The sequence below is a fragment of the Rhinatrema bivittatum genome, chromosome 3, assembly GCF_901001135.1.
Source record: "Rhinatrema bivittatum chromosome 3, aRhiBiv1.1, whole genome shotgun sequence".
Classification (NCBI taxonomy): domain Eukaryota; kingdom Metazoa; phylum Chordata; class Amphibia; order Gymnophiona; family Rhinatrematidae; genus Rhinatrema; species Rhinatrema bivittatum.
The window spans coordinates 271,644,227-271,918,361 of NC_042617.1; the positions used below are offsets into that span (position 1 = coordinate 271,644,227).

The 274,135-nt window shown below is 44.4% G+C and overlaps 1 protein-coding gene across 2 annotated transcripts; it reads right to left on the reverse strand.

Annotated features, from left to right (window-relative positions):
* Positions 1-32,173: 32,173 nt before the first annotated feature.
* ADCY6 (adenylate cyclase 6) lies at positions 32,174-183,622 on the reverse strand. Of its 2 annotated transcripts, none has more exons than XM_029594627.1 (23): positions 183,510-183,622; positions 175,329-175,502; positions 173,788-174,661; positions 124,208-124,357; positions 123,929-124,050; positions 122,889-123,000; positions 122,301-122,428; positions 121,510-121,668; positions 121,138-121,279; positions 120,874-121,002; positions 85,202-85,227; positions 73,697-73,844; positions 56,775-56,872; positions 56,364-56,451; positions 55,505-55,621; positions 54,220-54,378; positions 53,888-54,063; positions 53,231-53,266; positions 52,985-53,114; positions 39,901-40,164; positions 39,198-39,402; positions 38,588-38,712; positions 32,174-37,508 (listed from the first exon to the last, which is right to left on the reverse strand). In XM_029594627.1, exons 3-23 carry the CDS (start codon positions 174,658-174,660, stop codon positions 37,380-37,382), a joined length of 3,516 nt encoding a protein of 1,171 aa, XP_029450487.1. In that variant the 5' UTR covers position 174,661; positions 175,329-175,502; positions 183,510-183,622; the 3' UTR covers positions 32,174-37,379. The 2 variants fall into 2 exon arrangements, with proteins under 2 accessions (XP_029450487.1, XP_029450486.1); XM_029594626.1 differs by lacking the exon at positions 183,510-183,622 and adding an exon at positions 177,888-178,122.
* Between the last annotated feature and the right edge of the window lie 90,513 nt (positions 183,623-274,135).

The window sequence follows — 274,135 nt, forward strand, 5'->3', positions numbered from 1 at the left end:
TTTGCAGATGATACAAAATTGTTTAGAGTAGTTAAATCACAAGCAGATTGTGATGAATTGCAGGAAGAACTTCTGAGACTGGAAAATAAAATGGAAAATGTCATAATGCCTCTGTATCGTTCCATGGTGAGACCGCACCTTGAATACTGAATACAATTCTGGTTGCCGCATCTCAAAAAAAAAGATATAGTTGCAATTGAAAAGGTACAGAGAAGGGTGACCAAAAATGATGAAGGGAATGAAACAGCTTCCCTATGAGGAATGACTAAAGAGGTTAGGACTTTTCAGCTTGGTGAAGAAATGGCTGAGGGGGGATATGATAGAGGTGTTTAAAATCATGAGAGGTCTAGAACGGATTAAAGTGAATCAGTTATTTACTCTTTCGGATAATAGAAAGACTAGGGGGGCACTCTATGAAGTTAGCATGTGGCAAATTCAGAACTAATCAGAGAAAGTTCTTTTTCACTCAACGCACAATTAAACGCTGGAATTTGTTGCCAGAGGATGTGGTTAGTGCGGTTAGTGTAGCTGTGTTTAAAAAAGGATTGGATAAGTTCTTGGAGGAGAAGTCCATTACCTGCTATTAATTAAGTTAACTTAGAAAATAGCCACTGCTATTACTAGCAACAGTAGCATGGAATAGACTTGGGTTTTGGGTACTTGCCAGGTTCTTATGACCTGGATTGGCCACTGTTGGAAACAGGATGCTGGGCTTGATGTACCCTTGGTCTGACCCAGTATGGCATGTTATGTTCTTATTTGTGTAATCGCGGTCTGTAGGATATAAGATACGCCATGCATCCAACAAGTCCAGTTCTTTACAGACAAGGGAGAACCCCCATGCGGTTGAAATTTTTTCCAAGGACCCAGAGTGAGATCTGTGTCCATGGACTGAATCATATACCATATTTAAATCACCTCCAAAGACCAAGGGTCCTATATTGAGATCTTCCAAAATCTGCATAAGAGATTGAAGAAACCCATGATCATACATGTTTGAAGCATAGTCATTACATAATGTGATAGGCTTACCCATTAGCGAACTCTTAAGAATTATTTATTTATTTATTTAAAGAATTTTTATATACCGGGGCACGTAGCAAAACATCACCTCGGTTCACAGTGTAACATAACATAGCAAATAGCTTTACAATGAATATAAATAACGGTTCACAATATAAAATGATATAGTAGCAGGCTTTACAAAAGATTATTATTTGCTTGTAAACTATATACAAGAGGCTGAAAATTAACTATATACAAGGGAGGATGCAGTCAAGATTGACTGATAACATGCAATTAACTATATACATGCAATTAACTATATACAAGGGAGGATGCAGTCAAGATTGACTGATAACATGGGCAACAGTAAGGTTTGGGGAGGAGGGGGGAGGCGGAGAGGTAGGGTGAGCTGAAGGGAATATGGAATTATTAAGAAGTACCTCCCTCTGTCTTTGATTGTCTCCGTATACAGGTAAGGTAACTATTTATTTACTGGTTTACTGGAGCTAGAAGTGTCCCAAAAAGCATTCCCCACCCACCCACCATATGTGAAGTTTACTATGCTTGACATCATTTAGATGAATCATAGCTATGTTGACAGAGTGGTTTTTTATTTATTTAAAAATTTTTCTATACCTCATATACAAGCAAAATGCAGATTAAGCAGTTTACAATTTAAAGTATGTACATAATAGGTAAATAGAACTAAAAAACAAAGCATACATTAAAAACATAATAAAATAAGGTACAAACAAACTTAAAAGGGTAAAAGGGAAGAGGAGGCCGGAAAGTATATCTTTTCTCGGGAATAGTGTAAGAAGTTTTTGACTCTTGATTGGGGATCCTAAACCACAGGCATTCCACAATGTAATTCCCAGCCTTACTCACAACCAGACTGCCATCATGAAACTGTATAAAGAAGCCTCCATAACACTGAGAAAAGGGCACTTACCCAACTTAGGGTGACCTTTGATTCATATTTCGAAATTTCCCTCCCCAGACCATAGAAACACTGCCCATCTTCAGGAAACCATTGGGTAGATTTTAAAAATGCTGAGCACGTAAAAAACAGGAGTTAGGCGTATGGCCTGGCCTTGCACACGCCATGCGCATTTTCAAAGGGGCCCAGCCACACGTGTAACCCCTGTTACACGCAGAAGTGCTGGGCCTAAGGAAAGGGGCGGTCCAAGGGGCGGGACTGGAGGCGACCTGTACAGTGGCCATTTGCTGCTGTGCTGGGGAAGTGCGCGCCGGCCAACTGAGCACTAAGCAACAAAACAAAATAAAAAAGGTATGAGGGTTTAGGGGGTGGAGAGGAGAGTGGAATAGGGAAGGAGTACTTAAGGCTACTTAAGGCACCATCTTCTAAATCAGAGACTCGTTGCTCCATATCTGTTAAACATCAGGCTGTCAAATCCAGTGCTACCTAGAGAGCATCGAGCTTTGTGAAAATTTCATCAGATTTCCCATTGAGCTTTACATGGATCGCTTTTTCTACTGCACCAGTAACTGCGGTGTTACGATCCTGCCCGCGGACCCCATCCTGTGGACAGGCCCTCACCTCTCTTTCCATGTAGCCGGCGTGCTGCAGGCCTGTTCACGGCCCGGACCGCCGCCGTGCTTCCTTCCACCTTCGCGGCCTGCTCCTGCTTGCCTTCTGTGCAGCTGGAGCTGCGCTGCTGACTTCTCCTTCGGGGGAATCCCCTCGCGGAGATTTCTCCCTCTGCCATGGCCCGAAATCGGCCGCTGGACTCCTTCAGCGGCAAGGAGCCGCCGCCGCCGACTCCTCTTCAGCAGGGAAGTCCCTGCCGGGATTCCCTTCTCTTCCGCGGCCCGAGTGCTGCCACCAGAGTCCTTCTTCGCGGCAGGGAGCCACCACCTCCGTCTCCTCTTCGGGGCCGGACCCTGCCCCAGCACAGCTCCTCTTCAGCGGCAGGAGCCGCCTCCAGCCTGATTCTTCCTTCACCATGCAGCAGGATGCCGCTGCAGGCCTTGGTTCCACCCACCTACCTTCAGGGCTCCCTCTAAGGGCTGGCTGCATGTCTTTCTTCCATTTTTAAAGGGCCAGAGACAGGAAGCACTCCTGTGCCCTCCCAAATGACGTCTTCAGGGCTCTTCCTGGTCCTGCCCTATATAAAGGCTCTGCTTCAGTTCCTCAGAGCCTTCAGATGGAGTTACAACTGCTCCATAATCCATCCTTGGAGTTACACCCTCCATTGAGCTTCTCCTTCGTCCATGGAGTTCCACCGCTTCAATCGTGGTCCATCTTGCTGCTCCTGAGTGGAAGACTTCATGTTCCATGTCTTCTTGTTCCTGACATCGCCGTCCGCTCCAGGTTTCCTTCCTCGTCGGATCGTCCTCTGGTATGTTCCAGCCCTTGGCTTCCCTTCCGTAAGCCTCGGTGTTCCTCATCCGAACCTAGATATCTCAGACGTTCCTGACGCCCAGATGTCCTCTGGTTTAGCTATCCAGATGTCCAAGTGTCCAGATGCCTTTCGTCCTGATGTCTTCTCTACAACCTTCTGATCTCTACTCATCCAGTAGTCCACTCTTCCTGTGTCCATCGTCCCAGATGTCCAGAGACCCTGATGTCCAGTTGTCTTCTCATTCTGAGATCCAGATGTCCAGGTGACCTGCTCTTGAAGCTTCCCCTCTTGCATATCTTCTTCATATCTCTCCTCTCGTTCCTGAGGTATCTGCCAGCAGCCTTGCCGTCTCCTGGACTTCTCCTCCAGTCGCCCTTCACAGAAGCATCCGGCGACCCCAGTGTCAGTCTTCAGGTGACTGGAATCATCTCCGGTTGGACTTCTCTCAAGTGCTGCCCGGCCCCTCTTCTCCGTCCTGTGCACATCCCACTCTCCGCGTGGTCCACGACCAGCCTTCCAGGTTGTGTAGGGCACCCAGCGGGACAGGGTGGTCCATGACCAGTCCACGCTGGGCTGTGTAGGGCGCTTGAGGGACAGCACTCTTTCATGTCCAAGTCTTCAAGAGTATCCCCTTTCCCAAGTCTTGAAGAGTATTGTCTCGTCTAGTCCAGGAGTCCTCTTCTCTTCCAAGTACCAGGAGTCCTCGATCCCCTATGTACGCTGACTCTTTTGATCTCTCGGGTCCGAAATCTCTTACTCCAGTACCTTGCCTCATTATTTCCAGCCCTCTGCCTCAGTCTGTCCTCACTCATGTGCTACTAAGGACTAGAAAGCAGTATTCTGATTTTTTATGGATTCCATTGTTTCATTAATTTTGTCCCCAAATAAATAGTAATCTACACATGGGGTAACTGCTTGTTTTCATGGATGTCTTTTGTCAGCCCAGAAGTACGTTGTCCTGCTAGACATCTCGCACTATACCAGAAGTTGCTACTCAAGCTAAGTTTCAAATGAATCATAAATTTAGCGAGTTAAGTGTTTTGTGCAGTCTTCCATTTCTGACGTGGTTTCATTGAATTGTTTTAGTTCTTGTTTTGGTAGGTTATGTGAAAATTTTTAGTTTTTGTAACTGAGGCGCCTCTATGAGGGTGACTGTAATGCAGAGGTCACAATGGACTCAGCCAGCACCATTACATTAATTGCCGCGTGTTACGAACGCGCCGGGAGAGCCCTGGGAAGGGCGTAGAGGCGCGACCGCTTGCTCCTGGGAGAGTGTGAGTCCTTGGGCCCCGAGGTGGCTCAGGGAGGAGCCCCAAGACACACCCCGAGGGGAGGTGAGCAAGTACAAGCATGGGCGGAGCAAGAACACAGGACAAAATTAATGAAACAATGGAATCCATAAAAAATCAGAATACTGCTTTCTAGTCCTTAATAGCATCCCATATGGACACATCGTCTCAAAGAAAATACGTCAAAATACATACCGGAAACTGTACTATTATTACTGTTACTACAGACAACATCCAACAGTACTATAGCAACTTCATCAGCAACCACCCCAATTCAAAGAAAAGAGCTTGTGTGAGACAACAGCAAAGACAAACACTGCAGCCTTACCAAAGGCTGACTTCAGTTTTTTTGGTTTTTCTTTTGTTTTTTTACATAGAAACATAGAAATGATGGCAGAAAAGGACCAAATGGTCCATCTAGTCTGCCCAGCAAGTTTAAGCTAGCAACTGCCACTGTGTGCAAGTTACTACCATATTTCTCTTTAGACCACTAACTGTCGCTCTGTGCAGTTATCCCCAAACCATAAAAATTTCAGCTAGTAACTTTACTGGGTGATGAACTTTCTTAAAAATTTAGTTTTGCTTGATGTACTTTGCTTATGGACTTGGCCATAGAAGCACTCCTGTGCTTTTTCCCTTATGTCTATCAGTGTCACAGACCATAGAAGTCAGGGCCTCTGTTGTTGTCTGAATCCAATTCCTTTTTTCCCCCCCTGCTGTCTAAGTAGAGAGCATCTGTTAAGGGTAGTAACTGCTCCACCAGCAAGTTATCCTCCTGCACACTTTTCTCATTTTTGTTCTCCAGCCTTTAGAGATCCACAGTATTTATCTCATGTTCCTTTGACTGTTTTCTTCTTCACCATGTCCTCCAAAAAGGCATTCCAGACATCCACAACCCTTTCTGTGAAGAAATATTTCCTGAAGTTGGTTCTAAGTCGTCCCCCCTGGAGTTTCATTTCGGGACCCCTAGTTCTATTGTTTTCTTTCCCATGGAAATGGTTTGAGGTTTGTGCATCATTAAAACCTTTCAGGTATCTGAAAGTCTATATCATATCTCCCCTGCAACTCGTCTCTTCCAGAGTATACATATTCAGATCCTCTCATAGGTCTTCCATTACAGACCCCACACCATTTTTGATCGCCCTTCTCTAGACCGCCTCCATTCTGTTTATCCTTCTTGAGATACAGACTTCAGATCCGACACAGTACTCCAGGTGAGGCCTCACCAAAGACCTATACAAGAGCATTATCACCTTTTTTCGAATTTAAAGTTTATTACTTTTTTTGCAACATAACAAACAGGATACCAACAAGCCAGCCGGGATATTTCCCGTGAACATCATTGTACAATGCAAAGCATAAGTATCCCAAGCTTAACCCCTTTGTCTATTAATCTCTATTCCCCCTTCCACGCCCACTAGCATATAATGACAATAAAGGACTAACAAGATTGGGTCATTAGATCGTAAACAAGCAACAAGTATGCATAGGAGATATTTCTTTTCTGTTCCAGTAGATTATCTTCAATCTGTATCCATTAAACGTTCTTACGTGTAAGTTATTTCCATCTCGTATATGGGGACCAAGTTCAATTAAATTTTGGCACATACTTATGTTGGGTAGCAGAGATCCTATATAAGACATATACCTGCTCAACTCTACCTTGGGCAAATGAAAGAGATGGAACCTGCGGTGTTTTCCATTTAAGAGCAATATCACGTTTAGCCAACACATATAGCTCTCACCAATAGTTGTTCATGTTTCCCTATTTGAGCAATAGGGATGTGTAGTAGAGCATTTTCGGGGTTCATGATTAGTTTATTTTGAAACATCTGCTCAATCTAATTCTGAACCTCCCTCCAATATGCCTTTATATATGGGCAATCCCAAAGATGGATGTACGAGCCTAAACAATTACAATCTTTCCAACATGTTCTGTTGTAATTAATGTTAATTTTATTTAGACATTCTGGTGTTAAATACCATCTATATAGTACTTTATAGCTATTTTCTAGCAATTGAGCTGAGATTAACTCCTTAGAAATGTTAGCAAATATGCTCAGCTATTGACTTGTGGTATATTCTTTCCATAGGTCCTGTTCCCAGTTCTTGATAAAAGTTGGCTTGGTCAGTGGATCCTTATTCAAGAAGGTATAAATCTTAGAAATAATTCCCCTAAGAATGCTAGCATGACTACAAAGAGATTCAATTACCCTCCCCAGGATGCCTCCAGTGCCGGTCCCCAGAGACTCCTCAAGCCCAGTGAGTGCTTTATCGATCCCTATCGGGGAATTGGGTACAGCAGCAGGAACCACCGCGGGGAGTGGGAGAGAAAATGCAGGCCTGGAGGAGACAGGAGGAGGGATGGCAGGGCTGCAGGCGGCAAGCTTGAATTTGGACTCTGCTTCCACAATGAATGCCTTTAATGGTGAAGATTTTAGTTGTTCCGGCATGATTTTGGGGATATTTACTTTGGCAAAGAAAGAATCTTCCTCTTTTTTCCCCCCTGTTCTGTCCTCTGTATATGAATTATCATAAAAAGTCTGAAGCACATCACAGATCTCTGCCCCACGGACTACTCATTTCTCCTGTGAAGTCCTTAATTTTTCTATATACGTTTTGTTCTGGTGTAATCTTACCAAATTGGCCAAAAGCTTTCCAGATTTATTTCCTTATTTAAAGTAGATATGCTCTTTGAATTGTAACTTTTCAGGGGTTTTTGGTGTAAGATTGTAAAGAGCTCAAGACTGCATGATATTTAGCTGAGTTAGTGTTACGTCCGTTGGTCTTCGACAGCTTCGCCCCGCTTGTTGCACCCCTATCTCGGCTCCTCCTGCTTACCTGGGCAAGATGGCTAACGCAGTGTCGTCAAGCCGACTTCTCTGGCGTCCCCGGAACGGCTATGGTGCAGCCGTATGCCAATGCCATTGCTCCTCCCAGGTACCTGCTAGGGTGTGCACAACCCACATCTCAGTACACCCAGTGGCGCGAACCTCGAGGGCGTTCCCTCATCTGATATCACGCCAATCCGGATACATCTACTTCTCAAGATTGCTAGCTCATTGAGTTGGCAAAGGCTCGAATAGACTTGAACTGTTCCTGTCTGCGCTACTCTGCCGCTTCCCTGCTGCCTGCAGGAAGCTCTCCTTCTGCCCTTCGGGGTTAAAACATAAGAACATAAGAAAATGCCATACTGGGTCAGACCAAGGGTCCATCAAGCCCAGCATCATGTTTCCAACAGTGGCCAATCTAGGCCATAAGAACCTGGTAAGTACCCAAAAACTAAGTCTATTCCATGTTACCATTGATAATGGCAGTGGCTATTCTCTAAGTGAACGTAATAGCAGGTAATGGACTTCTCCTCCAAAAACTTATCCAATCCTTTTTTAAACACAGCTATACTAACTGCACTAACCACATCCTCTGGCAACAAATTCCAGAGTTTAATTGTGCGTTGAGTAAAAAAGAACTTTCTCCGATTAGTTTTAATGTGCCCCTTGCTAACTTCATGGAGTGCCCCCTAGTCTTTCTACTATCCGAAAGAGTAAATAACCGATTCACATCTACCCGTTCTAGACCTCTCATGATTTTAAACACCTCTATCATATCCCCCCTCAGCCGTCTCTTCTCCAAGCTGAAAGGTCCTAACCTCTTTAGTCTTTCCTCATAGGGGAGCTGTTCCATTCCCCTTATCATTTTGGTAGCCCTTCTCTGTACCATCTCATTCGCAATTATATCCTTTTTGAGATGTGGCGACCAGAATTGTACACAGTGTTCAAGGTGCAGTCTCACCATGGAGCAATACAGAAGCATTATGACATTTTCCGTTTTATTCACCATTCCCTTTCTAATAATTCCCAACAGTCTGTTTGCTATTTTGACTGCCGCAGCACACTGAACCAACGATTTTAATATGTTATCCACTGACGCCTAGATCTCTTTCTTGGGTTGTAGCACCTAATATGGAACCCAACATTGTGTAATTTTAGCATGGGTTATTTTTCCCTATATGCATCACCTTGCACTTATCCACATTAAATTTCATCTGCCATTTAGATGCCCAATTTTCCAGTCTCACAAGTTCTTCCTGCAATTTATCACAATCTGCTTGTGATTTAACTACTCTGAACAATTTTGTGTCATCTGCAAATTTGATTATCTCACTCGTCGTATTTCTTTCCAGATCATTTATAAATATATTGAAAAGTAAGGGTCCCAATACAGATCCCTGAGGCACTCTACTGTCCACTCCCTTCCACTGAGAAAATTGTCCATTTAATCCTACTCTCTGTTTCCTGTCTTTTAGCCAGTTTGCAATCCACGAAAGAACATCGCCACCTATCCCATGACTTTTTACTTTTCCTAGAAGCCTCTCATGAGGAACTTTGTCAAACGCCTTCTGAAAATCCAAGTATACTACATCTACCGGTTCACCTTTATCCACATGTTTATTAACTCCTTCAAAAACGTGAAGCAGATTTGTGAGGCAAGACATGCCTTGGGTAAAGCCACGCTGACTTTGTTCCATTAAACCATGTCTTTCTATATGTTCTGTGATTTTGATGTTTAGAACACTTTCCACTATTTTTCCTGGCACAGAAGTCAGGCTAACCGGTCTGTAGTTTCCCGGATCGCCCCTGGAGCCCTTTTTAAATATTGGGGTTACATTTGCTATCCTCCAGTCTTCAGGTACAATAGATGATTTTAATGATAGGTTACACATTTTTACTAATAGGTCTGAAATTTCATTTTTTTCCTTCAGAACTCTGGGGTGTATACCATCCAGTCCAGGAGATTTACTACTCTTCAGTTTGTCAATCAGGCCTACCACATCTTCTAGGTTCACCGTGATTTGATTCAGTCCATCTGAATCATTACCCATGAAAACCTTCTCCATTACGGGTACCTCCCCAACATCCTCTTCAGTAAACACCGAAGCAAAGAAATCATTTAAATCTTTCTGCGATGGCCTTATCTTCTCTAAGTGTCCCTTTAACCTCTCGATCATCTAATGGTCCAACTGACTCCCTCACAGGCTTTCTGCGTCAGATATATTTTAAAAAGTTTTTACTGTGAGGTTTTGCCTCTACAGCCAACTTTTCAAATTCTCTCTTAGCCTGTCTTATTAATGTCTTACATTTAACTTGCCAATGTTTATGCTTTATCCTATTTTCTTCTGTTGGATCCTTCTTCCAGTTTTTGAATGAAGATCTTTTGGCTAAAATAGCTTCTTACACCTCCCCTTTTAACCATGCTGGTAATCGTTTTGCCTTCTTTCCACCTTTCTTAATGTGTGGAATACATCTGGACTGTGCTTCTAGAATGGTATTTTTTAACAATGACCACGCCTCTTGGACATTTTTTTACTTTTGTAGCTGCTCCTTTCAGTTTTTTTTCTAACAATTTTTCTCATTTTATCAAAGTTTCCCTTTTGAAAGTTTAACACAAGAGCCTTGGATTTGCACACTGTTCCTCTTCCAGTCATTAAATCAAATTTGATCATATTATGATCACTATTGCCAAGCGGTCCCACCACCATTACCTCTCTCACCAAGTCCTGTGCTCCACTGAGAATTAGATCTAAAATTGCTCCCTCTCTCTTTAGCTTTATGGAGCAATTGGTTCAGGAACCATCATTTATTCCATCCAGGAACGTTATCTCTCTAGCATGTCCCGATGATACATTTACCCAGTCAATATTGGGGTAATTGAAGTCTCCCATTATTACTGCACTACCAATTTGGTTAGCTTCCCTAATTTCTCTTAGCATTTCACTGTCCGTCTCACCATCTTGACCAGGTGGACGGTAGTATACCCCTATCACTATAGTCTTCCCCGACACACAAGGGATTTCTACCCATAAAGATTCAATTTTGTATTTAGTCTCATGCAGGTTGTTTATCCTGTTGGACTCTATGCCATCCCGGACATAAAGCGCCACACCTCCTCCCGGGTGCTCCTCTCTGTAATTGCGATATAATTTGTACCCCGGTATAGCACTGTCCCATTGGTTATCCTCTTTCCACCATGTCTCTGAGATGCCAATTAAGTCTGTCATCATTCACTGCTATACATTCTAATTCTCCCATCTTACTTCTTAGACTTCTGGCATTAGCATACAAACATTTCAAAGTTTGTTTTTTGTTTGTATTTTCATTCTGCTTTTTAATTGATAGGGATAAGTTAGAATTTTTTAGCTCAGGTGAGTTTTTAGTTACAGGCACTTGGACTATTTTTCTAATTATTGGAACCTCACTGTCGGGATGCCCTAATTCTAATGCATCCTTTGAAGATACCTCTCTCCGAACTATGCACTGCTGAGCAACTGTCGGCTTTCCCCTTTGTTCTAGTTTAAAAGCTGCTCTATCTCCTTTTTAAAGGTTAGCGCCAGCAGTCTGGTTCCACCCTGGTTAAGGGGGAGCCCATCCCTTTGGAAGAGACTCCCCCAAAAGGTTCCCCAGTTCCTAACAAAACTGAATCCCTCTTCCTTGCACCATCGTCTCATCCACGCATTGAGACTCCGGAGCTCTGCCTGCCTCTGGTGACCTGCGCGTGGAACAGGGAGCATTTCAGAGAATGCTACCCTGGAGGTTCTGGATTTAAGCTTTCTACCTAAGAGCCTAAATTTGGCTTCCAGAACCTCTCTCCCACATTTTCCTATGTCGTTGGTGCCCACATGTACCACGACAGCCTGCTCCTCCCCAGCACTGTCTAAAATCCTATCTAGGTGACGCATGAGGTCCGCCACCTTCGCACCAGGTAGGCATGTTACCAGGCGATCCTCACACCCACCAACCACCCAGCCATCTACATTCCTAATAATCGAATCACCAACTTTGACAGCCGACCTAACCCTTCCCTCCTGGGCAGTAGGCCTTGGGGAAGATATCCTCAGTGCGAAAGGACAATGCATCACCTGGAGAGCAGGTCCTTCCTACAGGATCCTTTCCTGCTGCACCGGGTTGGTGCTCTCCCATCATGAGACCTTCTTCCTCCAAGGCAGCACCAGGGCTGCCATTCTGAAGTTGGGACTTGACTACTATGTCCCTGAAGGTCTCATCTATATACCTCTCTGTTTGCCTCAGCTCCTCCAGGTCTGCCACTCTAGCCTCCAGAGATCGGACTCGTTCTCTGAGAGCCAGGAGCTCTTTGCTTTGCATGCACATGTACAACTTCTCACTGGTGGGTAAAAAATCATACATGTGACACTCTATGCAAAAGACTGGGAAGCCTCCCTCTTGCTGCTGGACTGCTGCCTTCATCTCAATTTTGATCAGTTCCTAGTTAAGTTTAGGTTGCTATGGGAGTAGGAATGTGTCTAACGTCCTTTAAATGTATTAGTGAATTCACTATGTGTCTGGTAGTGGCCTACTGGGGTCTGATCGAATTCTCAAAGTTTTTGTTGATGGTTTTTTTTTTTTGTGAAAGTGGCACCTGCCTATAAATTAAGGGATGAGCTAGGGGTGGGTGGGCGGGTTGGGAAATCCAAACAGTCTAACTTCGATTAGTCAGCCAGAGTGACTCACTGCTCTCTTGATTAACAAATGTTGGTCCCTATTCAAACCCAATCACAGTACCTCAACACCTTGCCAAGGTGAGTAACTGAGCTGAGCTATTCAACTTTTTTACTTAGGTATACACTGCTCCTAGCTTATTTCTAGCTTCTGGCTACTTTTTGGGTTTGTTTTTTTTTGTGGGGGTTTTTTTTCCAATACAAAACACTCAGTTTGTATTAAATACAAACACTCAGTTCTTTAAAAGTCTGCAGAACGCTCAGTTCTGCAGACTTTTAAAAATAAACACACTACCTACTGCTTACTAGCTACCTTGACTATTTAAAAATACAGTCTAACTTGTTTATTTACTGCCTTTCTGACTATTAAAAGCACAAACACACTAAATAATATTCCCAAATAGTTAACTTTGCCCCAATACTTTTAAAAAAGACAATGTCCCAAGCAAAATCTTACTGATTCCTTTCAGCCACCAGCAAGGTGATCCTCTCCTCTCAGTGTTCCCACTGGAATGTGGGAACACTGAGAGGGTACCTGCTCCTCGGGGGCCCTCTGTTCTACTTTCAGGTGCCATTCAGGAACAGGTACTTGCTCCTTGAGGGCCTGCTCTCCCTACCTCAGTGCCTGTACCTACGACAACTATCTGGTGGAATCGCATCCAAAACAGCTAACACCGAGTGAGTACTCTAATATCTCATCTGTCTCATCCACAGTAACTCCTTGCTGCGGAACCTCCTGACGTCACCTAGGAGAGAAGGGCTCCCTCTGTCGAGGTCCCTGACACTACATCTCCCACTGCCACCTGATGGTCATCTTCAAGCTGTATAATAAAAGAGTTCAATTCCAGTGTTTTGTGTAGAGAGTCTAGCCCAGTGCTGTGGCTCCTTATGGGGCTCCTCCCCATGGGCGTGGTCATTTCCACAGCACCCAAGGATCCACTAAAACACACGTAATAACAACAGATAGTAGTTGTAGGGGAGAGTATCATGTTCCACTTGGCAAGGTTCAACTCGGTATCTAATTTGAGAATCTCTGCCTGTAAGAGCTTATTTCTGCTTCTCAGGTAGGAGATGATTCCCCCCCGCATTACGACCTTCCCAGTTTCCCAAAATAGCCTCGGATTATTTTAATGCTGCCCATTGAATTCTTGAAATTGATTCCATTTATCTTGTATGTATTCTTGGAATTTATCATCATCCTTTAAGTAGGTAGGAAATTTCCACCAAGAATGTGATGGTATTTTAACATCCAGATTGAGATCAGTCCATATGAGGGCATGATCAGAAACACCCACCGGCCCCATGTCAGCTGAGTTAATTAAATGGAAAATGGAATCGGAACCAAGAATATAATCAATCGTTGATAAGATGCCATGAGCTTTGGAAACATGGGTGTAGTCACGTTCATCGCTGTATAGAACTCTCCAAAGATCCAGGAGGTGTAAATCATGACAAATTAGACTTATACCTGTTCTCTGGGGTTGCTGCAGTGATTTCATAGGCAGGGCAGAGCGATCCAGCACGGAGTTATGTACACTGTTAAAATCTCCTGCTAAAAAAAAAAACCAGCCTTTCCCACGAGTTAACATCAGATTAGTTATGTTATTAAAAAAAAACCTGGGTTTGGAGTGTTAGGTCCATAAATATTTCCTATAGTGACATCTTTACCATTTAATTTTCCGATGATGATGATATATCTGCCTTTTGGGTCTTTAAGTTCAAAAGTCAATTGAAAGGAAACACTTATGTATAAGCATTGCTACCCCAGCCTTCTTGCCCACCGTGTTATGAAACCCTGCCCGTGGGTCCCCCCGCGAGCAGGCACTCACCCGTCTACTGCTTCTTCACCCGACGCGGCATGGACACAGACGTCGGGCCTGCCTATGTGGCTGGAAGCCGCAGATTTGATCTCCCTTGTGGCCTGGAGGCCGCCCTTCGAGGCTCCTCTTCACCGCAGCCATCGTCCATCGCGGCCGGAATCCACCACCATCATCATAGTCTTCCCCCGGGGCTGCAGGCCACATCCCCGGGCTCGATTGGTGGCTGGAGCCGCCCCGGGGCCTCCTGCAGCGGCTGGAGCCGCTGCCGTCATCGGGCCTGCTCCTCAGGCCCAGCCCTGCGTCTCTGCGCACAGACGTCAGTGCAGGCCGCTGTCCGCGGTCCTGCACAGCTCTTCCTGTTCTTCCTAGGCGCGCGGCCATGCCTCTCATCTGTATTTAAAGGGCCAGGCATAGGAAGTGTGCTGGCCCCACCTAGGGAGTGGACTTCCTCCTCCAGCCCTATAAAGGGCTGCTCTGTCTCTTCAGTCTTCGCCTTGCATCGGAGTTACTTCACTCTGGAGGCTCCTGCCTGCCAGAGCTCCATCAGGTTTTCTTCATGGAGCTCCTCTTCGTTTCGTCATGTCAAGTTATGTCTTCATGCTATGTCTTCGTGCCTGAGGTCCTCGTCCAGATGTCCTGGTGTTCTTCTCCTGGTGTTTTGCCTCCTGGTGTCTTGCCCTCTTTGGTGTTCATGTCTGCGCTCCTAAGCCTTCTGGTACCTGTCAGGCCGTCTTTCCCGAGCGTGGAGTAGCCTACAGGTGGACTGGTGTCCTGAGCTCCTGACCAGTCTTGTCCTGCCAGCCGTGTTGGTGCTTCGGATGACATCAGCTCCGTCGTCGGAGTCCCACCTAGACTGGATCCTTCCCTGCGCTTGTCCCGCTCCCAGCATGGTCCGTGACCAGTCTCTTCGGGCTGTGTAGGGCGCGCAGTGGGACAGGGTGGTCCGTGACTCAGTCCCACGGGTGGACTGAGTAGGGCACCCTGAGAGACAGTGCCAGTGTCCTCCTACCTTGCGTCTTGTCTTGTTTGGATTTCAAGTTCCTAGTCATGTTTGTGATGCTGTCGCATCAACCCAAGTCTTCGTCTGTGATGCCGTCGCATCAATCCTAAGTCTGCCATGTCTTCGTGTCAAGGTCCGTCTGCCCTCAACCTTAGGCCAGGCCTGCTGCTCCATGCCGATCCAAGCAGCAGGTCCGAAAGGGCTCGGAATGGTCGGAGGACCATTCACATTCCAACATCATCCTGTTGTTGGCCTTGGGAGCCTGCAGGCCTAGCAGAGGGTCAGACAGTCTACCATAGCGGAACACGCAGTCAACCCTCGGTTCGGTCCTGGATCTGTCTGGGGTCGGCCCGAGGCCCAAGGGCACACTAAAACCTCCCCGTTCTCGACACACCGCAGGTGAAAAGAAATTAGCCTCCACCCAATCTTTCTTGCGTTTGTTACTCTCGTCCACAGTAAGGTGTATTTCCTGCAGACATACTATATGCACTTTTGATCTTTTCATTTTATGGGACTACCTAGCTTGTTGACATTTAAACTGGCCAGTCTCATGTTACTTTAAGTAATACCTATAATTTTACTTTCCCGCTCAAAGGTTACCATGAATTTTGAACTGCGGGCTTCCCAGCCTAAACCCACAGTCGAGCTCCATTGTTTCCGACCCAAAACCCCGTGCAATGCACAGTTGGCAATTCTTAGAGAGATTTCTGCATTATTGGCACTTTTTACACTCCCGAAAGCCTAGAACAGTAGACAAAAATGAGAGAGAAATTTTCCATTTCCTTTACCCTCCCTCCCCACCCCAAAAACCATATCATCATCCTATCTCCGTATCCCGCTCTCCATCCTCAGCAACATTTACCAGCTATTATATTCTGACACATCCCGGAAGTATCACAATTTTACTAAATGCTTAATCTGAAAACACATCCTGTATTGAGGGCAAATAGTCCTAAAGTCTGGAGCTTGAAGTTTTCTGGAGGTAAAAGAATGGAAGACTTGTTGATAGTTAAGTTTGACACGTAACTTAAAGGACCATGAGAGGACACCCAAGAGCAGGAGGCCAACCAAAACCATAAATAGGGTGTATTGATTCTTCAATCTCCACCCCGACACTGTGGCTGAGGCCATTGCTGACACCATGTTTCAGAATTAGAGAGCAGCATCATCAGCCCCCTTTTCTAATCAGAAATGGATGTATGAAGTCTGAATACCAACTATGGTAGAAAGGAACACAAACTCAGTCTCCGTCTATGGTTTGAAACAGCCCTGGCCACTCCTGCGACTGCATTAGGTGGTTGTGAATAAGAGCGCTATACTGTGAGATGAAACAGTCCCACCGATGGAATGAATATTTATTGTGGCCATGCCACTGCATAGTGGCCTGCACCAAAACATGTGCTCCTTTAAACAAGATTATTGGAGAACCATCTTAGAAAATGGCTCAGTTTGGCCTTCGCTCATGGTGTTCCACGCAGCAAGGTCCAGAAGTAGGAGTTTTGCCACTCTAAACAGTTAACAGATAAGCTGTCCGCAATTACCAACAATGGTACATAGAAAATATGAGTTCAGTCATTTTTCAGCCCTGCGACAAATAGTTTCACAGGTTCAACTTCAGACAAAAGATGTTCCTTCTCCTCATGCCTTATTTTCAAAGTGGCTGGGTAAGCAAGTTGAAAATGGATATTTTTTTGGTACAGTTCAGTTCAGTGCAGGCTGAACAACTTAGGTTTCTGAACCAACTGCGCTGAGAAATCCTGATATATGCGTATTTCTGCATTTTGATAGAGAAGTTTCTGCTTTCCTTTGTAAAGTTGTATGATTTTCTGTTTGTGCACCCAGTTCATAATTTTTGCGATGATTAATTGTGGTCTGTGGTCCCAGTCTGTTTTCCTTCTGAGTCGGTGTGCCCGTTCAATGTGAAATGACCCTGTCATCAGGTCCTGCAGCTCAAGGGCTTCCAGAAGCCATTTTCCAAAAAGGCCTCCAGGTTTTTTTCTCCTGCGGTTTCTGGGAAACCCGCAAGCCGAATGTTGTTACAAAGAGCCCTATTTTCCAAGTCATCAATTTTATCTGTTTGTGTGCTGGTAAGTTTTTCGAGTTTTTATTTTTTTTAAGGAGAACCACATTATCATCTTCTAATGTAGAAACGCGACTTTCCACGTGGTCTAAGTGTGGTTTGAGCTCTGTTAGTGCATCTGTAACTTCTTTAAATTGTGAGGCCAATTCATTAAACCGATTGTCCAATGCTAAGACGACCTCATTAGTAACACTTACGGTCAGTTCTTCATGTGAGTTGGTTGCTAAGTCCTGGGCCGGCGAGGCAGGCAGTCCTGGGGGATCCGCCATTTTGGCTCCTGCCAGGGCCGGTGCAAGGGTATTAGGCACTCTAGGCAAACCTTCCAGTCTGGCGCCCCCTCCCCATTCACAAATTATGCATAACATATTTTACATGAAAAATGACATTCTGAGGTAAAATTAATATACAAGTTATTGTGATAATGTCATGCACTGTTGTGATGCCAACAAGAAAACTTTGCATTTTGGAATTCATATGGCATCATACCTATTGTGATATATTTCAGCATGGTCCTCCGTATCAACACAGTACTATTTGCCAACACTCAAAGAATAACAACCTCACCTATGAAAAAGAATACCACAAATATTACACCAGAATCTAAAATATCAATACATCTCCTATCAGGAAAACAGAACAGGCCAATCTACTACAGATCCCTACACAGAAACCACATGCTAAAAGAATGCTTCATCTCAGTCTTTGTATGCAGAACACAAACCCTCACCAAATACAGAATAAAGCCACAAAGTATAAATAGAAATGTGCAGACAAAAATTGAACTGTAAAACGCATCATGCCAGACTCTATACAGTGTAACAATGGAAAAACAAAAATGTCACCATTCCTCGTGAAACAAATCAATAAAATCAAGATATAAATCATTAATCATAATTATAAAATCATACAAATAAAATAATTTCAAAACAGCTGATGAATAGCATATCCAATAATTAAAGACTCATGCAAATTTTGAAAGCTTTACCAAACACCAATAAAATATTTCAAACAGCAGACACATCACATACTACCCAATAATTAAAATGGTAGTCAATCAAGAAAAATTAACTTTCGGGATATTTCTAAGTCAGTTTAATGGCTCCTTTCAGACAATTTTAGGTTTATTCTGAGATCAGGTGTGAAGCTCGTCTTGCTATAACTGGAAGCCTGAAATTGAGTTTAAATTGCGTTTAATGGGCACTAATGACATTCAGAGTCTCATCTGGGATGCGAGGACCCTAGCAGCCATCCAAATTGTCCTTCTACCCTGTTACACTTGCTACCTGTCGCAGCTGCTGATAGGTTGGAGAAACCACATGAAAATGACTTACCTCCAAGCTTTCCTAGGGGGCCCTAAAACCAGCATGTAAGATGGTAGTGAACTCCCCTGATATGAAGCCAGTAAAACCCCTAAAGTTGTTACAGTAAGCATGCCGTGGAACTCCTTTTGGAAAGAACAAGTTAAAAACCTGAGCATCCCAAAGTCATGCTGACGTTTTAGAGCCGAGTGTTAAGTGCTAATGCTTTGCTGGCAAATCAGTCTATTACCTTGGGCCAGATTTCTGACAGCTTCTTCTGGGGGAAGAGGGTAGTAAAGACAGACTGGACCTTCTAACCCAACAGGGATTCCACTTCATAAGCTCTTCTTTTAAGGGGGGGGGGGGGGACACATTTATATAAGAAAAAAAAAAGACAGTTTGCCGGCTTTTTCTGCCTCAATGGCTTAGAACAATCTATCAGAACACAAAAATGGCAAAATGGAGCTGAGGCGGGAAATCTCAAACAGAGAAAGACAGAGGCATTTTTTTTTTTTTTTTTTTTACAAATGTTCAGATTTTATTGATATTTAAATATATTAAATATTTCAATGAAATACATGGTGATTTTGTCTTTTTTTTAGTGGTTATATTACAAAAAAAGTTCAGATTTATATAAAGATTTTTTGCAAAACCAGACAACAGCAAAGAAGAAATTTTCACCCTGTTGGGGCTGACAAGAAAATGAGATCAGAAAGTTCTGAGAAAACACAAAAATCAAACCCAGAAATAATACTTTTTTTTCCCTCTTTTTGTTTTGTTAAATAAGGACTGTGCAAGAGCAAGGGGGTGTTCATAAAATACAGATGAGTAACAAGAGCTCGAGCTCCAAGCAGCCCAAGCCATGAAGCTCACATTAAAGAGTCCTCGTGTGGATTTTTTTTTTTTTTTTAATAGTTTATTTTGATCCAGGGTACAAAACACTTGAATGTTGGAAAAAGTTGGAGAACAGCCACCATGTCAGATGGGTAACTATAGTGAAACATGCAAAACATGCACAGCTGCCACAGAGCTCCTCCCCAGGGGAACATGACTTGTGTGAGGCCTGCAAAGGGGGGGGGGGGGGGGGGGAGGGAGAGAGCGGGTGTCTTGTTTTTCCACGCCCCCCCCCCCCAACCTCCTATGGTTCGAGCCATGCAGGGCATTTGCTCTGTTCTCAGCGTGAGGCAACTTCTGCCTCGTTCAGTGAAGGCCTAATATAGGCTCAGAATAAGTGGAAGTGCTCTCCCCACCTCCATGCACTCTCTCTTGGAAAAAAAATAACCGTCTCAGAGCACATTCCTCTCAGCCAGTGAAATAAGTCCCATCACACTCGCTGTCCCTCCCCCACACCTGGCTAATGTAAATTATGGGTGACCATTCTTCTTCGATACTTTCTGGGAACCACTTCTAAAAGGCCACTGTGTTCAAGGAGGAGCACTAATCATTGGTCAGCGCAATTGATAAGACAAATAGCATAAACACTGAAGTATGCTTTCCCCTTCACACTGAAAAGTTATGGCACTTAGAGCATCACCTATGTCCTTTGAGGTAATATAAAGCAATAAAGGGAGTAGCTTAGTAGTATCTTCAAAGGACAAGAAAGGGAGAAGTGCCTTTATTGATAAAAGTGAAATTGATTACTTATAATAAGTGTTCAGAGATGACAGCAGTGCAACAAGCCCCCCCCTCCCCCCCCACACACATATGGGCCTATGTGATTCCATCTTGTGCCAGCAGAGAGAACATTTCCAAAGCTTACTAGGCAGGCAGGCATGCATGCTACTTTCCTGTACACTGCTAAACCCACAGCCAATTCAAGTTTAATCGGTTAGCAAAGCTTAGAAAGAAAGAGAAACTCCCCCAAGGAGAGACAGGTAAGTTGTGCAGCCTGTAGTGCTACGGTCATCAGAGAACACTTAATACAGGTAAGCAAATACACTTTCTCTGACAAGAAGGTGCAACAGAGCCACACACATGGAAATCCCTAGACAAATGTAATCATGAAATAAAAAGTGAAAGTTGCCAACAGGCAGACATAGCAACAGTTTTCTGGAAAGAACTTCCAAGTTTGCCTTTTCCTTGCTATACAAGGAACACTAAGCCAGAAATAATCCAAAACCATCAACATAGGCCCTATAGGGAAAGGCGTTGGACTCTTCTCCAGAAACAGGCCTTGAAGAACAAAGTCCAAATACAGAGTCTCAATGGAAGCTGTATCAAAACAGTAATGGCTGATGAATGTGTCACGTGAATGCCACATCTCAGCCTTGCAGATCTCTTCTAAGGATGCAGACCATAGATTGGCAATTAACACTGTCATGGGGCTTGGCATGGTTTTCTAAGTTCATGCCTGCCAGGACGCAAGACATGCAACATACTTCCCAATCACAGAAAGAAGTCTTTATCACTGCAAGTCCTAGATTGGCAGGAATCAAAATGTAACAAATTATAATAGAATAAAGGAAGCCATACTTTCTAGATGTGTGGGTATATATAATCAGAATTATTCTAGTTAAGAAAATGTGATATGTATTTTGCTGTCAATCTTCAATTCATTTCTGGTCTGCTTAGCACACAGAGCTGTCAATCTTCATCCCTTTTGTTGTTCAACCTCAAACAATTTTCAGTATCGAAGCAAATAAGTACAAGATCCCAACACTACCCCTTCACTACTCTATAAACAAAAAGCTTGATGGCCTTTCTAAGGTAGACTTTAGTTTCCTGCAGATAGGTGGCAGTTCTCTTGCAAACCAACGAATGAAGAAGCGTAGCCTCCCTTACGTGTGCATGAAGCTGAAAGAAGATGGTTAGAAGGCCAAATGACGAAGGTGAAAGTTCAACACCAGCTTAGGCTGGACACTGGGATGCTCGTGAAGAACCCCCCTTGCTTTCATGGAACAGTGTGAGGTGAATAGCTCACTAAAGCCTGGAGCTCTGTAGACTGAACAGATCACCAGCAAAAAAAAAAAAAAAAAAGAAACTTTCTAGGTCAGGACTTAAGAGTCTATAGGCTCAAGAAGGGATTTTACCAGATAAATATTATATTCAAATCCCATGACACTGGAAAGGCTTCATTTGAAGCAAGCTTTGCATAAACCTGACAACTAAAGGCTGAACAGAAATCATGTTCCCTCATACACAGCAGTATAAGCACCACTTTGACAAAACCTGGAAGCATCTATTGGCTACATGCCCAATGTATGCAACATGGCATTATGTCTGAAATGCTAAACACCTGCAACATTTTCTTGTCTCTCTCTGCTCAAAATGTCTTTAGAGTCAAGACTGGGCTAGGGCTTGTAGGGGACTGCACATCCTTTAAGGTCAGGCAGAGGTACCACTTAAGAGCTTGGCCTATGGCCCTTAGGAAACCGAAGCAGTTCAGCCTTGAACTGGGAGGCCAGAAGGCTGGGTGGGGAAGAATCCAGGAACAGTCACTTTTGAAGTAGAGGTAATCTTAACCAAATCCAAACGCTCAGGGCTGTGTTGGATAAAGGGCATCATGCACCAGAACTTCTGCTCTAAGCCAAGTCTCTCAAGCCAGAGGAGGATGAGGAGAGATGTTTGTCCTGACTCCTGAGCCTAAGCTTGGCGTTAAATTGTCTGAGGACTGTGTTCATGAGAGGCAGCTTAGCAGTTAGAACAATTTAACCTGGGAAGCTAGAGATCAAATCCTATTTCTTCCACTGGAGCTTCTTGTGACCCTGGGCCAGGAACTTTGCCCTCCATGGCCCCGGGTAGCAAATTAGATTTATAAGCCTTCCCTGGGGCAGGGACATACCTATTATACTTCAACTGTAACTGGGAAAGATAAATAATTAAACCCAAAATCCAAATCCCGGAAGCTTGGCCATCAGCACAATCTTAGTTGGCTCCCTGGACCTTTTCCTTTGGCTTTGAGCTGCACTTACTCGTACCAGACAGCTAGGCATGAAACCTCTGTTGATGGGCCCAAACTGATCTCTGCAACTCCTTGGTACAGAAATTGCACATAGATGTTGCTACATGCCCCTGCAGTTGTAGCATTCTGCATAATCTGTGAGGGAGAAAGTCAATCAGATAGCTCTTAAAGCCACTGCCCTTCTTCTCAGACACCATGAGGAAAATCAGTGATGTGAAGTTAAAAGAAGAAATCTTCACACCAAGGAGAGGGAAATAAAAAAAAAAAAATCCCTTTCCTACCCGACTACTGACACCAAGTATGCATTTGCAGGGAAGAATCACTAATGTTTCAGTGGCAGCACTGAAAGAAAAATAAAAATCCTAACCCGGCTGTTACTGGGGAGCAGGAGAGCTAAACCAAAAAAATAGCATTCAGTTCAGAAAGAAAGCTTGAGGCAAGCAAGAAAGCATGTTGTGATTGTTCTTTGTCTGATTATGAATATATTCTTTATGCGAGATGCCCTCAGGTTATCCTACAATTCCTGACTCGTGGTCAGGGCACGGCATTCGTCAAGGTTTCTTCAACGTCATCTAAATCTGCCACAATGGAACCAGTCCCTCTTCAGTAGTCTCTGACAAAATAGGCCAAAGCCTGCCTTAATCACATTCTGTCACCTCCAAGAGAGACTTGGGGAACTATTACACTGGAGAAAAAAAGAGAAGCTAAGGTTAGAAGGCAGTGACTAAAATTCTCTCTCTGTTCCTTGCTCTGGAGGGAGCTGCAGTCTGAGGCCTCTATTTATTTATTTATTTATTTGATGTTTTTTATATACCGATAATCGTTTGCACATCATATCGGTGAAATAAGCAAAGGATAGTTGCGCTGATGTCTGGGCTAAATGAATTGGAATGGGGGATATAATATAACATATCCCCATATATTTGCAAGAATTTTACTGCTGTCAACACTACCACCATCTCAACCCTCCACATGCCCAGGCTAACCAGCTTAGAAAAGCCCTGGGGATCAAATCTATATCTGCAGAAACGTGAACAGTAGACTTTGAAGCAAAAGAAACGTTGGTAAAAGTAGGAGTAAGCCGGAGAAGAATCCAAATGGAAAGAAGAAAACTAAGAAAATGGGGAAGATGATGCAGCAGAGAAAAAAACATGGAAAAGAACAATAGAGTATTAATATCTTTAAAAAAATATATATTTTGGGGTACACAAGCTTTTGAAACCACACGGGTCCCTTCCTCAGATGTCTGTTTTCTCCAAGACCAACACAGGAATTAGAACTGCACTAATAGAACTTTAGGCAAGAAATTATTTGCATCTGAATCAGGACACAGGCATACAAAGGAAAGAAAACACAAGCCTCAACAGCTATTACAAGCTCAAGAAAGGAAGTTTATTCCCAAAATGAGGCCAGACAGAGAGAAAATGAAAAGTCGGCAGGGTTCACAAGAAATTAGAGAACAAGTCCTAAACTAATGCTGAGCATCCAAGCAAGACGTGTAGCTGCTATGGGGCCCAGTTCTCGCACACTAAAAGCAAGAAAGGCCTTTTGCCAAGAGGAACTAAATTGCTGCCTTGAGTGTGGTTCATTTTTGTAGCCAGGAGTAATAAGTGCACATATGGCCTGTGCAGAGAGAAGTCACCATAAGAGCAAATGTAGGCAAGTCATCCAGTAGGTCCTCAAACTAGGACATTCTTACTTGCCCGGTCTCCTGAGGCCCAGCGCAACCAGTGACGGCCTGGAAATGATCCTGAAGCAATCACAGCTCAGTAGAACACAGTTGCCATCTCACTGTGCAAGACCTCAGGTGTACGGGAGTGGCATGACATGTGGTCAACCCCACCCCTCTCCGAGAAGATGGCATTAAAAGAGAAGCCAATTCTGAGTGAGATTTGGAAAGCAGTCAGAAAGTGGCATGCGGAGAAATAGGAATGACGAGCGCCCACAGCAACTCATTCCAAACAAAATCCTGAACCTGAATCCAAGAGGAAAAAGCCGGAGAATCCCCTCGTGAAACTTGTTGGAAGTATTATGCTTTGGATGCTTCCCCAGTACCTAGAGCTCAGCACTACTTGCTGGTTTAAAAATTCATCTCAGCTCTGCACCTTTTGAGGAGGGGGGGGGGGGTTTTCCCCGTACCTGACAGCGATACACAATTTCCTACGGTTTATAGATTAATCCCAGTGTTATATTTTAGGAAAACTTCCTGTACCTGAAGAGTGATGCATATCTAAACTGTGGTTTAAGAGGACTTCCCGTTAATACTATGAGATATATATATATATATACACACACATTTATATTTACCAGCGGCGGATTCACGATGTCGGACCGGCCCGGGTATTTGCCGCCCAGGCCGGCCCAGGACACATCACGTGGTCTGCCAAGCGCGGCTCTGTCCACGTGACTGGAGCGATCGGCCCACTGGGGAATGCCTGATCCCCCGATAGGCCAATCCGCCCCTGATATTTACATACATACACACACTGCATTTTTGCTTTCCCCAGTGACCCTTTCTGAAAGAAAACTTACAACAAAAAACTATAATCAGAGAAAGACGTTACACCTCTCTTGCTGGGGCAAATAATTCAGCACAAAGATCCTCTTTCACTGCACGTTCAGGGTAAACTGACTTGCCGCTGAGATTTACAGTAGAAAAGCATACGTGCAAGGGTCAGCCAGAGAAATTGATGAAGGACCATGTACAGGGGAGGGTAACACCACCTCCCAAAGTCACTGTTCCTTCCCAAGCAGAAATATTTTGTCTCCTGCAAGATGGAAGCGGCAGTTTGGCTCTACTTGATGAAACTATTCTGCATTTCTATGTTCCTCACAGTTGCCTAGGTGAAAGCAGGTGTTCTCTGGAGACAGCAATAGACAGATTCTTTGAGAGCTTTCTGGAAAAGCCTAAAGGCATTTTGTTGCCTATGAGTAGCAATTTTCCACACGGCTGTGGCCCCACAGTTCCCCTCTGTTCTATACAATAAGTTTGGGGGGAGAAATACTTTCAAGGGGAAGGAGGGAGGGATTGTGTGACTGATAAACAGCTGTCTTCAGAGAACAAGTGTTACAGGTAAGCAAACATTGCTTTCTCTGAAGATAAGCAGGTCACCAAGTCACACACATTGAACTCCCTAGTTAAGAGTTGTCGTCAACAAAAGGAAACAGAACAAGAACTGCCAACGGATGGGAAATACGGTTTAGAAAAATCCTCTTTTTACGCAGGGAGGAAGACTGCTTTCTGTATAATTCTAAGTTGTGTCTTATTGTGGATTGATAACAGCTTAAAGATAGGAAATAGAGTGGGCATAAATGATCATTTTTTTCCCCAATGAAGATAGGTAACTAGTGGAGTATACTGTTTAACATACTAATTACCTGAAAACAGTGCCGGATTTAGGAACAAGCTAACTAAGCTACAGGTCATAAGAGGCCTCGAAATACAAAAAAAAAAAATTACATTTCAAGTTCAAACTTTTTGTTTTGTAATGCTATGGAGTATCAAATTTGACAGTTTAGGGCCTCAGCATGTCAATCGGGCCCTGTTGGCAAAACACAAGCAGACCGTAAGGAACTGCAGGAGGGCCTTGTGAGACTGAGGAACTGGGCATCGAAATGGCAGATGAAATTTAATGCAGACAAACACAAAAGTGATGCACATTGAGATAAATAATCTTAACTATATGTACATAATGCTGGGATCCATTTTAGGAGTTGCACTCGGGAAAAGGAAATCCTCATTGCAATCCTCAGCTCAGGGTGCAGCACTAGTCAAAAAAAGCAAATGAAATGTTAGGAATTATTCAGAAAGGGAATAGAGACTAAAACAGAATGTCATAATGCCGCTATAGAGATCTATAGTGCATCAACACCTTGATTATGTTCAATTCTGCTTGCCTCATCTAAAAAAAAATAATTATATATATAGCAGAAGCAGAAAAGGTACAGAGGAGGGCAACAAAAATGATAAAGGTGATTAAATGGCTGCCTTTTGAAGACAGAGTATACATAGTAATTTAGTAACCCCATAAATGACAGCAGACAAAGAACCAAGTAGTCCATCCAGTCTGCTCAGCAATATGATAAGGGCAGCGAACATAAGAAATTGCCATGCTGGGTCAAACCAAGGGTTCATCAAGCACAGCATCCTGTTTCCAGCAGAGGTCAAACCAGGCCACAAGAACCTGGCAATTATCCAAACACTAAGAAGATCCCATGCTACTGATGCAATTAATAGCAGTGGCTATTCCCTAAGTAAACTTGATTAATAGCAGTTAATGGACTTCTCCTCCAAGAACTTATCCAAACCTTTTTTGAACCCAGCTACACTAACCACATCCTCTGGCAACAAATTCCAGAGCTTAATTATGCGTTGAGTGTAAAAGAATTTTCTCCGATTAGTCTTAAATGTGCTACTTGCTAACTTCATGGAATGCCCCCTAGTCCTTCTATTATCCAAAAGTGTAAATAACCGATTTACATCTACTTGTTCAAGACCTCTCATGATCTTAAAGACCTCTATCACATCCCCCCTCAGCCGTCTCTTCTCCAAGCTGAACAGCCCTAACCTCTTCAGCCTTTCCTCATAGGGGAGCTGTTCCATTCCCTTTATCATTTTGGTTGCCCTTCTCTGCTTTGTGCAGGTTATCCCCATGCAGAAATGTTACACAAAATTACTTTAGGTTACCCAGTTTCTTCATTTCCATCTCCTAGCCATTAGAGATCCTCTGTACTTATCCAATGCCCTTTTGAATTCTGGGCTCATCATCTTGGAAGATTATGACAGAGAGGATAAGGTACAGTTTTATAAACTCATGAATGGTGTGGAACAAGTTAATGAAGAATGATTATTTAACCTTTCAAATAGTGCTAATTAAGTTGTGGAAATTGTTGCCAGAGGATGTGTCAAGAGTTAACATATAGCCAAGTTTATTTATTTATTTATTTAAATATTTATTTAAAAAAAGGTGTGGACAAGTAGCCATTATTAGCCAGGTAAGCTTGAGGATCGCTATCTCTTACTTCTGGGAGCAAGAGACAGGGAAGGCATCTCCCAAAGTACTTTCAAGTGATCCAGCTTGGCCACTGTTGGGGGTCAATGGATCATTGGTCTAACCTAGCATGGCACCTATGTTGTTATAAAAACAGGCTCTGCCCTTCAAAGGGGCCATGGAGAAATGGTACAAACCTACTTATCCTGCTGTGAGGATATGTCCATAAAAAAACAGGATCTGATAATGTGAATTAAACTCCATGCTGCATACTTGCAAAGTTCTTTGGTGGAGGTAAACTATAGACAGGTGACTGATATCACCATGGACCTAACATTTTTATTTATTAAAAATAATTTATAAACCAGCTACCCAACCAGTACAGGCCACCCAAAGCAGTGACAATAAGAATAAACTAGAATGCTACAAATAAAACAAAATACCAATGCCTTAACTCTGGGGCCGATGCAATAAAATTTGAGGAAAGCGGGTGCTGACTTTTCAGCGCCCGCTTTCTTAGCGCATGCACGGTGCCCGCAAGGTTGGCGCCATTCAATAAACAAATTAGGGGGTCGGTTACTGGCGGTCTGGTTACTGGTTATGAACACAGAGGCCGATAAACTCAGCCTCGGTTTTCATAACTGCAGTCAGCTGGTTATGAAAAGCGACGCCGAGCATATCGGAGTCGGTCTTCAAAGCGGCAGAGTTTTTTTTTTTCTTTTCAACTTAAAAAAAAAAGTACAGAAAAGCAGTTTTTTCTGCTTTTCTGTACTTTTTTTCAGTGCGCTCAGCCTGAAGCAGGCGTTAATGTCTGAGTCGCACATTTATTTTTTTTGCATTTGGAGTGAATGAGTATTAGCCTCATTCACATGCATTTGCATGTGATGAGCGCTAACTCATTCACTCCGCGTCAGATGCGCGTTAAATAGGCGCTAATCCCCCTATTGCATTAAGGGGTAGATTGGCGCCTATTTAACCCACGGGTTAAACAGTGCACTCGGCTGAGCCCACTGTATTGCATCAGCCCCTCTATAAGCCAACAGCACCTCAATCCCCACTAAACCTTATCCAGCAATACCTCAGCATCTACTCATATCTCTTTATGGGAACAGCCATGGTTTTTAACTGCTCCTAAAAGGAAATAATTAGTTTCCAATCTAATGTGGTTGGGTAAACTATTTCTATTGTGCCTTTTTGCTATTTCCTTAGATGTAATATCGAACATGCTGTCTCTACGTGGACAGTACCAGCAGACTCTTGCCCCCAAACAAAAGGGACTCACTATCCCGCCACAGCATACCCTTCCAAAGTCGGACCTACCTGTGTAGAACAGAAGGAAATGTAGTCTGCTATTTAATTTGAAACAATGCACTTTGTTGCCACACTCTCAGGCTTAGTAAGGTCAAGAGAGAGAAAAAGGTGAGTGGAATTTCTGAGAGCTGTAGTTTGCTCCAGGTAGAAGATATCATCTCTCTTGCAGTACATGGAATGAAGAGTCTTTCCATCTTTATGGAGATGTGGCCTAGGGAAAACTGTTGGAAGGGCAACTGATTGATTAAAGGGGAAATCTGACAATACCTTAGGCAAGGCCTTGAGATGTGTGCAGAGTACTACCCTATTATAATGAAACTGGGTAGAATGTGAATACGTTTTTAGGTCTTGGAGCTCACTGGCTCCCCAGGCTGAAGTGACTGCCAACAAAAATGCAACCATCTTGATCAGACACTTGATCTCACAAAGAGTCTAGAACAGGAGTAGGCAACTCTGGTCATAGAGTACCATAAACAGGTCTGCTTTTCACAGTATCCATAATGAATATGTATGAGGTATATTTGCAAGCACTGCCTCCATGGTATACAAATATATCTCATGTATGTTCATTGTGGATGCCCTGAAAACCAGACCGGTTTGTGGTACTCACGACTGAAGTGGTCTACCCCCTGATCTAGACTCTCAAAAGGCACTTCCGTCAACTGGATAAGAACCACACTGATTCCTATTACACTGTGGGATGTTTAAGCAAGCCCCAATGAACCTGCCAACTAGAGGCTGTCGAGAAATAGGATTTCCTTTTATATGATGGCGACGAGCAGCAACTGCACTTAGGTGATTCCCAACCAGAGTTGTTTAGGTCAGATTTTGAAAGACATAGCAAAATATTCAAGCAGATTTTGTGTGGAAGAAAAGAAGGGATGCTGGGCTTTGCCCTCACACCAGATGGCAAACCTCCTCTATTTAAAACTATCAGATCTCCTGGTGGATTCCCTTCTAGAAAACAGAAGGATTTCAGACATCTTTTTGGAAAAACCAAGAAATGACACTGCCTTAACATCCAGGCTGAAGGCTGGGGTGCAACAATATTCCCCAATTCTGTGTGATCAAAGTTGGCGCAATTCCAACTGATTGGCCCTTTAAGGGGCAAATCCTGAAGGAGTGGAAATTACATGTCTTGGCCCTAAGTTGTGAAGCCCGTGCAGGTGAGCTCCGTAAGTCCACACTGGAAGTATCTTAGTCAGGCCTGCATTTGTCAATAGACACACTAGGCCTGTGCCTAGGGTGGCAAAAAATCAGGGCGCAGCAGGCTAGTTGAAGATTTGCTACCTTCCAGCTATACTAAATCTCAATCAGCAGAGAATAGCCTTCTGCTTCCTGCTCCAACCCTTCCCCTCCCGGTCAACATACAGGGAACAGAATGGGAGGGGGTGAGCTTTCAGCAGACAGAGCAAAGGGGGGGGGGGGGGGGTAAAGAGGACCTGAGGAGGGTTCTTTGTGGTGTGAGGAGAGAAATAAGGACATGAGAGGGGATCGGCTAGGTGACATGTTTGTGTGTGTGAGAGAGACAGAGAAGGGATTGGTGCCAGGTGTGTGTATGCCAGATTGTGTGGGAGGTTAGAGAGGGAATACAATGGGGAGCAGGGACTGAAGCTCAATAGGGCACCTGCCTCTTCTCCCATCTTCACCAATGCAATTCAGATCCTCTCTCCCCTGACATTGGATTCTTTTCCCCAGATCCTGGTACCCAACCCCAAATTCAAGCTGAAGCCAACATCTCATTTGCAATATATAGGGAGTCTGTAAAACAGAGCCATGGCTCATCTTCACTAGCAGAGACCAGTGGGAAGACTCATTTAGAGCTGGGAGACAACCACTTGGTTCATATTGAGTCTTATAGCTTCTCCAGTTCATGTAACTCCCATAGCACATCTCCATATAAAGACAAGCATAATGGGTCCCTAAAATTATAAAATAGGTAGTGTCCTATTGTAGATTAGAAAATGGTTGAAGAATAGAACACAATCCCAGTGGGACTTGCACCTTATTTTGTACATCTGGGAAGAGAGGGCAGACAGATACTATCAACTCTTTAGGTGCATCCAGGTAGTTGAGAAAACCAAGAAGTGGTGCCCTGGGCTCATTCTCAATCTACACAGAGTCATTCCTAGGACAAAATCAGGGAAAGAAGAGTCTTCGTGTTGAGAACTGTTTAGCCTGTGCCACAGAGAGTTCTGATAGGAAGTCAAGTTAAAGGAGTTCTGTCTGAAGGGGGAGATACTCAACAGGCATCCAGGGCCCCAGGACTCCTCAGACTCAGAAAACACTAGCTAAAAGGATGTCTAGAAATGTATAAACTCAAAAGACTTCTATGGCCTAAAACTTGGCTCTTTGGGCACGGAGACTGACTGATGTTGAGCAGCTGGAGAGGCTTCCTACTCTGAATCTGTTCAACTATTGACTCAGCTCAGACCATGCCTAGGCAGGTTCAGTTGCTGAACCTGTGTCAGCAGCAATATGCTTGGCTTTGAGAGGATGACCACTTGATAAACCAAGAGGCGTCAAGGTGCTCAATGACAGGACCTCAACACTTGGCATGTCATGCAAACACATCAGTAATTCTCCTATCCAATTCTACCTGAGAGTCCAAAAGCATCAGATTTGCCTCATAAAGGAGCACTCGCCTGTGGTCAGTGTTAAAGGACTGGACCTGGGTCTGAGAGAGAAACTCATCTCTAGGTGCAGCTACTTTGAATAGTGCAGTACTTCTTGCAGCTTTGTTCTCAGAACTATGCATTGAAGAGAGATGTTGATGCCTCAGAACCTCCACTCAATGACAACTTTATCCAGTTCAATGCTCAAGCACCAACATTCCTGGCCACCAGTGCAGCTTCACTGTCCTCACATCTAGCCTCTTACATCAACTTTGATAAACTATTCACCATAAGGAAGGCAAAAAGTCTGACCTCCTCTGGATGGCACCCCATGCAGAATCCACAGCCCAAACTTCATCCTGATCAGTGTTGGATATCTTCTATTTGCACGTGAGACAATTTTTAAAGCCTATGGTCTTCTCATACATGGTGAGGAAAATTGAAAGGCAAAAATCAAATGAAAACATTTTTTCCTCCTCATAAAGATGAGTCAAAAAGATGCTAGCATGGTCATGTTGAAGAAAAAAAACAAAACCATGTGCAGGTTCAGTGAATAAACAAAGAAAAAAATTAAACAAAAAATTCTATAAGAAAAGAATCAGGTTAAAGGAGACAATATCTTCTGCGTACCTGTCAAGAGGTAAACAAAATCCCAGAAGTAGTCAAGGCCCATTCAGTAAAAGCACAAATCTTCCTCATGGGCAGAATTAGGTCCGTGAGCCCTGAAGAAATCTGCAGAGCGGCAACATGCTCGTCTATACACATCTTTACCATACATTATAGAGTGGATGTTAGACGAGCATGTTGCCGCTTTGCAGATTTCTTCAGGGCTCACGGCCCCTAATTCTGCCCAAGAGGAAGATTTGTGCTCTTACTGAATGGGCCTTTATTACTTCTGGAACATGTTTACCTCTTGACAAGTACACAGAAGATATTGTCTCCTTTAACCTGATAATTTTCTCTCTTATTTCTGCTACACCAGTCCAGAACTTCTGGGATTTATCCCCATTTCCAACTCATGGAGGCAGAGGTTTGCTTTTATTTTTTTTTTTTTTTAATATGACATCACCTCTACTATTTATTCTATGAACAGAACCTGAAAAGTCAGTATTCTTCTGCCAAAGTTAATAAAAGCCTTTCGTGCAGTCTATTTAAAAACTAATAAATGTGATAATTTTAATAGATTAAGAAGAAGCCCTCTCTTGAATTCCTCTTTTTTTTTTTTTTATTATTATTTTTTTTTTATTCAGATGGGTTTCTGGACTGGTGTAGCAGAAACAAAGGAAAGAAAATTATCAGGTAAGTGTTTTTTATTTCCTTGACTTTCTGCTACACCAGTCCAGAACAACTGGGATGTACCAAAGCCCAACTATCCTGGGTGGGAGGTTGACAGACCTGCCTTAAGGCATTTGCTCCATAGTCCACATGTTTCTCTGATGGATACATTCAACTTTATAGTATTTAATGAACATGCATAATGAAGATCAAGAACCTGTTGAATTTTCTGCAGCACTCAATTCCACCCATGAGGTCAGTTGTGCTCTTATGGAGCACGACCGAATCCACTTTCTTTTCAAGATTATATCTGAAACAGTCTCTTTAAAGCATCTTGCAATTGTCACCTTAGATGCTGTTTCTCCTTTGTGTTCACACCCAACAACTCGATTCATTTGTCTGTACTTTGAAAGGTTATTTGTAACCTCCAAGTATTAGAATTAGCTGAACTTCTAAGAATATTAATATTAATGATTATCACTCTCCTTTGACTTAAAACTCTTTTGAAAATGCCAGCAAGACAATGGAATTTTGAAAACAGTCTTAGATGAAAATATAGGTTTTAGATAAAAGAGCCCGAAGGAAAGAAATACCAAAAGCTCAGCTTCTGAAATTCTACAGGCCACAGAAGAAAGAATCCATCCAGTCTCGGCAAACAAAAATTGATCTGAGGGGGAGCCATGGGGCCATAACAGCATGGAACTATTGTGGATGGGAAGTGAAAGGCCTTCGGGCCTTTTCCAGAAAGCTCTGTAAGAATCTGTCTGGTACTGGTACATGGTAACATGATCCATGTGTGTGACTCTGAACTACTTTTCTTCAGAGAAAGGATATTTTGTAATTATCACCAACCCAAGTAACACCTACTGCGAGAGGCAGACCATCCTGACCGTCCACTTGAATAGTGCAATTTCATTCCCAGCCAAGTGACGAGGAATCAAACAGATTCCTTCTCACGTAAAACTTCTCTTTCGTGAGTTACAGCTTATTAAAACACAACGGATGTCCCAGTTTAGAATCCAAACAAGGAGAAAGGAAATTATATCTGCATAATTTGGTTACACACAGACACTCCCCCATCACTGGACGGCTCAGAAGGTAAGAACAGTCTGCTAAAGCACACACTGGTACCTACTCCAACCTTGCTCCCCCCTTGTGCAGTCCAGCTTGATTAAGGAGGGAGTTGTGTCCTTTCCTGCATATAAATCAAGCTTCATTATTTAATGTTGGAGAAAAATGTTCCCAGTCACAATTTTACATCAGCTGCCCAGATTTGGAAACAAAAATGTGGATTCCTCTCTGTTCTCGCGATGTACCATCTGAGCACTGTGGTCTTTCCTAGCCCTCCCCCCAACACACCACCTGGAGCATGAACCTCACCCAGTGACTGCACCGGTTGCACAGCTAGCGGCATGGATATAATGCTAGGAACACCAACCCCGAAACACGCACCCTGCGCCGAGATACCCATTGCCACTTTACTCTGGCTGGGAACACGGAGGGAACTGGCGGGAGATTTTAGTGCTGTTGCCATCTTAAGAGTACCCGGTGAAGTGGTGACACCTGAGCATGCATCTTTTCAGAATGCAACCCACACATGTGTGGCCACCACCTGCACCGAAAGGAGCTGCACCTTTGACTTGCCTGGTGATGCACTGTAAAAAGGAGGTAAGAAAATACAGATTAATGCCTGCGTTCTCGCACTGGAACGCTATTTTGCGGGAAGATTTAAGGAAGCAGGAGCATGCAGCTTATTCTATGGTTGTCACTGTGAAGTGTCACAGTACCAAAATGCACAGGCCACACACACACACACACACACTCTCTCATATGACAAACCAATCAATCAAAGTGATTACAGGCATCTTCTCTTTCATTACTAAAAACCAAATAACAGTAATTAAATATCTACACAGCCCTTGGGCTCATCATTTACCATAAGCCAGTCCAACCCACTGCCCTCAAAAGTAAGGAAAGCCCGACTAGAAACGAGTCACAAACCTGGCAAACAGACTGAACCAGTGCAATATACTGACAATGGCTCCAAATACACATCAAATTACAAAGTTTACATTTACAAAATAGACTCTCCTGTTTAAACTTTGGAATTCTTTCCTTTTAGAAAGGTACTGGGTTGAATTAAAAATCACAACAAATTCCTGTCTCACCCTTCCCTTTTTCTCCTGGAAACAATATTTCTTTTTCATTCCCTACTTCTTCCCAGGAATGCAGTTTCTCTCCCAGCTTCTCCAGACAACTATTTGAAGCCCTGTACTGGGCCTTACACACTTGGCCCCTCCCCCGCCCCGACTGCTGATGTAGAAATAGGGGCTTGGTACATTTGCTTCCCAAATCCATGCGAGAGTAAAACCTGTACAATCTGTGTTGGGTCACAGATGTTTGTGTACAGTAGACAAAACTGGAATTTCTGACTCAGAATAAGAAACACTGGTTCAGGGCACCCTGGAGAATTGCAGCTACTCTCCACAGGTCGGTAGCCTAAACCGAAGAACAGCTGTGGGACAGGGCGATGTGCAAGGGACACCAAAACGAGGAAAGGAAGCCGAGACACGGAACCTCCCTCAGTCACAGCACACAAACACACATTGCACCAACTGTACATATTACATTACTCTGCTGGGAATAGCAACCCTGGAACATGCATGGCACACTGCAAAGCATCATCTTATACGCACGGACCTTCAAAGACTGTCTTGGAAGATGAAAATGGGAGGCGGGAACCACAAAAGCCCTTAAGTATTATATATATATATTCATTCATTTCCAGATCAAAGCTCACAAACACTGCACTGAACAGTCAAGCAGTGGCTTTCTAAGTGGTCACACACCTTGCTCCTCAGCTACACCGAGTCTTACCCAAGCCAGAATTCACTCCCACTCACGTGACCAGCACTTACTGCCCGTTTGGAGCAGTGTGTAGCCATCATAGGAAAAACAAATGAGAGCCGCCACTTCATAAGAAAACATTAGCAAAGTTTGCAAAACTCAGCTCAGTTCTGTGCAGCTTTCTGTACTTATCTTGAGAGTCACACTACCAGTTTCGGCAACGAAGAAGCCTGAATGTGCCACAAGAAAACGTCACAGCAAAAATCTGAGAAAAAACGGCAAGTGACAGAAAGACAATGCAAATGTGCAGCGAGCTGGCGGCCAAGCACAGCAGGCAGCCTCAAATACTAAACATTTTTTTGTTTATTTTAATTTTTGTTTTCTGTTTTTTTGTTGTTTTTTTTTTACTTTTTTGTAACACATTTTTTTGTCTTTGGCACCACAAATGGAATTGCACACCTTTTGATAATTGTATATTTCTTCAATTCTCTGGAGGCTGTTGATGATATTTTTACAGTAAAACAGAACTCCAGAAATCCCCCTTAGCACTGTTACAATATTAAGAGCATGAAGAGGTAAAGGCAAATGCTCCCCCTAACTCTGCAATGGCATTCCAACATCAAGGGAACACCCCCCCCCCCCCCCTCGCCGAACTCTCACCCTCTGTGCTGCGGAAAGCTCAGACTACAACCTCAGTCCAAAAAAAAAAAAACCCAAAACAATCTGCCTCCAAAAAGTTGGTTTTAAACACAGTGACCTCCAACCTGGATGCAATTTTGGCAAATAAAACACAGGATGAGTTTCACAATGAAAGCAAACAGGCATTGTGAAGTTGGCATAGTACAGGATTTCCAGGAGCTGGTAAATAAAAATACCCCAACACACCACTGGAATTTTAAGTACCAGAGAAGCCCAAACCTTCCCCGTTCATCAAAACAGAACTATCTGGCTCCAGTAGCACAGGACCAAAGGACTCTGCTGGCCAAGGCGAAGCGGTATGAGGGATGGGTAATCTTTAGCTTCCGGGTGGGGCTTTGTCCAAATCCGTACCGTTTTCCATGCAATGGCTCATGTGAAAATATGCACCCCCCCACCTGCTCTAAAAAAAAAGTCTCTGCATTCAACTCTGCGGTGCGAAAGGAGGGTTTCTCAAAGATGCTCATTTCATCCACGTCCCCAGACCACTACAGAAATCTCTTCAAAAAAAAAAAAAAAAAAAAAAAGTCCCCTCCCATTCCCACTGCAGAAAAAGGCAGGGAAGGCACAGGGAAGCGAGAAGGATCCAATGCAAGAAGCGAGGGTGGAGCGGAGGTGGGCGATGCGCAGTGGTGAGAAGCGGTACTCCCCCATCAGTCCCACAGCACTGTTCTGAATCACAGGCGATGCTGCCGAGGAGCAGAGGGGGCAAGGGGAGGCAGAAGGAAAAAAAAAAATGGCTGCGGATAAAAGATACTGCAGAGAGAGCTCCTGAAGAGAAAAAAGTCGGGTCTGGTTCCAGAGCCAGGACTCGCTCATTTTCCTACAGTGCAATACAGGATTCATGGCAATCTCCAATCCAGTACATTGCCACCAGAAGCCACTTTCCTACTGCTTGTTCTTTGGTCAACTCTTACGAAGGATTTTCCTTTATTTTTTTTGTTTACTTTAACACCGAAATAATAATTAGAAAAAAAAACAAAACTGAAAAGAACTCTTCCGTAATAAATAACTGCCGAGTACCATCTGGGAGGGTCTCTGGGAAACCTTCTTGTAAGCAAGTGCTCCTTCTCCTATCTGTGCAGTCCTCAGGAAGAGCGTGCGGTCTGAACACGTGACGCCAAGTCACTAAACGACAGTCTGCTGGAAAAAGGCAAACACCAGAGGTGGCGGTGAAAAGCAAATGCCAAAATGTTGACAAGATGTGTGCGTGGGATCTCTTGCTCTCTCAGCCAGCCTCCGCTGGTCCCACTCACTCTCTCTCTCTCACCAAGCTGTGTAGATGTCGGGGACACCAGTCACTCGGTCAACTCCTTGAAAGGTCAGGTCCTCCAATAGGGGTTCCTTCGCCCCCTCGAGGCTGAAGCTTCTGCTAACTGCTCATTGGTCCATCGTTCAGGAAGTACGTGGTCATTTCCCCTTTCCCTTTCACCTTGACCATCCCTCTGCACTCCAGCTTGTAACCTTTGGCTGCCAACACCTGGTACAGGTCTGTAGTTACCTAAAAATAAAACAAATATTAAAAAAAAAAAAAAAAGCGCCCAGAAAGCTTGAGGTTTTTCCTGTACAGTTTGATCAGTTTCTTCTCTCTTCTTAAACCCTCATCCCTCCTGTGAAGTGGCACATCTGCTCTAACCTACAACCTCTGTTCTATGCCTGCCATATGGAATTTACTACATTTATTATTTTATTTATTTATTTAGCATTTTTCTATACCGACCTTCATGGTTAGATACCATATCAGATCGGTTTACATCGAAACAGGGAAACTAACAGAAAACAACTATTTTTTTTAAATATAAACAGAAGAATCAAAGTTACATTCAACAGGGATAGTGAACTTGGAAGCATGCCCTAGAACGGGAGATGAACTCAAGACGTGGCTCTTTCACCAAGCCTTTTCTGATACACCAGACAATCACTAGTTGCCCTGTACTCTTACCCGGACTTTGGCTATTAGCTTCACGAAAAATGGACTCGGGCACTTCCAGGTTAAAGCACCTTTAAGCTTTTAACCAGCATTCACTATTGTATCACTTTATAATTATTACAGCCTTTACCTTCTTTCCAGCTTTTGTTTTAAGCTTCCAAGTTCTCTATTCCTTGTTGATTGTAACTTTGACTTATTCTTATCTTTTGTTATGTATAGTTTACCTAAATTGTTACTTCAGTTATACCCTTGTTAAATGTAAACCGATCCGATATGGTTATTTACTATGAAGGTCGGTATAAAAAACTTAAATAAAATAAATAAATAAATGGCTGTGTCACAGACCCACTATACTTAGCGAGAAGTCTTTCTAAACAACTGGGAGTTTCCCATGGCTTCCCTTTACTCCTCCCTATACGTACCTCTCTAATGCACTTCCATTTTCCCAGTGGCTGTTTGGTTTCTACTAGCAGAGAGCTCAGCAACCTAAACCAAGCATCCAGGGTCCAAATCAACCAATTAATTCTCTGAGGTATTCAACTACTGAGGTGTACAGAAAAAAAAAAAAAAAAAGCCACACCCCATTTATCCCAAATGCATAGTGAGGAGACCTCTGCCCCCCCCCCCCCCCACTGTGATAAGGCTGTTACCTGTATGCGGTCAGAGACCCCTGTACTGTCCATGCGACTGGCCACATTCACAGTGTTACCCCAAATATCGTACTGGGGTTTTCGTGCACCAATGACCCCTGCAACTACAGGGCCAATGTTCAGTCCTAGGGAAAATAAAAATCACAATGCAACACCATAACCTGTATTTCTCTTGTGCTGCTCATGCTCTGCAGGGCCTTACTGCTTAAACCTCAGCAGTTAAACCTTCCAGTGCTGCTCTTCGGACAGGGCCCAAATGTCACTCTACAGAGCAGCACTTGGCACTCTGTAGACACAGAGCATAAGAGTATTGTATCAGCACCCCAGGCCCCCTGCATCCACATCTCTTCAAGGCCCATGACTTACGAGCACTCCCAGGCACCTCACTCCACTCCCGGAATTTCCAATATTCCCAAATTCCACCTCAAGCTTCCCAGCACTCCCTGCACCACCCACCCCAAACCTAGGACTCTCAGCACCTCCATCACCCACTCCCCTAAATCCAAGAACCCTTGTCACAAAACTCCATAGTCCGAGCACCTCCACCTCAAAGTCAGAGTTCCCAGCACATCCGGCACCTCTACCCCAATCCCCAGAATGGAATTCTTACCAATTTTCATCTGAAAATTGTTGAAGGAATGCTCATTAATGTACTTCATCTGTTCCATGAGCCTCATGGCATAGTCGGCCAGCGCAGTGATGTGGGACTTGCCCTCCTTGTCGTACGTGGTGTCATTCAGGCCAGATGCTGCCATGTAAGTGCTCCCAATGGTTTTGATTTTCTCCAGCTGCCTGTACTTCTCCTCACTGATAATCTGCAGGGGGAGACAGGGTGGGAGGGGCAATTACAGGCCTTCGCTTTGGAAAGTGATCCAACAGGGAGCCGACCTCAGAAGGCAAAAAGAGGAGGAGGCGGCGGCCCACCCTTAATGTGGGGTCTGAAATATTAATCTCAAGAGCCATAGCTTGAGCAGCATGGCATCCAACCCCCAGACCTACAGGCCAACCACTGGCTTTACTATCACTACAGCTGTGATGTCACAGTTACACAGGACCATCAACCAGTGAAGGGCTTGGAGTGGGGGTGGGGAAGAAAACAAAACCATTTTCCGGGACCTGACAAATATCCCCCCGCTATCAATGATTTGAAATTGGTCCGAGAGGATGAATCGGAGGGTGTAAGGCACGGTAGTGAACAGTGCACCCTACCCTACCCGCCGAATGCCCCCTCTCTTAGCCAATGAGAATTTGCCCCCCCCAGGACAAGAGATGAGGGACTGTGCTGCAAGCACTTGAGAAGGCTTTAAACTCACCTCATCAAAGTCAGCGATGATCTCATTGAGCAGCCGCAGGCACTCCACCCCCTCGTTGTTGGCCTCTAGCTCCACATAGAACTCCGAGAAGTTACTAATGGAGGCGAACATGACAGCCACACATTCGCAAGACTGGTAATAGAGTTCATCATTGCGCCGTTCCCGTGCCAGAAAGTGAGCTGCCACATCCTTGGGGAGGATATTATGCAGGAGCCGTCGATTATAAGCCTGAAGTTCCTCCATGTCCTCTTTCTCTCCAGTAGCCTGAAGACAAAATTAAAAAAAAAAAGTTAGAAGCTGGTGGCCTTTCCACATCATCAGGATGCTTTTTTTTTTTTTTTACTATCAAACTGTCTTTCTACTAATCCTTTCAACTAAAGTTGTCACCTCATAGAGGTCAACATGGACAGCCTGATCCAGTCTTGTTTTTGCCTCATTTCATGCATGGGAGATTATAGTTCTGATGTTCAGGACTACAATTCTATGTGTGCACTGAAGCAAAAGTTGATCTGGATCAGGCTCTCTCTCCAGATTGACCTGCATGAGGTGGCAAGCTTGCCTATGACAGACAGGACCAGCAGCCAAAAGGAAGTAGTTTTACATCACTTCCTATTTCTAGGGCTCCTCCCCTTGCATCCTGCAGTCTTTCCAGTTTGCAACACTTCTCCAGCAATTCCAAGATTAGAAACCTAAATTTTTTTCCCCAGAATTCCATTGCTGAAAACACTATCAGCATCCAAACAGTCATAACCAACAGAACTTACTGCAGCAGCATCGCATAGGACGGGGAAAACAAAGCAGAGAGAGCCGATCTCTCAAAAGATTTATCTGCGGATGCCTAATTGTTCACCTATAAAACTTTATGTGCTTTACAGATTTCCTCTACAGAGGCAAATGCCTTCTCTCCGTAAAAAGTAGGCACCATTCTGATGGTGTGTGCTCCGAGGAAACTCAGAGGAGTCCTACGTGCTCTCTTGAACTCCATCCAGAGTTGGACATGGTAGAAGTTGGTAATGCCTTCTTACGAGCCTCAAAACACTACAGTTGCTACAATTTTCTAAAAATCACTCTACATAAAACTTCAGAGTCTTGCAGGTCGTAAAAAAAAAAAAAAAAAAAAAAAAAGACAAAAAGGTAATCTTGCTTCTTCAGAATTCAAGTTTGGTACAATGTAGGCAAAACAGTCTTTTGATTAATGTGAAAGACAGAATTATCCTTAGAAACCAGATTTGGAATGGTTCCCAAAACAACCACATCTGGGGAAAAAAAAATCCTGCAAAAAAAAAAAAAAAATAATAATAACTGAGTCACTGAAAATAAGATATTCAGTTTGCTCGTATTTTTTGCTGAGTGAACTACAACCAAAAATGCTATCTTGATGGTCAGAAAACAAACAGTGGATCAAATGGTGGCTTCAAAAAAAACATCTGATGTCTCCCCCTTTGATAAAACATTGGAATAAGCAGCTTCATAAGATCACACTGATCAAAGAGCTGACATGTTAAAAAAAAAATGTCTCCAATGAAAAGATATGGGGCAAGAACTGGACACACTTTAGACTGCACTATACTTGATGGGCTGTACTCCTGACAAGATGTTGGTTAGCTGGCAATGGGAGTGCGCAGTTATGACACTTGCCATAATGAAATCTGTATGTGCAATGCTGCCTGTTTTGTGTAACTACTAAAAGATATAATAATTTCCATTACCTTCCTCAAAATGCTTCTAGGGAACATGAAGAGAGAGAACAACCTGTTCATTTGGACATTTCTGAAATTTTGGAACTTTCTAATGAGATGGAAATAGTACAGAGAAGATCTGCTTTAGTCACATTTGCATTTATTTCGGAACACAAGAATATTCTGAAAATGTTTCTCCATAATAGGCAAATGCTTTTTTTTTTTTTACGGTCAAAAGGTCTGGGTTTACCCAGATCAAGCGAAAAAACTTTCTTGAGTTGAGAACCGAAGTATTGAAAATTGGAGTGAAATTTGTTTTATGCTATCCATGCAAATGTGCTAATCATTATAATAATGCTAACTATTCCTTCTTTGAAATAGATCAGTTAAGAGCCTTTTTGGAAGCTCATACCTGGGAAAGCACACAAGTGAATCCGTTAAATGAGTAGGTTATGTCTAATACCTGGCGACCTGAACTAAGTTTAATATGTATATTGCTTTCAATTTAGTGCTTCTATTTTCTTGTCCTCCCACAATTTCTTTTATTTAAGTACAAAGAGTGAAATGTAACTTTAATTTTTCTATAAGTTTATTACTAATTTTGAATTGTACTGTATTTCCATAGCAGGATTTATGCTTGTTATATTGTTAAAACCTTGAAAAAAAAAAAAAAAAAAAAAAAGAGAATTAAAAAAAAAAAAGAGAATATTTGACACAACATTAAGCCTCCAAAAAGGTAATGGCTTTCTTATCTTAGGCTGTTGGAAGTTCTGCGGTCTTAAAAAAGTTCCAGCCGTGTAAGGGAAGGACGAGTGGGCTTCCATTGTGTGTCATGATTAATCCCTTGGCTATTGAATATAGCGGTCATGTGCACCCTTCAGGTGCGCTCTTACCAGGGGTGGAAAACCTCCGGTAGCCTTGTGGCCCAGCTGACTAAACTTTAAATCCTGGTGCCTGCTGGCAGTTGCTCAGCTTATGTCCTGGTGAACAGTCAGCCGCCCCCAGGCCATGCGGAGAGCTGGAGGAGCAGCTGGGGCTGGGGGAGCATCAGGTTAGGTGGAAAGGAAAGCAGGGGTCTGAAGGAGGAAAAGATGTGAGGAAAACAAAATGAAGGGAAAAAGCTATGGGGAGGGTCAGGAAAAAGAAGTATTTAATGGAAGGCGGGCAGAGTATCTTAAAAAAAAAAAAAAAGGAAAGACAGAAGCAATACAGGCAAAAGTAAAAACAAAAGCTAATTATAACATCTGAGCCAGTAAGGAGCTATTAGGGTCACCTCTGCTCATTTGCTCTTATCTTTGCTAGAACCCATGCCAGCATCACTCAGAGGACAAATATACAGCCTGTTAGTGATTCATTTTAGTGGTCCTGCAATATGAATCACTGACAGGCTAAGTAGGCTTATGTCCACCTCAGCACCTTATATATCGCCTGTATTGTTCCAGAATTGGGTGCCTCCCTTCTTGTTCAGAGAACAGTCACAACATTGTTCAATCTGATTCATACACGCCTGTTCCAAATCAGACTGCAAAATGCTGCCAGACCTTCAGAAACAGCTCTCATTTCTAAGGCATTCAGGTGCCTTTCCAGATACCTTTTCTAATTCTGCTATATCATGTGCAGGATTTCTCCTGTGAGGACCATCTCCCTTAAGGAGACCAAGTCCTGCATCCATAAGAATCTGAACACGATGGGATATAGTCAAACTACTCCCTTTGTATGCAGTCATTCTAAACCACCACCATGCCCACTGACACTGCAAGTCTTATCTGGGCATAAGCCAACTGCGTGTTAGCCAACATCAGAGGATTCTCCAGAACTGGCTCTCTACTAACAAGCAGTCCAAGCCATTGCCCAGAGCGTGGCAGTTTTTGGGGGGGGCAGAACCAGAGGCTTCTGTGCCTGAGCACACGGAGCTCTGCCTAATGGCTCTTTTTGGCCAGTGCCAAGAATCTCGCTGCTTTCTGCTTCAACCTCTCCCCAATCAGGCGTGGAACAGGAGGGGGGGGGGGGTGGGGAGAGGCTAGGAGACAGAGCAGAACAAAGCAAAACAAAGAGCCACCACTCTGCTCCCTGCAGGAGGACTGTGAGAGACTGGAAAACTGGACAACTAAATGGCTGACGAAATTGAAAGTGGACAAGTGCAAATGGATGCCCATGGGGTTATTTTTCCCCTAACTCTGGAGGGAAAATGCTGGGTTCCGCATTGCTAGTAACCACCCAGGAAAAGGATCCTGGAGTCTTCCACGGTTCGTTGAAATCCTCAGCTCAATGTGCAGCAGTGGCCAAAGAAGGAAACAGAATGCCAGGAATTATTCAGAAAGGAACGAACAATGAGGAGGAGGAGGAGAGCATAAAAATGCCTCCATACAGATGTACGGTGCGACTGCACCTTGAGTACTGGGTGCGTGCTCTGCTCGCTCCATCTCAAAAAAAAAAAAAAGATATAGCAGAATTAGGAAAGGTATTGGGAAAGGCAACAAACATGGTAACAGGAGTGGAATGGTCCCCTTATGAAGAGAGGCTAAGCAGGTTAGGGCTCTTCAGCCTGGAGGCCATATGATAGAGGCTTATAAAATCATGAGTGGGGTGGAACAGGTAAATAGAGAACAGTTATTTACCCATTCAAATAATGCTAGAACTAGGGACTAACCGGCAGCAGATTTAAAACAAACTGGGAAGTACTTTTTCACTCTAGGCACAGTCATGCTGTGGAATTCATTGGCAGAGGATGTGGGAAAAGCATTTAGCATAGCTAGATTTTAAAAGGGTTTGGACAGGCTCCTAGAGGAAAAAGGCCATAAACAGCTATTAACCAGATGACTCCAGGGAACTCTCCACTTAACCCTGGGAGTAAGCAACAAGAAATCAGTTCTACTTTTTGAGATTGTTGGCCATTGTGGAACACAGGATTCTGGGCTTGATGGACCTTGGGTCTGAACCAGCATGGCACTTTTGTTCTAAAAAGGAGGGGAAAAGTAAACCTGGAGTTCAGTTTTTTTTTTTTTTTGTCTACATATTTCTATTATAAATTTGTGATCACTCATTCTGTATTTGGTAAGGGATTTTTAGAACACCTTTTCAAATAATGCTTATGTTTTTATAATTCAGATATTTTAAGTCCCTTTCCCAAAGAGCTTACAATCTATTTGGTTACCCAAAACAATGGGAAATAAAGTCACTTGGGCAAGGTCAGAAGAAGTGTCAGTGGTATTTGAATCCTGGTTCTCAGCCCACTGTTCCAGTGGAATATTTGCACTGCTGCCTTGTCATAGATAGGGGCGCTGCTGTTTGAGTTCTGAGAGTTAGTGCTGCTTAGCTATGACATGCAGGGCTGGTTTTTCCATTATATCAATCCTGAAAACATAACTGGACATATGAGTATACTTTGCCTTTGAACCATGCATACTTTAAAGTTAGTTTTTAGAATGAAATACTAAGCGAAATCAGGGAAGCTAACCAATTTGGCAGTGCAGTAATATTGGGAGATTTCAATTACCCCAATATTGCCTGGGCAATTGTAACATCAGGACATGCTAGAAACAAAGTTCCTGGGGAGGAAGCGACATTACCCGATGCAGTAGGACGCTTGACTCTGCTTCTCTCCCTGGACTCCCAGCCAACAGCGATATAATTGCTCCGAGACCCCGTTTTTGAACAGTATCAGCACGCAGAACAATTGTGGAATGACAAGCAAGAAGAAATCAGTGGATTTAAAGATCTTTTCTTACGAAGCAGGTGGCTCTAGGTTTGCAGCCTTAGGTAAAGCACCCGACTTAGGAGACCACAAAATGGCCGACGCCTCGAGCACGGGTGCTGAGCGTAGTGACTTTGCTATGCAGGATAGTGAACTGACAAAAGAGGCCTTTCGACACTGGTTTCATGAAATTCAAGGGAATATTAAAGCCCTGAAAGCAGATGTTCATGGAGCTCTTAATGACCGATTTCGGTCGCAGAACTGATGAATTAGAAACTGGAATGATCAGGGCACTGAACTCTCCTCACTTCGTATGGAAATATCTAACCTCCGACACGCGAATTCGGAGATGGCCTTGAAATTAGAAGACCTAGGGAATCGGTCACAAAGATCTAACATACGCAAGGTGCCAGAAATGGAGGATTTCAAGGACGCAGGCTTGGTTGTCTGGAAAATCTGCCGTGCCATTCTCAATACTAGAGGGACTGACGCACTACGCGATGTGGACATAATTCTGGATAGGGCACATCGATCTTTAAGCAGGCCATCGAAGCATGTTCCACGCGATATCATTGCCTGTGTCCATACTTTTAGCTTGAAAAACCAAATTATGCAACAGGCACGATTCATGGGTAATATCTCTTGAGAGGGCCATGATATTGCTTTATTTAGTGATCTATCACCTATCACCCTCAAAAAACGCAGAGATCTGCGTGCTGTGACAACATTCCTTCGACGTGAAAATGTGAGGTACCGCTGGCTCTTCCCAAGTGGCTTATCTTTTACCATCAGTGGGGTCACCTCGCGGATTACCTCAGAGGCAGATGCTGTTCCGATATTTGCGCCTCTGGGCTTTACGGTAGCAGCGCAGGCTGAGGGACCCCGATCTAAGGTGCCTGGTGGAAATCCAAAAAGACAGAGGGTCGGGAAAAATGGATCCAGACTCCAGCGGCGTTCTCAAGAGTCCAGTCAGGATGGAGCGCCGGCACCATGAAGACCGGATCTGATTTCGACAGGATTGTTTGCTGCACAGGTTTTAATTATTGATAGCTGATAAGCGGACGGGCCAGTACATTTTATTTTATGTTCTAATAATGTGCCAGAATTGAGACCCTACTTCGGACAGCCTATTTCCCTATTTGTTTTATTTCTGGGAGACTGCTAAGCTAACAGTACCAATTGCCAGTTGTTTTTATTTTATTAATAAAAATGCTGCTTGGGATCATACATGCTCTCTTTTTGGCGTATTCAGATGGAGCTTGGTGGACAGATTATTTCTTGCCTAGTTGTTATTTTTTCAGTCCTCACCGATTTAGATTTTGTTTATGGATTTCAGCGACTTCTATGTTACTGTTGTTTCTATGTTCTTTTTTTGGGGTCCGTATTTGGGTAATGTATCATCTGCTTATTGTTGTTTGGCTAGGAGTGGGAGAGGGAGACGTGCTTCCTCTACTATACGTCACCTAAGAGTGGCGTTTGTATTTCAAAGGGGGGGGGGGGTAGGGGAGTGGGGAATTCCAGGAACTCACAACAGAGCCCAGCCTTTCAACATTATTCGGCTATGTATCTGTGTCTGCCGTGGTCATTCTGGTGGGCCACATTTCATATAAGGGATTTTCTAATTTTTGAATATGGCTGATATTAAATTTGTCTCCTTAAATGTTAAGGATTCGAATACCCCATACAAGAGATCGGTGATGTTTAAGGATCTCATTCATATGCAGGCCTCTATTGTCTTTGTCCAAGAGACCTATTTGCGCAGGCGAGATGAACGATTATTGAGGTCCCAACGATATGATCCTATAATTTTGGCTGCCAATACACCACAGCATAAATATTATGGGGTGGGGATTTTTATTTCCAAAGATCTACGGATCCACGTCCTTTCCATATTTCGAGATGAACTTGGTCATTTTTTGATCGTTCATGTGCGCCTGCATGGGTAACTCTTGATTTTGATAAATGTTTACTGCCCAACTGGCCTTCAAGGAGAGATCTTAAATGATATAGATAAAATTTTGCTTGCCTCTGATAGTGGGCAGATTATCCTTGGGGGAGACTTCCTTTGGTAGACTGCTCTAAAGGTAAGGGACATTATTCATTGCTGGCTCGGCAGGCTTTACACCAATTTATGGCTAGGTGAAGTTTAATTGATGTTTGGTGGAAAAAGCATATAGCAGATCGAGATTATACCTTTTACTCCGCACCTCACAGACACCTACACTAGAATTGATCTTTTTCTTATTGACCGATCTCTCTTCCTGGAAACTACCTCCTTGAGATTGGAAATATCTCCTGGTCGGACCATGCTCCCATTTGGTGGCCCATGAGATCGGTTAAAATTACTGGTGGGCGGAGGTTCTGGAGGCTAAATGATACCCTAATTAAGGACGTTACTATAATGGGAAGTATACAGGACTCCATTACAGAATATTTACAACTCAACGACTCCTCAGATATGAACCCAGTGGTTGTCTGGGATTGTCTTAATGCAATCTTGAGGGGGAAATTTATTTCAACTGCCACTCATCAGAAAAAGCTAAAGTTGCAATTGTGAAATGAGCTGGACTCCCATTTAGCCTATCTAGAACGGGAACACAAACGGAATCCCTCCTCCCAATTATTATGCCAGCTTAAAGAGACCCGCTATATGATACAATCCTTGGAACTGGAAAATTTAGCTTCCCAATTAGATATTGCTAAACAAACTTATTACGAATTTGGTAATAAAGTGAGCAAGTTGCTGGCCCATGCCTTGAAGACAAATTCTCCAATCTCAAATTGTGCAGATTCAAGATACTACTGGTCACCTATTACAGGAGGAAGAGCTTATTCGAGATCGCTTTATTCAATTTTATGCTGATTTATATTCTAAAGATGGTTCTATTGCGGATCAGGACATTGATCGTTACCTTGATACTGTGCATCTTCCCCAGCTTGATCATAATGTAGCGATGTGTTTGGGGGATCCTATCAGCTCTGCTGAAGTTCTTGAGGCTATTACTGAATTAAAGCCTGGAAAAGCATCTGGTTTAGCTGGGTTTACCCCTCTTTTTTTAATAAAAAGTTTAAAGATCTATTGGTAACCCCGTTGACCGCACTTTTTAATCACCTCAGAAATGCGGGTCAACTGCTTCCTTTCTCTAAAAGTGGGAATCACTATCATTCCTAAGCCGGGGAAAGATGCTTCTTTATGTGGTTCATATAGGCCAATTTCTCTCATTAATGTGGACCTTAAATTGTTGGCCAGAGTCCTGGTGAAACATTTAAATTTATTTATTCATTTACTTATTCACGCCGACTAGGACGAACGACAGGAGACAATGTTAGGAAACTTATTAGTCTAATTCATATCACTAAGAGGATGAAACGCCTGTCTGTTCTGTTTGGAGTGGACACTGAAAAAGCGTTTGATCGCATGCAGTAGCCATTCCTTTTTAAAGTAATGTCTAAAATGGGTATAGATAACCGTTTTCTCAACTGGGTACAAGCTTTGTATGCAGACCCATTAGCCTGTATAAAATAAATGGTGGCTACTCCCCAGATTCTTTGGTACAAAGGGGCATGCGACAAGGCTGCCCCTTGTCCCCACTTTTATTTGCGATCTCGGTGGAACCCTTAGCAGAACAGATTTGACAGAACAGGGCAATACGTGGATTCCACGTTGGTGGAGTGCAGCATAAAATCTCGCTATATGCTGATGATGTACTATTTATGCTCACCAAACCTGAGCTTTCTCTCAAGGCGGTGATTGATAACATTGCGGCCTATGGATCAGTATCGGGTTTTAAAATTAATATTGAAAAATCGGAATTATTACTGATTTTTCTCCCAGGTGATCTTCAGCACAGACTTAAAGGCTTATTTCCATTTCATTGGGCTAAAAAGGAGGTTAAGTATTTGGGAATAATGATTAGTGCAGAGTACGGTGATTTATTTCACTTGAATTACCCTTCTCTTATCAGAAAATTGGAAGAAGATCTTGCTAAATGGGAGCGTCTCACCATTTCATGGCTGGGACGAATTGCGGCTATCAAAATGTCTCTGTTGCCAAAAATTGGGTATCTTTTTCAATCTTTGCTCTGTCAAGTTCCTTTACATTTTCTTAAAGTATTGCAGCGTAAAGTGTTTTCCTTTATATGGAAGCGGCGGCTGCTACGCATAGCTAGATCTATTTTGTATCAAGCTAAGCTTAATGGTGGCCTAGGGGTACCACATTTTCTTAACTATTATGTGGCTGCACAACTGAAGGCAGTGGTTGACTTTCATGACAAATTTAAGAATAAGCAATGGGTGTCTATTGAAGAGGGAATGGTAGATGATAAGAACTTGTATGAGAGATTCTGGGATACTGATAAATCTACTAATTGGATTGCAGTGATATCTCCCTGTACAGCGTGCACTTTAATCACTGTGATGGAAATGGAAAGCGAGGGTGCTTGGGAAACGACCTTTTCTACCGCTATTAGGCGCTGGGGGGGGTTTCCCTGCTGGGGGGGGGGGGGCAAAATATTTGTAGAATGGGCGAAAAGAGTGTTAACTACTTTGGGCCAGGTTTGGAATGGGCATGTTATGTTCTCCTTTGCGGAGCTTCAATAAGCCTACTCCTTGACCACAAAAGATTACTTCCCTTACCTTCAACTTCACCATTTTTTGTCTAATGGTAAGGTAAAGGCTGATCTTGATAAAGGGAAATCCTTGTTTGAGGGGTTTTGTGACTCCGCCCATATGGTTAAAAAGGTTGTCTCTAAACTGTATACTATTCTAGCGGAGGATAGAGACCCGGAGACTAAGTTTATGAAAGCCTGGGAAAATGATCTATTTTTGCAGTTCACCCCTGCAGAGTGGGATACTTGTTTTCATGCTATAGGCCGTAGTTCTATTTCAGCCCTGGTAGAGGAACACAATTACAAGGTACTATTTCGGTGGTATTTCACACCTGTAAAGTTGCATAAAATGTTCCCTAACGTTAGTGATTTCTGTTGGCGTAACTGTGGTCTGAGGGGGGATTATATGCATATGTGGTGGTCCTGCCCTGTACTTCACCCATTATGGCGTACGGTTGAAGACTGGCTCCGACTTGTATTAGATACGACCATTACTTTGACGCCCAAATCTGCGCTTCTAACCTTTCCTGTGGCTGAGATCTCCAGCACCCAGAATTTATTTTTGAAAGCTGCATTGCAAGCTGTTAGGGTAACTATTGCACAGGAATGGAGATCTGCTGCGCCTCCCTCCTTTGACAGCGTCCTAAGGCGCCTTCACCGGATATACTATATGGAAAGACTGACTGCTGTTAAAAAGGACACCCTGGGCCGCTTTGAAGATACTTGGCGTAATTATTGGCATTGGCACACCCTGCATAACTCTGAATCTTCATAGGAATTACGGACTGCCTATGGTTGGCGTTAATGACTGTTTCTATATTTCAAGCTGGACTCTAAATTTTTCAATTATGGTTGATAAAGCTGGATTCCTGTGAATTCCCTGCGGGGTTGGGGGGGTGGGAAGGGGGGGCTAGGGTGGGGTGCAGGAGAAACCACAAACTCTTCTTTTTCATGTGGTTTTGTGTTAACATGGGCTCTATAACCTATATTCATGGTCTACTAGCCATTACTACCTCATTTACCATGTTGTATATTATGTTACTTGTGCAATACATGAATAAAAGCTGTTACTATAAAAAAAAAGAAACAAAGTTCCTGGATGTAATAAATGGCTGCTTCATGGAGCAATTGGATCAGGAACCCACAAGAGAGGGAGCTATTTTAGATTTAATTCTTAGTGGAACGCAGGATTTGGTGAGAGAGGTAACAGTGGTGGGGCCACTTGGCAACAGTGATCATAACATGATCAAATTTAAACTAATAACAGGAAGGGGGACAATAAGTAAATCTGCAGCTCTAACACTAAATTTTAAAAAGGGAAACTTTGATAAAATGAGGAAAATAGAAAAAATCTGAAAGGTGCAGCTGCAAAGGTTAAAAGTATTCAACAGGCATGGACATTGTTTAAAAATACAATCCTAGAGGCGCAGTCCAGATGTATTCCACGCATTAAGAAAGGTGGAAGGAAGGCAAAATGATTACCAGCAGTGGGAGCACAGAGGAGAGGATCACCTTGCTGGTGGCTGAAAGGAATCAGTAAGTTTTTGCTTGGGAAATTTTCTTTTTTAAAAGTATTGGGGCAAAGTTAACTATTTGGGAATATTATTTAGTGTGTTTGTGCTTTTAATAGTCAGTAAGGCAGCAAATAAACAGAAGTTAGACTGTTTGTATTTCTATACTGGTAGGCTGAGGTCACTGCAGGAGTAAATATACAAATGTCGTCAGTTTGTTCAGTCTCCATCTGCTGGTAGAGATGCATAACCCACTGGTTCTGGATTCATCTGTCTGGACGCTAGGAAATTTGCAATATCAGTTTCAGTCTCCTGTAATAATCTTTGCTGATCTTCTCTCTCAGTAATTTGTGCTGGATTGTTGCACCTTCCTCTACTCCTAGATATTTACACACACCTTCTTACTAAAGTTATTTTATGTTACAGACTTCAATCAAAGAGATGTAAGCTGTTTTACTGACTTTTCCTTCAAGGAAAAGGTTACCTAAGCACATTTGTCCATGCCAAATGTCATCTGAGCAGCTCTTCGCTACACAGAGTTGTTCTGCTACATGAAGATCACAGGCACTGTAGAGCTTTGTCTTCCACAAAGAGTGGAATGATGTGTTGATCATTAGCATTTCTAGGATTGAGGTTAAATCCATAGCCCAAGGAATTAATAAGTGTACTCTGTGGATTCAGTAGCAGACAAAATACGAGCGGAGAAGCTATCTTTCTCCTTTTCTTCTGTCCTTTAATCCTTGTTGGTATGACTCTTTCAGTAATGATTTTCACTATACCATACTGTATCTGATTTATTCTTGTGATAGCAATAGATGGTCCCTTTATGCAGTTTATGGCCCTGTTAATCTTATATTTATCATGCTTTTTTACTCTGGGTGTCAGGTTTAACCAAGGTAGCCTCTCTCTCTCTCTCATGGACCCCAGGACACCTATCCATCTCCATATAGGCCAGGAACTTAATCACCAGTTCCTCCATCTTCCGGTCTCTCTCTTGCCTGGCTTGTCCTACATTACCCTGTGTCGTACCACTATCGTTCACTGGTATGTCAGAGATAATGAGCTTTCTACAGAACACAGTAACTTTCCTCAGATACGCAATGGAAGAGATTACAACGTGCAAGAAGAAAAAAAAAAAAAAGCGCATGACAAGGGGACCTGCTTCCTCTCAAAAGCTCATTACCTCGGAATAATTCTTGCACTGCACCGATAAAAGCATTCACAGCCCACATATAATCTAACATTTTTACGCAGCTCTTCTTTTAAAAGGATCCCACTGAACAGAGAGGGGGGGGGGGGAGCAAAAAAAAAAAAGTGAGAAGCTGGAAGGCGGGGAGGGCAGGAGACAGGGAGCTTCATAAAGGAGGGAAAGGTGCTGGCAATGTACGGGGATGGGGGGGGGGGGGGCCGGATTCCAGGAAACGAGAGAACAGTTCACCGACAGAGGCAAGTTACCCCCTCCCCAAGACTGTGTCAGCCCCGTCCTGCTACCTCCAGTCTCCAGCCTTGCGGTCCGACAGGAAGAGACACGTCACTGGCTCTACCAGTCAGGGCGTGGTCGGCGAGTAAGTCTGGGTGCGCTCGCTTACACACCTGCAGCTTCCACAGAAAGTCCAGCCGTGCTGTGGACTCCACCTGCTGAGCGTGAAGGTACAGCGCAAGCACGAAAACCATTAAGATCACGGGCGTCATGTACTTCAGAGCGACCTTCCCGTCTGCCAGGCTGGGGAGAGAAGGCAAGCTTTAGTGCCAGTGTATCTCTGGAAAACAGGAGCCCCCCCTGCCCCCTCCCTCCCTAAGAACAGAGCCAGGCACCCCCGAAAAGGATCAGCTTCCTACCATTCCTCACGGCTCTCAGTCTGGTTCAACGACGACCTGCAAAGAGGAAAAAAACCTGCATCAGATTACATGGAGAAACCTTCCCGTGCCTCGGGACGCACACTGCGCTCGTGCCATCGCCACACTGCTTGCGACAGGTGGCAAGTTAGAAAGGAATATTAAAAAAAAAAAAAGAAAGAAGACGCAGGGAAACAGGAAAAGAAAAGAAAGAGAAAAGGTATAGAAGAGAAGATACGTTTACTCTACTTTTTTTTTTTTCTTCTTTGGCCTGGCAGCTTCCTCCTACTCTTTAGGGCTTCCTGCTCAATCCAAACCAGCCTCTGCTGGGCTACGGCATCCTGACCTTTCATTTGCAATTAACTGGGTTTTTACCGCTGTTTTTATATCCTCGCCCAACCCAGCTCAACCATCACCTTAACAGCCCTTGGCTCCCTCCGGAGTCTGGCTAATGTGGATCCTAAATTTGGCCACTAGGTGTCATTGTGGTGCAACAGCCAAGTCTCCCTCCCCCACCAGGCACTGAGCGCTCCCTCCAAAGCTTCCCTAGCAGAAGCTCTGCCTGGGAATCAAATCTGTCCTGCACATGACAGCACGCGGCCCCTGCCACCAAGCCAGCCCACCCCCTCTGCTCTACTGCACATGCACTTGTTAACTCACAGGGCGTTGGCAGTGACCAGCAGGTCGTAGTTGTCAAAGAGAACAACCTCAGGCCCCTCCACGATAATGATGTACAGGACCTCAATAGAAAGCATGAGGAGCAGCTTTCCAATGCTGCTGATCTGCAGGAAGACGGAGCAGGCGAGGAGACTCAGCAGGATACTGTAGTTAAAGTACTGCGAAGGAAAGGGGGAGGAGAGTCCATGAGGGAGGAACTGCCCACACCTGCAGGATCCTACTCCCCTGCCGTCTCTCTCTCCTGCGCTTTGCTCCCCTTTCGTTCGGACAGAATGCACATTGTGACCCTCGCGCACAGATGCTGCGCCTCATACCTCAGGGAAGTTGCATGGTGGCTTGCTCTCGTCACAGGGGGCCACGTCCATGTCTAGAGAGTAGTTGAGGTTCTTGATGTCACACACCACCACATCCCCTCGGCTGATATTCAGATTCCAGGCTGCACAGTCCTGCAGTGCTACATGGTTACAAGCAAACTACCGGGGGGGGGGGGGGGTAGGAAAGAGGAAAAGAAACAAAAAACCAGTGTCACCAAGGAGTATGACACTCCTGAGAGGAGCAGCAGCAGGTTGGGTAACACCAGCACACACAAGAGAACTAGGCGGGGCAGCAAACCAACGACACCCACCAAAGGAGAGGATAGGGCAGGGTACAGATTACACTTAGGAGAAAGCAGGGTGGAGAGGCACAAGCAGAGACACAGAGGGGCCGATGCAATAAATATGTGCAGAAAGCGGGCGCTGAACAGTCAAGAGCCCGCTTTCTTAACAGGCGCCATGCAATATTTAAATTAGGAGGTCGCGTTAGTAAGGAAGAGCTAGGGTTGCTTGCGCACACCCCTAGCGCCTCCTTGCCAACGAGAACCTGATTGGTGTCGGCGGTCTGCCGGTTAGGAAAACCGATGCCGAGTTTATCGGCATCGGTTTTCCTAAACACCGCACAGCCAGGGGAGGGTTTTCAGGAAATGGTCGCTTGTCAGTTGAGCGGCCGTTTCCTGCACCCGACTGCCGGTGGTTTTTTTTTTTTTTTTTTTTTTAAACTTTATTTAATTTTGTTTTTCCTCCTACTTAATATCTGCTTTCCTGTACTGGTTTTACGAGCACTCAGCTATTAATGCCTGCTCTGGGCAGGCATTAATAGCTGAGTCCTGGACGCACATTTTTCTTTTTGCATCGGGAGTGAATGCCTAATAGCCTCATTCACGTGCATTTGCATGTGATGAGTGCTATTAGATTCGCTCCGCGTTGGACGCGCATTGTAGAGGCGCTAATCCCCTTATTGAGCGCACTGTATTGCATCGGCCCCAGAGAGACAGAATTGGATAGAGCACCATAGAATTCCTGATCATTAATTTGAATCCTCAGGCCTCTTTTTCCTTGCTAATGTGAAGAAATCAAGAAATACAAACCAATTTATAGTTCCACTTGCTCAATATTAAAACAGTCGCTTATTACTAAATATACAGTTTTTGACTGGAGCTTAGCACTTCTGGGTAGTGATAAATTTTATCTTACAACCTGGTCTCAGCTTCTGACTAAAAGCATCTCCCAGAGCCGAGCGCGGAAAACTGCGGCACCTCTCTAGGGCAGAGTTTATTCATACCATGTTGACGAAAGCAGATATAAAGACCAGAAGAATGGTGAAGATGCCCATGAGGGTGCTGTTTGTCCTGGACTGAACGATCTTGCGGGATACTCTCTGCAGAGCCAAAGGGAAAAGCTGGAAGGGAAAAAGAGAGACAAGAGAGGATTGGATGGGGCTCAACCCCAGTACTGGAATATTTACCTGCAAACTCTCAAAACTGCCTCTCTAGCCCTCAAACCTTCAACTACCAAATATCTAAAAACTGAAACAGACATACAGCAGCACCTTATTTATTTAAAAGCTTTTTTATACAGTCATTCATAGTTACATGACAACGGTGTACAATATGTTTATATCTGTAGGATATTCATATACTCAAATATACAATAAAATTAAATAACCTTAAAACAATCTAAAAATACAAATCGCATAATATAAAACTTAAATCTTATTAAAATAATTCTAAGAGTTGGCAGCAAAACATTTGCTGAAACATCTAAAAATACAATCACATTAAAAAAAACTTAAATCCTATTAATTATTACTCTATGGGTTGGCTGCAAAAGCTCGCTGGAAGAGCCAAGTCTTCAGTCCCTTTTTAAAATTCCTTTATATACAGGAGCAGGCAGCAGTGTTGGGGGGGGGGGGGGGGAGGGAGCAAACACGCATTCACTTTTACACAGGAGCAGAGAGAAGAGAGAGAGAGAGCTTCATCTTTATAGAGGAGCAGACAACAGCATTAAGTAGGAGAGAGTGTGGAAAAATTCCTCACCTTTATACACATGCAGGCAGCAGTGTCGGAGGGGGGGGGGGGGGGGGAAGACAGAGAGAGAGAGCACACACACCTTTATACAGGCGCAGACAGCAATGTACTCACCTTTATACAGGAGTAAACAGCACACACAAACAGAATGTTGGCCAGAATGATGAAGATGCTGCTGTAAACTCCAAGCATCAGGGCAGAGCTGTGGGAAGAGACCCATAGTCAGGAAGAATCCGCGTCCAGTTCTTACAGGTCTACACTTTGCACCCCATGTGCAGCTATACCAACAGTACACATGCAACTAACCAATGCATGCACACACACACACACACACACTTCACTCTTCTCCTTCCCCAGTACAAAGCTTAGAAAGTTGAAATACACATCAGCCTCTGAAGTTTCTCTGCAAGAATAGAGCCAGCAACAAACTGCTGTGCTTCCACCCTAAAAGGCTCTTGAGGGGGTGAAGAGGCATGGGTGGGGGGTGTGTGTGTGTGTGTGTGATAGATCAGAGGTCATACTCACTGTGGGAATATCACAATCTGGATGAAACAAATGAAGCAGAAAACCAGTAAAGTACAGGCCACGTAACCCCCAAAACGGTCATCTATCTTCTTGGAATACTGTGAGCAAAAGGAGGACGCCGATTAGAGAAGCAAAGGAACGCAGCAGCTTGATTATAAAGACAAAAAAGAGACATACCAAGTCTAGGACAGAGGGGGGGACAGGACAAACTGATTTTAAGAGAAGGGTAGAGGGAGAAAAAGAAAGACACATACACTGTTTATAGGAAATGGAATTAAGACAGAACAAGAGACATCAATTACAGAAGACAGATACAAAAAAAAAAATGGTGGGGGGGGGGGGGAGGGGCGCATGGATAAGGAGACATCACTTATAAAATAGATGTTATTTCAATCCTAACCACTTCTCTACAATAAATACACTTCTCCTAGACTCATTTGTCACGTATGTTTGTCTTGACTAGATTATAAGCTCCATGGAGCAGGGACCGTCTCTTCTGTGTATCTATTCAGCACTGCCTATGTCCAGCAGCGCTTTAGAAATGATACATAGTTGCAGTAGTATTACAGGGATTCCCTGAAATTTGAAGGAGCCGCAGTGTTCTAATGGCTTTATTAGTGCTAGGAAGAGTCCTATCATCCAATTGCCTTTCTGTTAACTCCTACCAGTCCAGACTGATGGGACTTAACCTCACCCTATGAAGTACTGCTTAATCCATTCTCACAAAAGGTGCCAACTCCTGATGCCCATTAAGTCCCCCTGTGATGTTTTGGGAAGGCACAGACAGATCCTCACGTAAGCTGCTTTACAGATTTTCTCTACAGAGGCGCATGCCTTCCCTGCACCAGAAGCAGGCACTGCTCCGAGGAAGCCTGGGCGTCCTGTGTGTTCTCGTGTATGCCTCACCAAGGCAACTCCCTCCTCCATCCAGCGCTGGATGTGGTAGAAGCACCAAACAGTTCGATGAGCGTTGCCTGGCTTTCCTGAAATGAATAAAGGAAGCTATCTGGTTCTTTCTATAAGAAGAGTTCAGGCACTGTGTGTGAACCAGGACGTTTGTCGATATCATATCAATGGGACAGAAATCTAGAGCTTCTTAACAATGCAATGGTTTTACAAGATAATTTTATTGATGTTACTAATTTTTTCATTTTGATATGTTTTATACATTGATTGTTTTTATTGAGTATTTGCATTTTAAGTATTTTCAATCTTATACCTATATGTTCGAATATTGAAATTGTGTATGTTTTTATTGTTACCTGCCTAGAATCGTGGATAGGCAAATTATAAATATTTTAAAATAGAACATTAGACCTTTTTTTTTTTAAGGCTTAAAGATTGCAATCTTGCTTTGAGCACAATGAAGGCAGAACAAACTCTTGGTTCATACGGAAAGCAGAATTAACATTAGGAGCAAAACTCTGAACACCTTTCAACACAACCTCATCTGGGAAAAACAGAACCACAGCGGACAAGACTTTCAATTTGCTCACCTTCCTTGCCAAGTATACTGCATGCAAAAATGGTAGGTACTTCAATGGTCAAATAAGGAGAAGCTGGGTTTAATAGTTCAGATAGCAACACCACAAGAACATTCAGCTAAACATTCAAACTTCAAGGTGATGGCAGCCTTTATTATTCATGATTTACAGACAGATAAAAAAAAAAAGCCAGAGATAGTCTGTATCACAGAAATGTGGTTAACAGAGAATGAAGGGTCCATTCCATCTCAATTACTCCCTTAGGATTAGGGTATCTTGATGATGTCAGATAAAGACTCAAATGGTCCATCCAATCTGCCCAGCAAGTTGTTCAGGGTTGTGCAGGATATGTCCATGCAGAAATGTTACACCTGAAGTCACCTCAGGTAACCCAGTTACTTCATTTCCATCTTCTAGCCCAGTGGTTATCAACCTTTATTCTATCAGGATACACCTGAGAGATGATGCTCACATGCGTGACACGTTGAACACATGACCATCATGGGACTAAATATAAGCATATGCTCTGCATCCACAGGAGTCCCCTGCTTCCTAATAATGGATGCAGAGCAGAACTAAGGCATTTCCCTGTACAACTCACCATACAAAAAAGATATTCCGATTCTGTTGTCATCTTAATAACAGCACTACAATTGGCCACACCAATATTAATTAAATGTAATACATTTTGTAGGACCAATACGCAAAGAGTCTGTATGTCAATCAGACCCACCATGGAATGGTCACATTACTTTATTTTATATTTAAACTATTTTTAGAATTTTTTGTATATTATGTCTTAAAATGTTCCATACTGCCACAGGAGACTCAGTGCAAAACAGACTAATAAGCCATTTTGGTCAAATAATCCAGACGTCAAAACAACCCTAATAAAACATCCATTCAAAAGAACACAGTCACAGTACTTAACTCAAGGTAAGAAGACGACGCGATCGCGTTTTGAACCAATGGTTCTGCTTCAGGGGAAACACCAAATGTACGTCTTCTTCAAAGAAATCATCACATCTTGCAGAAACAATCTTCTCTTAGTGGCATAGACAGTGGCTGTGGCTGCTTAAGTCCTTCCTCAGTAGTCTGCTTTCAGACCTGCAAACTTAGAAAACATGGCGAACTAAAAGGGCTTTTATACCTCCTCCGGATGTGACATCAAGCTGACCGTCCAATTAGTTCGTCTCACCTCCCAACTCTTAGTAAGTTTTCAATCAGGTAGTCTAGAGTCTTATGCATGTGATGAGTTCTCAATAAGGTCATCTATGCACCCAGTGGATAATATGAGAGAAAGAGACCTACTAACACTTGTAGTCTTCAACCAGGTCCGTATAGAGGGCCCATTAGGTAGTCTCATCTCCCAGCTCTTAGTAAGTCTTCAATCAGGTAGTCTAAAGTCCTATGCATATGGTAAGTGCTCAATCAGATTGTCTGAATGCCCATAAGATGATATATAGAAAGAGAACCTTCTAACACTTATAGTCTTCAACCAGGTCCATATTGAGGGCTTCTGATAGTAAATAGAAATTCAAAGAAAATAAACAGAAAACAAAATGAACTCTATTGTGAAAATAGTCCAAAAAACAAAAATCAAATGAAAAGAAAATCTCATGAAAAAATTAAACTAAAGGTTATCTGAATAACTGAAGAACAAAAATATTTTGAAACACACATCAAAAAAATCAATCCATCTCAATTTGCAAACCAAAAATGAAAAATCAAATGAGTGTGTACCAATTGATTTTCTCATTGAGACCTTGAAGACAAACTGACTGCAATGTGAAAATCCAATAATGTTCTCGCTGATTCAAGCGTGTTTGAATGTCTCCAGCCTGTGTCCCTTGATGTAACTGTTCTATAACTAACCATCTTAAATCTGTGAAGGTATGTTGTGCTGCCAAACAATGTTGGACAAGGGGTGCTGTTAATCTTGCAGTTTTTATACAGCTCCGGTGTTCAATAAGTCTGGTGCGAATCTTCCTTTTAGTGCACCCCACGTATACCAAATCACAAGGGCACTGTATAATATACACAACACATTCAGAATCACATGTCGTGGATGACGTCAAATTTATTATGATATCCTGCGTAGGGGATTTCCACTGATGACCTGTTATGGCCTGTGTGCACATATCACACCTGCCGCAACCTTGATGGCCCCCCCGCCCCTCCTTTGAGACTGGGAGCTGTAGAGTCAAAACGCAGATTTAACTACCAAATCTCTAATGTTTTGAGCACGCGAACAAGCAAATCTTGGTGCATTTGCAAAAACTTGATGGAGAGCTAATATGTGCCAATGAGATTTGATAATTTGTACAACTTCATTACTATGTGCAGAAAATTTCATGACATGTCAAATTCTGACAAAACGGTTTCTGCTTGTACTGAATAGATCTCTACTGGCAAACAGAGCACACTTAAAAGCTTTGTTGATCACTGATTTATGATATCCTTTTTGAGAAGATCTATATTTTAAATCAAGTGCCTGTAAGTGGCATTCTTCAACACTAGAACAAATCCTGCGTAATCATAGAAATTGTGACACTGGAAGACCATCTTTCAATTTTCTAGGATGGTAGCTAGAGTAACGGAGAAAATGATTCCTATCCGTCTCTTTTCTATAAAGGGTAGTGGCAATCCTGCGACCTGTACGTACCAAACAAATGTCCAAAAAGGCAATGGAAAATTGATATTGGGCTGTGAACTGTAAATTGGAGTTCTGAGTATTGAGACATTGTAAAAAATCCTTTAGTTCTTCTTCTGAAGCAGTCCAAATACACAGAACATCATCAATATATCGTTTCCACAAAACAATGTGGCTGAACCACTGCGATGAATAAATACAGTTTCTCAAATTGAGCCACATAGATACTGGCAATATCAGGAGCAACAGTGGCCCCCCATTGCAACACACTGTGTCTGGAGGAAGAACTTGTCATCAAATTTAAAGAAATTTTTAAAGAGCACCAATCTCAAAAGCTGTAAAAGAAAATTGGTGGGCACTCTATGGGGACGGGGACGAGAGTGGAAAATCTCTCTCAAAAGCTCAAAAGCCTCCTCTTGAGGAATATTCGTATTTAATGAAGAGATGTCCAACGTCACAAGCCAGCAATCTTCAGGTAAATCCGGTAAGTCTTGTAAAAGACGTAACACATGAGAAGTGTCCTGGAGGAATGAAGGAGCCTCATTAACATAGGGTTTGAGAAAGAAGTCTAAAAAAAAAAATCTGACAGTGGTTCTAAAACAGAACCTCGCCCAGCCACAATAGGGCGTCCTGGAGGGGAGGATAAGTCCTTATGTATCTTGGGTAGCGTGTATAGCACAGGATGTATCGGATGGATTCTCTTCAAAGCCTGCGTTTCTCGTGAGGTGAGAAACCCTTTTGAGGAACCTTCCATAACTATATCTTGAATGATATCAACCAGTTCCTCAGTTGGATCAATGGACAACTTGCGATAGTATTTAGGGTCCTCCAATTGTCTATATATCTCTGTCACATAATCCGTGGTGTTCTGTATGACAATCACTCCACCTTTATCCGCAGGTTTGACCACCACCTCTCGATTTTCACTCAATGTTTTAAAGCTTGATACTGGCTATAAGTCCATTCTGGGGAGAAGTGCTTTCTATCTTCCAAATCAGAACGTTCAAGGGCCAAGATGTCTTTTAAAACCAACTGCATAAAAGTGGCTATAGTAGGATCAACAGGTCCAGGTGGAATCCAAGTAGACCTAGGGGTAATTATAGATCCTTCCAAAGAATGGGAATCTGCAAAAAAACAGCCACAGTTGAAGACGTCTAAAGAAGCGATACAACTCTATCCTTGTTTGAAAAGGATTATATTTACTAAAGGGCACAAACGATAACCCTTTGTCTAATGCTATGTATATATCTTGTAATAGACTAAATTTAGATAAATTAATTACAGATATAGAATCCCCAAATCGATCCTTGTGAGACGGGTTCAATATAGTTGTTGGTTTCGTTGTTGCGATCTCGTGAGCGGTCCTGCCCACTCCGTTGGTCGCGAGCGCATCCATCCTCTGTATGGCCGAGAGCAATATGATTCTTGAGCCTGGCCTAAAAAAGGCTGTGTTTGTTTAGTTTTCTCCTCATCACTGCCACTACTGGAGTCAGAGGACTCTTGAAAGATGACCTGAGTTCGCTTAGTGGATTCTGTTTTATTTTTCCAAAAATACACATTATCGATCTTATAATCGTTCTCATCTCTGTGGAACTTCTGTATTTTAAACTGTTTAAGTTGAGTTTTGAATTGTGCAATCGTTTGAATTGTGCAATCAGCAGAACCAGGGGTCACGATTTGAAGCTCCAGGGAGGAAGATTCAGAACCAATGTCAGGAAGTATTTCTTCACGGAGAGGGTGGTGGATGCCTGGATGCCCTTCCGGAGGAAGTGGTGAAGACCAGAACTGTGAAGGACTTCAAAGGGGCGTGGGATAAACACTGTGGATCCATAAAGTCAAGAGGCCGCCAATGAAGAGTGGGTGACTCGCCAGAATGATGGCTACTGCCTGGACACAATACCCTTATTCAATAAACATACACATGGTTACTGTGACTCCAACATCACTCTAAGCTTCAACAGCAAGAGGAAATGTGGAAAAAAGGATTTGCACTCACAAAGCCGGGAGTAGCTGGCTTGTTACGGCGGTTACTACCCCAAACCAAATGTGCCTGATACTTCACTTTCGATGCACATCCAGCATAGCTCTCTGCTCCAACGGCAGGGGAGAAGAAAAACTGATACTTCACGCATACCCAGCATAGCTTCGCTTCAACGGCAGGGGAGAAGAAAAAAGGATTCACACTCACAAAGCGGGGAGTAGCTGGCTTGTTATGGCGGTTACTACCCCAAACCAAATGTGCCTGATACTTCACTTTAGATGCATATCCAGCATAGCTCTCTGCAGGGGAGAAGAAAAACAACCAATAAGGGCTGTATAACATAGTCTGGGTTAAAACAAATAAGCATGGGTGTAGCTTGCTTATTGCGGCGGTTACTACCCCTACTACCCCCTAACTAATCAAGCTAGATATTTCACTTGGATGCAGCTCCATCACTGCTCTCTACATTAATGGTGGGGGAGGAAGGGAAATAGAACCAAGAGCTAAAAGAAACAGATAAGTATGAGAGAAAAAATGTGTGAAGCTTGCTGGGCAGACTGGATGGGCCATTTGGTCTTCTTCTGCCGTCATTTCTATGTTTCTATGTTTGTTCTAGTTGTTTCTGTGAGGCTTGCATCACCTCCAGACTATTGGTCAATTGCACCTGTGCTCGCATGTCTTCTATGTCCTTAGTGCTCTCCTTTATTGAGATGGATGTACGCTCCACTATTAGCAACATTAGATCTAGTGAGCATTTATTACGAATGGATACCCACCTCGACACAAACTCTGGGTCCTCCTGAAAAGCCAGAGGCCCTTATTGCATACGAAGGCCCCGGGGAATCATTTGTTGCTTAATGTATTCCACCATGGTAGCCTGATGCAATTCAGCTCTAACCAGCTTCTTAGATAATACGGTCAAATCTGCCCAAGTATTTGAGGTCTCATTGATCTCACCCGAATCAAAGAGGGATGTTTGTTTTACTACCGCTGCCACTTGTTCATCAGAACAACTGAGAACGTTTTTCCATTCACTCCGTATAGTCGCCATGAGGGCAATTGGTGTGGCCAATTGTATTGATATAAAGAGTTACCAGCAAACCATTTTTGATATTTTGTACTTGTACTTAAGGTTTCTGAATTACACTGTGTGTTTCGGCCAATTTGTTGTGATCTTAATAGCAGCATCACAAACACCCTCCTTGTAAAATAATACAAACAAACCCCACTCTGTACATGTCTATCAAACCTGCCATACCTCAGCAGCACTAACTCCAAGAAAGGAAACAGCAATAGCCCTACCCATGAAAAGACAGCAGTTCTCCACCAGTGCGATATAATATTGAGAAAATACAACAAATAAGGCTGATACAAACCTCTAGTAAAGTACCTCATCTCACTCACATACACAGAGACGGACCTGCCTTCACCAAATATAGAATAAAAGACCACAAATTACAAATGTGGAAACAAAACCTGAACTGGAAACCCCAAGACCACCTTCTGCATGCAGTGCAAAACTGGAGACTAGAAACAGAAATATATTTCCTCCTACACTAAGCAAAGCTCAAAGAGAGAAGACATGCATATTCTCAAACTGACATAGTATGGCCCCATCACCCCTCACTTCTCCCAACTACTCAATCATTCATTCACATGCTCATATCCCTGTCCAACAATTCCAACACCCCCACCCCTGCATCCTTTTCCCTGTGCTCTCTCTCACCCCTGCTCAACTCTTTCTGTCCTTTTCTCCCCCTTCCCTACCCAGAATACCTCTGACCACCTCTTTCCTACCCTTCCTGTTCAGCATCCCCCACTCCCTTCTTCCCCAACCCAGCAGCCCCACACCTCCATCTCTCTCTCCGTTTCCATTTCTCTTCCCTACCCAGCAACCCCAACCTCTTTCTCCCACCCTTTCCTATTCAGCAGACTCTTGAACTCCTATCTTCCCCCTCCTTCTGGCTCCCAGCCAGCAGAAAAGACTTCAGTCCAATCCAGAGTCTCCCTCCCTCTTTATAAGCAGCAGATGAGGGCAAGAAGCATTGAGGAGAGGAAGACGAGGAGGCAGCAGCAGATCTACAGAGCTCGCACATTTCCCCCTTATGCTCCTGCTTTCACATCCAGGCCCCATGGGGTGAAGAGAGCATCAGCTGCCTCACTGCCAGGCCAGGCAGAGGAAGATAAAGTTTGTGTCCTACCAGGCCCATAAGAATAGGAATTGGTGACATTGCACTCTGATCTGAGTGAAGGAGGAAAGAGCAACCTCCCACTGGCCAGGAAGAGAAGGAAGCAAGAGCAGCTTCCTGTCATAAACAATACAAGAGAAGTCAGTCAATTCTTGTCCAGATTGATGAGGAAAGATCAGTCCTCTGCTGGCTCTGCGACAGACTAGTGTACCCCGACACACCTGTTGAGAACCACTGCTCTAGCCCCTAGGGATCTTGTGTGTGTATATCCCATGCTCTTTTGGATTCCATTACCATGCTTGTCCTCAGCACCTCTTCCAGGCAGGCAATTCCATGCACACACCGCCCTTTCTGGGAAGAAAGATTTCCTGATGTTGGTCCTGAGTCTCCCCGCCTTGGGGTTTCATATCAGGACCCCCTAGTTTTAGAGTCTTCTTTCCATCGGAAAAGGTTTGATTCATGTGCATCATCAATTTCAGGTATCATATCTCCCCTGTCTCGCCTGTCTTTCAGGGGACATATTTAGATCCTCCATTCTCACCTCCTAAGTCTTTCACAGTGCAGACCCCACACCATTTTGATTGTCTCTCTCTGGACGGACCATTTCCATTCCCTCTCTATCCTTTTTGAGATGCAGCCTCCAAAACTGAACATAGAGTAAGGTCTCACGAACAGTCTTTATAAGGGCATCACCACCTCCTTTTTCCTCCTGGTTATGCCTCTTTATGCAGCCCAGAAACTCTCTGGCCTCAGTCGCCATCTTGCCACATTGCTTTGCTACCTTCAGATCACCAGACACTATCACCCCAAGGTCTCTCTGCACATCAGTCTTCTACCACACCCCTCCATGTATAGCTCTTTTGGATTACTGTACTCTAAAAATGCGAGAGACTCTGCACTCCTTCGCATTTAATCCCAGCTGCCAAACCTGCAACCACTCCTCATTCTCTCTACTCCTTCAGGGGTGTCCAACTCTGTTGCAGATCTTAATGTCATCCACAAAAAGACAAACTTTACCTCCTAACTCCCCTGCAATATCACTCATAAAGAAACAGAGCAGAACCAGTCCTTGAGGCACTCCACTTGTCACTTTTCTGTCCTCAGAGTGAGCTCCATTTACCACCACTCACTGTCACCTGTCAGTCAACCAATTTGAAATCCATTCCATCACCTTGAGATCCGCTCGCAGCCTTCTCATTTATTCATGAGCCTGCTTCATCTCTCAATGGCATTTGACAAAGTTAATTATTAGCACTTACTGGAATGTCTTACAGAATTGTGTATGGAGGGATCTTTTTTACAATTTATGTATTTATTTATTTATTTATTTAAATAAATATAGCCTGCCTATCTACAATACTAGGCAGGTTACAATAAAACATGTTATTTTATTGTCCTTAAAAATTATAATACAATAAAAATTAAAAAAAACCAAAATAAAAAATACCAAACAATACTCAGAATATTTATATAAAGTAAGGCCTCTGATTTTGATGATTGGTCCTTGCTATTGAAATACGGCAAACTTTCAAAGTCCTGTAGGTTCTGAGCTCTTACAATTGCTTCTAAAAATATTTTGTCTTCTTTCCTGAAGGATGTGAAAATGGACTCTCTGTGGACTAAAAAAAAATGCACCTTTCCTACTTTGCATTTCATGGGAACACATCTTGTGCTCCTCTTTTCTTCTCCCAAACTCCTCTCTGAAAAGCTTCAAATGCTGGTAAGATAAAGGAGACCTACAATCAGCTCAGGCTAGAATCATGCGTGTTCTGGAAGGGCACAGGAACCTTGCCCGTGAATCTCATTTGAGCAGTCAGCTCTCTTCCCTGCTGCAGGCCCACCATTGCCTTGTTTGGTTACCTCTGGTCCTAATCAAAAACAGAAAGATTTCCCCGATACAATGCAATGCCTGAGCCAGAAAGTAATCTGGGCAGACTACATAGGCTCTAAGGTTCGTATCTGCTGTCCTATATTGTGTTTCTCTGTATGGAGGAAAGGCAGGTAATGCAAGTGCCAGTCTCCTCCGTTTCAGCCACAGGCAAAAGGCAAAGGAGATGGATATCTACCCTGGAGTCCTAAGGTTAATAGGCCAAAAAGAACCGTACAAAAAAGTTCCAACATAAATGGGTTGAACCCTATTTTTCGAATAGATTACAGAGGGTCAAGATTAATGTCCATTCATCTGAACCCTGGCTGCTGACTTTAGGGGCATCCCTCAGGGCTCTCCTTTATTCCCCAGGCTCCTATTCTCTCACACACAGACACACATTCAGGTTCCCATTCTTATATACACACAGATGCACACTCAGACTCCCATTCTTACCCACATACACACACTCCCAGGCTCCCATTCTCACAGGGCCTTTTCTTTAGGCACAGCCAAACCCCTACTTCCGCCGCTGTGGGGATCAAATCCTATGATGGCATTGCAACTCTGGCCCTCTTCTTCGCTGTCACGGGGATGGAATCCTGCAATGGCCTTGCTTCTGAGGCCCTCTTCACCGCCACAGGGATGGGATCCTGTGACAGCATTACTCCAACAGGCCTCTTCTGGTGTCAGACAGCCCTGGTTGAGTGGGCCACTAGCTTTAACTCTCATCCAGAAAGACTAAGGCGGACTCTGCTTAACCGGTTTGCCTGATGTTTTCCATCCAGGGCTACACACAGGAAAGATAGACCAAACAAATACAAAAAAAATGTAATACCTTGATGGTACTCACCGATAGGCTAAGTGGACCTCTGACCACCTTAGCACTATGTTCATCTCTCCTGTATTATTCTGCATCTAGAATGCCTTGGGCCTCCCTACTTATTCTTATAATCACATCAGACAGGTCCATTTTTATATACTTGTCCCAAAGTGGATTGTGAGAGTCAAATTAGATGGTCAAGTAATAAACCTCAAACATAAGCGGAGTCACCGAGTTGCTAGCATAAATTTTATTCAAAATGAATTGCTTTTAAGATACCAGCCCCTTTCACATACTACTAGCAAAATCTAAGTTAAGTGTTCTCTGTGAAACTGCAGCCTGCTAGGACCTTCTGGATCTATTGTGAGCTTGACAGCAGGAGAAAACAAGACTTGAAAACACCCCTGTTAACGGGGAACCACCCAGCTTCACCCAAACAGTCCTCTCTGGGATAGGGGGTCACACTGCTATAGTCCATCCCCCTGAGATTGGTGAGTGAACAGGCTAATACAAATACTTGAAAACTGACAAACCAAGATTCATCTTTACTTTCTCCCTATATAACAGTAGATAAGTTCCCTTCTTATGACCTCTTGGTACTCCTGGCCCACGTAAGGCAACCTGAAAGCAGGCGAAAGTGGTAAGGTTCCCGGAGCAGAAAATCAGGATGCTGCGAGAGTCCCATTTAAATAGCTGCCCACAGAAAGGGAAAATCCAGTCAGATCTGTGTTAGGAATACTCTGCAATGGAAGAGAATGTCAGAGAGGCTCACTGGTGGACAAAGAGGACACCAGCATGGGCATCCTTGTTTTTATCCTGCTGTGACCATAAGCCAGGGTTCTTCAAAGTACTGTCCGGGGGCAGCTTCCATGGACTCCAAGGGCAGCCACTGATTGGTCCACTGAGACTGGGGGGGGGGGGGGGAAGAATACACCCTGCACATGCTCCATCCATGACTGCAAGCCTTTTCCCCCACCCTGCACAGCTGGAGAGGAGCAGGAGAAGGCGGGGACACTGCGATAGCTACAGGAGCTCTGCCCTGCAATTAGCTCCAGTGGAGAAGGAGAGGCGGTCTGTGGCAATAAAGAGCAAAGACTGAGCCCTGCGGCACACAGAGCCAGAGGAGCAGGAACAGCCAGGTTCCAATGGCCATGGAAACTCAAAGGCCCCCCCCCCCCCCTCTTTCCAATGCCATAGGAAACAACAGCACAGCAGTGGGGGGAGGAGGTCAGCCCCATTGTAGCCAGAAGCAGGAAGAGCACCGCAGAAGTGAGGAGTGGAGGCACAGAGCTGCAGTCTGTAACTGAAGAAGGGGCAGGAACTAAGGTGGGAGATGGAGGGGTAATGGAACAGATAAAGCACAGCAGCATCAGCAGCAGAAGCTACACACACTCATACATAAGCACCAACACTGACTGAAGAGTAGTAGGGAGGGACAGCGGATATGGAGATGGCTAGTGGGAGGTTGTGAGTGAGACCCTTCCCTAGGTCACTTGTGACATTGGAAAGAGGCCCCCCCCCCCCCCCCCCCCCCCCCATCCCAGCTCTGCTCCAGCCCCTCTGGATTCAAAGTGGCCCCCATTTAAACAATAGTGAAGATCACTGCCATAAGCAAATAAGATAGGTCAAGCCAGTCAACAAGGGGTGCAAACAAGACTCACAGGTTAAATAACTCCTCTTACTGGACTGAGATCCTGCCTTACCACCAAACAACTAAGATGGCCAGGGTGAAGGTGCACACACACACTCTCACACTTTCTCTCACTCCCCTGCAATAAGAGTCATCTGGAAACTCAGTATAATAATAGTCCAAAATCGGACTTCCTACTTATCCAGAATGGCTGCAGATGCAACCTGTGCACAAAAGAGGTTCCTCCTAGGAAGGCACTGAATGCACTTAGTGATTAACTGGACCCAGAGGACACCGCTGTCAGCTCTACAGTCAGGAAGTATGACTCCCAGAAAGCAAGATGCCAGGCAAGAATTCTCAGAGAGAGAAAAAGGTTCAGGGGAGGGGAAAAAAAAATACATTTTTAGACAAAGCTTTTCTCCTTTCTAAAATATTTTCCAAAACAGAAGAGAAAAAAAACCCATTTAGAATAGTAGAACAATGTTCTAGAAAACTAAACTATTTAGGACAGGCCCAGTAATCCTGCAGCACGAAGAGCTTGCATGCATGTGGCCAACATGAGCGGGAACTTATCTGTGGCCTCCCAGTTGAGCCACCAGCAATGGCTCCTGGATGCGCTTCCACTAAAGGCTCCGCTGGCCGGGAACGACGGAACCCGATGCCACCTCAACAAAGCCTGGAAGGAAAGAGGTCTGCAATATTTGACCTTGTTCTCTTTTGCAGAACAAGAAGCTGCAGCACATCGCCACCTGCTGGAGACCAAGGGGGACAACTCCAGATCGCATGATCCTGCTACTAGAAACCTCATGAGATGCAAGATCTTATTGGCCTCCGAGGGTTCCCGGCTGGCGGAGATAATGCTACAGAACCTGTGCTTTGTTGCTCTGTGTCGAAGAGCTCCTCTGTAAGATCCTCGAGAACAATTAAATCTGATCGCGAAGCCAAATCTTAAGAGAGCGTGAACACTGGTAGTGCTATGGAACAAACTGCTTCACCCTGGCTCTCTCTCTTGCCTTTTTATTGTCAGTCCACATTTTCAGAATATTCTTCAAAGCAGCACTAAAGAGGTGCCTGCCTTCCAAAGGTAAGCTCAAACAAGCACAATTTTAAAACAGTGAGCTTGCAGTCCCCTGCTTCAGACAAAATCCAGGTCTCACAGCCACGCCAGTAGCCATAATCTGATTTGCCATGACGATATGATTCGTACTCTGGTATCCTCCTTCCACCAGGTATCTGAGATGCCTATTAGGTCTAATACTAGCTGAAACCCACCAAAATTCCCCGGAGGTTTCTATTCACTATCCTCCTCCTCAGTCCAACTGCAGCCCTTCCCCTTCCCTTCTTCCCAGCTTGACCCTTGCATACTGTAAAACCCCTCCCCAACTAGGACCCCCCAGACTCTCTTCACCCTTCCAGCCCCCAGCACACACTGGCCCCCAACTCCAGCATTCCCCCTCCCCTGCTCAGCACAGCCCCAGCACACTCCTGGATCTTCCCCCCTCCCAACCCGACCCCAGCTCACTCCTTACCCCCCCACCCCCTTCCTACTACCCAAAAACAACACACACCAAAACACAACAAAAAAACCCTGAAAACTCAAGGAAACAAAATGCCCCCCCTTCCAGCAATCACTTAAGCCAAGGTACCTCCATTCTCCAGGCCTCCCCCTCCAACCCAGCCCTTACCCCACTGCAATTGTGTAAGTCAACCTGAGAGCCGATGCCGTTATGCTGGACGGCAGAATCTGCCATGCAACATGACGCCGGCCTTGGGTTGACTGATGGCCATCTTGCAAAGCAGCATAAGCGATGCAGGGTGGCTCCTGCCCCCTCGGGAACCCTGCAGAACTGTATCAAAGTAAGGGCTGGGGTGCTGGGAGTTGGCCGGAGAGAAGGGGTTCCAGGTGACCTTGGCTAAAGCAGGTTTGGTGGGCAAGGGAGGGACCAGAAATCAAATCCAGAGTTTTGGGATTTTAATTTTTATAATTTCATGGTTAGGGGCTAATGAGCGCATGTGCACCCCACCAGCCCCTGGCAACAGAGACACACTGAGGCCAAGCATATTTTTTTTTTATATATAGAATTTAGTGCTACATACTGCAACTATGTACCTAGGCCTGCCTAAATATACATTAAATGCTCTTCAAGTCAGCCAGAATTCAGCGGCCAGAATTTTGTCAGGGAAATCAAACTTTGACCATATTTCTCCAGTCTACTGTCCTTACAATGGCTCCCAACTGAGCAAAGAAGTCAATGTAAAGTTTTCACGGTGATCCATAAAGCCATGAGTGGCGATGCTCCAGCTAGTACAGTAATGCACAGCTTAAGATCTATCAACCCCCCCCCCCCCCCCCCCAAGAGCTCTTAAGATCGGCAGGATAATGCTTCTTTTGGGTAATTAAACTGGCTGACTGCAGAGAAAAAAAAAATCTTTTCGGCGAGGGGGCTGACATGGTGCAAACATTTGCCAGCATTAATATGAAGAGAGACCGATGTTAAGGCCGACAGGAAAAGTTCAACAGCACACCTATTTCAGGAGGCATTTAACTTGCAGCTTTATTCCATGTGTAGGCAATGTATGTAGGAGAGCTGTTATTTTGTTTTACGTTAGTTGTTCTATGTTCTCTTTATTATTGCTAATTTTACGACTGTTTAGGGACACTGTTGGAATGTAAGCCGCCTTGACCTTTGGATAAGGCATATAAATATTTGAAAGAAATAAATAAAAATGCTCCAATCTTATTTTTTTTTTAAACTTCTGGCACTCGCAGACAGACATTTAAAGAGTAATTTTTTGGTTTTCATTTTATTCACAATCTGCTTATTAACAGGCGATACATGTAATTTGAAAATCTTCATATTGGTTGGCTCTTTGTTTAATTCCACCTGGGCTACTTTAGCCTTTACCACAACCTCTCAATTGGGATAGTCTAACTTCCCGGTTATGCCAGTATCCTTTGAAGATCTCTCCCTCTGAACCATGTGCAACTGTCTGCTTTCCCTCCCTGATGTAAAGGTTATTACCAGCAGCTGGTCCCACCCTGGTTAAGATGGAGCCCATCCTCTCTGAATAGGCTCCCCCAACCCTTCCTGCACCATCACCTCATCCATGCGTTGAGCCTCTGGAGTTCAGCCTCTCTCTGGGGGTCCTGCGCTTGGAACAGGGAGCATTTCTGAGAATGCAAACCTTGAGGTTCTGGATTTCAGTTTCCTACCTAAAACCCTAAATTTGACTTCCAGAACCTGCCCCTGCCCCTTCCATTGTCACCGATACTTACACGTACCGCGACAGCTAGCTCCTCCCCTGTGTGCACTAAAAGCCTATCTAGGTGGCATATGAGGACTGCGACCTTCACACGCAGGCAGGCAAGTTATCAAGCAATCCTCGTGCCCATCAGTCACTCAGCTATCCACATGTTTAAGGATCAAATCACCAACCACCACGGGCATCCTAGCCCTTCCTTCCTGGGCACATGCCCCTAGAAACACATCCTCGGTGTGAGAGGATACTGCATCACCTGAAGGGCAGGTCCTAGCCAGCGAATCACCAGGGTGATGCTCTCCCCTTCCAGATGATCTTGGTCCTCCAAAGCAGCACAGGAGCTACCAGACTGGAGATGGGGCATGACCGCAAAACAGGCATTTATTTATATTTATGTATAGGGGCATTTAGATGAATGGGGAGGAAGGAGGGGGGCCTTCAACAGGCCCTTTCAACCAGTGGCCCTGGGAGCATGACCAGGCACTGTGGCCTGTGATGCTCCCAGGGAAGTTAGCCACTGCTTTTAAAAGATGTAGCTAACTTTACAGCTCACAAAGGCTTACCATGAGATGTGATACTCGTCGTCATGCCAATGAGCAGCTTCGCATGGGACGCAACTCATTAACATGGCTGCACTGGGCATGATTTAAGGACCAGCAAATGAATCATGGAAGTTTGTGATAATTACAGATTCTGCGCTATTTGCATCTACTTTGCGTTAACGCCATTTATCACGTGCAAACACATTACTGCACCTTAACAGGCAGGCCCCTTAAACAGAAAGAAACAGCAAAAGCTTAAAATTTGGAAGCCAAATATTTCCAAACACTAATTTTTGAAGGTTTCTACTTGTTTTAGGGAACTGAAGCCCTTTGCTGCCAAGAGCACTCTGAGCTGGATTACAACAAAAGGCTGCGAGGTGAGAGAGACTGAGGAGGGAAGGAGCCAGAAGAGCCGGACGGACAAAGGCCCAGAGGGGCTGACCGAAAGTGACGCAGAGAAAATTTGTAAGGCACAGCGGCCACCATCCTCACCTTCTTCTCTAAATCTGGCGTCTGAAAGGTGAGCAAGAACTTTTTCACATGGTCCTTCCGAAGCTGATCAATGCTTCTGGCATCTATTGCTCTTCCCAGAAATTCATCTACTTCATCCTCAGGATTCAGAGCTTCCTGGGCATTCCGGCTGCCATCGAGGAGAGTCAAGGGGAGAGAAGAGGAAAGGATGAAAAAAAGAAATAGGCATATGAGAGAGAGAGAACTCGGATATTCCCAGCCATTCAGCAACGTTCCTGCTTACTCAAAGTAATGCTCCACCAGTATAGCAACAGAAAACAGGAGAGCAGATGAGTGATGTAAGGACTCAGTCTGCCCAATCTCCTGGTGCAATGCAGTAAAAACCTCAGTTGATCTCAGACTTTCACTTATTCAGAAGTGGGGAGATAGTCTGAGCTCATCCTAGACTTTCTTGAATTCTGCTACTGTTTGTCTCTCTAGCACCTCCCCTGGAGGCCCTCCCGTGCACCCACCTCTCTTTCTGTGAAGAAAGTTTCTGATATCACTTGAGTCTAACCCCTGTGGAACTTCATCCTATGACCTCTTAGTTCCTTTTCACTGATACGAGGTTTGCTTCTTGTGCATTAATGTATTCCTTAGAGATATTTGAATGCCTTTGTCTTTATCCTATCACCCCCCCCCCCTCCTCTAAGATATACATATTCAGGTCCTCAAGTCTCATCTCATAGAGCTTTCTGCGCAGAGCCTGTGCCATTCGGTTAATGCTTCTCTGGCCCGCCTCAGCTATGCCGGTATCATATCAGAGGTGCAGCCTCCAGAACCGGACACAATACTCCACAGTGTAGGTCTCACCAGTGACCTGTACTTTTTCCCTACAGGATATTCCTCACCACACACACACATACCCTGGCATTTCACTGACCACTGCCTTGTTGTGCAGTTTTACTATGGTGAGATCATCAGATATCAGGGAAAAAAGGGCAGCTGCACTGCGGCCCCCCCCAGGGAAGGAGGCCCCGTTGAGAGAGTCAGCTCACATACTGGCAGGAGCGAGAGAAGCAGGTAGAAGAGCAACTTGATCAGGTTCTCTCCCTCACCACTTCCCTTCTTGTTTCCATCAGTTGGCCCAGAGGAAGGCCCTACTGAGTTTTTGCTGCCTCGCCTCGCGCAGTCGATTGGTTCATTCTGATCAGAATTCTGATCAGAATGAACCAATCAGCCGAGGAAGGCGGGCGACGTAGGCTGCTGCTCAGCTCAACTTGAATATAAAAGGAGGTGGAAAGTATTTACCAAGAGAGGTGAAATCAGGGGAGAGAAGGGTGAGAGCATTTTGGAGGGAAGAGAAGTGAAAGCATTGGATGGGTGGGAGTCTGGGGTGAGCCCAGCGTGGGCAGGGTTCCCCTGCAAGAGAGAATGGGTCAGGGTTGGGAGGAAGAGATGAAAGCAGTGGGTGGGAGGGGGGAAGAGAGATGAAAACACAGATAAGGGGCACAGAATTGAGAGCCTCCAAGTGCAAGGGAGAGGGGTGTGTGTGTGTTAGGGGTCCCAAAATGACAACTTGCACTGGGACCCATATGATCGTTGCTCCACCATCAGATATGATCACCCAGTTTTACACAACAATACCTCACCCCTTATTTTGAGTATCTTCCTTGATTTTCGCATCCCACAATGCACAATTCTGCACCTTTTTTTTCCTCAGTCCGACAGCCTTCCTGTACCTTGCTCAAACAGTAAGAACAAACTTTGACAAGGCTTAGTCCCATTTCCAAATGGAGAGTATAGGAGGAGGCATCGACATAGCCCTGTCCACATGTCCCTAGCAGTGCCATATATTCTAGGTCTGTGGACCCAGGCTTGGTGCTCTCCACTCAGAGGACACATGATGCTTAGCCTCTAACCCACTGTCGAGAAATACGGTCAGCACAAGCCACCAACAAATTCAGTTTATTTGCCTTCTGCTGTAAGATATAGAGGTTAGAAAGCAGAGCTTATCTGAGGAAGCGCTTGGGAAATTCAATGTGAAAGCACAGCAGAGAGCCCAGCCTAGCAGGTAGATATGAACGCAAAGCTCAGCTGGATCCATCGCACTGCCTCTGGTTACAGCACTGGATTTTCCCAGGATCCCCCTGGTTACCCTCCTTCCACTGTACGTGCTTCTCAGCCTACTTAGGCTTATAATCCAATAAATAAAATTAGTGCACAACTCCGATCACCAAGCCCTTCCTATACACCTCCAGAGAAAAATCTTTATACAGGATCCAGAAAAGGCCCCTCTCCTCCCCCGAATCACAAAAACTTCCCTCCCTCCCCCACCCCATTCCCACTGGCAAGGACAACCAAGCATCTCGCATATGCCTCTTTCAAATGTAACTTACAATGTATCACAATCCACTTAAGGCAAAATAAATCTATCTACTCACCTTTCTGGCCAGAAAACAGGAAGGAAAACATGACTGCTTACCTGTAATAAGTGTTCTGTAATGTCAACAATGCAATGAGCAGAAAAAGTGGGTCACATGAATGCATCTCATAGTAACACAGAGGGTTGTTCCAAAACTTTCTTAGAAAAATTTTCAGGCATCCTAATAGGATCTTTGTCTAGCCATTCGGAGGACTGCAGGACTGCCACTAAACCCAGAAAAGCTGAAAGACCGAGTATCAGCGGTTCTCCCAAATTTCTCCACAAAAAAGTTGTACTACCACGGGTGCATGCAATCTAGAGGAAAAATATAAACTTGGGGATCCAGATCATTTGAAGAAAAAAAAAACCCAAGACATTTCACATTAACATCTTGGAGAGGAGGTCAGTTCTGAACCCTCTGAAGGCATTCAGAAATCAGGTGGCCAACAAAATTGGTACACTGTAGAGAGCCACCCGGACAATTATATTCTACCTGAACAAGTATAGAGGAATGGGATTTCACTTCCTGTGTCAGGATCCAGTGGACTTACTTTATGAGTAATTGCTGAATTCATACAGCCTTGCATTTTCAACATGTTCTGGGCTAGATGTCTGCCAACTCTGAAACATTTCCCCTGCTACAGCTACAATGTCTTGGGCTCTGTTGTTAAGAAGACAGACCATGGCCCGAGTGGTGTCTAGCAGAATCACTGTAAACTCCAATTGAGGTGCTGAGGTCACATAAGACTTGAGGAAGTTTATGACAAACCCTTGAGACTGCAATATCTGGATGATGGGCTGCAGAGATTAATTCGTCCCTGCCAGAGACAGGCTAGGATCAGCCAATTATCAACATAGGAAATGCATGTTCTCATAGGTGCAGCAGATACACTGGCACAAGAGCCGGACGTTTGGTGAAAACCTCTAGAGTGACTGCTAGGCCAAAAGCAAGAAAATACTTTAAACACTATGTTTCTACCACATCGCTGAGATAATTCCTACGATTTGGAAGCCTATGCTCACCACTGGGAGCCATCCTTGCGGTTCAGAGGAGAAAGCCAATCTCTGATTTAGAGGAAAAATAGTGCCTAGAAAAATCTTGAATGTTTTTTCTTTTTTTTTTTTTTTAAAAGAATGTTAGAGTCCCTTAGGCTTAGGATAGGTCAGAGTCCCTCAGTTTTTTCTGCAATTCTTGGTTTCTCAAGGAATAAACAGAGTAAAAATTTGTACTTCATTCCAGATGGTGTTCAAGTAGTTAAACATGCAGATCTAATCAGTGAAGTAGAAAGAGAGCATAGTGTTCTGAAAATGTTTCCAACAAGGTCCAGAGTCTCAAGCCCATGGCCCGGTGGAACAGATGCATGTACGTCAGGGCAAGACACCGACAGGGTCCTGAACCAGGGCCAGCCTGGGAGGCAGGACAGGAGCCCCAACCACTAGAACAGCTTGCAACACAGCGAGAGCTGCAGATGAAGGGAGAGCAACTGTTTCACAGCCCTTGTGACCACACCCTCAGATTACTGGGGTTTAAAAAAAACATAGGCTACAGGGAGTTGTCCCCGGCAACCAGAAGGCTACACAGCCCATTTGCTATTTTGAACCTCCTGCATGCCATGCCCTCACTGAGGAGCTCCTCTGCTTCCAGGCTTCTTGAAATCATTTCTGTTCCAAGTTTCTACTTGCTCCAGCCTCTTAGGACCTGCCTACTACAGGCTCCTGCTCCAGGCCTTTCCTACCAGTGGGCTGTAAGTTTCTGCTATCTGCTTCACGTTATCATCTACCTGCCTTAACTGCAGTCATATTCTATGCTACTGATAGAAACAGGGTTGGGAGGTACAGTATTATAACAAATCCCCCTTCACACCCTCAAGTGCAGAGGCAAGGGGCCAAAACAAGAAGGGTTAAGAATAGAAGCCCAACCTAGTGATACTACAGGCCATGGAGTAGTTGGCTTAGTACTAGCAGGCTATAATTCCCTAGAAACCAACCTGATTGGTTTTCTAAGGTTGGTTTCTATCAAGTAGGTCCACAGGTACCTGGTGGGCTAAATGCTCGGGTAATAGACTCATTGGTTTTGGCAGCTGGATTATTGCAAAGCTTGGTGGTAAGGCATGGCTGAAAGGTAGATTAATATGGCATCTGGTATGCTTATCTACCCAGGATGGTAAAGAAATGTTTGGGTAACCTGCAGGAAGTTTGTGGCTACAACCCAAAACCAAAAGTGATAACTACAATGGGATTCCATGGCGACACTGGAGTAATCTTCACGATGCAACAGTTACAACTCTAAAGTGAAATAATATGAATGAAACAGGCTTCAAAGAAAATATCTGGAGATAGAGAAATACCTATAGTACCTCACTCTAATCTGCTTTGATGTACACTTTGAAGTGCTGAAAAGCGGAATACCAAAATCTAAATAAATAAATAAAATAAAATCTGGGTTGCCTCCACAGAGTACAACAGTGCTATGGCTGCATCAGGCTTCAAGTGAGACTAAGGTGACCTGTATAGAGAACACAATGAGCATGGAGAGGTTAGATATTTTTGGACAACAGCTTCAACTAAATTTTGGTGATTGTGGGGATTATTACAAAGAAACAAGATAGCAGAAAAAAAATGTAGCCCCCATCTGCCCATCCATCCAATTATTTTAGCATTATAATTCTTATCACATCCTTAGAGATCCCCTGTAATTATCCCATGCTTTCTTGAATTCGGATACTGTTTTTGTCTCCACCACATCCAATGGGAGGCTGTTCCACACATCCACCATCCCTTCTGTAAAGAAATATTTCCTAAGATAACTCCTGAGTTTTCCCCCTTTCAACCTCATCTTATGACTCCTTGTTCTAGAGCCTCCTTTCCAATGAAAAAGGCTCATCTCGGGTGCATGGAAACCTTTGAGATATTTTAATGTCTCTATCCTATCTCCCCTGTCTCACCTTTCCTCTAGAGAGGTATCTTTAAAGGATACTAATGATGCATTAGAATTAGGGCATCCCGACAGTGAGGTTCCAATAATTAGAAAAATAGTCCAAGTGCCTGTAACTAAAAACTCACCTGAGCTAAAAATTTCTAACTTATCCCTATCAATTAAAAAGCAGAATGAAAATACAAACAAAAAACAAACTTTGAAATGTTTGTATGCTAATGCCAGAAGTCTAAGAAGTAAGATGGGAGAATTAGAATGTATAGCAGTGAATGATGACAGACTTAATTGGCATCTCAGAGACATGGTGTAAGGAGGATAACCAATAGGACAGTGCTATACCGGGGTACAAATTATATTGCAATGACAGAAAGGAGCACTCGGGAGGAGGTGTGGCGCTTTATGTCCGGGATGGCATAGAGTCCAACAGGATAAACATCCTGCATGAGGCTAAATACAAAATTGAATCTTTATGGGTAGAAATCCCTTGTGTGTCAGGGAAGACTACAGTGATAGGAGTATACTACCGTCCACCTGGTCAAGATGGTGAGACGGACAGTGAAATGTTAAGAGAAATTAGGGAAGCTAACCAAATTGGTAGTGCAGTAATAATGGGAGACTTCAATTACCCCAATATAGACTGGGTAAATGTATCATCGGGTCATGCTAGAGAGATAACGTTCCTGGATGGAATAAATGATAGCTTTATGGAGCAATTGGTTCAGGAACAGACGAGAGAGGGAGCAATTTTAGATCTAATTCTCAGTGGAGCACAGGACTTGGTGGGAGAGGTAACAGTGGTGGGGCCGCTTGGAAATAGTGATCATAATATGATCAAATTTGATTTAATGACTGGAAGAGGAACAGTGTGCAAATCCAAGGCTCTCGTGCTAAACTTTCAAAAGGGAAACTTTGATAAAATGAGAAAAATTGTTAGAAAAAAAACTGAAAGGAGCAGCTACAAAAGTAAAAAATGTCCAAGAGGCGTGGACATTGTTAAAAAATACCATTCTAGAAGCACAGTCCAGATGTATTCCACACATTAAGAAAAGTGGAAAGAAGGCAAAACGATTACCAGCATGGTTAAAAGGAGAGGTGAAAGAAGCTATTTTAGCCAAAAGATCTTCATTCAAAAATTGGAAAAAGGATCCAACAGAAGAAAATAGGATAAAGCATAAACGTTGGCAAGTTAAATGTAAGACATTGATAAGACAGGCTAAGAGAGAATTTGAAAAGAAGTTGGCTGTAGAGGCAAACTCTCACAGTAAAAACTTTTTAAAATATATCTGAAGCAGAAAGCCTGTGTGGGAGTCAGTTGGACCGTTAGATAATCGAGGGGTTAAAGGGACACTTAGAGAAGATAAGGCCATCGCGGAAAGATTAAATGATTTCTTTGCTTTGGTGTTTACTGAAGAGGATGTTGGGGAGGTACCCGTAATGGAGAAGGTTTTCATGGGTAATGATTCAGATGGACTGAATCAAATCACGGTGAACCTAGAAGATGTGGTAGGCCTGATTGACAAACTGAAGAGTAGTAAATCACCTGGACCGGATGGTATACACCCCAGAGTTCTGAAGGAACTAAAAAATGAAATTTCAGACCTATTAGTAAAAATTTGTAACTTATCATTAAAATCATCCATTGTACCTGAAGACTGGAGGATAGCAAATGTAACCCCAATATTTAAAAAGGGCTCCAGGGGTGATCCGGGAAACTACAGACCGGTTAGCCTGACTTCAGTGCCAGGAAAAATATTGGAAAGTGTTCTAAACATCAAAATCACAGAACATATAGAAAGACATGGTTTAATGGAACAAAGTCAGCATGGCTTTACCCAGGGCAAGTCTTGCCTCACAAATCTGCTTCAATTTTTTGAAGGAGTTAATAAACATGTGGATAAAGGTGAACCAGTAGATATAGTATACTTGGATTTTCAGAAGGCGTTTGACAAAGTTCCTCATGAGAGGATTCTAGGAAAAGTAAAAATTCATGGGATAGGAGGCGATGTCCTTTCGTGGACTGCAAACTGGCTAAAAGACAGGAAACAGAGAGTAGGATTAAATGGACAATTTTCTCAGTGGAAGGGAGTGGACAGTGGAGTGCCTCAGGGATCTGTACTGGGACCCTTACTTTTCAATATATTTATAAATGATCTGGAAAGAAATACGACGAGTGAGATAATCAAATTTGTAAATGACACAAAATTGTTCAGAGTAGTTAAATCACAAGCAGATTGTGATAAATTGCAGGAAGACCTTGTGAGACTGGAAAATTGGGCATCCAAATGGCAGATGAAATTTAATGTGGATAAGTGCAAGGTGATGCATATAGGGAAAAATAACCCATGCTATAATTACACAATGTTGGGTTCCATATTAGGTGCTACAACCCAAGAAAGAGATCTAGGTGTCATAGTGGATAACACATTGAAATCGTCGGTTCAGTGTGCTGCGGCAGTCAAAAAAGCAAACAGAATGTTGGGAATTATTAGAAAGGGAATGGTGAATAAAACTGAAAATGTCATAATGCCTCTGTATCGCTCCATGGTGAAACCGCACCTTGAATACTGTGTACAATTCTGGTCGCCGCATCTCAAAAAAGATATAATTGCGATGGAGAAGGTACAGAAAAGGGCTACCAAAATAAGGGGAATGGAACAACTCCCCTTTGAAGAAAGACTAAAGAGGTTAGGCCTTTTCAGCTTGGAGAAGAGACGACTGAGAGGGGGGATATGATAGAGATGTTTAAAATCATGAGAGGTCTAGAACGGGTAGATGTGAATCGGTTATTTACTCTTTCGGATAGTAGAAAGACTAGGGGGCACTCCATGAAGTTAGCATGGGGCACATTTAAAACTAATCGGAGAAAGTTCTTTTTTACTCAACGCACAATTAAACTCTGGAATTTGTTGCCAGAGGATGTGGTTAGTGCAGTTAGTATAGCTGTGTTTAAAAAAGGATTGGATAAGTTCTTTGAGGAGGAGAAGTCCATTACTTGCTATTAAGTTCACTTAGAGAATAGCCACTGCCATTAGCAATGGTAACATGGAATAGACTTAGTTTTTGGGTACTTGCCAGGTTCTTATGGCCTGGATTGGCCACTGTTGGAAACAGGATGCTGGGCTTGATGGACCCTTGGTCTGACCCAGTATGGCATTTTCTTATGTATACATGTTTAGATCTTGAAGTCTATCCCCATATGCTTTAGAACGAAGATCAGTGACCATTTTAATAGCCACTCTCTGGACTGACCATCCTGTTTATATCCTTTTGAAGGTGCGGTCTCCAGAATTGTCCACAGTATTCCAAGTGAGGTCACACTGGGACCTATACAGGAGCAATATCACCTCCTTTTTCTGCTAACCATTCCTCTCCCTATGCAGCCAAGCATCTTTCTGGCTTTTACCATTGTTTATCCACCTGTTTGGCCACCTCAAGATCATCGGATACAATTACCCTCAGATCTCACTCTTCTTTTGTACTTAGAATATTCACCTCCAATACTGTAGTTTTCCCTAGTTTTTTTTTGCATCCTAAACACATTACTCTGCATTCTTTAGCACTAAATCTTCACTGCCAGACCACAGACCATTCCTCGAGCTTTGCTAGATCCCTCCTCATGTTTTCCACACCTTCCTGGCTGTTCACCTTGTTACAAATTTTGGTATCACCAGCAAATTGACAAACCTTTCCTGACAATCCTTTTGTTATATTGCTCACAAAAATGTTGAAAAAAACTGATCCAAGGACTAATTCCTGGGGCACACCACTAGTAACACCCCTGTTCTCAGAAAAGACTCCATTTACTACTACCAGTTTACCACTACAAAACTGGGTAATAAGAACTGGAAGGCAACCTGGGTGTTGGATTTAGTAGCAGTCTTGTAAGAATCACAGAAGATGGCAAGGCCGGAAATGGCCCATCAGCATAGGTGGTGAAGGACAGTACTTTTAACAGATTTTAGGTATATTTGGGACAGATGTAGTGAGAGGAAGGGTGGAAGGTAGAGTGGGTTTGGGATGAGGGGTGTGCAGGCAGAAGCTGATGTGCTGGAAGTGGGAATTTATATGTTGACCTACTCAAAGTGAAAGCATCCCACCTAGGCAGACTGGATGAGCCATCTTGGCCTTTATCTGCCAACATTTACTGTTACTATGCTGAGGTCATCCAGTGGCTTCACTCCGGACCTCATCCCCTAACCCTGTAAGTATCTGGAGGCCAGGAATCTGACATCTTATTATATTTTAACAAAATTTTGTTAACTGACTTTACAAAATAGCTCAAAACGATGCACTTAAAAACAAATATAAATGATAAAACCTAACAAGTGAAAAAAACCCAAAACATACTAAACAAACATCAACACAACCAAGTTCATAACTGCACAGAAATCGAAAACATAGATCTCACATACGTAACAGGCTTTCTAGATCTTTTGAAAGCAAATTTGATTACCACACTGTAGTGAGGTAGCTGGATCTCATCATACCTAGCAGCTCTCTGGACACAGTTCTTGTTCACCTTCTTGTTAACAGAAGCGAGAAGTATTGGTGGGCCCACATTTTTTTGGGGGGGGCTGATCATTGAAAGAAAAGGAGTTGGTGGTAGTGCTAGCTACCCTAAGTGCATCCAGGTTCTTCAGAGAGGCATAGTAGAAGGGAACTGGACACTTCTGAAACTTTCAAAATCAAAATGTGTGAGCCTTCATTATGCTTTGCACAAAATTGGGCAAAGAAATTTCTCGAAAGCCAGAGGAAACATTTCCTGCCAGTTGCATTGAGAGGAAAGGATCGTCTTGCTGGTGGTTGAAAGGAATCAGTAAGTTTTGCTTGGGAATTTATTTCTTTTAAAGTATTGGGGAGAAGTAAACTCTGTAATTTCCTTTTCTCGTTTAATTTTGGAAATGCAAGTATTTTTAAATGAATACTTGTTAACTAATGTAAAACCGAGGTGATATGTTCTCATGAAACATCGGTATATAAATATTAATAAATAGAAATAAACTATTAGGGTATAGCATTTAGTGTGTTTGTGCTTTTAATAGTCATTAACAGGCTGATACAGTAAAGTTCGCGGGAGCGCACACAGGCCAGTGTCCTGTGTGCACGATACAGTAAAACGAAATATTTAAATTAGGGCCCGCGGTAAAAAGAGGCGCTAGGGACACTAGCACATCCCTAGCGCCTCTTTTTTGGACAGGAGTGGCGGCTGTCAGCGGGTTTGACAGCCGACGCTCAATTTTGCCGGCGTCTGTTCTCGAGCCCGCTGACAGCCACGGGTTCGGAAACCGGACGCCGGCAAAATAGAGCATCCGGTTTTTCTTTAACTTTTGGGACCTCCGACTTAATATCGCCATGATATTAAGTCGGAGGGTTCACAGAAAAGCAGTTTTTACTGCTTTTCTGTGCACTTCCCCGGTGCCGGCATCCTAGGATGCTACTGCAAAAAAGGGAAGATGCTACAGTGAAAGACCTGCTGCAAAGTGTGAGGAGGAAGCTTTTAAATATCACCACCCCCCCCCCCCCGGCAAGAAATGGCTGCAGTCCAGCGAGCTTCCTTTTCCAACGAAGAAAGGTCCAACGGCATGCAAGAAGTTACCATGCTTGCCTGCAAAGCTTCAAAAGAAAGCAGTGGAACGATCCTCCATGACAGCCGAAGGAAATCATCTGACCCACGCGTGTGGCTCTATTGCATCCAACGGTTATCAGAGAAAAGCATTTCCCTTGTTGTTTCATGACAGAATTTCTCCATGGGATACTGCTGATGTTTTAAAACACCGCGAATGTATTAATTAAATGACAGCATTATCAAACCCAACGGATCAACGATGGCCCCTCTATATCTACAGGAATAGTTAATTCTAAAATTGCAGAAAAGACACATTAAAAATAAAAACTTTAAATTCATTTATCTATGCCAAAATAAATACAAAACACCCCTTATGAGTACAGTGTGGAAGCAGGCATGTGCGGGACTGGAACTTTTGAGCCACGCTGGAGTCTTCTATTTTTACCTCCATTCTGAGATTTCTCCTATACGAGCAGGTTGGACATAACAGTGTCCACCTCACACCCAGGTCATCCAGCCCCCCCCCCCCCCCCCCCCCGCAAGGACAACCTTGCTTCAGAAAGCAGAATTACTAATTGAACAACCGGGAGAGCTTACATAGCATTCAAACCATGCACTTACCTGTCCTTGCTTGAATCATCAATTCCCTAAAAAAAAAAAAAAAAAGAAACTTAACATCGGACTGTAACAAGTGTCACTATCTTCTACCCTTCCCTCAACCTGCCTCTGCTCTCCTCCGTCTGCAAGGTTCTCTCCCATCCTGGCAGCGAGCAGTTAATGGCCGCGCGCACCCTTTGAAGGGGATTGGGAGAGGAGCGCTGGGACTCTGGGCATGAAAAGGCCTGGGCCCTGAAAGCTCCCGTGCAGAAGGCTCTTCCTGCTTAGCAAGACAGCTAATCAGCTCTCGGAGGAGTCCCATCTGTTTCAGGTTTTAATTAAGGGCCTCAGCACGAGATGATTGAGAGTCTCGGCGGGTGCACAGGAGAGCTCACGCATGGATTCCCTCCTGAAACCCGCCGAGGAAAGGTTGTGGGAAGAAGCATTTTATTAAAAGGGGAGGAAGGGCAGGCAGATGAATGTCAAAGGGAACTTTGAAACCTTACAAAAGGGACATTATTTTTTTTTTTATTTATTTTTAAATAAAACAAAGCAACACTCTGAAGCATGTAATTCTTTTTTTTTTTTTTTTTTTAAATGTGTGTTATTTAATGCTTATATTTATATAAAAATGTGCAGATTTGTGAAAAAAGGAATTATTTTTTTTTTAAACAAAATCCCACTAGGTATAAACCTCTGGAGCAGGAGAGTTATGTCCTGTCTCTTCCTGAAAGAAAGTGGACAATAGCAGGTTTTGCATCATAATAAGGCTTCGCGCATCCCATTCAGAGCAACGTTTAGTCTTGAATTAACTGTGTTGCAGCATTTGTTCATCTGTCATCTACTATAAAATTATGCGGTGACACAGCCCTTTCAGTTTGCACCGAAGGTGCTGAGAAAACTGCAGTTGTTGCCAAAAAATGTGCACCATTCCCAGAAGCAAACATTCCCTCTAATTTTTTTCAGGGTGTGGAAGGTGCCCGCTATTGCTGGCCACATAATTTTTGCAAGGGGTGGGGGGAGGATGGAAGGGAACCCTCCTCGTCCCCTCGGTCTGCAGTGAGCACATTGATAGAAGCACCAATGGAGTAGGCCCAATTACTCTGCAAGGTAAGGAAACTGAAGAGAAAACAAAGTGGATCACCCAAGAAAGTATTCTAACTTAAAAAAGGAGTGCTAACATAGTTCAAATCACAATTGTCTTGTCTGGTATGGTGATAAGCTGCCTTACAAATCTTGATTCAGGATGCCTCTAGTCCATTTTTAGAAATCCTTACCTAAAAGCAATCTTTGCAAAATCTTGTAAACTCTTATTCTATGTTCTAGAAAAGTGTACTGCACAACTCCGTATGGGAATCATGGTGGGGTGGTGACTGAGAATCCCATCGGGCTATGCAGGAACAATGAAGAATTTTCACCTTGGATACAGTGCACCCGGAGACTGAATGAGGCAGTATGCCTTGAAATCATCCCACTTTTGTACGGTATCCACACAGAAGGGAACTCTTTTGCCACACTCTGAATACTTATTTCCTGATATGCACATGCAACATGGATATTACATCTGTCCTCAATTACCTGGGATTTGTCATGTGCTCTGTGGGGGTTTTCCAGTTTGATTGGTCCCTGGAAAAATCATGTGTCCACTGTATCCAATGAACTCTATGGCTCCATGCATCAAAGCATTTCATCCATAGACTGATCTATTTAATGTCTTCCTGTGATTGGTCCTTGGAAAAATCATGTGTCCACTGTATCCAATGAACGCTATGGCTCCATGCATCAAAGCATTTCATCCATAGTCTGATCTATTTAAATGTCTTCCTGTGGAATACTTGCCAGCTTCAGAATAGCATAGAAGATGGGTACACTAGGCTCGGTTGCACAGCCCTAGAATTAGGCTCCCCCAAGGCAGACATCAGTAGTGTGCCAAAACCCAGCTGTGTCAGATCATATGACAGGATCTACTCAAACAAGCAGTGACATTTCTCTTGATTTTAAACAGCAGAGAGACTTCCCCCACGAGTGTTCTTGGATTCTGCAACAAGTATTCCCAGCATTATTATTTCCTTTGTAAGAAATTTCTAGTGCCACTCTGAAGATTAAAAAGCATTACTAAAGGAAAGTTTGTGTGCTGGGAATTTTGTGTAACATACTCTTCTAGAATATATGATAAAAGTTCAGAAGATTTTTAAAAAAGACTTTCGGGGTAATTTTCAAAGGAAAATGTAAATGTAACATGATTGTAGCAATTTTCGAAAGCCTGTTCAGATGCAAATCATTTCAAAAAATTAACTCATTTATTTATTTTTAAAGAGGAACCATGATTATAACACAGCACAACACTTTAGGACAAATGTGATTTGAGCTTTAGAGGAGCACTCCTTTTAAGTTAGAATACTTTCACGGACACATTAATGCCAGGGAACCTATGATAATTTCTAATTCCTTTCTGTATATTAAAAAAAAAGCCCAAAACAAAAGCATGCACACCAGACTGCTACAGATTCCCACACAGGAGCTACATGCTAGCTGTAGAATCCTTCAGCTCTGTCACACACCCCATTATCAGACTTTCATGAAATACAGAAGAGACCTCAACATTAGAAACAGAAATGTGCAGACAAAAACTGAAATGGAACAGAGAGAACAAGTGAGAATAGCAAAACCTTGTTAAATAGTTTTTGAAACAATTTGCATCCAAACTCACAATCGTCTTTAAACTGAGATTATTATTTTTTCTACCTTTCTCTTCTCATCATATTGTTTTCTGTTTCTTCTCTGCTTTCACCTTGTCAGTCTTTTCCAGATTCTTCTTGCTGATCTCCTTTTCTCCTATTCCTCCTTTCTCCATCTTTCCCTCCCCTCAAATTCCCTCTGACTAATCCTGTCCCTTCTTGACATATCTTTCCCTGCTCATCACCATCTTACATATTTATTTCTAAATACTTCTGTTTTAATTCCTCTCTTTCCCTTCTCATCTCTCAACCTCTTCGCTCACCCTCCCAGCCTTTTATCTTCCCTGTCTATAACCTCATCCTACCTACATTACTATCCCAGTGTCCTTACATCTTTCCTGCCAGAACCCTCTCCCCCTCCCTCCATTTATTAGTACTATTCTTCCCCCTCCCCCCTCTCAGCACCCCATACCCTGTCCATCCTCCCAGCACCCCTATTTCTTCCTTCTACTGGTGACCTCCTTCCCCTACTTCTTCTCTCCCATTAGCATTCCCTCTTCCTAGTGATCTGATCTCTCCATTCACTTCTTCCCTCCACCAAAACTACAATTCTGCTTCCCAGTGTGCCATCTCTCCACTTTACTCCTCTCTCACCACCCAAAGGTCCACCTTCCCCCCAACCCGTTTCACGTCTAACAATGAAATGTAATCACCCAGCTCACCTATTCTTAAAGTAGCCTGGGTCAGAGGAAGCCTCTCACCCTTCCACTTTCTCTCTCTCTCACATTCCCTCTCCAGCCTCACCCGCCTCCTCCTCTTCTCTCAAGCGCTCCTATGGTTCAGACCGCATCCACTCTGGGGCCAAGTACTGTAGAAGTGGCAACCTCTGTTAAGCCCAATTCTTCTCCTGATCCCCTAAAATGTGATCCTTCAGCCAACTTCCCCCACTTCCAGAAGTAAAAAAAAAAAATTAATTAAAATTCCTGTCCTGAAGCAATAGGTGGACTGCATCCCACCAGCCAAGAGATCGAAATGAAGCATGCCAGTACTTCTGCCAGTTATGTCAATGATTAGCTTTAACACTCGTAGGCCGACCTGCGGTGCTAATCCCATGAGGGTGGGCGGCTTCCTCCTAAAACTGGCAACGCAAGTTGGTCCACAAGTTTTAATTCTGCTCACAGTGACAAGCTGGCAGACATGCTGGTGCGAGTCACTTCATTATTTTGGCTGGTGGGATTGGGGGACGGGGGACACCTGCCTGCCGCTTCAAGCCAGTTTAATTCCGGGGCAGTGCAAAGGATCGTGCCCGGGAGTGGCAGGAGACGTGGTATGGAGGTTGGGGGGGAAAGGGGGTAAGGGGAGAGCATTCAGCTAGTGTTCCTACTGTAGCACATCAGGAGGTTTACTGAGTCACTGCCGCTCCGAGGTGTGCACAAGGAGTCAGGGGCTGTGCGCGGCAAGGGTGCAAGCTCTGTGCAGCTGTGCCCGCGTGCATCTTAAAAGGAAATACTGGCCAAACAGTCATGGCAAATGGCTGGTGACTGTGCCCAAACATCTTATTATTGTTCCCTTGTAGGGCCAAGAAGGACTTCAGAAATCAGTTTCCACTGTTCACTGGCTTCATCTGCAAATACGCCATTTTTCTCTGGGAAGCAACTGGTAGACAGCATCATTCCTAGCTTCACAAACTCTTGATAGCAGACAGCATGGTGTCCTGTTCACTCTGGGGGCATTCTTCTAAAAACTACTCTGCTGCTTGCACGTTTTCCATTGAAACTGACCAAGCATTTTGATTGCTGGTGGTAACAAAATGTTATTTATGTCTCCTTCTGCCGGTATGACTGGCAGCATCAGATCTGTATTTACTGCATGGTTTCTAGGGAAAGGTTCGTCCTTCATCACGTGCAGTCCTTTGACTGCTAAATCCCTGCAAGTTATGTCTGTCTGGAAGGATAAAGTATTCATGCTGCAGCTCTTTCCGCAGTGATTGGTAGACGGTCTAGGGATGTGTATAACAAAAAACAAACTGATTTCGTTATACAAAACCCCCAAAAAAAGTTTGTTCAGATTCATTTTCTGCAAACTGTGCGCACTATTTGCCAAAAATGAATCTGAATGAAAAAAAAAAAAAAGCAAAAATTAAAAACACATGAAAGCATTAAAAAAAACCCAAAACAAATGAATTTTTCGGCCCTGCACATCCCTAGTAGACACCTAAAATATCTCCCTAAAGTTCTATTAGCCAAATTTGCTCATTTCAGGTTTTCAGAAGACCAGGGATGTCTGCTCAGTTCCAAAAATAGCAACATCATTTGCATCCATCCTGTCCCTCTAGCTCTCAGTTCCAACCAAAACCGGAGTCAGAGCTCTCCGGCTGACTGTCCTGACTATTCAGACCCATGGGTCTGAATAATACATTTGCAAAACAGACTAAAAACATCACTTACTAAAGGGGAGGGCCATGAAAGAGTTCATTAGAGAAGGGGAGAGCAAGACAAGGCTGGCTTTAGCATTGGTGGTGCCCTTTTGCAAGAACCAACAGCGTAACAGCGCCCTCTGTGGCCACCCATGCCCCTGCACTGGTTGCAGACCCTTATATGCTGGTCCTGGTGAAGGAATTCCCTCCTCACACACACTATGTCAAAAAGTTCATAGACAGAGGAAAAGGCGGCATTTACTATCCACAGAGAGCAGAAACAAGTGCAAAAAAAACCCACACCACACGTGAGAATGCATGTGCAGGCGGCAAAGCACAGAAATACCCAGCATGGCAGGAAGTAGATTCCCAGAACTAATAATTTGCAGTTACGAAGCTGCAGACTCAATTTTTTCCTCATTCCAGCTCCAAATAAACCCTTATCTTCAGGAAACAAATTCTCGCTTAAAAAGAGAGACAACAACTGCAAAATTAATTCTCAATGCAGCAAAACTAGGTCAGCTCTGAAGCCCCATTCAGAGGACAGTGACTTGGGCCCCGAGCACGTGAGCAGGGCAGGCAAGCCAACTCTCATGAATTTACCGTCAGACATGCCATTTCTAATTTAGTCTGCCTCATGACCATCATGAACAGAGTTCAGAATCTCAGGATTCATGACCTGCTGGTGAGATAAGTGGGGAAGGCGTAGTAAGTGACAGTGTGGCGGGTTCTTCGGGGGGGGGGGGGGGGGGGGGGGGGGGGGAGAACAGGGGCGTGGGGTGACTGCTGAAGCTGGCGGTACACCAGAAACTTTGCTGCTGCCAGGTGCCCTAGAACACAGTCCACCCTCCTACATTACATCTTGGGAGAACTACTTTCTTTGATGCAAAAAGCCTATCAATTTTATACTCACAGCAATTCAATCCTTAGAGGGAAAATTAGCTAAATGCATCCCTTAAAATAATCACCTAATCTACTAACAGCAGTTACGATAAAATATGTGAATGAAAACATTTTCTGCAAGAATATTCAAACCCGTTTTCTGCATGCAAATGAAGTTAATAAAGAGCAAACTTCTGTTTAAAATAGAAATGAGGAAGAGAAGACCAGCATGCCGTACAAACCAGTGATAAGTACCATCATTTTCACAAAAAGAATTCAAGTTACAGAAGAACTGGACCTTTAAAATACAGACAAACCCTCACCAAACACAAAATAGAAATGTGCCAACAATATGACTGTACTGGAAATCAGAAGCTCAACTGCATAAATTTGTTCTATTTCCCAAACATCTATAAAATATGATGAATAGAACATTAATAATTGAAAAAGTTCTAATACTTTCCCCCCCCCCCCCCCAAAAAAAACAACAAAAGGTTTCAAAACAATAGAAACATCAAATTACACCCAATAATTAAAACTAATAAGGATTTTAAAAAGTCTCCTGCTCGCCACACCTAGGACCTTTTGATTTCCACTCACCCTGAGATTATTATAGATTGGGAGAAGTAGATTTCTCTTATTCACTCACAAATATGAACACAATCATTCTTTCACATACTCCCTTCTCTCATATACCGTACATGCCAATGCTCTCACACACACACTGGCTCTCTCTCCCATATGTGTGCCTCTGAGAGCCTGTGTGTGACACACCAGGCCCTAGAATACTAATACACCACCTATTGGAAAAATACAAGAAACCGCACTGCTACAAATTCCTACAGAGAAACTATACACTAGTCAAAATACTGCACTTCTATCACATATGCGCATCACAGACCCTTACTTAATACAGAATAAGGGTCTACAAAATTAGAAACAGAAACATACAGTCAAAAATGAAATGGAAAGCCAGACTCTGAACTCTGGAATACTGAAGAAAAAGCTTAAAGAAATGCACATTCCCAAAGATAGCATATTCCAGTTGCTGAAGTCAAAATAATTTGTTTTTTACCTTTGTTGTCTGATCTTATTTTTCTAATCGGTTGGTCCTAGTCTTTTTCCCCCCTTGTCAGACTTTTTCTTATTCCTTTTTCAGGGTCTCTTATTCTCTTTCTTCTCTCTCCTCCTGTCTTCTTTCCTTCCTCCATTCACACACAAGGCTCTCTCTCACACAGGATTCCACTCTTGCATGATCTCCCACATTCACATAGGCTCCCACTCACATGCAAGCTCCCATTTCGAAACACACATGCAAGCTCTCATTCTTACATGCTTTCATTCACACCCAGGCTCCTACTCCCACAAGCTGTCACACTCACATGCTGTCATACACAGACTCCCATTCCCTCTCACATTCAGGCTCTCACTCTTACATGCTGTCTCTCACAGACACATAGGCTCTCACATGCAAGCTCCAACTTCCATACATATGTACACACACACAGGCTTTCATTCTCCCATGCAGGCTCCCATCCCCCCTCCCCCACAGACACACACACACTCTCTCTCACACAGCTTCATATTCCCAAACACTCTAGCTCTCACATGCAGGCTCCCAATCCCATACATATGTACACACACACACAGGCTTTCATTCTCACATGCAGGCTCCCACTCCCATACACCCACACACAGGCTCTCACTCCCACACCTACTTACAGACTCTTACAACCACATGCTCTCTCTTGCACACACTTAGGCAGGCTCCCATTCACATACACACATCACTAGGCAGGCTCCATCCACACACAAACACACACACACACAGAGGTAGGTTACCATACACACTACACACACCCAGGCAGGTCACGATTCTCTCTCTCATACACACACACACACACACACCCCCAGGCAGCTGACAATTCTCTCTCACACACACACAGGCAGCTGACAATTCTCTCACACACACACAGGCAGCTGACAATTCTCTCTCTCTCTCTCACACACACACACACACACACACATGATGCATGAGATCAGCACAAGCATATTGGCTGCATGTGGTTTGAAGGCTGGCACACTTAGAGAAGCAGGAGAATGGGCTTCTTCCTCTTCTCGGCCGATGATGACCTCCCAGACCTCTTCTCTCTTTGGTCACTGGTAGAATGGAGTCTGCCGGTGGCCTCCCGGACCTGTTCTCTTCTGCTGGTGGGATGGGATCCACTGGCAGCCTTGTGGGCCTCTTCCTCTTCTCTATCACTGCTCTCCTAGATGTGCACGCAGTTGGTGGTGCACAGCACACCCTATTTTAAAGTTGGTGGTGCCTGTCCACTGCTGTGCACTATGGACGCTACACCCATGGTGGTGGTGGGGGGGGGGGGCAGTTAACCCAGTTTTTTCTTCTTGCTCCTTTGGGTTTCCAGCTTAGTTCGAATCAGGTCTAGGATCTGGCACTATAAGCCTTCATATACAGCTACTTGGGTATCTCCCTGTCCACCGATCCTATTTTACATTATCTCCCAACTTAATTAGTCCAGATGTTGCAGCAATGGTCCTCGGCCAGGGGCCATACATCGCGGCTCCTTCTGGAACCCAGCAATAATGGGCCCTTAATCTTGCAACTAGATACTGCCACTGCATGGTGTCTATGATTTTCCTCCCCAATCCCCTAGGCAAGACTTCTCAAACGTTTATCCAAAATGACCCTATTTTAACACTTGAAATTTCACATGACCCCTAAATAATGATCAAAACAAATTAGCAGATGGGAAGTCCCCCCACTTGCTCCAATCTCACACTCCCTGTACTCAACTGATCCTCTCTCTTAATTTCCACTTTTTCTGGGTAATCCTCTCTCTCAAACTTCGCCAGTTCCCTCAACCTACACCTCCTCCAGAGGATCCCCTCTTAACCTGCTCCCCTCCAGCTAATCTATAACCCCAGCTCCTCACACCTCCTCTAGCCCTTTTTGCATCTCCAGCTGATCCCCTTCTCCCCATCTTATAACCCCCAACTGATCTGTTTATCATCCCCTACCTCTCACCTCTCCCCTAATCCCCATCCCTTCTCTCACCTTCTAGCCTCCCCTCCAATACTTCTCTTAGATCCACAGTCATTCCCATTCTCTCGTCCTCCACAGCCAATCTTCTCCTATCTTCTACAGCCTTTCCAGCTAACCCCCCCCCCCCTTCTAAAACATCCTGCCAGTTGATCCCTTCCTTCAAACAGCCTCCTAGCTAGGATCTGTGGCAACATTTTCATTTAGGACTCTGGCAAATGGTCAGAAAAGAGCAGGCTAATGCCAGGGACAACATTTTTTCTCTTGGGCAGGTTCAGTGGAAGTTCACTGGCCCATGCACTCGTCTTTCACCTCCTTCATGGCTGATCTCAAAGCCAGACTATGAGCTGCAAGTGGTAGCGGCATTAGAAATGAAAATCAGCATGGGACCTGTGAGCCAGTCCCTGAAGTGGCTACAATCCTTCCTCATAGTCAGCTTTCTACTACCATAAAAACTCATACATGTCTGGAGCCACTGCTGGGCCTGCAAGTAAGTGCTGGCTCACAGGCCCCATCTGACTTCTACTACTACTAACACTACTGCATGAAGAGCAGTGCTGTTTGAGTCACTTGTGACTCCATTTGTGGGTCACCACCCACAGTTTCAGGAGCCCTGCCCTAGCGGCTGTGATCTTTGTATACTACTGATACTGTAGAGTGCATTTTATTTCTTTTGGATGACAGACACTATACAATGTGCTTTTTGAATCACCTCAGGTAACACATATTAGCTCTCCACACCAGTCTGGACATGAGAGAATGTATCTCTGCAGGATGAGATCAATGCTAGAAATTTAAGGTACTGGAGGTGATGTCATTAGTACCACCTGCCCAGCCTCATGCTCTGCTTCTCCTCCTTCCAAGAGCTTCTATAGCTTTAAAACCAAAGTGAGTATTAGCAAAAGATAGTATACAAAACAGCACTTTCCACCCCAACTGGAAACATTAAATTAAAAAAAAAATGATCAAAATAAATGTCCTTTGAGCAGAAACATCCAGGCTGGTGTGAAGAATTAAAAGGAGGAATAAAACTCGGGTAAGCCAAAATTTCCATTCTATTTTGTCCTCCCCACAAGGAAAATAGCAAAGCTGTACCTCATTAGGAGGAACCAGCATGGTTTTTGAATGACTCTTCTCAAAGACGTTATCAGCCAACAGAACTTGGCAATTATGAAGGATTTTGTAAAAGTATGGTGTAAACAGCAGGAAGCATCTGTCTTCCCTGAAAATGCCACCGCCACAGCCCATGAAGTGAGCACCCTGTTGAATCTGAGAGCTCTTCAGAATTGGCTTATACGCTTAAGAACATAAGAACCATCATACTGGGTCAGACCAAGGATCCATCAAGCCCATATCCCGTTGTAACGATTGTGAGCCCTTGTGCGGTGGCAAGGTTGATGCAGCCTAGTAGGTGTACCTACTAGGACTCTGCCAACAGCTGGCGAACACACCCTGGTCTGGGACAATCTGGAGCTTCATAGAGACCAGCCCCGTTCCTCACAGGTTGAGCCCTTGGGTTTCAGGGGCTGGAAGGACTTAGGTGGGTCCCAAGGGTGATCCAAGAGAGAGAGTCCAGAGATAGGCCACGAGTTAGGGTAGGCAGCGTGAAGACAGGTTTCGAGGCAAGGTCAGGTCCAGGCGGCAAACAAGGGAGTAGTCAAAGTCCATAGCTGAAGTCTAAACCAGGTGAGCTGTCAGAATGGTATGGAGCAAGGATGAGCTGAGGCAGGGCTGGAGGTGGCAAGGCAAGCCTGGAAGACTGGACAGGGCAAGGCCTTATACAAACACTGCACTAAGCCAGGAGACCCATTGCTGAGGCACAGTAGGGAGCATGGCTGAGGTGATGTCATCAGAGAGCGTCTGAGCCACAGTTCCCACAAGGGAACTGATATGTGTGAGTGCAACATGTACAGGATGATGGAAGCATCTTTGTCACATTGGTGGCCCGGTGATTGCAGCCTGTTTTGGGACAGTCCCGTGACCAGCCAAACGTTACGTTATCCCCCCTTCTAATCCTCCCTCCCTAGGCAGTCTTCAGTTTCTGGGGAGAACGCTGATGGAATGCTTTCACCATCTGAGAAGCTGGGAAGTTAGACACAGGGTCCAGAGAAAGTTCCAAGGTTTTGGAGGAATGTGAAAGGAATCAGCCCATTGGTCCTTGTTTTGCTGGAATGGATCCTTTAGAAAGGGAAAAGCATGGCTCGTGGATCCCTGAGTCATCATGTTGAGCAAGGACAGCCCCTACCTCAATTGCAGTAGCTTCTACCTCCACAATGCAGGGCTTCAAGAAGTCAGGTGGTTGCCAGAGCTGTGAGGTGACTGCATCCTAGGCTGTAGTTTCTTGTATATGTCAGTAAGAGTCGTGTACTGGAGTGGCAGGCCAGAAAAGAAGGTCTGAGTCACCATAGGATCCGAGCAGGAAAGTGCTCTTAGCATGAGAGACCCCCAATGGGTAATTTGCAATGTAGGCCAGTCAATAGAAGGTTGGTGGAGTGTGAGTCAAAGTAACCCAAGAATGACCAGGTTTACCACCTTGGGAAGTACATAAAACTTGATGCTTTCCTGATGCAAACCGAATCTGCATGATGAGTAAGGTTGCCATAGTCAAGGAGCCAGGCAGAGGCTTGCCATAGACTGAAGAAATGGTGCAGGCTTTGGACAAGCTGGTGGTGGGCCTTCTGTTACCTGCAGGAGAGCTCCCGATGGCGCTGGCGTCCCTCCCCGACGTTGGCTTCCGACCCGGCATGGCACCGTGCGAATCAGGGCTTGACCACGCCCCCTTTTGACGTCAGCTGCCGGCGGAAGTTCTGCTCAACACGGGAAGGCTTGCCCTATTTAAAGGGAAGTTCTGGTTTGGTGGGAGGAATCATACAAATTAGTATGAGGGGTGAGTTGGGGGAGGGGAGGGGAAGTGCGTGGGGTCAGTTCTCTGACAGCGGGGTTTGGGTTTCAGCTCTCATGTGGTTTGTTCATGCTTTCATTCAAGGACTTGCCAATGGTTCCTGGGTCTGGAGGCTCCGGCTGGGAGGGCCTTCAGGCTATCTTATTTTTGTCATGCTCTGTCAATTCTCGGTGTGGTCCCCAGGGATTACCTAAACTATGTCTAAGCAAATCTTAAAGTTCATTATCTTGGAATGTATGTGGTATTCATTCTCCAATTAAGAGAACAAAAATTCTGTCTGTATTGAGGAAGAAAGCAACGGATGTGGCATTCTTACAGGAGACGCATCTTAATGACGTAGAACACCAAAAACTGCACCAACAATGGGTGGGGGCGGTGCATTTTGCTACTGCAACAACCCGGTCAGCGGGAGTGGCTATTTAATTCATAAAAATGTCTCCCTTATTGTTCATCAAGAGCTGAAAGACCCACAGGGGAGATATCTGATCTTAGTTGCTGAACTGGATCAAAAACTTCTTATATTATGTAATATTTATGCCCCCAATAATCCTCCCATGGATTTCTTCCAAGGGCTTTTTCGTTATTGTTACAATATGTGGACCAAGATCTTATTTTCGGAGGCGATTTTAACTTGATTCGGGACCCTCTCCTAGACAGGGTTAGTGCACACCCAAGCGCTCTGAAGCCAAGTAAGGGTCTTCAGTTCTTAGAAACGTCCCTACATTTGCTGGACCCTTGGCGTCTCCTGCATCCTATGGATAAAACATTTACACATATGTCCAGAGCCCATCCGTCGCAGTCTTGCATTGATTATTTCTTTATTAGTTCCCGACTATTTACAAACGTGGTGCAGGCGAATATTGAAGAGACTGTTATATCCGACCACGCACCAATCTGGTTGGAGATAACTGGATCTTCCGCTGTCCCCGAGTGCCGTTGGTGGCGCTATCCCTACTACTTGGCGAAGGATCGTTCTTTTCAAGACTATCTATGATCTAAATGGGATGAATATCTTCAGTTTAACGGTGACCACCAGTCGGACCCGATTCTGTTTTGGTATACTGCAAAGGCGGTGTTGAGGGGGTCGTGATTGCCTTTATGGCTCGCCGAAAGAAACTTATGGATAAAAGACTATTATGCTTAAATGGTCAACTTCGGCGAGCCAGACAGGCATTGCAGCAATCTCCCACTGCTACCCATAGGACAAATTACTTTGCAATCCAAGCTGAACTTAATACATTGATACATCAGAGGGCCAAAAAAGGTCTAGCATATTATCAGTTTCATTTGTTCCAATACAGAAACAAATCGGGGAGAATGATGGCTAATCTTGTTAAATCTCACCGAGCATCCCAGCATGTCCCGGCGCTCTATTCTCCCAATGGAGATATAGTACGAGATGCTCCCTCAATATTACGCATATTCCAAGATTTCTATTCCTCCCTATACTCGGAAGAACCTACTAACTCCACGACTCACGAGCAGTTTTGCGACAGAGTGTCTACTCCCCGAATTACGGGGGAGCAACAAATTTGGTTAAATAGTCCTATTTCTGAAGACAAAGTACGATTGGTCATCAAAACTGCAAAAAAATACAAAGCTCCACAACCGAATTTTATAAGAGTATGCTGGACTCTCTGGTTGGCCCTCTTACTAATATCTTTAATGCGCTAATAACACAAGGCTCTTATCCCCCCCATGTGAACAAAGTTCATGTCACTTTACTTCCTAAACTGGGGAAGGACCCCCTCAAACCTGAATCATACCGCCCAATTTCTTTATTAAATGTGGACCAAACTTTTTGGCAAAAATTATGGCAGACCGGTTGGCCACCATACTTCCAGGTTTGCTAGGCTCTGGGCAGGTGGGGTTTGTTCGACAAAGATATGCCTTAACTAACATTCATAATAATTGCTTTACCATGGGCCCTTGGCTACCATAGTGACCAATAATTCACAATCTGAACCCTTTCTCATATCTCGTCGTACGAGACAGGGTTGTACCCTGTCCCCGTTATTATTTGTATTGCAACTCGAGCCATTGTTGTTAGCGATTCAATCTGCACGAACCATTAAGGGGGTAAGATTTTAGACTGAGACCTTCAAATATGCAGCATTTGCTGACAACATTTTGGTTTTTCTGACACAACCTTCCCGCCCTGTTATCCCTTTTTCAAGACTTTAGTTCTTTCTCCGGTTCAAGCTTAATCATGGGAAGTCAGAAGCCTTACCATTCCCTCCTTCCCTCAAGGATAGTTGGGGGTCTCCATTTCAGATATCGTGGGCCCCCTCCCAAATTTGATATCTGGATATTTTTATTCCAGCTCAATTGCACCTCTTGTATAAAAGTAATGTACTTCCCGTCTTGAGGAAAACAAGGGAGCGACTGAAGGCTTGGCGCTCTCTGCCCCTCTCCCTTTTGGGTCGGCTTAACCTATTCAAGATGATTATCTTGCCTAAATGGCTATTCTTATTTCAAAATTTACCATTAATTCTAAAAGCTTCTGATATGCGGCAGTTGGAGCACGCCTTACAAGGCTTTTTGTGGCAGGGAAGGTGGGCGTGTATACCCCTTCGGTGCTTACAAGCTCAGTGGGGTCATGGTGGACTGAGTGTGCCTAATTTATGAATTTACAACTTAGCAGGTAATCTTAGAATTATACGGGATTGGCTCTTGAGGGAATCCAATCACGTTGATATATCAGCGGAAAAAACTGTGGTAGATCCTGTTGATTTATGTTATGTACTACAGGCGGAGACTGGTAAGTTTTCTTATCCTCCGCTTGTGGCGGCCCTTTTTACCCCCTTACGTGTAACGTGGCGGCGGACCACAAAATTACTGCATCTTCCTCGTGTGTGTGCCTACTTTTTGCCCCTCAGGGGAAATCCAGATTTTACCCCCGGCAGCTAGCTTTCAAGCCTGGATAACTCGAGGCATTACATATTTGGGCCATATTTTGGACGGGGAGGGCCAGTTATTACCTTTTGCGACGTTAAAGCAGCAATATGGATTGCCCTCGACGCAGGCATTTTCCTATTTGCAAATACAACTTTATATTCATTCTCTTTCCCCAGTCAGTAAAGTGTCATGTCACTTTGACCCTTTGGAAGCTTTTTTTGCATTATCTGCACAAAAATCCCCTTCCTTAGCCCAGTATTATAAAAAACTGTTGGGGAAGCCACCTGATGACATTGCCACGGTTTTAGAAACTCGTTGGCATAGGGAGGGAGGGACTGAGGTCATGACGACTATTCTACGTAGTTGCTTCCGTCATTTATCTAATATCTCCTCCAACTCTTACTATAGGGAAATGCAGTTTAAGTTTCTCTGGAAGGCCTACATTCCACCTACTAGAGTGGTATACTACAAACTTGTCACAACGGGGATTTGTGGGAAGTGTCGTGTAACCGAGGGCAACCTGCTTCACATGTTTTGGGGGTGTCCAATAGTGCGGAAGTTTTGGGTACGAGTGGTTCACTTTCTTTCAGGCCTCTTGAATGTTGTTATTCCTTGCTCCCTAAGTGTGATATTGTTTGGACAAATCTCTGTTGACCTCATTCGGGGACAAGGGCCACGATTATTGCTGAGGAAAGGCTTTGCAGTGGGGAAAAAAACTATTCTTTTTCATTGGAGAATGTCAGATTCCCCTTCCTATTGGCATTGGAGGAATTATTTTCATCAACTGATGATGATGGACAAACAGTGGGCAGCTACATCTTTTCAACGTGAACATAGTTTTCTACGCATTTGGGACTCATATATTCAATCCCTGCCTCACAGAACTCGCAGCCACATTTTGAATGCATGAGGCATATGGACTTCCTGTGGGACATGCACCGCATGGGGTTGTTTGGACTATTGGCGAAGCCCGGAGAGCTGGCTCAGGGGTGGGGGGAGGGGAGCGGAGCGGATATTTGGGGTACATGGGGGAAGACTCCGATAGCCTATTGTTTTAGTGCCTGTTGGCTTACCTCTTTCTGTAATCCTTCCCCCAATGTACTACCAGTTGATAATAGTAATGTATTGTTTAAACTCAATAAAAACAGTTTTGAATTAAAGGGAAGTTCTTCACTTCTGCGCTGCTTCGGCCACGAGTAGTGTTCAGGGATTCTGCTTGGTGCCTCCTGTTGCTTGCTGCCTGCCTTGACCCGGACTGTCTTGGACTTCCCTGCCTGCCGCCTGCCTCTGGATTATCGTTTTGGTTCCTGTTGCTTGCTGCCTGCCTTGACCCGGACTGCCTTTGGACTTCCCTGCCTGCCGCCTGCCTCTGGATTGTCGTTTTGGTTCCTGTTGCTTGCTGCCTGCCTTGACCTGGACTGCCTTTTGACCTTCCTGCCTGCCGCCTGCCTCTGGATTATCGTTTTGGTTCCTGTTGCTTGCTGCCTGCCTTGACCCGGACTGCTTTGGACTTCCCTGCCTGCCGCCTGCCTCTGGATTATCATTTTGGTTCCTGTTGCTTGCTGCCTGCCTTGACCCGGACTGCCTTTGGACTTCCCTGCCTGCCGCCTGCCTCTGGATTGTCGTTTTGGTTCCTGTTGCTTGCTGCCTGCCTTGACCCGGACTGCCTTTTGACCTTCCTGTCTGCCGCCTGTCTCTGGATTATCGTTTGGGTTCCTGTTGTGGACTGCCTGCCTGGATCTGGACTGCCTTTGGACCTCATTGTCTGCCACCTGTTCCAGGAGTATCATCTTGGTTTCGCTACTACCATTCGTTTGAACACGGTTCCTCGACCATTCCAGCATTCCAGAGTCTCTACGAGATAAGGTAAGTGGTCTTCTGTCTTGGTTCCAACTACTAAGCCGTAACAGTTGGCCGAAGCCATGGAACCAGTAGATTTGACCGCGCTTCAGGCCATTCCAGGTTTGACCTCCCGGCTACAGCAACACCAAGGTGTTCTCGACCAAGTAACTGGAGTACTAGACCGATTAGTCGCTCGTATGGATGCACTTGCTCAAGCACCTGCAGCTCCATTTGCGGCCATCACAGCTTCACCTACCCCTATACGTCTACCTCCTCCTCCACGATTTAAACGGAACTTCCTTGCATTGTCGAGGCTTTATTAATCGATGTCAAATGCATTTTTCACTTCAGTCATCCTTATTCCCATCAGATAAGACTAAAGTTACCTTTATTTTGTCACTTTTGGAGGGTCCAGCCCTGGCCTGGGCGCACCTTTATGGGAGAGAGATGACCCCATTCTCAACAATCTGGATCGATTTCTGAAGGAGTTTCGTCTCATCTTTGATGAACCAGGATGATCTACTTCAGCAGCCAATGATTTATTAGAAATCAAACAAGGGTCTCGGTCAGTAGGCGAATACGCCATTCAATTTCGAACCTTGGCAGCTGAACTTGCTTGGGGAGAGGATAGTCTCACCGCCATATTTCGGCAAGGACTGTCAGAAAACATAAAAGATGAATTGGCTGGCCAAGATCCCCCAGAGTCTTTGAGGAACTTATCCGTTTAGCCATTTGGTTGGATTTATGCTTTCAAGAAAGAGCACGGGAACAAACCACCGCTCGAAGGACATTTCGTCTGGCCCCTACCTTTCAACAACCTTTTGTTGCTCCGAGACCGACTGAAGCACTCCCTAATGCCGAGGAACCCATGCAGATTGACAGATTTCGACTATCTCCTAAGGAACATCAACGGCGAAGACTGAGAAATCTCTGTATGTATTGTGCGGGAGCAGGACATTTTGTTAACAAATGTCCCAACAAGTCGGGAAACTCTCAGACCTAGGTCGGGTAGGAGAGGCCTCCCTGGGTCCCACCATTCCCTCTCCTCAACTACTGATTCCTGTTACCATTACCATAAAGGAAGAGCCTATTCAACTTCAGGCCTTTATAGACTCAGGGGTGGCCGGCAACTTCATAGAAGAGAATTTGGTAAAAATTCATCATATTCCTATGGAACCGTTACCCACTCCTCTTTCGGTTACCTCTGTATATGGGCAGCCCCTGGGAATTCGAATCTCCCATATTACCAAACCCATTATTATGAATTCAGGAGTTCTACATTAAGAGAGTATTCAACTTTATGTACTTCCTTCCTCGGTCAACCAAGTAATTTTGGGTCTACCTTGGCTAAGTATACACCAACCCCGAGTGGACTGGGCCTCTCTACAATTAATTAGTTGGAGCCCATTCTGTTTTCAAAACTGCTTAAAACAAATTCAGAATTGCTGAATTCACTATATGAAGATTTCTTCAGGCATTCCCGCCCCTTATGAAGATTTCACGGATGTCTTTAGTCAACAAGCGGAATCTTTACCACCTCATCGAGATTACAATTGTGCAACTGACATTCTTCCAGGAAAAATCCCTCCGAGAGGCAGGATTTATACCCTATCAAATTTATACCCAAATTTATTTATTTATACCCAAATCGGCAGCTTTGATGCAGTATATCCAGGAGAATTTAGCACGAGGATTCATTAAACCATCCACCTCACCAGCCGGAGCTGGATTTTTTTTTGTTAAAAAGAAAGATGGGTCATTAAGACCATGTATTGATTATCGGGGGTTAAACATCACCACAAAGAAGTACAGGTATCCTATTCCCCTCATTTCAGAATTATTTGATCGGATTAAAGGAGCCCAAGTTTTTACTCAGTTGGATTTAAGAGGGGCCTACAACTTGATTCGCATTCGAGAAGGGGATGAATGGAAGATGGCTTTTAATACCCACGATGGACATTACGAATACAGGGTAATGCCGTTTGGACTTTGTAATGCTCCTGCTGTATTTCAAGCTATGATCAATGATATATTTCGTGATATTCTTTACTCTCACGTCATTGTCTATCTGGATGATATATTAATTTTTTCCAATAATATTGAACAGCATCAGGAGCATGTGCGACAGGTTCGTCGTCTCAGAGAACATAAACTTTATGCTAACTTAGAGAAATGTGTGTTTCATAAGAACCAGTTACCATTCCTGGGTTTTACAGTATGCAAGGGTCAAGCTGGGAAGAAGGGAAGGGGAAGGGCTGCAATTGGAGCGAGGAGGAGGATAGTGAATAGAAACCTCCGGGGTTCAAAGCAAGCAAGAGCGAGCCACGAAGGAACAATAAGAAGTGATCTGCAAGATTATTGCCAAGCATTTCCAAGGTCTGGAAGCGCAGAGCTCACATTCACCTCTATGAAAGAACCATAGCATAGTTCTAAATGGTTTTAACCCAGGAGGAATTTCACCATCCTTAAGAGAGTCAGGATCGGCACCATCATCCATGCCATCCGGATCTCTATCAGGAAGTCCTGCTACCACTCTAGGAGTACTCTAGCGCTTAACAGAAGGTCCAAGCAAGGTTCCTACCTGCACCTGAAGAAAGACTGCAACCACTGGAAAAATTCTACCCATGATAAATTAGAAGTATCCAAACCAGGAGGCACCCAAGGCATACTCACTGAGCTACCACCCCCTGCTGAGAACCAGTTAAGGGAGGTCCAAATTCAGGCACCCCCCTAAGTCTTTATCCAGACCTACATCCGGCTGGGAAGAACCAGATTTAATGAAATCAGAGGAAGAAAACTCTCCCTGAGCCTCCAAACAGCACTGGCACAAGTTAGCAGGTACTCCAGGCTGAGATGCACTAATACAACAGGCAGTGCAAAGAGAAAAGGTGCTTAGGCTTCTTAGGTATAGGTGCCATTATGGCAGACAGTGCGTTGAGCAGCATCTGGAAGTGCCAACTTAGGCACTCAAAAATGAGGCGCCCAACACTTAGGTACCTACGTGTGGGTCACCTAACTAGGCGACCAGGGCTTAGTCGTCCCAAAGATTAAGCGTCCTAAAAAACCTAAGCGCACAGTGCAACTTGTGCACACAGGCAAGCGTGCGGCCACGACGGTGCTGCATAACTTTTCATGCACAGACTATAAGGCCCAACAGTGTGTTCAAAAACTGGGTGCACAAACTGGACGCACAGCTAGATGCACACGCTGAACCAACAATCCTGTAGAGGGCAGTCTGGGAAAGCGCCTACCATGCAGGGCCCAGTGAAAAAGTCTTGAAGCAGGGCTTATCCTAAGGAGGCTGCTCAACCAGCCAGGCTGCCCATGTCCCTCGATCGTCCCACTCCGTGGGAGAACGTCGGAATGGCATGGCCGAGCATGGAGACCAGGAGAAGGAAGAAGCCATAGGCAACAAGCGCCTCCTAAGTCTCTGTATATTACTTTTTTTTTTTTTTAAACTTACCAGAGCTCAGCCTTACCTGGCTGAGTACGGAGACTGTCTCCAGCTGCAAAGGGAGAGGGCATGTGCCGTCACCACAGTGCTCGGCTTCCTGCACCTGCTGCCGTTCAGCTGCTTAAGCAGCTAGGTCCTCGCTGGCTGAAAACCAGCTACCGGACCAAGGCACTCGTCTGAGGGACCGCAGAAGTCATCTCAGGAATTCTCAACTGGGGGGGGAGCCATCTGGCATCACCGCAAGAGAACAGGGCAAATTTATTTCCTTAATTCTTTCTCAAAATGAATCAACTGCCAGTATGGAAGATGCACGTCCGCCATCTGCAGGAGACTGAGAATACTGGCAGGCTGATGTCACTGCAGGAGTATGTATATACAATGTCGTCAGTTTGCTCCGTCTCCATCTGCTGGTAGAGGTGCATAACCCATTTGTTCTGGATTCATCTGACCGGATGCTAAGAAAAACTGTCTTATATCCCCCTCTAACTGGTGAAGCTAATCTCAAAAGCTAACTTCACTGCTGTCGAGTAAGCTGAAAAGATGAAAGTACAAGGTAGCCTTTCTGGTATTTAAAATGACCAGCCCAGAGAATCCACCATGGCTCAATTCAATGCTCAATGAGCACAGTCCTTCCAGATCTCCAAGATCTTTGCAGCAAGGCTTCTTAGAGGTTCCTTCGTTGTGTAGCCCGCATCGGTGGAGAACTGGGAACGTTCTCTTTTCTGTTGCCGCTCCTGAATTGTGGAGCACTTTGCCAACTGATCTGTGGTTAATTTGTGTAAAATAATTAAAAAAAAAACAAAAACAAAAAAAAAAAAACCAGCTGAAAACTTTTATTTTATTTTAGTTGGCTTTCCCTGACAGTAGCTGTGCCATTTGAAATTCTGACGACACGTAGTCTCTGACTTTTGAGCTTGTTGAAATCCTTGGCCCTTTCTGAAAGCTGCTGTGCTAATTTGAAATGATGGAGACACGCACCCTTTGATGCTTGAGTTTTGATGCCTTGTTCAGTTTGTCTGTTTATTTCATGAATGCTATATATTGTAGGGTGACAAATATTTTAAATAAATAAAAAAATATAAAAACAAAATTACAAGTTGCCACAGATGTCCAGTCATAATAAATTTGGCTCTTTAAGGCCAGATCCATCAATGGAGTCCTTAATTCCCGCTCTTCCTTCCACTAAGATAATTATAATAGCAAAGCCCTATAATGAAAGCCCACAGCTCTTTGCTTTCTTTCCATGGCAACCACATCATGCAGTGAATCACTTTGGGAATAACCACCTTTATCAGGAAGGTTTCTGCATACTATAAATCAAATTCTGGATTGTGCTGTAGATGAGAAGACTCTGCCCTCCTTGACTGCTCCCAAAACAGGCTAGATTAGCTTTACTTTCTCCCCATCCTCATAAAAAAAGTTCAGGACTGCAGCCATGCATTTTGTCAGGACTCCAATATCTGACTTGAAGAGCCCAAAGGCCACCCTGATGACAATTGTTTTTAGACCGACAAGGAGGACTTCTCATCCGATTTGCACAGAATGGACTCGCCCGGGTTCCAGAACTAGCCAATGGGCCACAAAGCTCAGGAACAAGTCCAGTGCTCTCTTCTTGCCAAGCTTGGAAGTGACCAACCCAATGCTCTCTTCTTGCCCGAGGACAGCACGGAATGCCCCAGGTCCTCAGCTACGGTAAGCTGAACTACAGAATCAGGGTGGCACATGACAGGAGGAGGACTGACAGGTTCCTCACGCGAGCCTTATTCAGCCAGCTCACCACCAGCCAACATGGCAAAATAGGAATATTGCTGCGACCGTGGTGAGAGGCAGACCCTGCAACAACTTTCGATTTAGCCATTGCTTGAGGACAGCATTTGACCAGTGCAGTATCTTGAGACAGACATAGATTTACACATAGGTCTGTATCTAGGGTGGCAAAATTTGAAGGGGGGGGGCCACATTTACTACCTCCCCTACTGCCAACACACAATCTTGCTTCAGACCTTTGAAGGCACCCCCAACCCTCAAGCCTCAGCTCCAGTGGTGATCTTTATAGGTCAGGAGAGGGGGCACTAAGCTTACAGGTATCATTCATGCAAGGCCTGTGAGCACAGGCTTTAGTTCTCCTGCTGAGTTAAGAGGATCACCACCGGAGCCGAGGTTCGCGGGCTGGGGGACGCACAGCAGCTCGAACATTTGCCGGGGTGGGATGGGGGCAGCGTGCCACAACACTGAATCAGTTCCTAGGGGCGGCAGAAGACAAAATTAGTCCCCGCTTGCAGAGGTCAACTAATGAGTACCAAAATGTGCTCACCAGTGGAAAGAAATATGACCGATGGATGGATACAAGATGGCACATTCCACCAGGACATTCAAGGCACACTTTTCTAGAGGAGGCTGGACTTCCCAAATGAGGCACAACTGAAGGAGTTAAGACAGGTGAGGTATGACCAGCATCGCCCTCACATGGACGATAGAAAAGTCCAGCTTTTGCAGTCCGCAACTTAATCTCCACTTAGCTCCCCTGACAGAAGGCATGGGGATAACCTGCATGGAGTAGCAGTTACTCCACTTAACAGAATAAAAATAAATTTTAAAAATAAATAAAGCTTGCTGGGCAGACTGGATGGGCCATTTTCTGTCGTCATTTACTAGGTTATGTAATGTAACGTCAGCTACTGGACCACTGAAAGACTTGCAAAGTACCTTTTTATTTTTAGAGTAGGGGTGCCAGGTGAGGGCCACTAGGCTGGCAGTAGAGGAGGGTTCATCTAACCAGACTCCTCTGCCACAGAGGATAATGAGGAAAAAACAACTCAGCCAGAGGCTCTCTTTTGCTCTGTTTGAATGCATACCGTTTTGGCGGGGAGCCAGGTACAGGAGACAAGTTCTCCTCTCTTTTCCATTCTTCCCCACAAAACACACACCAATTCAACTACAAATAAATTAAACAGCTGCAACTATAATCAGGTAATCTTGGTCAACAGTGGAAGGTATGAAATAACATATTCCTGCAAAAAAACAACAAACAACCCCACTTACTGCTGTATTAAGGACACAGTCAGAGAAGATGGGCCAAAAAAAACTGATTGTCAGCTTTACTGTCAAACAACCAACAACGGCTGAAAACTGCCTGAACAGTGAAGTGCTATCACTTGGCACTGTGAAAATTTTCTAAGTAACTTATGTGCTTAGAACTCAAACGCTTGTTATAACATTGTGCAGGGCTTGCACATAGAATATGCATGAAATCAGGTTATATGCAAAAAAAAAAAACAGGCGGTCGGGAAAGAGGGGAGGGGGGAGATTGAAACTAGGATTTACGTGCCTACATTTGATTTTAGAAAGTATAGGACATCCTTGGACTTAAATCACAACAATTTTAATATGATCATTATATTGACAATTGATAATATTTTTTATTTTTAGATTTTTTTATACCGGTGTTCCTGTATGAAATACAGATCACATCGGTTTACATTGAAACAGAACATAAATTTTTGCCTAGAGGTAAGTATTCATGTGGTGGACTATGAGTACAACGCATACTACTGTGTTCAACATTTTTATTTTATGTATGTTGGTGTGCTGAAAAAAGTTGTTAAAGAGTTAAAAAAAAAAAATTCACAACAACTGGCTCCTGAAAACTGCATCTTAAGCTACTTTTCCCATAGGAAACTGATGTTATACATGGGGATTGGTTCTAGCACCAAGGCCAAGTACCTGATTTTCACCAAATAATCCTGAATTTAATATAGTATAATACTAAAATGTAGAGACATTCTAAAGTATTAGAATATAAATGTGATGCTGGATCATAAGCAAGGTCCATCGAGCCCAGCATCCTGTCTACGACAGTGGCCAGTCCAGGCCACAAGTGCCTGGCAGATCCCGTAAAGTAGATCTATATCCTGTTACTCACTCCCAGAGAAAACAATAGCTTTCTTTAGTCTACCTGGCTTATAATGTTATGGACGTTTCCTCTAGGAACTTGCCAAACCTCTTTTAAACCCGGCTCTGCTAGTTGCCTTGACCACATCCTCTGGCAAGAGATTCCACGGTCCTTTTACAAAGAAGATGGCATACAGGTGGCTGAACAAGTGGGTCATTACATGTGTAATGCTTGCTCCATGTGTGCACAAGCACATACTAATAGTAATTTACCCCTTGAGAAACTGAAAAGATATATCCCCTTGTACAGGTCCTTGATGAGGCCTCACCTGGAATACTGTGCTCAGTTCTGGAGGGACAGAGACAGGATGGAGGCGGTCCAGAGAAGGGTGACCAAAAAGGTGGAGGGTCTTCATCAAATGACTTATGAGGAGAGATTGAAGAATCTAAATATGTACACCCTGGAGGAAAGGAGGAGCAGGGGTGATATGATTTAAACTTTCAGATACTTGAATGGTTTTAATGATCCAAAGACAACGACAAACCATTTCAGTTGCAAAAAATTCAGCAGAACCAGGGGTCACGATTTAAAACTCCAGGGAGGAAGACTCAGAACCAATGTCAGGAAGTATTTCTTCACGGAGAGGGTGGTGGATGCCTGGAATGCCCTTCCGGAGGAAGTGGTGAAGACCAAAACTGTGAAGGATTTCAAAGGGGCGTGGGATAAACACTGTGGATCCATAAAGTCTAGAGGATGTGAATGAAGAGAAGAGACAAGGGGGTGGCTTGCTTGCGGGAATGACAGCTACTACCTGGAGATTAATATCTTTATTCAATAAACATACACCCAGTTAATGCAACTCCAACGTTGCTCTATGCTTCAACGGCAAGAGGAAATGTGGAAAAAAGGATTTGCATCCTCAAAAAAGCAGGGGAGTAGCTTACTTGTTACGGCAGTTACTACCCCAAACCAAATAAGCCTGATACTTCACTTTCAATGGATATCCAGCATAGCTCTCTGCTTCAACGGCAGGAAGAATGAAGAAAAGACAATTTATATTCAGACAACAACCAACAAGGAATGAAATACATAGTCTGGGTAAACAAATAAGCATGGGTGTAGCTTGCTTATTACGGCGGTTACTACCCCGAATCAACTAAGCCTGATACTTCACTTGGAATACATATCCAGCGCAGTTCACTGCTTCAACGGCAGGGGGGAATGAAGTAAAGAGGATTTATATTCAGACAACCAACAAGGACTGAGTTGCACAGGCAGGGTAAACAAGCGTGGGAGTAGCTTGCTTATTATGGTGGTTACTACCCCAAACCAATTAGCTAGATACTTCACTTAGATGCAGCTCCAGCACTGCTCTCTACATCAATGGCGGGGGTGGAAGGGAATTGGAACCAAAAAGTTACCAATAAGGGCCCTGACTTCAGCAGTCAGAGTAACAGATAATTATGAAAACAATTAGGTCTGAAAGCTTGCTGGGCAGACTGGATGGGCCGTTTGGTCTTCTTCTGCCGTTACTTCTATGTTTCTATGTAAGTCCAAGTACGTTTTGTACTGATCAAAAATGTTGGCATCATCACTAGTGGATGAGTCCCATAGGGCTTCTCTTCTTGTGACTTTTACCTTCTACAAAGATCGAGACTCAGTCTTGCATCTCTATTTCTAAAAGGCCCAGGATCTATTTATAGGTCATAAACTATGGATATTTCCAGACATGCGCAAGCCTACACAGGATCAACAGAAAAACATTTCTTGCTATGCACCCTGAGGCTTTAGCAGACAGTGTGACTTTCCTTCTTCCTCTTCTGTGTAAATATTTGCTGATAATTTCAAAATATTAAGAACATTTTTTGAACCTTGGCAATTGCATCATTTCTTAGATTCTGAAAAATCCATGTTGGTTAGCAGTAGTTCTCAATTTGGGAGGAGAGTTAATATGGCCTATTGAATAAGCCCTCAGTTAATGTAAACCATGATAAAAGTCCTTTATGTATAGATTTTATATTTATTTTCCTGCCTTTTTTTGTGTGTCGGCCCTATATTTCATTAATTACCCTTTTTCTTGGATTTTGTGTGTAGTGATTAGTTGTATTTTCTTTTTTTATAATTTTATTTCAGTTTTTTTTTTTAAGTTAACACAATACTCTTAACTCTGAAATCTGAGAATAGACTGGAATAAATTTTAGGAAAAAAAAAAAAATCAAGAAGGAAATAAACATAGCCCTGTTCTTTAAAGGTAAATTGGGGGGAGAAGTGTGTTAGAGCAATAATACAATACAAAAGAGAAAAAGAAATACATGAGACATGCATCCTAATACAAACTTTAAACCTTGCTGGAATTGATGGCATGGTTTCGAGAGTCCAAAAAATCTCTCAATTGTGAAGGTTCAAAATAGACATATCCAGCATCTTTAAATTTTAATATTCCCTTGCAAGGATACCGAATCAAAAGTGGAGTGCCTAGGGAAATAACATCCTATTTCAGTGAAAGGAATTTACGGTCGATTTTGAGTTGTCTTGGTAAGATCTGGATAAATCCAGATGTTCTGGCCTTTAACCAGAGAAGGCGATTGCGCAAGAAAAGACCGTATCACGATCTTGGGGAAAAACAAGAGGCGAAAAGCATACATCTGTTGGCCACTTCCACTGAAGATTGTTCAAGAAAATCAGTCAAATTCATGTCCGTATCAACAGGGGGAGTCACTCCAGAAGCCTCTTCTCTAGCTGAAGGTAACATATAAACTTTGGCCGTAGGTGGAATGGCCTCTCATGGAATCTTTAGTATCTCAAGCCTATATTCTTTAAAAAGAGATTGGCTGGGGAAATGTAGCTCAGACATGGAAAATTTAAAACCCGAATATTTAAATATCTAAATGAACTTTCTAAAGTTTCCAATTTCTTATCTTGAATAATATTTCTTTGCACCAGGGATGCTTGAACATCATGCAAACCAGTAATTCGTTTTTCAAATTCTTCTATTTTCCCTTTATCTAATATTGCTTGCTTCTCAGAAACTTGGATCCTTTTCTGAATATTTGTGGTAATGGTGGCTAAGGAGGCAATAGATAAGAGTGTCCCAAACCGTATCCAATGTAATATTTAAGAGACTTCTGCAAAACGCCATTAACATATTTCCAAAACTCACCGCCACCTGCCACTTCCAGAACACTGGGCACAGCCTTGTCTTCCCCCTGTACAAGGGGTGGACACAAGAGGGAGAGAAACACCATTATCGCCACTTGTAAAAGGTGGATTGATAATCTTCTGGCAGAAGAGTTTCTACCATTCTTCCTATCCCCACTCCCAAGGCCTCAGAAGGAGAAGGCACTCCAGCTGCTACCGACCATCTGTCCACAACAAGGGAGAAGCTAAATTGGTAGAGCCTCTCCAACTGCGATGTTCAAATTCGGCAGGGAAGGCGACCGAAGAGCTCCAGGACTGACCATGATATCCAGGTCCAGCAGCTACAGCCTGGCTATCCACACACTGCATGCTACCCATTAAGTACCCTACTCTAGGGCTCGTTCTGTAGCTGGGAAGGAGAGGCATGCGTGACTATGCATGCTCTCAGAAAGGGGCTTCTACATGTTTAAGAGCCACTGCTGGTGTCTTATTGCTGTGATATGCTGAAAACAGAGCTCAGGTGCTGGCCTGGATCTGATCATCAGGCAGCAGTGACTATTCCGTGGCACACCTGATCAGGTCTGAAGGCACACTGGTTGGGGGATCTAGAGTAGGTAGCCAGTCAGTCTCTAGTTGAGGCAGGACTGTGCTCAAGTTCAATTTGAACTTCTTTTCTTGACGATTGTGTTGAGATCTCCAAGGTCCCAGATGGGGCAGAGATTCTGCCTAAGGTTGCTAAAAAGGAGAAAGAACACTCCAAAACCTAACAGTTCAAAAAGAGGGCAAAGAGCTGGTTTTATCAGTGCTCTGTAAGATGTATCGTATAAATAGTGCTTCCAGCACAAGATATGAGCTAGAGCTGAGCCATGCTGGGTTAAGAGTAGAGTTTTAAGTGAAGAGTAGAGAGAGGATTCCTTACCAAGGTGTAGTGTTAAAATGAACAAGCAAGATGTCAGCTGCCAGATTCACAGTGGCTCAATTCTAGTAACAGTCCCCAGTCATAGATAGTTGGGGGATCTCCATTACTTGACATTGCTCAGATTGAAAAACTGACATTCATTCAAGAGGGTGCTTACGGTGCATGACGATATCTGTGGAAAATTCTGGTATTGTTATTGTTCTCTATAAGATAATAAAAGTAAGGAACTATTGCTTCGTGAGGTTGATGCCTGACTTTTTTTTTTTTTTTATTATTATTATAACCTGTACCATACTTTTTCATCTGCCCTAGTATCTTCCTTTAATCAATGTGACATTTGGTATTGGATTTTATTTTATTTTTCTTCTCGTAGGGACTGGAAAATAATTGTGCATTTTTTCTTCTTATACTGATGGCTTGTCCTGTTAAAGCATTAAAAAAAAAAAAAAGCGAACAAGTGAGTTTGTTAGTGAGAGAGTATAACTGCAGTGTGTGAGAGAGAGAGAGAAGTCGGTAAAGAGAACTGGCAGCCCTTCCAAAAGGATTCACACCTTGAGAGGAGTAGGAGTGAAAATGGGGAGAAGCCCAGAGGAAGGGATACGAAGACACTACCCCAAAGAGCCTGGGGGTAAAAGTTGAGACCATGGAAGAGCATCCAAGGAGAAATCTGGTTTGGGGTAATTGAATGTAAATGACTATGTTCCTGACTGTTTTTTTTCTTCAAAAGTTGTTTTGCTGGACTTTATCCTGAGAATTTGATTTTTTGTGCTTGACCCTGGACATTAATTTGGATTCTCCAATAAACCTATTTTTGTTTTGGAACTAAAACAGAGGTGTGGACCCTTTCTGTGTTATAAGTCTCCCCTTGAGGCTCCCAGAAAATTGTCTGGTCCCCATTTGTGAACTATGTGTGTTTGGAACTATTCCAGGGCTGCAGAGGTGTTGCTCACCTCCTCTGTAGTTACTATAGGTGACCTGTGGGAGAACCAGGTTACATTTGGAATGAGAAAATATCTGGAATAAAACTATGTTCCTTTGAATATGTAGAATTGGTTCTACCGCATTTGCTTCAATGAGGGCCAGTGGCTTTGATGAAGGATTTGAATTTGTTCAGCTGGCATTCAATGATTTTTGGGTGATTTGTTTAGAGGATAGTTCTTGAAATTCAAATGATGTCCCTGTTGTATGATCTTTAACATTCAACAGGTCTGTGATGATTAAGGACCACAAGGGGCAGAATTTCTGAAGCTTTCCCCATCACTGAAAGGATGTTAAAATCTAACTGATTTACTCGCATGATACTGTAGTCAAAAAGATAAAAAAGTGTTAGATTTTTGCTGAGATTGCTGGAGAGACTTAGGCTCAGTCCTCTCTACAAAACATAGCCTAGTTTATTACTGCTGCTGTTATTGCTTTTGTGGCCTTGTTCTTTGAAAGGAAAGCAAGTTGCTTACCTGTTGTAGGGATAAGCCTGTCACCTTAAAAGTAGTGTGCACCTGAACCAAAGTCTGAAGGCCTAAGCAACACAAGATGGAGGTCCACCCACATGATGGGCCCTGCAGTTTTAATACCTGTGAGAACTACACAGAGGAGAAGCTGCTGCTGCTATTGTACATATTTTGCATCAATATTCACCTTCCACTTTTGCTGGTATGGCCAGACACAAACTTGCTGAGCAGTGGCCTTGACTAATTTTGTATCTATTTATAGAGCTTGGTATTGCTCTCCAAATGTCTTCTGACTCATGCCAGCATCTTCATGAGAATATGCATAAACATACTAGTTAAGATGAAGCCATATCGGAAGCCCACCAAGGTTCTCCATAGAGAGCAGGATGATTAGCCATGACACAAGGGCAATATCATATGACTCGGCTGAATGAACCCCTCTCTCAGGGATCAGTAAACTATCGAGCATGCATGACTCATCAGCCTTTTGAAGAGCTTAAGGTTTAGAAAGGCACTTGCCTCTCCAGGGAGGCAGGAGAAGCATGGTTAGTTCATCCTGTCTATGGAGAACCCTGTTTACAGGTAAGCAAACATGCTATCTCCCATTAACAGCAGGGCTGAATTAGCCATAACACATGGGAAGTCCCAAGCTGAGGGTTGCACCAGTAACACCCCTAGACAATATTTATTCTGTCACCTCCTCCCCCTAATAAGGTCAGACAACAGGAAGCGGAATATCTAAGGCACAGCCAGCAGGGTTTCCTGTAGTGGCTCAGGGGTAGATTCTATAGCAAAAATTAGAAAATTCTGAAGTACAGTGACAAACGTTTCCATCTTTTATATTCTGTTCTAAAATTATTTTCCAACCACTAAACAATTTTTCAGTAGCTGAAAGTAAAAACATACAATTCCTTCCATACATTGCTTTAAACAGTCTTTCATCTTCCATATTATCCCTTTTAATGTCCTATTCTACTATCCCTTCTGTCCCGCCATCATACTTGTGGAGAGAGGGGCAAAAGGGATAGCAGAATAGGAAGTTAAAAGGACTAAAATGCAAGATGAAAGAATATGATGCAAGAAATGAACTATGTATTGTAAGTTTTGTACTTTCAGCTACTGAAAAAATAAAATAGATACATACATATAGATATATATCTCTCTATAGCTCTCCCCAGCTGTTTGCGCACAGGATTGTTCTCAGAGGATTGCTGACTTTTGTCATCAAAATCTCAAGTGTGTGTGTGTGGGGGGGGGGGGGGGCTAAAGACTTGAAAGTTTTTTTCTTTTTTTTAAACTTTTAAATAAGTACAGAAAGGCAGGCGTTAATAGCTGAGCGATAAATGTGCATCTAAGATGCACATTTATTTTTTGCATTTGGAATGAATGAGTAATGGAGAAATTACTTACCTGATAATTTCGTTTTCCTTAGTATAGACAGATGGACTCAGGACCAATGGGTATTGTGCTCTCCTGACAGCAGATGGGAGACGGAATCAGATTTCAAAGCTGACGTCAGCCTACATATTAGGGATGTGAATCGTTTATCTGACGATTGAAAATATCGTCTGATATTTTCAATCTCTTCAGATATCGGGGAGTCCCCGATAGCGATAGGAAACCCCATGATTAATTTCGTGGTGTTCTCTTATCATTTTAGGGGGGGAGAGTGGGGAAAAAAGGGCACTCAAAAATAACCCCCAAACACACCCCAACCCTTTAAATGTTAATTATTTCAAATCCTCCACCCTCCCACCCCCCCCCAAACTTTTTTAAAGTACCTGGTGGTCTAGCGGGGGTCCCGGGAGTGATCTCCCGCTCTCGGCCGTCGGCTGCCACTAATCAAAATGATGCCAATGGCCCTTAGCCCCTGTCACATGGTAAGGGCAATCGGTGCCATTGGCCAGCCCCTGTCACATGCTAGGAGCACTGAAAATGGCGCGGGCCATCCGGTGCTCCTACCATGTGACAGGGGCCAGCCAATGGCACGGATACCCCTGTCACATGGTAAGGGCAAAGGGCCATCGGCGCCATTTAGTTTACTGGCAGCCAACAGCCCGAGAGCGGGAGATCGCTCCTGGGACCCCCGCTGGACCACCAGGTACTTAAAAATGTTTGGGGGGGGGGTCAGGAGGGTGGGGGATTCGAAATAATTAAATTTAAAGGGTTGGGGTAGGTTTTTTTTTTTTCCTGCACGAGACAGCCGATTAAAACCGGTAAGAACAGCAGGAACGAAGATTCCCAAGGTTTTTAGCCGAACTCGATACCGGAAACGAATCTGGAACCAATTCACATCCTTACTACATATACCCGTGCAGAATGCTTAGCTCTTCAGTATTTCTCCGTCTCCCATAGCAGATGCGGACACTATCCAAAAGAGAATAGTATAACATTTACAAGAAAGGAGGAGGAAAATTTACCTTTAAGAAGAGAGCCCTGCTTCTCCTGCGGTGAAACCTAACAGTCCCCCCGTCCCCCCCCAGTCGAGACTTTCCTGAGGTCGATTCAATATCCCTCAGAGGTGAGCCTTAGTCCGCCGGCCGATCCCCGGCATGGACGTAGCCCCCCAGGGTGGCTGAACTATGGGAGACGGAGAAATACTGGAGAGCTAAGCATGCTGCATGGGTATATGTAGGCTGACGTCAGCTTTGAAATCTGACTCCGTCTCCCATCTGCTATCAGGAGAGCACAATACCCATTGGTCCTGAGTCCATCTGGCTACACGCTAGGAAATAGCCTCATTCACATGCATTTGCATGTCACGAGTGCTAACTCATTCACTCCGTGTCGAATGTGCGTTAAATAGGCGCTAATCCCCCTATTGCATTAGGGGGTGGATTAGCGCCTGTTTAACCTGCGTCTGACAACGGGTTAAGCAGTGCGCTCGGCTGAGCCCACTGTATTGCATCGGCCCCCAGGGAAGCCAGGATTCAAATCCCACTTCTCTCAGTGGTGCTTGTCACCTTTAGCAAATCTCTTAATTCCTCATTGCCTCAGGTACAAATTAGATTGTAAACCTTCTGAGGCTGGGAACTACCTATTGCACCCGGATTATAAACTGCCTCGAGTATGGACTTGGAAGGGCAAGTAGTTAAATCTAAAATCCAAACATGAAGAAAATAAAAGGGAACCACCCACAAAAGTTTGGTCAGGACCTTTTTTAAATTTCTTGCCACTTGTTAATCACACCACACCGAAGACTCAAGGTGTACAAATACAAATAGCATTCACAATAATAAAACAAATCATACTCTTTGCACAGAGTGAAGAAGTGGTTAGAGTAACCCTGTTCCAGGATCTGGGGAGAAGGCAGAGGAAGGAAAAAGGAGAACCCAGGATCTGGGGGGCAAGAATCTGAGGTTAAGAACAGAGGATTTGAACTGCGTTTGGGAGGGGGGGAGGTGTCTACCATGCTTCTCTCCTGCTTCCCCTTGTATAACCTCTCTAAACTCCCACCCAACCCAATTCTCTCTCTTACCCACACACATACCCCGCAGCCGATCTGCTCTCATCTCCCAGCCTCTCTCCTTACTCGCCAATCAGCCCCCTCCTAACCTTTCCAAAAGGTTCCTGTATTGCTCATCGCCCCTCCCCATCCTGTTCCCTGCACACTGCCTGGCAGAGGAGAAACCGGAGAGGGCTATTCCTTGTTGACTGAGATCCAGCACAGCTGGAAAGCAGCTTCCTTCAGCCGGCCTGCTAACCCCAGATTTTTTGCTGCCCTTGGCACAGGCCTAACATGCCCAATGACAAATCCAGGCCTGATATTGGGTCTAAGGTATCCAAGGAAGAGGAGGAGTGAAATAGTTCTTAAAGTCAAGCCGCGTCTTCCTTTCAGAGCGATGATGGCTCCTGCTTGGAATCCCAGTAGAAGAATTCATCACATTTTGACATGAGAACTGGCACAGTTTGCTTAGTAGACCTGGAATCGGTATAACTAAATTTAATTTATTGATCGGCATCTATATCCTTCTCAATGGCTCCGACAAAGATGCAGGGGCTTTTGCTTGTTCATGGCAGCAGTGACTCCGCGCAGAAGAATGATGGCATCACTCCCGGTTCCATCTGCACAGATCTTCTGGCTCCAGGTGGTCTTCTGCTTGGGACCAGAGTTTCTTCTTTTTATACCAGAGGATTATGGAGAACTGAGGAATTTTTTTCAGTTATATAGCACCTGGAGTTTACGGCCTTTAGAGATATCCGAGTGCAAGTGACGGGCTGTAGCATGAACTACCACAGAAAAGTAAGCAGTCTCTTATACTAATCATAAAAGACCAAAACACAATAAGACCTTTGTGAAATTAGTGTCCATGTAAAATTATTCCATTTTTTGGGTCTCTTATGCTACAAATTGTAAAAGACCAAAAAAAAACAACAACAGCAGACACATCGTTCATGACAGTCCGACAAGGTCATTTTGTAGGCACAGTGAGGGCATCTTTAGAAACGTTGTGAAAAGTTGTGAGGCTAAATCAAACTCAGTTTTGATGAGAAAAAAAAAGTTTGGTTATGAGAAGGCTTGCAACTAAACGAAATAAAAAACACAATACCCTTACTAGAAAAACCATGGGCAACCTGAAAAGAGAAAGAACATCCTTTCTTATTGGGGGGGGGGGGGGGGAACCGAGGAAACGTGCGAGGTGGCAGCTGTGTGGGAACCCTCCACACATGCTCAGAAAGTGCTTCTTGGTCTTTATGCTCTCCATCTCAGCACCGTCGAATGGCATCAATCACTTCTGTAGCTGATTTATAGGGAGGTGCATAGAAAAAAAATTTTTTTTTCTTTTTTGGGAATATACCCAGGTAAGATTTTGTTTAATATTTCCTTTGCAGAAATAAAAACAAAAAAATGGAAGAAAAAATAAAAATAAAGTAAGGCCTCCCCAGGCCATAGACCAGGCCTCCAATGTCTTTTCTCTTTTTAAGAAGTAGGTGCATCATTTATTTGAAGAAGAGAAAATGACTGCCTGGTCTAGGCCTCCGCAGTGGGCTGGCCTCACATTTTTTCTTCCTCCTCACCCACCCCCCCAAAAAAAAAAAAGTAAGACCAATAAAATCTCGTTTTTTTTGTTCCATTTTGAAAATGACATGAAACAAAATAGGAAGTGATGAGATTTCCTATTTTGTTTCCAACCAATTGTCCTGCTTGCCCACAGTGAAACTGGGCTCTACCCTCACAAGAAAAAAAAAATACAACCCGAGAACATCATAATACCACTGCATCAATCTATAGTGTGACTGCATCTTGAGTATTATATGCAATTCTGGTGGCTCCATCTTAAGGAAAAAAAACAACAACTTAGCAGAACTAGAAAAGTTGCAGAGAAGGGCAACAAAAGTGATAAAGGGGATGGAATGGTCTCCTTATGAAGGAGCGAGCAGATTAGGATTCTTCAGTTTAGAGAAAAGATGAGGGAGGGGATATGAGTGTGGCGGAACAGGTAAATAGGAAATGGTTATTTACCCTTTCAAACAGTACTAAGACTAAGGGGGCACCCACAAAATTAAAATGTAGCAGATTAAAAACATAATAGGCAAAAGTATTTTTTCACTTAATACACAATCCAGCTGTGGAATTTGATGCCAGAGGGCATGGTCAAGGCTTTAAAAGGGGTTTGGACAAGTTCCTGGAGGAAAAGTCCATGCACTTTGGTTTAATTATTTAATATACTGCTTTTCAGTACAATAATCAAAGCGATTTATATTCAGCACACCTAATACAATATTCTATAAAATAATCACATAAAATAAGCCATTAGCAGTTAGCTAGGATTTGGAAAAGCCATCACTGATCCCTGGGAGCGGATCTACTCTTTTGGGGATTTCTTGGGTACCTTGTGACTGACTGGCCACTGCATATGCTGGTCTCAATGCACCCTTCATCCCACTCAATAGGACATCTCATATGTTCTTATGATAGGTCCATTAACAACTATTATCCAGGTATGCTTTTACTGCCAGGAGATAGGAGTGAACAGGGAAGCACTTTCTCCATTAGAATATGTTGGTCACTATTACAGACAGAATGCTTGGTTCAGGGGCCCACTGGTGTGAAACCATTATGGCATTTATCTTCTCCTGCCCCATTGGGCGCGCCCCCCCCCCCTCTATCTTCTGCTGAGGGGAAAGACTACCTAAGCCTCTAGGAACTGCCAAGGACACTCACCATCTGCCTGAAGGCCTTGGAATCCTTGGTGCGCGAGAAGGAACGTTCTGGCACCCAGCGCGGCATCAGGCCTTCATTGGAATTGGCACGAGCTCGCTGCAACCTGGCGATCATCGCCTTCTCCTCTTTCTGGAATGAGAAGCAGACATTACATGCCATGTTTGAGGGCAGGCACAGCCAGCAACATGAGATCCAGGTTTAAGGGATGGAGTCCATGTTCCTCACACCCCATGGAAAAAAAAACAAAAAAAAAACCCAACTTACTCGCTTCTGGGTACAGCCCACAATCAAGAAAGTTTCAATGTTGTTCTCCTTGAGATAGGCATTTCTATCCCCACCATGGCCCGGCTCCACCTCATAATCGCCATTCAGGTACTGCAGGGTGGCCCTGGTAATATGTATTCTCCTGACAAGGATACATCACAATACAGTAAATATCAGCTGATAAGGACCAACTGGCTCACCCAATAAGATATCCTATACCCAAGATACACACAAACAATGTGCATGCAGCCTCAATATCCTACTCATCCTGTCTCCAACATGCACATAAACACCACACATGCAACTTACAGCACACAATACTCAACTCCTCCTGTCTCCAGTGACCCAGAAAGAGAGCTCATGCTCACTCACCCAGCTTTGCCTCCGGCCTCCATGTGATTAGCCAGGGTAACATCATTGGACCAGACATCAAACTGCCACTTGCGCAGCCCGAGGACACCGCAGTGCACACGCCCACTGTGGATTCCCACTCGCATGTTCACGTTAACCCCAGTCACTTCTCGCACAAGACTGTACAGGGGGAGGGGGGGGGGGGGCACACACAATAAAAGTCTGTGACATCTCCGGAATCTTTTGTGGTAAAAAACTTCAGCTCTGGACAAAAAAAAAAAAGCAGCCCCTTCATCTGGAGCAGATGCTGCACCTGCAGCTCACAAACCCTGCATGGCTCTTTGGGATACTCAGTGAGGATCCTCCATACTACAAAACAGTGAGAACAAAACAAAGCTATGCTAATGTTCATAATTTAACAACATAAAATAACCATCTAGCTTTAAGACTGCTCTCCTGTGTAATGATTTGGTAACATTTCTGCAGAAAGACACCAGAACCAGAGCAGGTGTCCCAGTTTGCCATTATTAATAAGTGTCTGTACATCAGAGAGAAAACAGGCCAGGCAGCACCTTACAGAACATTCTAGTACAGATTGAAATATGTAGTTAAATGGGCACAGAGCCAAGAAAAAAGGGCCAGATTCAAAGGGTTAGGATGGCTAAAAGGTACAGCACAGTGTTAGGATGCACAGAATCCAGAACAATTAGAGGATGGGTAGAATCTGGGGTGGGCAGAGTACAACAGAGGTCAGTCTATTCTCAGCAAACCCCCCCCCCAAAAAAAGCCCAAACATGTTTGCTCCTACTTACGAAATGGCTTCAATCATGTCTACACCCATCTCCACACAGCAGTGGGCGTGGTCTGCTCGTGCCTCTGGCAGTCCTGACACACAGTAGTAACAATCCCCTAGGATTTTGATTCGTAAACAGTGATTTTCCTAGAAACTCAGAAGAAAGAAGTTAAAAGGGATGACAAAATCCTCCACAAAATGCTTTCAGTTTCCTACACAAGCCATATAGCTACATCAGGGGACATCTCAGAGACAATACCAGCTCAGCCTAAGTCTTGGTGGCTCACTCACTCACTCTGCATGTTGAATCCTTTGTATGCTGTCTCTGAATCTAGCCCTCGGGAGCCATTCAGCCAAACGGATTTTCTGAATATCCACAACGAATATGCATGAAATGTATTTGCACGCACTGCCTCCACGATAAAATTCTCTCTCGTGTTACTGCCTGTGGAGCCACCACGACTAGGCCGAGAACCACTGTGATATGTACGCTTGCACACACACACACACACAATATCCATGGCCTCCAGGCCCTCCTCAAATTGTCCATCCATGTGTTTCCTGTACTTGGTTCACTTATTTCTTACATGCACTAAAGGGCACTTACAGCTGCCAGCTTGTCAAAGCGTGCAAAGAGCTCATTGAGCGTCATGACTAGTTCTTGTGCTGTGCACTGGGATGCCAGGCTGGTGAAGCCTTCAATGTCTGCAAACAGGATGCTGTTGGAAGAAGAAGAGAACAGTCACCCAGCTGTCGGGGGGAGGCGCTTGCAGGCTTTCAGACCAAGTGGGACACTCAACCAAGAAACAAATCAAGAGCAAAACAGCAGAGCAAGAGAGAAGTGCGTGAAGGACGGCAAGCCTCCAACATCTCATGCCCAAGCAGCTGTGAGGGACATCAGGTCTGAATTTCAATTTAATTGTTTGGTGAGGTTGGGGGCAATTACTGCTCTCTGAGGAAATCGGAAACAGAGGACCATGTTTGGGAGCCAGCAGCCTCCACTTCACTATTCTGCACTGCAAGCCTGTGGGCCTGGCACACTAACATTAGCTTTTCATTTTCAAGCAGGATCCTTAAATCTTCCTGCTTTTGGTCATGGTTCCGACATAAATGCATCCCCAATGTGGCCGGATTGACAGCCATTAGTCCCCGCCGCTCCCGTACTGTACGGGTTTTCAGTCTGAGCCAAAAAGGCCCCCGAGATCGTCCCCAGCTCGTAGCTCAGACTCTGCACTTGGGCCTTAGCCAACAAGAGGCTGAGCAGGGACATCAACACTACACTCACTCAGAAAATATTCCGGTCAGCATTCACCTGCGCCGCCACAGAAAGAATTCCTCCTCTGCTGCCCGGCACAAATTGCAGAAGGCTCCGGTCAATTATTTACTCTGGTCCCTCATGGCCCCCCCACCCTGCACTCGCGTGCAACCTGTCACCTCACTACTACTACTGCTCCCTCCCCACCACCATCACACACACACACAACACAGTCTGTCCTTCTCACCACTCCCCTTCTCCACATACTCCCAACATCACTCCCCCCCCCTCACTCCACACACACACACACAAACCCTTACTTTCTCATCACTCCCCCCCCCCCCCCCCCCCCATCCCAGCACACAAACTGCCTTCTCATCCCTCTTCAGCACCTGACGTTGTCGTGTTTCTGAATGTAGATTTTATGGAACATCATGTCCTCCTTCTTTGTGTTGATATCTTCCTTCATCTCCATGGCAACATGCCGGGGCAACACAGACAGCAAGAGACGCTCCTACAGGCCACAAGCAAAGATGTTACACACAGGCCTTAGAAAAAAAAACCAAAACAGGAAGAAGAGAAAGAGTGGGGAGGGGGGGGGGGGTGTTAATTTAAAGGGCTTCAACTGCGATTCCTTCTCCCCTACTCGGCCTCCCCTTATGTCGCCATACCTGCTGCTGGTTCTCCCTCTGGAGGTGCAGGCGTGCCTGAATATAGCCCCGCGTCTCCTGGAAGGCCTGGCGCTGGGACACCTCTGCTGGATAGTGCGTGCAGATCCCAATGATATTGGTGCAGAGGAACAGCAGCACGTTTGCACTGAGCTGTGGCAGGAGAAAAGGCAGCGCTCAGTTCTAATAGCCCTACCTAGAGAAAAACTCTTCCCCCCTCGTCACACCATTGCCCCACCTCCTGACAAACCTTCCTCCTCCTCTCCGTCCACCCCCCCCCCCCCATCTAGTCCCCCAGCACAGCACTTTTCCCCCTGTCCTAGCCCTTCACCTTAGGCCCCTAAAATGTCAATTGCATCCCCCACCCCCACCACATCTCCAGCCGCTTAACACACAGCACCTTTCCCTCGATCCCGGAGACGGCATCTTACACCCCCCCCCCCCCCCTAACACAGCACATCCACGACGTGACAGAAGATCAGGAAGTGATTAAACGTTTTAGGTTTTACTCAGTGCTCCCCCTATCCAGTGTGGTGAGGTTGGTTAACCACAGCAGCCTGCGTCCTGGAGCACTGCCAAAACTGTGCTAACAGCTACAGGCATCGGACGAGTAAGGCACCCGATGCACTGAGGAGCGTGGGGGCTTAAATTCTTCCACAAGAGGAATGTGTGAATTTCTGGTACTCAGATACTGACTCCCGCTATACCAGTCCAGAGACCCCCTTCCCCAACACACACACACACACACATACAGCTCTATCAGTGCCTCTCATTCCTAACCTACAGTTTCCTATACCAATTCTGGGATGCCACACACAGCTACGCCAAGGCACCACTTTTCTCTTGAAGCGGGGTTGGATTTTGTTTTTTTGGTTGGTGGGGGTGCATTCTCCCATCCCAAGCAACTCTATCGAGAGTTCATCCCAGCAGGAGCTGCCTCTGGGGTGCAGGCTGCATAAGCATCTAGCCTCCGAATACAGTGCCACTCTCAAGGTTGGAGCTTTTACCAAAAAAAAAAAAAAAAAAATTTTCATTTCATTTTGCTTTCTCCAGAGGGTGGAACATGACTGAGCCATGTCTTCTCCTGCCCATCTTTACAGGGACGCCACCTGGTGCTGGGTGGCTGGGTGTAGAAGAAAGGACGATACGCGTGCCTCACGAGACCAACACCCTCGGGGGGGGGGGGGGGGCACTTCAGTATTGGCCAGGATCCGAGCAGCACCAGCTTCCTCCGGTTGTCGGAGACTTCAGCCCCACCACCCATTACATTAGAAGAAATGAAGTGGTGACTACATCTTACGTAGCTCTTTGCTTTCAGGATGTGGTTTCTACAGGTGCAGGTCTTCAAACAAAGGGATTCTGTGTAAACCCCTCAATTCCATGATGCACCAGGTTATAACAACAAGCTGGAGAAGTGAATGCTTCTAGTGCAAACACAGAGAAAACGAGCTTCCTAATCTTGTGTTTCATACTCTGGTTCCTACCTGCTCCCATCGATTCACCGACGACTCTGCTCTCCCGCCACAACTAAAAATCAGGAACCCTCTTGCTGGCACCTCAGAAAGACTATCGAAATTCAGCTAAAGTCACCCAGCGAGCACGCCTGACGCATGTGCATGGAAGGACAGACACCGGCGATTTGGCACTTTGCACTGCTGAAGCGCACCTGAAAAGATTCCCTGACCACAGTGTGGCCAGAAACCAGACCCTGTGGGTTTAAAGCATGTACCGCCTCCGAGGACCCCCCCCCGTGCAATAGCAGCTGGCAAAAGGGAAGATCACCACCGCCAGCCTCAAAACTACCTCTCCTGACGGCCTGTGCTTTTATCTCCAGCCAATACCTAAAACGTGACAGGCAGCTTGGAACAGGGAGTTGGTTTCAGCCTCCTTGAGAAAAGAGGGCAGATGAAGAGGGAGGGGGAAGAAGGGGAGGGGGGGGGAGTGAATAGTGAGCATTCAAAATGAAAACAGGAATTTGTACAAATGAATGATAAATTTATTACCAAAAAAAAAAAAAAAGACACCACAACAGTTAAGCATAGGTTTGCCAAAAATAACTCAATCACAGCCAGCCTTTCATACCCATCAAACAAATCTTTTATTTTATAACAGCACAAAAAAAATCTGCCAGGTCTCATCCTCCTAGATACATACACAGATTCAGAAACAAAAAAGTTAAGAGGCACATTCACAGCTGAAATAAAACACTTAAGATATGTTGGTTTCTGATGCTACACAAACATACTGAAGAAATACCAAGCTCTACATGGATAGGATTTCGAGCCATTTATCTTAACTGTGCAAAACTTGTACAACTTTTGCCAATAACATTTAAACTTGGAAAACAAAGAGGCACAGACACATCCACAAAACACTGGAACTCCCAATGTACTTCCATAACCTTCAGAAATCAAGAAACTCCACTGGCATCACTATCCGTATATGTGTTGAGGTTAGAGAGAGAGAGAGAGAAAAAGAGAGAGAGAGAGAGAAGCAAAAAGAATTTCAAAGTGGCAAAAGAGCAATAGAGAATTCCCAGATTATGGTGATGTTCAGTATTATGTTTGGCCTGCTCACAGGGTATGACATTTTGCAGCTACAGCTACTCTTGCTCCAGAGATTATATGGAGCTTTTCCTGCTCATTCTTTTGTGGCAAGTCTTGGACTTTCTCCGTCAGCTTTGGGAAGGTGCATCTCTTCCATCTTTGTACTGTGCACACTACAGGAGGAAGCGTCTCGCTATTTATTTGTCCAGTGTTGCACTGCATACAGAGTCTGGCTTCTTGGGGTTTTGCCAGCTCTTTCTAGGTATGGTCTGTGGTGACTTATTCTGCGTGTGTTCTACATATGCGACTGAAATGAAGTATTTGTTTGCCTGTAGTTTCCATGTAGGGATCTACAGCAATGCAGCTAGTTTCCTTTTCCCCCCCCAACAGGAGCCTTACTGATGTTCTAGAGCCCGATATATTTGCAGTGCTGTCATTTCATGGGTGGGGATGTTGCCGTTTGAGTCCTGGGATTTAGCGTTGCTATGGTGCTTGAACCATTCTCTCCCCCAGGTTGAAAGTCATTTTGCACCCACAGCCAAGACCTCAGAAAAAGAAAGAGCTACCATCTGCCTTTAAATGCTTCACTTGACCCTGAAAAATAGCTAAATACATATGTGTGTTTGCAAAGTGGGGGGGCGGGGGAGGAAGGCACGAGGCTAAAGGACGAAGAACAGCCAGACAAACCTTGAATATTCTCTTTAATCAGTCAAACAATGAAAATCCAGACCCGTCAGAGTGCTGGAATGCTAAGAGTCAACAAATGTGACACCCCCTCCCCCCCCCAAGCTGAAACTACCTTGGCAGGTATGCAAGAAAAGAAACTGGCTGGCATTTAAGCACCAGCTTCTGGGGCCAAGTGATCGGCAAGCAAGAGTCCAACTGGCCAGAAGTAAACATGTATCCTCTACCTACACACTAGTAACAAGCACACACTGAGGCTCAAAGACAATCTGCAGCACTACAGCACCTGCACACACGCTCCGGTGCTGGTGTTCTGCTTTCTCAATTACACCTGTTAAAATTTAATTGATAATTAACTATTGACGGCCTCCTATATTCTCTGATGGCCCACTTTGTTCCAGCTCTATGCCCATGGGGCAACTACCAGAGCAAGTGAGCGAGCATTTCGTTTCAGACATCTTCCAAGCCCAGCCTCCATTTCAACATGCTTATCTTCACTCTGCACCAAGCAGACAATGTCAAAACAGTGTCAGCATGCGTGAGGAGTTACAAGAGGGCTTTATCTGAATAGCAGAAAGCAGACAGCACCTTTAGGGTAAGTCTTGCGGTGCCCCAATACAAAAAAAAAGATTGGAAGACTGCAAAGTATGTTTTCCCCAGGACCACAAGTCCACATTACTTAGGTGTGGACAGCTACAAGAGGGTCACAAACACATACGTACATACAAGTGGAGTTACACCCAGTCTGCATCCCACACACAAGCAGTTACAACAAATGCTCCACACGACTATCTCGCTCAATCAGCATCATGTAACGCACGCTTCATAGCCACCTCTGAGCTGTGCACCTTCCCTCCGCCTTTCCCACAATAAGCCTGCAGAACAAAGACCCAGAGAGCCTCAAAGGGGGATTGATGCATTTTGTCTCTAGCCTCCCTTTAACCTCAGCAGACGGGAGGCTGTGATCACTCAGGATTAAATATTTAGAATTATGTAAACACAGCAGGGGAATGGAAAGTTAAACAAACGAAAAATTAGATATTTATATTGCCTGGAAAACTTAACTCAACTTCCTGACATGATCGGGTCACGGACTCCGTGCTCTTGCCTGTCCTTCTCAGTTGGCTCCTAAACTGAGACGTGGGTTTCACTTGGGCTCACTACACGAAGCACAAGCAAAAAGGAGAAACCCCCCCCCCCCCACTCCCACACACATATACACCCCTCTCAAGGTGCACATGGAGCAGTGACAGTTCCGCAGCATAACAGAAGAGTGAAACAACTAGAATAAAGTGGAGTTTTTTTTCCCAGTTAAAATGGAAAACCTTCTGTTTACATTATGTACAACCCCACAGGAAGGCCTCTCACCCTTCTTAGGCTCCTGGTCACCACCACGCTCACTGACACACCTCTTCACAATGCCCGGCATCTCAGCAACTGGGCTGGAAGCACTTGGTTACTCAAGTCACTCATCTGCGTCTTGCACAGAGAAGCAATGCTGAGAGAAGCACGGGAGGGGGGGGTGGGGAGATTAATGCTGACGATATCTAGATTGAAGACTCAAAATGCAGAGGGTGCAATGGGTTGGTCAGTATGTCCTTCAGGCCATGTGAGGGGGGGGGAACCATATTACCATCTTCCCTTCAGTCTTCCTGTCACTCCGAATGTGTGGGCAGGCGTGAACCCCTTCGCCAAGCTCCAGAATGACGCTCCAAAAGAAGCAGGAGAAACCACCGCCAATCTACAGCCTCCAAGATGGTGTTCAAAGAAATGCAGCTGGAGTCCGGAAGGCTTCCGTCCAGACTCCGTCCTCCGTTGTTCAGGGCATCTACCTTCCACCCCCCCCCCCTCCCCGCAGAGCAGCGCACAGAGATCACTGGCACTGGGGTGAACTTGGGAAGTGGGCCAATCTGCTCCTTTCCCCAGGCTGCTGACATTCACTCCATCTCGCGACACCTTTCATACGAAGCCACACATGCAGGCGGCCGTGCAGCCTGCTGCCAACTGTCATTAGGGAAGAGAAAAATAATTAATTCCACCATTCCCCTCTGGGACAAGAGCTCTGAGACATGGTATCCTCAGAGGCATCTCACCGTGGCATTGGGAAAGCAAAGCAAGAGCTGCAAGCACCGTGGTGTTCAAAATCACAGCTAGAATTTCGTTTTCTTTCCATGAGCATTACGCAGTTCTAGAAGCCGTTCTGGTCCTGCAGAAAAACTGGATTCTCAGCATACGGTGAAACCCTTACACACAGTAGATGACAGCAGGAAAAAGGACCATCTAGCCCACTCATTCCACTCCGTGCTAAGGATATATCTCAGCAGCAGGCGTTTGACCAACTGTAGGGTATTATGGCTTATCCAAGTTAGTTTTAATTTGCTTCCTCATTGGTTCTAACATCCTGGGCAGATAACCATACAAGATCTCATATTTATTTCATATTTATATGCTGCCTTTCGTGACTGGTCAGACAACTCCAAGCAGATTACATTCGGGTACTGTAGGTTTAACTTCCCTGTGCCCAGAGGGCTCACAATCTAAGTCTGTAACTGAGGCAATGGCGGCTGAAGTGACTAGCTCAAGGTCCTAAGGAGTGTCAGTGGGATTATCTAACCACTAGGCCACTCTTCCGCTCCTTCGTCTCTGTGCCTGTGCTGTCCTTAGCAGCTCAGCTCCTCCTCTCTAATTTGCTTTGCAAATTTCTGTACTTTATGCAGTGCACAAGTGAATTTATGATTTGTGGAGTTAGCTGGTGAAATCTGTCAGTCATTAAGTAGCATATAAGGCTCAATGCCTTCTTCACTGAGGCCTAATCAGCTGTAAAATTAAGCCATCCTGATGTTCCATGGGAATTTCTTCTCTGGTTAAAAAAAAAAAAAAAAAAAGTCCCTCATCTCACACCAGCTACTCAACATTCTCTGCAAGTTAGAATTCATAACATTTAAAAACATTTAAAAACAGATGTTATTGTATAGTAAGGACAAATTAGGAGGTGGTGCAAGTCAAACCATGGCCTACCCTGGTATTTAGCATGACCATCCTCCCCTTCTTTAGAAACCAAGCAAACGGGCGGCCTTCTCCCAGAACTCAGCCTCCGTCTCTAAACAGATTTTAAGCCATATAAAATTACCCAGGCACCTCTTTTGCATTTTAATCCAACACCCGGTCCACCACCGCGCCCCCCCCCCCCCCCCCCCCAAAAAAAAACAAACAAACTGGACACCAACCTTAATAAGCACCAGTCTCCTAAGGCCCTGTGCACTTGCTGGACAATAGCGAGCTTCCACCAATCCTCTTGGTTTCTGGGGAGTTGTAGCCTGCTAGTACCAGAATAGCTACCCCAAGAGCTGCTATATCACTAGGCCACACTTCCTTTTCTCCACCCCTTGTTTTGTTTTTATCCCTCTCTTTACCACCTTGGCTCCAGAAGAAGTGAAGGGAGAATTATTTACGTTACTGAAACATCTTAAGCTCCTGTCACTGTCATAGAAAATAACAGCAGATAAGGACCATTAGGCCCATCTAAATCTGCCCATTTTCAATACTGGTGCAACACCACAGATACAAGCTGGCTTTCTCCAACCCACAACTTCTTCACAACTAGGAATTCTGTGTTTCTTATACTTTTTTTTTTTATGTTACTGTTTGTCTCCGTCTCTATCACTAGGAGTCCATTCCATGCATCCACCACTCTTTCAGTAAAGAAATATTTTTCTGATATTGCATCCAAGGCTACCCCTTAGAGCCTCATAACCATGACCTCTTGTTCTTTCTTCTGAAAAAAAAGGTCTATTTATTTTGCCTGTTTATACTTTTGGAGTCATTTGAATATTTTATCATACTTACTCTCTCTCTCCTTTCCTCCAGGATCTATATATGTTTAAACTCTTAAATCTCATTTCATATGTTTTTGGTACAGACCCTGCACCATTCTAGTAGCCTCTTTTTGAACCACCACCAGCCTCTCTATACCATTTTGGAGATACAACCTCCATTTATCAGACACAATGGGGACAATTTTCAAAATGATTTTACCAAAAGTACCCAGATCATCAATGAACACTCAATTTTTCAAAGAGAAACTCCACTTGAAGAGCCACAGGCCTGCAAGCAACACGTAGGTTTTATAGATTGCCTCCAATATTCTAGGTGAGGTCTCACCAACAACCTTTCCAAAGGCATTATCATTTCCTTATGACTTTATCATCTTGGATCTATGTCAAAAAAGCAAACAATGTTGGGAATTATTAGAAAAGGAATGATGAATAAAACGGAAAATGTCATAATGCCTCTGTATCGCTCCATGGTGAGACCGCACCTTGAATACTGTGTACAATTCTGGTCGCCGCATCTCAAAAAAGATATAATTGCGATGGAGAAGGTACAGAGAAGGGCTACCAAAATGATAAGGGGAATGGAACAACTCCCCTATGAGGAAAGACTAAAGAGGTTAGGACTTTTCAGCTTGGAGAAGAGACGACTGAGGGGGGATATGATAGAGGTGTTTAAAATCATGAGAGGTCTAGAATGGGTAGATGTGAATCGGTTATTTACTCTTTCGGATAGTAGAAGGACTAGGGGACACTCCATGAAGTTAGCATGGGGCACATTTAAAACTAATCGGAGAAAGTTCTTTTTTACTCAACGCACAATTAAACTCTGGAATTTGTTGCCAGAGAATGTGGTTCGTGCAGTTAGTATAGCTGTGTTTAAAAAGGGATTGGATAAGTTCTTGGAGGAGAAGTCCATTACCTGCTATTAAGTTCACTTAGAGAATAGCCACTGCCATTAGCAATGGTTACATGGAATAGACTTAGTTTTTGGGTACTTGCCAGGTTCTTATGGCCTGGATTGGCCACTGTTGGAAACAGGATGCTGGGCTTGATGGACCCTTGGTCTGACCCAGTATGGCATTTTCTTATGTAATACTATCCAAAGATACTGCACATGAGCTTTCTAGAGCCCCCAGGAACCTTCTTCAGATGTTTCAGGAGAACTGGCTACAACTAGCACTTTGGTCATAAGTATCTAAGAATTGAGCTAACCACATTTCTGCATGCTTGGGACAGAGAGTGTGCAGTGATAAGAAGTGGTTAATAGGTAGAAGAAATGAAGGGGGAGGGGGTTGCATGTTTGTTCAGTCATATGAAAACATCTGATGGCCAAAGAGGGAAGATCAGAAGCCAATTGGCTAACAGCGGCAACATAGCTGCATCAGGCTTCTAAGAAAGCTGGGGTTAACCTGTATAGAACAGCCATAGTTATAACTAACATCAACAAGCATGGGGTGGCTGGATGTTTTGGACAACAATCTCACGGGTTTTGGTGGCTGTATGGATTACCACCCAAAAAAAAAGAGATCTGTATCTAAATCTATCTTACTGGTACGACATGAGAGGAGGCCTAGGTATTGGATTAAGTATAGGTAAGAACCAAAGGAAGACCAGTCTTGTAATAGCATACCAGCAGAGGTGATGGAGGCCAAGAACAAAACAGAAGTTAAATATGCTTGGGACAGATATAAAGGGCGGTGGTGGCTTGTGTTTAAAAAAAAAATGGGAATTTATATGCACATCTATCCAAAGGGTAGAGAACCAAAGGAAGAATTTCAACCGATTAGACTGGATGGGCCAATTGATTATCATCTGTTGTCATTCATTCATTATGATAAAAGACCACAAAGCAGCAGACCAAGTCTTGGAAGGGCATGGCTTGGGTTACCATACAAACTCCTCACCTGAAGCAGTTCCATTGGTTTCCAGTTGCAAGTCAGTCTGTGTTTAAGATCCTTTGTCTGGAATTCAAGGCGATTTATGATTTGGCATTGACCTTAAGAAATGTCTATCCCATATCATCACATCCCGTGTAGCACCTAACAGGATGATGTGTAATTGGTTGCATCATCCTTAACAAGGAGCTCATATTGGAGCATTTTCATGCTGTGTACTTCTCCTTTGGAAACTGCCATTAATCAGAGAATCTCTTCTCTTTCATAAAAGATTGAAGGCTCATCTTTTCCACCAAGCATATGGTCCTGAGATATACACAAAGAGTCATCTTCAGAAGATGAGCTTATTTGGTGAAAACTGGTATAGCCTGGTCATTCTAGTACCGAAAGCAGATTGCTCATCTCACTGTTCTACGTGGTCCTCTTTGTAGCACTGGGACTCTCTTTTGGGAATAGGGTGGAGTTTTGAGCTTGGAGGGTGTTTCGTATTCTTGCCTGAATTGGGAGTGTTCCTGCTCTGGTAAAAAAAAAACCAAACAAAAAAACCAGGGAGTTTTAACTGTTAATGTTATTTGTCACCTAAAACTCCTTTTACCCTGAGAACTTTTAAAAAGTTGGATGGCAGGAGACAGCCTAACAGTACAGCAGTCTACAGCACAAGTAGCTGGAGTCTGGATTAATCCCCGAACCAGAACCAACTGCTGACATCTGGTGGAAAGAGGAAGTAGTAAGACGACTGGTGTTGTAGCAGTTTGAGAATAGTTTCAGTTGGGATTATACAGCTCTGTGCCGATAGCAACAGGTTGCTCAAGACCCTCATATCTAAGATACAGCATTTTACACTGTAGACAAACTGATATAAATGTAGCAGATGAATTTTTATATTTTATCTTTCCCCTTTTTATTGGACTGCGGGGGGAGGGGGGTATTAAAAAGGATTTACAGTGAACAAAAAACATTAAACTGGTTTATTAGCACTGTTTGTGGTTGATTAGTGACCCAGGTAAGCAAGTTGCTATAGATCTCAGTATTTTTAGTAAACGGTCTGGATACTTGCCCAGAGGCAAGCAAAACTCCAGTTGGCAGGTGGGAGGTTATCAGGAAAGAGGCATGTGTGCAGGGCAGGTGAGGCCTGTACAATGCTCACTAAGACCCTCAAGGAGCCCAGGGTTTAACCCCTGGTTCGAGGCAGGGATGGCGCAAAGGCATTATAACACCTGCTTACTAGAAGTACTGGTTTTATTTGATACCATGGGAGTTACACAATTGATTTCTTCCATATGGGATTTCTAATTAACTATATTGTTCTGTTTTACTGTATTATGTTGAAAGAAAGAAAAAAAATCAATCATGACCTAACATCACCATTGGTCACAGGGTAGCTGGGCAAGAACAGGCAGGCTACAGATCTCAAGAAGCCAGCCAGGCCATCGACTGCAGGTTGGTGATGTCTGTACTGCCCAACAAGGCCATGGGCCAACAGCTTCACTAGGTTTGATAGCCTTTGCCCTTACTATGTCACAGGGGCTATCGGCGCCATTTTGAATACCGGCAGCCGACGGCCCGAGTGCAGGAGATGGCTCCAGGACCCCCGCTGGACCACCAGGGACTTTTGGCAAGTCTTGGAGGGGGACAGGAGGGTGGGGGTTTACCATACGTTTCGTGACCCCCCCACGAATACAACGAATATGGCATATACGTTGCGGATTGCCAATACGTTGCAAACGAATGCACACCCCTAGTGGAAACTGCCGTAATGAACCGTGTAATACAAAAGAGCTCAATACAAACTTGCTTAAAAAGAATTTTGGGAAGCTGCCCTACACCACTATTAACCTCTTCTCTGCTTATAAATACTTTGGTAAAACAGATTGGTTTCAGCTAAAAATGAAACACACTCGAGGAGGAAGTAACGTTATGGGAGTAAATGGCCACTTGAAGGCTGAGCTCTCCATCCCGATCAGCTTAATCCCTGCATTATCCTAGTAAACGGACCACTTACTACTCCAGAACTGGGCGATTTAACTTCAGTTAGTCCTGCGATGGCTTTGCGCAAAAAAATAACCCAACCCAACATGATTGATTTGAAGCACTTCTGATTTGAATCTGGAGGCGCAAAGAAACTGGCAAGCCAAATGAGTGAGAGGGAAGGAGAAAACGGTGATGAGGAGGCAGGCCGCAATGACGACGCAGTTCCTGTGGCAACACCGGAGAATCAGGTAGCTGATCTGCTTTCTCTGGCAGATTTCCAAAACTGGTTTAAGGAACTCGGAGATGATGTGAACGCTTTGAAAAAAGAAACTTGCTCAATAGTGGCTGACCTACAGAGGGAATGTGAAGAGCTGGGAGATTGGGTAAATGCCACTGATACCCGATTAGATGAGCAGAAGGCTGTATGGGAGACCACCCAGCAAGAGATGAAACAGTTGAAGGAAGATAATCTCCTGTTTTTAAGGACTGGCTCGAAGATCTGGAAAATAAGCCTCGCAGGGGGAACTTAAGTTTTCGAGGGATACCAGAGGAAGCAGATCACTTGGACTGTGCACAAGTGGTAACCATCATTTGTACAACGCTATTGGGTAACGAAGCAGAAGGAAAACTGATTAAAACTGAAGTGGACAGAGCTCACAGAGCCCTAGCGAAACCTAGAGGCAATGTGCCCAGAGATAAAATGGTTTGCTTTCACGAGTTTTCTATGAAGGAGAAAATTATGAGTATCACAAGGAAATCTATAGGCTTTCAATGGAAAGATCACAAAGTGGAAATTTTTCAAGATTTGTCACCGCTGAGTATTAGGAAAAGGTAGTCTTTCAGAGAGGCACTTCTAGTGCTCCGGAAAAAAAAAAATCTATGCTACAAGTTGTTGTTTCCCTTTGGCCTCCCATTTACCATCCAGGGGGTAACCTCAAGTAAAAAACGACAGAGGAGACCAAAAAGATCTTATAGGCAACAGACCTGTTGCACAAAAATGGTCAACACAGCAGGTACCTCCTCTCCTCTATTATATAGAGGGACCAGCTCTGGACGGCAGCGAGTGCAATATGGAGGGAAGAGGCTGTGGAGGCCTTCCAGAAGATCTTCACCTGCACGAGCAGAGGCCACTTGAAAGGCACCTTCGAGGAAGAGGATAGTGACTGCTTGAAAGTGATGAGACACTTTTGTGGTTTTCTATTGATGGTTAGATTGTGCACTGGCTAAGGTTATTTCCTGGAGGTTGTTCTTTACCTAGCAGTGGAGTGTCATCTCGATTCAGGGAGGGTCATTTCTATCAGGTGTTTTTTTTGGTTTTTTTTTTTTTATATGGAGGTGTGGTAGAGTGGGATCTATTCAACGGCCATGAAATCAGGTGCCACCATTCCTCAGGACATTAGTTGGAGAGGTTCAGGCGGGGGGGGGGGGGGGGGGGGGGGGGGGGGGGAGTAGTAGGGAAAATAGCTGGGTGGGTAATTTTGCTGCCTATATTAGACGGGTGGGTAAGTAAGCTGGGAGACATTTGGCAAATGGCTGACAGTGGGGAACTGCAATATGGGTTGTTTTGCAGGGAGAGGGGGGTGGATCTTCCAAGATGTTCTGCTTGGCCAGGGGATTTAGAGGATTACCAACTGTTTTGTTTGATAGGTGAATTGATTTTATCCTGGAATGTAAAGGGCTTCAATACTGGAGCTAAATGGAAACTGTTAAAAGACACAATTTGTATGAAAGTAGATATACTGCTATGCCAGGAAACTCACTTAAAGAAAAAAAATATGAGAGGCTGATGATCTCACATGTCCCTCAATACTTTTCAGCGGCAGCCCCTGCTAATAAACACAGTGGAGTGGGAATTTTTTTTTCTCTAAAAATGTGGTAGTGGATGTTTTATCAACCAGAGATTTAGAATGCAGAATGATGTATTTACGTTAGTGAATCTTTACTGTCCCAATACCGGGTAAGGAGATTTTTTTTGGAGACTATCACAAATCCTTCAACTGTGGGCTGAGGGAAATGTCATTATTGGGGGAGACTAAATCACTAGATATCCGTATTTGGATATCAGTGGTGGTCATGTTGGTGTCTCTAAATTTAATAGATCTAAGCTGAAAACATTTATAGCAGACTGGGGATTGACAGATATAGAGAGGCTGATGCACACTACCGCACGCAATTATACTTTTTTCTCCAAAACTCATCAGATATACACTAGAATAGATTATTTCTTGATTGATAAAAATTTGGTAAATAAGGTTGGAGAAGCGGGAATAGCACCAACAATGTGGTCTGATCATCCCCCCATATGGATGTCACTGAAGGGGATATGGGAGTCAGCGGGAAAGAAATTTTGGAGATTAAACAAGAGTATTTTAGAGGACTCTGAGTTCTGTGATCACCTGTGCTTGGAGATTCAGGATTACCTGAACGACAATGACACCGGGGAAGTAGCTCCAGGGATAGTGTGGCATTATCTGAAAGCCGTAGTTCGGGGAGGAGGGAAGTTAATTTCCAGGGCGTCATGTCTGAGAAACGACAAGGACAGGAGGAGACGAAGTTCAGCAAAAAATTGGTAGATTGGAAATAACACACAAAAGGTTGGTCATTCAGCAGACAGGTTCGGAACTTGGAAGCGTTGACGTTAGAATTAAGGAATTTAGATATGGGTGAGATCATTTTCCAATTGCATAAGTTAAAACAGGGGTACTTCGGGGGGTGATAACAAAGCAAGTAGGGTTTTGGCAAGGAAATTTAAAATGAGACTCAGACACTGAAAATTAAAGACAAATGAGGAAGGATGATTTTTGACTCAGAAGACATAGCAACACGTTTTGTGCAAGTTTATCAAGATTTGTACTCTATTCAAAAATAACATTTAACCAGAATGCATAGCAGAGTTTCTGGAGGGTATAGAACTTCCAAGAGTATATGAAGCTCAGCAAGACCACCTAAATAAAGAGATCTCAGTATTTGAGGTAGAACAGGTGATCAGGGAATTGAAGCTAGGCAAGTCACCAGGACTGGATGGTTTTTCAGCAGGTTTCTATACAAAGATGAGCTCTGTTGTTGCTTTCAATGCTCTGCTTACAGATGGTAATATAGCCGATGACGCTAATAGAGCAGGAATTATGATACTGGCAAAGCCAGGAATGGATGCCACACTTTGCAGCTCCTATAGACTTATTTCACTTATAAATCTAGATCTCTAAATTCTGGCCAAACTTCTAGCTAAGCGATTGGTAGGGATTGCACCTTCCTTAATTCATCTGGACCAAACGAGGTTCATTTTGGGGAGGCTAGATTCCGACAACATACGCAGGGAGATCAATATAACGTGGTGGGCTAAACACAACAGCATCCCAATGGCTTTATTAACTGTCGACGCTGAAAAAGCGCTAGACGTGGTCCATTGGGATTATTTATTTGCCATCTTTGATAAAGTAGGCTTGTGAGGGAGCTTCTCTAGCTGGATTGAGACTCTATTCCAATCCCAGCATGCGCATTAAAAGTACATGGGGGATTTTCCAAGAGAGAGGGGCACGAGGCAGGGATGTCCATTATCCCCCTTATTGTTCGCACTTTATTTGGAACCATTAGCAGCTAGTACTCGCAGGAAAAGCAAAGTCCAGGGAATGCAGGTGGGTGATCAGGATTACAAGATGTCTATGTTTGCGGATGATGATATACTCTTCACAGCTGTAAATCCGGGGGACCTGTTACCCCCTTTCAATGAAGGAATTAGTAAGGTTTAGTGGCGTCTCCGGTTATAAAATCCATACAGAAAAATCTGAATTGCTGAATGTTTCTCTCACAAATGAGCAAATGGAAATCATTAAGCAGAAATTTCCTTTTAAAGATAGCAAAGTCCAAAGTGAAATACTTAGGGGTAAAAATAGGCCCCTTACTGGAGGGGTTGTTTGACTTGAGTTATACCTCTTTGTGGCAAAAAATATTGTACCCAGCCATGACAGATCTTCCCTGACCCATGGGTCAGGGAAGATCTGTCATGGCTGGGTACAATAGTCGCTATAACAATGAATATTCTGCCTCGGCTTAGCTATCTCTTTCAAACTCTCCCCGTGTTCATTTCAGAATCGTGTTTTACACATCAGCAGCGCAAATTATTTCGGTTCACTTGGAAAAAGACCACCAAGAATAAGCAGCAAAATGATATCCCTGCCTAAAAATAGGGGAGGCCTGGCAGATCCTTATTTACAGTTGTACCATGCTGTAGCTCAAATAAAAATTATTTTAGAGTGGCATGGGGCGTAGGGGATAAAAGATGTATAGTGCTGGAACAATCTTTGCTACATGATATATCCCCCAGATGTTTTCATCTGGCTTCCAGGAAAGGCGCGGATGCTGCCTGCTGTGGTATCCCTGATCATATAAAAACACTAAAAATATGGGATCTGTGGAAGGTACATTTAGTGGGGGGGGGGGTGTTATTTTCATAGAACTTTATATTTTAATAAACAATTTCCACCAGGATGGATGGATGACACCTCAAAGAACTGGAAAAAGAAAGGCTGTCACCGGTTAGAACACGTATGGGATGGCAAGCAGGTGCTCGATTGCCTCGATGATAAAAGCAAAAAAAGTTTGGTCTTTCACAGGCTGAGCACTAAATTTCCGTCTCCAACTGCATCATTTTATACAGCAAAGGGTAGTTCTGGAAATGTTGAAGAGGGGGGAAATCCTGGTTTGAAGGATTTTGCGATAAGGCAAGATGGGTGACCAGAGGAATTTCCAGAATGTTTGGTTTACTTGAACGGGGAGATCCTAAATGCCCACAGGATCTGACTGTGTCTCTGGGGGAAGGGACTTGGGAGCTCTGTTTTCTACACACCAACAAGCAGCTCTATTTCAGCTTCTGTTGTGGGAAAACAGCTACGAGATACGTTTTTGCTAGCAATCCGACGCCTGCTGGGCTGCACTCTTCCTACCCTGCTCTGAATAATAAGTGCGGAGAGAGCGTGGGCTGGTGGGAAGTTTCTTCCATATGGAGTGGGAATGCCCTAAAATTGTTCTTCCATGGGGTGAAGTTATAGGGTTGGTTTTTCAGATTACGGGACAAAGAATACCTAGGGATCCGTGGATGATAGGGTTTCATACATTTCTCCTCATCAAGTGGCTTTGGTGACTAGAGGAGAAATAGTATATTTCTGGGAGGCAGACGGCAAGGAATTATTTGAAGACTTGATAAAGTGCATTATACGAGTAAGCTTACGGCTATCAAGCGGAAACAAAACTGCCCAGTGTGAGAGGATATGGCCGCAGTATGTACACTGGAAATCTGATGATGGGGGGGGGGGGGGGCGCAACATAAAACAGGTGGTACCAGGGGAGAGGAGTTGAAGAATTATTGAAATGTTTATGCATTAGATTGGCTGGTAAAGCTGTATCATTCTTCATTCACATGTTTACTTACACATTCGATAGTGTTGTGTATTCCTCAAAAATTGTCAATTACAAAAAAAAAAAAAAAATTTCGCTCTGTAGCAACCACTGTGCAGAACTAGTTCCAATTCAAAATCTTCCTGACGGTTCCAGTGCTCACCCGAGAGATTTGAAAATCCATCCAAGCATGAGGTACACCCCCCACATAAAAAAAAAAAAAAAAAAAAGTAGTTGTCTTCTGCCGTAGTTCAGTTGCTCCCAAATCCTTATCCATTATCTACTGATGATCACCAACATCAACCTGATGCTTTCCTACTCCAGCCCCATGGTTTGTGGGTGACAATACGTAGATGAGAACCAGCTTGGCACCCCCAATGGAACCCAACACAGCAACTCAAATATGGTTTTCTATAGCCCAGCTCAGATTCTCCCTCCCCCAAACAAGCTGCATGACAGGAATTCACCAGTTCCACTAACTACAAACAGTGCTTATAAATGTGCTTATAAATCTCTCAGCATGGAAGAATCAGTTAAAAAAAAAAAAAAAAAAATATATATATATATATATATATATATATATATATATATATATATTCCTGTGTGAAAACTTTCACCAGATTGTGCAAACTTTCCTTCCCAGAAACTGAAGTCCCCAATCTTGCACAGAGAAGGGACTTGGAGATTTACGAAGTGCCAGAGAGGAAAATGTGACTCACTAACAAAAATAAAAATGGTATTTAGAACTACATCACAATATGTAAAATTAAAAATGCCCAATCCTTCAGGGGATGCTTGAAGAAAAGAAAAAAAAAAAAAAAAAAGTCCACAGCATTCCATGCGCGGCTTGCTGAAAGCCTGTAGCAACCTCAGCTCTGAGAGGGCGCTCTGAGCCCTGCACTCCAGGCATGAGACAGACAAGCAGGCATGTAACAAGACACACACACACAGGACAAGCTAAAATGTACTATTCAGTTTTTGAACCCCCTAGCAGCCTGCATCAGAACCTTGGCACAGGGAGTCACGCCATAGGGGCAGCAGCATCTCCAGCCTTTCAAAGCTGGCAGTGGTGCTATAATGGGGGAAAAACTCCACAGTGTCTCTCAAAGTGGCTACTGACAAAACAAAAACGGCTCCAGCAGAAATGAGACCTCTCCTAATCCAGAGCCCCGCCGTCTGACACTCTTATGTGGGCAGGAGAGCTTGACTTCATAAATTTGGAAAAAGTACGACAAGAGACCAAAACAAAACAAAAAAAAAAAAAACCAAAAGGAAAAATATTTTATATGAAAAGGGCCCAACCCAATATGAATAAAAGAACAACCCATTCAGTTATTGAAGCGCCAGTATCTATTGTCCTCCCCTCCACATGTGGACAGTGGAAAGAGACGGAGTGCTGCAGGACCTCCACCTCCCTCCCCAGGGAAGGAAGGGGGTGCTGCAGGCCTCAAACGCACACCCAGTGACAAAGGAGAACGAGTCTCACAGAGACACAAAGGCAAGAGGCCCTCTATGGTGGATGAAGAGAACCCGCTTCAAATAAATAAATAAATAAATAAATAAATAAATAAATAAATAGACAGCTGACTCCAGATCTTCTCTGAAGGCGGCCAGGTTGTTGGCAGTCTGTCAAAATACAGGAAGTGAGAGTAGAGTAAAAGTGGGAGAGACTTTAAGGAAAGAAGGGAGGGAGAGGGAAGAGAGACACTTCTATATCCCTCACAGACCGAAAACCTCACTTCCTTCACGAAACTTCATCTTGCTAAGACAAGAATGAGATCCAGAGGAAGAGCGGATCAAAAAGAGCACCGACGAGGAGTGAGAAATAGCAAGAACTGCCCATTAAATTCTATATTTAGGAGTTTCTCCCACTTTGAAAATGAATGCCTGCAAGAAAAAAAAAGGGACAGATCCCAACAGCAATTTGAGGTCAAGCCTGTACTGCTCCTCCCTCAGTTTGTACGTGTGCGTATATGTATTTGTGTGTGTAGGGATTTCCTTTCCCTAGCCAGACACTCAAGACTTCTTTGCATGGGACTGAAATGACAATTCTGCTAGCGGGTGCCACATCATCTAGCTAGAAAAGTTTAGGTTAGCCACCTAGCAGCAAGATGCGCAGCTACGTTTGTACCCTATGAATCTTTTAGCGAATTCTCAAAAAAAGAGAAGCTACCTGGGTACTTTTGAAAACGTGCAGGGGTTGGTTTTTTTTGACGTGCATAGCCTTGCACTTGCTGTAGCTGCGGATGAACCGTGCACCGGAAAGCGTGTGTGTGTGTGTGCGCATTCTCCCCCCATCCCTACCAAATTTCCAAACGCCCATATATTTTTTTTCCAGCAGCAGTAACATTTTCAAAAACAGACAAATCCTAAATGCATGGGCAGGTGGCTAGATAGTTTTCAGAGCAGCCTTCCACATGAGTCGTTGGCAAGACTGTCACACCAACAACTGAACCCAACCCTTAACAGCTGCATGCAGAATCACCACAAACACCGGAGCAAGCATTAGATCAAGGGCTCTACCGACTCACCATGGACTCTCCCCATCAAAAAACGGACACACACACACACACACACACACACACAGAGAGAGGGGCGTCGAACTAAACAGAGTTCAGTGCCACTTTCTTAGCCCTGATGTAGGAGGAGGTCTAACGTCCTTCACCCATATTAGACTCATATCCTTTGCAAGCATTAGAGCTGAAGAAAAGGCTTTCCCAAATCTGTACTGGCAAACCCACATCCTATTGCATTTTCATGACATTCAAAATAAATATGCAGAAGACAAAATCTACATAGATTGGAAATCCAGTATATGCTAATTTATCTCACGCATATTCATTGTGGATAAACTGAACATCTTAACTGGCTGTGGTGTCCGTCCGTCCCCCAGACAGACTTGGGAAGTCCTGGCCTAAACTCCATCAGATCCTACAACCTCCCAGGGACTTTTCCCCCCCAAATCCCTGCCCTGAAAGAGGAATTAATAAATTATGGGGGGGAGTGATTAACTCTATTATAACCTTTACAAGGATCACTATGTAGCTAACCTGGGCCAAGAGGAAGTAATAGTCAAATGCTCACAGAAATTAGAGAAAGAGACAAAAAGATTTGGCAACAGTGATAATGGGGAATTTCAGTTATCACGTAAACATGGTGCAGGAAAGAATATCTGTTCTCTCCTACCCAGTATCCTTGGGATACTGGGTAGGAGAGAACAGCGCTGGATTTTTACCTTGGACACAGTTTCACCCAATGGCCTAAACAAGGAAATAGAATGGTACTTATTTTATTAATATGCTATTATTCTACATGTGTGGTACTGTGTTCCTATCACTTTCAGCATCTCGCGAGAGAGACTCTCTCTTTCGCGCCTTTTTGCCCTTTAAATGGCTGTCACTGATACAGGGCGTTGCGCTCCTGATGTCAACCATAAAGGTATGAACTTTCTATTTTATATTTCTTTATCTGCAGCCTTAATTGTTCCATTCTTGATGTATGTTATTTTATTGTAGATTATAAATTTGCTGTGGTCCCTCCTGATGCAGCTTACCCGAAACACGGACCGTGTCGGGGGACTTTAAAATTTCCGTTTGTTTACTTGGAATGGAGTTGCCTCACTTAACTGAACTTTGAATGCCTGAAGATATAATAAAAGTATATTTGAAATTTCGATGGAACTGTATATTCTTTCCTGCACCATGTTTACGTGAGTACTTGCTTATGTGCAAGGTTTGCTTCGGTTGATTTTTGGGAATTTCAGTTATCCCAATATTGATTGGTTCAAAGTCTCCTTTAGACGTACTAGAGAGGTTAAGTTTTTAGATGCCACAAATAACTGCTTCATGGAGCAGCTAGTCCTACAACTGCAGAGAGGTGCAAGAGTTTACTCTGGTGGGGCTGCTGAGCAATAGCAATCGTAAGGTTAAATCATGTTTACCTGATCATTTTCTTTCCTTGAGTCCTGCAAGACCAGTTATGTAGGGGAATTTCCCTCCCTTCACACTGAGAGAGGATCTCTCTTATGACCTTCACTCTGGGCTTATTGGTCCTGGTCCAATCCCAGTAGCCTACTGCCAAAGCTTTGTGACCACAAGAAACCCCCCTCATGCCTGATTTAAGGTTTCTATCGCGAGAGCTAAAGACTGCTCTGAGTTAGACAAGAAGTGAGGCCAGGGAGACAGAAGAGATATGGAGAGGTAGAGAAGTAAAGTGTTGCCAAGCTAGCCTGTTTGATATCCCTAGACTTCTTGCTTCTCCGTGTCCTTTCTCTTCCTGGGTGGGATCCGGACTCGTCTTGCAGGACTCAAGGAAAGAAAGTTATCGGGTAGGCATGATTTAACCTTCCTTATCTTCCTGCTAGACCAGTCATTATGCATGGGATTTACAAAAGCTTCCCCTTACCGGGGCAGGAAAAAAGAGACAAGGCTGTCTTCAATACTCCCGCTCCAAAGGATGAATCCACCTTGGCCTGCACATCCAACCTACCCTTGCTGAGCAAATCGCAACCAGAAACATAGTCTGTGGGGAGAGGACTCTAACAGAGCCCTGACTCGGGGGTTTGAAGGGTGGCTTCACTAAGGCCCTAAAGCCTGAACTGAGATCCCATTGAGGGATTACCAGCCTAAAAAGTGGAGATATCCGCTTCACACCCTTCAAAAACCATATAACATCCAAGTGTACTGCTACCTAGGCACCCTTAACTCAGCCCCTTATAGGACGCAATTGCCGTTACCCCTCTCTTTAGGGAATTAAAGGAGAGGCCCTTGGCTAGACCCAACTGAAGGAAGTTTAAAATATGAGATATGCCCGTCTTCTAAGGTGAGATTTCCTGCTTACTGAAAAATTCCTCAAACTGCCAGACCCTGACGTATGCCAATGTTGATAGCTTATAAGTTTTTAACATAGTAGAGATTATAGCCAAGTGGCCCCTCTTATTCATGCGCACCCTCTCAAAAGGCCAAGCCATTAGAATCGGTCCATGCCGGCAGAGGCCCCTTTTCATATGAAAGTGGAGCACAACTTCCCTCTGCAGCCTCACTAGATCCCCATTACCAGGGCTTTCTTGGCCAGTTTGGGGCCCACTAGAATTACCAAGGATTCACAAGCCTCTATTCTTTTTATTGTCCTTCCCACCAGAGGCCATGACAGGAATACAAACAGAGGGCCGACTTGCAGCCAAGGGCAGAGGAGCGTATCTTTGCCTCTAAAGCTCAGCTGTGCAACTGAATATGCCAACTCGGCATTCCGCCATGTTGCCATTAGCTATGCTTCCAGACGTTGCCAGCGGTTCACTATGATCTGAAGGCTTCTGAATTCAGTTCTTACTCTCCTGGATCCAGGCCGTTCTTGCTGAGGAAAATTGACCTAACAGTTGTCCTCCTCTGCTATATGCACTGCCAAAAGAAAGAAGAGATTGTCTTCTGTCCAATCACACAGCTAGGTTGCCTCCTGCACTGGAGAGCAGCTGCAGGTTCCCTCTGGTTTATTTATGTCACTGATGTGGGGTTGTCTGACATTACCCCGACTGCTCTTCCCTGCAGCAATGAAATAAACTGGACAGCTAACCCAAGAGCTCTTCTCTAGGCTGTTCATTGTCCACTAGCCTTACTTCTCTGACCATTGTCCTTGGAGCAGCTGACCTTGGCAATGGGTCCCCCCCAACCTTCCAGACTACCATCCATAGTGTACATGATCCACGCAGGGGGCTCCAGCACCACCCCTTTCAACAGGGCAGATGGCTGTAGCCACCAGTCCAAGCTTCCTCTTAATATCTGGGGGTACCTGTAGCCAGGACATGTAGCCCTGAGAGGAAGGAGACCAGAGTGATGATAGGGACTGTTGCAAGGGTCTCATATGGGCTCTGGCCCATGGGACCAGCTACAGCGCTGTCATCATATGGTCAGTCACCTGGAGATAAGATTCCAGGCGCTGGGCAAGTTCTGCCTTTGAAAGGCTTGCACACCTTGTATTAGGCTTGGACACTCTTTCAGGGAACAACCGGACTCTCTCTCCCCCCCATAATTGAACTCCCAGCAATTTTAAGGTCTGGCTTGGCTCCAGATTGGCTCCAGATTGCTCTTTGCAAAGTTTATTACCCATCCTAGCCGTTTTAAAAGCTGGCCCACTTCTTCAGAGCATCTGATGGCGTTATTTTGACGTTTCCGAATGACAGTATATAAAACTCGTCAAATAAATAAGTAAATAAATCTGCTGCTGTCCTGCACCACCTTGGCCCTTAGGAGCCAATCCTTTAAATAGGGGTGTACCTCACTTTAAGAACATAAGAAAATGCCATACTGGGTCAGACCAAGGGTCCATCAAGCCCAGCATCCTGTTTCCAACAGTGGCCAATCCAGGCCACAAGAACCTGCAAGTACCCAAAAACTAAGTCTATTCCATGTAACCATTGCTAATGGCAGTGGCTATTCTCTAAGTGAACTTAATAGCAGGTAATGGACTTCTCCTCCAAGAACTTATCCAATCCTTTTTTAAACACCGCTATACTAACTGCACTAACCACATCCTCTGGCAACAAATTCCAGAGTTTAATTGTGCGTTGAGTAAAAAAGAACTTTCTCCGATTAGTTTTAAATGTGCCCCATGCTAACTTCATGGAGTGCCCCCTAGTATTTCTACTATCCGAAAGAGTAAATAACCGATTCACATCTACCCGTTCTAGACCTCTCATGATCTTAAAGACCTCTATCATATCCCCCCTCAGTCGTCTCTTCTCCAAGCTGAAAAGTCCTAACCTCTTTAAGTCTTTCCTCATAGGGGAGCTGTTCCATTCCCCTTATCATTTTGGTAGCCCTTTTCTTTTTTTTTTTTTTTTGTAATGTAATGTTTATTGACAACCATTAACTAACATTCACACCAGTAGATAAGTATACATGTACAATATGCATATGTAACCGCGTACCTTCTCCATTGCAATTATATCTTTGAGATGCGGCGACCAGAATTGTACACAGTATTCAAGGTGCGGTCTCACCATGGAGCGATACAGAGGCATTATGACATTTTCCGTTTTATTATCCATTCCCTTTCTAATAAATCCCAACATTCTGTTTGCTTTGACTGCCACAGCACACTGAACCGACTATTTCAATGTGTTATCCACTATGACGCCTAGATCTCTTTCTTGGGTTGTAGCACCTAATATGGAACCCAACATTGTGTAATTATAGCATGGGTTATTTTTCCCTATTCGCATCAACTTGCACTTATCCACATTAAATTTCATCTGCCATTTGGATGCCCAATTTTCCAGTCTCACAAGGTCTTCCTACAATTTATCACAATCTGCTTGTGATTTAACTACTCTGAACAATTTTGATCATCTGCAAATTTGATTATCTCACTCGTATTTCTTTCCAGATCATTTATAAATATATTGAAAAGTAAGGGTCCCAATACAGATCCCTGAGGCACTCCACTGTCCACTCTCTTCCACTGAGAAAATTGTCCATTTAATCCTACTCTACTTCCTGTCTTTTAGCCAGTTTGCAATCCATGAATGGACATCGCCACCTATCCCATTACTTTTTACTTTTCCTAGAATCCTCTCATGCAGAACTTTGTCAAATGCCTTCTGAAAATCCAAGTATACTATATCTACCAGTTCACCTTTATCCACATGTTTATTAAGTCCTTCAAAAAACTGAAGCAGATTTGTGAGGCAAGACTTGCCCTGGGTAAAGCCATGCTGACTTTGTTCCATTAAACCATGTCTTTCTATATGTTCTGTGATTTTGATGTTTAGAACACTTTCCACTATTTTTCCTGGCACTGAAGTCAGGCTAACCGGTCTGTAGTTTCCCGGATCGCCCCTGGAGCCCTTTTTAAATATTGGGGGTTACATTTGCTATCCTCCAGTCTTCAGGTACAATGGATGATTTTAATGATAAGTTACAAATTTTTACTAATAGGACTGAAATTTCATTTTTTAGTTCCTTCAGAACTCTGGGGTGTATACCATCCGGTCCAGGTGATTTACTACTCTTCAGTTTGTCAATCAGGCCTACCACATCTTCTAGGTTCACCGTGATTTGATTCAGTCCATCTGAATCATTACCCATGAAAACCTTCTCCATTACGGGTACCTCCCCACATCCTCTTCAGTAAACACCGAAGCAAAGAAATCATTTAATCTTTCCGCGATGGCCTTATCTTTTCTAAGTGCCCCTTTAACCCCTTGATCATCTAACAGTCCAACTGACTCCCTCACAGGCTTTCTGCTTCGGATATATTTTAAAAAGTTTTTACTGTGAGTTTTTGCCTCTACAGCCAACTTCTTTTCAAATTCTCTCTTAGCCTGTCTTATCAATGTCTTACATTTAACTTGCCAATGTTTATGTTTTATCCTATTTTCTTCTATTGGATCCTTCTTCCAATTTTTGAATGAAGATCTTTTGGCTAAAATAGCTTCTTTCACCTCCCCTTTTAACCATGCCGGTAATCGTTTTGCCTTCTTTCTACCTTTCTTAATGTGTGGAAATCATCTGGACTGTGCTTCTAGAATGTTAAAAAAAAACCAAAAAAAAAAAAAAACCAATGACCACACCTCTTGGACATTTTTTTTTTACTTTTGTAGCTGCTCCTTTCAGTTTTTTTCTAACAATTTTTTCTCATTTTATCAAAGTTTCCCTTTTGAAAGTTTAGCACGAGAGCCTTGGATTTGCACAGTTCCTCTTCCAGTCATTAAATCAAATTTGATCATATTATGATCACTATTGCCAAGCGGCCCCACCACCATTACCTCTCTCACCAAGTCCTGTGCTCCACTGAGAATTAGATCTAAAATTGCTCCCTCTCTCATCGGTTCCTGAACCAATTGCTCCATAAAGCTATCATTTATTCCATCCAGGAACGTTATCTCTCTAGCGTGACCCGATGATACATTTACCCAGTCTATATTGGGGTAATTGAACTCTCCCATTATTACTGCACTACCAATTTGGTTAGCTTCCCTAATTTCTCTTAGCATTTCACTGTCCGTCTCACCATCTTGACCAGGTGGATGGTAGTATACCCCTATCACTGTAGTCTTCCCCGACACACAAGGGATTTCTACCCATAAAGATTCAATTTTGTATTTAGTCTCATGCAGGATGTTTATCCTATTGGACTCTATGCCATCCCGGACATAAAGCGCCACATCTCCTCCCAAGTGCTCCTCTCTGTCATTGCGATATAATTTGTACCCCGGTATAGCACTGTCCCATTGGTTGTCCTCTTTCCACCATGTCTCATTTGTGAAGGGCTAAGACCAATGCCACCATGCCCTTGGTAAAGGTCCTGGGTGCAGGCACTAGGCCAAAAGGCAGCAAACTTGTACTGAAAATGCTGTCCTAAAGACACAAAAACTTAGGAAACTTTGATGGGTAATCCAGGCAGGGATGTGAAAATAGGCTTCCGCCAGACCCAGGGAGATCACGTACTACCCTTGCCTTACTGATCTTAGCATCTGCCTTCGGAAGTGGGGCACATGTAAATACCTGCTGACCTCCTTGAGGGCCAGACGTAGATGGGGAGATCCGTCCTTTTTCACGGTGTGTATAGGGAGATGGGTTTGGGGATTGGTTGGGGTTCGTGGGTTTCTCCTATGGGGAAACTGGCCCAATGAACTGAAGGAGCTGCAATTTATGCTATGTTCCCTTTGTGGCTTCCTTTTTTTGAGCGGTGATGCACAGGGGCTACTCCAAACTCAATTTGGCACCCACTTTACTAGCTCAGGGGCACAGCCCTACAAGAGAAGGTCTAGTACCCACTGGTCCGACGTAGTGCGGGTGCACTCTGCATAGTTGCACTATCAGGGGGCCCTGCTGTGTATCATTGATGGGTGCACCCTGTGTCTACAGCGACTTTGCCCTTAGTCTTCTTGGTACCTCAAAAAGAGGGTGCCTTGGACTTCCTGGTTTGCTGCAGTATAAAGCTACTCACTCAAAAATCTACAAAAGTCTCTGCATTACTGGTGCCTGAGCCCTTGCAAACCTGCTCTGGGCTTAGGCTCTGGCACCCTCCGGGGACCGGAATTACCCAGGTCCTTAATAAGCTTCTCCAGCTCCTCACTTAACAAGAAACCTCCTTCAAAAGGGAACTTTGCTACCCAGGCTTTGGACGCTGCATCCACTGCCCAACTTTGGAGCCATAATAGTCTTCTTGCTGTCGAGCGAAAGGCCAATGAGTGTGACGCCATCCTTATTACGTGATAAAGGGTGTCTACCAAATACACCATCCGCTGACTCAATTCTTGCTCTCTCCTCTGGTGCCAGGAGCTGCCTAATGCAGCGAACCACTGCCCAGGCAACATATCCTCTGCAAGGCCAAGGCATTGTGAAGAAAGCCTGCTTAAGAACTGCTTCAGTTTTTCGATCCCGAGTATCCTTCAGGGAAGGCTTGCGGTTGACAGCTGAAAGAGAGACAACAACCTTGGAGACAGATCTTACTCCTAAGCCTTCCCTCCCTTTAAACCCCCTTGGGGTGCTTCCCATTCTGTTAGTACCACTGCTTTCAGCACACGGTGCATGGGGGAAGGATTTTGATGGCTTGTGGATTCCTTGCAATATGGGAAACCCTTGGGGATCCTAAATGTTAAGGGCAGACATTACATTCGTAAGAAGGAACACAAGTTACTCTTTGTGAAATAGGCGTTTCACTATTGACTCCTGCTCCCCAGAGCATTCTCCTTCCCGCAGGAGGATCAGAGAGCCTAGGATGATCTGAATCCAGATCTGGTCTAATATCCTCTCTAAAGCCCCGAGTTAGCATGTGGGCGGAGGAGCCAAAATTCCTTGCTGCTGGCCTGGTGCACTCCAGCGAAGGGCTCCTCTCTCCTCTGAGATGACAAGAGGGTCCTGGCTTCTGCCAGGCTGACAAAGCCTAAAAAGATAAGGCGCACAAACTCTGGAGAAGAACGTCAATGGCCCCTGCCATTGGGCCCTCCTAGGGAGGCCGGATTTCCACATTCTCGCTATGGCTCCCCTTCGTGTTTCCCCTCTGAGGGAGCCTCGGAGTGTGGAGCCCCTGGCAAAAGGCCTCATAGGGTGCAAAGGCCCTCTGGTTCTGACATAGCACCCTCCCTACCCTGCCACATGGTGGAGAAGGCTTCCTGTCGGCTCCTGCTCCCTCTGATTGGGGGCAGGGGGACAGAGGTGCCTCCCGTCGGTGGTCTACCTTCTGGTCACAAGGAGCCTACCATGGTTGGCACTTTCTGGTGCTGCAGACCTCATGGCTTTGGTTTTCTCATCATAGCCCTTCAATTCTGTGTTTGCTCTTTATCTATTCTAATTATTATTTTTTTTTTTTTTTTTTTTTTTTTTTACACAGGGAAAAGGTGCCAAAAAGAAAGCAAAACAGCATACTCAGCGCTCTGCTACTGCCTTTTAGCCCCTCCTTAATCTGTTACCCAGTTTTTACTTTTAAAAGCTGCTGCTGCTAAGCATCACAGAAGCCCAGGCCTTCTTGCAACCAACTTATCCAAGCCATGATCTGCCCCCACATCCTCACCGCAAGCATTGCTGGTAAGCTGTGGCTGACTTGCAGTGCTCACCTGGCACTTCTCTCGCCGTACCCCCCTCCCCTCCCCCACCAGGCCTAAGGAACAGCTGTACTGGAGTATTCATCCCTTCACATGGCCTGTGAAGTTGGCAGCAGAGGATGCCTCTGTTTTGTTGTTTCCAAACTTGACTCAAGCCCTTCACCTCAAGTAGAGAGGCAGCATCAGAGAGAGAGAGACCAACAGCCCTAACATCCCCCTGGGCTGGAGCAGAGGGAACCTTCCGATCGGGATACTCTGACCATTAAGAGAAAGGTGAGAGGAGCCAAGGGAGCTCACCTGGACAACTCTCTCCCTAAATAAATAAATATATATTCTCCCATAGCTTGGATCTAGGGTTTAAATCAAACTGATAGGTGGGTACCTAAAATGGTATATCCATTAGCAAACCCTAAAATAGGGTAACATACCCCCCTAATGTTTTAAATGATTTGAAAGATGTTTAATATTGCCAGCTTTATTATACAATGGAAAAGAATATCAAAACAATCCAACAGATAAAACTGCCATAATAACACACACACATACTTATATCACCGCCCCTAGTCAGTCAATCCTCATTCACACCACTTCTAAACTCTTTAGTGTTATGCATTTATAAAATGTATAAATATCTACATAAAACAGGCAAAATATATACAGAGTGCTTGTAATGAAACAATAAAACACTTCTACGAGAGCAGGACTTCAAGAAAGATACTTTGTGCATTTCAAATGAGTCACATGGGTGACACCTTCATTAAAAAGGGGATACAGTTAAAACAGTCCACAAGAAAAGATACTTTGTAGTTTGTTTCACAGGAATGTTGTCCCATTGAAGTTTCTGTATCCTATGCAGCCTGTTATACTTCTGCTATTATCCTGTATTCTCTGTCCATACAGAAGCCTCTTTCACTGTACAGGCTTTTTCAGGGGAAAATATGGTTCATAACTATTCTTATGTTGATACCATGGCCTGTATTTAAGGAAGAAATATTGATCTCTTATTGTTGATTCTACTTTGTAGGTCGATTTTCCAATTCAGTGTCTCAAGACTTCAACTGTTAATTAACAGCTTGCTAAATGCAGCATAAGCACCTGTGAATTTCCAATGTCTTCTTAGCCTATTGGAAGGCTTTTCCTGTCTCTTTGCTGGAACTGTATCTGGAGCAGTAATTGATGCCTCCGTGCAATACAGACACATTGTTATTGTCATATCTTTCTATATATTTTTTTTTAATCCCAGGAGCAGACCACTAGCAGGGGAGGCAGCCCAGGAGTCAGACCAGCAAGAAACACTGGAAGCTTAACCTTGTCTATTCATCATGACTGCAGGAGACAGACTGGACAAGGACCACAGACCCAGGCTAAGGTTATAAAAGGAGGGGTCCCCTCTGTTTCCATCAGCTGCAAGGGGAGGGCAATTCCCCTCATAAGGGCTGGTCTAGCAGGAAGATAAGGAATGCAATCAAATTGGACAATCACTGGAGGGAGAACATTAAAACTACAGATATAGTATCCCTTTACAAAAAAGAGTTCTATCTTAGAATGAGGAAGTTAGAAAAAACAACAATTGAAAGGAGTAGCTGTAAAGGTTAAAAGTTTGCACGAGGCATGGACATTGTTTAGTAATATTTTCTTGGAAGCTCAGATAAAGTGTATTCCATGCATTTAAAGGTCAATGGAAAATCAAATGACTGCCAGTTTGGCAGGTATGGTAAGGTGAAAGCCAGTTGAAGCAAAAGAAAGAATGGCATCTTTCCAAAAATGGAAAGCAGATGCAAATGAAGAAAACAGTTAAGAACGAAAGCACGGGCAAATTTGATGTAAAACAGTAGTTAGGCTAAAAGAATGTGGGAAGAATCTTGCAGTAGGCAAAAACTAATTTAAAAAAAAAAAAAAAAAGTGTTTCCAGGTACATTTGAAGCAAAAAGCTTGCAAGGAAGTTAGGTGGGCTGCTAGATGACCATGGAGTAAGAGAGTTGTTCAGGGAAGACAAGGAAATTGCACATGGAACAAAAAGTCGTCGTCTTTCTTTACTGAGGAGAATGTTGGAAACACCTGAGTCTGAGTAATTAAAGCAAATCTCTGACAATGAAGATACAGATCAAAGTGACAAACTAAAGAGAAATAAATCACCAGGACTAGATGGTTTCTGCAGTAAAGTCCTAAAAGAAAGCAAATAGGTTACTATTAACAGGTTTGTAATTTCATATCACAGTATTTGGAGACTGGAACATGGCCAATGTAAAGCCGATTTTTAAAAAAGGGCTACAGAGATGATCTAGGAAATGATAGGCTGATGAGCTTGATATACAAAATGCCGAGCAAAATGGTAGATGCTATTCTTTAAAAAGGAAGAAGGCATCCATCAAGCCTAACATGATTTAAATGGAACAGGCAGTTGCCCTGCACCAGCGGTTCCCAACTGGTGTGTTGCCAAGCACCGGCAGGTGTGTCACACACTTCCTGGTCTCCCGCTGCTCTTCACTCCCTCTCCTCACCCCAGCAAGATTCACACAATTCTTCAAAATAAAAACAAAACACACTACTGCCGTTCCTGCCCGTGCTTTTGGCACATTCAAGCCCAGAGTAGAACGGCAGCAGTGTTTGTGGAAGCCAGCAACATGGCCTTTTCTTCTTCTTCTGCCCCTGTGGCCCAGAAGAGTAAGTGATGTTTACTGAGCATGCGGGAAGAAGAAAGGCCATGCCGCCATCGCCATTTAGCCTCTGACCGGATGCTGCACACGATGCTTGAAAGCCTGGCCATCTGCTCCAAAAGCGGGCAGCAGCCACCCTAGCGATAAAAAGCTGCTTAGCATGGATGATGTTTCAGGAAGGAGCAATGGAGGTTAAGACTGGGGGAGGACATGCAGACTCCTCTGCAAGGCTGGGCAATGTCCTCCCCTAGCCTTTAAGCTTGCAAGTTCTACAAAAACTGTACAGACGTCCCCAGGTTTTAACACTCTCTTTTCAGGCAGACTGCTCTAAACAGTTCTTATTCACAGTTTGGATTGTGACAAAGTTGTTTGCATGAAACCGAAAGATGGAGAAGAGGAAACCAGCAAGCGGTTACAAGAATGAATGAATGATGGATGCGATGTGTGTGAGCAGAAAATGTCGCACACAGGGAACTCGAGGATACCCTCCGAACTCATGGATATTTTCCCACAGAAGCAATGGAAGAGAAGCCAAAAAAAAAAAAACCCCCCAACATTTCTCCACTTACAAAGCAAAAAGTACAAATGAGCAAAGTTAAGAAATTTGGGCCAAAGCCTCTTTGTGGGAGAGAGGATCCTGGGGGCTTCCTTTCCCATGACAGTGCTGGACGAAGTCTATGCTTGCAAGAGATTACTCCGATGCTCGCTGGGAGCTCACGTCCAATAGTCCCAGCTAGAAACCCAAAATCTATCCACAGTGTTTGATTTTGCATGTGAGGATGTTTCAAAGCATTCTGTGTGTTTTAGAAACACTCATTTTAAGAGAAAATATTTATTTTTGTGATTGCGAATGACTAGTTGTTAATCACCTCCCTGGCCAATCTCTCTCTCACACAAGTCACCTCCCTGACTAGTCTCTTTCTCTTACTTCCTTGTGCTATAGCTGCCATGTGTGCTGGGGTGAGAGCCAGAGCCAGATGACAAGAGAGCCAGAGAGAGAGACTAGTCATGGGCCCTAAGGAAGAGGACCGTGAGGACAGAGCTTCAGCAGCCACTGCTGCTTCTGGTATGTGCTATTGGCCTGCAAGGGAAAGGAGTAGGAGAGTTACTGGAGAGGGTAAGTAAAGGTGGCATTTTAAGTTTCTCTCTCTTGATTTGACTGTCATTTTAATTATTAGGTATTATGTGATGTGTCTGCTGTTTGAAATATTTTATTGATGGTTGGAGAATTTATTAATTCTGTAGGTTTTTAATGATTGGATGTTCTATTTATCAGTTGTTTCAAAACATTTATTATATATTCTAGTTTTAGAATTATTTTATATTACTTGAGAAATGTATAAATAGAAACATGGAGTGAAAAACTGAACTGGAAACAGCAAGAAGCCAGACTGAGTGTATGTAGTGCAACAATGGAAAAACAAAAATATTAACTTGGTCACTTTATTCTGTATTTGGTGAGGGTCTGAGTTCTGCGTGTGTGACCCAGGTAAGGGTATTCTGGAAGCTTGTAGTTTCTTGGTAGGGGATCTATAGCAGCTTGGCTTGTTCTGTTTTCCTAATAGGAGGTGTATTGGTGTTTAGGGCCTGCTTAAATATTTGTAGTGTTGTGTTTTCATAGATAGGGTTGTTACCATTCCAGTTTTGTCTCCATATTTGTAATTTGCAGTCTCTCCGTAGTTGGTGAAGGTCGATTCTGTGTGTGTGACCGAGGTGAGGTATTTTAGTAGGCATTTGTATCAATATTATTTGTTGTGTTTTCGCAATAGGACATGCATTGGTGGTAAATTACGGTTTTTTCATAAGGAGGGCTATTGTGCCTGGTAGGAGAGAGTGTTTATGTTGCTGTTACTGAGATGTCACCAGAAATATCTTTTGTATGGTAAATTGAACAGGGAATGTCCTAGTTCTGTTCTGTACTCATTGTTGGGGGATCAGGGCGGTTCCTGTAGATACAGAGTATATGTTTACATTTAGCCCCATGATGATGTGTTCAGTGTGTCACGCATGTGAGAACCATCTGACAGGTATGTCCAGACAGAAAAAAAGGTTGAGAACCACTGTCTTACACTATTATCACCCAGCTCACGTTTATGTACAGATTTACACCTTCAAAAAAAAAAAACAAACTAAAGATTTATATTTGGATTTTCAGACGACATGATAAAAATTCACCCATGAGACACAAAGGAAATTAAAGAGTTATGGGATTGGAGGTAGTGTCCTATTGTGGATTAGTAACTGGTTAAAAAAAGATAGGGAATAAGCCCATTTTTCCAAATAAAGAAGGGAAAAAAAAAAAAAAACACGACATTAATGGAGTACCACAGGGATCGATACAGGAATCTGTGCTCTTTAACATTCATAAGTGATCTGGAAAAGGGAACTGGTGAGGTAATCAGATTTGCAGATAACACAAGAAACTACAGAGGGACCTTGTAAGACTGGGAGACTGGTCGCCTGAATGGCATAAGAACAAGCCATACTGGGTCAGTCCAAGGGTCCATCAAGCCCAGCATCCTGTTTCCAACAGTGGCCAATTCAGGCCACAAGAACCTGGCAAGTACCCAAAAACTAAGTCTATTCCATGTTACCATTGCTAAAGGCAGTGGCTATTCTCTAAAAAAGGATTGGATAAGTTCTTGGAGGAGAAGTCCATTACCTGGTATTAAGTTCACTTAAACACAGCTATACTAACTGCACTAACCACATCCTCTGGCAACAAATTCCAGAGCTTTATTGTGTGCCGAGTAAAAAATAACTTTCTCCGATTAGTTTTAAATGTGCCACATGCTAACTTCATGGAGTGCCCCCCTAGTCTTTCTACTATCCGAAAGAGTAAATAACCGATTCACATCTACCCGTTCTAGACCTCTCATGATTTTAAACACCTTTATCATATTCCCCCCCTCAGTCGTCTCTTCTCCAAGCTGAAAAGTCCTAACCTCTTTAGTCTTTCCTCATAGGGGAGCTGTTCCATTCCCCTTATCATTTTGGTATGCGGCGACCAGAATTGTACACAGTATTCAAGGTGCGATCTCACCATGGAGCTATACAGAGGCATTATGACATTTTCCGTTTTATTCACCATTCCCTTTCTAATAATTCCCAACATTCTGTTTGCTTTTTTGACTGCCGCAGCACACAGAACTGACGATTTCAATGTGTTATCCACTATGACACCTAGATCTCTTTCTTGGGTTGTAGCACCTAATATGGAACCCAACATTGTGTAATTATAGCATGGGTTATTTTTCCCTATATGCATCACCTTGCACTTATCCACATTAAATTTCATCTGCCATTTGGATGTCCAATTTTCCAGTCTCACAAGGTCTTCCTGCAATTTATCACAATCTGCTTGTGATTTAACTACTCTGAACAATTGTGTGTCATCTGCAAATTTGATTCTCTCACTCGTCTTATTTCTTTCCAGATCATTTATAAATATATTGAAAAGTAAGGGTCCCAATACAGATCTCTGAGGCACTCCACTGTCCACTCTCTTCCACTGAGAAAATTGTCCATTTAATCCTACTCTACTTCCTGTCTTTTAGCCAGTTTGCAATCCTCGAAAGGACATCGCCACCTATCCCATGACTTTTTACTTTTCCTAGAAGCCTCTCATGAGGAACTTTGTCAAACACCTTCTGAAAATCCAAGTACACTATATCTACCGGTTCACCTTTATCCACATGTTTATTAACTCCTTCAAAAAAGTGAAGCAGATTTGTGAGGCAAGACTTGCCCTGGGTAAAGCCATGCTGACTTTGTTCCATTAAACCATATCTTTCTCTATGTTCTGTGATTTTGATGTTTAGAACACTTTCCACTATTTTTCCTGGCACTGAAGTCAGGCTAACCAGTCTGTAGTTTCCCAGATCGCCCCTGGAGCCCTTTTTAAATATTGGGGTTACATTTGCTATCCCTCCAGTCTTCAGGTAAAATGGATGATTTTAATGATAGGTTACAAATTTTTACTAATAGGTCTGAAATTTCATTTTTTAGTTCCTTCAGAACTCTGAGGTGTATACCATCCAGTCCAGGTGATTTACTACTCTTCAGTTTGTCAATCAGGCCTACCACATCTTCTAGGTTCACCGTGATTTGATTCAGTCCATCTGAATCATTACCCATGAAAACCTTCTCCATTACGGGAACCTCCCCAACATCCTCTTCAGTAAACACCGAAGCAAAGAAATCATTTAATCTTTCCGCGATGGCCTTATCTTCTCTAAGTGCCCCTTTAACCCCTCAACCATCTAACAGTCCAAGTGACTTCCTCACAGGCTCCTTTCAGTTTTTTTCTAACTATTTTTCTCATTTTATCAAAGTTTCCCTTTTGAAAGTTTAGCACGAGAGCCTTGGATTTGCACACTGTTCCTCTTCCAGTCATTAAATCAAATTTGATCATATTATGATCACTATTGCCAAGCGGCCGCACCACCATTACCTCTCTCACCAAGTCCTGTGCTCCACTGAGAATTAGATCTAAAATTGCTCCCTCTCTCATCTGTTCCTGAACCAATTGCTCCATAAAGCTAACATTTATTCCATCCAGGAACGTTATCTCTCTAGGGTGTCCCGATGATACATTTACCCAGTCAACATTGGGGTAATTGAAGTCTCCCATTATTACTGCACTACCAATTTGGTTAGCTTCCCTAATTTCTCTTAGCATGTCACTGTCTGTCTCACCATCTTGGCCAGGTGGATGGTAGTATACCCCTATCACTATAGTCTTCCCTGACACACAAGAGATTTCTACCCATAAAGATTCAATTTTGTATTTAGTCTCATGCAGGATGTTTATCCTGTTGGACTCTATGCCATCCCGGACATAAAGCGCCACACCTCCTCCCGAGTGCTCCTCTCTGTCATTGCGATATAATTTGTACCCCGGTATAGCACTGTCCCATTGGTTATCCTCTTTCCACCATGTCTCTGAGATGCCAATTAAGTCTATGTCATCATTTACTGCTATACATTCTAATTCTCTCATCTTACTTCTTAGACTTCTGGCATTAGCATACAAACATTTCAAAGTTTGTTTTTTGTTTGTATTTTCATTCTGCTTTTTAATTGATAGGGATAAGTTAGAACTTTTTTAGCTCAGGTGAGTTTTTAGTTACAGGCACTTGGACTACTTTTCTTATTATTGGAACCTCACTGTCGGGATGCCCTAATTCTAATGCATCATTAGTATCCTTTAAAGATACCTCTCTCCGAACCATGCGCTGCTGAGCGACCATCGGCTTTCCCCTTTGTTCTAGTTTAAAAGCTGCTCTATCTCCTTTTTAAAGGTTAGCGCCAGCAGTCTGGTTCCACCCTGGTTAAGGTGGAGCCCATCCCTTCGGAAGAGACTCCCCCCTTCCCCAAAAGGTTCCCCAGTTCCTAACAAAACCGAATCCCTCTTCCTTGCACCATCGTCTCATCCACGCATTGAGACTCCGGAGCTCTGCCTGCCTCTGGTGACCTGCGCGTGGAACAGGGAGCATTTCAGAGAATGCAACCCTGGAGGTTCTGGATTTAATCTTTCTACCTAAGAGCCTAAATTTGGCTTCCAGAACCTCCCTCCCACATTTTCGTAAGTCATTGGTGCCCACATGTACCATGACAGCCGGCTCCTCCCCAGCACTGTCTAAAATCCTATCTAGGTGACGCGTAAGGTCCGCCACCTTCGCACCAGGTAGGCATGTTACCAGGCGATCCTCACACCCACCAGTCACCCAGCTATCTATATTCCTAATAATCGAATCACCAACTATGACGGCCGACCTAACCCTTCCCTCCTGGGCAGTAGGCCTTGGGGAGATATCCTCAGTGCAAAAGGACAATGCATCACCTGGAGAGCAGGTCCTTGCTACAGGATCCTTTCCTGCTACACCTGGTTGGTGTTCTCCCATCATGAGACCTTCTTCCTCCAAGGCAGCACCAGGGCTGCCAGTCTGAAGTTGGGACTTGACTACTATGTCCCTGAAGGTCTCATCTATATACCTCTCTGTCTGCCTCAGCTCCTCCAGGTCTGCCACTCTAGCCTCCAGAGATCGGACTTGTTCTCTGAGATGGAAACGTGCAAAGTGATGCACATAGGGAAAAATAATCCCCACTACAGCTATACAATGCAGGGTTCCATATTAGAAGTCACCACCTAGGGAAAAAGGACCTTGAAGTCCTTGTGAACAATACATTGAAATCCTCAGCTCAGTGTGCAACAGCAGTCAAAAGAGCTAACAATGTTAGGAATGATCCAAAAAGGAATGGGGAGTAAAACAGATCATCATATTGCTTTGGTGTCAATCCAAGGGATGACCGCATCTTGAGTACTTGTCAACTCATCTTTAAAGGGGGGGGGGGGGGGGGGGAAGACACATAGCAGAAACAGGACAGGTACAGAAAAAGGCAACAAAAGTGATAAAGGTGACAAGAGTTCCCCTATGAAGAAGAGCTACATAGGTTAGGCTTCTTCAACTTGGAAAAGAGATGGCCAACAGAAGATATAATGAGATTATAAAAGCATGAGTGGGGCAAATAGGGTAAATAACTGTCCTTTCTAACCTTTCAAAATACTAAAACGAGGGGATCCCCCCATAAATCACTCACCATCAGATTTAATACAAATCGTAGAAAGAACTTTTTCCACCTTGCGCACTATTGAGCCTTGGAATCTGTTGCCAGATGTGGTCAAGGCAAGTAGCGTAGCAGGGTCTGGACAGCTCCTGAAGGAGAAAGTCCATGAAACATTAAGCCAGTTAGACTAGGGACAGTTACTGATATCCCTAGGAGGGAGTGAGTAACAAGAAGTAGATCTACTTTTTAGGATCTGCCAGGGACTTGTGGCCCAGGCTGGCCAGCAGAGACCGGATGCTGGGCTTAATGACCCTTGCTTTGAACCAGCTCGGCTTTCCTTCTGTTCTAACATGTAAGCACCGTGATGCTGAACCCGCAGCAAGCAGACGCAAAGTGGTACTCATCAGCTCTGGCTAGGTTTTGGGTTTTTTTGGTCACTTGATCTCAACAAGACCCCCACACCCATAACACCAGAAGTCAGTGGGAAAAACCCAAAGATTAATAAAAGGTCCAGGTGAGAGCAGATCTGAGAAGGTAGAACACAGAATCCAAATAGCTCCTCTGTAAAAATGTAACCTATTATGATGTTACTATATATTTTTCAGAGTAGGGCTCAGTTACTCTGATAAATGTTTAGAATGTCATGTCAGGAGACAGTTTGTCCAGCTTTATATGTACTAGATTATAAAATTCTTGGGACCAAGTGCCTACTAATACAGAAAAGGTTGTGGTTATTAGGCCACCCGTCACGGTAGACTATTTGATAATGGGCTGCTTAGCTTGCTGTGCTGGCCTATCAAAAGGTTATAAACAATTCACACAGATTGCCTTATTAGTAGCCCATTTGGGCATTTTGAAATATTGGATAGAAGAACCACCTCCTCCGATTCATTTATGGTTCGTTTAAATGTTGGATTGGAAATGTGCGATACAATTAGATGCCAAGCTGAAGAAAAATCCTCATTAAAAAAAAAAAAAAATTTCCCAAAGTGTTTGGGAATTTTTTTTCTAAATACACCATTACAGTATAACTAGTCAGGGGCATGATGGCTTACATCTATATGTACCAGGTGGATGCGGTGTGAATGGTTGTCTTTGTCTGTGCTAGCAATTGTTAACCAATCATTGAGATGTACATCATTTTTTATTTTATTTTTATTGAATGTTTGTTTTTGATATCTTGATTTAAAAAAAAAAAAAAATGAATCCAAAATAGGCAGGCCAGACTTCAAAAGTTTCGTCACCCAGGAGCAAGAGTCATGTTTTACAAAAAGGAATACAATGGACAAGGGAGAGCACCAAAATAAACCAGCCCTTGCTTTAAGGAACGCCAGGAATCGAAGGCCCTTGAGAAGACCATGAAACAGGCTGAAAAGGCATAGCTATAAAAGCCAGGAGATGGAGCCTGCCAACTCTTCCTCGTACTTGTGAATCAGCCAGGAGCCTGCAGCAGAACGCAGGGAGGACCACTTTACTACCAATGAAAACGTGCATCACTGTCATTTAATCAGCCTGAAAGAACGAGAGACAACACCGGGTTACAAAATGGACAAGACTGGAGGAGGATCCGTTACTATGGATGCATCATCACATCCCCAAGCAACTGCATAAGCTCATGCCCATTTTTCAAATGAGGAGCTGCTTAGAAATTTTAGACTTCCCACCCGACTGGCTCCACATTCGTGCAGCTAAAAGGCTCCCATATGTCCAATCGCAGATATGGACAGGTTTTTTTGGGTTTTTTTTTATTTCTACCATTCTGAATGACTAAATCACTGACTCACAGCTCCACCTCTAGCAGAACAGTCATTCACAGCCAGGCACACGTCTACTCCACAACTTGAATAGCTTTATGCGACAGAATCCATAAAATGTCAAAAGATGCCCAATGACAGTCTGTGGCCACTTTCCATCTAGGCCCCTCCAAGAGAAATTACTGTCTTTCAGAAACAATCCTTCTGTAACTCAGATGCTAATTTCAGAAACAGGCAACAGGCGTTACTATGAAATATTTCCAGGTTGTCACCCACCAGTGAGTCAACAGGTCACAGTCAACTCGTGACACCACTCAGCATGTGGTGCATCAGCCCAAACCCCGTGAGACCGTAAAAGAGCACCAGGAGTTCACAAAATAAAATAAAGGGGGGAGCATGCGGAAGCAACCCACACCTGAACCATATGAGTCTCAAATCAAAGCTCAGATACTCTCCATCACTCACAAACCACAAAATCTGAAGTTTAATAGCAGCAAATTATACAGAGATATTAGACTTGCTATTTTTAAACAAATGTTTATATATATTTTCTCATAAAGTCTGTACATTCTTTCAGTGAGTGGTTTTAGCCATTCAAGCTCCTTCTATCCTTCAGCCACAACCAGTAAACAGCTCAGGGGGATACACTAGTGCTACTTTGGGCCAGATACAACCTCCACAGGCACAAAAATGGAGTCACAGTTCCTATGAAACCAGATCTTGTGATCCATGACCCCTGACCCTCCCCTGCTTGGTTCAGCAGCTCTTGAAAGACCCTTTTTCCTCCCCAATGTTGCTGCCAGCTCTTCCATGGGAAAGATTTCTAATGAAAACACTCATTGACCTGATTTATAGGAGGTGAAAATGCGCGTGGAGCTTTCAACGGAGGAGGGGTGTGGAGCTAGGAGGGGAGAAAAAAAAAGGCAAACTTCTGCCTGTATTGTATTCCTACAAACCATCTTCCTAGATCCTTCGGGAAAGAAGCCACTGGCTACCTAGAGCTATACAGACTTAGGATTAAGCAACCACCTGGCAATGGATGCAGAAGAGGGAGCAGCTCACAGATGCCCAGCTGTCTGAGCAAGAAACTTCAAAGGACTTCAAAAGGGCGTGGGATAAAAACTGTAGATCCATAAAGTCTAGAGGACGTGAATGAAGAGTGGGTGGCTCGCGGGAATGACAGCTACTGCCTGGAGATAATACCCTTATTCAATAAACATACACACGGTTAATGCGACTCCAACATTGCTCTAAGCTTCAACGGCAATAGGAAATGTGGAAAAAAGCATTTCCATTCACAAAAAAGCAGGGAGTAGCTTGCTTGTTATGGCGGTTACTACACCAAACCAAATAAGCCTGATACTTCACTTTCAATGCATATCCAGCATACCTCTCTGCTTCAATGGCAGGGGGAATGAAGAAAAGTGGATCTATATACAGACAACAACCAACAAGGACTGAATTACATAGTCTGGGTAAGCGGATAGGCATGGGTGTAGCTTGCTTATTGCGGCGGTTACTACCCCTGACTAATTAAGCTAGATATTCACTTAGATTCAGTTCCAACACTGCTCTCTGCGTTAATGGTGGGGGGTGGAAGGGAAATAGAACCAAAAGGTTACCAAGAGCCAAGACTAACAGAAGTATGAGAAAAAAAAAAAGTGCAAAGCTTGCTGGGCAGACTGGATGGGCTGTTTGGTCTTCTTCTGCCATCATTTCTATGTTAAACACAAAAATATGGGAAGGAGGTCCAATATTGCTCAAAAGAGAGAGAGAGAGCGCCCCACTCTACAGTAGCATCTCTCAGGCTCATGCAACCAGCAACCTCACTGAAAGCTTTCAGAATTAAAGAGCATAAAAAGAAAAATGTGAAATTCTTTTAACCATTTTCAGTTCTGAGCAAAACTGAGATAGTTCCCACAAACTGCAGGACAAAAGCACTGAATCTGGGAGACTCCAGTCAAACTCTAGAGAGCAAGGCAGGGTCACTTAGTCCATGCAGTGAGAGCCTCGCAGCTGTACTCCATACAGATTCAGCTGGCAACAGCTGGCTCAGCTCTACTGTAAAATCACTATATTAAAGCATAACACAGCTGAAGTGATACAGGAAGCCTCCATTACAGGAAAGCAAAATCAGAAGTGCCTCAAAGAAGTAAAAAGGTATGCACACCCTATTTTACCATTTTTCAAGCATTGCTAGACATACGCAGCACATACATATTTAAAGAGAGACAATCCTTTCTCCATGGAGTTTACAATCTAGTCAAGACAAACATACATGACAAACAAAAAGTCTGTGGGAAGCGTATTTATTGTAGTGAAGCGATTAGTATTTAAACGCAACTTCAAAAAAATAAATAAGGGGGGGGGGGGGGGAGGGGGTTTAAAATGAACTTTAATATGGCCAGAGGGAGCACGACACTAAAATCAGGAAGTCTATTTCAGCCAAAAAGAGCAGCAACGTGAAAGTACAGAGCTGAGAGCTGGCGGCGAAGAGCACAGACAAGTGCTGCCTGCAAGGGACCAGGTAGACAGGCAAGAGAAGGAAGGTAATGAGGAGCTGCAGAGCACATGCATTTGTAGGCAAGAGAAGCTCGAGCTGTGTGTGGAAGCAGATGGGGAGCCAGTGTAGTGACTAGCAGTTTACTCCATTCTCCAACCTAGAGGAAAGAGTTATCTGCCTTCCCGAAGCCAGGCCATGAATGCCAAAAAAATAAAACCCCAGACTGGATTTCCCCAAAGCCGGAGGGGGAGGAGAAGAGAAGAAGAACTTAGACAGAGTTTCATTTAATGACTTAAAATTCCACCATCTTTAACCCAAATGGTCAATGCACAGTGGATTACAAATACAACTGTAAATTTACAGATATAATGCAATACTATTGTACACAGTCTAAACTGGTAGATAAAAGCCAATACAAATCTCACACACAATAAACAAAAGCCACAAAAAAAAAAAAAAAACAACAAAAAAAACACACAAACACCCCACACATTTTATACAATGCTGCCGAAGTAGAAAAGGGGCAACTCTAAGCAGATCCTAAAATAGCATCCGTAAGTCCTCCCCTTCCACCCACCAAGTAACAAGATCAAAATCTGAAAGAAACTGGCTAAAAGGAAACATGTGAACTTCAGATAATCAACTGGGCATTTAACCATTTCTTTGAGTCTCGACGAAAAAGGCTATTTTCATCCAGGTCTTACAAAAAAAAAAAAACCAAACCCAAAAAGCATGATCCAGGACACAGAGGCCACCCCAGAAATAGCTCTTGACCTTGTTCTAGTTAATTTTAGAATTTTAACCAAGAATAAATCAATCATCGCTCTTGACTGATTTCAGATTTCTGGTTGGCTAGTATCAAGTCACCTTATCTGCAAGATATCTGGGAGCCCAGCTCTGGTTGGCTCTAAAATAGAAAATGAGTATGTTAAAATTTGACCTGTAGCTAGATCAGCAACCAGTCCAGTGCAATTAATTAATGGATTACCCCTATCCTATCGCTTGCATCCCTTGATAATCCTTACAGCTGCATTTTGAACAATCTTGAGTCTAGAGATGGTTTTTAAGGGCAATCCAATATTAACTGAATTGCACTAATTGAGATGCATTAAAACTACAGCTTGCATCACTGTCTTTAAAGTCTGTTGATTGAAGATATAGATGCAGTTGTTTGACGAGTACTATTTTAGAAAAGCACTGTTAGATACAAATACTACTTGCTTTTCCATTTTCAAAAGCAAAATCCACTATCACACCATGAAGGACATCAGCAAAATGAAGGGTGAAGTAGATTTTAGGCATTGGAGAGCCTAGTCTGGCTCTCCTGATAAGTCCGCTTAGCTAGAGCAGTAAGGTATTTCTGCTCTTCGTGCCCAGGGCTTCCATTAAATATGGGCTCAGTTTTAATCTTTTTGCCCCCATCCAATCCATTACAACGAACAGGCATCGCTTAAACACTGTCCATGTATTTTTCTCCCAAGGATCATCCAAGGACAAAAAGATCTGGATGTTGCTGGCAGAAATAAATGATTTCAAGCCCCCAAAGGTCGAAGGTATATATATCGAACGATATGGGACATAAAGGGAGAGCCTTGTGGAACTCAATTACAGAGGCCATGGTTTAGATGAGGAAGAATGTATAAGCACACTCTGGTGTCTCAGACAGAAACAGAAGATCAGTAGGCAACTATAGCCAATCCCTAGGCTAACTGGCCTACGGAGTACCACCAAATAATCAACTGCAACTGTGAGATCAGGAAACACCCTCCTCCTCCCCCCCCCCAAATCAACAGCCAAGCAGTCAGGAGCATTTCTGTACTGAATCTGGTAAGGAACCCAGATTGGAAAGAATCTGAACGGTTAACCACCTTCAAAAAAGGTTAAGCTGAGACACAACTATAGCCAAGAGAGGCAGATTGGAGATCAGGCAGTAATCATTGCATTTTGTGACATCCAAAAAAAAAAAATAAAAAAATTTATATATATATATAATTTTTTTTTATTTTTTTTTTAAATATAGAACATAATTAGCCATGCCCAGTCAGACCAAAAGGTCCATCGAGCCCAGCATCTGGTCTCCAACAGTGGCCAACCTGGGTCGCAAGTAAATAGCAAATCCTTAAGCGTAGATCCTTGTTGCTCACTCTCAGGGTTAAGTGTTGGCTTTCCTAGGTTTTACCTAGCTAATAATTGTTAATGACTTTTCCTCCAGAAACTTGTTCAAATCCCTTTTAAACCCAGCTATGTTAGATGCCTTGACCACATCCTTCAGCAACAGATTCTATAAGCTCAATGGTGCACAGAGTGAAAAAGATACTGCTGTTAATTGCATGAGTGTCCCCTAGTCTTAGTACTCTAAAGTGGGTAATTAATTATTCCCTAGTTACCGGTTCTACCCCACAAATGATTTTATAAACTATTCTCTCTCCTCAGTCTCCTCTTCTCCAAGCTAAAAGAGCCTTAATCTGTTTAGCCTCGTTTCATGCCGTTCCATCCCCTTTATTATTGCTCTTCAGTATTTTTCTAGTTCTGCCATATCTTTATAGAAATGAGACGACCAGAATGCACACAATACTCAAGGTGCAGTTGCCATATGATAGTGGTCTGGAAAGGGCAGCAATGATTGAGATGATCAAAGCTGTAGAAGCTACAGAATTATGCAAAGTTGTTAAGACATGAGTGGCTTGTGAAGAACTGCTGAAAGACGTTAGCAGATGAAATTTAATGTGGAGAAGTGCAAAGAGATTCAAACGGGAAAAATAATCCTGAATATAGGCATACGATGGTGGGTTCCATATGGGTCACCACCCAGGAAAGAGATCTTCGAGTCCTTGTGGACAATACCTTTGCTCAGTGTGCGGCAGCAGTCAAAAAAAGCAAAAAACCGTGTTAGGAATGATCTGGAAAGGAACAAAGAATCAAAAAATGGAAGTGTATGAATATGTTAAACAGCAGAGACCACAGAACAGATCCCTGAAGAACTCCACTAATGATCTTTCTCCCTTCGTTTCTTAACCAGTTACCGGTTCACAATGGGACACCGACTCCTATCCCACGACTTCCTAATTTCCTGGCAACAGCTAATGTTAAATAGGCTGTATAGAGATTTTGCCAAAGGAGTTGACGACCATCAAAACAAGTCATCTTAAGACTGGATCAGGAACCTCCTTAGAAACCAAGCAGACGAGGTTATAACAAGCAGGCACCCTTCCCCAAATCTTTCTCAGTCTCAACCATATCAGACTGGATAAGAGCCAGTCTCTCCTAAGCTTCAGATACCTCATCCAATAAAGTGGGAACTGGCTATCCACTGGCCAAAACAAGTATCTTTGGTCACTGAATTAAGACTATACAAGAATCAATTCTTGGACCATTTCTACTTTAAAAAGGTTTGCCATTAAATGCCAACTGAATATTAGAAATTGTTTTACAAAAGTATTCAGCCAATTGGTCAGGATCTGGGGTGAGCCAATGAAGAAACCCCCCTACGCAGCTCATTTACAATGTGAAATAGTTCCTTAGATGAATTTTTAGCCTCCACAGTGAAGTGTTTCTTTGCCTTTTTAGGATATTCTTTTGAAATTTAAAATGCCTAGTCCAGCGAATTGCTTTCCTTTATACCCTACTTCAACCTCTTTTCAACTTCCTGATAGAGTGAGAGAATAAACAAAAACAAAAAAAAAAAAGCCCTCATTTTTATTCCACAATTGCTTATCCTTCAAATGGTGCAAAGTGGAGAATTCCCCAGAATCTCACTCCAGCAACTAACCAAGGAAAGATCGGCAGACACTCCTGATAAATTATACTATTTTGCCATAAAAGCACAGGTAAATTGAACAAAGTCGGCCTTACCCTTTGATCTCCCAAACTGAGGGGGAAATCTAGCCATGGCCTTAAGAGACACTCAGGATGTCGCGAGTCGAGACAAAATGAACTGGGAAATAATTCAGAAAAGGTTTCTCAACAACCACCAGAGGCTACCAGGCCCCTTTCCCCCTTCCTGCCACAGATATAAAAGATTCCCCCCCCCCCCCCCTCCCCCACAACGGACAAATTAACACATTTGTGCAGTGTACTTTAAGGGGCTCCTAGCTTGGATTTTGGACATCATGGAGTGATTGTATGCAGTACAGAAGCGGGGGCCCATGGCGAAAAATGCTATAGGAGAGTCCACATAAATGCATAGCAAAGCCACTGTGACATTTATGACCAGAACTTCCAAGGAGAGCAGAACACTGGTATTTACAGGGACATTTGTGCACTCCCAAACTGGAAGTGAAGACCAACATCATACAACAAGAAATGGGGGGGGGGGGGAAGAAAAAAAAAAGTTATCCACCGCACATGGCTGTGGGGACATGCACACCGCTCTGGAGCATTCTGGGAAGCAACTCGAGAAAAGCCAACAACCATAGAGCACCAGCACCAATACTTCAAAAGCTATATAAATTCTAGGGAGGTACCCAACACAAGCAATCGTGCCGTGTTTGGGGAGCGGGAAAGCATTTGAGGGATCAACTCTTCACCTGAAAGAAGACACAGAACAGGATGCATTTCAGACAGGATGGGGACCACATCATCTGTCTCTCTGTACCTATAGAAGTTCATTCACTAGAGACCATTACCTAATTAATATGGCACTACGCAAGTGGTGGCAGAAATCAGTATTGCTGCTAGCTTGTTTCGTGACACTCAGCCCCCCCCCCCCCCCACTATGAAGACCTTCCAATCCCAATGCTGTGGAGCAGGGGGGGTCCCCAAACTCACTCTCTCGAGAGACCCAGATCAGTCGGGTTTCCAGGACTGTCACAAAGAATAGGCACGCGATCTGCATGCTCTGCCTCCGATGTACGCAAATGCATCTCATGCATATTCACTGTGGATATCTTGAAAACCTGACTGGCGAGATGTGCGCTGAGGACTCCCAAATTATACTCCTTAAAACAGACTGCACGCACCTGCCTGGTTCCCACCACCCTCCGGGGATCGAGGGCCATCCCGAGAGGGCCCTTGGACCTCTCTCAGCCCAGCTCCAGCAGCAGCAGCAGTTCTGGCTATTTTTAGTCTCTTCTTCACTAAATTGCTCAGTCAGTTTCAGAGAAACAAAAAAAAAACTTCATTCCAGGCCCAAGGCATGTTTGGCAGAGTTTCCTTCAGTTGCAAAAAAGGACAGCCTGATCCCAGCAACCCAGAAGCCGGCGGTGAGGGGCAGATCATCCAGCTGTCAGCGCCCCTAAAATACTGGAGCAACAGCCCTCAAGAGACATCCAAGCAACCTCACAACCTGCTAACACCAAGCAGTTAAACCCCAGCAGGCAGGGAGCACTATTAATACTGGATTTGTTCAGTAGAGGGGGGTATGGCCTAGCATGCTCCTCCTCTTCCTTTGGCCTTCCAGATCAGTTACAATTAGCCTCTCTTGGACTAGAGCACCACCCACCGCAACTACTCCAGGGGTGGGAGGAGGAGACGCTCCCTGTTCTTATAAGTCCCCTCCTAGCGATCTCAGCGACCAGCTTTAGCCCAAGACCCCACACATGCCTCTGGAAAGTGGCAGACATGGGCCTCCAGATCTGACTTCTAGGCATCGCCACTGAACGGTGGCTGAAATTCTGTCATCCCCCACCCAACCCAGGAAGCAAAATCAGGTCCCGCCACGTGGCAAGATGCAGCATCGGACATGGAGCCACCACACCGGGCCCCCCCCCATTAAAAAAAAAAATGGCACACAAATGCCCTGTTCTTCCAAAGAGACAGGAGTGCAGTCACATCACCTCACTCCCCCCCCCCCAAAATCACTCCTCCACACCCTTTCCCAAAATAGGAATCCAAGACGGCATCCGAAGAAATTTAGACCCTCCGTCTTAGACAACTCTTATGTTGGCCAAGCAGAAAGACATCGCGGCCTGTATGGAATCCAGAAAGGAGCAGACACCTAGACAGACAGCAACCACCTGAGGGAAAAATCGAGAACGTTTTAGAAACGCCAATGGGTTTTTTTTGGTTTTTGTTTTTTTTTTGTTTTGTTTTTAAAGAGTGCAAGACATTTCGTGCTCTCCCCACTTCCAGTGGAAGCTCCCACAGAGTGGTCTGTCACCCTTGCCAGAAGCAGCTTAATGGAACATGGGAGAAAGATGGCTGCACTTGTTTCAAAAAAAGATATCTACCTACAGTCATGCTGTAGCGAACATCAGTCCCCAAGGGTGGGGGGGGGGGGGGCGGCAAGAGTGCAATTAAAACAAAATCAGCTCTCCTTTGGAATTTTTGGGGTTTCCTTCAAAGAGAGATCCTTTTACCTTCTACCTCTGGCCTGAGAAGGAAAGGGAGCTAGGCTTTTAGATCTAAGCATCATGGAAATTGTAGTTCCAAAGGCTCTAACAAGCACACCAAACCCAGCAAATTGTAAAAGCTTCAAAGTCATTTTCAGTACTGACTAAGCTGGCCTGGCAGGTGATTTTTTTTTTTTTTAATTTATGAATCCTGAGCTGTGAAGTTAACCATAAATCACATAGGACATTTCCTACACTGCTCATCTTCACCTGGAGAACTCTGGTAAGACTGCAGCTGCTTATGCACTTTTTTTTTTTTTTTGCCTCTTCATTCCTGTTTAGCTGTGCAATGTTTCCAAGCAAGGCTGCTACACAACACTTCTATCACCTCCTCTCATGGAAAGCAAACCCCCCCCCCCCCTCCCCGCCTGCTGCCCATGTACACCAGGTCACAAAAGGTAAGAGTTTCCTCTAGGTTGTGTCGCCAACATCTCACCTCCCACACCCTCTCCTCCTTCAAAACAGCCTTGACCAGGGTCTCCTCCGTTCTTTCCAGTTGCTGCTCCCCTGGAGAAGAGATATTCAAATCTCATCTAAGCCAGACCATGATCAATCATCCCCGGCAGGCTGCAACTTGCAGGGCCCAGCACAGTGACAGGTTAATCATTTCTCTAGAAGCCCATAAGGCAAACAGGGCTGGGAGCCCTTCGTGCTGGCGCCTAGCACTCTTCGGGTGTCCTCTGTCCCAGAGCCTAAGCAGCAGATACTCACTAGATGTCAGAATTGCTGGTACCACAGAGGGTGGCAGCATCCCAGCTCACAGAGAACTCCCTTAAAAAAATAAATAAAGCACAGGTACCCCCCAAAACACAACTCAAGAGTGCTCAGCTCAAAATCACTTTCTGTTATTGGCAAACAAACCACACACACACTTTCAAGTAATGTGGTTAACACATCAGTCCATGGCGGAGCCACAGCGCCGTTAGCCAAAAATGCTCTGTGCTGCTGTAACTAAACCTAAAATATAGTTACAGGTAACACACTTTACATATGATTTTACTTCCCCAAATACTTCCTTCATCAGCTGCAGTTAAGTTAGGAGCACCTTCCTGCATGTCCCCTTCTCCGGAATGAGGCCAGCAGGAAAATATATATAAGAACGTGCTTTTTTTTTTTTTTTGGTCTGCCTATCTTCTTTTCATTTTAAGAGCATGGTTATGTGCGCACCGTGTAGAGTGCTGCCCCAGCTAACTTAAGCTGCTGCTTGAAATTAAACTACCATGCAAATAATCTGAAAGATAAAATCCTCCATGGTGCCCTTGAGTGCTCTCAGGACTGCTCGACACAAAAGCACGGAGAAGACAGATCTCCTGCTCCTCGTTGGCAGTGCGGCCCTTGCGTGTCCCCTCGGACGCGCATCACGGTTTGCACTTCTTGTTCGGTGCTTTTTTTTTTTTTTTTTAAATCAGAAATCAGCACTGCTTAGGTCGCTGCTGTGCTATATATGCTGCCAGAACCATTTTATATAGATTGCACCCAGATCTCTCGCACCGTCTCACACGCACACGAGAACATCTCCACCCCCCATGAGCACCTAACAGAAAATAATCATGGGAACCTGTAAGCAGCAGGGGAGGTAGTGGGGGCCCCCCCCCCCCCCTTTCCCTACATCACTTGCCGGTCTAAAATTAGAGCAAGCAGGAATCCAGCCTTTGTTTACTTCCTGACCCTGAGGAACCAGAGCTCTGTGGAGGCCACCCCCACATGGCAGCCGAAGTTGTCAGACCAGAAGATTAGTGAGTTCCAGCAACACACCCTGAGAGCTAAAAAGCACAAAAAAAAAAAAAAAAAAAAAAAAAAAAAAAAGGGACAGGGACCATTCGGCAGGGGGGGGGGGGGGGGGGGGAGAAAGCCCATTCACCAGACCTGCCAACTAACAGAACAGAAGAGTCCTATCTGTCCTACCTGTTTCCAGAGGAAGGCATCAGCCAGATTGAGTCTCCACGATATGATCAGGTGGAGCACGGACAACACAATCCCACTCAGCACGGCCGCCCTCATCCGGATGGGAAGCAAGGTGTAGATGATGTAGATGAAGAAGACGCTCCACCAGATCCCCTCCGAAGCGCTGCGGGGGGCCACCATCAGCACCCCCAGCACCTGCACCCCGAAGAGCACCACGATCACCAGGTAGCTGACAATCCACATGTAGTCCTGGTGGAAGCCGTTGCGGTTGCACACCACCATGAGGGAGACGAAGAGGGCCACGGCGACCGCCAGCACCGCGACGTAGGGCACCTGCGGCTCCCCGTGGGCGCAGTGGAACACCAGCATCACCACGCAGACCAGCACCAGGACCCCCATCAGCATGGTCAGGCTGCTCTGGTTCATCTGGAAGAAGTAGCGCTGGTACAGGCGCTCCAGCTTGGCCGACTGGAACTTCTTGGACTGGAACACCTGCAGGAGCCTGGCCCAGCACTCGCCCGGGGACAGGAGGTCGCCCTCCCGGGAGCCGGCCCCCTCCGCCGAGCCAAGCATCTTGGCGTCTTTCGACTCCCCATCCTCAAACCCCAAGTCCACGGATTTCAGACCCAGGTCCCCGCAGGGGCCCGAGCCGCCGGCTAGCCCCTTCTTCCCATAGTGATCCTCCTGCCAGGTGCAGTGCAGGCTGAAGTTGGTCCGGCTGTTTCTCTCCATGTCGGGATCCTGCAGGCAGCTCATGTAGCGAGGGCCACAAAGGGAGGTGCCCTTCCGCTTGCTCTTTTTGCCATTGCGCTCCCCCCACGCCGTCTTCCTTTCATCCACTTTAGGTACTAAGATGCCACTAAACCACGACATCCTATTAAAAAAAAAAAAAAAAAATCAGAAAGCATAAATTTTTTTTTTTTTTTTAAATTACCAGAAAAACACAACAGCTCTCTCTTCCTTCACTCCCATCTTGATTCAGTTGAATCCTCTAGGGCAGTGGTCCCCAACTCTGTCCTGGGGGCCCACCAGCCAGTCGGGTTTGCAGGATATCCACAATGAAAATGCATGAGAGAAAAATTTGCATGCACTGCCTCCATAACATGCAAATTCTCTCTCATGCATACTCATTGTGGGTATCCTGAAAACCCGACTGGCTGGTGGGCCCCCAGGACAGGGTTGGGGAACCACTGCTCTAGGGGTCCCAACCGTGCCTCAGAAATCCCTCCTGGGGTAGGAGTGGGGCCATAGCATTGTCTATGGCTGATCACTGGCAACCCTGAATGCTGCACAGCGGAGTCTCCGAAACATGGATCCGGCTGCCTGAGAAATGCACAGAACGGACACCGGGCGTTTCAGCCTTTGGATCGCGTCCGAAGAGGCAGCAGAGACCGGGAAGGCCTCCAGTAGAGAACACCCGGTATCTGCTCCCACTTATAAAAGGGAGCAACGTGGGGTTAGGGAGGGCATTCAATCCCAGGTTAAGAAGACATCTCTAAGGAGATGGGGGGGGTCAGTACTTGAGGGATGCCCCGATTTACCTCTCCCGCCCGCGGCACGGCTTCCTCCCAGGAGCTCCTGGCTGGGTTGGTGAAACACGACATTTATTCCTGCGTGTAGACGGGTGGCAGGAAATGTCTGCTTCTATACTCAAGTTCTCCACGGCATCAGGGGGTACATTCTTGGCGAGACATGCCGCAGTCTCACTCAAGGATCTGGAAGAAGAGAAAGACGAGACAGTCAGTCAGTCAGTCCCCCAGACTCCTAGTGGCAGAAAGTGGAATGAAATTCTCAGCAGGAAATCTCAAAGGAGAAAAAGAAGAAGAAGAGCTAGAATTTGCATAGCACAATACCTAAGACCATGAACACATGGCAAGGCAATACCTGCCAGCCCCGACAGCGATAATATGTCAGGCAGGTCGCTCTTCTTGTACTCACGGTGAAGGTATGCCTGCAAACAGGTAGGTTGTAGCCCTTCCTCTTTTTTTTTGGGGGGGGGGGGGTTGTTTCTAGGTCTCTTTTTAGTCCTAAGATTCTCCCATATTTTTTTGAATAATAAAAGATGAGATACAGATAAATAGCCAATGCCAGTCCTCGAGCAGCCGAAGCAGATCTGGTTATCAGGATAGCCACAATGACTGGGCCCAAGAATATCTGATTGCACTGCAAATCTCCCATGGGCCTAGTTATTGTGGCTATCCTGATAACCAGATCAGTTTGGGGTTTGAGGACTGGAGTTGGCCGCCTCCGATACTGTATAAGCATTTTTTTTTTTTTTAATGTAGGACCGGACTTCCCCACTGGCACATGCCTAGCAGTACCTGTTTGACACAGAGGGCTATGGGGAGAGGCATTGAAGATCCTATGCCTAGTAACATGCAAGATGTAAATCCAGCCCCAATTCTACAGGAGACTTTTAAAAACCTGAATATAGCCAGAACTATTTTTTCAGTGCTGGCTATCTTCATGTTTTACCAGTATCTGTTTGTGTCTATGCTCGGAGATATAACGTCTGTCCATCAGCAACAACAGGACCAGCACCGGGGTCAGCTGTAACCAGGCGCACTCAGATTCCCTTTCACCCCCTATCTGTTCAGCTACGGCGCCTGTATCAATTCTTCTCAGCATCAGTGGCAAAAAAAATATTTAGAAAAAGGGTGGTGGGGAGGGAAGGATGGAATTCAGAAAAAAAAAAAATGGATTCATGGATAAGCAAGTCAAGTGACCCGACGCCACCTAAAGATTCACCATCATGTGGCTTCCATGACGCGTCACTGTGCAGTATGCATTATTCAGGGGCCGCAGGCAGCACTTCTTTCAACCTTCATGTTAACGAAAATTAAACAAAGTGGCACATTCCGACAGTCATCATTGTAGTTACAGTTCTACACATAAAAAGGTGCAAGCCAGGGCTTAATCTGTAGACAAAAAACAAACGTGCCAAGTGCAGAGCGGGTAAACAGCGAGGCCATGGCCAGGTGTGACCTGTGCGAGGGGGCTGGAACTCAGGAACTCTCCCCCTCCTCAACCTAGTGATCCTCCATCCCCAGCGTCCCCCCCCTCCAGCTCTCCTTTGCTCACCACAACTAATGGCCCTGTTCCACTTCCTCGGGTCCCAGGAAAAAAAAAAAAAAAGGAGGAAGAGGTGGCAGAACACTGTTCTAGGCCATTCCACCAGAAATTAACCTCAAGGTAACAGACACAAAAAGGAGGTGAAATGGCGCAAGCTGGAAACTTGTAAGCAGTAACGTAGCAGCCAGGGTTGATGCCTTAGCAACTGGCACTACTGCTCACAAGTTTCAAACTTGTGCTAATTCAGCCCTTGGGTGTCTGTGCTGCAGCGGCTGCTTCAGGATCACCCCCCTCCCCTCCTGATTCCCTGAAGAACAGGAGGGGAGGGGGACAGAACAGCAGGGGGCGGAGCAACTGCTCATCCCCCCTCCTTTCCTGCAGGCTACCTAGAGGGGAGAGGCTGGAGCCGAACACTCCTTCTGAAAAGAAGAAGTGGAGGAACTGCGTTCCAGGCCCTTCCCCCACAAGTTAAGCCCTGGTTAGGAAGAACTACAGATCTCAAACGCAGGCGCTGCGACACAGCAGCAGGAGTAACGCAGTCGTGGGTCGCGGATGCGTTCGTGCCTCCGTGCCGGGGGGGGGGGGGGGGGGCAGGGGAAGGGGGTCATGTGCACATAACGACCCCTCCCCCCCTGAACTGACAAATCCAGCCAGGCCTGACGGTTCCATCCCCCAAGGAGCCATTTCCACTCGTGGTCACGTTACCCCCCTGCTGACACCTAAACCCCGGAGAGAAGAAAGAATTAAACTGGGAGAGGAGAGAGAGTCTTCATTCCTGATGTTTAAATTTCAGAAGCAGCCATAAAAATTATTCCTGAAAAAGCAATCCCACAACCCTGCCATAGGAAGGACAATCTCTGCTGAAAACACTTCCACTGGTTTTAAAACCCGAAGAGCTACAAGACTCTGTGGCCGACAAATGCAATTTTGTTTCATTTATAGTTCCTCCTCATTTTTTTAAATTTTTTTTTAAATAAATCCAAAGGGCTAGGAGGGTGGGAACAGAAGGCAGAGAACCTATTACTTACTTGATTTCCACACATAGGGAACATCCCCTCAAGCTCCATTTCCTGCTGCTGTCCAATGACACAAAAAGTTTTGCCTTCCCCTCCCCCGAAACTCCTCCGGCGCCACGGATTACTTTGGTGAGTACATCCCCTGTGCCTGGATCCTTTCTGCTGCGAACCCCTCCGATAACGCCTGTGGCAAGAGTGAGGCTGAAGAAGTGTAAGAGCCAAGCAGCGCTAGCTTCCTCCTGCCCTGTTGGTTCTCTCACGTTTTGGGCACCTGTTTATGAACAAACTAACCACCACCACCACCACCATTTCTAAAAAAAAAAAAAAAAAAAAAAAAAAGTTTCTTGAAGGACCTGAGGTCTGCACCCACATGGATTCATCCCCCACCCCTTCCTTGCTCTCTTTCTCAGGAGAGAGGAGCGAGCCTTTGCTTCATGCCCCCATATATGGATCCACTCCAGCTCAGACACTGGGAGGCTCGGTCATCGCCAGCTGGTGTCTGAGCTCATGGCGGGGCCCCTCGGGGGGGGTGTCAACCCTGCCAACCCAGTTCATTGTCTCCTGCGAGATCTTCCCAGTGCAGATGTTGGAGCCCATTTTTATCAACACAAATGAGCACTAAACTGAACCAAAAAATTACCCCTCCCTGGACTCAGTGAGGAAGTCTGGTCAATACTGGCAGGGATTGGGGAAGGGAGGTCCTAATCTAGCACCTACAGTGCAAGAGCAGACAAACCCCAGAAGAGGGCCACCAAGAAAGGAACCACCACAAATAGCAGTTCTCGCATGCCCCTCATCCCGCTCCCCAGCAGTGCCCCAAAACAGAAACGGTCAGACACCCTAAAATACAGAACATCTCCTTGGTAAAACAAAAAAAAAAAAGACCAAATATTACCACATTTCAAAAGGCCCAACATTCCTCCACCTCCCTGGCAGCCAGATCAGCCGCTATGAGGGAAGGCCGGCAGCGTGGGGACACAGTAATTGGAACCCCCCCCCCCCCCCCCCCCCCAGTCTCTGTGGGTGCTCCTCCCGCCCCCCTCCTCTGCTTCCTGATTACCCAATAAAGGTACACACTGCCTAGGAATGGCAATCAAGGGGATAGGGAGAGCGCGCGCTCACGGTGTTCCTGCCCACGGCAGCGCGCGAGAAAACCCAGCGAGAAAACCGAAGGAGGAGACAGAAAAAAAAATAAGAGGAGAGTGGGACCATACAGAAACTTGGAGAGGAACTCTAGGGAAGAGAGGGGATAGCAATCTATGGGCGGAAGATACTAAGATCTGCAACAGAGTGGACGCGCCTGAAGGAGTAGAGAGATTTAATAATGGATTCTTCAAACTACATACTCTAAAAAGAATTAAACCTCTGCTACATCCTCAGGACAGTGCTTCAAGCCACAATATTACCAAAACTGGACTACTGTAATGCTATACTTCTAGGTCTCCCTAAAAACACACTACAACCACTACAGATGTTACAAAACGCCGCTGCTCGCCTACTCACTAATACACACCGCCATGATCATATTACTCCTGCTCTCATGTTCCTTCATTGGCTTCCTGTAGCATCTAGGATTCTTTTCAAAGTGCTCACACTCATTCATAAGTCGATCTACAACCAAGATATGCAATGGTTCCACGACCACTTTACTTTCCACACTTCAAAGAGACCAATTAGAAAAATGCACCAAGCCAAACTTTCCTCATTCTCACTTAAACACATCAAACATGCGACCACAAGAGAACGCTCATTCACGATAGCCGGCATTAACATTTGGAACAAAATGCCCACAGATCTACGCCTAGAACCCTGCCACAAGAAATTTAAGCAGAACCTCAAAACCTGGCTGTTTGAGCAAGCGTACACTCATTGACCATGTCTACTCCTGATTTTCCGATTTATCTTTCCTGCATAATCATTCTCCTACGATCCCCTCCTACTGACCCGCATAGATGTTCCGCGCTGCTATAAATTGACTTTTCTGTCCCTGATCACCTGGTTAACACTTGACTTACTATTTAACTTTGAATTGTTCTTTTCATTTGTTCATTGGTTTATTGTACTTGTTCTAATTCTTGTTATTAATTGAACCATTTTGTACACTGTAGATCCTATTGAATGTAAAGCTTGTTGCTGTATTATTGTTTATTGTAAACAGAGGTGATGTTTTTAACGTGCCGCAGTATATAAAATCACTAAGAAAGCTTGAAGAGTGGTCGAGGATTTGGCAACTGGGATTCAATGCCAAGAAGTGCAGAGTCATGCATGAGGGATGTGGTAATCCAAAAAATGAGCTGTATGTGGAAGACTGATGTGCACGGACCAAGAGAGGGGATCTTGGGGCGATAGTGTCTGGCGATCTGAAGATGGCGAAGCAATTTGACAAGGCGATAGCTAAAACCAGAAGAATGCTGGACTGCATAGCGAGAGGAACAGCCAGTAAGAAAAAAGGAGGTAATGCCCTTGTACAGGTCCTTGGTGAGGCCTCACCTGGAGTATTGTGTTGAGTTTTGGAGCCCGTATCTCCAGAAGGATAGAGACAGGATGGAGGTGATCCAGAGGGCGAACAAAATGGTGTGGGGTCTGTATGGGAAGACTTATGAGGAGAGGCTGAAGGATCTGAATAAGTACACCCTAGAAGAGGAGGAGGTGCAGGGGTGATATGACACGGACATACAGATACCTGAAAGATTTTAATAATGCACAAACTCTGAACCTTTTCTGTTGGAAAGATCATAGAACTAGGGATGACCAAGTGAAACTCCAGGGGGACGACTCAGAATCAATGTCAGAAAATTTTTCTTCACAGAGAGTTGTGGTGGACACCTGAAATGCCCTTCCAGGAGGAGATAGTTAAGAAGAAAACAGAAAGCATTCAAAGGGGAATGGGATGAGCACTAGGGATCTCTAAAGGCCAGAGGATGGAAGTGAGGAAAGGTGTGCAGGGGAGTAATTTGCTGGTGTGGTGGTTACAACCCTTAGTAGAAGGCATGGAGATTACTACCCTTAATCAATAAGCCTTGATGCTTTTAATGCAACATTGCTCCCCACACAGACAATAACCAAGAGGGCCCAGACTTCTACAGTCTGGGGTATGGATACTCAGGCATGAGGGAAAAAGCACAGGACTGCTTCTATGGCCAAGTCCATAAGCAACCCGCGTCAAGCAGCACTGTCTGAATTTTCAAGCTCAACACCCACTAAAAACTGTTGCTAGCAGAAATTTGGATGGGTTACCATAAAGCTTGGGATAATTGCACGGCGCAGCAGATACTATCCTTAAAAGAAACATGGGGGTAGCTTGCACTTCGTGGCAGTTGCTACTTAGAGAAGCTTGCTGGACAGACTGGATGGACCACTTGCTCTTTTTCTCTATGGGCAACTGATAAGGTGAGGAACTTTGATGTCCTTCCATTGGAAAGCAAATAGGAAATATCACTTAAATGGACCTGTCATGTGTCCTTTCATTTTGAAAATGAAAGGAAAAAAAAATAAAGATTTCTGTGTTTTTGTTTCAGGGGGAAATTTTTTTTTTTTTTTAATTTCCTAGACCCCTCTCCAGTATCTTACCCCATCAGTTGGCTCCATATGGGGCGGGAACAATCTCCAGTCACTCCCTCCCCACCATTCTTTTTCAAAATGATGCCGGCAACCCAAGGCCAGTGCCAGCTTTCTGTTAAGAACATACAAAATTGCCATGCTGGGTCAGACCAAGGGTCCATCAAGCCCAGTATCCCGTTTCCAACAGAGGCCAATCCAGGTTCTTATGGCCTTGGGTTGCTGACACCATTTAAACATTTTTTTTTTTAATGGTGCAAAATGAATTGGGGATCGTTCCCACCTCATTTGGGAGCAAGATACTAAAGAGGCAGCCAGACAGGCCTGGGAATTTTTTTTTAATATTTTTGTTGGCAGAGTAAGAACCCCCAGACCAGACACCAGGTTCTTTTCTCTTGTCAAATAAATGAAACCGGGGGGGGGGGGGGGGGGGAGAGAAGGAAATGGAAGAAAATAAGCAGAGAAGAATTTGGGTTTGGGTATGGAGAAGGAATGCAGGATTGGGCAGTTCTAGGGCAAATGGCACTCTGGGCAAGAACAGTCAATGGTAAACTCCCACCCCTCGTGACGATTGCCATGGTTTGATCATTGGCATGGAATAAAAACAGGGGGAAAACTACACACAAGCTTTCTCCTCAAATGAGTAATGGGGGTACAGGGTCCCTCCTTCCCCAGCATATGCACTACCCACCTCATTACCCCCTCCCCAAGCATTCTCCCTCTTACCCCCGACCCCCCCCCCCCCAGCAATCCCCCTTCTGTATCTCACCTCCTCCCTTGGTATCTTTCCCCCCCCCCCCCAATCTCTTATCATCCCAGCATCCTCTTTCCTGCCTCTTAACCCTCACCCCAAGCCCCAGTATCTGCCTCCTGTCTTTCCATTGCCTTAACCCCCACCCCCTCTACCTGTTCTTCCTGCCTTACCCCCAGGCAAAATACCTGTTTAGCGCAAGAACTACCACCACCATTCCTCCCAGTCTGTGCCAGCCCTGCGAGCATGTTCAAAACTCACAGGATGGCGCTCACGATGCACAGGATCAGTCTACAGAAGTGACAGCCTACGACTTTTTGAACCCACTCACAGGGCTGGCACAGCGACAGCAGCAGCGGCATGGGCTCCGGCCACCTTCCCGCCAGCGCCAAGTCTGGGTCTGCACAGCCTGATGTGTGGCATGCGCAGCTGTTAAGGAACCCTGCACGGGCACACATGCACATGCCACAAGGAACAGAGTTGTGGGCACTCTGAGGTGTAGGTACCCCTTATGCCATGGTGCTCCATTGCCCTACTAAAAAAAAAAGACAGCTCTGGAGATGAACCTGAAAGGGGCAGAAGAAAAGATGAGAGCAAGAGGAGGAAGCAGTCTGGGGATGGGGGTGATGATGATGTACACTACACCTTTTTTTTTTTTTTTTTTACGAGGCCTATGTCTGCCCATTCCTGTCACGTATGGCATTTATTGGAATGTCTTTTCCATGTATGGTCAGATTGAAAAAAAGCCAACCCAGAATTGTGCATCCTGTTCTTGATTAAGCAGATCATAGAACAATTTCTTAAAAAAACATTTAAAAAAAAAGGGGGGGGGAGGGAGAATAAGCCAGGACATCTGTCCCCCCACCCACTGGGCAATGTGAACATGGTCCCCCCCTGCCATATTCACCCCCAACGTGGGATTCAAGAAAAAGAGAAAATGCGAGTTCGGGCCTTCGTGCAAGGGTCAGAGGAATGGGAGCAGAAAAAAATCCCGGAGCACGGGCAGGGAGGAGAGAGAGCCCGGACTCGGCAGGCGGAGGCGGCGCTGCTGCCTCCTGCCAAACGCAGCCGGAATGTGAGGGAATGCCACAGCCTCCCGGGAGAGAACCGAAGCGCTCTCACCCCAGCCCCGGCAGAAAAAAACCCAAAAAAACACAACACAAAAAAACCCTCCCCGAGAAGGAAGCCGAGGCAGCCCCGCGCTACCGTGCGGGGAAGGAGCTGGCGCAGCAGCAGCAGCCTCCCCTCTGCCCACCCACCGCCCACCTACGACGGCCCCGGAGGGAGAACAGGAGTATATCCCCCCCCCCGCGTAAGCCACCGACCTGCCGCCCTCCTCCGGGAGCTCAATGGCTGGTGCTGGATCCGGTCCCTGCGGCGGGAGCCCTCTTCCTGCTCGGCCGCCGGGAGGCTTTTCTTTTTTTTTTTTTTTTTTTTTTTTCCCCCCTCCCCACCCCCCTCGCAGCGCACCTCGGTTGTTCCTGTTATCCAGGGAAAACGCCCTCTACCCCGGATCCAGAAAGAAGGAGGGCCCTTAAAGGCGCAGGCTCCCGCTCACTCCGGGAGAGAGAGGGGGGTGGTGGGGGGGGGGAGGGAGCAGGAGGAGGGACCGAGGCGGGGCCGGGAGGAGAGTCACGCTGTCACCCGCAGCCGCCCTCGGTGCTCCCAGGGTTAATTAACCCGCCTGGGAGATAGGGGGAGGGGGGGAGAGTTTGACAGTTCCAAGCAGCCAATGAGATGCTGGCTTCCCTCCCCCCCCCCCTCTCTCTCTCTCTCTCTCCCCCCGCCCCCTTCCCGCCAGGTGAGGAGGGCCGCTGGGGCATTTTCCCGGGAGTGGGGTGCCATGTGGGGAGTCTGCGTCTGGGAATCAGACGGTCCCCCGGGGCGAGCTCGGGGCTAACACGGGCCCAAGCCCACGATCCCGGGGAGCTGCTCCAGGCCGTCCACCCGGCACCTGCTCCTGGCCAGGCAGCTCCGGGCTCCTCGGCACCGCCAGCACCGAGGGCACAGCGTTAACACAGGGACGGCAGGAAAGCCTACAGATCTTTCCAATGAACGAGTCACATAGCCTCTTCCTTATTTTATCTATTTAGAAAAAGTAACCTATCAAAGAAATAGAAATTTTACAGAGAAAATGTCCTGATGGTGAATCTGAGACGAGCTTTTATTGTGAGTTTATCAAAGTGCCAAGGTCCTATCAAAGAGCTGAAATCAGCCTTTTTTTTTTTTTTTTTTAAACAAGGCAAGGATTTTTCGTAGACCTCCCTAGACGGGTTCAGTTGCAAATTGATTTTTATTCACAGATTGTATTCAGGAACATTTGTCTGATGCCAAGTGGTTTAGCCCCAACCTCGGGACCTTAGGAGAAAATACTCAGAGGAAATAGTTTGCACTTACTCCTAAATTCGTATGAAAGACATTCTTCCCCCTTTTGTTCAGCAGGGCTCCTGTGCTGCCCAGAAGATGGCTTCCAATGTCAAGAATATATCCCAAATGTAAACTCGCCAATATCATGTTATCTTGTTTATATTACTTACAGTAATTGGGGGAGGGAATTATATGTTTTATAAATTATTTTATTTATGTTGTGAACACCCTGGGTATTCTCAAAAGGATGGCATATAAAATGAACATAAGAAATGCCATGCTGGGTTAGACCAATGTCCATCGAGCCTAACTGCCACCTCCCACAGTTGCCAGTCCGGGTCACAAGTACCTGACAGATCCCAAAAAAAATAGATGTGTTTCTTATTACTCATTCCCGGAGATAGCAATGACTTTCTCTAGTCTACCTGCCTAATAATATTTTATGGACTTTTCCTCCAGGAACTTACCAAACCTCTCTTAAACCCTGCTATGTGGTCGCTTTGACCATGTCCTCTAGCAACAGATTCCACAGCTTGATTGTGCGCTGAGTGAAAAACAGTACTTTCCAATGATTTGTTTTAAATCTGCTGTTTGTTAGTTTCATGTTTATGTTAGTCTTATTTGAAAGCGTAAATAACTGTCTTTTATTTACCCGTTTCACCCTACACTATCATTTCATTTTTTCATTTCATTTATTAACATTTATTGATCGCCTAACACAGAATAGGCCTAGGTGATGAACAAAAAACACATAATAAAAACAATAATAAACACACACTTCAGACAAAAATTTTTAGTTTTACAGAAACTACATTCTAGTGATGCTAGACCTCTCAGCAGCCTTTGACACTGTGAATCTTAACATACTGTTAAATAGGCTAGAAGAAATAGGATTAGGCAACAAAACAATCAGCTGGTTTAGATCATATCTAAGTAACATATTTTCAAGTTCAAATCAAAGATTCTATGTCAGAAAAAATAGACCTTCAAACAGGAGTACCACAGGGATCCCCCCTATCTGCTACACTTTTCAACATATACCTGCTACCTTTATGCCACCTGTTAGCTGGCCTGGGAATCACTCACTATATATATGCGAATGACATTCAATTAATATTACCCATTGATGATACAATTGAGAAAACATTAAACATAGCGAACATGTATCTTGACATTATCAAACAGCTATTAAACCAAATGGAGCTTGTAATTAATATAGAGAAGACCGAATTCCTTCACTTAGAAAGGAAAAAAAATATGGAGATCTCACACAACCCAATCACACTCAATAACAACAAACAAATAATACTAGCAGACAAAGTACGGAATCTAGGAGTTATAATCGACACAGAACTAAGCTTAAGACAACATATATCCATAAAAGTAAAGGACGGATACACCAAACTCATGATCCTCAGAAAACTCAAACCACTTCTAACAACCGCTAACTTTCGATCAGTACTGCAAGCGTTAATATTTGCAAGCACTGATTACTGCAATACCATTCTACTAGGTTTACCATACACCTCCCTAAGACCACTACAAATCTTGCAAAACACAGCTGCAAGAGTATTAACTGGAAAAAGGAAAAGTGATCACATCACGGAAACACTGGCCGAGCTACACTGGCTTCCCTTTGAACAAAGAATACAATACAAAACACTTTGCACCATACACAAATTAATACACAACGAAAACGCAGACTGGCTTAACACTGCCCTTCACGTACACATCCCCAATAGAAACCTAAGATCAGCCAACAAAGCACTCCTAACTATTCCTTCAGTCAAAACAGCAAGACTGACCCAGGTAAGAGAGAGAGCATTATCCTTAGCAGGACCCATACTATGGAACTCCATGCCCGTTGAGTTAAGATTACAAAGAGAAAACAAAACATTTAGAAAAAATCTAAAAACCTGGCTCTTCAAACAAGCTTTTCAAAAAGAGGAGAGAGAATAGTAAACCAAAGAAGCGCAAGGTACAATCAAAGAGCACCCGCACACACAACAGTAATCACTAAGTGTGCAGTTTTAAGTGAACCCTGCAGTAAAGGATAAAGTTACAATTATAGAATGAGTCCTGTACTCAAACTGCTATAGAAATTGACCTGGACATGTTTTACACTCTTCTAATAATTAATCTTGTTTAAAAAACTGTTACCGAACCTTATGGCACCTATGTAAAATGAAAGATTATAATAGCATTACTTTTATGTGCCTTTATGTAAACCGTTGTGACGGTACCCACCTTAACAAAGGTATAGAAAAGACGTAAATAAATAAATAAATAAATAAATAATGGTATCTGTGTCCCTAGATCAAGTTATTTATTATTCTTCAGTTGACATTAATGAAAGCTCATAGCAATTACTGTACTCACATTATTCTCAATTTCTAATAACCATATTCTCATTCTTTTCACTGAAAACTGAATTACACATACTTCAGGCTGTTACATATTATAAGCACGGCGGAGTAAAAACTCTTTAAATTCTAATTTAAATCTTTTAACATCATCCAAAGACCTCAATTCCACAGGAATGAGATTCCACTGAGTAGGAGCTACAATGGAAAAAGAGGTCTCCCTCGTACTAAACAACTTAGCATGTCGAACTGAAGGGATCTCTAAAAGATTCAATTGGGAAGATCTCAAACATCTTACAGGTTTATAAATCCGTAATAATGCATTAAGCCAATATGAAGAATCTGAAGCAAGAAGCTTATAGACTATCATGCCAATTTTAAACACAATACGCTCGGTAACTGGCAGCCAATTAAGCCTACATAAAGTTGGAGAAATCCGCTCGAAATGCTTAGAATGAGAAACTAACCTAGCGGCTGAATTCAATAAAAGCTGTATTGAATAAATCAAACCTTTAGGTAAACCAATATAAAGACTATTGCAATAGTCAATATGCGGAAATATGATCGCCCGTACCACTGTCAAAAAATCACTGTCATAAAGCAAGTGACGTAAACTTGCTAACAACCGGAGTTTAATGAAACCAATTTTAATGAGAGACCTAATCTGAGGTTTGAATGAAAAGGTAGAATCAAGCAACACACCAAAGCTCCTTATAGGTTTAACCAGAGAGAATGAAATTTTATCTATAGACACTGTATCGTGAGACGGTATCGAATGTGGTCCATGAATAAGAAGAATAGCGGTCTTACTTGTATTCAACAAGAGTTTATTTTGTCTCAACCATTGTTTAATGGTATCCATACATAAAAGTAAAGAATCAACTGTTTCTTGCCACGAATGTTGAACTTTTATGTAAAACTGAATATCATCAGCATAGATCTTAAAACCATCTGTGATGATAGTCAATAATTTGGCAATGGGGGCAAGATAACTATTAAATAACATTGCCGAAAGGGCAGAGCCCTGTGGCACTGGCCCAGCCTTCAACTGTTGAAATGACGAACATAAATTCCTGAATTTGATGGATTGAGACCGCTGAGATAAACAACTATTAAACCACGCAAGAACTGTTCCTGAAATCCCACATTCCTGAAGGCGACACAATAAAATTTGATGATCAATTGAATCGAAAGCAGCAGTAATATCAAGCGAAACCAAAAGAAATTGTTGCCCGCTATCAAGACTCCGTTTAATGGAATCAACCATAGAGATAAGAAGTAATTCTGTACTTACACCACGACGAAATCCAAATTGATGAGGACTCAAAACCTCATATCCCCTCTCGTCCATCTCTTTTCCAAGCTGAAGAGCCCTAACCTGTATAGCCTCTCATCATGAGAGAGCCATTCCATCCACTTTATCATTTTTATTGTCCTCCTCTGCATCTTTTCTAGTTCTGCAATTACTTTTTTGAGATGGAGGCAACCAAAACTGAAAACAGTACTCAAGGTGCAGCTGCATCATGGCTGGATACAGAGGCAATATGATTATTTTCTGTTTTGTTCTCCATCCCTTTTTGGATCATTCCTTATATTCTGTTTGCTTTTTTTTTTTATCACTGCCGCTGCAGACCGAGCTAAGAATTTCAATATATTGTTCATAAGAACTCCCGGGACCTTTTTCTTGGATGGTGGAGGCTCCCAGTACAGAACCCAACATTGTGTTCCTGTAGTTGGGATTATTCTTTTCCTATGTACATCGCTCTGCATTTTTGCACGTTAAAAATTTCATCTGTCATTCAAGTTGCTCGATCTCCCAGTCTCACAAAGTCCCACACTTCCTCACAATCCACTGCTGTTTTAACAACTTTGAATAATTTTGTTTCATCTGAAAATTGTTTTTTTCCCCCCCCTCTTTTCTAGATCAGGTTCCAATACCAATCCTTCTGGTACCCCAGGGCCAGATTTAGGAAGAGGCCACATAGGCAGGCACCTAGGGCTCCAAGTTCAGAAGGCATTCACCTGGCTGCTGTTGTTCGGTGGACCCCTGGCCGAGACGAGGCTGATGCTACCCTCCCAGGGGATGAGCCCTGGAGATCCTTGTCGTCGGGAGGCGGCTTCAGGAGAGAAGACCCAAGAGGAGCTTCACCTATACCAGCCCTCGATCCCCGCAGGTTGAGCCCCGGGGTACTGGGGCTGGCAGGACTTAGGCCCGGGTCTCTCAAAGAAAACAATCCCAGAAGGAAGGAGGCCGGAGCGAAGTCAGACGTACCAGAGGTCAGGGCAGGCAGCAGACGAGAGGAACCAGGCACAGTCCGAGAGTCGGGGCAGGCGGCAAACAAGAAGAGTCGGAGAACAGGCAGATGGTCAGGGCAGGCGGCAGACAAGCAGAATCAGGGGACGAAGCAGGGTCATAGGGGCAGTCCGAGGGGCGAGGACAAGAACCAGGAACAGGACTCGGGAGCCAGGAGCAGGAATCAGGAACGCAGGAACCAGGAACAGGACTCAGGAGCCGGGAGCAGGAATCAGGACAGACAACACGCACTCTGGAAGAGTATGACCTGTTGCCAAGGCGAGGTCCTAATGGTTAGGCAAGGGTTAAATAGGCCCTTGTCCTGACGTCATCGGTGGGGGCCGCGGGAGGTTTTCCTGCCGCTGGCCTTTTAAGAGCCTTGAGGGATTGCACGCGCCTGGGGGCGCTGGTGCGACGTCAGCAGTGGTGCGGCCGGCCGGGACGAAGAACGCGGAGGGACGGCCCGACTGGCCCCGGGAGACCGCGCAGACCGGAGGTGCACCGGAGCGGCTTCCCCAGGGCCTGAGGTGAAAGATGCCGGTCGCGGCCTCCCGCGGCTGGCGAGCGCAAAGCTGCTCTCTGATCTCCAGGGTGAAACTCCCCATCCCTGACCCCTCTTCCCGTGGGCGCCACGTTCTTAAATCTGGCCATGTGGTACTCCACGTGACTTTTCTCCATTAGGAAAACCAACCATTTAGTCCTGCCCTCTGTTCCCTATCTTTTAACCAGTTACCAGTCCACAATAGGACACTGCCTCCAGTCCCATGACTTTTGAATTTCGCGAGGAGTCTCTCCTAGGGGACTTTGTCATATGCTTTCTGAAAATCCAAATACGTTATATATCGACTGACTCGCCCTTATCCACAGGTCTAAGCCAAATATAAATAAATATTTACATCTTAAAAGAAAAATCTAATAGATTTGTAAGACAAGACCTCCCTTTGCTTCCTCATTAAGCCATGTCTGTCTGTGTGGCCAGTAATTTTGTTTTTTAAAGACAGCTTCTACCATTGTGTCCACACCGCTCCCACAGGCCTGGATAGGGGGCTGCACACTGGCCCAGCCTTTCCATGCGTGAGGATCTTCAGTAACACTCAAAACCTTTTCACTGGCTTCTGTCCAAAACAGCATGCTGAGTGCGAAAGCTTCCGCGTAGGCTAAGAAGTATGGCACACACACACCCAGATTGCCCTCTCCTTATTTGAACCTTTGCCACCTACCTTCCTTTAGGCGCTCACCTCTCTGGAGTAGGAGGAGGCTCTGCAGTTAAATTCTGTGCACAGGCCCTGCCAGGCCTGGCTCACTCGACAGGCATTCTGCCTTACTCCCCCCCCCCATGGCTGGGGAAGAAAAGGTCTTTGTTTCGGACTGCCATCTCTTGCCAGCCTGGGCATGTCTCTGGCGGAGAAATTTGGCTTCCTCGCAGGGGCTGCCTTTGTGGAACGGGCCCACCCCTGCGTAACTGGAAGTGTGCGCAGGTGAAATAGTACACGCGTACTGTGGGATCCCGGAGTATTATCTGAAATCGCCTGCACTCAAAACTTGCGTGAGCACTTAGGGTGACAGAGATACACGTATTTTAAAACCTGCCCGGATGGCTCAGCACAAGTTTCAAAAGAATTAGCCAATTCTTCACAGGACCCCCCCCCCCCCCCCCCCCCGGCACACACACACACACACACACACACCCCACCACCAGCACTACCATATCCGCATATATGGGGCCTTATGGACTGTGTTGAAAGTTAGGACCATGTATTTGCATTTAATTATGTATTTGATGATATGTTGTAAATTGTTGTAAACTGTATTGGATGGCAATTTAATGGACTAGAAAGGCAGTATGTAAAAGGTCCATATTGAGTAAGGCAGAGAGCAGAAAATTTATTCTCACTCGGATATGCAGCAGAGAATAACTGGATACACTCTATGCTGAACTTTTCATGACTTAAGTCAGTATTATCTGGGTAACTTTAGGACGTCCCTCTGGCTCAATCAAACATACCTTGATAACTTTATTCAGATAGTGTTGAATATCAGGGTTAACTGGCTGAAATTAAGCCTGCCCCTTCTTTACCCCCAACATCGCCTCTTTTTTTTTTAATCTGACTAAATTTTGTGCACAAAATGAGTTACCCGCACATAGTTTAAACAGAGAGTAAGGGGAGGGGGATTTTTTTTAAACCAAACAGTGTGTGCAGTGTCCAAAGTGGTTGTTAGATGTATTGTAATTTACACAAAGGGCAGTTCAACTATACAGAAACCATTAAGGTAGAGGTGAGAAGGAGATCTGAAAAACGTTTCCTGCTATTAAATTTTACCGCCTTGCTGTTTTGCTTCTCCGGGGGTGAAAAGGAGCTTGGCCCCGATGGTACAGAATCGCTGCTTCCGGCTGGTGACGTCATCTGGGAGGGACCGGTAGGGTTTAAAACCAGACCCTCTCGCAGTGGAAACTCGAGGTGAGAAGGAGATCTGAAAAACGTTTCCTGCTATTAAATCTTACCGCCGTGCTGTTTTGCTTCTCCGGGGGTGAAAAGGAGCTTGGCCCCAAAGGTACAGAATCGCTGCTTCTGGCTGGTGACGTCATCTGGAAGGGACGGGTAGGGTTTAAAACCGGACCCTCCTGCGGCGCACAGCTGCCGCCGGTGCACTGCCCAAGCCACGTGCGCCTAAGGGGGATGAACATTTGAATTATACGTGAGTTTACAATTTATTTTTTTTTATTATTTTCTCCTCTCACCTTAAGTCTTTAATTTCAGTAACTTGGACTATCTCTTTACTAGCCTCCAATTCAGTAGAGCCAACAAAGTACTTCAGAGACAAGCATTAAGAAGGAGACTTGTCAGTTATTTCAATTTTTATACCTAATGCCTCATACCAAGAGGAAGTCTTGGCTGAGGGAGGTGCTTACATCATCCCCCTTGCCGATGACTTCACAGCCGCCGATATCCTCCTTTTTTGCAGCAGCAGCTGATATAATACCGGAGGACATAGCCGCTGGAGGGCTTGCTTCTGAGCGAGGAGCATCCTCACAGGCTGAAGAGATCTCATTGAGCCCCGGAGCTCCAAAAACTCCCTCTCCACCAAGTATAAGTCGGATGGATCATGCATATTTCTCTAAAGTGGAAAGGGAAAATGCTGATATAATCAATACATCTATAGAAAATAAGGAGAGGAGAACCGGCTGTGGGGGGAGAAGGGAGACCAGGACCGGCACTGGAAATAATATTGCCTCAAAAACCTGTAGAAATTAATATGGATCTATTGTGGTCGGCAATTAAGTCTCTAGAGGGGGCAATTATAAAAATGTCTCAAAATGTTATAGGTTTTCAACAGAAAACAGTAAATTTGGAAAATTCTGTATTAATGGGGAAAAATAATCTAGAAAAATGTGAGAAACGTTTGGAAAAAGTGGAAGCTGTACAGAAGAGTCTTGTTAAATCTGAGTTAGGTAATGAAAAGAAACTTGAATTTATTGAGAATTCCTTGAAATATGTGAATTTGAGGGTTTTGAATTTTCCTGCTCAGAATTTAATGTCTGCGATAGATATGTTTAAAGAGTATTTGCATTATGTTTTAAAAATGCCAAAGGAGTCTTTACCAGCCTTTGCAAAGGTATATTATTTACCTATAAAATCAAAGTTAACTAACCAGCAGGTGAATTTACAATCTGAGAATAATGTAAATTTGACAGAGATGTTAGAGACCTCAATAGATGCAGATATATCAACTAGGGCAACTCTTATAGCCTCCTTTCTTTTTCCAACAGAGAGAGATACTGTTTTGTAGGGATGTGAATCGGGCTTCGGACGATATTTTCAAAATTGTCAGAAATCGGGGGCTCCCCCAAAACGATAGGAAAACCCCACGATATTGATCGTGGGGGTTCTCTTATTGTTTTGGGGGAGGGCAGGAAAAACGGCACACAAAAATAACCCCTACACCCACCCCGACCCTTTAAAACTAATCCCTTAGCTTCCCCCACCCTCCCGACCCCCCCAAAAAAACTTTTACAGGTATCTGGTGGTCCAGTGGGGGTCTCTGGAGCGATCTCCCGCTCCCGGGCCTTTGGCTGCCACTAATCAAAGTGGCGCCGATGGCCCTTTGCCCTTACCATGTGACAGGGTATCCATGCCATTGGCCGGACCCTGTCACATGGTAGGAGCACTGGATGGCCGGCGCCATCTTGTGCTCCTACCATGTGACAGGGGCTGACCAATGGCTCCGGTAGCCCCTGTGACATAGTAAGGGCAAATGCTATCGGCGCCATTTTGAGTACTGGCAGCCGACGGTCCGAGTGCAGGAGGTCGCTCCCGGACCCCCGCTGGACTTTTGGCAAGTCTTGTGGGGGTCAGGAGGGTCCCCCAAGACTTGCCAAAAGCCCCTGGTGGTCCAGCGGGGGTCCGGGAGCGATCTCCTGCACTCGGGCCATCGACTGCCAGTAATCAAAATGGCGCCGATAGCCTTTGCCCTTACTATGTCACAGGGGCTACCGGTGCCATTGGTCAGCCCCCTGTCACATCCAGTGCTCCTACCATGTGACAGGGTCCGGCCAATGGCACGGATACCCTGTCACATGGTAAGGGCAAAGGGCCATCGGCGCCATTTTGATTAGTGGCAGCCGACGGCCCGGGAGCGGGAGATCACTCCAGGGACCCCCACTGGACCACCAGGTACCTGTAAAAAGTTTTTTGGGGGGTCAGGAGGGTGGGGGAAGCTAAGGTATTAGTTTTAAAGGGTCGGGGTGGGTTTTTTGTTTATCGGCTTGGGAGCAACCGATAAACAAAACCGCGATCGGGCCTGATGAAAAAAACCCCACATGTGAATCGGAACCGGAATCCAAACCGATTCCGGTTCCGATTCACATCTCTACTGTTTTGAGATTATTTTTAAGAAATAGGTTGCAAAAATTTCATGGCCAACAAATATGGATATACCCTGATCTAGCGAGAAATACTCAAATTAGAAGAAAGGAGTTTTTGAGATTAAGAACGGAAGTGATAGCTAAGGGAGCCAGATTCCTGTTAAAATACCCATGTAGATGTAAAGTGAATTATTTAGAACATAAGTATGTTTGTTACGAGGTTACCCAGCTTCAGCTATTCTTGGAATCCCATCCCCCATTAAACACAGAGGAGGGTTAAGAGCTAAAAGATAGAATTCAGTTGTAGTCTCTGATTGTTATCTAAAGGGACTATTTGAATTTTCCCTTTAGCTTATACTGTGTTTTTCTTATTTCCTTGTAATCGCTCAGTTAATATTGGCTCTATCTGAAATTTCTTCTGACAAATGCAGATAAATGTCTATTTAAGTTTATTAATTTGCTTAGAGAACTTATATATATCTGTATACATTTATAAAACTATTGGATGTTTTGTTAACTTGAAAATGCAAAAAAAAAAAGAAACCATTCAGGTATCATCAGAAAAAACTGCAGTTAAAAGAGGAATGGCTGAACCATGCCGTGAGAGGGGAGACCTTCTGGGTGAGGGTGATCCAGACTTGGGCCTGTCCTGTACACCCTGGTACCAGCTTGCATTAACATGTACGTTCCAATAAAGGCCTTCCGCATTTGACATGTTAGTGCTGATTTTCTAAAATGAAAAACTGGTAACGGGGTTGAGGCTAGGTTCTTCCCCAATGGTGAGTGATAGCCTTTTTTTACTTCCCCAGTCATGGATAGGATGGGGAATGTTTTCTAATCATGGAAAGTGAATTTGTTGCATTTAAGAGGCTTGGAGAAGCTAAGAAAATGATTTTCAAACTTTTTTTCCTTGGGACCTAGTAAAAGAAAAAATGTATCCTTAAGGCCCCCAAAGATTTGCGTTTTCATAAAATAAAAATAATGAGGTCATGTGATGTGGTGAGTGGGAAAGGACACATGGCTCTTTCACTTGGGGAACTGCCTTGATTTCCTCCCATATGAACTAAAATCTTTGTTGAAAAGCTCCACTTTTTAGTCAGTCAGGGTTAGCAGTGCTCCGAGTCCTCAGAGATCAGTAGCTGCATTCAATTTTCTTAACTTGTGTCTTCTAAAGTTCTCAAACAAGACAAGGAGAAGATGAGGGCAGCCAATGCTAAGATGGCAGACGACTAGCTTGTAATGGTCACAAAATAATGAGTGGATGTAAAGTGAAGGCAAAAAACACAAATAGCTCTCACTGCAGTGTGAGCTAGTATATCAATCTAGGTGTGGTGATTGTACCATCTTCAATTTGAGAAATTCTTTCAATTGCGATATATGCCTTACGTTGGAAGTAAAGACTTATTGTTTTATTTTTAATAATTTTCTAAAATTCTCAAATTGAAGATGGTACAATCACCACACCTAGATTGATATACTAGCTCACACTGCAGTGAGAGCTATTCGTAGAACCAAGGTCCTGGTTTATTTTCCTTTACTACGTGGAATATTTATTTCAATTTAGTCATCAGTGGTGATTTGAGCCCCTGAAGCAGCCTTAATAGACGAAACTCGGCCAGAGTCGGGCTTGTTAATAAAATCTTTCCACGGTACAAGGTTGTCCCTTTGTGTTTTTTGCCTTGGCTTTCTAGGACCGCCTTCCGATTTGTTTTATTGGATGTAAAGTGAGCCTCACACTAGGAGTTAATACCCAAAGGAAGAGGGGGGTGTGTGGAAAAATAAACATAATCCATTAAAAATAAAGAAGGTCCAGTTTTATTGCAGTGAAGGAGTGGTGGGCTTGATGGACCATTGGTCTGACCCAGTATGGCATGTTCTTATGTTCTTATGTTCTTTGACACATGGAAAATCCTCCATAAACTAGGCTGCCCAGAGAAGTTTGTTGGATGACGGTCTAAAAAAGCTTGGTATACATTGTGTACATTGTGTACTTTGTGTACATTGTGTACTTCGAATGAATTGAGATTACAATTAAAGCGTTACTACAGTTGGGCTGATTCTGAACTCCCACTGCTGTTCGCATGCACACTACCTTTTGTCGGCTTTTGGAGCCGCTCTGACTGAAAGAACTCTAGCGCTCAATCTTCGTGTGCCTAAGAGCCTACTTATGAACTCCTATGGAATGAGCACACCAACAAAACCTGCTATTAATGTTTTGGATTTCATCCTGAATGAGGCTTGAGAGATTGAAAATAACATCTTAAAAGTGACATTCTGTTGTTTACAGCCCCTGAAGCAGCCCTCCAATGGGCGAAACTCAGGCCTAGAGTTGGGCACTCAAGGATTATTGATTTTTAATAAATATATTTTTTGAGGACCTTCGGCTATTCCTTGTTTCATTCCTCAGAGAAGTTTGTTTCCATCATTAGATCTTTCCATGATGGGATGCGAGCCAACTTTGTTTTACAATGTGATGTTCTTAATAATTATGGGTGTACATTTGTGATTTGCAATTTGATCATGAAATTGGATTTTGTGGAATTGTAAATTGATACAAAAATAAAATACACCCCTCAGTTTTGATAAGAGTTTAACCAGCCCCCTGCATCTGCACTATGTGTTACATGCATGTGTGGAAATGTTGCAGGCACGCTTGATGACACATGTACTGATTTCTCCTTGGAAGGCAGCATGGAGATTATGTAGCATACTTACAAAGAATCTGTTCTACTTCCCTTATATAGGAATGCATATTTTTGTTCCGGGACTTCAGTCTGTGGTTTTTTAGGTTTGCACCAGAGAAGGCAACTTGTCTGTTCCAGGATTTCTGATATCAGTAAAATGTATAAGAGAAAGATGATTACCCTTACTTACAAGTGAGGTATTACATAAACACTTTACAAAAGGAGAATCTTCTTGAAGATTTTACTTCGAAGCTAGAGGAATTTTAAAAAATAGGCCATATTAGAAGAACTTCTATCTCAGCTATACATTTTATCTTTGAGAGAGCTTAAGCCACACTGGGCCTCTGATTATGAAATGTTAATAACCAAGTGGAAGAATGAGATAACTCTTAATCTGACTGAGGTACAATTCTCTCATTGTTTTGCCGAATTTTGTGACTAATGTACCTTTAAGGCGATGTTAACCCAAACAGATTGCTGAGAGAAATGTAAAAAGGAAAAAGGGACTCTGGCCCACTATCTTTGCTTGTGCTCAAAGATAAAATAGTATTGGAAACAAGCAGAAACTTAAAAAAAAATGCAGTCACTGAAAAGATCAAGCTTGCTCCTGAAGGGATCATATGAATGATGAGCCTTCATATTTGGATATTAAAGGGAAGGATCTACGTTTATAGTATCAGAAAAGCATACCAGATTGGTAAAAAGAGAATAGTGTTTGGCATGGAGTGTTGCAGCTCCGGTCGCGCACCTCGCAACCGGACCCTTACCTTCTCCTCCCCGCGGGACGCCACCCGGGCTGCCGGATCCGCTGGGCCCATTCGGGCGTACATCTTGGCGTCTCCACGAGGGAGACGCCGTCGGGCTCTGCTGACCCCACCCCCTAGGCTCACGTGCACGCGCGTGGAGGGCTCCTCTTTTAAAGGGCCTCTGGCGCAAAAGTCTGGCTGGCCCCCAAAGATGACGTCAGATGCCGAGGGGAATTTAACCCTGGCGTCCAACTCCAGGACTTTGCCTTGCAACGTGGTCGACTCCTGTGAGTAACTAGTTGCCGTTCGTCTGCCTGCCTGACTCTGCTCGTCTGTTCCTGCTTGTCTGCCTGCCTGCCCGGTCCTGCTCATCTGTTCCTGTTCGTCTGCCTGCCTGACCCAGCCCGCCTGTTTCTGCCTTCCTGCCTGTCTGCCAGCCTGCCTAGCCGCCTGCCCTGAACCTGGTCTGTTTGCTCGTCTACACCTCTAGCCGCCTGCCCTGAACCTGGTCTGTTTGCTCGTCTACGCCTCTAGCCGCATGCCCTGAACCTGGTCTGTTTACTCGTCTACGCCTCTAGCCGCCTGCCCTGAACCTGGTCTGTTGCTCGTCTACGTCTTCTGCCGCCCTCCTAAGTCCCAGCGGCCCGGGTCCCTACGGGCTCCTCCTGGGGGGACCGCGGGCTTCCAGGGCGAAGCCTCCATAGGATCCCCTGAAGTGGCTACAGGCTTCCTGGGCTAGAGCTATCCTCCTGCAGCGGCGGTATCGCCTACCGACCTACGTCATCTAGCGGAGATCTACGTCAGTACCTCTCCGCTGGTCGGACCAAGGATCCACCTCCTGATTATCAACATGGAGAGAAGAAATCCCATCTTAAGAACTTAAGAAATTGCCATTCTGGGTCAGACTAAGGGTCAATCAAGCCCAGCATCCTGTTTAGAATAGTGGCCAATCCAGGCCACAAGTTCCTGGCAAGTACCCAAAAACTAAGAAGATCCCATACTACTGATGCAATTAATAGCAGTGGCTATTCCCTAAACATAGAAACATAGAAACATAGAAATGACGGCAGAAGAAGACCAAACGGCCCATCCAGTCTGTCCAGCAAGCTTCACATTTTTTTCTCATACTTATCTGTTTCTCTTAGCTCTTTGGTTCTATTTCCCTTCCACCCCCACCATTAATGTAGAGAGCAGTGATGGAGCTGCAACCAAGTGAAATATCAAGCTTGATTAGTTATGGGTAGTAGGGGAAGTAACCGCCGCAATAAGCAAGCTACACCCATGCTTATTTGTTTTACCCAGACTGTGTTGTTCAGCCCTTATTGGTTGTTTTTCTTCTCCCCTGCTGTTGAAGCAGGGAGCTATGCTGGATATGCTTGTAGTATCAGTTTTTCTTCTCCCCTGCCGTTGAAGCAGAGAGCTATGCTGGATATGCGTGAAGTATCAGTTTTTCTTCTCCCCTGCCGTTGAAGCAGGATATGCATTGAAAGTGAAGTATCAGGCTTATTTGGTTTGGGGTAGTAACCGCCGTAACAAGCCAGCTACTCCCCGCTTTGTGAGTGCGAATCCTTTTTTCTTCTCCCCTGCTGTTGAAGCAGAGAGCTATGCTGGATATGCGTGAAGTATCAGTTTTCTTCTCCCCTGCCGTTGAAGCAGAGAGCTATGCTGGATATGCGTGAAGTATCAGTTTTTTCTTCTCCCCTGCCGTTGAAGCAGAGAGCTATGCTGGATATGCGTGAAGTATCAGTTTTTCTTCTCCCCTGCCGTTGAAGCAGGATATGCATTGAAAGTGAAGTATCAGGCTTATTTGGTTTGGGGTAGTAACCGCCGTAACAAGCCAGCTACTCCCCGCTTTGTGAGTGCGAATCCTTTTTTCTTCTCCCCTGCCGTTGAAGCAGAGAGCTATGCTGGATATGCGTGAAGTATCAGTTTTTCTTCTCCCCTGCCGTTGAAGCAGAGAGCTATGCTGGATATGCATTGAAAGTGAAGTATCAGGCTTATTTGGTTTGGGGTAGTAACCGCCGTAACAAGCCAGCTACTCCCCACTTTGTGAGTGCAAATCCTTTTTTCCACATTTCCTCTTGCTGTTGTAGCTTAGAGCGATGTTGGAGTCACAGTAACCATGTGTATGTTTATTGAATAAGGGTATTGTCTCCAGGCAGTAGCCGTCATTCTGGCTAGCCACCCACTCTTTATTGACGGCCTCTTGATTTTATGGATCCACAGTGTTTATCCCACGCCCCTTTGAAGTCCTTCACAGTTCTGGTCTTCACCACTTCCTCTGGAAGGGCATTCCAGGCATCCACCACCCTCTCCGTGAAGAAATACTTCCTGACATTGGTTCTGAATCTTCCTCCCTGGAGCTTCAAATCGTGACCCCTGGTTCTGCTGATTTTTTTCCTATGGAAAAGGTTTGTCGTTGTCTTTGGATCATTAAAACCTTTCAAGTATCTGAAAGTCTGTATCATATCACCTCTGCTCCTCCTTTCCTCCAGGGTGTACATATTTAGATTCTTCAATCTCTCCTCATAAGTCATTTGATGAAGACCTTCCACCTTTTTGGTCACCCTTCTCTGGACCGCCTCCATCTTGTCTCTGTCTCTTCGGAGATACGGTCTCCAGAACTGAACACAATACTCCAGGTGAGGTCTCACCAAGGACCTGTACAAGGGGATAATCACTTCCCTTTTCTTACTCGATATTCCTCTCTCTATGCAGCCCAGCATTCTTCTGGCTTTAGCTATCGCCTTGTCACATTGTTTCGCCGACTTCAGATCATTAGACACCATCACCCCAAGGTCTCTCTCCTGCTCCGTGCACATCAGCCTTTCTCCCCCCATCGAATACAGTTCATTCGGATTTCCATTCCCCATATGCATGACTTTGCACTTCTTGGCATTGAACGTTAGCTGCCATGTCTTCGACCACTCTTCCATCTTCCTTAAATCCCGTCTCATTCTCTCCACTCCTTCCGGCAAGTCCACTCTGTTGCAGATCTTAGTGTCATCCGCAAAAAGACATACCTTACCTTCTATCCCTTCCGCAATGTCAACCTAAGTCAACCTAATTAATAGCAGTTAATGGACTTCTCCTCCAAGAACTTATCCAAACCTTTTTTGAACCCAGCTACACTAACTGCACTAACCACATCCTCTGGCAACAAATTCCAGAGCTTTATTGTGCGTTGAGTGAAAAAGAACTTTCTCCGATTAGTTTTAAATGTGCCACATGCTAACTTCATGGAGTGCCCCCTAGTCTTTCTATTATCTGAAAGAGTAAATAACCGATTCACATCTACCCGTTCTAGACCTCTCATGATTTTAAACACCTCTATCATATCCCTCCTCAGCCGTCTCTTCTCTAAGCTGAAAAGTCCTAACCTCTTTAGTCTTTCCTCATAGGGAAGTTGTTCCATTCCCCTTATCATTTTGGTAGCCCTTCTCTGTACCTTCTCCATCGCAACTATATCTTTTTTGAGATGCAGCGACCAGAATTGTACACAGTATTCAAGGTGCATCTCACCATGGAGCGATACAGAGGCATTATGATATTTTCCGTTTTATTCACCATTCCCTTCCTAATAATTCCCAACATTCTGTTTGCTTTTTTGACTGCGCAGCACACTGAACCGAAGATTTCAATGTTTTTATCCACTATGATGCCTAGATCTTTTTCCTAGGTGGTAGCTCCTAATATGGAACCTAACATCGTGTAATTATAGCATGGGTTATTTTTCCCTATGTGCAACTCATATAGGGAAAAATATGCCGGCCCCACACATCCACAGGGAGGGAATGAAATGACTCTTCCTTTAGGCTTTGGAGGAATGCTGCACATGGGTTGCTACAATTAGAAAATATGGCTTCTTTAGAATCACCCAAAAAAAGGAAATCATTCCTAGCAGTAGGGAATGCCTATATTCAGAAATTGTCTCTAAGTGAGGTGCTCAGTAATGCATGAGTTTTGTCTCAGCTGAAACAGAACGAAAAGTTAAAACAGAAGCAATTTCTGGATCTATTCATCTTCTAGATTGGATTGTCCATGTTTATCCAAAATGAAGGGGGAAAGAAAGAGAAGGATGTTGTGTTAATGCTTGAGTATTTCTATGATTGTTTGGGCTGAAAATGTAAAAATTATATGTTGGAAAATAATTGTGTTTATTCTTGCCAGCTTTGCCTAAGGAACAAGCGTACCTCTGGTAATTGTATGTTAGATATATTCCAGTAAAACAGTTTAAGCATAAAATAAAGGATACCAATTGCTTGCTATAACCACATCACGTTAAGTAATAACTAAAATTAGACATTGATGTTACTAGTGAACCATTTTAAACATTGTATAAACTAAATTTGGAAAAAAAAATGTGCAAAGATCAGGTTGTTTCATGTATGTTTAATAGGACGGGTGGGCCTGCCTGTTTCTGATCTCCTTCCAGTTTTGATCAAAAGATGAAAGTGCTGTTCCCAATAATCAGGCTTGTTCTTCTGACACTCTCTTACTTACACTGCTGTCTCATGTCCTCCCCCAGATCCCGATGCTCAATCTCTAATCTCCCTTCACCAGCCCCTGTTACTTACTCTTTAACCCCCCTCTAGCCCCTATTCTTACTCTCTCCCTCCCCAACCCTCCATTACTCTATCACCTCTCTCCCTCAACCCCTATTATACACTCTCTTACCTCCTCCCCAGGCCCCATTACTCACTCTCTCACTTCCCAGCTGTCCACTGCTCTCTCCACAGTTCATTTTTTAGTCCCATCCCATCACCACCTCGGTATTCTCCTTGCTCTTCTCTGAGGTATGGCCACCTGAGAGTCATATGCTGTCCATACTCCCACACCTCTCATAAAATAGGACAGGAACAGTGTGGGCACATGAGCCGCACATGGCACAGACACAGTGAGCCTTGCAAGGCTTGAGTCAAGTTCAAGTTTGTTTCTCTGATCAGATCCATTGTCACTGTGGCTCAAGATAGGGGCAAGAAGAGGTGAAAAAAAATGAAGTATGGCTGCCAGATGTCCAGCCATGGGCTGGGGCTTCCGTGTGCCACAGGGCCACGTCAACAACGTGGTAGTGAAGTGGCTAAAATGGGGCTGCAACCCGATTAGTGATGTGCCATCACTTTACGTTTGAACAACATTGGCCTGTGACATAGTTCGAAAAGATTCTGGGTTGGTGAACCTGACATGACCCACCAGAAAATCAGGCCTGTATATGTTATAATTGTAGACTCAACCACTGAAAAGCATCAGCCCAGAAAATTAAGAGTGAAAGTGAACAGACCTGTGAACAGATGCAAATATCCTGCTGGAGGCAATGTGGTGTGCTGTAAGAGCATCCCTCTCTCTTTTACCGTCTTCCATTGGACTGCCTGGAGACCTTGCAGAGCTAACTAAGAGGAAGTTCAGGGGTAACAGAGCAGAGTCATGTTCAGGGCAATGTTCAATGGTAAAACGAGTTTTATCTAAATAAATTGGCTGCCAGAAACCTGCCCACCTTGTATGTGAGTAAAATAATGTGTATAGATCCACAACCTGCAGGCTTTTACCAACAGTACAGTGGGGTTACGTCCAGGGGGAAAAACAACTACATGCATGGGTCAGATTTTCAAAACTATGCTCAAAGTTTTGATCAGAAAAAGTATCCACAGAAAATGCAGGTGCACATCTCTGCAGGCACTTTCTTCCCAGAGCAATTTTCAAAGGGAAAGTACGCGTGTACTTTTTCTATGAAAATTGGTACACAGATGGTGGGTAAAAAAACACCTGCGTACTGTGCAGGTAGAATGAGCACTCTGCCCCTATAAACCAGAGGCACCTCCGTGCATCGGAAAATGAAACTCATTATTATGATTAATTCATTTATTTATTTATTTCACTTCTGTTAGGATAATCTCACCTTAGATAATAGCAATTCTGCTTATTGTTTACATTAACCTTTTTCCAGCTACAATGGAGGATTCACATTCACAAGGGTAAAGGACATGGATTGAATTTTAGTTTAATTGAATTTGCTTTCCTGGAGGGGCCACAGGTCAGGCTCAGCTCTGGACACACAAACACAGATTTATCTTTATTTAGACAGTTTGAGAAGCCACCAAAGGTGACGGTAGTGAGTAGAAGATGTAGCCCGGCTGGGCTAGTATTCCCCAGAGCGCTGGAACAGCGGTTCTTCCGGTAGCAGTGCTGTAGTGGAGGGAACTGAGAAAGTGAGCACAATAGAACATTCACAGAGTCCCAGATATGGAGAAGCCCCAAGATAGGGAAAGCTGGCCCTCGAGGAGCGAGTACCAGATCCCTGGAGATAGAGAGACTTGTTGGTAAAGTACTCACACAGCGGTTCCACGTAGGAGATGGCACTGGCGCTGGAACGGAGGCAGGCCCTCGAGGAGCGAGTACCTGGTTCCAGGGAGATAGCTCTGAGGAGTAGATGGTAGTAGTACTCACTGATGGTGTCTGTAGCGAATTCTTCCATGTAGAAGAGGAGATGGACACAGGCAGTAAGTCAGGGAACATGGGCCCTCGAGGAGCGAGTACCGGTTCCTGATAGCGACCTGAAAGAAACAATGAGGCCCCCGAGGAGCGGGTACCCCTTTAGCAGAAAGTCCAATAGAAGTTGGAGGCAGAGTAGCTGGGTACGGAGAGCGAATCCCATCCGTAAGATCACCCTTGCTAACTCAACGACTAGCAATAAATAGTAGGCTTAAATATCCGGGCAGCGTGACGTCATCACAGGGGGACGCCCCTGAGGAACGCACCAATAAGGAATAAGAATGAGGGCCGCTCAACGCGCACACCCTAAGGTACCTGGAGAGCATGGCAGGAGGCAGCACCCAAGCCGGTCCGGGGATGCCGGAGAGGGCGGCAGGCAGACGCCGCAGCAGCCAGGCGTCCATGAGGAGCAGGAGGAGTCGCAAGAAAGGAAAGGTAGGCGGAGTGAAGCTGTCGGGAAGCGACGGTCGCAACAATAAGTTTGTCTAATTGTTGGCCTCCTTGTTTCTCCTTTTGGTCTTATTCCTACATCCCCTTTGTTTTTTATCCTACTACATTTTTACACCATTGGAAATAAAAATTGTTTATAAGGGGTAGCGTGTGGTGGTGTGTGGTGTGCGTGGGGGTGAGTGAGAAGCAAGTGTTGGACAGTTGGTGGGATTGGGTCTGGGGGGAAAATGGAAAATTAAGATGGGATAGAGACACGAGGGAGATGTCGATGTTGACAGTTTGTGTTAAACATTTTGTATTGTATTGGTTATTCCATATACTGGTCGTACCTGCTATAGTGCGGGACTCAGTGTCTGTTCATGTTTCATCCCAATAAAAAAATTATTTTGAAAAAAAAAAATTGTTTATTAGGGCCATGTTACAACATAAGAATTGTGTCCTTGCGAGGGTCTCTCCTAGAACCATTTTCTGTCTTGGTGGATTATTATTTGCATCTGCTTTTCCCTTTAATACCATCTTACAGTATATTAGGTACTCTGCAGACATCATTTTGAAACTTGAATCTTGTACAGGTCCTTTTTCTAATTTATGTTTGGTTATGATTGGTTACCTTGTTATATACCAATATTCCCCAGGACAGAGACATACAATTGATATATGACATTCTTGAAACTCAGGTTGGACAAATCAGGGTTCCCATACAGTTTATTTGTAGATTTGCACAGTTTGCATTAATTAACATTTTTTCACATTTGATGGACATTTTTACAAACAAAAGGGACTGTGATGGAGGCCACTATGGCCCCCAATATAGCAAATATATATATGTAAGAGAATTTGAGAAATATTTTCTTGAAATTTGTCTCTTCAAGATATATATCACAATGTGGCATAGATTAATTGATGGTATGTTAATGCTGTGGACTGTAGGACTGGAAAGACTGGCTTTGCTTTTTGAATGGCTTAGTGCCTGCAGCATCAATTTGCAATTCTCCCAGTATGCCAGCTTTGAAAAAGTAAACTTTTTGGATATTATACATTTAGAATACATAGTAATGATGGCAGAAGAGGACCAAATAGTCCATCCAGTCTGGCCAGTAAACTTCTTATTGTAGTATCTGTGCACTGTGCAGGTTACCCCCATGTTATAGATACATAGAAATGACGGCAGAAGAAGACCAAACGGTCCATCCAGTCTGCCCAGCAAGTTTCGCACTTTTTTTTTTTTCTCATACTTATGTTACTCTTGGCTCTTAGTAACTTTTTGGTTATATTTCCCTTCCACCCCCACCACTAATGAGAGAGCAGTGTTGGAATTGCATCTAAGTGAAATATCTAGCCCAATTAGTTAGGGGTAGCAACCGCTGAAATAAGCAAGCCACACCCACGCCCACCTGCCCACCCAGACTAAATAATTCAGTCCTTGTTGGTTGTTGTCTGTATATAGATCCACCTTTCTTCATTCCCCCTGCCGTTGAAGCAGAGAGTTATGCTGGATATGCATTGAAAGTGAAGTATCAGACTTTCTCCCCTCCCGTTGAAGCAGAGAGCTATGCTGGATATGCATTGAAAGTGAAGTATCAGGCTTATTTGGTTTGGGGTAGTAGCCGCCATAACAAGCAAGCTACTCCCCGCTTTTTTGTGAATGCAAATCCTTTTTTCCACATTTCCTCTTGCCGTTGAAGCTTAGAGCAATGTTGGAGTCACATTAACCGTGTGTATGTTTATTGAATAAAAGTTTCTCTTAAGAGTAACAACTGCTACTCTGTGCAGTTAGCCTCAAGCCTTATGATAACCTGTAAACATTTAGGGGCGGATTTTAAAACGAGCGCGAATAGCCTACTTTTGTTTGCGCTCCAGGCACAAACAAAAGTACGCTGGATTTTAGTAGATACGCGCGGAGCCGCGCATATCCGTTAAAATCCTGGATCGGCGCGTGCAAGGCTATCGATTTCGTATAGCCGGCGCGCGCCGAGCCGCGCAGCCTACCCCCGTTCCCTCCAAGGCCGCTCCGAAATCGGAGCGGCCTCGGAGGGAACTTTCCTTTGCCCTCCCCTCACCTTCCCCTCCCTTCCCCTACCTAACCCACCCGCCCAGCCCTGTCTAAACCCCCCCCTTACCTTTGTCGGGGGATTACCCCGCGCGTCAGCGGGCCTCCTGCGCGCCGGGACGCGACCTGGGGGCGGGTCCGGAGGGCGCGGCCACGCCCCCGGGCCGCCCCGGGCCGTAGCCACGCCCCCGGGCCCGCCCCCGGAACGCTCCCGACGCGCCCCGAAAACGCCGCACGGTTCGGACCCGCCCCTGACACGCCCCCGACACGCCCCCGACACGCCCCTCCGAAAACCCCGGGACTTACGCGAGTCCCGGGGCTCTGCGCGCGCCGGTAGGCCTATGTAAAATAGGCTTACCGGCGCGCAGGGCCCTGCTCGCGTAAATCCGCCCGGTTTTGGGCGGATTTACGCGAGCAGGGCTCTGAAAATCCACCCCTTACTGCTAACAACATTTTTACTGGGTGATGAGCCTTCTTGAAAATTCAGCCAGTACTGCTCGACATGCTTTGCTTATGGATTTGGCTTTAGAAACAGCCCTGTGCTTTTTCCCTTATGTCTGCATTATCAGTAACCCAGACTGTAAAAGTCAAGGCCCATGTTTTGTCATCTGAATCCAAGTCCTCTCACTCACCGCCATCAAGGCAGAGAGTGATATTGCAGTTGTGTCAAAAGCATCAAGAGTTATTGGTTAAGGGTAGTAATCCCATGCCTTCTGTTAAGGGTAGTAACTGCTGCTCCATACAGGTTACCGCTATGCTTATCACTTCCCCAGACCATAAAAGTCGGGACCCTTTTTGGTTGTTGTCTGAATCCAGCTCACCTTTTCCCCCTGCCATTGAAGTAGAGTGCAATGTTGCAGTTGCATCAAAAGCATCAAGACCTATTAGTTGAAATAGTAACTACTACACCAGCAAGTTACCTCCATACTCCCTTTACTTCATTTCCATCCTCTAGCCTTTAGGGATCTACAGTATTTATCCCATGCCCTTTGAATTATTTAACTGTTTTCATCTTCACCACCTCCTCTGGAAGGGCATTCCAGTCATCCACCACCCTCTCTGTGAAGAAATATTTCCTGAATTTGGTTCTGAGTATTCCCCCCCTGGAGTTTCATTTCATCACCCCTAGTTCTACTGATTTCTTTCCAAAGAAAAAGGTTTGAAGTTCTTGCATCATTAAAACCTTTCAAGTATCTGAAGGTCCATATTATATCTCCTCTGTGTGTTGCGGTCTGTGCCGCTTCCCCTCTTTTTCCGGTGAATAGCGCCTACCTTCAGCTCAACAAACGCCGTGGGTTCCACCTTCCAGCCTCCGGGGCCGCGCATAGGCCCATGTGGCCTCCGCCATTTCCACGCTCTGATTCCTGCGGCCTCGCGCGCCCGCGAGTATGGACGTCTTGTGCGCCCAGACCCCGGAAGTCCGGCTCCACCCGCACTGATGACGTCACCCGCCATCCCAATATAACCGGCGCTCAGAGTGTTCCTCTTCGCCTTGCAACGAGGTTCACTACAGTCTTGTAGCTCTGAGTTGCGTTCCTTGCTTGCCTGCTTCCTGCCTGACTCCGGTTTGCCTGACTACACCTTGCCTGATTCCTGCCTTGACCTCGGATTGCCTGACCACGCTTTGCCTGCCACCTGCCTTGACCTCGGACTGCCAGACCACGCTTGCCTGCCGCCTGCCTTGACCTCGGACTACCAGACCCCGCTTCCTTGGCTACCTGCCTTGACTCCGATTCTCTGGAGCGTGCCCAGCCTGCTTCTGGTCCTGCGTCCTGCTTGGCCTACCCGAGTGCCTGCTTCGCCTTGCCTTGCCATTACTCCGGACCCTACGCCAGGTATCCTGTACCCCTTCTGAGAGATAGAGTGTTCGCTGTTCTCCTAAGTCCCAAGGCGTCGGAACCCTACGGGCTCCTCCTGGGGGGTTCCAGGCGTCCGGGTGAAGCTCTTGGTTTACACTCTAGTCTCCTGAACTATCTAGCCTCGGGCTGCTGGCTTTCCTCTCTAGCACCCAAGTCCCAAGGTACCAGAACCCTACGGTGTATCACTTTGCACTTATCCACATTACATTTCTTCTGTCACTTAGAGGCCCAGACTCCCAGTCTTACAAGGTACTTCTGCATGCTGCCTGATTTTGAAGATCTTTTTGCTCAAGTTCATTCTTCAGTGATTCATGCTGTATCAGTTTCTGACATATGATGACTGCATGAAGCTCAGAGGAGTAGTGCCCTCTCGCAAGCAGTGCTTCTGCACCATTAATTTCTGTGCCTCCTGCTGGTAAAGGCTGGGACTGGAGGAGCTGTCAGCTCCGCCCCGCCATTGCCTCTGTGCCATTCCCTGCAGTGCCTCCTGCTGGGAGAGGCTAGGACTGCAGGAGTTTACTAGGCAATATAATGTCTGATATACAAAGATGGAGTAAAGTATCTGATGATTTTGTGAGCAGTTAAAGCAAGGCTATTATTTTGTTAGTCATTTTCACACAGAAGGAATACAAAGTGGGTTTTGTTTTGTTTTTTACTTTATATGTATTCGTTTTTCACTATTATCTACAAAGTATCCACTTTGTATAGTAACATGATAGAAAATAATCTTAACAGAAAGAAACATAAAATATACAAAGAAGCTATTATCTATCTCATTAATCCACAAAAAGCGAGGATGGTGGAGGAGACAGAAATCAAGGACACGAAAAAGAAAAACTTATGACGAAAACTGCGATTGCATGGAAACCCAGCCTTATTTTATCGGCTGTCTAATTAGATGCCGCATTAGAAGGACCAGATGGTTTCAGCAATTTCTTTGAATCAATTAAAGTTTGTATCTATTCTGATATAAAGAAAACAAAACAGTCATTATTAAACTTAACAATATATTTACATGGTGTCTCAACAAAAATGAAGCTCCTAAGGCACGGGTTTCCCGGGAAAAGGCAGTTAAATCTAAATTAGCTGTACTTCATTGATTCGTTTGAGCACATGGTAAAAAAAATAGACCTTGTTAAAGGACAGATGAGATTCTGAAGAAATAGATAAAACTTCCCTAAGATATCTACGTAAGGTAACTTGAGGTATTTCATCCACCATTCTAGGAAAATAAAGAAAATGAACATTTAGATGTCTTAGTCTATTTTCAAAAAAAAACTCAACTCTTCTAGACATAGGTCCACGCTCTTGAATATGAGAAGCGTGCAGAGCAGTTAAAGATTTAACATCATTTTCCCGGGACAAAACCCTTCCTGATCCTGTTTATGAAAAGCATGAATCAGTAGCCAAAGACTCCAACCTGCTAGAGATAAGAGTTATCATTCATAGTACATTCAGAAAAAGCTGACCCCCATGAGGTTCCACTGGGAATCCAAAGTTACTACCACTGGCTTCTGGGGAACCCAACTGGGACACGCAGCAGAAGGATCCATGGAAAGAAGCTCACGTCCAGCACTCAAAGAGGTCACTACCGTGTCTATCACTGCAGTTCTAGGAGGCCCCTTGGAACCGCAGAACAAACTCCAGTGCCAACTACCTCATCTCCAGTGGCTCCCTCAGTCTTTGCGGTCTCGATCACATCATCTGTCTGAGATACCGAGACTTTGGGATTGGAGCCCCACGCAGCTAGCGGCAGGCAGACATCATGGGGGGGGGGGGGGGGGGCTTAAGCGAAGCTTCATCCACAGCCGATTCCAGTGCTCCCCTGCTGGGCCCGAGAATGTGAGCGTTCACTCCCCGTGTTGATGCAGGAGCCACAAACTCATCGATCATCTGCTGTCCCAGGGAAGGTAAGGGATTCAGAGGAATAAGTCCTGATCTTTCCTTTCTTTTTGGGTGGCATTATAAGCGGAAGAAAAAAAAATTCTAAGAAAAGAAATGGAAGTGCAGCAGAGCGTGGCTTTCCATGCCACCATCTTGCTCGTCTGAAACTAGCAAAATGTTTTTAACAGATCAACTATTTATGCAAATCCAGAGATGCTTCTGTACCACCCATAGGGTTCATTTTGACAAAGTGATTTTTATCAGTGGTAGAATACTTCAGATTTCCTGTTGCCTGGCAACAGTTGTGCATTTGTATAGTCCTGTATGTGTGTATGTAGGCCTGTGTATATAATCTCTGTGTGTGAAAACCTATCTATATCCTTGTGTGTACAGCTGTGTATATCCTTATATGTGTGTGTATATATAATCCCCATGTGTTTGTGTATGTGTGTGTGTGTGCCTGTGTATATCCTTGCATGTGTGTGTGTTTGACTGTGTATATCCTCGTATATATGTGTGTGTATAAAATCTCTTTCTGTGTGAGTATGCCTGTATATATCCTTCTATATGTGTGTGTATATATAATCCCCATGTGTTTGTGTATGTGTGTGTGTGTGTGTGTGCCTGTGTAGATCCTTGCGTGTGTGTGTGTGTGTGACTGTGTATATCCTCATATATATGTGTGTGTATATATAATCCCCATGTGTTTGTGTTTGTGTGTGTGTGTGCCTGTGTATATCCTTGCATGTGTGTGTGTGTGTGTGACTGTGTATATCCTCGAATATATGTGTGTGTATATATAATCCCCATGTGTTTGTGTGTGTGTGTGTGTGCCTGTGTATATCCTTGCATGTGTGTGTGTGTATGTGTGTGTGTGTACCTGTGTATATCCTTGCATGTGTGTGTGTTTGACTGTGTATATCCTCATATATATGTGTGTGTATAAAATCTCTCTCTGTGTGAGTACGCCTGTATATATCCTTCTATATGTGTGTATATATATAATCTCCATGTGTTTGTCTATGTGTACGCATGAGTATATCCCTGTATGTATGTGTATATATAATCCCCATGGGTTTGTGTATGTGTGTGTGTATATGCCTGTATACATCCTTCAATGTGTTTGTGTGTGTGTATTTGACTGTGTATATCCTCGATATATGTGTGTGTATAAAATCCCTTTGTGTATGCCTGTATATATCCCTCTATATGTGTGTGTTTGTGTACACCTGTGTATATCTGTGTGTGTGTGTGTGTGTGTGTGTATGTATGATCCCTGTGAGTATATGTATGTATATAATCCCCATCTGTATGGGTGTGAGTATGTGTGTGTGTGTGTAATCTCCATGTGTATGCATGTGTGTATAATGTGTGGCTATAATCCCTCTGTGTGTATAATCCCAATGTATGTGTGTGTGTGTATGTATATGTGTGCATGTATATATCATCATCATCGAATCGTTTATTTATGACTTGCTTTTCCAACAATAGGGTTCAAAGCGAATTATAATCATTTAAGCAATAATCAGTTACAATGGGTCAGATCAGATAGATAAAAACATACCAGCTGACTGCTATTTTAGTACTTAATTACACTGAAAGGGGGTTATAGCATGTCCCAATTAGTGGGGAGGGAGAGTTAAAGGCAGATTGCAGTCAGTTATATATTATGTTGGGTCTAAAATGTCATGTGCAGGTGAAGGGAAGTCTCTGCAGATCCAAAGTAATACAGATGATGGAAGTCTGAGTGTGGGAAATAGAGATGTTCAGATTGTGTGTTTACAAAATATTATCAGCTGGCTCTATAAACTGAATTTTAATTTATTAAAATGTATATACCTCACTTTCACAAGTGTACAACCTCAAAAGCCAGGTTTACCAGTTTTCTGAAAGACAAGAGGTCAAGAGCCAGCTGATGTGAGTGGGTATGGAATTACCAAGAGTTGATGCAGATCCTGCAAAGGTTAAATGTTTCGTGCTGGTAAGTTTCCCCCCTAAAAGACCAAGGGCCGAAATTAGGAAGGAAATGGTACAAAACACTTCTTGAAGAGGACAGACTGAAATACAAATTACACATGACAACATACCATAAAGTCATTAAAAAAAACAAAACCCAAAACATTTCTCACATTGTATTGCACAAGCCCCATACCCCAAGACACTATTTGAAGTAGTAAATGGCCTGACAAAACCTTCACCTCAACAGAGTCTTACTACTAAACCAAAGCTATCAGCACATGAAATTGCTTCCTTCTTTGAGAACAAAATCAAGGACCTCTGTCAACACTATCAAAACATCTCCCACCAGGGGACAAAGATAAGCTCGTCCCCACCAAATACACCAGAGAGATGGGAATCACTTACCCCCATCGCAGAAGAAGGTCTCAGGAAAATTCTTGCTGCCATACAATCAACAGCGTTCACCCTTGTTCCATGCCCATGCAAATCAGTAAAGCTAGCAAGTGAGAGCCTCACAGCCTAGGAGACCAAAATTATAAATTCCTACCTCACTATCTTAGGAGTTACCAACCAGGAAAGAGATCTAGGCATCATAGTGAATAATACATTGAAATCATCATCCCAGTGTGCTGTGGCGATCAAAAAAGCAAACAGAAAGTTAGGAATTAGGAAAAGAATGGTGAATAAAATGGAGGATGTCATAATGCCTCTGGATCACTCCAAGGTGAGACCACACCTTGGGGCAGATTTTCAAAGGGGTACGCGCATAAGATACGCGTGTACCCCCCAAAAACCTGCCCCAAGCTCCCCCTGCGTGCGCCGAGTCTATGTTGCATAGGCTGCCGGCGTGCACAAAGCCCCGGGGCTTTCCTGGGGGGGGGGGGGGGGGGCGTGTCGCGGCCGGCGCATCATCGGGAATGAACCATATCAATTGCGGGTCCAAAGCTTTGGAATAAATTGCCACCAGATGTGAGAGTGCCAACATGATGAAAAACAATTTCGGAAGGATTTAAAGACCTGGTTATTCCGGCAAGCATATACAGAAGAATAGAGGACACAAAAGAACCCATAGGCAATGACAGATTTTGAGAGACTTTAAATATTTCTATTTTTATTTCTTCACTGTTTTAATCTTTTTAAAGGTAGCATTTTATTCCTATTGATGGTAATTTTATATTTTTAGATTATAGTTTTTACTTATTTATAATATTATAATATGTATTGTTTCTCTCTTCTAGCTATTCTTTTGTTATTATATTTGAATTTTGTGAACCATTGAGACAGATTTCTCCATTCAACCGTATATAAAACTGCTTAAATAAATAAAATAAAAATAAATAAATTCCGGGGGCAGGGCCGCAGCCGTGGTTCCGGCCCAGGGGCGTGGCCACAGCCTCCAGACCAGCCCCTGGACTGGAACATGGCGCGCCGGCAGCCGGACCGGCGCATGCAAGTTACGCCTGCCTCAGGCAGGCGTAACTTTTATAATAAAGGTAGGGGGGGGTGGGTTAGGTAGGGGAAGGGAGGGGAAGGTGGGGGAGGCGGAGGGAACGGAGGCAGGCTGCGCAGCTCGGCGCTGGGTGCGCAAACAAAAGTACGCGCGCGCATACTTTAAAAATTTGCCCTCTTGAATACTGTTTGCAATTCTGGTCGCCACATCTCAAAATGATATAGTTGCACTGGAGAAAGTACAGAGAAGGGCAACCAAAATGATAAAGGGGCATGGAACAGTTCGCCTATGAGGAAAGGCTAACAAGGTTAGGGCTGTTCAGCTTGGAGAAGAGACAACTGACAGGGGATATGATAGAGGTCTACAAAATCATGAAAGGTCTTGAAGAGGTTAATGTAAATTGGTTATTTACATTCAGATAACAGAAGGACTAGGTAGCACTCCATAAAATTAGCAAGTAGCTCATTTAAAACAAATCAAAGAAAATTCTTTCACTCAGTGCATAGTTAAGCTCTGGAATTCATTGCTAGAGGATGCAGTTATGGCAGTTAGTGTAACTGGGTTTAAAAATAGTTTGGATAAATTCCTAGAGGAAAAATCCATAAATTGCTATTAATCAGTAAGGAATAGTAGATGAGATCCATTTAATATTTGGGTACATGCCATGTACTTGTGAGTTGGATTGGCCACTGTTGGAAACAGGATGCTGGGCTTGATGGACCCTTAGTCTGACCCAGTATGGCATGTTCTTATGTTCCCTACAGATCTAAAAAGAAAAGCCGTAGTATGACCACCGGACCCAGCCAAACCTGATAATTACCATTTGGTGTCAAATATCCCTTTTCTAGGAGGAATTAATAGCCAATCAGTAGGAACTGAACTGAACAACTGGCTAGCAAAAAAAACAAAAAAAAACTGGCTGGACCCATATCAATCTGGATTCGGAAAAGGCCACGGAATGGAAGCCATCCTAGTTACCCTGTTGTAAGAACCCCTGAGATATTGCTCTGCAGCATAGATCACAATATTCTGTTAACACAAGTAGCAGAAGCCAGACTAAGCAGCAAAGTCTTAACCTGGTTCAACTCTTTTCTGTCAGAGAGGCAACAAATAGTCCACTTCACAACATGTCAGCATCCTAGACCGTGGGGTTCCCCAAGGCTCCATACTGTCACCATTGCTATTCAACATGTACCTCAGACCATTGACACGGTTGATCCACACTTTTGTCATAAAAGCCTACATCTATGCGGATGATGTCCAGATCATACTACAAATGGACCTGGACCCACCAATAGCCATAAATAAATTAAGCATATGTCTTACGGCTATCCAAGAATGGACAAAAAAAAAAAAAACCAACCAACAAACTCCATCTGAATCCCAATAAAACCGAGATTCTCTGGATACAAAACAAAACTAGTCAAGGCCTGGACTTGAAAATCTCATTCACAGAAACATAGAAATGATGGCAGAAAAGGATCAAATGATCCACCCAATTCTGTTCAGCAAGCTCATGCCAGTATCTGCTGCACTGTGCAGGTTACCCTCAAGCTTATCAGTTTTCCAGACCGTAAAAGTCAGGGCCTTTGGATGCCGTCCCAATCCAATTCAGAACCCACGAGCTCCCATTAAAAACAGAGGTCAAAAGCCTTGGGGGTCATACTGGACTCAGAAATCAACATGCTTCCGCCTATCCAGGCAATAGTAAAGAACTGCCATTTTCAACTACAAAATCTCGAAGACTGTGCCCATTTATTGAGGAAACAAACCCACTCGCAGTTGTTCATGCCACAGTAAACACATAGCTGGACTACTGCAATGCGCTGTACAAAGGTCTAACATATAAGGCCCTCCATTGATTCCAGATGATCTAAAATTCCATTGCATGGCTGATAGAAGAATACCATTGATGTTCAAGAACCTAACAAGAGAAGGGCCTATCTACTTAAACGAAAAGCTATCTACCTCTAAAACACTGAGATCCTCACTTGAATCCTCAACGTCAATTCCATCGCCAGAAGACCTCAAAAGGACAGACACCCAAAACAGATCCTTTTCAGGCACAGCACCAGCTATCTGGAGTTGCTCATTTGAAAACGACCAGAACTCGAGCTTTCTTGTTCATAGGTCCTAGCCTAAGGAATTCGTTGCTGAAGTCATAATAGTCTCAAGATGACTTTAAGCTGTTCCATAAGCATTTGAAAAATTTTCTTTTTCAAGAAGCTTTCACTCATATTTTGAATTAAGATTTTAAATATGCTGGTTTTTTATTATGATTGGTTTTTTTTAAGTTATATGGTTTTTTAATTTATTATGAAAAGTGTATGTGTCTTGCACTGTACACCGCTTAGCACAGTTTATTCTGCTATCATCAATTAATAAATGTTTTAAATAAATAAATACAGGAACAAAAACCCAAAGTCATTGTATAAGAGAAAGCAAAACATATATGAATCTTTGAATTAAAAGTGCAAAAATGAAAATATCACATGACATATAATTGTTTCTTTTACATACCATATTTCTCAAATTTACAGCAGTCAATGTACATGCTACAGGACTTTCATCGCTTGCATCCTCAAAAACCAAGACCCGGTAGGAAACAGCGTGGATGCTCTTTGAAGGGGGGTACTGTTGCGTCTGTCGGTCCTCGACGGCTTTGCCCCGTTTGCCTCACCTTACGGCTCCTCCCGCTTACCTGGGCAAGATGGCTACCGCCACATCTACAAGCCAACCTCTCTGGCGTCCCCGGAACGGCTATGGCGCAGCCTCCCGCCATTGCTCCTCCCAGGTACCTACTAGGGTGCGTGCGCGCACCCCACGTCTTTGTACCACCCTTGGCGTGAACCTCGAGGGCGTTCCCTCAAGCTGACGTCACGCCATCCGGGTATATTATCTTCACTCATTTGCTAGCTCCCCGAGTTAGCAAGGACTCAAATTCGTTCTTGTCTACGCTACTCTGCCGCTTCTGTGCTGCCGCAGGAAGCTCTCTCTCTCTGCCCTTCGGGGTATATGCTGACCTGGGTACCCGCTCCTCAGGGGCCCTCTGCTTTATTTCAGGTGCCTTACAGGGAACAGGTACTCGCTCCTCGAGGGCCTGCTCTCCCTGCCTCGGTGCCTGTACCTTCTACAACAGACCTGGTGGAATCGCATATCAACAGCAAACACCTAGTGAGTACTCTTAACTCTCAGTCTATCTCATCCACAGTATCTCCTCGCTAGGAGACCTGCTGCAGAACCTCCTGACATCATCTAGGAGAGAAGGGCTCCCTCTGCCGAGGTCCCTGAGACTGTAACTACAGACTGCTTCACTACTGTCACCTCTGGTGGATCTCTTCAAGCTGTTTAATAAAGAACTCTTGTGTTTGTGTAGTACGAGTCTAGCCCAGTGCTGTGGCTCCTCACGGGGCTCCTCCCCATGGGCTTGGTCACCTCCACAGCACCTAAAGATCCACAAACACCTAAAATAACAACAGGTACTTCTTTTTTTTTTCTTTTTTTTTCTTTATGCATTTTAACAGAAAATCACAAGATAAATTCTTGTAGGAAAATACAGAGAATATTCTAATACAAAATGGAAAAAGGAAAATATTATTCCTACATAATTAATATACATATTCTCTTAATTTAAGTCCTCAGAATTTGGAGGGTGGATTTCACAACCTAACATATGTAGTTTTACTTATTAAGGAAATCATACACAGTTTTCAGAGAACCAATTATTCCTATGAGGGATTTAACACAGTACTGTTCCCTACGGGCGTCGGCGGAGTTTTCCCTATAAGAAATTGTGTAAGCTGTGGGGGTTCAAAAAACATATAAGTATTATTTGCATATTTTATAATATATTTACACGGGTATTTGAGGAAAAAGGACCCCCCTATTAACAGCACTTGTGGTTTCAAGAGACGGAACGCCTTCCTTCTCTTTTGAGTATCTTCCGATACGTCTGGGAATACTCTTATTCTACAACCCAAAAAGACTACATTTCTTTGTCTTAAACATAATTTTAACAACCAGTTCTTTAACAACTGAGTTACCAAACCAATAACTAGAATTCTCACTCTTATTAAGGGTACTTTTCAAGGCAAGGCGACCTTTCAACGTGCGTGGGAACGAGACGCAGGGGAAGTTCTGGCTGACGAGGTCTGGGATCAAATCTTTTATGTTATTAGTCGAAGTTCTGTATCTACCTCCATCAAAGAAAATGGATATAAGGTACTATATCGGTGGTACCTAACCCCAGATAAATTATGCAGAATGTATGGGGGCACTGATAATCATTGCTGGAAGGGGTGTGGGCAGACTGGGACCTTCTTGCATATGTGGTGGGAGTGTCCAAGGGTGCAACAGTTGTGGGAAGTGGTTAGGGATTTTATTTCTGAACTAATGAGTCTCGCTATCCCCACAGATCCCAAAAAATATCTGTTGCATACCCCTCTTGACGTAGGCACGTTCCATACACAACGATGGATATATCAGGTTTTCTCTGCTGTCAAATGCAAATTAGCTTTATGGAGGCGAAAAGCTGACGTTCCCTCTCTAAATCATTTCTGCTCTCGATTGGAAAAAGTGTTTTATATGGGGAAGTTGACAGCCATTTGGAGAGATAGATTGCATAGCTTCGAACAAGTATGGCAGCCCTATATTGGTTGGAAAAATTCCAGCTCTAGTTGAGGTATAAATACACCAGGCTTCTATGTGGAGATACTGCATAAATGACTTGTAGGCCCAGGACACAGCCATACATATTCTGAAACGTTAATGTCCTCATTGCCTCTTCACTGTAACCCTGATAGTGCTCGACTCTGTAAGCAAAATCATAATCAATTAATTTATTTATTTTTAACTTTTATATACCGACATTCCTGTATAAAATACAAATCACACCGGTTTACAATAAAAACATAACTTTGCCTGTGAGCGTTACATAGAACAATCTTAGTAGTGTGACAACAATAGCAGAGGGTGGGTAGGGTTGGGGAGAGAAAATCAATAAAACACAGCAACAAGGTAAATAATAAACACTTATACAATTATAGAGCAATCCATAAATGGAATCCAATAAATTGTCATACAGACAGTTTAATGTTTTATTACACTATCTCTTTAATCTGTGACCACAGCAGTGTACAATTCATAGAAGCATTTCCTTATCAATGTATGCTAAGTTTTCAGTCTTTCTGTATGAAAGGACTACATTGTTTGACAGTATACTACGGGTGTTCTGAATAGCCTAGGAATAGCCTAGTGGTTAGAGCAGTGGGGCTACAAAGAAGGAGACCAGTGTTCCAGTCCTGCTGTCACTCCTTGTGACCTTGGGCAAGTCACTTTACTCTCCAATGCCTCAGGTACAAACTTAGATTGTAAGCCCTGTGGGGATAGGGAAATACCTACAGTACCTGAATGTAAACCGATGTGATATCTCAGATTGAATGTTGGTAATAAATAAATAAAATAACTTGTGTTATTAATAAATCTTAAATTATTAAAAAAAAAAACCCCAGGGCATTTGTATTAGGTTTAGGGGAGGGGTTGGAGGGATTGGCCCGCTGGCCCTTTTCTCTCTTGGGTTGTAACATTTCTGACAGCGCTACTTATCCGGGTATCTTTTAAAGTTAGCACGTTATCTGGTCACACAAGGCCAGATAATTAAATAACCTATCCGGCTGTTTTCAAATATAGCTGGTTAGGTTAGGGTATTCAGCAGGATGAATGGTAGCACCATTCTGGTAGTATGTTTTTTGTTTTATGATTTGTGATTGTTTTGTTTTTATTACTGTCTATGTATTTTGTAACCCGCTGAGTTCTGTGGGTCAGCGGCCTATAAATTTGCTAAATAAATGCTAACCACCAATGGGGGGGGCCATCGAAGAATTTAGTATCTCTTCAGGGCTGGAACCCCTCCTGACTTGCTCTTCCCCAGTCGCTCTTCCCCCTAGAACAAAGATTCTTTATTGGGGGGGGGGGAAGACTTATCTTTCAGGGCCCGTAGTGACTTCTTTGGGTAACTTTTATTTTCCCTGTGAAAGGGGTATTTTTCCTTCCCTGTGGGTGCAGTAAGTGGCAAAAAGAATGCACTGGAGCCACTGATTTAGTGTCCAAAAATAAAGCCTTTACTGATGGGTAATCAGATGAAATATGGCACGATAAACTCAGTCCTCAGCACCACAGATGTACTCTTTGATTGCAGTCCTTTCCCTCTATCTGTGCAGGAATCTCCATTACCAGGATGTGGAGAAACCCTCACCCTTCAGGTCTTGGCTAAGTGAGTGTTGGGTTTGTGGCATATTGTGGACTCTTGGTCGAAGTGGCGATGACTCCTCCCACGGGGAAGGGTCCCGTGGGGAACCACAATGATGGGCTAGACTCTAGTAAGCAGACACTGAGGAAAGAAAGCTTTATTGTACTGCTGATGTAAGTTGAATCTTGCTTCAAGGAAGAGGTAGTACTGTAGGCCAGCGATATCACAGTAAGCTCAGACAGTCTCTATAGATTTATTTATTTATTTATTTAACATTTTTCTATACCGAACTTCATGACAAGCTTCATATCAGGCCGGTTTACATCAAACTTGGGGGTTAACTTAACAACCTTGCTACATCCGGGTGGTCTCACCCGGATGTAGCAAGGTTGGGTAGTGTTCCGCAGCGCGGGATAAGCCGATCCTGAAGGGTGGAATAAGGAGAGCTGGAGCGTAGCGATACTCACAGAGTGGCAGTGCGGGTAACTTCCTTGGTAGAAGAATGGAGAGAGGGATCCAAGGTCCGAGATGCAGGATACCCTGAGCAGGATAGGCCCTCGAGGAGCGAGTACCTAGGAGCGCCGAAGGATCCTGGAAGAAAGTAGATAGGACACCCGAGGAGCGGGTGTACCCAGAGCTTCCGGAGGAGCAAGTTACCCCGGAGGGTAGAGAGGAATCCAAGCGAGCAGCTTAGAAGTGGTCAGAGTAGCAAAACCAAAGTCCTTGCTAACTCGTTGGGCTATAGCGGAGCGGAGGTTTCAATACCCGGCGGTACTGACGTCATGCGGTGGGGATGCCCCCGAGGTTCCCGTCCTGACGTATTCAAAAGTGTAGGTGGCGTGCGCGCGCGTGCCTAGGAGGCATCAGGAAGAAGTATGGCAGACGGGGATGCCCATGCTGTGTCAGAGACGCTGAAGGTTTCGGCAATCAGCACCAGAGGCAGCCATCCTTCCCAGGGAGGAGGAAAAGGGTAGAAGAGAGGTGAGGCAGAGCAGTCGCAGCCGTCTGCGACCGACAGACGCAACAGTGAGGCCAGGGAGCCCCTCCAATACTGGTAAAACCTGGGTAACACACTGTCCATACACAGAGAGTCCAAATTCTCTCTCCCCCCAGGGGTGAAGACTCCAGGGGAGTGTCCTCAATGGTCTCAAAGGCTCTTACAGTTAGGTGATATTCCTCTCTCTCTCTCTCTCTTTGTCTCTCACGGATCCCATGATGCAAGTCATCATCTGTGGAACAGGAAGCTCTCTCTGTTCCACTACACGAAGGAAGTAAGGAAGGAGCAGCCAGAACTCTTCCTCCTGGATCTTCAAAAACAAAGACATTCTTTCCCAGACTGAATTAACATCGGAGTTCTTCCCTGCTGCAGGTCACCACCATACCTCCTTCCTCGTTGAGGGTAAGGAGGGGCAGTTCTTCCCTACCATGGGCACCCCAGACCCAACATTCGCCGTGTTCCGAGTTCAGTTGATATCCAAGGGTCTTCCAAAATGCCTACCATGAAAATGTAAAATCCCGAAAAACAATCCAGAGGAAAGCCTTAGACAGCAGTTAGTGGACTGATAGGAACCACTCTCAACCTTGCTTAGGATCTCCAGGCAGAGTTTGCCTGGATCCTCCAAGGAGGCCAGAAAATACACCAAAACAAACGCTCCTTACTGCCACCTAACTCTCCAAAACCTAAAAGCACTGTCCACAGTCTCTCAGTAGAGAGCTGCTTATAAATCCTATCCAGGGGGATGGCCATTCCAGCACCTTTAAAGGTGCATATAAATGGTAACTCCCATCACTCTCTGACTTACACTCTTCCCAGCTAAAGGAATATTACCCAGGGCCTTAATGGTAATGAAATCAAAGGGTCCATTGCATAAATAAACAAGTTATCCAGCTAACTTTAGCTGGATAACTTGTCCACTAAACGGCTTACTGAACATTGGCCTCACCGTAAATGACAGCAGATAAAGACGCAAATACTCCATCCAGTAGGGGAATACCAGATCCAGGTAGCAGGAGGATCAGGTTAGAAGCTGCTTGTGCCACTCCTCTGCTAGTTGGGGGGAGAAGTAGGCGAGGAAGTCGGGACACGGTAGCACCAGCAAGCCTGCACCAGCACTAAGTAAGCCATTTCTTGAGAGCAGTCCTATATGAGTAGTGAAGGAGCACCTTAATGATGGTGGGGGCCCCCTTAACTGCATTAAAATCAAAGTTTAATTTCTTTAAAAGCTTACAGTGGTAGCCGGTGTCTATGATGATGCATCCTTTTGCCCCTGTAAGGGGGGCCTGGGCCTGCATTCTTCTGCAGCCTCTAGCATAGTTCCCTGCAAGCTGAGTGTGTGAGCAATCGCTCATACATTTTGGAATGTTGCTCACAGGTTTTACATGGTCGCTCACATAAATTTTCTTTTGTGCAATGTACAGAAATGCAATGCTAATACTGATACTCAACAATTGTTGGTTTAAAAAAAGTTATTGCTCACACAAAAAAAAAAAATGTGCCCACACCTAGTCACTCCTTGAAGGGAGCAGCCTCTAGGGCTGCAGATGCCTTGTATTTTCTTTTTATGGGCTGAGAGAGGGAGGGGGAAGTCTGGGGTTCAGGGGAACCAATGTTTACTTCTGTTAAGGGCCAGCAGCATCATGGGGTGATGGTGCAGTTTACTGGGCTCTGGCCACAGGAAGCAGCAGTGGCAGTGTGATAGTTTTTGGGTACTTGCCAGGTTCTTATGGCCTGGATTGGCCACTGTTGGAAACAGGATGCTGGGCTTGATGGACCCTTGGTCTGACCCAGTATGGCATGTTCTTATGTTTTTATGATACTACAGGAAAGGAGGGCCCACAGTTGTGATAAGAAGTCTGGGCCATGGCAGCGGTGTTCTGCTGAGAGATAAAGGGCTCAGGATCGTTGGTCATGAGGTTGTCTCTGCCCTTGCTGGCTCTTGGATGTTTTGGTGCCTCAGAGAGGAGAGTCCTCTCCCTCCACTCCTCATGGCCAGTTCTTGGGTCCTCACTCCAGTATACAGCAGAAATCCCCTCTCTACTCCTCCACTTCTTGCCCAGCAATATTCTCCGACACACTCCCTACCCTCAATATCCTCTTCTCTTTCTTTTTCTACTGCCCCTCATTCCCCAGGCAGCACCCATTCCCCTCTGATCTCCCCAACTGATCCAGTACCTGGGGAGTCGAGCTTGATGGATCAGGAGCTCTTCAGGCCTCAGCACAGCAAATAAAGAAATTAGAGCAGGGCCTGTGAGTCGGCCCTGAGGTGGCCCCCAGCACTCCTCCTACTCCAGTTTCCTGTTACCAAGGGAACCAGTGCAAGAGAGTGGGGTTGCTGTGAGCCTCACAGGCCCTGCCTTCTTTTGTTTTGTTGCTTTGCTGAGGTCTGAATTGCTCCTGAGGCCCAATTCCCCAGGTACTCGATGTGGAGGGGGATTTGTTCTGGCTAAATGTGACGGGTCCTTCGGTTATGTCACCATTATGGCCTGGGTATGCCTATATTCAGAAAGCAGTTTAGTGTAGGTTAGAGATAAGGGGAGGTACCATTCAAATGCAGCCCCTCTCTTTAAGGATGAAGGGTTGGTTCACCTCCTGAAAGTTAACAAAAGCAGCTTTGTAAGAATGAGCTCTGAGGGCAGAGCAGCTTTGAGATGGAGTTAGGAGGCAGTGTGGAGTTTTTCTGAGTTGGATTTCTCAGGCCCAGTCAGAGGAGTCAGGCAAACCCTGCCTGGGGAGACTGACCAGAGTCGGGAGGTATTCCTTTTTCAATTCACTCACTGGCTGGTTAGGATTTCCCCTCTGGGTTGTTTTCGGGTTTACACTTTTTCATAGTAGGAGCCATGCGACAGCCTGTGCACCACTTGGCCTCAGGACACGGGGAACCTTGTTTCTAGGGCTGATCAGATTAGGGAAGAGCTGTCCTTTCCAACCTTCAACAAGGACGGAGAAGGTGGTGAACCGCTACAAGGAACAACGTCGATGTTAATACCAATTTTAGGACATTTTGTTAGAAGATCTGGGAGGAAGATTTTAGCTGCCCCTTCTTCCTACCCTGATAAAATGAACATCGAGAGCTGCGTGTTCCAGGATGCCTTCCCAACTTGGGAGCCATGAAAAGTGTTGCATCTGTCGGTGCTAGACAGTTTTGCCCCGTTTGCCTCACCTTGTTCATGGCTCCTCCCGCTTACCTAGGAAAGATGGCTACCACCGTATCTACAAGCCGACCTCTCCAGCGTCCCCAGAACGGCTATGGTGCGCCCTCCCGCCATTGCTCCTCCCAGGTACCTACTAAGGTGCGCACGCCACCCACGTCTTTATTCCAACCTTGGCGCGAACCTCAGGGGTGTTCCCCTTTGCTGACGTCACGCCATCCAGGTATATTACCTTCACTAATTTGCTAGTTCGTTGAGTTAGCAATGACTCGAATCCGTTCCTGCCTTCGGGGTAACTGCTAATCTGTGTACCCGCTCCATGGGGGCCCTCTGCTTTATTCAGGTGCCTTACAGGGAACAGGTTGTGACATTGCAACTAAGGTATGCCAAGTACAACAGGGTGAATGGCCTTCGGGATGACGTATTGTTGCAACTGTCAGTCTTCGACAGCTTTGCCCCGCCTACCTCTCACTACTTGCAGCTCCTCCCGCTCATCTCGGACTACTGGCTGCCGCGGTGTCTGTTTGGCGTCCTCTCCGGCATCCCCGGACCGGCTTTGGTGCTGCCTCCCACCATGCTCCTCCAAGGTACCGTAGGGCGCGCGCACACCGCCCTCATCTTTATTTCCACGTTGGTGTACCTCAGGGGCGTCCCCCTGATATGAAGTCACACTGCCCGGATATTTAAGCCTACAGTATTTGCTAGCTCATCGAGTTAGCAACGGTAACTCTATGGATGGGATTTGCTCTCCGTACCGAAGCTGCTCTGCCACTCCAGCGCTATCTGGAACTCTTAAACCCTTCGGGGTTACTAACGGGGTACCTGCTCCTCGGGGGCCTCTTCTGCTTCTTTCAGGTGCTATCAGGAAACCGGTACTCGCTCCTCGAGGGCCCATGTTCCCTGAGTCGCTGCCTGCATCTTCAAACCCTTCTACTTGGAAGACTTCACTAACAGTTTCCATCTGTGAGTACAATTACCATCTATTCCACAGTACTGCTTCACTGGAACCAGAGGGCCTGCCCTCTGTTCCGGTGCCAGACCTCTCGTCTAGTGGAATCTCTGTTACTGCTACGTGAGTACATTACAACTGAGTCTCTCTGCTCTCCCTGTCTCGGAGCTTCTCCTAATTCTACCTGGGACTCTGAATGCTTCTTATCGTGTACTCATAACTCTCAGTCTTTTTCCACTACAACACAGCCTAGCAAAAGATTCGCTGTTCCAGCGTTCTGTGGGAGACCTGCCCAGCCATCTACTACTCACTATTGCCTCCTCTGGTGGTACCAAGACTGTTTAATAAAAGATTCAAATCTGTGTTTGTGTATCCAGAGTCTAGCCTGACACTGTGGTCCCTCACGGGACTGCCTCCATGGGCGTGGTCAGCTGCTACAGTGTCCAAGGATCCACCCAAACATCAATAACCATAACACGTATAGGGCGATGTGTTCCGTATGGCCCGGTTCAATTTGACACTCCAGGGGTACTGTGTGGTGCGTTATTTTCCCCGGAATGGGGTCTCCGTGGATGGAAGAGAGAGTTAAGGGTCTCGGGCACAGACGGGTAGGGATAAGCAGCTATTCTACAATGTCCCGCAGGATGACATTTCCTCCGGCCCAGAATCCACCAGGGCCAGTGCGGGGAATTCGTGACCTCCAGGGAAAGGGTCACAGGCAAGGTAAGCTGGGGAATAGGTGAGATTATGCCTAGGGTCACTCCCCCAGTGTAGCCTAGGCCTTGGAGTTTCCCGGATGAATTGGGCAGAGAGCAATGAGGTGGCTGCTAGATCCTCCACAGTAGAAACAGAGTCCCGCCTTAAGGCGCCTTGGCCATTCCTCCGAGGAAAGTGGTCCTCGTCCTAACTGCATGGGTTCTTCAACTGTCCCCTCGGTGGTCGGAGCAAGCCGGGAGGTGGGGGAAGATGGCCTTGGAGGATGGCCATCTCTTCTCCAAGCTGAACAGCCCTAACCGCTGTGCACCTTCTCGAGCCCTGAAATTTGCGAGCCCTTTCCTGCTGGCAGCCGTCAATCCGAATCGCCAGCTCGATGAGGGAGTCAAGTGAGAGTGGGAGCTCCCGAGCCACCAGCTCATCCTTGATCTTGGTGGACAGCCCATCGAAGAATATGGTCTGAAGACAGCTTTCCTCCCAGTGGAGTTCCGAAGCTAGGGTTCTAAACTCTATCGTGTACTCAGCAAGAGAACGTCCTCCTTGGAGGATATGCAGAATGTCGGAGCCGGCGGCCACCTGTCATCCCGGTTCCTCAAATACCATCCGGAATAGCTCTAAGAAGCGAGGAAGATCTTGTAGTACCGGATCCGAATGCTCCCATGGGGGGGAGGCCCAGACCAGGGCCTTGCCTTCCAGCAAGGATAGGATGTACGTGGTTTTAGTCATGCTGTCCGGAAATAAGGAGGATTTATTTATTTATTTATTTATTTATTTAAAGATTCTTGTATACCGTCGTTCATAATATACATCACAACGGTTTACTTATTACAAAATCATAAAATCAAAATCAAAATATCTAAAAGGTACACTAACATATGATAAAAAAATAAAATTGTTGATAAATTATTAATAAATGAACATAAAACAACGATAAAAATAATGCTTCTCTATACCAATTAGTCCTTTTTTTCAAGATAATCAACATAAGCCTGTTCGAAAAGCCATGTTTTTAGAGCTTTTTTAGAAGCTTTAAACTCTGACTCTAAACGCAATGCCACAGGCATAGTGTTCCAAATGCATGGACCGGCAATTGAAATGGATCTCTCTCGGATTAATATAAGATGGGCAGAGTTCACAGATGGAATTTGAAGCAGTCCTTTATTCACCGATCTTAAGGATCTCTGCAGGACATGTAACCGGATTAGGAAATTCAGCCAGTCTGTTTTTTGTCCATAAATCGCTTTGTGTAGTATACAACAAGCTTTGTACTGTATTCTTTGTGTTATTGGCAGCCAATGCAGATTGATTGAAACAGGGGTGATATGTTCACATTTCTTACAATTTGTTAAAATCCTTGCTGCAGAGTTCTGAAGCACCTGTAAAGGGCACAAAGTAGACTGTGGAAGGCCTAAGAGAAGGGAATTACAATAGTCCAAAGATGAAAATATCAAAGCTTGCAGCACCAATCGGAAATCATTAACATCTAAAAGCAGTTTCAACTTTCGCAGCACCAACAATTTATTCCTTCTCATAATTTAAGAGAAATATGTTTTTTAAAATTTAGCTGACAATCAATGGTAATTCCTAAGTCTTTAACTGATTCAGATAAAACTAGTTTAATATTATTGGGTAATAAAAGGGTATTATTTGTACTAGCGAAGCTATCTTTTAATTTTCTGTCAAGGAGAATCATTTCCGTTTTTTCCATATTTAGGGCTAATTTCATATGGCATAGTAATTGGTTGATGGCTCTGAGATAGATGTTTATTAATTTAAATGTTTGTTCAATAGTGCCAAGAGTAGGTATAAGAAGCTGAACGTCGTCGGCATAGATATAAAAATTTAGACCTAAACCTGCTAAGAGATGACACACTGGAAGAAGATAAATATTAAACAGGGTCGCCGATAAATCGGACCCTTGTGGGACACCAGTTTGAAGTTGAATTTTATCAGAGCAATTATTTCCTATTTTCACTTGAAAGGATCTTTGTTGTAAGAAAGACACTATCCAATCAAGGGTTTTATTTATAAGGCCAATTTCTTTTAATCTTAATATTAAAATATTATGATCTATCGTATCAAATGCCGCAGACAAGTCTAATAAAACTAGAATATATTTTTGTTCAGAGTCAAAACCTTTTAAAACTGTATCAGTTAATGATAATAAAAGTGTTTCTGTATTCAAATATTGACGGAAGCCAAATTGGTTTGGATATAAGATATTGTTGGATTCTAAGTGTTCTACTAATTGTTTATGAACGATTTTTTCAATAATTTTTGCTAGACAAGAAAGATTCGATATAGGCCTATAATTACTGGTTTAATAGCAGCTGACTTCAGAACTTCTGGCAGATATCCTTCAGCTAGAGAGAGGTTAACAATTTTTGTAAATATGGCAGCTATAATATGAGCAATAGGTTTTAGGGCAACCGAAGGTATAAAATCTAAAGGATGACTCATTGGATTTAATTTAAAGACAAAAGTGCATACTGCACTGATTAAGGAACCCCCGGCACTGGTGGGGGTCGCTGGCATAGCATGGAGGGGCTGGCAGCAGGATCGCCTGGCGAGTGGGTTCCTGCATCATAGGAAGAGTCGGTGCTGGTGGAGGAGTTGCACGAGCAGTGACTACAGAATCCAAGCGGGCGTTGAGACGCTCCATGGAGGACGCCAAGGACTCTAAAACTCGCTGTTGCTCCAGAATCTTCTGGGCCAAGCCTGGAATGGCTTGCAGAGCTGAAGCCTCTGCCAGATCCATGGCCTTGGCTTACTGTTATGGTTCTGAAAGGTGAATCCCTTGCCCGAGGTGGAGTTGTTGCCACTTGTGGAGGAAACCCCACAGGTCCCCACCATAGAAGGTGAGGCTGGGATGAAGAAGAGACCCCGCAGGAGCTTCACCACTACCAGCCCACGTTTCCCTTGGGTTGAGCCTTTGGGTGCCGGGGCCGGCTGGACTTTCGTGGGGTCTCTGAATGCGGGTGAAAAGCTGGAAAGGATTCCCTGATCTGGGACCAGATGTGGGCGGCAGTCTGAAGCAGAGAGTGAGGGCCAAAGCGGACCTGGACCCAACAACAGAAGACCCGGCGTGGGTCAGGACTAGAAGACGGACTCCCAGGTGCTGGGTCGGACCAGGCAGTAGAAAGCAGAGTCAAGTTCCAGGTGAAAGGTCAGGACAGGTGGCAATCTTCGGAGTCGAGTTCCAGGCGAAAGGTCAGATTTCAGGAGAGTCAAGTAGTGCGAAGAAACCAGGTGCGATCCTCCGAGGAGGAACAGGACACAAGGACAAAGAGCCAAGAAACCAAGGCAAGGTCTGAGGGGCAGACCTTGCCTTAAATGGAGCAGAGCCAGGTGAGGCCCGTGGGAAGAACCGCGGGAATTTCCTGTCATGGTCCATTTAAAATTAGAGAAGAGCCGTGCGGCGGCTCTAGGGAGGCTCAGCAGGGGAGGAGCCAGCACAGGAAGAACAGGTGAGTTGGCAGGCCCTGAGACGCGGCCTAGCTGTGCGGCGGTCGGAACGGCCATGAGGAGCCACGCCGGGGACGGCTGCCCGCCTCAGCCAGCGAGCTCGGAGCAGCGGGCCCGCTCCGGTAAGTGGGGGGCACCAGTTGTGGGATGCTGTGGCCGGTGGCCATAACAGCAATTCTGATCATCACATCTCAAAAAAAATATAACTGCACTGGAGAAAGTACAGAGAAAGGCGACAAACATTATAAAGGAGATGGAACGGCTCCCCTATGAGGAAAGGCTAAAGAAGTTAGGGCTGTTCAGCTTGGAGAAGAGACGGCTGAGGGGGGATATGATAGAGGTCTTTAAGATCATGAAAGGACTTGAACGGGTAAATGTAAGTTGGTTATTTACTTTCTCAGACAATAAAAGGACTAGGGGGTACTCCAAGAAGTTATCAAGTTGGTAATTTAAAACAAATCGGAGAAAATTCTTTTTCACTGAATGCATAATTAAGCTCTGGAATTCATTGCCAGAGGATGTAGTTACGGCAGTTAGTGTAACTGAGTTTAAAAAAGGTTTGGATAAGTTCCTAGAGGGCAAGTCTATAAATTGCTATTAATCAATAAGGAATAGTAGCTGAGGATCTATTTAATGTTTGGGTACTTGCCAGGTCCTTGTGACTTGGATTTATAACTGTTGGAAACAGAATGCTGGACTTGATGGATCCTTGGTCTGCCCCAGTATGGCATGTCTAATGTTCTTATGTTCTTATGTAAGATACATCATCTCCCAACAGAGACTCAGTATGGATCCTACCAAGTTGAAGGCCATCACCGAATGTTCATGTCCAAGGGGAAAAGGCAATACAACATTTTTTGGGTTTCGACAACTATTACAGGCAGTTTATTCCCAATTATTCCTCACTGGCCGCCCTGCTCATAGCTCTAACAAAGAAAGGGACAGATACAAAGAACTGGACCACCGCCACCATCCAGGCTTTTGAACTATTCAAGGAGGAAATCACTCAAGGCTCTTGCCTCCACCATTCAGATCCCACCAAGCCCTTCATTTTAGAAGTGGATGCACCCACCATGGGATAGGCACTGTTCTTCTGCAACATAACCCCAACAATACCCTGGTAACTTGCTCCTACTTCTCACGTAAATTCAGCCTGGCTGAGAAGAATTATATGATAGGAGATTGAGAGCTCCTGGCAGTCAAGATGGCCTTGGAGGAGTGGCAACATCTACTGAAAGGAGCAAAATTCCCACTGACCATCTACACAGACCACAAAAACCTTGAGCATTTGGCCCAGGCCAAAGACTCAACCTCAGGCAAACTCGGTGGTCTCTTATTTTTTAACCAGTTTGATTTTGAACTGCATTATCACCCAGCTGACAAGAACCACCAAGCAGATGCTCTCTCCCGGTCCTTCCACACAGAAGTAACACAGAAACCCCCACAGCCTATCATTGATCCCGCCAAGATTGAGGCCAGACAAGACTTTCATGCCTCAATGTCTGCATCAAAAGGTCCTGGAATGGGCACATGACTCCCCATCTCTCTGGTTATCCTGGCATAACTCGAACTTTGGAACTCATAATATGACACTACTGGTAGCCTCAGCTAAAAAATGATGTACAACGTTAAGTGGGGTTCTGCCCCACTTGTGCTATGCACAAGAGGGTCAACTAATGACCATGAGGGTTGCTACAACCACTGCCGACCCCCACAGAACCTTGGACCCATGTGGCCACAGACTTTGTCTGCGACCTTCCTCTCTCTAGTGGGAACACCACCATAGGGTGGAGGTAGATAGATTCTCAAAGATGGCTCATTTCATTTCCTTATCCAGTCTTCCATCTGCACCTGAACTGGCCAAGTTGTAGTCTGCATGAACTACCCAGCCATATTCTCTTAGACCGTGGAGTTCAGTTTATTGCCTACTATTGGAAGGCCTTGTGCCACAAATTTGGAATTGCCTTGGATTTTATTTCTGCTTATCACCCTCAAAGCAATGGGCAAATGGAGCGGGTGAACCAGGAACTTAAGGGATTTCTTCAAGCATATGTCAATTCAAGACAAGACAATCGGGCCTCCTTGCTCCCTTGGGCTGAATTTGCCCACAACAATCACATCAATGCCTCTTCAGGCTCTTCTCCATTCTACCTTTTTTTTGGACGCTGTCCACGGATTCCCAAACCTCACCCTACACTGGACACTTGTCTTGCAGCAGCTATAACAGACCAAGAACTTCTTGATTAATGGCAAAAGACCCACAGTCTCCTGAATCAAGCAGCCAACCGATGTGATAAGAAACAACACCCTGCACCATCTCTGCAGCCAAGAACACTGGTTTGGTTAAGCACCAAGAACCGTTGCCTATGAATGCCATCATTATAGTTCATCTCACAGTTCATTGGATTCTTTTTCTATAATACGACAATTGGGACCAGTGACTTACAAGCTTTGTCTGTCTGCATTGCTCAGGATACACGATGCTTTCCATGTCTCCCTGCTAAAACCAGTCTCATTTGCCTAGCCAAGGAAATCCTTCCACCAGGCCCCAAAGATCTCCTGGAAGAAGATACACAGTACGTAGTAGAGAAAATACTGGATGCCAGAAAAGTGTGGAACAAACTCCAGTACCTTATCTCCTGGAAGGGATATGGAGGAGAGCTCATGGGAGCCAGCCTCCAACCTCCAACCTCCAAGCCCCCCAACTACTTCAAGAATTCCACAAGAAGTTTGCCAAGACACCCAAGCCCAAAAAACTGTGGAGGGGGCTTTGGAGAGGGAGCACTGTCAAGTTTGGTGGCTCACGGGACATCCCCACAAGCTGCAACACTCACCCCCGACACTGGGTTCAGTTGGGCTGTCTTCCGTGGCTGGATGCCACCGAGATGCTACATGCATGGCAAGACACCGCCAGGATCACTGCCTTCCCTGATCATGCCTCTAGGCTTGCACATGCCTGACTGACCTGACTTTAAAGGGCCTGTGGCAGGATCAGGGCCGCAGTGCCCGCTTTTGACATCACCACACCAGTCCTATAATAGGGCTCCTCAGACTCGCTGTCCTCACCTCAGCAACAGGTCTCCTGGTGCCCCTTTGCTCCAGTGTGTGTTGCTATTCCTGCGATTGTCTTTGTCTTGCCTCTGTCTTGCCTCCACTTCCCCTGCCCCTGTTCATGCTTGCTTCTGCCTTGTCCTTCCCTGCCTTCCTAGCTCTCTCCCGGTCTCTGTCCATCTGTTTGTTTGAGTCTTCTTGTCTTCTTCCCCTTGGATTGATTCTCTAATTGGCCTAGGCTTGGATTCAGACTTTGTAGTCTCCTGCCTGGACCTGACCACTTGCATTGGATCTGACCTCGCTGCCTGCCTCGACTTCTGGCCTGTTCCTTGATTGTGCCATCTGCAGACTTCTGGCTTGCCTACCATTCCTGCTGCTTGCTGGCTGCCTCGACCCATGCATATCTGGACTCTCATCTTGGATTGCTCAAGGACTCACCTAAGTCCTGCTGGCCCCTGGAACCCAAAGGTTCAACCTGCAGGGAACAGGGCAGGTATAGACGAAGCTCCAGTCAGCTCCGCTACCAGGCCTGACTACTAGCCAATGAGGTAGGCCTAGTGGACATGTTCACTAGGCAATAACAAGCACCTCTTGGCACAAGGGGTCCACTTCTCCAACTACTTCACAAGAGCATGGGCCAGTGTGCCCATAGCTAACGACATCCCTGGTGGTGGTGCCAGTATCAAGTCGAGGGTATGGCATTGCCTTATGCATTGGTTTATTGATTAGCTGGGTGAGGCCCAACAGACTCTAAGATAGTCAGGAATTCCTATGGAAGTTGTAGGTGTGGCTCATCCACATGAATGTTGAAATCACCCAAGATCAGGTTCCGTATTTGTTCTATAATAATTTCTAAGTTTTATTGTAGGGGATTATATTGTGCTTTATAGTTACTAGGTGGTGGCCAGTAGAGCAAGAAGAGCCCTTGTTTGAGATGGGCATCAGCTTGGAGGAGGATGGTTTCTGTACCTTCCAGTTTTTGTGTGAGGAGAAGGTGTTAGGCTCAGCAATTTCCTGGAGGTGATAGATACACCATTGCTTCTCTCTGCTTAGCGTGGGGTGTGAGCAAAGGTGTAGTCTGTGGGACAGATTTGGTTAAAATGTGTATGTGTGTGTGTGTGTGTGTGGTGGGGGGGGGGGGGCATCAGTGACTTGTTTTCAAGTTTCCATGATGCAGATGATATCTGTAGGTCATGGAGGTGGCTAGTATTTTCATGGCTGGAGCAGGTGTTCAGGAGCAGTGTTCTTGTTCAGTGGGGATCAATTTGATGGGGAGATGTGCCATCCCAGTGTGTGTGTGTGTATGCGCGTGTGTGCCATACTGGGTCAGACCAAAGGTCCATCAAGCCCAGTATCCTGTTTCCAACAGTGGCCAAGCCAGATCACAAATACCTATTCACCAACCAACCTCTTTCCCTATACAAAATATACTCCAACACCCACTGTGCAAGGGAAACCCTTGCTTGGTGATTTTGTGCGGTGGCTATGCTAAAGGACAACCACTTTGTAATTGTCCCTGTTTATAGCCCCGTATTTTACTCTTTATTATTCACTCTTTATGTCCATTTTTATCTTTTTTCTTTTTTACTTTTTTATTGCTTTTTGTGGTTGCACTTCTCCCTGGCTGTTTATCCAACCCAATTATCAATTTTTCCTTTTATCATGTACTTATCAAGGCTGCCACCCTTGTAGCTTCTCACGGGTTCGGATCCGCCTGCCCGACATTGGTCATGTTTTGACAAGACGTTGCCTGCTTCAGGGACTGTGGGAGAAAATTCTGCTGCATCCGTACCGGGTTCACAGATTTTAGATGTTTCTTAAACAGATAAAATCAATTTAATACAATATAACCTACCTACAAACATTTGAAACTATTTCTTACCACCTCTCAGGCTTTAAGTACTTACTGTTAACGTTTGTTCTAATTTCTTAAAGTGAGCGACACCTTCATCTTCTTATTCCGGCGCTCCTCTCTACTCTGCCTGTTTTTAAACCTACCGCGGGCAAACTACTGCTTGTCCTTCTCAGACTGAGGCTGTCTCCGGTGCATCCAATTAAAGTTGATGATGTACTGTTTTCCCCATATTCCTCGATTTTCTCACGATCTATCTATCTCCTGTTGCTAAGTCCCAATTTCCTGCATAATTCATATTCAACACCCGGTGTAATCGGGCTTATCCTTTTAATCCGATGATAAGTACATGATAAAAGGAAAAATTGATAATTGGGTCGGATAAACAGCCAGGGAGAAGTGCAACCACAAAAAGCAATAAAAAAGAAAAAAGATAAAAATGGACATAAAGAGTGAATAATAAAGAGTAAAATACAGGGCTATAAACAGGGACAATTACAAAGTGGCTGTCCTTTAGCATAGCCACCGCACAAAATCACCGAGCAAGGGTTTCCCTTGAACAGTGGGTGTTGGAGTAGGTCACAAATACCTGGCAGGATCCCAAGGGCTAGATAGATTCCATGCTGCTTATTCCAGGGACACCCCCCCCCCCGATGTCATCAAAGGCAGCGCTGACCGTTAAACGGCGCCTTACAACCAGGCGCCTGTGAACAGGGAGGCCACCCACCATCTTCTGGCACCCTTCAGCACATTTCCACCACCATGAAAAAAAATTAAAAAACCATCAGGAACTAAGAAGAAAGCGATGAGAGAGAGAGCCCAGATCGGGAGACATGCCCCCCCCCAACGTCATCAAAGGCAGCGCAGACCGTTAAATGGCGCCTTACAACCAGGCGTCGCGCGCCGAAGAGGCGCGACAAAAGGGTATTCCCCTTTGTGCACCCCTTCATGCAATCCGTAGTGCTAGTTTTAGTTAATCTTTGTAACGGATGTCTCTCGTTTTTAAAAATCATATTAATATGGTTGTAATCTTCTCATGTTTATAAACCGTTATGATGGCTTTATAATGAAGCCGAATGATGGTATATAAAACCTGATAAATAAATAAATAAATAAATAAATAAATAAATAAACAAACTCTACCTTAATAATGGTTAATGTACTTTTCCTCCTGGAACTTGTCCAAACCTTTTTTAAATGCAGCTACACTAATAGCTTCCACCACATCATCTGGCAACGAATTCTAGAGCTTAATTATGCATTGAGTAAAAATTATTTTCTCTTATTAGTTTAAATGTATTACCCACTGACTTCATTGTGTGTCTCCTGGCCTTTGTACGTTTCAAAAGAGTAAACAACCGATTTACGTTTACTCATTCCATCCCACTCATTATTTTATATGTATATATCTATATGTGTGTGTATGTATATGTGGGTAGTGTATTCATTTCTCCCTGATTATTTTTCTGCATCTCTGTCTCCCAATCAGATGGCTTCAGGTTACCATGTAAACGCTGTTACTCTAACCAACAATGAAGATGAAAGTTCAGTAGTCAAATGAGGGGGCAGACCAGCTGAGGCCTCGGTCTTCCACATCGCAGGAGGAGACGCCTGATAGGGATGTGACCCTCTTCCCCAGGGAGACCAAACTGAATATGTTTCCAGGAATGAGGAGAGGAGGGGGTGCACAGCTAGGCAACACTGGGAGGCCCTGCACTGAGGAAAGAACGCAAAGGAACATAAATTGCATCCACCATTTACATCTAAGTTTGTGGTGGTTTGTAACAATCCATTCGAGTTGTTGTTATTTTTTTCTCTCTTTCTTTGAAAGAATGTGCAGTCATTGCATGGCTTGAAAAGCAATCATATCTCCTTGATTTGCAAGCTCTGTGTGCCCTCTGCTGGCAGTTCTCTGTCCTGCCTGGCATCACAAAGCAGAGATAAGCTCTGAGACATCAGCAATGCACATCACACTGCAGTCGCTCATCAGCGCTAAAGATGCCAACTGTGTGGATAATTGTTAACGTCAGTCACATGACACCAAGAGTCACTGCTGCAGCAGGGAGAATCTGAGCTCTTGGAAAATGTTGATGAAGCACTATGCAAGAACACAAATGATATTTTTAGTAAGTCAGAAGATGAACTGTGGACAGCCCTGATATTAACTTTTATTATTGTATTCATTTAGTTAGTTATATTTATTTTCCACCTTCACAATGGTAGATCAAGGTGAGGTATAACAATAGGAATAATATAAACATATAATATAAACAGCTAGCATATGAATCATAATAACCAAACAAGAGGCTGGCCTGGAGGTTTCATAGAAGTGCTCCGCACAGCTATGCAGGAGACCTGGGGTTGGAGAGGTCATAGAGGTGGCATTCCCAGTCTCTGGAGAGAAGGCTCCCAGCCATTGCACAACAGTGACACTCAGTGGCCAGATTCGGGGGTTGGGGCAGGCGGAACGGGTTTCAGAAGGAGCCACGGTCTGTGGTCCCTAGCTTACCAAGATTGGGGGAGGGGGGGGTATAAAAGGGAGCAAAAAGCCAGGCACTTGCAAATGCAGTGGCATATACAGTCCCAGCAGAGGCTGGTTAAGAATGAGCTGTAAGTCCAAAGGAACAGGAGACAAAAAAAGCAGAAACGTGACAAAAAGAGAACCAACCAAGGAATAATGACAATTTAATAAGATATCAAATCTCAAAGTTAAACAATAAGAATAACCCTTTCTTCTGAACTTCCTTTCCCATGAAACAGGTTTACTTCTTGTGTATTCCGTATACCTCTGGAGGATTTTAAATGCCTCTATCGTATACATCCCCCTGCCATCTCTCTTCTCCTCTAATGTGTGCATATTTAGGTCCTTAAGGGCCAGATGTACTCAGATTTCTTTTACCATAGACACATGTAACCTACTTATCCTCCCTCTAAGAAGGCACATCTGGGAGCTGAGAGGCCATCAAACACCCCATAGGTCTCCCTGGGTGCTGGTGACAGGGTGGGGAAAACAAGCTTTCAGAGTCCTTAAGCTTCAGATGTCTTCTGTACCTCCCAGTACAAATAACATAGTAACACCAGTGAGAAACATACGTTTCCTGGGGTACTTGGAAAATCTGAATACACAGCCAATGAGTGATTTTACAGTCACACAACCTGTAAACAGGGAGGTTGTTTCCATTCCCTCCCCTTGTAGGATACTCTTCAGCAGGGTTGTGCATGGAAAAAAAACGTTTGGGTTGGTAGGTTATTTTGGTTCAGTTGCCATTTTTTATCCATTTTGTTTGTTTCAGTTCCTGAGTTCATTTGTTTCATGTGTTATGTTGTTTGCTTAGTTTCTATTGAAGTCAATGGGGGAAGTGATGCATCCTATTTTGGTCTCCAACAGCAGCACTCTATGACAAGAGTGGAGAAAAGTGACACCAACAGTGGCATGACCTGCCCAAGGCACAGTGAGAGGGGCAAAGCAGCACCAACAGTGGCATGAACACCCCAAGGCACTAAAAGAGGGATAAGGCGGCCCTTTGTGTGTGTGGGGGGGGGGGAGGTGTTTTTAATGGTCTTGAGTTGGGATCTGACTGCACAGAGCTACAGATAAAGCCAGCTTCGGGCTGCGGATAGCTTGCTCTATGGCCCCACTCCTGAGGATCTGGATTAGTTCTCAGGGGATTCAGAAGGAGTGCTGGAGTACCTGGAAGGTGTTCCCAGCATCCAGACAGCTAGGAGGCCGAAGGAAGATTTTGGGATCCTGGAGAAAGACCCATGAGCTCTTTCCCTGGTGTGTAGTTGTGTTATACTGTGATGTTAAGTCTAGAAGTCTTGTCTCCAATTGTATTGTGTTGTGTCATGTTGTGTGCGGTCTATGAAGAGAATCTACTGTGCGATGCCCTGGCCTGGAAGTGAGCCTTATCCAAACTGTGATTTACCTGTTAAATTTACCATAATTCAAGAAATACTTGTTTTCACCATTTCTAAATAAGCCAGCATTGAGCGCCCTCACAATACCTGCGCTGAGCGTGCAGCAGGGGCCACCAGCCTGACAGTGGCAGATAAACACCCTAAGGCAACAGAAAGATGGGGGAAATGGCATCAGCGACAGTGGCAGAAGGACCCCCCAAGCAGCAAAAATGGAGCAAAGGCAGCACATGAGCAGCCCAGAGTACCAGGAGAGGAGCAGAGGGACCCCCAACAACAGTGGCAATGAAGTCCTCAGGGCACCAGTAAAGGGGCAAAAGCAGTGCATGAACACCCCCAAGGCATCTACGGATCTACAAACCTACTCGTCAGCCGCGTTCAATGGACAAATGCATTCTTGAAGTACACTACCTTCAATAAAATCTGCACCCCTGGATCTAACTCGTAGAAGAGCATTCTCAGGAGCAGGCCCAAATTCTTTGGAACTCCATCCCCGAAGAAATCCGCTTCACATCCAACACAAAAGAATTCAAAAAACTTCTTAAAACATACCTTTTTACTTATATACACATTATTAAAGATAACATCTTAATCTAACATGTTTTTATGTGATATTTTAAACTGATGTTTTTATTGTATAATTTGTAATTGATGTTTTGTTTTATTATGTATGTTACATTGTAAACGGCTTTGACGGTCAGTTTTCTGCCCATAATGTGGTATATAAAAATCCATAAAATAAATAAAAATCCAAAGAGGGGGAAGTGGCACAAACGTTGTCATGAAGACCCCCAAGGCGCAGACTGAGAGGTAAGGCATCAAGATAGATGGCATAAATAGTAATACCTTCAGGCATAGAGTGCAGGGTGAGGCAGCAGGAAGAGTATGTTTTTAGAAAGTCCCATTAAAAATTGTTGATAATAACAGTCAGAAACACATCTGTGTCTTGAACCGTGGTTAAGAAGCCCCGTTTCTAGATAAGTAATGCGAGGAGTCCTAACTTCTATGTATATCTATGTGGATATGTTGTACCATACTAATGTTCCTTACACTGATGTTGTTATGTGCATGCTTTTACATTGGTAAAGATATACCAGATAAAGGGCCAAATAATGGATAATCAGTGTATTCCAGTTGTTGTAATCTTGAAAATGTAATAAATATTAGTAACATTAAAAAAAAAAAAAGAAATAGAGCAACAGAACTGCAGGGTTTATGAGGTAAGGAGGAGACACTATGGGCTCATCTAGAAAGAATGAAGATCTGTATATATTGGTGTGATATACAAACCTCCATCACAGGCAGAAAAATGGATAGAGATTTAATTGAAGACATTTTAAATATTGCTATGAAAAGGGAGGTGCTAATGCTAGGTGATTTCTATCTGTCGGATGTTGATTGGGACATCCTGTGGCTGTGGTGTCATCTAGAAGTAGGGAGATTCTGGATTAAACTTGCAACAACTGGTAACAGAACTGATGAGTGATGGAGTGATACTGGACCTGGCACTTTCAAATGGAGGAAGTAATTTCTGATATCATAGTGGGGGGGGTCACATTGGATCCAGGGATCACCGGTTCGTATTAAAGCACAGGCAGTGGTGGTTCACTCAAAGGTGAATATCCTGGATTTCAGGATTAAGATGGAGGAGTACCTCAAGGAGTTATTAATTGAATGGTATAAGCTAGGGGAAATAGAAGAGCAGAGGGCAAAATTAAAAGAAGATAGTGTAAGGGCAATAGATTTTTGTGTCAGGAAACTAAGTAAAGGAAAGAAGAAAAAGAGGCTACTGTGGTTTTCCAAAGAAGTAGCTAAAAATGTAATGGGAAAGCTAAGAGAACCTGGGAAAGTAGTCAGGAGATCAAAGGCGCAAATGAAAGAAAAAACAGCTAATACTGAATTTTAGTTATATTACTGACAGGAGGAAGCACAAAAGTGTGATTGTACGACATGAAGGGGGAAATATATAGAGGTTGAATATAGAGGCCAATGAGGAGAAAGCAGAATCACTTAACAAATATTTTTTATTCAGTGTTTACTGAGGAAGGACTTGGAATAGAACCACCAGAAAATGGCCATAAATAGGAATGGAAGTAGGTCCTCAATCAGTTTTCAAAAGACTGTGTTCACGAGGAGCTAGCAAAACCAAAAGTGGGTAAAGGAAAGGGGCCGGAAGGTATACATCCAAGGGTTTAAGGGAGTTTAGGAAAGCTGTGGCAGGAAAGCTGAATGACCTTTTCAATGCTTCTGTAGAGTCAGGAGTGATCTGAAAGACCTGAAGATAGATAGATGTGATTCCTCTTCACAAAACTGGAAGTAAGGAGGGGCCTGAGAATTACAGGCTGCTAAAACAAAGAATAGTGCAGTTTCTGGAATCCAGTGTATTACAGGATCTGAGGCAGCATGGTTTTATCAGAGGTAGATCTTGTCAGAAGAATCTAATAATTTCTTTCACTGGGTTACCAGAGAGTTAAGATCAGGGGAGAGCGCTAGATGTTGTGTACTTGGATTTCAGCAAGACCTTTGGCACAGTTTCCACATAGACAACTTATAAGACAAACGGAGCACCCTAGGTATGGACCCAAAAGTGACTGAATTAGAAACTGGAGATGACAAATGGTAGTGGTAAACAGAGTACACTTCAAGAAAAGGGAGTTACCAGTGGTGTGCCACAGGGATCAGTCCTAAATCTGGTTCTGTTCAACATTTTGTTTAGAAATATTATGAATAGACCACTGGGTGTTACGCTCTCCTTCTCCAACGGGGAAGAGCTAACAGTCTATTAGGTTCTTGCTAGGGAGTTAGCTATCTGTTATCGCTCACCTCCTCCAGAGGGGAGGAGTTAGTAATCTGCTGTCGCTCACTTCGCCAGGAGGGCGGAGTTGGCAAGCTGTTCTGCTATGCTTTTGAAAGGGGAAGGAGTAGAGATATGACATGACCTGCTCCTCCAGAGGAGAGGAGTTAGCTATCTGTAATTCTGTTAGCTAACTGCTGTTAGATACTCCTGTAAGGAAGGCAAACTGTATCAATCTGCTAAGGAGTAGCAATCAGTTATGGATCAACTCTTCAAGGAAGAGGAGTTGGCAATAGGTATATAATACTTCGCTATAGAGATAGCAATCTATCATGCCCACCGCTACGGAGTAGTAATCTGTATATATATTAGGGATGTGAATCGTTTTAGGACGATTAAAATTATCGTCCGATAATTTTAATATCGTCTTAAACCGTTATGGAACACAATACAATACAGATTCTAACGATTTATCATTATAAATCGTTAGAATCGTGAGCCGGCACACTAAAACCCCCTAAAACCCACCCCCGACCCTTTAAATTAAATCCCCCACCCTCCCGAACCCCCCCCCAATAACTTAAATAACCTGCGGGTCCAGCGGCGGTCCGGAACGGCAGCGGTCCGGAACGGGCTCCTGCTCCTGAATCTTGTTGTCTTCAGCCGGCGCCATTTTCCAAAATGGCGCCGAAAAATGGCGGCGGCCATAGACGAAAAAGATTGGACGGCAGGAGGTCCTTCTGGACCCCCGCTGGACTTTTGGCAAGTCTCGTGGGGGTCAGGAGGCCCCCCACAAGCTGGCCAAAAGATTCAGGAGCAGGAGCCCGTTCCGGACCGCTGCCGTTCCGGACCGCCGCTGGACCCCCACAAGCTGGCCAAAAGTTCCTGGAGGTCCAGCGGGGGTCAGGGAGCGATTTCCCGCCGCGAATCGTTTTCGTACGGAAAATGGCGCCGGCAGGAGATCGACTGCAGGAGGTCGTTCAGCGAGGGTTCCGGCGCCTCGCTGAACGACCTCCTGCAGTCGATCTCCTGCCGGCGTCATTTTCCGTACGAAAACGATTCGCGGCGGGAAATCACTCCCTGACCCCCGCTGGACCTCCAGGAACTTTTGGCCAGCTTGTGGGGGGCCTCCTGACCCCCATGAGACTTGCCAAAAGTCCAGCGGGGGTCCGGAAGGACCTCCTGCCATCCAATCTTTTTCGTCTAAGGCCGCCGCCATTTTTCGGCGCCATTTTGGAAAATGGCGCCGGCTGAAGACGACAAGATTCAGGAGCAGGAGCCCGTTCTGGACCGCTGCCGTTCCGGACCGCCGCTGGACCCGCAGGTTATTTAAGTTATTTGGGGGGGGGTTCGGGAGGGTGGGGGATTTAATTTAAAGGGTCGGGGGTGGGTTTTAGGGGGTTTTAATGTGCCGATTTTTCGATTTTTCGATTTTTCGATTTTTAACGATTTTTCACGATATTTTACCCCCCCAAACGGCAACAATACGATTCCCTCCCCCTCCCAGCCGAAATCGATCGTTAAGACGATCGAGGACACGATTCACATCCCTAATATATATATATAAGCTGCTGGCAAGTCTCAGAGAAAGAGGAGTAGCTGTCTCTATAATACTTCCGTGAGTGGAGTCAGTGGTCTGTAGCGGTTGGCTCCCACAAGGTGACAGTAGTGAAAGGAATGACCATCTAGAGGAAATGGTGAATCCCTGGGCCGATGGCAGATGACAGCGCCCTCAGGAGGAGATCCTGAGAGGAACCACCGGCTAGGCTAGAATATGAGATAAACACAATAGTTCTTTATTAGACTGGAAGCTGGATTGCCAGAGGTGGCAGAAGTGAGTCACTGTGTCCGGCAAGGCTGAAGTCCTTCTGATACTGGAATGTAATCTCTGGGTCGCTGAGCTGTAGAGAGAGACTAGAATTAGTGAGTAGACAGGGTATACTGGATACAAGATGGTACACTCACAATAGTAGATGTCTGTAATGGTCTCTATGCCACAGAGGGTCTTCAGTACATTCAGGAACAGGAGCCGTAGGCGAGCATTGGTTCCCACAAACAGTCTGTAATAAGAACTCACAATTGCTGTATATCAAATGGCTTCTAAAGTAGAAGAGAGACTATAGTAGATTCTAGGAACATGGGCCCTCGTGGAGCGAGTACCGGTTCCTATCTGTAATCTTGCCAATGTAACTCTTGATCTCTGTACCTGCGATAATGTCTTTGACGGAAGGGAGTCTTCAGAGCTATAGGAATGTAGGCCCTCGTGGAGCGAGTACTGATTCCTATGTAATAGAACTCACTGTGTTCACGTCCGCGATCACTTCCAGGAAACAAGGAGTCTTCTGAGTGTTCTGGCAATCTGAAATCAAGAAGAGAGAGTGGAACCCCCGTGGAGCGGGTACTCCTGGTAAGTTTGAAAAGGCTGAGCAGTGGGGACGGGCTCCCCGGCTGACTCGGATTGTTGGTGCAAGTATCGTGGACTGCCGAATGAACTAAAATTTAAGAATTCAGCACAAATATGCATGTTCTAGACCTGCTCCAACAAATTTATAGAAACATAGAAAAGATGGCAGAAAAGGACCAACGGTCCATCCAGTCTGCCCAGCAAGCTCATGAAAGTTTCTGCTGTGCCATAAAAGTCACCCCCATAATTACCAGTTTCCCAGACTGTCAAAATCAGGGCCCTTGTTGCTTGCTGTTTGAGTCCAATTCCCTGTTACCTTCTGCAGTAGAAGCAGAGAGAATTGTTGGAGTTGCATCAAGGGTTTCAGGCTTAGTGGTTAAGGGTAGTAACTGCCACATCAACAAGTTACCCCTATGTTTGTTTTCCCAGGCTACCAAATTCAATATCCTTATTGCTTCCTGTCTGAATCTAATTCCCCTTTTCCTCTTTTCCCCCTGCCATTGAAGCAGAGAGCAATGATGGTGTTTCATTAACAGTATGAAGGCTTATTGGTTAAGAGTAGTAACTGCCACACTAGCAAGTTACCCCCATGCACTCATTTCTTAATTTCTATCCTCTAGGAATCCACAGTGTTTATCCCATGCCCCTTTGAAATCTTTCACTGTTTTTGTCTTCACCACCTCCTCCGGAAGGGCATTCCAGGCATCCACCACCCTCTCCATGAAGAAATATTTCCTGATGTTGGTTCTGAGTCTACCTCCCTGGAGTTTCATTTTGTGACTCATATTATAACTGATTTCTTTCCCATGGAAAAGGTTTGTTGTTGATTGTACATCATTAAAACCTCTCAGGTATCTGAAGGTCTGTATCATATCTCCCCTGCACTTCTTCTCCTCCAGAGTGTACATATTTAGGTCCTACAACCTCTCCTCATAAGTCATTTAATGGAGACCACCCACCATTCTGGTCACCTTCTCTGGACTGCCTCCATCCTGTCTATGCCCTTTTGAGATACAGTCTCCAGAACTGAACACAGTACAGGTGGATGCCTGGAATGCCCTTCCGGAGGAAGTGGTGAAGACCAGAACTGTGAAGGACTTCAAAGGGGCGTGGGATAAACACTGTGGATCCATAAAGTCTAGAGGACGTGAATGAAGAGTGGGTGGCTCGCGGGAATGACGGCTACTGCCTGGAAATAATACCCTTATTCAATAAACATACACACGGTTAATGCGACTCCAACATTGCTCCAAGCTTCAACGGCAAGAGGAAATGTGGAAAAAGAATTGCATTCACAAAAAGCGGGGAGTAGCTTGCTTGTTACGGCAGTTACTACCCCAAACCAAATAACCCTGATACTTCACTTTCAATGCATAACCAGCATAGCTCTCTGCTTCAACGGCAGGGGAGAAAGTCTGATACTTCGAGCATATCCAGCATAGCTCTCTGCTTCAATGGCAGGGGGAATGAAGAAAAGTGGATCTATATACAGATAACAACCAACAAGGACTGAATCACATAGTCTGGGTAAACAAATAAGCATGGGTGTAGCTTGCTTATTGCGGCGGTTACTACCCCTAACTAATTAAGCTAGATATTTCACTTAGATGCAGCTCCAATACTGCTCTCTACATTAATGGTGGGGGTGGAAGGGAAACAGAACCAAAGGGTTACTAAGAGCCAAGAGTAACAGATAAGTATGAGAAAAAAAAAAAGTGCGAAGCTTGCTGGGCAGACTGGATGGGCCGTTTAGTCTTCTTCTGCCGTCATTTCTATGTTTCTATGTTACTCCAGGTGAGGCCTCACCAAGGACCTATATAAAGAGATTATCACCTCCTTTTTTTTTACTAGTTCCTCTCTCTATGCAGTCCAGCATTCTTCTGGCTTTAGCTATCGCCTTGTCACATTGCTTCGCCATTTTCAGCTCGCTAGACACTATCACCCCAAGGTCCCTCTCTTGCTCCATGCACAACCCTTCACCCCCCCAACACATATAGCTTTTTTGGATTACCACACCCCAGATGCATGACTCTACACTTCTTGGCACTGAATCACAGTTGCCATATCTTCGACCACTGTTCAAGCTTCCTTAAATCACGTCTCATTCTCTCTACTCCCTCTGATGTGTCCACTCTGTTGCAGATCTTAGTATCATCTACAAATAGACAAACTTTACCTTCTATCCCTTCCGCAATGTCACTCACAAAGATATTGAACAGAATCAGTCCCAACACCGAGCCTTGTGGCACTCCACTAACACCACTTTCTCATCAGAGTAAGTTCAATTTACCATTATACACTGTCTTCTGTCCGCCAACCAGTTTGTAATCCAGGCCACCACCTTGCCACTCACTCCCAAGCTTCTCATTTTATTCAAAAGCTTCCTATGTGGGACCGTATCAAAAGCTTTGCTGAAATCCAAGTAGATCACATCGAGCGCTCTTCCTCGATCCAATTCTTTAGTTACCCAATCAAAAAAATCAATCAGATTTGTCTGACAGGACCTTCCCCTAGTGAATCCATGTTGTCTCGGGTCCAGCAATCCTCCTGACTGTAGATAGTTCACTATCCATTCCTTCAGCAGAGTCTCCATTAATTTACCCATCACTGAGGTGAGGCCAAACAGACTGTAGTTTCCAGCCTCCTCTCTGCTCCCACTCTTGTGAAGCAGGACCACCACCGCTCTTCCCCAATCACTCAGCACCACCCCCGTTTCCAGGGATCTATTGAACAGGTCATGCAGCAAACCTGACAGCACATCTCTGAGCTCCCTCAGTATCCTGGGATGAACCTCATCAGGCCCCATGGCCTTGTCCACTTTCAGTTTTCCTAGCTCTTCTCATACATTCTCTTCTGTAAACGGAGTTTCATCTACCCCATTTCCACCAATTACCATTGGTGAAAACTAGACATTTGTCAACTAGCAAAGGTCCTTCTCCAGGGTCTTCTTTAGTGAACACCGAACTGAAGTATTTGTTTAATATTTCTGCCTTTTCTTCATCTCTTTCCACACATTGATCATTGTCACCTTTTAGTTTCATTTTGGAATTTTCTCCTTTCTCTGATGTATCTGAAAAATGTTTTGTCACCTCGCTTTACCTCTTTGGCAACCCTTTCTTCCACCTGACTTTTAGCTTTCTTGATTTCCTTCTTTGTCTTCCTCAGTTTCATCAGATATTTTTTCCTGTGTTCCTCCTTTTGGGATCCTTTATATTTCTTGAAAGCTATTCTTTTTTTGCTTTTATTTTATCAGCCACCTCCTTTGTGAACCAGACCAGTTTCTTATTTCTCTTACTTTTGTTTACTTTTCTAACATATTGTTGCTTTTGTAATTGCTTCTTTTAGTTTGGCACACTATTGTTCCACCTCTCCCAGTCTTCTAGTTCTACCTGCAGGTACTTCCCCATTTCAATAAAGTTCGTATTTTTGAAATTCAAAACCCAAATCTTCATGTGACTTCTCTGCATCCTGTTTGCGATATCAAACCATACCATTTGATGATAACTAGTGCTGAGGGGGGCTCCCACCTGGACATTAGAGAAATTATCCTAGGTCGAGTATAACTCCCTCCCTCCTGGGTTCCATTACCATCTGTTTGAACAGAGACCCTCGTAGGGCATCCACTATCTCTCTACTTCTGGTAGATTGCGCAGAAGGGATCCTCCAGTCTACTTCTGGCAGATTAAAATCTCCAACAATCAACACTTCTCCCTTCTTTCCTATTTTCTGGATGTCCGTGACCACATCTCTGTCCAGGTCTTCCAATTGAGTCAGAGGCCTATAAACCACTCCAGTATAAATGGATGCACTATCCTCATTTTTTAGGATGGCCCATAATGCTTCTTCTCTACTCCACATTCTTTGCAATTCAATTGCTTGGATATTGTTTTTGACATAAAGAGCTACTCCTCCCCCTTTTCTGTCCTTTTTGTCCTTCCTTAACAAGTTATAGCCCGGTATGGCCATATCCCAATCATGAGAATCCCTTGTCTCCGTGACTGCAACAATGTCCAAATTTGCCTCTACCATTAGGGCCTACAGGTCTGGGATTTTATTGCCCAAACTGCAAGCATTTGTAATCATCGCTTTCCAATATTTCTCTCTGTTTTGTTGCACTTCCTAGTCACCTTTACTGGTTTCTTGAGGTGATTGATTTTATTATTTTCTCCTTCCACTTCCTGTATTGCTGCTTAGGGGTGACATGTCAATTTCATTGGCCATTTCCTGCCACCCCCATTCTTTAGTTTAAATGCCTGATAATATATGATCTGAATTTCTCACTTAGCATCTTCCTTCCTGTTGCAGACAAATGTAGGCCATCCTTTCCATAAAGCCTTTTACTGCTCCATACACGACCCCAGCCTCCAATATATCCAATATATTCCTCACATCCTAAATATTGTTACAATGTTTTTAATTGTTAAGTTTCTTATTATATTTGATGTCGAATTGGGAAATGTTTCTACCATGTTACTCTCTGCAGTTATTCACATTGTTAATTGTAAACCGGGTTGATGTGATTCATATCATGAAACTTGGTATAATAAAAATAATAAATAAATAAATAAATAAATAAATAAATAAATACAAACACTTTCTGTACACCAGGTTTTGAGCCAGGAATTGAAATTATCTATATGGCATAACTTCTCATTTCCTTTTCCACGAAAAGGTAGTACTTCCGAAAAGGCAATAGACTTTGTAGTGTGTCTTATCATCTTTCCTAGATTTTGGAAATCTTTTTGTACTTCATGGAAGCTATTTCTATTGAGGTCATTGATTCCCAGATGGATGATAACACTGATTTCAAAGTTTCTACTTTCTTCTTCAATGTCTTGGACTATCTGCTTTGTATTTCTACTAGCTGAGGATCCTGGAAGGCATTTAACTGTTGTGTCACCATCAAAATGTGCTCCCAAATTGGTTCTTCTGATGACTGAGTCTCCTAGCAGAATCAGCTTTCTTTTTTGACATTAGGCGATTTCACTTTAGCAAACATTTCAAATTCTATTGCTGAGGTTTCTTCATTCTCCAATGCAGAACAAGTATTTTGCAAGTGTAACTGTGGGAAGAATGGCTATATCTTCATCACAGGCCTTATTCTGCCTGAGCCTACTTGTAAATTAACAGTGTGGAGCAAAACATCACGTTTATACGGGAATATGAGTCATTTGGAATAGAATAGAAAAGAATAATCCTTAGTAGTAGGAAACAATAATCTCCAGTTATCCACTAAATTAAATATTTCCACCAACTGAACTAATTTTTTCCTATGTCTTGCAAGCAACTATCCAGAGGCTTTAGAGTTATCTAAAAAAGGATGCATTGTTAAGTTGAAGTCTCCCCCCAACGTTAAAAGGCCTTTTCCATATGCTACCAATTGATCTTTAAGGACATCGTAAAATTGTCCTTGATCGTGGTTGGGAACATAAATATTAATAAGAGAGAGCACTACCCCATCAACAATCTCATGGAGAATTATATATCTGCCCTCTTTGTCTCTATATGCATTCGTTACTTGAATGTAAAGAGAGGAGCAAAAAAGAATACCTACTCCTTTAGTTTTCTTATTATCAGTTGCAGATGCTAGAAAAATCTGTGAGTATATTTTATGTCTATGCAAATGTTTGTCCTGTTTGCTGAGTTTCTTGAATGAAAGCAATATCTGCTTTCTGTCGCAATAATTTTTTAAGTAAGAACTGTCTCTTATATGGTATATTTAACCCCCTAACATTCATAGAAACAATTCTTTTAGAAGCCATCATAGAATGTTATGTTTTTCTTCATTTTCCATCTGCCATCCTTAAATTTGAAAGATTTATCTTTTTCCCCTCTGAAAGCAAGAATAAGCTCAATATCCTCCCTAATTTCTCCAAAATCCCTTCCCACCCCTTTCCCCCTTCCCCACCCCCGCATCCAAACTGTTGATCCGCCCCCTCCCGAAACTCCATCTCTAAGTGAAATAGAGTCCTAAGGAGGAATAACATCATCCTCCAGATGCTTTACTTCCCCCACATAAAAGATCATTCTCATCATCATCATCATAACAGAATCAAAAGGCAATCTGAAACTAATTTAAGACATTCTCAACAACTGTAAAACAAGATCCTCTCTCTGAGAGGATGAAACTAGTCACAAGAGTAACCTTCCATGTGTCCTCAAAGCTGTTGCTCAGCAACTTTCAAAATCCCATCTGGGTATCCAAGAGAGCAGTCCATCTCTTCAAGTTTTAGCTGCTTTGTTTCCTATACCATTGGGAGGAAGCCTGTCTAATTGGCTTGCATGCATCCAACACACTGCTAGCATCACTATAAGGTAGATCGATGATATCAATCCCAGCGTTTTGCAATACTTACAAAGCTTCCTCTCTAGATTTAAACTTATAACTGGCCCCTCCAATCGAAAACAGTAAGCCAAAAGGGAAGATCCTAATACAACCCCACTAAATACATATACAACCACACATTTAAAAACATCACAAAAATGAATGTATTATAGGCAGTGAACATTTATAAATACAATATAATCATTAATGTAACCACTTTAGATAGAAACAACTTATTCTCAATAAAATAAACACTATGTGTTTCAGATATCGCTCAACTGAATCTTCACATATATTCTACTAAAGTGCTTATAAGTGCAGATTCTCGTAGTTTTCAACTCCATGGCTTTCCTCCATTAGTCACTGCCATAATATGATTCACTTGAGTACTGCCCGGTACTACTCCCCGACGAAGATCTTCGTTTCACCTGTCAAGCAGGCTTCCTCAGGGGAAACTTCTAATATCCCTATAACAACCAAAAACAAAACCATTTACCATGTCCCACATAAAACCAATGACTACATATGACTTTAACTATAAATCCTTACCGTGTGAGTCCAACAAGGGACCTCACAAAAATTTGTATCCAAACCACGAATTTCTTAAAGAGTTTAAATTCACTTCATCTTCATCAATGCTTTATCTCAATTCTTCAATTTGGTCACGAAACTGCAACCACAAACAATATTCTCAATCATCAAAATTCGACTTAAACAAAAAAAGGGAAGACAACATACTACTTGAACAAACGCTACCACCACATACCTTCAAAAAGCGGAAGTGACATCATCACTTCCTTTCTGCATGGATCTCCTTTCTACGCAACTTATGCCATTGCCTACTCTATATATAGCCCTCAACCACCTCATCTACCGATTAATGAAAATAATAATAAATTTACTCGTCATCAATAATCCATTGCTACAAACACTTATGGTAACCACACAATCACCACTCAAACAATCGTCATGAATCTGTTCTAAACCCCTCCAAAAGAGTTACCAGCAAATAATTCAACAAGAATTAAAATTCCATCCGCACAATTATTTAAAGAAAGCGCCTCACTCAATTGGACCATTGAGTCCATGTGGGCTCACAGTATTCCAGTTGAAAATGTAACGTTGTTCAACCCGTCTTAAAATTGATGATAAATCACCCCCAAAGCTTGATCTTTTTGATAACAAAGAATTTTAATTCTTCAATCGAGTGACATTTATCACTCCAGTGTTTGACCAATGGGGCATTCTCAACACATGACCGAATCCTACTTCTATGTTCACCAATGCGCAATTTAATGGCTCTAGCAGTTTGTCCAATATAAATAAGCTGACATGGACAAATGATTACATAAATCACGCCACTAGAAGTGCAAGTAAACCATTCAGGAATCACATAAGGATGACTCAAATTAGAATGATAAAACACTTTCAACGGTAAAACATGCTCACAAACGGAACATGATCCACAAGCAAATTGACCCCGTTCAGAATCTGCTCCACTATACTGATTCCCACTTAGCTTTAAATTATCCCACAAGTTCTTCCGTTTTTTCAAAGAAAAAATAGGTTCATCAACAAAAATATTCAAAGGGGATAATACATGCCAGTACTTTTTAACAATCTCTTTAATTTGAAAAGCCTTAGTCGAATAAGGAATGGTACACACCATTCGAGAAAGAGGCTCCTTCTGTGAATTAATCAACAAGTTATCTCTATTTGAAAACAAGGCACGTTTATATGCCTTTTTTAAAATAGAGTTTGAATAACCCCGGTTCTTAATTCTGGTATTCAATTTTTCAGATTGTATTTTGAATTCATCGGTGGAGGTACATAAACGCCTATATCTAAGGAACTGTCCCACTGGTATGTTGTTCTTCAATTGCAGCGGATGAAAACTACGAGAATGCAAAAGTGTGTTTTTATCCGTGGGTTTCCTATATACAGTGGTCATAATCTGAAAATTCTGCAAAGAAACCTTCATATCTAAAAAAGAAACAGCATATCTGTCCATAGTTACTGAAAATTTCAAGTTAGAATCACCACAATTAATAACTTGAAAAAATCTTTCCAGATCCTCAACTTCTCCCCTCCAAACCACAAAAACGTCATCTATATATCTCCCCCACCAAAGGACCTGTGTATACCAAATTGAGGAATAAACTACTCGTTGTTCAAAAGCAGCCACATAAAGACATGCTAAAGTGTGCGCAATAGGTGAACCCATGGGGATACCTTTGACTTGTAGAAAAAATCGAGACTTGTACGAAAAGTAACTATTGAAAAGTGTAATCTCTGCTATAGTCAACAAAAATTGTAATTTTTTCTCTGAAAAATCCATAGAACCAAGTAGATCTTTGATAATACCAAGGGCAGCAGACTGTGGAACGTTAGTATAAAGGGCAGTAATATCTGCAGTAGCCAAAAGCCAGTCTGATTCAACCTTAGGCAATAACTTTAATTGATTAAGAAAATGGATAGAATCCTTTATATATGAAGGAATAAGAAGTGCCTGAGGTTGTAAGATCTTATCTAAATATTTCGCCAATGGCTCAAAAATTGAACCTATGCCTGACACTATAGGCCGACCCGGCGGAGAAATAAGGGACTTATGTATTTTTGGCAAGATAAAAAAATGTGGAATACACGGACACACTACTGTAAGATAATTAAACTCTTTGCCAGAAATGATCTTATCTTTAAAGGCCACCTGTAAAATGTTATTAATCCGCATATGAATATCATGGGTCGGATCAGTGTCTAATGCTGTGTAATATTCAGTATCTTCCAACTGTCTAAGCACCTCACAATCATAGCTTACTTCATCTAAAACCACAATTCCGCCTCCTTTATCCGCTGAAACAATTTTAATGGATCTGTCATTCTGTAATTCTCTCAAGGCTAACCATTCATCCTTAGACAAATTATACGCAGGAACTTCCCTAGTTTTATCCAAATTTTCCAAATCATTCAAAACCAAAGTTTCAAATGCCTGAATCAAAGTACTAGGGGGTGAAGGTGGAGACCACCCCGAAGGTTTAAACAAAGCATTTTTATCAGGGATATAATCACTCGGTCCAAAAAACTCTCTAATATGGAGTCTACGAAAAAATTTTTGAAGCTCAATACGTGTCTGAAAGGGATCATATCTAGAAAACGGAATGAAAGAAAACCCTTTGTCCAATACACTAATCATAGATGACGAGAGTTGTTTAGAGGATAAATTCACAACGGCTTCACAGCCATTTTTATGATTATCCAATGTGTCCCTCACATCCCTATCTGGATTTAATCTCAATGGCGTAAATTGTAATTCGTCTGCATGCGTGTATTTTTTTGTGTACGAAACGTTTTTGAATTTTTGTTGCCTTGGGTCCGAGCGCCTAAAAAAGACGAGGAAGACTGTACTTCACTATTATCAGTTGCAGTTTCCTTAAAATGGACATGTCGGGAATCTTGCTTATTTTTCGCTGTGTTTTGACCAACATCATCCCCCGAATCATCGGAGGATGAGAAATCCCCTGGTTTTTTAAAACCCTTCTTTCTATTCACATTCATCCACGGGTAGACATAGCCACCCGTGTAAAGTGTTTTATCATTCTAATTTGAGTCATCCTTATGTGATTCCTGAATGGTTTACTTGCACTTCTAGTGGCGTGATTTATGTAATCATTTGTCCATGTCAGCTTATTTATATTGGGCAAACTGCTAGAGCCATTAAATTGCGCATTGGTGAACATAGAAGTAGGATTCGGTCATGTGTTGAGAATGCCCCATTGGTCAAACACTGGAGTGATAAATGTCACTCGATTGAAGAATTAAAATTCTTTGTTATCAAAAAGATCAAGCTTTGGGGGTGATTTATCATCAATTTTAAGACGGGTTGAACAACGTTACATTTTCAACTGGAATACTGTGAGCCCACATGGACTCAATGGTCCAATTGAGTGAGGCGCTTTCTTTAAATAATTGTGCGGATGGAATTTTAATTCTTGTTGAATTATTTGCTGGTAACTCTTTTGGAGGGGTTTAGAACAGATTCATGACGATTGTTTGAGTGGTGATTGTGTGGTTACCATAAGTGTTTGTAGCAATGGATTATTGATGATGAGTAAATTTATTATTATTTTCATTAATCGGTAGATGAGGTGGTTGAGGGCTATATATAGAATAGGCAATGGCATAAGTTGCGTAGAAAGGAGATCCATGCAGAAAGGAAGTGATGATGTCACTTCCGCTTTTTGAAGGTATGTGGTGGTAGCGTTTGTTCAAGTAGTATGTTGTCTTCCCTTTTTTTGTTTAAGTCGAATTTTGATGATTGAGAATATTGTTTGTAGTTGCAGTTTCGTGACCAAATTGAAGAATTGAGATAAAGCATTGATGAAGATGAAGTGAATTTAAACTCTTTAAGAAGTTCGTGGTTTGGATACAAATTTTTGTGAGGTCCCTTGTTGGACTCACACGGTAAGGATTTATAGTTAAAGTCATATGTAGTCATTGATTTTATGTGGGACATGGTAAATGGTTTTGTTTTTGGTTGTTATAGGGATATTAGAAGTTTCCCCTGAGGAAGCCTGCTTGACAGGTGAAACGAAGATCTTCGTCGGGGAGTAGTACCGGGCAGTACTCAAGTGAATCATATTATGGCAGTGACTAATGGAGGAAAGCCGTGGAGTTGAAAACTACGAGAATCTGCACTTATAAGCACTTTAGTAGAATATATGTGAAGATTCAGTTGAGCGATATCTGAAACACATAGTGTTTATTTTATTGAGAATAAGTTGTTTCTATCTAAAGTGGTTACATTAATGATTATATTGTATTTATAAATGTTCACTGCCTATAATACATTCATTTTTGTGATGTTTTTAAATGTGTGGTTGTATATGTATTTAGTGGGGTTGTATTAGGATGTGTTATTCTTAATAAATGTGTGTTTTAAAATTACTTATGTTATATTACTTAAGGTTCTCCTTGTATATGGGGTAATTGTGTATGTTGGGGAACCAATATTTGATTATTTTCCCTCAGTAATTGTATGCAAAAGGGAAGATCCAGCAATATTTCACATTGTCCTTCCAAACTTTTCCTATGATAACCCTCATCTCTCCCTGCCTCTGTAATGTGGACAAAATAGGTCGCTGTAAAGAGAGATCGTGTGGCCTTCCCATTCCACAGTACCTTTGGTTCTTATAATGCCAATAATTTTCTCTTTAACTTGGAAATCTTTCAGGCATGCCACAATATCTCGAGGGAGATTCCCCTTCTTTGGGCCTAATGCCCAATGAGCTCTCTCAATGTGAATTACAGTTTCTTCCTTCTTCATCGCTGTATCTCCAAGTAGGATGACCTTGCAAATACATTGCGTCATTAAGATAGTGTCATCATACTGAGTGTCCTCCGGTAGGCCCCGAATCCTAATATTGCTTCTCCTTGAACTATTATCTAGATCCTCCAATTTGTCGTAGATCTCTGTCTGATTATCAAAAAGGGTGGTGGTAGAGCTTTAACTTCCAAAATGAGCAGTTTGTGTTCCTCCCATTTCTGCTGTACCTCCTCCATGTGATTTCCCAGCTTCATAATCTCACCCTTCATTTCAGCCATCATCGCCTGTATTTAATTTTCATAGATTTAAAATCTTTTCGTAAATCCCAAAACCAACCTCACAGTTCTGAGCGGGTGATTGTTTGATCAGGCTTATTGTTTTCCCCCCTGATTTCAGCATCAGGTTCCAAGTCTGAGGAGGCATGTTCCCTTGTGGACTGAGTGCAGCTCGCATGCTTCCCTGTAGCTGTGCCTACTTCAAAGAAACTCCTAATTTCGGTTGTTTTTCAGTGGATAGCCACAGCAAGGAAGCGTTACCAATTCTCCAGTTGAGAATGTAAGCTTACATTCTATGATTGAATCTATGTTTTAATGCAAGAATTTTAAAGCATCTAGTTGGAGCAATCGCTTCACGCTGCCATCTTGGGGGATGACGTCACTTCCTCCAGAACCACTGCTTTTTAATATATTTTATAAATGACTTGGAAATGGGAACAACAAGTGAGGTGATCAAATTTGCCAATGACACAAAATTATTCAAAGTTGCTAAATCACAAGAAGATTGTGAGAAATTGCAAGAGGATATTGCAAAACTGAGAGACTGAGCATGCAAATGGCAAATGAAATTTAATGTGGACAAATGCAAAGTGATGCACTTAGGGAAGAGTAACCCAAATTATATCCTCATAATGCAAGATTCCACAGTAGGAGTCACTACTCAGGAAAAGGATCTAGGTGTCATCATTAAAGATACGCTGAAATCTTCTGTTCAGTGTGCAGCAGCAGCCAAGAAAGCAAATAGAAAGCTGTGGATTATTAGGAAAGGAATGGAAATAAAACAGAGAATATCATAATGCCTGTGCATTGCTCCATGGTGCAACCTCATCTTGAGTACTGTGTGCAGTTCTGGTCACCACATCTCAGAAATGATATAGCAGAATTAGAAAAGGTACAGAGAAGGGCGACTAAAATGATAAAGGGGATGGAACAATTTCCCTATGAAGAAAGGCTAAAGAGATTAGGACTCTTTAGTTTGGAGAAGAAACAGATCAGAGGAAATATGATAGAAATTTATAAAATAATAAGTGGAATGGAACCAGTAAACGTTAATCAGTTGTTTACTCTTTCGAAAAGTACAAAGACCAGGGGACACACAATGAAGTTATTAAGTAATACATTTAAAACTAACAAGTGAAAATATTGTTTTACTCAGCGCATTATTAAGCTCTGGAATTCTTTGCCAGAAGATGTGGTGAAAGCTATTAAAAAAGGTTTGGACAAGTTCCTGCAGGAAAAGTCCATTATTACGTTAGAATTGGAGAAATCCACTGCTTATTCTTAGGATAAGCAGCTTGGAATCTATTTACCCCTTGGGATCCTGCCAGGCACTTGTGACCTGGCTTGGCCACTGTTGGAAACAGGATACTGGGCTTGATGGACCTTTGGTCTGACCCAGTATGGCATGTTCTTATGTTCTTATGCACCTATCAGTGGAGGAGTAGCCTAGTGGTTAGAATAAGGGGCTATGACCCAGGGCAACCAGTGTTCAAATCCCACTTCACTACTTGTGAACTTTCATAAGTCCCTTTACCCTCCATTGCTTCAGGTACAAAATTAGAATAGTGGAATATATAAATAAATCTTTTCTCTGCTGAAGGATCCCTGCCTGTGGTGCAGGATCAGTCAGTAGATGTTTCCTCAGTTTAACTTTGAAACCAAAGAATCCCACAACATAATTTTGAATTCCTGATGGTAAAGAGGTACATTTGTCTCCTCAGAAGCCGAAGATAAGGGGGGGGGGGGGGGGGAGCAGGTACAGTTATGTTTACCACTTACAGCATTGCCCGGCAAGCAGCTGCAGCCACCCATTCTCTGCTGCTCAATGCTGCATGTAAAATGCCACCACTTCTGCCCTGAACCTAGATGTGCACCAGGCTATATAGGCCCTGACTTGGGAACCCACGCACTCAGTGCTTCTCGATGATGTCACACATTTAAACCCTGGCCGTGCAACACAGAACTGCTTGCTGAATAGGTCCCTTGTCTTTGCCTAAGCCATGCCTTCATCTTTAGCCTCAGCCTGCTTCACCTGTAGCCGCAGCCACAACCTTCAGTCTGTCTCCGTCTTCAGCCTCAGCCACAGGAATCAGTCCATCCTTGTCTTCAACCACAGTCTGCAGCCTCAGCTTTGCTTCATCTTCAGCCATGCCTGCTCTTTGGATCTGCCCGTAGTTACAGACTCCTGGCCCATGCAAAGGCTTGACTGCCTGCCAGTGGCACAAACCTTGGGTAACGAGGTTACCTCAATTGTGCCACAGCAAGAAGGGCTCACACTGCACAAAACACGATGCAAGCACTTGTGGCGGATTTTGAAACTTTGGCCCTGTGGATGTGGGCCTGGAGCTCTGGCAGAGAGCTATCAGAGACATAGGAATGAAGAAAGTAGTTAGTAATGTTAGCTTTCAGATATGGTAAGTGGAACTATGCCAAATAGAGGCAGTCATTGTCTAGCAAGCAGATCCGCCCTTTCTGCGCAGCTGTTTTCAAGTGCTAGTCAGCAGGATGTTCCCTGCTGACACAATGTCATTCTTCCTAAGAGGACAGGATCTACATCGGGTCATGCTGAATACGCAGGACTGTACTGGATCTTCCCCTTTGCCTGTCCAGTAAGAGAATCCTCATTACTGGACTACCCTGCTGTTTACTACGACCTGTAAGTCAGGTTGTACTTTGATCCTGTGTTGCTTTTCATTTACCTTTACTAGAATGCATGACTGTTGCATGCTATTTAATCCAGAACCTGACAGTACTAACAAGAGCATTAGCGAAAAAAAAAGTGAGAGATTGAGATCATTCCCATCATGCCCTGGCTTATAAATGAGGTTCATTCCTATCAAGGTGTGTGCAAAAACAAATCCATTTGGAAACACTGTCCCAGGTTTCTTGCAGCCACTGATATGGGAAAGATACAGGCAGCCATAGTGCTTGTCTTATCCTGATGATACATACAATAACTCCCTCTCAGAGATTAGACTTTTTCCTGCTACTAGATAGCACTACAAACCACAACGAGGCATAATAGCAGTAAGTAACTCTAAAAGAGCACTTTGTTTTTTCTGGTAAATTATATTTTTTCTAATCTTTCTAGCACTGTAAGTTTTGAAGCAAGAAACTTCAAAATTTCTGCCTTCTCTCTGAACAAAATAGTCACTGCTCAAAATGCTCTTAGTTTCAATTTTACCTAAAAAAAAATAAATTTGAAGTCATAACATGCAGCTGCCAGCTGGAATACCCTGCTTGAAAAAGTGCTGAAATACGATTGGTCCTGTTCCTTCCTTGTCCCATCTCCAACTGGCTCTGCTCTGTCTGACGTCAAGTCTAAAAGATTCACTGCTTTTCTTTCCCCATTTACTTTAATGGGACTGAACTGAATGAGCTAAAAAGGACTGTGATTATTTTGGGTGGGGGGGACTGTAGTCATTTGGTTCAGTTGACCCAGACCAAAATGAAAATCTGCTTCATTCATCCCATTTGTCCGTTTGGATTGAAATGAATGCACATCCCTACTTTTTAGAGATGCTCCTGCCACTGGAACTTTCCCTGTATTTGGTATCTGAATAAGGCTGTTGATTTTTTTTTTGTCACCCCAAACAGGAAATTTAGCAATTCTGTATGCAAAAGAAATCCTCTTTCTGATTGAGGGTTCTTCAATGAAGAATCCTCTAGAACATTGTGAGCCTCTACTACTACACCTTAGTGCAGAACCCTCCTGGGTTATATCCACAGACCTGATAACCTTCCTCAGTTCCAGACTGCAAATTCACTTTGTCAGGGGAAAAAAAATCTAATCGGTTTGGGATTAGTGTATCGTGAATAGAACCGCAGGCTGGCTCAAAGAGCGCTAAACTTCAGATGGCAGATAGCCTGCTGTATGGCCCCCCACCCCTGAAGATCTGGATTTGTCCTCAAGGGATTCAAAAGCAATGTAAGAGAATACCTGGACGATGTTTCCAGCATGTGGATGGCCAAAGGAAGGTGTGGGATCCCTGGAGCAGACCTGTGAGTTCTTCCTTTGATGTGCATTCAGGTGTTAAGTCTGAAAGTCCCGTTCCTTGTCTGTAAGCAGAGGTCTTGCCTCCAATCGTGTTGAGTGTTACTACTGAAGAGAATCCACTGTGAAAAGACCTGGTCTGAATACCTGGACTGGAAGCAAGCCTTACCCATTTGTGTACTTTCTGTTAAGTAGTAAACCTGCAACGCAGAGTCAGAAAATGGAAATCCCTGTTGCAGACCAAGGAGTTTATTCACTACTTCCCTTTTCAAATACATCACCTTTGGGCGCTCTCCCACTCTGGATCCTCCTGGTCTCCAAGATTTCTCTCCCTCCGCATAGGCTGATTGTTACAAATTTGAGCCTCGGCCACCTTCCCTGGAGGAAGTCTAGAAGGAAATCAAGGGTAGAAGAACAACAAAGAACTCATAGAGAATCTTTATGTTGACTCTATTATCATGATCCAAGATGCGTCCCATTGGGGACAGAGCTGGAGCTTCCATTGGGCAAGTTAGGTAGTCGCCGAGAGCTCCAAAACTTTGGGGATGGCAAAATCCTGCCAGCACAAGGCCCGGAGCTGCTGGCAGAGCCCATCCTGCCTATAGCTGAAGAACAAAAAAAAAAGGTTTTGAAGGTAGGGCCACTGGCAGACCTTCTCACCAGAAGCTGAAGATCAAGAGGAGGCCTGGAGTCACAGGCAGAGCCCATCCCACCAGAAGCTGAAGAATGCAGGAAGAGGCCTGGAGCTTCTGCCTCAAGAGGGGAAGGAGGGAAGGAAACGAATGCTGGGTGACTGTGGAGAGAGAGGGTATTGGGCAGTGGGGGTGGAGGAAAACAGAGAAGGGACTAGTCGAGTGATAGAGTGGCATGGTAGAGGGGTAGAAAGAGAGTGTGTATTGGGGGTGGGGGTTTGAGCAGTGAGGATGGAGAAAGAGAATGTGTGCTGAGCAGGTGACAGGGTAGAGAAAGCAAGAAGCTACTGAGCAGTTGGCAAGGTTGAGAGAGATGGAGAAGGTGCTCGGCAGGTGAGGGTGGGGTAGTGAGAAAGAGGATGCTTTCATTGTGGGAAGAGGTCAAAGATTGGGGTGATGCCAGTATGCTAAGCATGGAGTATAGGGAAGAGAATGATATGGGGGGAGATGAAGATATATAGGGCAGGAGCAGAGAGAGAGAGAGAGGTGATGCTGGGCCTAATAGGCAGGGGGCAAAGGGAGTGTGATGCTGGGCAGAGGGTGAGGGAAGAGGTCAAAGGGAGTCCTGTGCCAGAGCCAGTGCTGCCAAAGAAGAGAGCACGGTGTTGGAGTTGTCACCAGTAGGTAAGTTGGGCAGAAGGGTATAAGACCAAAGGTCTGCCCAGGGCACTTAATAGCCTTACACCAGCCCTGGGTGGGACGTATCTAAAACACTGATACCCACTCCTACTCTCTGACCTTATTGACAAGTGTCTGTGGTAAACAGGGAGCTTTTAAGGTCCCCTTACACATAACTGTCATTCACTGTATTTCTTTAAGAACATAAGAAATTGCCATACTGGGTCGGATCAAGGGTCCATCAAGCCCAGCATCCTGTTTCCAACAGTGGCCAATCCAGGCCACAAGAACCTGGCAAGTACCCAAAAACTAAGGGCCGGATTTTAATACCTACGCGCGGACGTACATTTCTGTGCGCAACCCAGCGAGCACAAATGTACGCCCGATTTTATAACATGCACGCGCAGCTGCGCATGCATGTTATAAAATCCAGGGTCGGCACGTGCAAGGGGGTGCACAATAGTGTACCTTGCACGCGCCAAGCCCTTGGGGAGCCCTGCTGGCTTTCCCCGTTCTTTCCTTCCCCCCCCCCCCCCCCCACATTCCCCTCCCTTCCCCTACCTAACCCGCCCCCCAGCCCTACCTGAACCCCCCTAACCTTTATTTTATAAGTTGCGCTTGCCTCTGGGCAGGCATAGGTTGCGCACACTGGCCAATTGCCGGCGCGCGATCCCCCAGCACAGCGGCAAAGGCCGCTGTGCCAGAGGCCTCAACTCCACCCGTGACCCGCCCCCCACCCCGCCCAGGCCCGCCTCCTGCCCGCCCATTCAGTAAAGCCCCGGGACTTACACGCGTCCTGGGGCTTTACGAGCGCCGCAGGGCTTTTTGAAAATAGACCCTGCATGTATAACCCCTCTACGTGCGTAAATCCTCCTGGATTTACGCACGTAGGGATTTTAAAATCTTCCCCTAAGTCTATCCCATGTTACTGATGCTAGTAATATCATTGATTATTTTCTAAGTCAACTTGATTAATAGCAGGTAATGGACTTCTCCTCCAAGAACTTATCCAAACCTTTTTTAAACACAGCTATACTAACTGCACTAACCACATCTCCTGGCAACAAATTCCAGAGTTTAATTGTGCGTTGAGTAAAAAAAGAATTTTCTCAGATTAGTTTTAAATGTGCTACATGCTAACTTCATGGAGTGCCCCCTAGTCCTTCTATTATCCAAAAGAGTAAAAACCGATTCTCATTAACCCGTTCTAGAGCTCTCATGGTTTTAAACACCTCTATCACATCCCCCCTCAGCCGTCTCTTCTCCAAGCTGAAAAGTCCTAACCTCTTTAGTCTTTCCTCATAGGGGAGCTGTTCCATTCCCCTTATCATTTTGGTTGCCCTTCTCTGTACCTTCTCCATCGCAAATATATCTTTTTTGAAATGTAGCGACCAGAATTGTACACAGTATTCAAGGTGCGGTCTCACCATGGAGTGATACAGAGGCATTATGACATTTTCCGTTTTATTCACCATTCCCTTTCTAATAATTCCCAACATTCTGTTTGCTTTTTTGACTGCCGCAGCCCACTGAACCGAAGATTTCAATGGATTGTCCACTATGACGCCTAGATTTCTTTCCTACATGGTAGCTCCTAATATGGAACCCAACATTGTGTAATTATAGCATGGGTTATTTTTCCCTATATGCATCACCTTGCACTTATCCACATTAAATTTCATCTGCCATTTGTTTGCCCAATTTTCCAGTCTCACAAGGTCCTCCTGCAATTTATCAAAATACACTTGTGATTTAACTACTCTGAATAATTTTGTATTATCTGCAAATTTGACTACCTCACTCGTATTCCTTTCCAGATACATTGAAAAGCACGGGTCCCAGTACAGATCCCTGAGGCACTCCACTGCCCACCCCCCTCCACTGAGAAAATTGTCTGTTTCCTGACCTTTAACCAGTTTGTAATCCACGAAAGGACATCACCACCTATCCCATGACTTTTTACTTTTTTTAGAAGCCTCTCATGAGGAACTTTGTCAAATGTCTTCTGAAAATCCAAATACACTACATCTATCGGTTCACCTTTATCTACATATAAAAAACTTAAAACTTGGCTTTTCAGTCAAGCATTTGACGGAGTGATAAGCACTCTCTGAACCCGCTGCTCGGACAAGATCTAGCTGTTTCTTTCAAATTAGTCCTCCCAGTTCTTATCTGGGGCCCCCTGTTTTAAACCCATCAGGTTCTTAAGTCATTAACCCACTTGTTCTAATTGCTTCTGTTTTTCAAATGTTTCCTTTGTAAATGTTCCTGTTAAATGTTCTCTGTAATCGCTCCAAAGCGACTGTTCTGTTTCCATGTAAACCAGTGTGATCTGTATCCTATACAGGAACGTCGGTATATAAGAATTCAAAAATAAATAAATAAATAAATATTTATTAACCCCTTCAAAAAAGTGAAGCAGATTTGTGAGGCAAGACTTGCCCTGGGTAAAGCCATGCTGACTTTGTTCCATTAAACCATGTCTTTCTATATGTTCTGTGATTTTGATGTTTAGAACACTTTCCACTATTTTTCCTGGCACTGAAGTCAGGCTAACTTGTTTGTAGTTTCCCGGATCACCCCTAGAGCCCTTTTTAAATATTGGGGTTACATTAGCCACCCTCCAGTCTTCAGGCACAATGGATGATTTTAATGATAGGTTACAAATTTTTACTAATAGATCTGAAATTTCATTTTTTATTTCCTTCAGAACCCTGGGGTGTATACCATCCGGTCCAGGTGATTTACTACTCTTCAGTTTGCAATCAGACCTACCACATCTTCTAGGTTCACCGTGATTTGGTTCAGTCCTTCTGAATCATTACCCATGAAAACCTTCTCTGGAACAGGTATCTCTCCAACATCCTCTTCAGTAAACACCGAAGCAATCGTTTAAACTTCCCACCATGGCCTTATCTTCTCTAAGTGCCCCTTTAACCCCTCAATCATCTAATGGTCCAACTGACTCCCTCGCAGGCGTTCTGCTTTGGATATATTTTTAAAAGTTTTTACTGTGAGTTTTTTCCTCTATGGCCAACTTCTTTTCAAATTCTCTCTTAGCCTGTCTTATCAATGTCTTACATTTAACTTGCCAATGCTTATGCTTTATCCTATTTTCTTCTGTTGGATCCTTCTACCAATTTTTGAATGAAGATCTTATGGCTAAAATAGCCTCTTTCACCTCACCTTTTATCCATGCCGGTAATCGTTTTGCCTTCTTTCCACCTTTCTTAATATGTGGAATACATCTGGATTGTGCTTCTAGGATGGTATTTTAAACAATGTCCACATCTCTTGCACACTTTTTACTTTTGTAGCTGTTCCTTTCAGTTTTGTTTTAACTATTTTTCTCATTTTATCAAAGTTTCCCTTTTGAAAGTTTAGCAATAGAGCCATGGATTTGCTTACTGTCCTCCTTCCAGTCATTAATTCAAATTTGATCATATTATGATCACTATTGCCAAGCCCCACCATCGTTATCTCTCTCACCAAATCCTGTGCTCCACTGAGAATTAGATCTAAAATTGCCCCCTCTCTCATCGGTTCCTGAATCAATTGCTCCATAAAACTGTCATTTATTCCATCTGGGAACTTTATCTCTCTAGCATGACCCGATGATACATTTACCCAGTCAATATTGGGGTAATTGAAGTCTCCCATTATTACCGCACTACCAATTTGGTTAGCTTCCCTAATTTCTCTTAGCATTTCACTGTCCATCTCACCATCTTGACCAGGTGGACGGTAGTATACAAACACACTAACTTCTGCTTTCATTCCAGATGATTTTGAATAAAATCCTTTGTAAATGTAGAGCTGGTATCCACTTTTTAAAAGAACCAAGGGAACCAGATCAGTGCTAGGATGGGAAAGGTCCAGTTGCCGGAATCTGTGTGCAGGGAAAGTGAAGCTAATTACATCTACATATTCTAAAGGGGATGACCACAATAGTTAGAATAGGAGGATTTTTATCATTGATTTAATATATCAAGTTTTCCATTATATTTTGTGGAGTTTTTTTTTAATATCCCAAACGTATTACTGCATTTTTGGGGGGGGGGGGGGGGGGCATTAAATCTTAGCTGCAAACTCTTGATCATTCCTTATGCTTTTTCATACCATGCCTCATTTTTTTTCTCCTTAGTTTCATCTGCAAAAAACCACAAACTTTCCCTGCTATGCCTCCGCAATATTGTTTATGAAAATATCTCTGCGGCTGAGAGCCAAGAACAGCTTCCACAGCTCGGGGTTGAGCCAAGCACATGGTCTGCATGCTCATCAGATGGGGATGCAAGCGGACAGCAAACTTAGGGACCCAGCATCAAACGGATTTTGTTCGTTCCCTACCCGAAACAAAGTCACTTGAGCACAGACCCCCCCCAGAGCGGCCTGACGTATCAAAGGTTTTCTCCCATTTTGCGTTTGGGATTTATGCTTGCTTGTTACCTGCCATTGGTGCCCTAGAATATATTCAAAATGATGCTCTGTGGTGCATCTGCTTCAGAGGCTAACCCTCTCCCCAGGTCCTAAATGGCAGTGAGTAGCGTTGGGACAGTCCCTGATGGGCTGTCCCAACCCTACAAGTCAGGTTAAAACAAACAACCCTACAAGTCAGGTTAAAAACAAACAAAAAAACACAAAAGTTCACAAAAAAGGAAGGACCCCTATTAGCTTTGGGCCGAGTCCAAGTGAAAAACACATGGCGAGATATATTTCCTTTCAGGGTGAGTCTATCAAGCAGCAACGACTGCCAAGTAAATCCGAGGTGCTGCTGAGGAAGTAGAGCACTGTAGGATGGCACAAAGAAGCAAAGACTGAGACTACACTGACTGTAGGCAGATGGAGGGCAGCACATTGACTGTCTATTTTTAGGTTCATAATGATTGTATTTAATATATGTGTTATTGCCTTTATTATGATTTTAGGCTTTAGCATTGCAGATAACCGTGCCCTTGCTCCAGTTTGGGAGGCAGCCCTTCACGCAGAGAAGAGTTTCGATTTTGTTTTGCAGGCCCAGCCAGTTTTAGCCAGGCAAGCTCTGCCTGGTGGCCCTGGGCCAGGCTTGGGAGGGTTTCTGCCCGGCCAGCACACAACCTGTCTGGTGGGAGTTATCCCTCTGAATGCATTTTTTTTTTTTTTTTTAACTTTTACCTTTTAAGTCTGGGCCTGGGCAGGTTAGGGAAGACCTGGCCACACCGTTTGCCTCGGTGAGGAAGGGGGTGCCAGTGACCTGCTGTGAGCCACGCCGGAGTTGTCTTCAATGTTGTAACCCTTGTTTCAAGGTCCGGGTTGGAAGTTCTGACCGCCCTTCTTTCCTGCCGGGACCATCGAGCATTCGGCCCCAAAGGGATCCCTCCTATCGGGGGGGATTCAAAGGCGTGAACAAGGGCTGCATAAGAATAAAGAAGGTTTGAGTCATCTGACAGTGAGCAAAGGCAAAGCCTACCGTTCAGAGGACACCCATCCGGTGATTCTTCAGATCCTAGGGAGAGAAAGAGATTTATCTTTTTTTGTGCAGAGACAGAGAGAGAGAGTATTCTTGCCAGGTGGGAGCTACTGCCCACTCAAAGGACACACCCTGCCCACCTGGGGAACCTATTTTTCCCACGCCCTGGATGGTAGGAATTCCCTTAGCCCTCCTGAGATGCGCGTACACAGATTTGGGAGCGCGTTATAGCAAGCTGTTTCATCGTGTTGCTGTGGGTCAAGAGTTGTGGCATTTTCCGATAAATTATCTCCAGTAAAGAATTGTCTTGGACACTAACACGGTGACTCCAGTCGTTATCTGGCACTCCAGCACACACAGTAATAGCAACATGGGGAAAAAAAAAAAGGAGGTCAGAGAGAGAGAGAGCGAGCCATCCCGCACGGGGGGACCGAGAGGACTCCTTTCATCCTCCAGTCGAAAGAGCCTATACCCTGGGAAGGAAGGGAGGTTGGAGAGCCAGCCTGGGTTTCTGCCCCGAAGAGTTAGAAATAGGTTTGTGCCTATCCGTACCGGACTTGGTACATTAAGGAGGGGGGGTTACATATATTACCCATGTTTACAATTTATTATTGAATTAATGGTAGCATTGTAATGCTCTGATATTTCTGAGGACGTGTGGTGAATCAAATCAAACCAAACTTGCTTCCTCCCTCCATGCTCACACAACCAGCTCGGCACATCTTCTGATTGCTCTGGAAACAACACGAGCTGCCTTGAATGACCCCATAAGAAACATAAGAAATTGCCATGCTGGGTCAGACCAAGGGTCCATCAAGCCCAGCATCCTGTTTCCAACCAGAAGCCACCAACCAGAGGCCACCAAAAGGCAGGATTCAGGACCTGAAGATGGACCTGTCCAGAACACTTTTTCAGCCATAAGGTTTGGTTTGTTTGTTTGTTGTTGTTGTTGTTGTTTTTTCCTTCTCTCATTCTCCCTCCCAGATAAACTGGCCTGAGGAATGTTCTGGGTCTGAAAGAAAACACATTCCAAACAGATCTCCAGCAACTATTCAAATGTTGAGAGAGGAAGCGGCAGCTGGAGGGAAGGATTTGTTCACCGGTGCACAGGACAAGAAGAGAGCACGACACCCCACCCCCCATGGCCTGCAGCATCCCTACTGCAATTGCACTGTTACTTTGAAATGCTACATTACAGTATCTGAGTCTAACCTCCTATCTCCCCATTCCCCCACCCCCCCACACCTTCCCCAGCCAGGGTCACCCCGAGCCGCAGTGCTGCCCACAACCAGCGACAGGTCACAGGGCAGCGACCCTGCCTGCTGTTTTCAAGCCAACATTATCTTGTACGTTGCAAAAAAAAAAAAGTTCCAACCATTTATTCTTTATTATGATCTTATCGGTCTAAGACGGTGAGAGGAGAGAGAGAAATGTCTCGCTCTGCCGGAGGATGCATTAGCAGTGTAACTGGTTGCACGCGTGCGACCTCCCCGCCACCCCTCAGAGACGAGGCAGGCTTCCCTTCTATACCTCGGAATAAGCTGGAATAATGCGATGAACTGACGACATGCCCCTTACAAGGAGATCCCCGGGCGTGGGGAAAGAAACGAGATGAGAAAACCTTTTAGAGGCCAGCGAGGGTGGGGAAGATGAGATTCAGGGCAAAGGAAGGCCAAGGGCTCCATTAATGGCCAGAGCAGCGTCACTACACAGCGATGGACATTGCCCCTGACTCTCCTCTCGGATCATCCACTAATGACTACTGATGCTTCTATTTTAAACTAAGGCCTTCGGGTTTGGGTTTCCTGGATTGTTTTGCTCAGGGAAAGGAGAGAAGCCAAGGGCTCTCTCTCTGTCTCCTGCTCCACTTCTCAGAAACTCAAAACATCTTCTCTGCACCCCCCGGGGACTCCTGTAATCCATTAACCACCATCCCAGCCAGAGAGTTTTGCTGCAAGCAACGTGCTTTCTCTTCTTTTTTATTTATTAATAGAGCTGGTGCTGATGAACTGGAAGAAAAGCACAAGCAAAGACTTATTTCATGAGTGAAAAAAAACCAAACCCCCAAGGCAGGGTTTTCTCAAGAGCTACAAAGAGAGGGCCTCACAGCTGGGGGTTAAACAGACTGAGCCACCCTTATCATTAAAGCTTTTTGTCCTCTCTCCCTGCTCACTGGCCTTCAGAGGTCTTTATGTAATATGACTGTAGTCTAAGTCTGATTAGACCTGACTCTTTTGCATTAAAAACATCCTCACAGCTGACACGCAACTTCCAGTCTCAGCAAAGGCAGCAGTATTGGCTGGGCCTGCCCTCTGGTTCCTCTAGCGCAGGGTCCCCAAACTATGGCCCAAGGGCCACATCTAGCCCGTAATGTAACTTTTTTCAGTCCGCCAAACGTTCCCTGTCCATGGCTGAATTGGCCCAAGGAGCAAGGTCTCTAGCAGTGGCAGTGGTGAAGGCTTCAAGGCTGGCAGGGTCCCGACCTCCGGCAGCAGAAGAGGAAGGCCCTGTGCGGGGCAAGGGAAGGACATCAGAGAAGAGAGGAAGAGGATGACGGAAGAGGATGGAGTGAGAGGAGAGGAGAGGAGAGAGACTGGGAGGAGCGCGAGAGAAGACAGTAGGAAAGTGAGGTATGAATGAGAGGGAAGAGGAGATGAGGGGGAGGGGGTGAGTAGGCTATGGAAAGAAAGCAAAAGGGTAGAAGGAAGTGTGAGTGGGGGGAGTGTGCACTACAAACACACCACTTAGTCATTCACACCCCTCCACACACACACACACTCTCTCAGGGGGGCAGATGCAGATGTCAAGGAAGCAAGGGAGACAGGTGTTCCCAGGGGTGCGGCAGCGTTGCCAACTTAGAAATATATATATATTTTTTTTTACTGACACTCTAGATACTGGAGATCAGTGAGGACCCTGCCCCCTGCCTACCCCCTTCCCCAGCATTTCAAATCAACAAAAGGGACAGACTGCAAGAGGACCCTCCCTCCCCTGCCCCCACCACATCAAAACTCTAAGGGAATCCTCCCCCCCCCCCCCCCAGCTATTTCTTCGCGTGGCGATTCAAAATGTCGCACTGTGGCCCCTTGCCAAAAAGGTCTGGAAGCCTTGCTCTAGGCTCAGGCATGATAACACTCATTGACAGGACAATGTGGGGAAACAGCCTGCCTGTGCAGTACGTGTGATAAGCAGGATTTCAATTTTCATGCTGGGAACAGTAACTTATTCAGTGCCAGACACAGGCAGGGCGAACCAAGTCCCATCCACTTGAGGGGCCCGGATAGAAAGGGGAACCCAGAAATGAAAAATGAAAGAAGTGCAGGTCGCATGCGCCATTGGGTTGTTCACATAAATAGCATCGGTGTTGTCTAAATGTAAGACAACGATTAATTCCTGGTCAATTGATCGCTGGAGTAAAAATCCTGAAGAAGAAAAGGTTGCCCAGCGGACTACCACCATGAAATAGTCGAGGCAGGGCTTGTCAAACCCTGCAGGAGCAGCTCCGCCCCCTCCTCCCGCACAGGCCTTCCAGTTACCAATGTGACGGGGGTGGGGGGAGGCCCTAGATCAGGCCCTGCTCACTAAAATTGATCCTTGTGGTGAATGTTTAGGGATGTCGCTTAACCTCTCCACTTGTGGGTTATGGTGTTACGTCATTGCGCGTGCAATTGATTTCCCCTTTCGTCAGAAATGCACATCATGTTTTCTGCGCGTAAGTGCTGCGTACAGGCCCTCTGCACCATGAACTCCAGGCTCGGTCCCATAGACTAAGACTAGCCTCAGAAACTCTACTCCACTTCTGACTAGGGGGTTAACTCATGTTGTCTTAATGCTGGAAATTTATGTCCATGCAGCTCTCTGCTTTGGGTCATTATAGCGAACGCCTTGATTAACATGGGATTTGCATGGAAGAGTGATAAGCTCAGAAGCGTGCACACAATTTTGTACATAAAACTCCTTGCTATATTGGGAGGACAGATCAAGGCACAAAAATGTGCACAGAAACATACTGACTTGTTTGCACAGCCTAGCGCACCTTATTGCATAGAGACCTGCTGTACGAAGGAGATGGGGCCTGATATAGTTCTCCCTGCCTTGGGCTGGCCTGTCTAAGAGCTAACTCGTTCGGCTCATCTTTAGGCTTGTACAGGGCAATGGCCCCAGAGCCCTTCCAGGGGTGAGGTCTGATGCAATCACGCCTTTCATACCAGCCTAAAGAGCCTTGGGTGTTTTTTTTGTTCTTTTGTGAATTACTGAAAGCTAATCTGGGAGGAGAACATGCCTAAGTTATCAAAATTCTGTCCTGCAGAATCGGATGGATCTTATGATAAAATCTGAAGAACTGTGTGAAGAGCTTCTAGCATGGGGCAGTCACAAGCACTGATCCTGAATGACACCACCTACATAATCTATCGGCCCTATCCCAGAAGTTCCTCACGTAGGCCCTGATGTAAAACGGTGCCCTCGGCTGTGCACAAATGTTAACAGGAGGTCGTGCATGCAGCTTTACCCCTGATTTAACAAGAATTTTAGTGCACAAAAAATGTGTGCACACATGTGAGTAAATCTGTGCAGATATTAGCGCTCCTCCATGCATAGCCCATGTTAATCGGGGCATTGGCTATTATTTTCCAATGCAGAGAGGTGCATAAACCTAACTCTTGTTTTCTTAGTGCTAGAAACGTGACTCCTTGTCGGAGGTGAAGTAAAGTTTCTGGAGCTAGTGCCAATCTATGGGGCTGAACTTGGAGTTTGTGATGTGGGGTTCTTCTTATACTTGGGACTCAAAATAGAAAGAGAATACAAGCTTTTTCAATTTTTCATTTTATGTATGTACACTTTGGAACCCACCCTGAATTTTGGAGGGCATGGGGACTAAATATTTAAAAGAAAGAAAGAAAAATAAATACATCCAAAGCAGGCAGCCTGAGAGGGAATCAGTTGGACTGTAAGATGAAAGAAGGGTTAAAAGGGGCACTTAGGGAAGACAAGGCCATAGAGGAAAGATTACATTTATTCTTTGCTTTGGTGCTTACCGAGGAGGATATTGGGGAGGAGATACTTCTGCCAGAAACCGTATTTAATGATGATGAGTCAGAGAAACTGAAACAAATCACAATGAACCTGCGAGATATAATAGGACAAACTAAAGAGTGACACATCACCTGGACCAGATGGTATACACCCCAGACTTCTGAAACAACTAAAAAATGAAATTGCAGACACATTACTAGTAATTAGTAATCTATCATATTGTACCTAAGACTGGAGGGTGGCCAATGTAATGGCAATCTTTAAAAAGGACTCCAGGGGTGATCTGGGAAACTATAGACCGGTGAACCTGACTTCAATGCCAGGAAAAATCACAAAACTATTCTAAAGAACAAAATCACAGAACATACAGCTAGACATGGTTTAGTGGGACACAGCCAGCATGGATTTACCCAAGGGAAAATCTGCTACATTTGTTTTTAATGTGGATAATGATGAGCCAGAGGATATATATTATATTTGGATTTTCAGAAGGCTTGTGACAAAGTCCCTCATGAGAGACTCCTGAGAAAATTAAAAAGTCATGAGATAGGTGGCAATGTCCTATAATATAGCATTTCCCAACTGATGTGCAGTGGTTACAGTGCAGGTGTGCTGCATTAAAAAAAAAAAGCCTAATAGGAAGGCGCTGAGATGCAACTGCATCTACATATTCTTTCTTTCCTGGCCCGCAGGATGTCCTCCCACCAGCAGCGAGGGTCAGAGAGCAGCACTTATCTGTTGGGGGCTGCTTTCCCCTCTGCTGGCTCTCCTTTGCAATTGAAACTGCATGGGGTCCTGTGAGATCTGCTGGCCCTTAAATTTCCGATGGCAGAGGGAAGCCTGCAGAGGAGGAAGAGGCAGCACCAGGTAAGCGCTGCTCACAGGCTCTGCCAGTTCCAGGACTCTGGAGAGAGGGGGACAGCTGAACGTGCCGAGGGAAAGAGAAGAGAAGGTGATAACGCCAGGGGAGAAGGGTGAGGATGATGCCAGGCAGTAGGGGGAGAGGAAAGGGAGGGTGATGATTGCAGGGGGTGGGGAGAGGGGAGAAGGGAGAGGGTGATGATGATGATGATGATGTCGGGGGAGAGGGAAAAGGATGTGATGATCATGCTGAGGGTGGGGGGTGGAGGAAAAGGGAAGGGAAGGGAAGAAGGTGATGATGACAGGGGAGAGGGTGAGATATGATGTCAGGAGGTGGGGGGAGAGGAAAGGGAGGATGATGATATCAGGGGTTGGGAGAGAGGGAAGATGATGATGAAGACAGGGCTGGGAGAGAAAGAAGGTGATGATGCCAGAGGGTGGGAGAGAGAAAGGAAGGGAAGGTGATGATGATGCTTGTGGGGAGGGGGAGAAGGAAGGGAAAAGAGGAGAAAATTATGATGATTGTTTTAGGTGATGGTGTGCCACAACACAAAAAAGGTTGGGAACAACTGCTATTGTGAATTGCAAACTGGTTAAAAGACAGAAAACAGAAAGTAGGATTAAATAGTCCGTTTTCTTAATGGAGAAAGGTAAACAGTGGAGTGTCTCAGGGATCTGTACTTGGATCAGAGTTTTTTAAATCTACCTTATAAATGGTCTCTGAGCGACGACCCGCAAATGCGCAATAGAGAGCAGCTCTACCGCACACGCGCGGGCAAGCACGTCGGTCAGAGCGGAGCGTGACCTGCTAAAAAACATGGCGCTGGGAGGAGCAGTAGCGCGGCGGCGAGGAGCGTGCGAGGGAGGGACCCCCAGGGATCTTCCGTCTGCACCATCCGAGAGTGACTGAGGGGAAGGGGGGAGGAGGGGAGTGACTGAGGGGAAAGGGGAGAGACTGAGGGGAAGGGGGGAGTGACTGAGGGGAGGGGGGAAGGGGGATGACTGAGGGGAGAGGGGAGTGACTGAGGGGAAGGGAGGAGGGGGAGTGACTGAGGGGAAGGGGGAATGACTGAGGGGAGTGACTGAGGGGAAGGGGGAGTGACTGGGGGAGTGACGGGAGGGGGGAGTGACTGAGGGAAAGGGGGAAAGGGGGAGTGACTGAGGGGAGGGAGACAGAGGGATGTGAGTGAGTAAGTGAGAAGGGTTAGAAGTTGTGGAGAAGAGAAAAAGAGGGAGTGGAGGAGGGCTGAGGGAGAGGGAAGGGGTTGTGGATGAGCTGAGAGGGGATTGGAGGGGATGAGAGTGAGGGATGGGATTGAGAGAGGGTGGGGATTGACTGAGGGAAGGGGAGGGAGGGGGAGGTGAGAGTGAGGGGAGGGAGGCAATGGGAGACAGAGGGCGAGTAAGACTGAGGGGAGGGAAGGGGTGAGTGACCGAGGGGGAGGAGGATGAGTGACCGAGGTGAATGAGCGAGGGGAAGGGGGAGTGAGGGAGAAAAAGTGTAGAAAGGTGCTGTGTTCGAAAATGGACTGAAAAAAAAATGTAATGTAGCCCGCTGTTACGGCCTTAACGGCTTGTATATTTATAAATGACCTGGAAAGGGAATGACAAGTGAGGTGATCAGATTTGCAGATGACACACAATTAAGCAGAGTTGTTAAATCACAACTGGATTGTGATAAGTTGTAGGAGGATCTTGCAAGACTGGAAGACTGGGCATTTAAATTGTAGATGAAATTTAATGTGGACAAGTGCAAATTGATGCACATGGGGAAAAATAATCCAAACTGTACTTGCACAATATTAGGTACCATATTCACCACTCAGGAAAAGGATCTAGGTGTCATTACAGACAATACTTTGAAATCCTCTGTTCAGAATGCAGCAGTAGTCAAAAAAATAAACAGAATGAAGAATAAAATGGTGAATGTCATAATCCCTCTGTATGCTATCATTCATAAGGTCTTACATATGAATTTGCAATTTTTATCAGATAAGATTTCATGGTACCCACCTACTTGTTCCCAATGCTCTACCTCCCAGTATTTATTACAAGTGCCTTCTTAACAATATTACCATTTCCAAAGAACTAGATTGAGAGCTTTTTCAACTGTGGCACCAGCGATTTAGAATACTTTTACCACTGTGCCTTAGGCAGGAGTGGGATTATTATAAATTTTGTAAATTAGTTAAGGCGGATTTATTTAAGCAGGCTTTTGCAGAGAGAGTGATGATTTTTAAAATGCTGTTTTAAGCAGTTTATAAATTATTCTTAAATAAAATCATATTGGATCTGTTTATTAAGTTTATATGTATTAATATTGTAATGTTTTTTTAATTTTTTGATGTTTTGTTTAATCTATGTATGTACTTATGTAATCCATGC

Bases quoted from the DNA above. Each gene is read 5' to 3' on its own strand.
- ADCY6 (XM_029594627.1), bottom strand. From the start codon at position 174,660: ATGTCGTGGTTTAGTGGCATCTTAGTACCTAAAGTGGATGAAAGGAAG. The intron at 40,165-52,984 runs GTGTGTAAGCGA...TTTTGTCTTCAG, and splicing joins ACTTTCTGTGGAAGCTGCAG to GCTACTGGAGAGAAAGAGGA. The intron at 38,713-39,197 runs GTAAGAATTCCA...TATTTTCCCTAG, and splicing joins CAATTTTCAGATGAAAATTG to GACTGAACATTGGCCCTGTA.